The sequence below is a fragment of the Rana temporaria genome, chromosome 3 (assembly GCF_905171775.1).
Source record: "Rana temporaria chromosome 3, aRanTem1.1, whole genome shotgun sequence".
NCBI classification, from domain to species: domain Eukaryota; kingdom Metazoa; phylum Chordata; class Amphibia; order Anura; family Ranidae; genus Rana; species Rana temporaria.
This window is the reverse complement of record NC_053491.1, coordinates 222,121,515-222,408,414: the sequence shown is the minus strand read 5'-3', so window position 1 is coordinate 222,408,414 and position 286,900 is coordinate 222,121,515. Positions and strand designations below refer to the sequence as shown.

The 286,900-nt window shown below is 41.5% G+C and overlaps 1 protein-coding gene across 16 annotated transcripts; it reads left to right on the top strand.

Annotated features, from left to right (window-relative positions):
* Window positions 1-108,629: 108,629 nt before the first annotated feature.
* MYBPC1 (myosin binding protein C1) lies at window positions 108,630-276,955 on the top strand. Of its 16 annotated transcripts, XM_040344301.1 has the most exons (37): window positions 108,630-108,776; window positions 140,379-140,618; window positions 146,068-146,121; window positions 157,010-157,057; window positions 162,758-162,799; window positions 163,462-163,515; window positions 174,229-174,264; window positions 177,317-177,349; window positions 181,070-181,159; window positions 186,667-186,815; window positions 188,518-188,635; window positions 190,936-190,987; window positions 193,014-193,070; window positions 195,607-195,770; window positions 197,748-197,880; window positions 199,392-199,516; window positions 201,867-201,972; window positions 202,092-202,258; window positions 203,652-203,814; window positions 211,550-211,656; window positions 211,753-211,889; window positions 214,787-214,946; window positions 220,433-220,537; window positions 224,452-224,640; window positions 226,531-226,665; window positions 228,347-228,751; window positions 229,834-230,208; window positions 241,496-241,663; window positions 246,093-246,181; window positions 249,796-249,991; window positions 252,151-252,290; window positions 259,331-259,490; window positions 261,230-261,366; window positions 263,648-263,834; window positions 268,912-268,955; window positions 270,120-270,159; window positions 276,378-276,467. In XM_040344301.1, the coding sequence occupies exons 1-36, from the start codon at window positions 108,752-108,754 to the stop codon at window positions 270,138-270,140; spliced, it is 4,611 nt and encodes a 1,536-aa protein (XP_040200235.1). In that variant the 5' UTR covers window positions 108,630-108,751; the 3' UTR covers window positions 270,141-270,159; window positions 276,378-276,467. The 16 variants fall into 16 exon arrangements, with proteins under 16 accessions (XP_040200235.1, XP_040200240.1, XP_040200233.1 ...); XM_040344306.1 differs by lacking the exon at window positions 268,912-268,955 and having other exon boundaries at window positions 276,378-276,439; XM_040344299.1 differs by lacking the exons at window positions 268,912-268,955; window positions 270,120-270,159 and having other exon boundaries at window positions 157,013-157,057; window positions 276,378-276,955.
* The last annotated feature ends 9,945 nt before the right edge of the window (window positions 276,956-286,900 follow it).

The window sequence follows — 286,900 nt, the reverse complement described above, 5'->3', positions numbered from 1 at the left end:
GTGTCACCAGATGAGGAACCTCTCATAATTCTATGAGCGGGGACAATGCGCCGTCATGTTGTTTTTACAGACATTACTTTAACAGGTATTCCCACTAAGCATCCACAGACTGCTTCCTTCTAAGGGCGCCCATCCTTAGGGCTAAAAGACCCCACTGGGCTCATAGGTTACAAACGATCGCCCCAAATTGTCACCGATCGGTACAGCGCTGTTACTAACAGTCTGCGCGTGTACCAATCAGGTGTAATAGGGGCGTAGCATAGAGCCAAGGCAGCCAATCAGCGAGCACCTATAGCTGACCTCCACACCCATCATATGTGCGGCGATGCTCACACCAATGGGATATGGAGGGGCGTAGCTTCTGACCGCACCGTCCAACCAGCGGCCAGACATTTCCCAGACCAATCGGGAGGCGGGCACGGATCACATGGATGCATATAATCTCCTCTATTTATGTGTAAAGGTGCTGAGGAGTCCCGCACATGCCTTGTTGGTTGTTGCCACATCTAGGTGAATTGTATGTGTACTGCAGTACTCGTGTAGTTGGAGCACTTGATATTTGTGACCATACTTGGGGCCATCCCACCAGCCAGGGGTACTGCCATGTCTCGGGCTGTTTATGGCTTGTAGCTCCGAGCACCCTCTCCGATCGGGGGGCGGGGCTCCGATGCGTGATGCGCTGTCAGGTTCACGGCGCTAGCCGATTGGAAGCTGCGTCCATGTGATCCGTGCCCGCCTCCCGATTGGTCTGGGAAATGTCTGGCCGCTGGTTTGACGGTGCGGTCAGAAGCTACGCCCCTCCATATCCCATTGGTGTGAGCATCGCCGCACATATGATGGGTGTGGAGGTCAGCTATAGGTGCTGGCTGATTGGCTGCCTTGGCTCTATGCTACGCCCCTATTACACCGGATTGGTACACACGCAGACTGTTAGTAACAGCGCTGTACTGATCGGTGACAATTTGGGGCGATCGTTTGTAACCTATGAGCCCAGTGGGGTCTTTTAGCCCTAAGGATGGGCGCCCTTACAAGGAAGCAGTCTGTGGATGCTTAGTGGGAATACCTGTTAAAGTAATGTCTGTAAAAACAACATGACGGCGCAGTGTCCCCGCTCATAGAATTATGAGAGGTTCCTCATCTGGTGACACAGCAGTAGCTGTGTTATTTATATACTTTTATTTTTATTTTTATTTTAATCATAGAATGTTGCAGATGATTGCCTCTCATGGATATGATATGTACAATATGGTGGTATTTGTTGCATTTCTATGTGATTGAGGTGATATTAGTTTGTGATGTATACTTGTTTAAAGAATTATTTCCTTTTATAACATGTCTGTCACAATGCACATCTATTACATCATATCCTGTTTTAGAGCACCACCCTGTTGGGGGAGGGCCCTATAACCATTTTGTGTATTTAAGCGAGCAATGTGGGGGTGCATCCTTATGCCCCTGTTGAAGGCTTACTTAGCCGAAACGCGTCGGGTACTGCTATTGAGCACCCCACATTGCCATTTTTTGTACGTGATCACTTTTTATCCTTGTCATATTTACCTATGACTTTTACAAATAAACCTTTTTGGTTTTAATTGACCTGCACTATTGGAGTTCCTTTTTCCATTTCATATCATCCACTCCATGGTTTCCTGAGAGCTTTAGCAACATCCTGCCCTGCATCTCCTGACTGATGGTCCAAGGATTGTATTCAAAGCTCGTGGTATTGATCCAACACACCATTCAAGCTCTGCTGGTTCCTGCTGTCCATGTCAATTTGGAGTTCCAGTCTCGCTTATGGTCCCATTCCGGTTTGAGTGGTCCCGGTTTCCAAAGACCACTATGTCTGGCTGACTCTTTGCTGTATAGTAGTAGAGTCCAACCCATCCGGTAAGCGTATTTCATCCACTACCTACCTTGATGTGATTGTGATCCTCATAGAGTGCTACAGACAACTTGTACACCTGTTGTATCCCAATCAACGGATAGCAGCTCATCTGTTTTCCCTGCACCTATCACTCAATTGATGTCTTTTCTACTTTGAAATATAGACTTTTTTCTTTGCATCAAGCACTGTTTGAGCTACTTATCTATGTATGTTAGTGGTTCATGTATATGCACTCTTATACGAATCTTGTCACCTCACATGGTACCACATATTCTGGAGTGTTTGGTTTTTAGCACTACATTTTTCGTTTACTATTTTTGCTGGCTTTGTTTGTTTGTATGTAGCAGCTAGACACTTCGTTTTTGAACTAGCGCAGTTTTTTCTTTATTTTTCTCTGCTCTGCTTTATGCTGTAAACATCTGCCGCCGCTCTCCCAGCCCATCCTTCTCCTCCCTCCTTCCCAGATGAAGTGCAGACGCCTTTGGTTTCCGATCTCCAGCACATGCCTCTCTCCCTGCAGCCCCCTGCTATGAAGATCAATTTCCTCCCACCTGGGTGGTAGCAGAAGGACCTTCAGTCCAGCAGGGAGACAACTGCTGCTGAGCTGGAAGCTTGTGAGAGAAGGATGAAAAGCCGAGTGAGATCAGGGGGAGGGGCCAGCAGACACAGGAAGGTAAGGCAAAGTGCTTTATTAACCACCTGTGTGTCTTATTATACAGCCCTGAGCCTTCAGTGCTGACAGTGCGGACGCCTGCATTGATCACCTGGAGGGATTAGGGCTACAGCAACTTATATGCGGGCCAACACATGCTTCAGGTCACACACTCGACCTAATTTTCAGACAAAATCTGAAAATAAGCATTTTAGAAAATGAACCATTGCCATGGACAGACCACCATGCAATTAATTTCATAATCTCCAAAATTCCCCCAGTGATAAAAGCACCCAAGCCGGTGACAATACACTGGGCTAGATCTCAGAAGAAGCTCCATTCGGAACTCTTCAAATCTACCTTGGGAAACAGAATCAAAACAATCCATCCACATCAAACAGCCGCAGATACACTGGATGCCATAAACGCAGCCCTGCTACAGTCAGCCGATTTAGTAGCACCGAAACGCAAAGCCTGCATCCGAAAAAGAAAGTCCGGCTGGTTCAACAACCAGCTGTCGCTTCTGAAGCAAGAGCGCAGAAGGGCGGAAGCCGCCTGGAAAAGAAGTCCTGCAGAGGATAACCTCATCATCTACAAGGCAATAACAACACGATATCATAAAGAAATCTTCAAAGCCAAGAAACATCATTTTTCTATGGCGATTAACAGCGCCCTAAACCGCCCCCGCAAACTCTTCAAGATGGTCACCCAGACCATGAATCCAGGATGTCTTGAAGTCCCCAACTCAGACACCCAAGAGTTCTGCAATGAACTATCGGATTTCTTCATCAACAAAATTGAAAGAATCCGGGAAAGCATCATGCAAAACAATACCCCCCTCAACCCCACCGTCAATCAACCACAAAACACCCACAGAAACGCGCTACAATCAACAAAGTTCACTCTGGAACCGATCTCCATCGATACCACAAAAAATATCATTGGTGCTTTGCGGAACAGCACATCGCCCAATGATATCATCCCCACCAAACTGCTGAAGGAATGTGCCGACATCCTGGCACCACCCATCACACAGCTTATAAACCAGTCATTTAAGGAAGGCACAGTGCCATCCCTGTTGAAAGAGGGCACAATCCAGCCCATCTTGAAAAAACCTAACCTGGATCCCAAGGACCCAACTCACCGCCGTCCCATAACAGGCCTAAATGTTCTCTCCAAGATAATGGAGAAAGTAGTGGTACAACAGCTGCAACAGCATCTAGATACCCACAATCTACTGGATCCATTACAATCAGGCTTCCGTCCCGGACACGGGACAGAAACGGCCTTACTCAAAATATGGGACGATGCCCTCGAGGCCGCAGACAAAGGAGAATCTTGTCTCCTGGTTCTGCTGGACCTAAGCGCAGCCTTTGACACGGTAGACCACAAACTGTTACTGATGCGACTAGCCAAGGTAGCAGAAGTCGCAGAAGGTGATTTACCATGGTTTTCTTCCTTTCTTGAAAACCGATCACAAACAGTTAAATTGGGTTGTTTCACGTCGGAAAAGCGCACGGTGTCATGTGGAGTCCCCCAAGGATCCCCCCTGTCACCGGTGCTTTTCAACATCTATCTTCGCCCTCTCTTTGATATTATCAGTAGCCAAGAACTACTCTATCACTCTTATGCAGACGATACGCAACTGTATTTTCGCATCTGCAACAAAAAGGATCATCATCTCAGTTTAGAGAAATGTCTCTCTTTGATAGAAAACTGGATGACTAAGAGTTATCTTAAACTCAACAGTTCAAAAACAGAACTCCTTATGTTTCACGCCAGCCGAAAGAGTCAACTGGCAACAACCTGGACACCCCCGCCCATTCTGGGCCAAATCATCACCCCTAGCTCCAAAGTCAAAAGTCTCGGGGTCATCTTCGACACCTTCATGACAATGGACGCACAAATAGGGTCAGTAGTCAGCGGAGCGCACCATCTGTTGCGCCTACTACGCAGACTTATTCCATTTATCCCCAAAGAAGACGTAGCAGTCGTGGTGGGAACAATCGTGAATTCCAGACTGGACTATGCTAACGCCCTGTACCTCGGACTCCCAAAGTACCAAATCTCCCGTCTGCAAGTCGTACAGAATACGGCCGCCAGACTGGTGACTGGGAAAAAAAAATGGGAATCAATCTCACCTTCGTTGAGAACCCTTCACTGGCTGCCAGTAAAAGACAGAATTGCATTTAAAGTACTCTGCCTGACACATAAGTGCATCCATGGGAAGGCTCTGCAATATCTTTGCGACAAGATAGAACCTCACAATTCGAATCGCGTTCTGCGATCCACCGACCAAAATCTGGTCAGGGTACCAAAAACCAAATACAAGTCCAAAGGAGAAAGAAGGTTTGCTTTTCAGGGTCCTAGACTATGGAACGCTTTACCAACCAGCATTCGGTTGGAGGAAAACCACCTGACTTTCAGAAGACGGATCAAAACTCTGCTCTTTTGATGTCATGAGACACGAACAACTAGCGCCCAGAAGCGATTCAGTTCGCATGCGCCGCGCTTTATAAGTTTTTCATTCATTCATTCACATGTACAGCATGAGGACAGAGTGGGAGAGATGCACACATAAAGACAGAGCAAGGCAGCTAGATGGGGACAGAAGGGGACATGGGGCAGTCAGAGAAGAGTACATGGGGGACAGCGAAAAGGAGATGGGAAGAGAGCAGGGGACATGGGGGGATGGAACAGTTAGATCAGGAAACATAGGGACAGTCACAGTCTGGGTTGCTAAAACCCAGATGGATAGTTACAGATAGGGATGAGCCGAGCACCCCCCAGTTCGGTTTGCACCAAAACATGCGAACAGGAAAAAAAATTTGTGCGAACATGCGAACACCGCTAAAGTCTATGGGGTACGAAAAATCAAAAGTGACAATTTTAAAGGGTTATATGCAAGTTATTGCCAAAAAAGTGTTTGGGGGCCCGGGTACTGCCCCAGGGGACATGTATCAATGAAAAAAAAAGTTTTAAAAATTACAGTTTTTTCAGGAGCAGGGATTTTAAAAATGCTTAAAGTGAAACAATAAAAATTTAATATTTCTTTAAATATCGTGCATTTCTGGAATTTATTTTCTATTTTTTTTTATTTTTAAATAAAGGACTTGTTCAGCTGTGTCTGTGTGTGTTTTTTTTACAATTTTTTACACTTTTTTTTACACTTTCTTTGTGAAATGGATCTGGAGTTCCACTTTGTTAAAGGGGGGTTCCAGATTTAGATAAGCCCCCCGCCCGCAGACCACCACAACCACTGGGCAAGGGTTGTGGGGATGAGGCCCTCCTCCCCATGTTGAGGGCATGTGGCCTGGTACGGTTCAGGAGGGGGGGGGCCGCTCTCTCATCCCCCCTCTTTTCCTGCAGCCTGCCTGGTTGCGTGCTCAGATAAGGGTCTGGTATGGATTTTTGGGGGAACCCCATGCCATTTTTTTTTATTTTGGTGCGTGGTTCCCCTTAAAATCCATACCAGACCTGAAGGGTGGGATATGTCAAGGCCTCCTGTGGCCGTGGTAAAGGCCTACCCCAGCACCTGCCGGAACCGGACCTCGTGAGCGGTGATGCCCCCGGAAAGTCCACGCCAGGAACCGGTAAGGAGGCTGGGGAGAAAGTTGCTGAAACTATCTATACCTATTTACCTGCAGAAGAGTGGGAGGATTCAGAGTTGGATTCCTTGTCCGACATCGGGGATGATGACTTGTTTGAAACTATGTCTCAGGAGCTAAGGTGGAGCAATAGAAAATGTATCACCCCTAGACGTAGTTTTTCGGAAGAGTCGGCTATGAACTCCGGGGACACCACACCTCGGGTGGAAACCCCGGATGCAGAAACTGAGATTTTGCCTAATAAGGGAACCCTGTCCCAACCTGCGCAGGCCTTGATTCGGAAATCACCAGATGCTTATGTGTTACCTGGGACGGGAAGTTCCCGGACATTGCCTAAACTCGCCTGCTTGCAGCGAGTACTAATTAAAATAGAGGCTATTGAGTACTGCCTAGAATTTCCATATGTACCCAAGGAGATAGTGTCGGAGATCGAGGCTAGCCGAGAACAGTGGTACAGGGAGGCCATCTGGGACTACTTGAAGGTACCTAAGCCATTCAGGAACTTAGCCTATTCGTTTATCATGGCCGAATGGTTTAACCACTTGCTTACTGGGCACATATACCCCCTTCCTGCCCAGGCAAAATTTCAGATTTCGGCACTGTCATGCTTTAAATGAAAATTGTGCGGTCATGCGTCGTGGCTCCCAAACAAAATTGACGTCCTTTTTTTCCCACAAATATTTTTTGCGCTATAAACAAAAAAAGAGCGACAATAAAAAAAAAAAAAAATCTTTTTTACTTTTTGCTATAATAAATATCCCAATTTAAAAAATAAATAAAAATATTTTTTTTCTCAGTTTAGGCCGATACGCTTTCTTCTACATATTTTGAGGGGAAAAAATCGCAATAAGCGTATATAAAAGTGGGGGAACTAATGTGCAAATCAACCTAACCACGGGCAACTAAGCTAAAATACAATAAAATAAAGCTAATAAGCAGCAGCCACGACTAATAGTGCTCTCTCACACTGATAACAGATATACAACAGGAATTGTATTTTTATTTTTCATTACTATAGTTTTCTGCAAGCGCCATTACACCCACCCTTGTTATATAATAAGCGTATAGTGATTGGTTTGTGCAAAAGTTATAGCGGCTACAAAATAGCGGATAGGATTCTGACTTTTTTTTTCATTATTTTATTTTTTTACCAGTAATGGCGGCGATCTGCGATTTTTTATCGGGACTGCGATATTATGGCGGACACATCGGACACTTTTGACACATTTTTGGGACCATTCACATTTATACAGCGAACCGTGCTATAAATATGCACTGTTTACTGTATAAATGTGACTGGCAGGGAAGGGGTTAACACTAGGGGGCGAGGAAGGGGTTAAATATGTACCCTGGGAGTGATTCTTACTGTGGGGGGAGGGGACTGACTGGGGGAGGTGACTGATCTGTGTCCTTATGTACACAGAGCTCCATGTCCCTGCTCTGTCACTGCCGATCGCGGGTACCTGGCAGACATCGCGGCTGCCAGGCACGCGCATCGCCATCTCAATGATGTGGAGGACCCGAGGCCATAAAAAGACGGCCTCCCAGATTTATAGAGCCACCTTGTGGCCGTCTTTTTACTATGCCCGAGTCTCAACAAGTTAAAGGGTGCTGGCTACACTGGAGCTATTGCCGCCATATTCACGCCGACCGGGTGGTTCTGTGCAGGCCAGGAAAGGACGATGTGGTTTATTTCATTACCACCTTGGACAAACAGGGAAACACCCTGACCTTGCCAGATCCCAGGTTCTACCTGTAATTTTCAATAAGCAGAAGAACTTTCTTGTTTTTTTCTCTCACTTCTGCTAATTTCTCACAAAAAGAGAAGGGATACTCTGGCTATGGAGGAGTTTGTTTTTTTGTTTCCTTCCTATGCCATACTACTGGACTTTGGGAAATTAGGTAGACAGAGTAGGGTGCTGAAAACGTCGGGTTCAAGATGTGTTTTTTTTTTGTTCCAGCCCTGCTTAAAGGACTTTCTGTGCCGCTGACACTAGGTGGCAGTTGTTGTCAGAACAAAGAAAGAGACTCTTTAGAGTTGATAAGTAATCTTTGAGAAGGTGCAGCTCTGCTTCCATGTAAATATTTTTTATGTCTTTTGAAAGGTATATTTTTCTATGCATATAAGTGTTTTCTTTCAGGTACCAGATCTGCTGTCAAGACCATCGGAGAATGGGGTGGGACTAGACAGTTAGAGAAGGGTGGTAAATTGTCATGTGTAATATGTAATGTGATGATGTTTTTTTGAAAATGTATGTCATTGTTATACTTTGTTTACTTTCTTTCTTTCCTTCTCCCCATCCAAATGTTTGGTTCAGATACCCAGCCCTCAGGCTTGAGAGGTTGTTGTTTTTCCCAGACCCTGACGACAGTGGGCTAGATTCAGGTAGGGGCACGCAATGTTACGGCGGCGTAGCGTATCGTATTTACGCTACGCTGCCGTAAGTTAGAGAGGCAAGTGCTGTATTCACAAAGCACTTGCCTTCTAAGTTACGGCGGCGTAGTGTAAATTGGGCCGGCGTAAGCGCCCATAATTCAAATGCGGATGAGGGGCGTGTTTTATGTAAATTCTTGGTGACCCGACGTGATTGACGTTTTTTTACGAACGGCGCATGCGCCGTCGTGTACATATCCCAGTGTGCATTGCTCCAAAGTACGCCGCAAGGACGTATTGGTTTCGACGTGAACGTAAATTACGTCCAGCCCTATTCGCGAACGACTTACGCAAACAACGTAAAAAATTCAAATTTCGATGCAGGAAGGACGGCCATACTTAACATTGCGTGCGCCTCCTAATAGCAGGAGTAACCTTACGCCGAAAAGCCTAACGTAAACGACGTAAAACAATAGTGCCGGCGTACGTAAATTTGTGAATCGGCGTATCTAGGTCATTTGCATATTCTACGCCGAAAACGACGGAAGCGCCACCTAGCGGCCAGCGTAAAATTGCACACAATTATACGCCTGTGTATTCAAGTTACGTCGGTGGAGGAAGCCTATTTTTTAAACGTATCTGCCTTTGAGAATCGGCGTAAAGATACGACGGCGCAGATTTGTTACTGAATCTATCCCAGTGTCTTTTTGTAGCAGGGGTGTATGTAGCGCCGGGCTCCCAATGACAAGGGCGCTACTATAAATTTAGGGGGCGTCTAAGCCATAGTTGGGCTCAGACTTTACTAATTCTATGTAAATTAGCCTCTGTTCTGGCTGTGGTTATGCTCGGTAGAAGTTTTTCCCCTGTTGCCTGTAGGTAGCATAACCACCTCAGGCCCATTTTGGAACTCGGGCAAACCATGGTGTGTTAAGTGACCCTACTTAAGGGGCAGACGCCGTTTTTCGGGGTCTTTCGCCTCATGGCCCTCCTGGCACGAGGTGAGTGTGCGTGATTGCAGCCCCAGGACCAAGTTGGTCCGAGGCTGTATTCCTATCAGGTAGACCCAGCATGGCAAGCTGATGTCTCGGGATAGGCCTGGTGACCTCGTTAACTAAAGGGATCCACTACACAATTTGTCTTACGGTCCGCCAGATCGGCTTAAAGGCTTTTTTGCTGTAAGACAGGAAGTTCAGGACTTAAATTCTGTGGCAGAGGATCCCTGGCTATCCATCTTTTGTTCTCAGACGGTCTGTGGCAGAGACTGTTTCCATACTAGGCCATGTGAGAGGGGTCTATCCGGGTGAGCAATACCCACTCAGGAGTGAGTGGCGAATACTGGAACTTTAGATACTTTTTGTGCATTCTGTACCGCGTACCTGAACCTTCCCCTTCTCTCTATACTCTCTACTTCCTTCACAAGTTTTATGCAACAAAAATAAAATCTAACAGTTGAAGGTTTTACATCTTGTGTGGACATTACAATTTCTACAAACTTTCTTCCCTTGGACAACGAACTTAGAGGTCACGTGCAAGACCCAAAATCTAAACCAGCAGCTCCTACGGGGGTAGTGCTACATAGAAATATGTTTGTTAAGTTTTTCTTGTCAGAGGTTTACAACCACTTTATCCACTTGACCTCTGGAAGGTTTTACCCCCTTTATGACTAGGACAGTTTTTTCTATTCAGCACTATGCTACTTTAACTGGCAATTGTGCGGTCATGCAACACTGTAAGCTAATGAAATGTATATATTTATTTTTCACACAAACAGAGCTTTCTTTTGGTGGTATTTGATTACCAATGGGTTTTACTTTATTTTTTTATTATATAAAAAATAAAAGACAAAAAATTTGGAAGAAATATATATTTTCTACTTTGTTATGAAACATATCCTATACAAAAAATCAATTTTTTTCATACATTTAGGCCAAAATGCATTCTGCTACATGTCTTTGGTAAAGCAAACTCCCAATAAGTGTATTTTATTTGGTTTGAGTGAAAGTTATATCATCTACAAACCAAACTATGGTATATTTATTTATAACTTGATCAATTCCGATGTGCTAAAGGCTTATCTCATGTCTTCATGCCCTTAACATGCCAGGACAGTACATATACACCCCAAATGACCCCTTATTGGAAAGTAGACAGTCTGAGGTATTTAATAAGAAGCATGGCAAGTTTTTTGAAGTTGTAATATTTTGAAACAATATTTTTGGAAAATTAATAAACAAATCCAATTTGGCATTTTTCCACAATTATCTACTTCCCGACCCGCGTATTGTAAATGTACATCCTCTTTTTAAACATGGATATCTCAGTAACGGCAGCAGCTGCTGCCACAACTGAGATATCCATGTTTTCAGCGGGCGGCCGTGTAAACGATAACGGCGGTCTCCGCAGCGGATTCGCCGCGAGATCACCGTTAACGGTGGCGGGAGAGGGCCCACTCCCGCCGCTTTTCCGTGCCCTCCGCCGCTTACCGGAGCCGTCGGTAGCGGCGGAGGAGATCCGATGCTGCTGCCTGGAGAGTGAGGACTTGAGTGAGGGCAAGATGGCCCCCACCCGTCCTCATAGCTCTGCTGGGCGGAAGTGACGTCAAAACGTCAGTCCCGCCCAGCCTCTTAAAGAGACAATTTTTTTTTTGTCATTTTTTTAAATGACAAATTTTTCTTTTTTTTTTTTTTTTTGGCATTTAAGCCTAAATATGAGATGTGAGGTCTTTTTGACCCCAGATCTCATATTTAAGAGGACCTGTCATGCTTTTTTCTATTACAAGGGATGTTTACATTCCTTGTAATAGGAATAAAAGTGATCATTTTTTTTTTTATATATTTTAGTGTAAAAAATTATAAAATCAATAAAATGAAATAAGAAAACAAACAAAAAAATTTTTTAAAGCGCCCCGTCCTGACGATCGTTCGAGCGAGAGCAATAATTATAGCCCTAGAGCTACTCTGTAGCTCAAAAAATGCAACTTATAGAATTTTTTAAACGTCGCCTATCTAGATTTTTAAGGGTAAAAGTTTGACGCCATGCCACGAGCGGGCGCAATTTTAAAGCGTGACATGTTGGGTATCATTTTACTCGGCGTAACATTATCTTTCACAATATATAAAAAAATTGGGCCAAATTTATTGTTGTCTTATTTTTTAATTCAAAAAAGTGATTTTTTTCCAAAAAAAGTGCGCTTGTAAGACTGCTGCGCAAATATGGTGTGACAAAAAGTATTGCGATGACCGCCATTTTATTCTCTAGGGTGTTAGAAAAAAATATATATAATGTTTGGGGGTTTTAAGTAATTTTCTAGCAGAAAAAACTGTTTTAGTCTTGCAAACACCAAATCTGAAAAACACCTAAGGTCTTTAAGTGGTTATCTTACAGTATGTTAACAAAAACAAAAAAAGTAAAAAAAAAAAATGTATTCAATTTTCTTAAACATTTTTTTTTTACAATTTTTTTTTTTTACATACTTTTTACTGTACTACTCTGGGTGGGGGGTAATCAGGGTTTACACTTTGATTGCTGTTACAATGATGATCACTGTAACAGCAATGTTTTGAACTGTCATGAATGGATTACATTGATAACAGCTGTGATTACTAGTGATCTGTGATTGGCTACTCACATGGTACATGGTGCTGTGATTGGCCCAGGTACCGTGTAATAGCTGTGGGCTCAGCACAGTATAATTCTATAGTAGGCAGAGCTGTTATGAATGACATTCATTCATTACAGATTTATTGACATTGTGATCATGTGATCGCATTCTAACCACATGATCACCGGGCCACTCAAGAAACTGGGTACCAGGAGCCACAATCTGCTGTGTCCAGTGGACACAGTAATCGCGGGAGCGGCAAACTGTACACCCCTACCCGGAAGCAGACTGGATCACGTTAGTGTTAATTTTGTCAACTAAAACATTTTAGTAGACTAAATTAATACTATTTTTAAAATGGCCTTTTAGTCAAAAGACTAAAAAGGGACTAAAACTTAAATGCCATTTTAGTCAAGAGACTAAGACTAAAACTAAAGTGAAATTTGAGTTCAAAATTAACATTGGTCTGTAGTGCATGTTTATACCTCAATACCATAAATAATAACACATTAGATTTTTCACACCAGCATTTAGTTGACTAAAATGTAAATCTCCAGTCCTACATTAGATACGCTGCGCCCGGCGCAAAGGTACGAGGATCTGCCCCTATTTGTGTACTTCCTGTTAGAGGGGACCAGGTTCCTTCTCCATGATCCCACTGTATTTAGGAATGTAGCCACCCATTCTTGCTTGCTCCTGAGATGAACTACTACTTAGGACTCCCGGCCAATTGGGTCTCAGTACCTGCTTCCTGTTTGGCCCGGGAGGTGAAGCAACAGCCCCGGCAGCAACAATCTCTTCCAGGAGCCCTACCCCAGATTCAGCAGTGCATCAACACCAGGACCTCGTCATCGCCCCCCTCCCAGCACCTATACCACAGCATAAGGTAAGGCCATGGATCGCCGCCTTCCCGATCGTTCGATCGAGCACTCGGGGGTAGTGCGAGTGGATCACCGCCTTCTTGATCGATCGAGCACCTGGGTAGGGGTAGTACGAGTGGATCGCAGCCTTCCAGATTGATCGAGCACCTCAAAATATTGAGCACCAGCCACCACTGTAAAGAACTAAACATAATTTAAAGACCAAGAGGTGGAATGTTTTGTTAAAAGTACACCTGTCACACTCACAGCAGGCTTATTACTTCTTCACCTGCAGAAGAAGATTGACATAACAAAGGGTCAGTGCTAGAAAGTTTCTAATCAAAATCAAACATGCTAGGAAGTGTGAACCTGATTGCTGATACACAAATACAGATTTCAGGAAGTACACTTTTACTAAAAATTTGAACAGCTGCCTCAGTTCTGGATGCAGGGGATCACACACAGATGTCAGATAAGGGTGAATTGAGTTGATTTTCTGACCTAAGAATAATTGTTGCCTATACATCATCTGTAAGTGACTGGTTTCACTTTTTGTTGGAATTGCTTCTTAACCTCTGTGGCAGTGTGGTACCTCACCAGGGTAATGACGCAGGATTCTCAACCCGGTAGATTGAGGTGCTCCAGGGGATTTGTGTATTTGGGAGGAAACTGGCTTTTCAGTTTCCTCATTTCTTAAAAAAGTCCAATCTGGGACCCGGAGCCCAGGGATTTATTAGAGATCCGGGTGGGGTGAAATTCCCTGTCCTGGGTCCTGATTTTGAGAATCACCAGCACACTAATTAGTCAGGTGTGTGCTGGGCTTTTAGTAACAACCTGACCATAGTTCTGAGCTTCACCCTGGCAGACAGGAAGTCGGGCCCAGGAGTCAGAAGGGCTCCACGTGGGAGCGAGTGCAGCATGAGGCTTCTAGCTGTGCGCACCAAGTTGGTTGGTGAACAGTCTGTAGGACACAGACAAGGGCCTGGAGTGTAAGAACCAGAACAGTGGTATTGCAAGTACAAGACAGAAAGGGGCTGAATGTTGTTTATGTTGCAGGAGAAGAAATGCTGAAAACCCCTGCGAGAGAAATCTATGTTTGTTTGCTGAACTGTCTTTTAATAAAAATGGGCAAACAAAGCCCTTAAAGTGTTTTTTTTTTTAATAAGGACATTTACCTGTCCAGGGAGCCCGCAATGTCACCCCCCCCCCCCCAAGACAGATCCATCCATCGGATCGTGTGCAGGAGCTGCCATTCTAATTAAGGAAAACTGGCAGTGGAGCCTTTATTGCCCGTTTCCTACTGTGCATGCCCGGATGGATTGGAAGTACAGGCTGTACTTCATAAAAAAGGGAACTAGAAGAAAAAATATTTTTTTTTACCATCCAAAAATGAGGGATGGAGAGGTAATCTTTAGTTTAAGAACGTCTCTCAAAAGTGGGTGGAATTCCGCTTTAAAGAGAAGAAACAGTGTGTGGCTTTCTCATTAAAGTTATAGACTTGGAGTGAACCCCTTACACCCCATAGATGACTATGCCCTCTATATTAACTGTCTCAGTCACCCTTCCCCATGCTTTGAGAATATTAGGCAATAATGTGACTGCAACAATGATAATATCTGAACATTTGTTTGCAAGTTTGTAAACAACCCTCTCTTGCCTGAAGATATCACGGTACTCCTTTCTCTCTGCACAACAGATTTAGCTGAGCAGAGAGAAAGAGATACAGTGTTACAAAGAATTTCAGTGTTAAAAAATATTATTTAGATATATTTAGGCAAATTAACTGATGCATACTGAACTAGGATATTGATCATGAAGACTTTAAAAAAATCTAAACTTGTGTAATTTATATAGTTATGTAAGATGTGTCTGTAATTTCTTTTTTTCCAAAGAATTAAGGAGGTCTGTTTTGTGATTGTGTCGTCTTGTAGCAAGGGAAATCAGAGTCATGTAGCAAACTTAAAGAGGAAGTAAACCCTCCCCAAAAAAAAAACACCCTGCAAGAGAAATGCACTGGCCGAAGCAGCGATGATGTCACTCCCGCGCTAAAAAAAAGTGCCTGTAAAGCGCCTCTCCTGTCACTCCAGTGTGGAAAACTCTCGGGTTTTCACACTGGAGCGGTGCGCTGGCAGGGCGCTAAAAAAGTCCTCAAAGCAGCATCTTTGAGGCGCTTTAGGAGCAGTGTATACACCGCTCCTAAAGCGCCCCTGCCCATTGAAATCAATGGGCAGCGCCGGCAAATCGCCCTGCAGCAGTGCTTTGCGGGCACTTTTAACCCTTTTTCAGCCACTAGCAGGGGTTAAAAGCTAGTGGCCCATAAGTGCCGCTAAAATGACGGTAAAGCGCCGCCAAAAATAGAGCCTCAGTGTGAAAGTGCCCTTAAGAAGAAAAAAAAAGCCATAATTCTATTTTAAGTCGTAACTAAACCCATCTATTTAAAATTTTAAAAAACAGTTACATTCCCAGCACATGCACGTGACTGCTGTCATAACTGATCACATTTGCAGCATTAGGCTGCTTTCACACTGAGGCGTGCAGCCACGGTGACGGTATAGCCGCGCTATTTGTAGCGCGGCTATACCGTCGTATTTACCGCGATATTCGGGCGCTAGCGGTGAGGTTTTAACCCCCGCTAGCGGCCGAAAAAGGGTTAATACCGCCCGCGTTGCGGGCGGTATTACCGCGGTATTACCGCGCTTTCCCATTGATTTCAATGGGAAGGCGCGGTATAGGAGCGGTGAACACACCGCTCCTATACCGCGGTAAAGATGCGGCTAGCAGGACTTTTGGTGCGCTCCTGCTAGCGCACCGCTTCAATGTGAAAGCCTTCGGGCTTTCACATTGAACACAACAGGGCATGATTTTTCATGCGGTATAGCAGCGCTATTTTTAGCGCTGTACCGCATGAAAAACGCCCCAGTGTGCAAGGGGCCTTATGGAAGTTGAAGATCAAATAAAGACCAAGATGGCAGTTTCCTTGGCTGAAAATGGTTGTGTTTAGTTCCGCTTTAACTACTTGCCGACCAGCCGGCGTATAACAGTTATACGGCGGCAGGTTGGCTCCCCTGCGCGAGAGCCCGTAGCTATACGTCGGCTCTCGAAGCGGCCATTAGGGGTGCGCGCCCCCCGCTCGTCCCTGACTCCTGTGCGCGTGCCCGGCAGGTGCGATCACCGCCGGGCACCCGCGATTGCTCGTTTCAGAGCGAGGACCGGGAGCTGTGTGTGTAAACACACAGCTCCCGGTCCTGTCAGGGGAGAAATGCCTGACCGTCTGTTCATACAATGTATGAACAGCGATCAGTCATTTCTCCTAGTGAGGCCACCCCCCTACAGTTAGAACACACCCAGGGAACATACTTAACTCCTTCCTCGCCCCCTAGTGTTAACCCCTTCCCTGCCAGTGTCATTTTTATAGTAATTCAATGCATTTTTATAGCACTGATCGCTATAAAAATGCCAATGGTCCCAAAAATGTGTCAAAAGTCTCCGCCATAATGTCGCAGTCCCGAAAAAAATCGCTGATCGAAGCCATTACTAGTAAAAAAAAAAATATTAATAAAAATGCCATAAAACTACCCCCTATTTTGTAAACGCTATAACTTTTGCGCAAACCAATCAATAAATGTTTTTTTTTTAACGAAAAATATGTAGAAGAATATGTATCGGCCTAAAGGCAGCAGGAGAGAAGAAAACAGAGGAAACACCTCCTCATGGTGTAAAAACGTTTTAATTAAAAATGACAAAAATTTAAAAGCAAAGCTTGGTACACTTCAAAGGGATCCAAAGCAAGAAAGTACAAACGAGTACATGTAAAAAAGGGTCCCAGCAAAACAAAGCCACAACTTCATGCAATATATCACAGCACAGAGTGATCAGGTCTAAAGTGCAGTAAAAATGTTAAGAGTCCAGTCAACCCGACCGGTTTCGTCTACACAGACTTCCACTGGGGCATGAGACTCACGAGACTGCACTTTAGACATGATCACTCTGTGCTGTGATATATTGCATGAAGTTGTGGCTTTGTTTTGCTGGGACCCTTTTTTACATGTACTCGTTTGTACTTTCTTGCTTTGGATCCCTTTGAAGTGTACCAAGCTTTGCTTTTAAATTTTTGTCATTTTTAATTAAAACGTTTTTACACCATGAGGAGGTGTTTCCTCTGTTTTCTTCTCTCCTGCTGAAATTGGATATTTCCGGAGCATTCCCCCACATCATTCCATTGGATTTTCCTGTGGCTATTCTCACCAGCATACCTCTGGAGTTCACCTGGAATATCAGCTTAAGGAATCACATCCACGCCGGTGTCCGAGGAGGGCGTCTGGCCCATACAATCCTTTGGGATCCACCCACCGTACGGTGAGCTGTGGGTCAACAACTGCTGGTAAGAGTATTTAAACCTTATTACTGTAATATGCCAAGGAATACCTACCTGGAGAAATGATGTGTCTGACAGAGGGAACCAAGCACCTTTGCGTATCCATGAGCTCTTAAAGGCCATACTCATATACATATGGGACTGGACCCCCCATGCTGCATTTTGTTTGCTTTTTTACTTTTTCAGCATAGATTCACTAGATGGTATGATTGTTTCGTTTCACTTCAGTGATTAGACTCACAATACTTACATTTTTATCACTTTGTCCATTTTGATCCATGGTATATAGTGTTTTGTGTACTTATATTTGGGACTGGAGGTGAGACCCATCCCATTAGGTGTTTTCACTCACACTTTAGATCCACCTTGATTGTTGGATCACTTATTTAATTTTGGCGCTGCATTTTTTATTTTCATTTTTTATCCTTCATCCATTGGTGTGTTGGCTGCCTTAATTATTCACTGTTTTTTCAAACCTTTACCCATCACCTATCATTGTATTAGATTAGCGCAATATTTGTATATATATATACTGTAGATTGTCCATAGCAACCAAAAGTCTCCCTTTATGTCAAAAATGATTTTAGAGCAGCTAGAAAACAGCGATAATAAATTATAATCACTTGCAGAATTGTGCGATAGCGATTTGTGGGGAAATTCGTCATAAAAAATAAAAGTAATGACAGCGACAAATTTCAGTGATTTTGAGTTGATTACATTATTGAATAATTTTTATTATAATTATATTATTATTTGTTAGAATTATTTATAATTATTTATTATATTATAATTTATAATTTTGTTTTTAAAAAAATGTCATACCCGGGATGCCTACTAGACTCTTGTTTGGATATATTTAAGTGAGTTATTCCTAAAAATTACAGGCCTACAGTATAAAACACCAAATTTCCTTGCAAGTAATGGTACCGCTTTCAGCACCTAAAATCGGAAATAATCATATCGCTAGGGAGGTTAATTATACCAATAGTCTGAATTTAAGTAAAAGAGCAAAACACTTACTGACAATAAAATCTTAATATAGACATGGTACCAGACCTCCAAGCCATATGTATCAGCATGATTGCTGCAGAACATGTAAGATTTCACTGTAAATGTACAAGCACTAGGTGGCACCATATAGCTTAGTCTTGGAAATGACTAGAAGTCTTTTCACTTTAAAGTACTATAGATTTAGCTAATAAGCTGATAATTTATTTTAACCAATTATTTTATTCCAACATATAATATATTTATGTCTAGATAATGTATTCATGAAGTACATGAGATCACTTTATAAAAACTTCCTGGGCAGCCTCCTTAAAAAAAAGGGAAATGTTGTTACGGCCTTCTCTGATATTGTCTATGAGTGCCTAAAGTTATCCGGTTAGATATAAAATGCCCAGAATCCTAGCATTGAAGATGTGAGCATTTAAAGGTTGCACTGGCCTCTATATGTAGATCTAAAATGATAAAGAGATCTATGTAACTTTATACATAATTATATTAGCATAGCTCCCAACTGTCCCTGATTTCGAGGGACTGTCCCTGATTTGTCCCTCTTTCCTCCTCATTTGTCCCTCATTTTTGCATCTGATCTATATAGTTGTATATAAAATGCACTTTTTATCTTTCAAGAAGTGTTTCACAGTGGTAAACGTTTCATCCGATTTCTATATTGCTACATTTGTAAATTTCAAATCCAGTATAATGGAATAATAGCCCCTGTATATTTTACTGACTTTTTTCATGCACCAATAAAGAAGCACCAAGGACATTTGGAGTGTCCGGCTCCATTCTTTGAATTTATATAAAGGAATAATAGTAGCAAAAAAAAGCTCTTCTAGGGCAGGACCTACACTAAACTACACTAAGATACCCTACTGGATGCTAGTCATCATTTTTGTAATGTTGGATGTATGTTTGTAGTAGGCCTCATCCTATAATCTGTGTGTGCGATCTACTCTACCCTAACTTGGTTGTCTGTCTGTGTGCATCTCTCTAAAGTATGTACCAGTCAGTTTATGTACATCTGGACGTCCTCTTTGAGGTTGGGTCAGTGTATGCCAGTCAATGTATGTTGATCAGTGTGTGTTAGTAAATAAATGTTGGTCCTGTTTTTACCTTGGCACGTAGCCGAACTCCTCTGAAATTCGAAGTTCATCTTGTCTGCTGTGAAAAAATCTTGGCCTTGCCAATCTGAGGATGAGAGAATAACATGCTCTGTCCATCTGTGCCCGGATCTTCACCCTAAAGATCTCCTCCTTCCTCTCAGGTGGAAATGGTTTTGAAATCTCTGGGTTTTCAGTTGGTTTAATGCCTTCATGTGAAGCAGGCTTGAAATGAAAAATGCAATTTTAGTATTGGTGCACAAATATATTACTCAATATGTCAAGCATTAAAATTACAAAACAAAACAAACTTAAGTACCCTAAATTTCCCACAGACGGCATTTTGAAAGCCTCTATTAGTCATCAGTTTAATGTTAAGGTGCTATTAACCTCCCTTGGCGGTATTCCTGAGTCTGGCTCAAGGTGAAATTTCAGTACTATTAGCGATAACCCCGAGCCAGACTCAGGATCGCATCGCAGTATCCAGGCACAGTTACTTACCTTGTCCCCTGGATCCTGCAAAGTCTACCCACTGTGTGAGCAAGCTGTCTCCTCGCTTGATTCACAGGCCCGAGTGCCGCCAAGCTCCGTTCCCTGTGACATTGCGACGCACGAGGGGGGAAATCGGCGCCAAATTAAAAAAAGTAAAAACACAGTATAGATACAGTAGACTGTAATCTTACAGATTACAGTACTGTATAAAATAAATACACATTCCCTTTGTCCCTAGTGGTCTGTCCAGTGTCCTGCATGCACTTTTATATTATAAATACAGTTCTTTCTGCCTGGAAACTGGAGATTGTCCATAGCAACCAAAAAGTGTCCCTTTAAGTCAAAAGTGCTTTTAGACCAGCTAGAAAACAGCGATAATAAATTAAAATCACTTGCAGAATTGAGTGATAGTGATTTGTGGGGAAATTCGTCATCAAACACTAAAAGTAATGACAGCGACAATTCTGCAACTGAGAACATTTCAGTGTTTTTGATTTAAATACATTATTGATACATTTTTATTATTATTATTTCTTATAATTATTTATAGTTATTTATTATATTATAATTTATGATTTTGTGTTTCAAACTTTATCATACCCGGGATGTCTACTAGACTCTTGTTTGGACAGAGTTATTCCTAAAAATGACAGGCCTACAATATAAAACGTCAAATTTCCATGCAAAATAATGGTACAGCTTTCAGCACCTAAAATATGAAATAATCATACCGCCAGGGAGGTTAAAGGCATTTTTTTTAAATCAAAGTAAAAAAGCTCTTATATTTTCCTGCTTTGTGCAAGAATATTGCACACGGCAGTCCTGTACCTCCTCTTTGGCAGTCCCTCGATTTAATGCTGGTCGTGCCGTTAGCAAGTAATGCGCTATGAGGGCACCCATGTGCGTGTGCTTCTGAACCAGGATGTATGCATCCATAGACACACACAGTGCCAGTGAGCCACTAACACTGTTTTCCCACAGGATGTCCTCAGTCTTTAATGATGTCCAGTGTCACTGAGGCCAGGTTCACACCTATGCGAATTGAGTGCGGTTTAAACTGCATCTAATTCGCAGGACATTTCAAAATACATTGTTTTCAATGAGGCTGGTTCACAGATGTGCGATGCATCCGCACTGCGTATTGCCTCCAAACCGCATGCGGTTTTTATGTCTTGCGGTGCGGCTCAGGTGCGAATTCAGTCCCATTATCTTCTATGGGTACGCATCTAATTCGCACATGTGTTCAGTTCTCTGCAGGAATTTCTCTCATTCAGCTCAATACAATTCTCCCCCACTCTCCTCTCACCCGGAAGTTCTCCCAGGTCTCCAAATTCGCACCTGATCTGCAGCTAAACCGCAGTTGATCTGCAGAACACCCTCTAGAGAAATTTGCAACGACAACGCAGCTCAAAAAAGCAACGCACTAGTGTGATTCCGGCCTGAAGCAGGAAGACTGAGGATATACTGACCCTGATTCCCTTAAAAAGTAGCCCATGTTTACTTTGCAAGGGAATATTCAATTAGGGCAGTGAATAAGGTGAAGCTGTGCTGCCTTCAAATAGTCCAATCAGGTGCAAAATAATTTATTTATTTTTTCATTTTCCTTACATGTGATTGGGTATTCTAATTCCCCTATTTTCACTAAACAAAGATATAATTCACTTTGCTCAGTGTACAAGCTTTACTCCTTTAGTAATTCAGGGTAACTGTATGTGCAGGGTGTTATGTGCCCGCCATCACCACAGTGCCCTGCATTCACCCTCCTCATCATTGAGGACTGCTCAGCACTAGTGGTTGGGTTTGAGCATGAAGTTTTCATTTTAAGGTAATAGTTTAAAATAGAGAATAGGAAGGCAAAAAAATCTAAAGGCAATTGGGGAGGAGAAAGGGAAAAAATTATAAATCTGCACATCAATAGCAGAAATAACATCCACATTCTAGTGAAAAGTTATATACTGCAAGACCTTCACCTCACTTCAGTAAAGCAAGCCCATGTTTATTTCACTTCACTGTACTTTTTATAGTAAATCTGTCCCAGGTTAATTTCACCTTAATTTAGTATATCAGGCCAAGGATCATTTATTATCACTTTACTGTAGTAAATCAGTTCCAGGCTCATTTCACTAAAGCTGGGTCCACACTGTTATGCGGAGCGGCGCACAGCAGGGGTCCAGTGCATCCCTGTTCACTAGGGGTGCCGAATTTAATCGCTGCATCGTGATTTGGATGTCCCCGCTGCGGCATCGTTGCATGTGACCGGAAAAATCATTGTCGGGTGTGACGTCATCCCGACTTGCCCCGCCCCTTCCGGGAGAGCGCTCCAAATGTGGCTATCAAAATACATTTTTTTTAATAAATGCAGTTATAATCCATTAAGTGCCTACCGCTGTATGTGCTTTTTTAAATATATGCAGCTTCATACCTCATTTCTTATTCTGTGTATACTCTGTATATTTCGCTCATGTGACTGCCTGGCCCAGCCCGCCTCTCTCCTCTCACGTCTCTCCAGACGTCAGCCCAGTCCACCTCCCTTCTGATTTGATAGCTACAGTCGATGGGCGGGGCTGAGAACTCCCACTGACGTCAGAAGGGACAAGAGACGTTTGAGGAGAGAGGCGGGCCGGACCGGGCAGGCAGTCACATGAGCGGAATATACAGAGTATACACAGAATAAGAAATGAGGTATGAAGCACCATATATTTTAAAAAGCACATACAGCAGTGGGCACTTAATGGATTATAACTGCATTTATTACAACACAGTTATGTTAACAGCAGTAAGTAGAGTACAAATGTGTTTGTATTCTACTTACCTCCTACACGTGCTCTGTGCTGGCATTTTCCCGGTGTAGTGCACCGTATTAGTACACTTTTTTTTTTGCGGAGTTCCGCTGTTTTTTAGTTTATTAAAAGTCAGCAGCTACAAAAAGTTTAGCTGCTGACTTTTAATAAACAGACACTCACCTGTCCCACGGTCCATCAATGTGGGCACACAGAGCCCCACTCCTCTCCCCTCCTCTCCTCTGTGCCATCAAATCTACTATGGGCACCCGGCCATGACAGCTTACGGCTTCACGGCCGGGCACGTACTGCGCCCTGCCATTGGCCAGCCAATCTTCTGAGACCTGTGTTGCGCTGGCAGGGAGGGGTCGCCTAGGGCGAGAGGAGGAGTCACCTAGGCAGCCGGGACAGGAAGTCCCACTAAAAAGAGGACACACCCCCCCTCCCCCAAAAAAAGAAAAACCAAATGTAGTATGTAAGGGGGCGAGGAGTCCTTTAAGCAGAAGTTCCACTTTTGGGTGGCGTGAGGTTATTTTTAATTCAAAGCAGAGTTTCAGTAATTTTTTTGTTTATTAAAAGTCAGCAGCTACAAAAAAAGTGTATCTTCTGACTGTTAATAAAAAGAAACTCAACTGTCCCACAATCCAACAACGTGACTACCCGAACCCTCCATTCTCTCCCCTGCCTGTTCACAGCACTGGCAATACTACTGTGGGCATCCGGCTGTGACAGCTTGCAGCTTCACAGCTGGGTGCGCATGTCTCACTGCGCTGTCCTGCATAACCGGGCAATCTTCTGGGATCTGTGATGTGTCCCAGAAGATTGCAGGGTGGAAAGGCCGCCTAGGTGGCCCAAGCGAATTTGGCAGCGCGTCAGTAATCGTGATGCATCATGATGCCTCGCGGAATCGAGTAAAAACAAATTGTTGACCAGGTAAGCATAATCGAATTGTGAGACCAGTGAAGATGCGCACCCCTACAGTTCACCATTTCAGGTCCCATTTCAGTTAAACATTTTGGCTGAATTCAGACCTGAAATGGACCAGAAGATGCACAGGACTCCTTTGAGAGACGGTTACAGTCTCCTGACATGTCAATTGGATGCGGTGAAACCCACATCCAAATTACAATAGTGTGAACCCAGCCCAAAAGTGGAATTACATCTCCAAAGATGGCACATTTTGAGTATAGCCTCACATAAGATTCAATAATAATTTGAAAAAATGTACCATCATCCAGATTTAGATAAGGAATTGAACCAAATTTACATATGGTGGCAGTTGCTGATGCTGCCTAACCAGTCTGTAATCACTTGGAGGGGGAAAGGTTGTGTTGGACTATCTCGGTACTGATAACATGGACACAATAAGTATCTTAAAAAATACTTTATTATATAAAAAAAAAGCGATACAATTCTAAAAAACACACATACAATACCCCATCTAAATTTCAACACATTATTCCTGATGGGTAATCCCGTGAGATTTCTGTTGAGGTGAAGTATAGTATGGCAGTTCCTCTACCAGTTCCGCTTCTTCCGGAGGAGTAATCTATATGACAAAATAATGTAATAGACCAAAACACAGGACACAGCATGCAAAACAGTAATACATCATAAACAAAGCTAATATACAGTCATTGTTAGAAGAAGATCTGTTCACCCAGTAGTAGGACCATAGACCAGCAAAGCTCAAAAATGCCCCCCTGTGGCGAACAAGGGGGATATACGTTCCACTCTCTAATAAATGATGAAGGTGGGGGAAAGAGACCAGGGCAGGGACCGTGCGTGATGTTTAAGCGGTAGGCAGGGCTTTTTTTCAGGGGGAACTTGGGGGAACTCAGTTCCACCACCTCTGGCTCAGACCCTTTGGTGCCTGCTCACCACAATCACTTGTAAACACAGAAGTCTGGTTTCTGTGTTTACAAGTGACAGCTCTGCACTCTGTGTGTAACCCCCCCTCTCTATGTAATGCAATCCTGGTATTTAATGCACCTTTAAGACCCTTCTACTGTTTGTGAAATTTGAACGGGGTCGTGGTTGAGTTCGTGCACCTATTTTCTGAGAAAAAAAGCTCTGGCGGTAGGTGAAAAGTTCCGTCCACCATAGAATTAAGCAAACAGTAGGTAAGCTTACCAGTGGTAATAAGAGGCTAAGCATATTAAGGGCAGTGTGATGACAGGGACAGTAACATATTAGTCTTCTGGCTGTATATGGAACAGTGGCTGATAGCTGCTATTCAGTGTAACACTGGATGCCTTGTTTCCCAACACCGAATGTGTGGAGTTGTAGGGCTGCTGAAACTGAAAGGAAAGGGAGGCTAGTGGGGGAGGGGAGAAAAGAAGGGAAGAGCGTGGGAACCTACAATACTGTAGCTCCCAAGGGAGGATCGCAGGGAGGGATAATCCGTGCGGTCCCAGAACAGCAGCCCTCACTCACCTATTCAGAAGACCGTTCACCATGCTTGCTCACGGAGAGACACTCATGGTCCGGTAGTGGGCCGTTAAATGAGCTCCCTAACCCTGCAGCCGTCACGCCACGGCACGCCAAAGAAGACAGTGAGCAGGCAGATACGTGAATTTCATTGCAGAAGAGACACTGCATGTCTGCAATATAAATCCTGCCTGCTCGCTGTGTGTTACTGCAGAACTTCGCTTTCACCTTACTTACTTTAGTACATAAGGCTCAGGATAATTTTACTTTTGTTTACCTTTAGTACATAACGCCCAGGCTCTTTTTCTTGAATCATTTTGCACTTTAGGAAGTTAGACCCACTGTCTCAGAACAATTATTCAGTAAGGTCTGACCTGATCTACCTCCTTGCTTCGGGTCACATGCTTAGAAAGTATAGAAGCCATTGGATCAGCATGACAGTCAACTAACATTTACATAATGAGTTCAGTAATAGCAGCCTAGGTATTTCTCTTATTCTAGGTTTCCTATCATAAAGGAAAAGTGAGGACATACCAGTAAAGCTGTAGAAAGCCTCTATATCCTGGGGGGAGGTCTCTGGGAGCCGCAGAAGAGCCAACAAGAGTGGGTGTCCTACATTGGGGCATTCTTCACTGCTTCTCTTTGCCGGTCTCTCCTCCTCTCTGGTTGATGAGACAAGTTTCACCTTCCTCTTCATCATCTTTCCTTCTGTCCTATTCAGGAGATCAATGTCTGTAATTGTGGGATGTAGGTGTATGTTCTGTCCAAATGGAGATTGTCAGTATTTTCAAATACTGACCCCCCAACCCCAACCCAAAATGTAACCTTAACCTACTTTATTTATAGATATATTGGGCCAGATTCAGGTAGCTCGGCGTATGTTTCTGCGGGCGTAGCGCATCTCATATGCGCTACACCGAACTTAGAGAGGCAAGGCCAGTATTCACAAAGCACTTGCTCCCTAAGTTACGGCGGCATAGCGTAAATGGGCCGGCGTAAGCCCGCCTAATTTAAATTTGGAAGGTAGTGGGCATGTTGTATTAAAATTAACCGTGACCCCATGTAAATGAATGGCCGAACGAACGGCGCATGCGCGCGCATGCTCAGAATTACGTCGCATATACTCCCTAGGATACGACGGCTCAATGCGTACGACGTGAACGTAACCTACGCACAGCCCCATTCACGTACGACTTACGCAAACAACGTAAAATCCGACGGCTGTTCTGACGTCCATACCCTAACATGACTTACCCCTGCTTTATGAGGGATAACTTTACGCCGGACGTACGCCTTACGTAAACTGTGTAGCTTACTGTGACGGGCGTAAGTACGTTCGTGAATCGGCGTATCTAGGTAATTTACATATTCGACGCGTAAATCAATGGAAGCGCCCCTAGCGGCCAGCGTAAATATGCACCCAAGATACGACGGCGTAGGAGACTTACGTCGGTCAGATGGAGCCAGAATTCAGGCGTATCTGGTTTTAAGAATATGGCGCATAGATACGACAGCGCATCCTAAAACTTACGCGGCGTATAAGAAGATATGTCAGCTTAAGTCGTTCGTGAATCTGGGCCATTATCACTATATATCAGAAATCAAACAATTTGAAAGACAAAACTTTATAGAAACTGTCATTTACCCCCTCCCCCCTCACAGCTGTGTCCAGCAACCCCCCACCCCCAAAAACTTTAATCTATACTTTTATATCAATATCACTTCTAGTTTAATAAATACAATCAAAAAAGAGATTGAAAAACGATAAAAGAGTAATGCCCCGTACACACGATCTGAATATCGTACAACAGATCGTACAACTTTTTTCGCTTACTTAAATAGGATAATAAATTCACGAAAATTCTCGTACGACAGAAAAAAAAATCGGAAGTGATGTCATGTGTTGTAATGTATTTGTGTTGTATTTTCGGACGACAACTGTACTGACTAAACGAAAATCGTACGGTCTGGCATCGTACGAAGAAATTTTTCGTGCATGTCCGATAAAATAATATCGGATAAACTGTCATGATCGGCTCTAAAAGCTCTGTACTAACGATCCTATTATCGTACGATTCTTCCTCGGACGAAATTTTTCGTACAATATTCGGATCATGTGTACGGCCATTAGCCTGTTCAGCAATCCGGGTGTCCTCAGTCTTCACACAGCGATGCGATGGCCATCCAGCTCTTCGGTCAGACTGAAGTAATGGTTGGAGCAGACCTCAGGTCACATGCTTAGAAAAAGGATGCACCTGGGGGGAGGACCTCAGGTCACATGCTTAGCAACATGATGCACCTGGGGGGAGGACCTTAGGTCACATGCTTAGCAACAGGATGCACCTGGAGTGAGGACCTCAGGTGCATCCTGTTGCTAAGCAACAATTTTCTTAGTGATGACATGACTGTATCTCTAATAATACCTAATTGAAAAAAAAAAATATATATATATACACACAGTATATATTGTGACAGGAAGTCAGGTAAATCTGTGGGTGTTGTCACAGACGGGACATACATTTCTGCCTTGTTTAGACAATACACCAATTGTTATTAGGCGTCGGCTGCAGAAATAGCCAGGAAAAGGTTTAAGGGCGTTGGAAAACTCCAGCTGTTCAGAATGAGGCAATTAAGGCCTCTATAAGTAATCCAGAGGATTACCACTGATTGGCTGCTTCCTGAGGCTTTGTGAGAAAGGAGAGCGGTGTACTGAAAGTCTTCTGAGGAGGTGAGGAGAGGATTGATTTTTCTGTGTGATAAAAATCAAAAGACTATTGTTTTTCTGCTGTATGACCAGCAGTGTCTGTCCAGCACTAGGCTGTGCCAGACTCCCTAGATAGGTTCCTGTGTGGTGAAGATAGATGCCCCGAGTGGCCAGGGTTTATTTTATGTTTGATTTTGTTTATGCTGTTTGGATGCCAGCAAGATGGAAGAATAGAGATAAATATAGCATATTGTTGAGTTAAAATAACAGTATTTATCTCAAAAGTATTCAATTCACAAAAAAAAAAAAAAAAAAATATGCGTTATTTACCAAATAAGGTAAATATTTATGTTTTGTGATATTTATCACTTACATTTAGTGTTATTTGTAGCGTTGTTTTTTTACATGCTAACACAGCACCACGGGAAGATAGTTCTGTAAATGAATGCACACAAAAGTATGTGAAAACATTCTAGTGTGATTTTATTCACAGAACAATCTTCCAAAATCGTGAAATATTAAAATGTATTTTCATTGCTGAGTTCAGGACAGACAATTTACATACTGATACATTTCATACTTTTAATCTACTAGCCAATGTTATTATGTACATTGCTAAAATAACAAATGTGTTCTTAAGTGAATTGACTTTAACCACTTGACCTCCAGAAGATTTACCCCCCTTCATGACCAGGTAATTTTTTGCAAAAAGGCACTGCGTTACTTTACTGTGGCTTACGCATGCGTTTGCCAATGTGTGCGGACTTAAAGGATCACTAAAGGAAAACATTTTTTTTTGCTGAAATTACTGTTTACAGGGACATAATAGTTAACTGATTCCTTTTAAAAACGATTAAAAATAGATACAAATCAATCATATAATGTGCCTCTTAGATGCAAAAACGAAACGGAAAGTAGTGTAGTCTTTGCATGTTATTTTATGCATCTGTGCTGGACAGTGCCATAGAGAGTCATGGCTAGGAAAACGAAACTAAACTCTCCCGTGACTTTTTTCATACGGAGCCAGACAACCAGGAAGTGTCCAGAACAGACTAGTATTACAGCAACATCAGAGCAAAAACGAGCAATGAGGACATGAAACCAGGACTGCAGTAAGGTAAAGGAAGCTATTTAGCTAAAAAAAAAATTCCTTTAGTGACCCTTTAACCCCTGTTTTTAACGCATACTGTTAGACAGGTTTAATTGGTTGTCAGCGAGCTGGTCGGTAAGTAGGCTTGGGTTTTTCCTGGGTTTTTCTCAGGCTTTGTTGTTATATTGTGGAAATGTGAATGGACGTTAAATGTAGAATGATTCACTCCCCTTTGAAATGGTATTGGGCTTATAGCTTCTGTAGAAGTGCTTCCTGAACTTTCTGACCGGTCCCTTTTTTAATAAGACTTACAGGATGAAAAAAGTTTACGATAATGTTTTTCCTCTTTTCTGCTTTTTCCAAATTGGAAGTCAGTAAACAAAAAGTCACTATAGTTAGGACTCATTCTGCATGAAAATACATGTCAGGTAAGAGTCCCATTATTTCTTATGTGGCTGGTTCGCATGTATGCACTGAAGTTTAGTGTGAAAGACAGAGGGAAACTCTATGGACCCATTCACACATGTATCCCCATGCACGCTGCATGCGCACGGAACAGTGTTAATCCAGCCTGAATGTTGATATTATGATATTGTAATTTGTTACTTATCTTTTGTTTCAAAATAGTATGATATAAGCTGGAATTCCCCTTTAGGACCAGACCAAAGTCTATACAAGACAATGAATAGTTACTATGCAACTGGAAGCAACTGGAGAATGTCACACTTCATGTTGTGTTTACCAAAACACTTGCTGCATGCTAGCAGATTGAACAAAGCACTTGTCAAGGATTATGTGTGAAACAAACAAAACCAATACTTGGTTTAACAACTTCCCAGAATAGCCCTCGTCAACTTGCCTTAAAGCCTGGCAGATCTGAAGAGAATAGTAACTTCTTTGTATTGCTGTGTATTGTTTTTGGACACAACACCAATCTTTAAAGGAAGCCATAGTTTATTCTTAGTAAGCAAACAATTTGAGTCATAATTTTATTATTCATTTTTAAGTAACTTTCACTTTTCATTTGCTATACCATAATGTTATTTTACTATTTATAATATGTATATTCTATTGGCTTCTACCATTATCAATACTCACTTATCTAAAGCCAAAACTTTTTTTTATAAACTTTATATAGAGTAGAGAATGGTTAAAACCACTGTCATTTTCTTTTTTCTTTTTGCCATCTGTGTTTCACTGTGCATATTACCCTTCCCTGTTATGTAAGCACCACAGACAAAGTGGAAAACTCTCCAAGTGAGGGGAAACCCCATCTCATACAATTGTCCCTGGAACAAGTGTCCTCATCGGATGAGTTATCCAATGCTGACAATAAAAATAATTATATAACTGTAGCACTACCCCCGAAGGAGCTGCTGAATTAAATTGGGTTTTGCATGTTACCTCTAAATTCGTTCTCCAAAGAAGAAAGTCTGTAGAAATTGCAATGTCCACAAAAGATGTAAAACCTTCAACTGTTGGGTTTTATTTCTTTCTGCATAAAACTTGTGAAGGAAGTAGAGAATATAGAGAGAAGGGGGAAGTTTCAGGTACGCGGTACAGAATACACAAAAAGTATCTAAAGTTCCGATATTCACCACTCACTCCTGAGTGGGTATTGGTCACCAGAATAGACCCCCCTCACATGGCATAGCAGCTGGAATGATGCACGAACAGTATAGGAAACAGTCCCTGCCACAGACCGTCTGAGAACAACAGATGAATAGTCAGGAATCCTCTGCCACAGGATTTAAGTCCCGAACTTCCTGCCTTACAGCCAAAGAGCCTTTAAGCCGATCCGGCAGACTGTAAGACAAATTGTGTAATTGATCCCTTCTATAACAAAGCCACCAGGCCTATCCCGAGACATCAGCTTGCCTTGCTTGGCCTCCTCCAGGGCAGGTCCTCCCCCGGTCTCCTCCGTTAAGCAGCTTCCCCCACTTGGATGGACAGCTTGGGATTCCCTTTTAGAATCAAAGGCCCCAGCCAGCATAGCTGGGCCTATTTGATAGAGATGCAGCCTCGGACCAACGTGGTCCCGGGGCTGGAATCACACACACGCGCTTTGCGCCAGGAGGGCCACGAGGTGAAACACCCCCGAAAATGGCATCTGCCCCTTAAGTACCCCCTCCCAGCATGCACAGCGGGGCACCACTCCCCCGGTGCTGCTGCCGAGAAGGGTCACTTAACACACCATGGTTCGTTTGAGTTCCAACATTGGCCCGAGGCGGTAACGCCCCCTACGGGCAACAAGGGAAAACTTCAATCAATCAAGCACAACCATAGCTAGAACAGAGGCTAATTTGAATGAAATTAGTAAAGTCTGGACCTATTTATTGGCACAAACGCCCCCTAAATTTATAATAGCGCCAAGTCATTGGGAGCTGGCGCTACATAACAAAGTGTTTGAGGAAAACATCACGATAGATAAAAAACCTGAGCTTCCCTAATAGCACCAAGGAACCTGCATAAACATACAATAAAGCACTGAAGCCTGCACTTCATTAACCTGATGTGTCATTGCTGACTGTTGTGTTTGTATTCCATTGCTTGGAAGGGCTGTTTTTTTACATATACCTGTTGTAGTTCTTCAAGGTCTGTGCCCACTGGTTGGCCCATAGAGGGGGTATGTGGTTACAACATGAGCTGAGAACATATGCTTATGACAACCTAAAGAATACTAAAAAATGCAAAATAATAAAAATACTGTAAAACATCGATATACTGTAAATGAAAAAAAATGAAAACAAAAGTAATATTACTATCATAAACAAATAAAATAAGGTGAAAATATACTAAGCAATAAGCAAGCAAGCAAGCAGTAAGCTCAAGCAATAAACACCTGATAGGGTTTTTAATCCTTTCCTACTCTATCCAAAAGTAAAACAAAAGTTTTGGGTTTAGATATGCTCTGAGTCTCAGTAACCTATCAAAATTATTAGGGTTGTCCAGATACCGATACTAGTATCGGTATCGGGACCGATACCGAGTATTTGCGGGAGTACTCGTACTCGCGCAAATGCTCCCGATACCTAAATAGAATACTTTTTTTGTATTTATCAACATGTTCTATGAAAATTCTTTGAGTTTTTTACTACTGCGTGACAAGCAAATAAAACATTTTTATTCATTTTTACTCATTTTTATTCTTTTATAATGTCTTGAGTTAGAGTTCTTCATAATTCTAAAGAAAATATCCTTAGTCTGTATTGTGGTTTGAAAACTGTCACATGACATTTAAAAAAAGTATCGGTATTCGGTATCGGCGACTACATGAAAAAAAGTATCGGTACTTGTACTCGGTCCTAAAAAAGTGGTATCGGGACAACCCTAAAAATTATCATGTTCCTCCCAATAGTTGGGTTGGCCAGGGGACTCAATTGGGCAAAAACCTCTGGACTGTGCCTCGTGGCAAGCATGTTTAACTCCTACTAAGCATGCATTTCATCAAAGAGATGCTCACAAAAGATCTTTCAAGAAGTACAGAGGAACTTTTGACAACCAGCACAGTAATTTGTCCCAAATATCCACTGCAATTTCTAGGGATCTTTTCCGAGGACCAGGGCCCACTGTATGCAAATACTGACTTTTTTTTTAGTTTTCTGTATTTTAAGATAGCATGTTTGTATACCATTGACCATACTTTTTGCTTGACTGTGTCTAATACAGGGAACAGTAAAATGCATGCTTAGAGATAAAACTGGTCTCCACTTATGCTGCTCGGCTGCCTATTCCCACTATGGGCACCAGGTATTTAGGATATACAATCAAATAAGTAATTCTGCATCTGGCCATGTGCACACATAAGGCCATGTTTTAAACTGTTCTTTTAGAAGGATATACTGTAACAAAAAAAGCATAAGGGGAACCTTAATATACCCCTTTATTCTGTTCCATTTATCCTCTAATATTATATATCAGATAAAATCTGTTGCAAAGTAAGACTTCATTTTTCAATTCATTTCCCAGTTACTGTGGGATTTCGTTAATTTTCTTGATCCAACTTGGGCTTTATCTTAGTTTCCGGATGTTCTACAGTGGAATACTCCTGCAAAAATTGCATTGGGTTCCATACGTTAAATGACTGAAACAATTGATTAATTTACACATGTATTAGTGCCACCATAATTGGTAATCTAGCCATTTCTCTAATACTATTATTTTTATTTTTATGTAATTATTATTTATTATGTAAATATTTATTGGAAAACAATTTTCCTAAGTTGCCACAAAGTAAGGCTTTTTTTTTACAATCATCACAGGCAAACTAATACTATTATTTTTAAGATATATGTAATATGGGAAATATAGAGGCTGCCAATGCTGTCCTTCTTTAAGACAAATCTACCTGGTTGTCTTTGGCTCTATTAGTTTAAATAATTTCCCCATAATTTCCCCATAAAATTATAATAAGTCAGAACTCCTGTATGGTTGTTCCAGGCCAGTGACTTAGAATGTATAGAAGACATTGGCTTTTCATGACAGCTACAGTAGGGAAGAAGCATTTTTAGAAGGAGAAGTTAATAACAGCAGCCTACATTTTACCTCTGTAAAGGTTTGTTTAAGGTACTAGAGTCTTAAAATGATCTTTGCCCGGTTTAACCAATAAAGGTCAGATCTGGACATGAATATTTGTCAATAGACAACCTTGTGCTGATACCCAGGGCTGATGAATTTTAAGTGAAGAGACAATCGTCATGTTGACTGTTGTCCCCCCGGGATAAGGCCCAGCCTCAGTTTGTGTGCACAGGGCATAAACATACATTTTCAGCCAGTGCCAATGTGCACATTTACATGTTGCAAACCAAATTTTAGATCTTTATTCTAGCAACAGGGAAAATGTGTCAGTACATAACCTTCTGTGTTAATGTAAAACATAGTTCCAGTCTTTATTCTGATAGCCTGTTGAATTACCTTTTTTTACCTGGTGTTATGTAATTACAAAATGGAAATATCTCAAGGTACCCCCCCGGTAAACACAATAATCAAAATTATCTGCACACTGTCCCCTACATATGAAGCTACCACAGTCCTATTATAAAAAACTACACCTGTCCTCCGGGGCAGACTGACAACACTCAGAGCCCCCTGACCAAATAAAGCAAGCACCCCCTGTCAGGCCCTTCCCACGATTCACCCCTGACCCCACCCATGGCCTGCCCTGACCCCAACCCTACATTCTGCACAAAGTACAATATCTGTTTTTCTTTTAAATGGGCCTTGGAGGGTGGTCTCTCTCTAACAGTGTCCATTAGACAGTCTGTTAGAAAGTGTCCCCTCCAGGCCCCATTAAAGTCTACAACAGAGACCAATGGGACCTGAAGGGGGTTCTCTCTCTAACAGTATCCATTAAAGATACACCTCACCGGTGCACATGAATGCAGTCCAACCGGTGCCCCTGAATGCATCTTCACTTTCTGACCCTCAATGCAGCCTCCATGTGCCCATCAATGAAGCCTCATCAGTGCCCATCAATGCAGCCTCATTAGTGCCTATGAATGCAGCCTCACCAGTGCCCATTAATGCAGCCTCACCTGTGCCCATGAATGCAGCCTCAACTGTGCCCATGAATGCAGCCTCACTTTGCCCATGAATGCAGCTTCACCTGTGCATTGGGTTAGAAAGGAGAGCCTCTCCTGCTGTGACACCTGGCAGGCCATTGTCATCCAATGTCCCGCCTCATTTGATAGATGTCACTCGAACCAGTGTGACATCTGTTAAAGGACATCAGATGACAGCAGTCCCTGGGTAAGCGGAAGATCCCCGCTGTGTTTGATCAGGCAGTGCTCGCCCTCCCCCTTTCCCTCCGAGGCAGCACTTGGGCCTGGGTGGGCCATGAAAGATGGCTGGCCCTCGGACCAAGGCCGAACTGACCGACCGGTCAGTCCTCCCCTGCCTGTCCTTGTTCCTAAAGGGTAATACCCAGTAGACTACTCAATACAATAACTATACGGAAATAAATAGAGAAGGATGTTATCTACATCCAAACTGATATATGACTTATGCCAACTTTGGATGGCCCAGTGCATGCATGCGCAAGGTAATATGAGGATTGTGGTGTTGGTAATAATAATTGAGACATCTCTATACTCAATCTCTTAGTACAGGTTATACCACCTTGTGTGTTAATATTTTACACATTTGCATATGTGGATGCTTATGGATGAGTTATTGTGGCCTGTGGTACTCATCATATTTATTTACATATGCCATGTGATAGAGCAGCCATTCTCAACCGGGGTTCCTTAGAACCCTAGGGTTCCTCCAGGAGGTTGCTAGGAGTTCCTTGAGTAATGAAAAATGTCTGCCTCTCAGATAAGTAACCACTGACTCAATGATCTTTTTGCTAATTGTAAGGTGGGGGTTCTCCCCAATGATCTAAAATGTAAAGAACATTTTTTGTATGTAGCTTCCACATGCAGCTTTTTTTATTATTATTTTGCAGTGTTTTCTCACATGACTGTGCAAGCCTCAGATAGAGGGGATAGTATGTTCAGAGATTTTTGTTATGTAATTCACATAAACAATTGACACTCTGTTTGTTCTGTTTACAAAAGGAAAGCATTCTGAATATTGCACTAATGCTGGCTGATCATGTGTTGTTGGGACTACATAATGTTCTCTGCTTGCAGCGTTCACATAAAATAGATGCACCTGCCTGACAACAAGCTCTTCCTGGAAAATATATTCAGACACTGGCAACTGTAATGTGTTCTTGTGCCTGAAAAAAGATGGTGAGGAACAGAAAAACGAACCTTCAATGGTGCAACGGAAAATATACGCTGTTTGAAAAATGTGTCCTATGCCCTTCATTTAAAAAATATATAGGGCCAGATTCACAGAGGAGATACGACGGCGTATCTCCTGATACACCGTTGTATCTCCTGTCGTATCTATGCGGCTGATTCATAGAATCAGTTCCGCATAGATAGCCCTGAGATCCGACAGGTGTAATAGACTTACACCGTCGGATCTTAGGATGCAATACTTCGGCCGCCGCTGGGGGGAGTTTGCGTCGTATTCCAGCGTTGGGTATGCAAATTAGCAGTTACGGCGATCCACAAAGGTTTTTCCCGTCGTTACGTCATCGCTAGTAATTTTTTCCCGTCGCAAAGTTAGGCCTCCTTTAACATGGCTTAATTTTAGTCGAGCCCTGTTAAAGTATGGCCGTCGTTCCCGGGTCGAATTTCAAATTATTTTTGTTTTGGCGTAAGACGTCCGGGAATACGAATGGACGCTACGCACGTCGCCGTTCGAAAAAATGACGTCACATCGCGCAAAGCACGGTGGGAATTTCGAAACTGAGCATGCGCAGTACGTCCGGCGCGGGAGCGCGCCTAATTTAAATGGTACACGCCCCATTTGAATTGGGCGGGCTTGCGCCGGACATGTTTACGATACAGCGCCGCAAGTTTACAGGTAAGTGCTTTGTGGATCGGGCACTTACACTGAAAACTTGCGGCGGTGTAACGTAAACGGGTTACGTTACACGGCCGCAAATATTCGTGAATCTGGCCCATAGTCTTTTTGTATATATTTTCTTTATTTATTATGGTCAAAGTTAAATAAATAACAGGGTAGAAAAATTATTCTTAGGTGGCCGTATATGGATGGCCTTACATGGCTTGAAATTCATCCAGTTCAGCAGGGACTGGCCAAATTTCAATCCATGTATTGATTAACTTCTGTTGAATGAACTTGTTGGGAAAAAGCTACTCAATCAGTAGCTGCAGCCAATGGCTGCTGCGCTGATCTGTGTATTCTGACACTGTCAGAATACAATAGTGCAATTCCCCCATCCACCTTGATTGTGTGGATGGGGAAATCTGTTCATTTTTTTCATTCAGGCAGCTGGCTGAACTAAAAAAGAGAACCATGTATGGCAAGCTTAAAGAGAAGTATGGGGTTTTAAAAAACAAACAAACCGTTATACTAAATTTGGCGGATGCAGCATCGGTGAGATGTTCCATCTGTCCTCCGCTGTTTCTAATACTAAGAACTGAGAGATCAAAGATCACTGATTGCTCAGTTCTCAGTCTTCACTGAGTTACCGGCTCTCTGTCTCTCCGTTCACTGCAGTTCTGGACTGTGCAGGGGGTGGTAGCAGCTGGTTCAGCCTCTCAGCGGATCACTGGTTCAGGCATCTGGGTGGATCCCGACTGTAAAGTCAGGATCAATCCAGAGCCTGAATTGTATGAAAACTGGTCACAGGAGTGCAGAACATACTACACTCCTATGAGCTTGGCTACTAAGCTTTGGCCATACTTCTCCTTTAAGAATTTTCTTTGTATGCTAATATGATACTGATTATTCTTACAGACACATCTATTAAAGGACTTGTGTGTGCAATTGACCTTGACCTGCTATAAATACACACCCACTCAACAAGCTGAAATTCTGTTGTTGTCTTTAATCATGTTTGTCTTAAGTCACAACTTCCTCTGAATGGACAATGTTCACTGCAGCTTTGGCAGGCTGCTATGTCAACAAATGTTTGTTAGACTATTGAGTGGCTCCATATGACTTGGTATTTCTTGGTTGGAGGTCCCAGCTACTATTTGCTACAAGTTAGAAGGTTTTTTTTTCTGCAATTAAACATGCAAAAACTTCAAATACAGGGATACTAAGAGCGGGAATTTAAAGGTGCCAAATAATTTGTTTACAACATAATTAGATGAAATAAAAATGATTATTTTATTCAATATCAAAATTTTAAAATAACAGTAAAAGTATTGAAGGTAACATGAAATTCATACAACAGTGCAGCCACTTCTGCTCTACATGTTTCAGCCAGAAGTGCTTCCTCAGGCGACTTAAAGGAACACTAAAGGTTTGTTTTTTATTAGATCAATTGATTGCTGTAAACTAGAGCATTTAAATATCACTTACCTCGTTTTTCCTTTTGACCTCCAAAATATAGTAATCCAGGTTTGAAAATGCCATTTCCTGTCACTCCTCTGCTTGCTTTCCACCAGCATCTGAGCCGTTTTGCATTGTGGAAGGCAGAATGTGCTCACCCCCTCCCTATGACTACAGCCCTGCGTGAAGATGCTCTCTTATCCCTCACATGCATGGAGGCTAAGCCTAATGGGAACTGTAGTTCCCATTAGGCCGTGATGTAGCAAGAATGAATGTGAACCGCAAACCAGGAAGTCAGTGAGAATAACGATTCAGGAGTGCTGGAGGTGAATAAAACAACTCGATTTCAACAGGTATCAAACTAGTTATAATGCAAAACATTACTTTTTACTTTATCAGCTACTGTCAGACTTTAATTTAAGAGGAAAATATTTTTGTCTTTACAACCCCTTTAAGAGTGCTGCACATTAATAAACATTAATAAATGTTTACAATAAGTTGTATTATATCAATGTCATTACAAATTAAATTAAAGACATGTTGCACTTAGCTTTACCTATATAATTATATACAATATATTGAGAAAAGAGGCCTACCAGATGCTTAAAAAAGTGAAGTATTGATGATTGTCTTTTGTTGTTACCAGCTCCTGCTTCCTCAGTCTTTGCCTAGGCAAGGATGATGTCACTCTTCCCACTCTTTCCTCCCTCTCCCAGTTGGAGCCTCCCAGGAGGCTGTAGGGCCAGTCTCATTGTGCCCTGTGATTTTGTGCATGCACTCAGAAAGTCACAGCAAGCTTCTTTTTTTTTTTTTAATGGGTGACATAACTCTTTCAAGTTTTGAATTGGGCAAGATCTTCTGGAGTCCCTTAGGGATATAAGCAAGAAGTTTGTTTTATGATGACATTCTTGAGAAATTAGCTTATTCTTCTTTATTCTCACTAAGGCCTCATACACACGGACGTTTTAAAAAATGAGCTGTAAAGCTAGGAGCGACACCTGGCAACGTTAAAAACTCGATTTTATTAGCGTTTTGACTTGGCGTCAATGCGCGTTAAACGTCGTTTGTAAGCGTTATCGCTAAGGCATGTTTTTTCCCCAAAAAAACCTCTGCTATTTTCCACTCCCACATTACCCACAATGCCAAGGAAAAGTATAAAATAACGTGCAATATCACTTGAATAAATACTGGTAAAAAAAAGCTATTCAGCGCCCAGGATGAAACTGAATATCTAAAGCGTCTACTTAAAAATTGAAATGTGAATAGTGAATCTTTAGTGTAAAAAATTGTAGCACTCTGTTTTTTTTAAAAAACAGTACTAAAAAGTGTGAGTTATGAAAATAAATAAATATAACATACAAATAAAAAAACGTATACATGTATATTAAAACACCAAGTGAAAGTGAATTATTAGTGCATATAAATGATTCCTATGCATAAACGTACATCGAACAAAAATATAAATATAAATCACAAAAAGTGAAATTAATAAAAGAGTGTCCATAAATAGCACAGATCTCCAAATGATTAAATGTTTAGTTGATCAATAAAGGGTGTCTTTCTTGAAAATATCTTGATATAAACTTTCCACCACACCTCTTGTGCTTGTGAATCCACTCCCAAAGGAATAAAACTCACCAAAACGATATATGCCTCGCACTCACATGCTCGGCATAATAGCTTGATAACCCGCCAGGGTTAATAGGCAATGCCAACGGTGATCACAAGAAGATCAAAATCCACATGGAAAATAAATGAAAGTGCTTCTAATGGTGAAGTACGTAAACCAATTTATTAAAAAAGTGCTCACAAATCCTCAATCATTGTACTCACATCACTTAAAAATCACACAGGCACTTCAATCAAAAAGCTCTCTAATGAAGGAGACTTGCAGTGGCAGGCTAGGTATTACGTTCACGGCGGACCCAAAACAGCCAACAGAACTCACCCTCCACTTACTTACTCACTTCCCCGGCCAAAACAGCTTCACCCTCGGCAGTGATAGTGCATATGGGAATCACAAAAGTTTGCCGTGCAGACCACGCCCAGACATGTTTCGTCACTATGGACTTTTTCAATGCAATATCGCATAATAAACATTTTACAGCTTAAAAACACTGACGCTAAAAAACGTTGGTATAGCGCTAATTCAGGTTTTTGAGCTTATTTCGGCGCCGGCGTCAAAACAGCTCTAGCGCTGAAGCCTCAGAACGCACTGGTCCTTGTTTTGTTTTTTTGGAGCTTAAAAAAGACCATGCTTGTTACAGCTCAAAAACGCCATGGTGTGTAGGAGCCCATTAAATAATATAGAGTGGCATTCTTAAGCAGCAAAAAAAGCTAAAAAAAAGCCGCTGTTAAAATGTCTGTGTGTATGAGGCCTAACTCTCAAAAAAATTCTACATGACTAATGTTAACATCTTGAAGACTGGTTAACCTATTGAGGTCAGCTCTGTACCATTGATAATCATCCTTATCATATCTAACAACACCAGGGGCGGACTGACCATTCGGGCACTCTGGCTCTGCCGAGGGCCCCATGCCACTAATGGGCCCTATCAGGGTTGCCAGCATCAGTAAAACCAGGGAAAGTATGTAAAAATCTGTGTTTTTTTTAAATCCCAAGATTATAGCTGCCCCGCCTCTCCAGTACCTTTTCAGTGTGTGTATGTGTATTCTGTGTGTGTATACTGTGTATGTATACTGTATGTGTGTGTATACTGTGTGGCCCCATAATCTATTGCCTGGGGGGCCCATAATCTCCTATTGCCCAGGGGCCCCATAATCTCCAATTGCCCGGGGGCCCCATAATCTTCTATTGCCCAGGAGGCAAATAATCTCCTATTGCCCGGGTGCCCTATGAGTTGTCAGTCCGCCCCTGAACAACACTTGAACAGTTACTGGGTATATTATTTTCCTGTTATATATTTTTTCACTGTTGTATACGTCTTTGATCTTGTTCAATGAACATATGAAGCAAGAAATCAGAAGGATTATTATTTTCAGCTTTTTTAACTTTACTTACAACCTATAAATTTGTGGCTAATGGCTTCAGTAGCTAATACAGTTTTTAAATATCTTCTTTGAAGTTTAGATGTTGACCTTAACTCAAGCTGCTATAGAGTAACCTATTGACTGGGCTTAGGAACTGCACACTGTATTTTCCTTGTGTTAGTTTTTCCCTTTACTGATGTAAACCGCTTTAAGTGGCTGCCAGAGATACGTTGTATAATTGATTTGTCTGTAATAGCAGAATGTTTATCCTACCAGAGACTGCTGGGGTACACAACCTTGTTGTGTATTAGAGGATTGGCAAATTGGCACTGACTTGTCTAGTGACAGCTATGCTTTATCTGTGGTAAATGGCTTTCAGTGGCTAAAACGGTTAGAAGTGAGTTATTACAAATCATTTCATTATTCATAACTCCAGTAGTAACTATTTGTAGTAACTGGCAATTTGCTTTCAATTACTTTTACATTTATAAAAGCTACATAGTTCATATGTTGATAATTGTACATGGGGTTTGGCTATAAAAAACGACGTTGTATCCACAGGCAGCCTGATGGCATGGGTGATTTTTATCATGCTTGGCCTTATCTTAGGCCCCGTACACACCATAGAATCTATCCGCAGATAAATCCCATCGAATGGGTTTCAGCTGGACCGTATCCGCAGATAAATCCTCTCGTGTGTATGGGGCCTTACAGTAAAACAATGCTTTGCCAATGCAGGTTTACTTATCTGCCTCCCAGCTCAGCTGCACACACTCTCCTTCCTGCCTTTTCATTCCCCTGACCCTTTGATCAAACGTGTAGGGTGGAGTTTGGTGTGCTGATGTCATTGTGATGGGCGACAATTTTTTAGTTTTAGTTTTTTTAGTTTTACACGCTGTTTTACCTACTTTCAAACTGAGGCACCTTACAGGCTCTATATCGCTAAAAATGCACTGGAGCGGTGCATATATACATATATATATATATATATATACATATATATATATACTGTATATCATCGGTGGCATGAGGAGAAGATGGAGAGGCCCCAAGCAGATCATTTTTTTTTGTAATTCTTTCACATGTGCATGACTGTAAGAGGCTTGAAATCTCTACAGACAGTAAGTGTGTGCTCCTATCAAAACAGGGCTATGTGTGCATGCACAGTGAGAAGAGAACCTGATCAGCAGATTTATGTTGCCAAGGCTGTATGGTGTCGGGCAGGGCAGCACAGTGACGATCTTTGGTACAGGGAAGAAGGTGTGGTTGTGGTGCACTCAAGAGGGTGTGGGGATAAATTAAAGAAAGAAAAAAGGGTCCCCAGGAGCTTTTAGCTTTAATATGCTTGGCAGACTTACCTTAGAACAAATCCCATCAAGCGCTATGATGTCAGTGCTTCTGTTGGTCATGGGCACTTCCTTCTTCTCACATTCTTAGGGCCAGATTCACCAAAGAGATACGACAGCGTTTCTCCTGATACGCCGTCGTATCTCTGTTTCTATCTATGCGACTGATTCATAGAATCAGTTACGCATAGATATCCATAAGATCCGACAGGTGTAATTGTTTCACACTGTCGGATCTTAGGATGCAATACCGCGGCCGCCGCTGGGTGGAGTTCGCGTCGTAAACCAGTGTCGGGTATGCAAATTAGCAGTTACGGCGGATCCCCGACAGATTTTCGCGTTCGCTACGTCGCTGCTAGTCTAGTTTCCTGTCTCAAAGTTAGTCGTCGTTTGACCTGCCCTAACTTTAGTCAGCAATCGTATTGCTGTCTAAAGTATGGCCGTCGTTCCCGCGTCGAAATTTAAAATTTAACGTTGTTTGCGTAACAAGTCCGGGAATACGGAAGTACGCTTACGCGCGCCGCCGTTTGAAAAAATGACGTCACGGCGCGCAAAGCACGGCGGGAGTTAGGAAACGGAGCATGCGCAGTAGGTCCGGCGTGGGAGCGCGCCTAATTTAAATGGCACACGCCCATTTGAATTGGCCCGCCTTGCGCCGGAGGCCGCCGGCGTAGTTTTCATCGCAAGTGCTTTGTGAATCAGGCACTTGCGATGAAAACTTGCGGCGGTGTAACGTATCTACGATACGTTACGCCGCCGCAGTTCTATGTGAATCTGGCCCCAAATTCTGGGTTCAGTCTCCCATTCCTACTTCTGGATTCAGACTTTTCAGCCATTTGATGGGCTGGGCTGGGATGACATCAAACTCATCACATTGTCTCAGCAAAGAGCCGTGCTGCAAATGTACACGGAGCTGCCCATACACAGCTCAGTGTGCACAAATGTTGACAGGCAGGAAAACGCAGTTATGATAAATAAGACCAACAATGTCTTATTTGTCATTAAAAACCCTATCTGTCAGCCGTGTTTTAATTTTTCAAGTTTAATTCTGCTTTAATGTGTATCTAATCCCAAGACAAAAATCCTTTACTGCAGTTTTCCAGTCATTACAGTTGTTGTGGATGCTGCATTCATTTTCTTTTCCAAAAATTATGTTATTTATTTTCATCTGATGATCCTACCAGTAACACACGACCTGTCCTAGGGTGACAACAGTACTTTACTGTATTTATAGAGGAGCAGCATTGTCACACTAGGACAGGCAGGGTGCATGGGGTGCTGCGCACCCAGGCGCCACAGAGGTGGGGGTGCCAAAGCTCCAAAGTGCTCCCCTCCCTCCTCCTTGTCTGTGTCCAGAGGCAGAGCGCATGTAGTGGGTGCTGCGTTTCCCCACCCGCGCTTGCTCTCTCCGGGCTGGGTACCACAGCGGAGCCTAGTACTGGAACATGTTCCGGCACTAGGCTCCACTAATTAATTCTGTCCGGTGCGCATGGAGCAGTCTCCTGTCTGCCCCGCCCCCTCTGCGTGTGTCGGCTCTTCTCCCATAGGCGGTGTGATGAGAGGCTTCTGGGTTGGCCGGAGCTGCTGCCAATCATCCCGTGCACTCCCAGAAATGCTCTCCGAGTGCCACTGTCCAAGTAACCAAAGATGTCACGTATGCCCCGCCCCCTGTAATGTGCTTCTGCTCCCAGCGCGCCCAAGGTACAGGGATCTATTGGACAAGTACTTATCTATGGGGACACCTGATGTGGGGGGCTCTGATGGAGACACCTGCTGTGGGGGGCTCTGATGGGGGACACCTGCTGTGGGGGGGGCTCTGATGGATGACACCTGCTGTGGGGGGGAGGCTCTGATGGAGACACCTGCTGTGGGGGGCTCTGATGGGGGACACCTGCTGTGGGGGGGCTCTGATGGATGACACCTGCTGTGGGGGGGGGCTCTGATGGGGGACACCTGCTGTGGGGGGGCTCTGATGGGGGACACCTGCTGTGGGGGGGCTCTGATGGGGGACACCTGCTGTGGGGGTGGCTCTGATGGGAAACACCTGCTGGGGGGATCTGATGGGGAACACCTGCTGGGGGGGACTCTGATGGGGGACACTAATGAAGACTTCTTAGGGGAGCATCTCTGTGTTTGAGTTGTAGCCATAGAAACATTTGTAAAGGCGAGGAGGAAGTAAGATGACCACACCCATGTGGGGGCGCCAGAAATATTTCTGCACCCAGGCGTCTGTGACCCTAGGATCGACCCTGAGGACAGGTATACAGAATACCTCCTCCCGCCTAGTTTCGATAATAAAAGAAAAAGGTCATAGGTGTGTGTAGCCTTTTGCATTAGAGTATGCACCAAAAGCACAAACACACATACATGCATGTGTATGTATGTGTACTGACTACATTGTGCTCAGCCCAGCTTACCTCTTCCTGGTAGGCAAAAGTCTATCCCACACTGCAGGCTGTGTTTACTTCTCCCTCTACAGCCCGCTACTGCTGCCGGCACCTCCTGTTTTAAAGTCAAATAAGGCGTGCTGGGGAAGGGGGCAGGAACAGTGTTGTTCCCATTGGCTAAAGAGGCAACAGAAGCGGAGCAAATGTAGCCTTTGGCTTTTTATAGGTACTGCGTAGTTAACAACCCTGGTGATTAGGGTGTGCCCAAGCACACCCCCATGCACACGCCTATGGAAAAGGTATTCTGTAGTTCACAGAGATGAACTAGGCAGGGCTGATAACAATGCTTGAGATAACATTGCAGAGTGTGAAGAACATAGCATAGCACAGTACTGTTTTTTTAAAAGGATCTAGAGGTATTTATCTGAAACATTCAATTAGATATAATAAAACTCTACCGATGTTATATTTAAGAAACCATAAGGGAGCAAAGTACATTATTAGTTTTTTTTTAATCACTTTTACCACTTCAGCCCTGGACCATTTTGGTGGTCAAAGACCAGGCCACTTTTTGCGATTCGGTCCTGTGTCGCTTTAACTGACAATTGCGCGGTCATGCGACGTGGCTCCCAAACAAATTCAACGTCCTTTTTTTCCCACAAATAGAGCTTTCTTTTGGTGGTATTTGATCACCTTTTGGCGGTTTTAATTTTTTGCGCTATAAACAGAAAAAAGCGCCAATTTAAAAAAAATAATGCAATATTTTATATTTTTTGCTATAATAAATATCCCCCAAAAATATATATAAAAAAAAAAAATGTTTTTTTTCCACAGTTTAGGCCGATACGTATTCTACATATTTTTGGTAAAAAAAAAATCGCAATAATTTATTGATTGGTTTCCGCAAAAGTTATAGCGTCTACAAAATAGGGCACTGTTTTATGGCATTTTTATTAATATTTATTTTTTACTAGTTATGGCTGGCGATCAGTGATTTTTATCGGGACTGCAACATTATGGCGGACACATCGGACACTTTTGACACCATTTTGCACTGATTACTGTAAAAATGACACTTGCAGTGAAGCGGTTAACCACTAGGTAGCGCTGCAGGGGTTAAGTGTTCCCTAGGAAGTGATTCTTACTGTTAGGGGGCGTGGCTACACGTGACACATCACTGATGACCGTTCCCGATCACGGAGAATGTTCATCAGTGACAGTGTCACTAGGCAGAATAGGGGAATGCCTTGTTTACAAAGGCATTCCCTGGTTCTGCCCTTGCCGACCGCAATCGCGGGACCCACGGCTGCACTCGTGAGGCACGTGGCGGGCGCGAGCCCGCTGGGTGGCAGGTTTAAAGGGACGTACCTGTACGTCAATCTGCCTGCCCGTGCCATTCTGTTCACGTAAATAGTCGTACGGCGGTCAGCAAGCGGCTTAAAGGAAATTTTTATGAGACTGCTAGTTCCCTGGCTGTTATGCTAAGCCAGTGGGTCAACATAACAGTCAGACCTTTGCCATTTTCAGAAGTTGATTTCAGCCTCCTTATTTCTTATATACAGCTTTACTTTAACCGTAAGATTCAGTTTAGCTTACTCCCACTTTTTGATCAAGTATGTAATGGCATAGCTATTTGTCATTACATTCAACACATGAGAAAACGCATATAAATGTTTCATTTGTGAATTTCACAATTTTAGGCATTTACAATGTATAGAAACTACAGTCAGCTTAAATAGCTATTTTACTTGCTTGCCTGGTAATGTCTATATGTGATCCAGTTGAAATGAATTTAAATTGTCTTAGCTTTTATGACCACTTTTATGTTAAGATTATTCACATCATTAAAACAAAGTTCCTCTTTTATGTATTTTTTTTCTCAAGTTACCAGTATATTACCTCAATAAACTATGCAGATCCCTAGGGAGGCAACAGTGTTGTATCCTGGAGTCTGTTTCTGGATGCTTTGATTGGGTTTCCCAAGGGGGAATTTTGACAGGTGCCAGCTCCATATTTGGAGTACTGAATGCCTCTGCAAATGATATCTTGGTAAGTGCTTTAAGCAAATGCGGACAGCGCACAGCTCCTCCACCCCCACTTTTGCTGCCTACCCTTACAAGTAAATGGGGGAAATTTTATTGCTTTGTTCATGTGAAACGACTTGGCAGTTGGCACACAAACAGTGAAAGATAAAGGTCATGACAAGTCAAGGTTTGAAATAGATCATGTAGGCAATTACTGTTCTTACTTTCCAAAGAAAAATATTGGGCCTGATGTATCAAAAGTTTGCTAACAAGAAATGTTCTTGTTATCCATAGCAAACAATCAGAATCGCTGCTTCATTTTCAAACAAAGGACTGTAGAAGCAACAGCTTGCAGATTTATTTCCAATATGATTAAGTTCCTTTTATCTCAGTCAGTATAATGTTACGTCCTAAGAATCCTTGGAGCCCAGAAGTTGCTTTCCCTTCAAGTTACAAATAAATATATCACCAACATAAATTGCACTCACCAGCAAAACTAACCTCAAATTATAAAGGTCAAAAATGCAAATAGATAGGATGTTTAAGTTCGCTCTCCTGGGACTCCATACTGCTCTGACACTCCTACCATAATGTGATACTGCTGAGAATCTCTGCACTGGCAGCAATAAGATTGGTGGCAGATGCCAGAACCCTCCACTATGCTGTTATATGTAAACAAAAGTACAAAATTAGGGCTGGTATACAGTAAATAAACCAGTAAACATATTAACTTAAAACCTTAATTACAAGTATTGTCTAAAGACGTCATCAGAGTCTGTGTCAGGATCAAGGGATCAGGCTCAGAGACCACTAGCTATAGTAGAAGAGAGGCTTCCATCGATCAGCAGGACAGGTAGGTAGGCTGACAGGTGGAGCCTACAGGGGTAGAGAGGTTGGTTTTCACGTCTTCCACGCTTTCACATTACTCATTGGGTGCCAAACACTGGGTCACATGAAAGGCCTACCCTGTATGGGTTATTTTGGGCTAACTTAGGCACTTTTTATAGGATCACTTTACTGCACAGAGGGTACCTTTTGTTTTGTTTTTTGTTTTTAGAAGACTAATGCAATGCTTACATTACACCCCTTTTTATAAGTTTAGACCAGGCAAGTTTCACATTGTTTACTTAAGAAAGGTGCAAGTAGACCTCAGCCATTTGACAGTTCTTGTATAGGTAAGGGCGGGGCCACCTAGTGACATCACCTGGTGGCACCACCCACCCCCCTGCGATGTCATGGATCCGTGCAAGCTGGGTCAGTGATGAATAAGAACTGTCAAATGGCAGAGCCTGCACTAAGTGGCCAGCTTTCATGGATGGCGGGAATGTTTTTTTTTTTTGGGGGGTCCGTGGTGGTGGCGGGGTATGATTGACGATGGATTTACATTTGGGAACAATGTTTTTTTTTTTAAATAAAGGAATTGTCAAAAACTGTCTCTGTGTTTTTAATTACTCTTTGACACTTTTTTGGTGAATGGGTAATACAGTATGTACCCCATACTCATTTACATCTGGGGGAATCTGCCCGCATACCCCAACAACCAGTGGCCAGGGTTGTGGGGATAAGGCCCATGTCCCCATCAACATAGGGATAAGGTGCTCTGGGGTGGGGGCAAAGCACCTACCATCCCATGTTGAGGGCATGTGGCCTGGTATGGTTCAGGAGGGGGGGGCGATTGCTCATGCCCCCTTTTCCTGAACTGCCAGGCTGCATGCTCAGAAAATGTTGTGGTATGGATTGTGGGGGGCCTACGCCGTTTTTTTAACTTTTTTTATTATTCAGCTGTCAGCGGGCGGGGAAGCCTATTGACAGCTGATGACTTATCAAAAATGCAGCAGCCAGCTTCCTGGCCCCAGCTCATTGGCAACCAGCTTTAACTGCACCCCGATTGTGCAGTGCGCAGTGCATTGCCCGGGCTGAACCGTTTGCCCAACTCTAGTGCTAGTGTCTTCGGGGCGAACCCCAAGTTCTGATAGTCCTACATCCAGAAGGTAATGGATAGCACCCTTCTTCTCCTTTCTCCTGCAATCCTACCTCCTCCCTCAGCTCCAGACCATGGTTGGTAGCAGGTGGTTTCAACAAGTGGTTGCAGGTTGGGATCAAACTGAAGCGTAGTCAAGGAACAAGTCAAATCTCAGTAACATATGGTTGCAGGTTGGGATCTAGCAGAAGTGTAGCCGAGGAACAAGCCAAAGGTTGGTAACAAGTGGTGGTAGTCAAGATACGGCAGCAGGAGTGACTGGAGAGAGCACAATAATCTGGCAAACAGGAAGTGCAATGGCATGGCTTAAATAGGCAGTTTATGGGAGGAGCAAAGTGTTCAAGGTTCAAGAGAAACAAGACACAAGGCAAGATTGTCTAAAGAATTAGGCAGGGAGCTGTCCAGCATCTATGGTGGCTCAGCAAGATCCGGGTCCTGACACTTTGATACGTTGAAGAAGTCTGAAGTTCTGGGAAAAGCTAATTTATCCATCTTTGCCCTTTATGATTTGAGGTAAATTTCCTTATGGTGAATGCATTTTATGAAAAATTGTGTTGCTGGATATATATCTATCTTTTGTTTGAAGAGAAAATTGAGTACTGTCCGTGATACTTTTTTTATTTGCACTAACATACAATTTTTCAGGACAAGCTTTTGGGGTGTTACCCCTTCTTCAAGGTTTGAAGAGAAAGCAGGTCTGAGAGATTGGAGTTCTTTAATGTACTGACAAACATTAATGAAACTTGGCTTGTCTGGACAATATGATCACATGCTAATTCAGCAGCCTCCACAGACAGCTTAACTCTCTAAAGCCTCGTACACACGACCGAGGAACTCGACGGGCGAAACACATAGTTTTCCTCGTCAAGTTCCTTGTTAGGCTGTCGAGGAACTCGACAAGGCAAGTTTCTTCATTCCCGTCGAGGAAAAAGAAGACATGCTCTCTTTTTGGCTCGACGGGATCCTCGACAGTTTACTCGTTGAAAAATGTACACACGACCGGTTTCCTTGGCAAAAAAAAAATCCTAGCAAGTTTCTTGCTGGTTTTTGCCGAGAAACTCAGTCGTGTGTACGAGGCCTTAAGAAGACTAATCCAATGTAATAATCCAGTGTAATTTTACTTTTCAACAGCAGTACAGAGGATGTTTTGAAGTGTAAAAACACATTAAATAGAATTCACTAAAGCTCTAATTACACTTTCCTGGCAGTCTGGCCTTTTAAATAGCCTCCACCAGATTCACAAATCCCTTCTGCCTATTTCAGTAGCTTTACTGACACGTGTGGTAGATTCAGGTAGTTCTCAATAGATCCACTTTTACAGAGTTGGTGCTATTTCTGCACCATATTAAAAAAAAAAAAACCCTCCAAGGTCATGGCTAATGATACTGGAGGTATTTAGGACCAACTATATCTTGACATACAGAGACAGGCAGAGTGCCTGTCTCTGTATGCTGTGTAGAAGCTACCCCTTTTGTTAATTACCGTATTTATCACGGTATACCGCGCACCCCTAAAGTTGCCCCGAATCCTGTGTAAAAAAAGTTTTTTTGTACTTACAGTTTTGGTGTCTTGTGCGGCGTCCATCGGCGGCCTCGTCGGGTCCGGCGTCCGTCTGCAGCTTCGGGTGTCCTCTTCGTCGGGTCCGGCGTCCTTCTGCGGCTTCGGGTGTCCTCTTCGTTGGGTCCGGCGTCCGTCTGCGGCTTCAGGTTTCCTCTTCGTCGGGTCCGGCGTCCTTCTGCGGCGTCCTCGCGTCCTCCCCGCTCGTTTCCCGCGCCGAGTTTGAATACTGCGCCGACATATACAGAGCGCAGTACACTCGTGTATTGTCGGCAATGCTCGGCAACTCTCGCGCTGATGTCCTGTACGTCCAGGACGTGAGCGCTGAAGGAGCCGAGACTGCCCGACTATACCCGAGTGTACTGCGCTCGGTATACAGTATGTCGGCGCAGTATTCAAAACTCGGCGCGGAAAAGCGGGTATCGGCGTATCCTGCGCACCCACGATTTTGCCCTGATTTTCAGGGCAAAAAAGTGCGCGGTATACGCCGATAAATACGGTATATTAAAATTTTTTTGGAAAAGAAAGAAACCCGAAGACAGTGGTTACTTTGCAGGACCACTCAGTATATAAAAAAAAATCCTTTATTACCAATATGTAGTACAAAATGAATAAAACACCTCCACCATTTCACTGATTAAAAATGACAAAGTTGTCACTAGCATCAGAAGCAGCTATAATCTAGAGCAGGTCTACATAAAGGATGAAGCCTTATGGGGGGAGCCACTCTAATAAGGGACAGCACTGACATTCCAGGCCTCAACAGAACCAATGGAAAATATAGTGGACTACTACCTACAACATATCCATAGTGCAATTCATGAAATGACCCATCTTACTGGACTGCACCTGCACCTGGTCTCAATAGCAGAATTAGCATAAGTAAGGCAATATGTGCTTCTGTGAAGCCTGCTACTGCTACTCTGCCAAAGCTTTGCATAAATGCTTACCTGCTGCTGCCCTTCTATACTATTAGCTGTTTAAATTATCTGGCTGTGCCCTCCATTGCATTGTCTTACCCAGTGTTCATCAACCCTGTCCTCAGGGCCCACTAACAGGCCAAGTTTGCAAGATAACTGAAAAACAACACAGGTGATATCATTTTCTGCTCAGTGATTGCAGTATTCTAGTCTGCATCTGCCCAAGGTAATACATAAAACCTGGCCTGTTAGTGGGCCCTGAGGACAGGGTTGATGACCACTGGTCTTACCTACTGGACTATGGTAATATGAGCAGTAGATAACCATTATTTCCTGCTGTCCATCCAGCAACTACTCCTACAAGGCCTTTCTACTTTGAATTAGGCGGGCTTACGCCGGCCATTTTACATTACGCCGGCATAAGAAAGGGAGCAAGTCCTTTCTGAATACAGTACGAGCCACTCTAAGTTACGTCGGTGTAGCGCATATCAGATGCGCTACGCCGCACTAAAGATAAGACAATCTCTCTGAATCCCGGCCTCGATGTCTATCCAACTGGTAATGGTAAACACAGTTGCAGATATGTGGGAGCCACCTTATCTTAAAGTCGTCTCACAGACCCCTACATTCAATACATTCAGCAGGCCAGGGATGTTGGAATAAGGACAAGGTGCCTTTCCAGGGGGTAACCCTGGAACCCCAACCCCCCGGCAAATGGCCTAGTATGCTGTGATTTAAATTTTTCTGTCCAGCCAGGTTGCATGTCCTTTCCTCTTCAATATACACAAGACCCTTACCCAGGCATGCAGCCTGTGAGCCAAGAAAAAAGGGGCAGATAGTGTGCAACCCCTCCCCACAACCTCCTGAATCATACCAGGTCTCATGGCCTGCAAAAAAAAAAAAAAAAAATTGCATGGGTTTCCCCAAAATCCATTTTAGACCCTTATATTAGATAGAGAACTGGTACTGATTTGAGACTCCTCAAAAAAATAGCATGGGGTCCCCCAAAATTCTTATCAGACCCTTATCTAGGCATGTAGCCTAGCTGCCAGAAAACCCCACTTCCTGAATCACACTTTGGTCTGCCACATGCATTCAAAATCCCTTCCTGGCAAGGCACATTGTCCCTATGTTGATGGTGACAAAGGCTCCATCCCCACATCTCTGGCCTGATGGTTGTGGGAGTTTTCAGGTTGGACTTATTTGAATTTGAGATTTCAGAACCACCAGATATCAAGCACCCCTCCCCCACTATCACACATGTGAATGAGTATGGAGTACATTCTACCCCTTGTTACTCATTTAATAAAAAAAAAGGGGGAAAAAACTTTGTAGAAAGAGAATTTTATTTGAAAAAATGCTCTACAATGTAAATATGTCAAGAACACCACCCGATCACGTAGATCTATTGTCAATCATAATGAACAACCCCAATAGCCTGCCAACACACACAACCACCTGTGCTAGGGATTGTTTCAGATACATGAAACCATTTATCATTTCGGAAGAAAGAAAATACTGAATTGTGTTCTTCAAAGAATGGCAAGTTAATCCTTTTAGACATTCTAGCTAAGGAAGAATGTAAAAAGTAAATTTCCCAATAATCTATAAAGCAGGTGTGCAGTCATTTTACCATTTAGAAAGGGGAATAATTTGTACCAACCTTCTGAAAGTCAACTAGATATTGGGGTTGTTTTACTAAAGGCAAATCCACTTTGCACTACAAGTGCACTTGGAAGTGCAGTTGCTGTAGATCTGAGGGGGACATGCAAGGAAAATAAAAAACAGCTTTTTAGCTTGCACATGATTGTATAAAAAATCAGCAGAGCTTCCCCTCATTTCAGAGCTTCCCCTCAGATCTACAGCGACTGCACCTCCAAGTGCACTTGTAGTGCAAAGTGGATTTCCCTTTGGTAAATCAACCCATTATGTTGAATGTAACTTCAAGTTGAAAGTTCTATTGATTTTGTCATTTATATGTGGGTACTGACATTGAAACACATATTTCCTGTGATGCATCAGCAAAGTGACAAGAGTTCCTTCCAGTCTCATTGGTCTCTGGCTAGCATGCAGTATTCTCTGGAGCAGCTAACAGTATGTGAGCTGCGCACTACCATCCATTATTTATACATAGATTGTTAGCATACAGTTTATTCCAACATGGTGCAACAACTATGCTCATATATTTTACAATGTTGTACTATGATAGTTCTGCCATGAGGTGGTAGGGTTCTTGTATAATGTTTTTCCGCCCGTCGGATTTAGCTACGCCGTTTACGTAAGGCTTACGTCCGGCGTAATGTTACCCCTGCTATATGAGGCGCAGGTAATGCAAAGTATGGACGTCGGAACAAGCGTATATTTTTACGTCGTTTACGTGAATGGGGCTGGGCGTAGGTTACGTTCACGTCACAGGCATTGAGCCGGCCTAAGTTATGGAGTAAATTCGACATGATTATGAGCATGCGCGCGCATGAGCGCGCATGCGCCATTCATTCGGCAACTCATTTACATGGGGTCACGATTAATTTAAATACAACACGCCCACGGCCTTGCTAATGTGACTGGCTGTCTATAGAGCTGGTTCAGATATCTCCGCAACAGGTCCGGTGCGGTGTGCCCCGAAAAACGCATGCCTTTTTTGGTGCGTTTCAGGTTTGATTTCAGCCCAAAATTCTGGCTGAAATTGGATCTGAACAAGTGAACCAACACGCACCAGACCCCTGCTGTGCGCGGCATGCGACGACAGTGTGAACCCGGCCTCAGTGAAGCAGCTATGTGTCAAAAGCCTCATGAAGTGACAATCAGTTCCATCCAATCACCAACCTGAGCAAGAAACCCCAACAGTACTGCAGGAAAAGAAACAAGACATCCCAGAAATTTAAACTGGAATCAGTGATGTATCCTCTAAAACGATAGAAGCTAGACTGTCTGCTACCCCATTCAGAAAACCTTCAAGATCCAAAAAGGGCATCACAGCTAGACATTTGTCATATACGGTTATTACAAATCCATAGCCTATAGCCTAGCGTCATTGATAGAAATGCCAAAGCCACCTGTTCATGAGAAGTAAAAGTGAAGTGAAGTTGCAGATTAAGAGATGACATCTCTCAATCAGCACTAAATGTGAGAATTTACAGAATTAAATCAAGGCAAACATGAAGTTGGATGTAAATGGGGTTTTAAAGCAAAATATGTCCTTGAAGGTAAAGTCCATATAAATAATGAAAGACTGGTTGCAACAAGATACTCACAAAAGTATGGTGAAGATTATGATGCTACTTTTGCTCTCCATAAGAATTTTGAAACTAAGGATCTAGGAAATGTGTCCTATTACCTAGGTATTTAAATACAGTGTGAGAAAGATGAAAGCTTCCTGCTAAATCAAAGTTCTAAAAATAATGAAATCCTTAAACAGTTTGGCATGACAGAATGCAAACGTTTAAGTGCACAAATGGGGACAACTTACCTAAAGTTAGAGGGAGCAGACATCATGCAGCACCTTAACCTGGCTGGCGGTATTCCTGAGTCTGGCTCGCCTTGCAGCATCCACAGGCACAAGTTACTTACCTTGTCCCTGGATCCTGCGATGCCTCCCCGCTGCGCGAGCGAGCGGGTCCTCGCTTGGGACGGAAAACTGTGCCAAATTCAAAAAAGTAAATAAACACAATACATACAGTACTGTAATCTTACAGATTACAGTACTGTATGAAACAAATACACACCCCTGCTGTCTCTTCTCTTGGTGTGGTTCAGCCAGACCTTGAACTGAGAGACCTGAAGGGAGGTACTTGTGATGAGCATATACAGTATCTCACAAAAGTGAGTACACCCCTCAGATTTTTATAAATATGTTATTATATCTTTTCATGTGACAATACTGAATAAATGACACTTTGCTAAAATATAGTGATTGTCCAGCTTGTATAATAGTGTACATTTCAGTGGCGGCCCGCCCATAGGGGGCGCTCGGGCGCCGCCCCCCCAAGCTGTGAATTTTTTTTTTTTAAAAAATGTCACTTTAACCACTTCCAGACCTTAGGTGTTTTTCAGATTCGGTGTTTGCAAGACTAAAACATTTTTTTCTGCTAGAAAATTACTTAAAACCCCCAAACATTATATATTTTTTTTTTCTAACACCCTAGAGAATAAAATAGTGGTCATTCCAATACTTTTTGTCACACCGTATTTGCGCAGCGGTCTTACAAGCGCACTTTTTTTGGAAAAAATTCACTTTTTTGAATTAAAAAATAAGACAACAATAAATTTGGCCCAATTGTTTTATATATTTTGAAAGATAATGTTACGCCGAGTAAAATGATGCCCAACATGTCACGCTTAAAAATTGCGCCCGCTCGTGGCATGGCGTCAAACTTTTACCCTTAAAAATCTTGATAGGCGACGTTTAAAAAATTCTACAGGTTGCATTTTTTGAGTTACAGAGTAGGCCTAAGGCTAAAATTATTGCTCTCGCTCTAACGATCGCGGCGATACCTCACTTGTGTGGTTTGAATACCGTTTTCATATGTCGGCGCTACTCGCGTATGCGTTCGCTTCTACGCGCGAGCTCGTCGGGACGGGGCGCTTTAAAAAAATTTTTTTTTGCTTTTCGCATTTATTTTTATTTATTTTAGAATTTTTAACACTGAAAAAAAAAATAAAAAAATTATCACTTTTATTCCTATTACAAGGAATGTAAACATCCCTTGTAATAGAAAAAAGCATGACAGGTCCTCTTAAATATGAGATCTGGGGTCAAAAAGACCTCAGATCTCATATTTGGGCTTAAATGCAAAAAATAGAAAAAAAATAAAAAATGTCATTTTTTCAAATGACCAAAAAAAAAATTTGTCTCTTTAAGAGGCTGGGCGGGACTGACGTTTTGACGTCACTTCCGCCCAGCCGAGCTATGGGGACGGGCGAAGGAGATTTTTCCTTCAGTCCCGTCCCCGCTCACCAGCCGACAGCATCCGATCGCCTCCGCCGCTACCGACGGCTCCGGTAAGCGGCGGAGGGCACGGGAGAGCGGCGGGAGGGGGGGGGGGCCCCTCTCCCGCCACCGATAACGGCGATTTCGCGGTGAATCCGCCGCGGAGACCGCCATTATCGGATTCCAGACCGCGCACACTAAAGATGGATACCTCGGTTGTGACAGCAGCTGCTGCCGTTACCGAGATATCCGTCTTTAAAAATAGGACGTACATCGTCGTGCGCAGGTCTGGAAGTGGTTAAGAGTGACCAGGCGCCGGACATGCGGCGATCTATGGGAAGCTTCCCAGCCTGCAATCAGCTGATCGCAGGCTGGGAAGCTGATTTGCCTGTGTTTAGGGTGTGTGCAGGGCGCAAGCTGTGCGCCCGCACACACTCCCACTTCATTTGATTTGCTAGCATGTCCGCTAGCTATCATGGGATTGGCGCAGCACTCGGCAGGACCGTAGCAGAGGTCAGTGGGCGGATCATCACATGACTTCCGGCGGCATCTCTCTGTAGCGTGTGGGGGCATTATTGAGGAGCGGCGCCAACCATTGAAGGTAAGTGTTACTTCCCGGTTCTATCCCCCGCGCCAGCACTCCCGCCGCCGCTAGTACTGCCAGCCAGCTCCGCCACCACCAGCATACCTGTGTTTGTGGTTGGCCGTGAGCTCTCTTCCAGCAGCGGCACATTGAGATGGAGGGGGGAATTTCAAGCACGCACTGTCAGTGCCCGGGGGGAGGATGGTGGGATCAGTGTCAGTGCCCAGGGGGATAGGATCAGTGTCAGTGCCCGGGGGGGGTGGCGGGATCAGTGCCCGGGGGGAGGGATGGTGGGATCAGTGCCCGAGGAGGGGGATGGTGGGATCAGTGCCCGGGGGGGATGGTGGGATGAGTGCCCGGGGGGAGGGATGGTGGGATCAGTGCCCGAGGAGGGGGATGGTGGGATCAGTGCCCGGGGGGGATGGTGGGATCAGTGTCTGGGGGGAGGGATGGTGGGATCAGTGTCTGGGGGGAGGGATGGTGGGATCAGTGCCCGGGGGGAGGGATGGTGGGATCAGTGCCCGGGGGGGTGGTGGGATCAGTGCCCGGGGGGGATGGTGGGATCAGTGCCTGGGGGGAGGGATGGTGGGATCAGTGTCTGGGGGGGGATGGTGGGATCAGTGTCTGGGGGGATGGTGGGATCAGTGCCCAGGGGGAGGGATGGTGGGATCAGTGCCCGGGGGGATGGTGGGATCAGTGCCCGAGGAGGGGGATGGTGGGATCAGTGCCCAGAGGGGTGGTGGGATCAGTGCCTGGGGGGAGGGATGGTGGGATCAATGCCCGGGGGGAGGGATGGTGGGATGGTGTGATCAGTGCCTGGGGGGGTGGTGGGATCAGTGCTCAGGGGGGGATGGTGGGATCAGTGCCCGGGGGGAAGGATGGTGGGATCAGTGTCTGGGGGGATGGTGGGATCAGTGCCCGGGGGGGATGGTGGGATCAGTGCCCGGGGGGGTGGTGGGATCAGTGCCCCTCCTCTTCCCCCCGCAGCATACCTGTGTTTGTGTTGGCCGTGGGCTCTCATCTACAATCCAGCAGCGGGCCCCCCCTCCCCCGCAGTTCACTCCGAGTCCTGCCGCCACAGCACTCACCTCCGGAGCCCACCATCCCCCCCGGGCGCTGATCCCACCACCCCCCGGGCACTGACACTGATCCTATCCCCCCGGGCACTGACACTGATCCCACCATCCTCCCCCCGGGCACTGACCCCACCCTCCCCCCGGGCGCTGACACTGACCCCACCCTCCCCCCGGGCACTGACACTGATCCCATCCTCCCCCCGGGCACTGACACTGATCCCATCCTCCCCCGGGCACTGACACTGATCCCACCCTCCCCCCAGGCACTGACACTGATCCCATCCTCCCCCCGGGCACTGATACTGATCCTATCCTCCCACGGGCACTGACACTGATCCCACCCTCCCCCCGGGCACTGACACTGATCCCACCCTCCCCCCGGGCACTGACACTGATCCCACCCTCCCCCCGGGCACTGACACTGATCCCATCCTCCCCCTGGCACTGACACTGATCCCACCACCCCCCCGGCACTGAAACTGATCCCACCATTCCCCCGGGCACTGACACTGATGCCATCCTCCCCCCAGCACTGATCCCATCCTCCCTCCGGCACTGACACTGATCCCACCATCCCCCGGGCATTGACACTGTTCCCACCATCCCCCCTGGCACTGACATTGATCCCACCATCCCCCCGAGCACTGTCACTGATCCCATCCTCCCTCCGGCACTGACACTGATCCCACCATCCCCCCGGGCATTGACACTGTTCCCACCATCCCCCCTGGCACTGACACTGATCCCATCCTCCCCCCGGCACTGACACTGATCCCATCCCCCCCTGGCACTGACACTGATCCCATACTCCCCCCGGCACTGACACTGATCCCATCCTCCCCCCCAGCACTGACACTGATCCCATCCTCCCCCCCAGCACTGACAATTTGTCCGTAGTCTTTAAAGCACATGCGCAGGAATAATGATCAGATTTTACTACCGCGGGCGAAGTACCCATGGTAGTAAAATCTAATCGTTAAGGCTCCTTTCACACTTGTGCGACTTGAAAGTCACGTTATTTTGCCATGATTTTTGCCGTGACTTGAAGCAATGTCTGTGTAATCTTAAGGTCTCTGCCTCAAGTCCCATCAAAGTCGGACAAAAGTAGTACAGGGACTAGTCGCACAGTATCTCATGCAGTATGTCCACAGTCTCTGGTAATCTCGTGCAGTATGTCGGCAGTCTCTGGTAATCTCGTGCAGTATGTCGGCAGTCTCTGGTAATCTTGTGCAGTATGTCACAGTATCTGGTAATCTCGTGCAGTATGTCCACAGTCTCTAGTAATCTTGTGCAGTATGTCCGTAGTCTCTGGTAATCTTGTACAGTATGTCCACAGTCTCTGGTAATCTTGTACAGTATGTCGGCAGTCTCTGGTAATCTCGTGCAGTATGTCAGCAGTCTCTGGTAATCTTGTGCAGTATGTCCGCAGTCTCTGGTAATCTCGTGCAGTATGTCACAGTATCTGGTAATCTCATGCAGTATGTCCACAGTCTCTAGTAATCTTGTGCAGTATGTCCGCAGTCTCTGGTAATCTTATGCAGTATGTCCGCAGTCTCTGGTAATCTTGTGCAGTATGTCCGCAGTCTCTAGTAATTACTAACAGTGTAATTTTTTAGTTTGTTTGCGCCGATCTGTAAGGCTGCGTGATTTGTGATGCTGGGGCTATATACTCTGTGTTGTGATGCTGAGCTGTATACTCCTGACATTATGAGTGGAAGCAAGTGAAATACAGGGGACGGAGTGGGTGGATCCTATAATGGGTGTGGCTTATAAATGGGAGGGGCCAAATGTGGAGGGGCGGAGTCTTGTGCCCCCCCATCCTAAAACTTCACCAGCCGCCACTGGTACATTTGCTGTCCCCTCAAGACACTCAAGACATAGCCATTAATGTCTAAACTGCTGCCAACAAAAGTGAGTACACCCCTAAGTGAAAATGTCAATATTTTGTGTGGCCACCATTATTTTCCAGCACTGCCTTACCCTTCTTGGGCATGGATTTCGCCAGAGCTTCACAGGTTGTCACTGGAGTCCTCTTCCATGATAACATATATGTTTTAATACAGCCATGCGTTTAGTTTGTTCTGCTCTATGAGGCTGTTTCCTTTTTTTAAAGATGCTATGATAGCTGAATGCCAAATCCATTGAAGTGTTCACCTGCAACCACTGAATGATTTAACATACTGTGGCTCATCAATTAGATGAGCATATACCCTTGAGGGTCTCTGTGGTGGAGGTTTTCAGGGAAGATCAGGATTTAAATTTCCTTGATTGACTTTTATTGGGCATTTGTCCTTCACAGTGGCCTAGAAATGTACAGATAGTATGTGTTTTGTGGGATAATGCACTCATGTTTCACCTGGATTCATATATACAGTTGTGTTATAAACATTTTATATATTTTTCTTACATTTGAGTACATATTTGCATTTTGCATATTTATTTTATTCTTTGATTTAATTCATAGTGCAGCACTATTATTCACTTATTTAGAGTTCAACATTACATTAAGGGGTTGGTTTACTAAAGGCTGTTCACTTTGCAAGAGATTTTGCCCCATAGCTTAGTGAATCATGTGAAGCTCTGCTGGTTTCAATGCTGTTTTTATATTTTCCTTGCATGTCATAGGGTATTCTTTGCAAAGGGAAACTTCAGATCACACATTCACTAAGCTCTGGGGACAATTCTCTTGCAAAGTGCAAATTCCCTTGCAAAGTGAACAACCGATTTGTCAACCCCAAATTTTAAGTTTATTATTGGCTTATTTTTCAAAACTCAACCGATGTTCACTGCTGCATATGCTCCAGAATAACCTGTCACGATTGTTTTAGTTGGCATTACTCATAGCTCTGACTTGAGTGATATATTGTTTTCTAGACAGAATGTGAACCTAAGCTCCAGTATCTAGTTTCAAAGGCATGAATGCTTCAATTCGTGCCATTGCTTTTATCTGTTCCCTTTCATACATTGCATTTATCTCCAGATAGCATTCATCTTATTGGCTTTTCCTTCTTATTGGCTTTAAATACTTCAAGGATTTGATTTTCCAACAGAAAATAATGTAAGCAACACCCTATCAATTGTAAATAAAAAATAAATAAAAAGAAAAATGCAAAAATGGCATTGCACATAATTTTTGTTGTTTATATTGTTGATGAATAATTTTTCTAATTTATAATACTCTTCTCATCAACTTGAAGCTTTAAATGGGTCTCTATTCTAAAAAATGTAATACCACTGGGAAATGATGATATGCTTTAAAATGCTTTCTATAACTGTTGTCTGCTCCACTGGTGCTTTTCCAGGTGTTTTTGTAAATTTCCCACTACAAATCAGACTAATCATAAGATAACCCGGTGCCAGATGGTCAGTTAACCAGGTGAACAAATAAGTTCAGGGGGACGGCCATGTTCATTTGCTTTGCTTCTGGGAGTGTTGATGTGTTTTACTGTTTTTCTGCAATTCACGCTGGTCTGTTTATTTTCTGCGCCAACCAGAGGTACATATTAAAGGCCCTATAGCTAAATGCAGATATGAAGATAAAGCATAACACATAAAGCATAACTTAACCCGAAAACAAAAATGTATCACAAGACAGCTTACAGTCCTACTCCTTTGATGTGGTGGCTGAATTTGTTTTCTTTTTTCTCAGGCAAAGAAAATACCCATTGATCTTGCCAGAATACAGTCTCTTTGTCACCTACTGTGAGCTCAACAGAGAGCAAAAACAATGTTATATTTCTTTTGTAAACCACTAATCCTATCAACTACAATGCAATATTAAAGAATAAAGGAAGACACACTTGAAGTCCTCTGTGACAACCATAATTGGCTCCATAGATAAACCGAAGGAGTGAGTGTAGCCACGAAAGGGACAGGAAGTGTGTGTTTGCAAGATCTCTAAGTGAAAAAGAAAAGAAGGAAAAAAGACTGAAAAAAAAATACCTTATGCAGCCACCACATCCAATGACGGGTAAGCTGCAATATTATCCGTTTTCCGTTTTGGTTTTAGATACACTTTAAGGTGTGTTCTTGGGTCATAAGGCGATAGGTACACCAGCATTGGCACTAAAGATGAACAAACATGACCAACAACATTCTCATTACATGTTCAAATGTTTCCTCTTATACATACAACAAGCTGGCCTGGTGGGTGGCTTTTATAAAGCAGAAGGGATATAGGAGGAAGGATGCGAGCATGCAGGAGCCATAGTTGGAAACAAGAGGGTCTTAAGCCTCATACACACGGTCGGACTTCAAACAAACTTTTCCGTGGATTTTTGTCTAAAGGAAGTTGGCCGGACACACCCATAGCATACACACGCTCGGACTTTCCAAAGTCCATCTATTTCAACCATAAAAATAAATAAAAAATAATATCAAACAATCCCATATACCCAATCCTATACCCACAGTGGATCCAGAGGAAGGCGAAAACCCCCAGCGAAGCATGATCTAATTTGCTACAGCAGGGGCAAAAATTCCTTCCTGACCCCCAAGAGGCAATCGGATTTTCCCCGGATAAACTTTACCTATAAATGTCAGTACCCAGTTATATTGTGTGCACTTGGGAAAGAACCCAGGCCTTTCTTAAAGCAATCTACTGAGCTGGCCAGAACCACCTCTGGAGTAGGGATGAGCCAAACACCCCCCGTTCGGTTCGCACCAGAACCTTCGAACAGACCGAACGTTCGCGTGAACTTTTAGAACTCCATTGAAGTCTATGGGACTCTAACGTTCTAATCCAAAAGTTCTCATTTTAAAGGCTAATATGCAAGTTATTGTCGTGAAATGGGTTTTGAGAACCCGGGTCTTTCCCCAGGGAACGAACATGTATCAATGAAATAAAAAGTTTTAAAAACGGTCGTTTTTTCTGGAGCAGTGATTTTAATGATGCTTAAAGTGAAAAAAAAATTGGAAAATTCCTTTAAATATCATACCTGCTGGGTTTCTATAGTATGCCTGTGAAGTGGCACATGTTTCCGGTGTTTAGAACTGTCCCTGCACAAAATTAAATTTCTATAAGAAAAAAGTCATTTAAAACTGCTTGCGGCTTTAATGTAATGTATGGTCTCTGCAATATGGATACAAATCATTGAGAAAAATAGCATGGGTTTCCCCTAGACATGTGCACAGAAAAACATTTCGTTTTTTTTGTTCCGTTTCGTATCGTTCCGTAGGTTCGTTCCCGTTCATTTTTCGTAAGACGCCCGTTTTCCTGTTCGTTCCCGTTCGTTTTTTGTACGACGCGATTTTTTCGTATTCTGATCGTTTCGTATTTTGGTTACCGTTTTATTTTCGTACATGCGGGATGGTTCGTTATTCTGTTTAATTCATGTTCGTTACTTGTTAGACAATAATTTTCGTGAATTTTTGTCATTTTGTACTTTCGTAAATATATCGCGGGATTCGCTGCACTTTCAACACGCGGCTCATCCATATTAACTATTGTTAAGCACCATACACTTGGTCAGACTTTTTTAACAACAAACATAAAAACGATCGTTTTACCGAACGTTCGTTTGTTTTTGGGTTCCAGGTTCAAAAGTCTGGTCAAATGTGCTCCCTTCAGACGAAAATCCACAGAAAAGTTTATTTGGCTTTACTGTACTACTCAGCACAAAAGAGTGCCCTGAGACGAAGTGACCTATCACGAAACGGGCGGAGCAAGCGGCGTGCTGACGTCATCCCCTCTCACCGTATCTCTACACGAGCGGTTTATTTGCCTGTCAGCGTCCGGCCGGCGCTGTATGGCTGAATGCCCTTGATTATCATCACAAATGTGAGTTTTTTACCTTTTGTACTTGTACCAATAAAGTATCCCTGGTTTTATGCTATGGAAGCATTTCTCTTTTCTCTATGATCGGTCCATTGAGTGTATATGTGGAGTTCCGCTGTATCTGGAAGCTACCAATAAACAGGTCCTCTGTTTGGATTAATATGCTGGGCTTGGTCCATTGGGACCTTAAAATCTGGTAAGCAGATTATTTGTTTATCGGTGGTGGATTCACATAAGGCTCCCCGGGACCACGAGCAGTTATCAATTGGATTGTGCACGGGTGTTCTAATCTGACACTTCTATGGACTATTTTTCACTTCTTTGGGATATTTTTTTGCAAACGTAAACTTTGGTTTTGATTTCTTCCTTTTTTTTTTTTTTTTTTTTCAATATTGATTCAATTTACCAACTGCAACTCCTCCAGCATTGGGCGGACAGGTTATTGATTCATATATAGGTGTTTTCACTCGTTGGGTCTCCAGGGTGTTGGAGCCCAATTTATGACTGCAAATTAACGCTTATTTATGTATCACTGTGTATTTTTACTCAATTCACTTTAGGTATCAATACATAATTCTGGGCTTTATGCCCCATTCAGTTTTTTCTTTGAGAGGAACACTGTTTTTTGGTTTAGCGCAGTTATATTTTTTTTCCTACAAAAGAGAAGCTGCTTCACTAACTAACTACACTCACTGCCCATTCAAAAAAACGAAAATTACATCTTATAACAAAAGATTTGCATTCTGTATTTTGAAACCAAAAAGGAATTCAGAATACAGAATACAAATCTTTTGTTATAGATGTCATATGAACATACAAACAGAAAAAGGATTCAAACAAAATACAGAATGAAAATCTTTTGTTAGATGTCATATGAACATACGACTGAAAATCAAAATACGAACAGAACAAGGATTCAAACAAAATACAGAATGCAAGTCTTTTGTTATAGATGTCATTTTCGTTCTTTTGCCGTTTTCGTTTTGTCGTATTTTCGTCGGATCGTTCGTTCGTATTTGCGGTTGTTCGTTATGCGGCTCATTCGTAATCCCGTCGTTTTCGTATTTTGGTGCTTTAATTTTTTTCGTATGTACACATTATTCTGCGGGTACGAAAATGAACATTTTTGTACGAAAATAACATTCGTACGAACGGGAATGCACATATCTAGTTTCCCCCCCCCTCCCCCAGGTCGTTACCAGCCCCTTTGGCCCTATATACTTTGAACAGCAGTATACAGGCGGTGCAAACAAGACAGGGACTGTAGGTTTGTTGTTAAGTAGAATTTGTTTGTAATTTTAAACTGGTATTTTTGAAAGTGTAGCTCCAGCCAAAAAAATCTATTTTTAAGCTTTTTGGAAAACATAGAGAAGGTAGGGGCCTGCCGTATATACTCTGCAGAAATGTGGGCCCTAGGTGTTGGTGTTGCCACAACACTGTAAGCCCTAACAGTTAGTCTTGGTGGGCGCAGGAATGGTGCAGGAATGGGCGCTGATCAGCCACTGCCTATGATTTTATTATGACAACAACAGCAATTGTATTCACGTGGCTTTAGGTGCACACTGTGCAGAGGATACAGCACACCATGTGAAAATACTTGCAGAATGATCCCCTGCCTGTGGTATTAATATGAGAAGATCCCTGCCTGTAGGAATTAATATGAAAAAAAACAGCAAATCTATTGACGTAGCTTTAGGTGCACACTGTGCAGAGGACACAGCACACCACATTAAAATACTTGCAGAATGATCCCCTGCCTGTAGGAATTAATATGAGAAACACCAGCAAATCTATTGACATAGCTTTAGGTGCACACTGTGCAAAAGACACAGACATGAAAATACTGCAGCTAGCACAATCACCTGCCTGCCTGTCAGTGTATTAGGAAAAGCAGATCTATCTAAACTCAATACAGTGTATAAATATATATATATATATATATATATATATATATATATATATATATATATATATATATATATATATATATATATATATATACACAACACCTGGAATGCATATATATCCTCTACACACTGTAACTCTAACTGACTAGCCTGCCTGCCTGCTCTATCTAACTCCAAAAAATGACACTCTCTCTCTCTGTCTCTCTCTGTAAACCACCAACACACTACACAAGGCCGACTTCCAGGCAGCATTATATAGTGTGGGGCATGTACTAAACCCCTTGAGCCATAATTGGCCAAAGCCACCATGGCTTTGGCCAATTATGGCTCTCCGTTCTCTCCGGCTCTCCACGGGTCATAGTGCATGCTTGGCCAATCATCAGCCAGCAATGCACTGTGATGCACTGTGAATTATGGGCCGTGACACGCCACTCAAATTTGGCGCGAACGGCCCAAAATGTTCGTAGTTCGACGAACGTTCGAACATACGATGTTCAAGTCGAACGAGAGTTCGACTCGAACAAGAAGCTCATCTCTACTCTGGAGGGAGTTTATTCCACAGTTTCACAGCTCTCACTGTAAAGAAATCTTTCTGTATTTGGAGATGAAATCTCTTTTCCTCTAGGCGTAAAGAGTGCCCCCTTGTCTTCTGTGTTGACCATAACATGTTCACCACATGTTTGTGGCAGCTATTATCTCTAAAAATCTAAAAATCTATAAACACATCTTATGCCTCGTACACACGGGCAAACATGTACAATGAAAACGGTCCGCCCGGAGATTTCTGTATGATGGCTGTACACACCATCATACAGAAATGAGAGACAATCCGCGCGGACAGACATCGCGGTGACGTGTTTGCGCTGTCGCCGCGACGATGACGCGGCGACGTGCGCGACGCTGAAAGGTCAATGCTTCCACGCATGCGTCAAAGTCATTCGACGCATGCGAGGGATGGCGGCCGCTCGGACATGTACGGTAAGTCTGTACAGATGACCGAACATGTCCGACGGACAGGATTCCAGCGGGCATGTTTCTAAGCAAGTTTAGAAACATTTGTCCGCTCGAAAACGGTCTGGCGGGCAAATGTAAGCTGGAATCCTGTCCGATCAGCCGTACACACGACCGAACATGTCTGCTGAAACTGGTCCGCGGACCAGTTTCAGCAGACATGTTCGGTCGTGTGTACGGGGCCTTAGATGCAGAAGCTAACTGCAAGTTGCCGTTAAGATGTTATTAGGCCCCAACTAATGTTGAAAAATGTGATACCCCAACATGTTCTGTTAAAGGACATTAAATAATAACTGACTTACTGGCCAGACTTACTGGCTAGATCAAGAGGTAAAATGTAAAAAAAAAGGAAACCAATACAGCCACATCTAAGGATAGGTAAGCTGCAATATTATATTGCAACAACAAAAAATATTTGGCGCCAGGAAGCTGGGACATTTGTAGCATTGGGAACAATAACAGAGTCCTACTTGTGCCCAATAAGCAGATGTATGGTTGAGCACACCAGGAGAGGTGTGAATATAAATGCAAACAGTCAATGGCAACCACAAAAAAACGCTAGTTCCCATCAACTCACAGCCTCCTTGTCCCTGCTAAAAAAAAGCATCCCCACATGATGCTGCCACCACCATGTTTAACGGTGGGGATGGTGTGTTCAGGGTGATGTGCAGTGTTAGTTTTCTGCCACACACAGAGGTCAAGTCCTGGGGAAAAAAGTGTGGGAACTCCCACCCAAGATCCACTCCTCCACCAAAAAAAAAAAAATGATACGCTCATATGCATAATTACTAAACCGCATGTTTTTTTGTTTTTTTTGATCCACTGTACCTTAGTAATCCTTTATGTTACTGGCCGCTTCCTGTATATGGATTCATTGGGTAGTGTGCGGGTATTCCGTCACTTCCTTAACGCCGCAATGTCTCCTGGGAGCTTTTGTCATTGTTCCCAGGAGACAATGCGGAGGTCTGCCGCGAGTTAGCGCTGGATTTAGAAAGAAGTAAGTTCTGACAGTGACAGTGACTCAAGCTGGGCATTGCCGCTTAGTGAAGGATTGGCTCGGGCAGCTCGGCTGCTCTCGGCTGCTCTAGTCCTGCAAAGGGAACGGAGTTCCTGCTGTGAAAAAAGTGCAGGAACTCCATTCCCACGCGTTCCCGCAGGACTTGAGCCCTGGCCACACATAGCATTTTGCTTTTAGCCCAAAAAGTAAAATTTTGGTCTCATCATACCAGAGCACCTTCTTCCACATGTTCGCTTAGAAATCGGAGGATCACACTGAGACAGGAGCTTTTTGCAGCGCCAGCGTGTCATCTCGTAGGAAGAATCCTTGGAGGATCAGCTGTGGTCAGATCGTAGTGGGAGTTCGGTGTAACGCTGACGGTACATCCCATTGGAGGAATCCCAGGAGGGTCATCCGTGGTCGGTAGCTCCTTTCCCTGATGTGCCTTATATGATCTCTATAGCTTGAGATCCAACCTTTCTGGTAAGCGCGGTGATCGCCCTTTTTTTCTTTGATGAACAGAATTTTCCTTGTTACCCGCAGTCAAACCGTCTTCTTTCCATTTCATGTGAACCTTGCCAGCATACATTGAATTTGATCTCTATGTTCTCTTAGCTGACGGTCTCCTCCCTTTGATTAATTCACTCGATCCAAAGATTTATTTATGAACTGTTGTTTGACATATATAATTATTTTTTTTGTTTACAACCTTAATTGTTTGTGTTTTTTAGGTGGTAGCGCACTAATTTTTGATTTACCATTTGCACTTACTGAATATTTAAGGTTGTTTAGTTGCAGCACTGTCTTTTTCTAGTGTGGTTTTATTTTCACTTAATGACCTTTTACACTTCTTGGTCCAATACTTTTGGTCCATTATATTAATTTTCAACTTTCACGATTTATTAATTTAGTAAGGGGTTCTAGCACAGATTTTTACACCTTTTACACAGGTTTGCAGTTGTGCCATACTCTTTCCATTTTCAGATGATGGATTGAACAGTGCTCCATCAGATGTTTAAAGCTTGGGATATTTTCTTATAACATAACTCTGCTTTAGACTTCTCCGCCGCTTTATCCCTGACCTTCCTTGGCCTTCATGGTGCTGTTTGTTCACTAGGATTCTTTAACAAACCTTTGAGGGCTCCACAGAACAGCTGTACCCTATTTATCGCCCTATAGCGCGCACTGGCGTATAGCACGCACCCCAAACCTGAAGGGGATCCTAAGGGATTCTAAAAATAGAAATACAGACAGTTTACAGTTAGTTACTTACAGTTGCCCGGCGGCCATGTCCCATCCGGCGTCCGTCTGCGGCCTTCGTGGTGTCCTCCCCGCTTCTCCCGCGCTGTCTCTGAGCCGATCCCCGCTTCTCGCGCTGTGTTTGAACGCTGCCGACATATACCGAGCGCAGTACACTCGGGCACACTCAGCTCCTCTCGCATAAAGGCTAGGAGGCGGCACACGTGACCGCGAGGGGAGCCGAGCCTGGCCGAGTGTACCCGAGTGTACTGCGCTCGGTATATGTCGGCGGCCACGTTCAAACACAGCGCGGGAAGCAAGTATCGGTGTATATCGCGCACCCACGATTTTCCCCTGATTTTAAGGGGGGAAAAGTGCGCAGTATACCCCGATAAATACGGTTAGGTGGATTCAAGTAGCCCGCCGCATCTTTGCGGCGGCGTAGCGTATCGTATTTACACTACGCCGCCGTAAGTTAGCTAGGCAAGTACTCTATTCACAAAGTACTTGCCTGCTAAGTTACGGCGGTGTAGCGTGAAAAGGCCGGCTTAAGCGCGCCAAATTCAAATGAGGATGTGGGGGGCATGTTTTATGTAGATTAACTGTGACCCGACGTGATTAACGGTTTTTACGAACGCCGCATGTGCCGTCCGTGTACATATCCCAGTGTGCATTGCGGCAAAGTACGCCGCAAGGACGTATTGGTTTCGACGTGGACGTAAATTACGTCCAGCCCTACTCACGGACGACTTATGCAAACGACGTAAAATTTTCAAATTTTCGACGCGGGAACGACGGCCATACTTAACATTACTAGTCCAGCTATTTGATGGAATAACTTTACGCCTGAAAATGCCTTACGTAAACGGCATATTTTTACTGCGACGGGCTCGCGTACGTTCGTGAATAGGCGTATCTAGTGATTTACATATTCTACGCCGAGCGCAATGGAAGCGCCACCTAGCGGCCAGCCCAAATATTGCACCCGTATCTTAGATAGGTTTAAGTGTATATCAGTTTTAGAATACACTTAAACTTGGGTCGGCGCAGATTCCGAGTTAGGTCGGCGTATCTACTGATACGCCGGCCTAACTCTATCTGAATCCAGCTAGGTATTTATACTGAGATTAAATTGCACACAGGTGGACTCTTTTACTATTTAGGTGACTTCTGAAGGCTATTGGCTCTACTAGATTTTTGTTAGGGGTATCAGAGTAAAGGGCGTTCAATACTGATGCACACTTTTCAGATATGTATTTGTAAATAATTTTGAAAAACATTTATAATTTCCTTCTACTTTACAATTATGTGCTACTTTGTGTTGGTCTATCACATAAAATCCCAATAAAACACATTTACCATTTTGGCTGTAACTTGATAAAATGTAGAACATTTCAAAGGGGTGTGAATACTTTTTCAAGTCACTGTAGCAAAAATTGGTGTCATCAGTGGATTGCTTCCAAGATATACTGTATACTGCAACCTGGTGAACTCTCAGGATGTCTTTAAAGTATTTATTGTCATATCACAACATACCAATCTTCAGCTCCAGAAGATTTTACCCCTATCATGACCAGGCATTGTTTGCGCATTGGCGAATAGCAACAAATAGATTTCTTTTGGTGGCATTTAATCACCACTGGGTTTTTATTTTTTGTGTTATAAACAAAAAAAGATCAAAAATTCAGAAAAAAAATGACGGCAGGCATCTTCAACCTCACAGATATTTCCTTCACTGAGGAGGAACTTCTTATTCTCAATAAAAGTTTAAAATTTCCCCCGGCCAAGTTTCTCCAAAAATTTGAGGCATTCATAGATCTGGAAAAAAAATACAGAAAATTGAATGTCAACATTATTTTCAAAGAACATTCGAAACAAACTAAAGAAGCCATTCCACAGTCCTTTATCCATACTGAGCTACGGAACAAGTCAACCTTAAAACCCAAAGGTCCTTCCCATAGGTTAATTGAGGTATTTAAACATATGGTGCAGGAAGATATAAAAGCCATGCCCTCTACTAAGAAGAGAAATGTTAAACAAACCAGAGAAGCCATTCAAACATTAGAAGAAAAAAATATATATAGTGATCAGACCGGCTGATAAGGGGGGAGGCCTGGTAATCCTCAAACTTATAAAAAAACTTATGGGTGATCCAACTGATAGATTAAAAATATCTCTTTCTAAGCTGATTGATAAAGTTTCCAAAATGGGAACACTTAACAAAAAAGAAACTAAATATTTACTACCCAAAGTTCCAAAAATTCCAGTCATATACCAAATCCCGAATATACATAAAAATAAGCCCTCCCCAGGCAGACCAGATCAGTGGTATTGATTCTATATATTCTAGACTTGGGGAATACATCAATGTTTTTCTACAACCCATTGCAATGATGGGTAAAGCTTACCTTAAAGACAGTTGGGAGCTCATTAATAAAATTAGGGAGGTGGGGGTTAGGAAAGAACACATTACTGGTTACAGTTGATGTGGAATCTCTTTATACTAACATTGGTCAACAAGATGCCCCTAGTGCCACTCTATGGGCATTATATAAATATTCCAATCTTAAGACCTCCCAAATAACATTTCTTGTTGAAGCTTTGGGTATGGCAATGACCAATAATTACTTTTGGCACTTTTGGCATGCTGGTGACTTCTATAATCAAGTGAAAGGGGTGACTATGGGGGCAAGATATGCACTGAGTGTTGCTTATATTTTTTTAAACAAATAGGAAGAAGAAAGCATCTTCACAAACAGTGGACCCAACTAAAAATGTACCTACAATACATAGACAATGTATTCTTTGTATGGGAGGGATCACAAGAACAACTAGAGTTTCTACAATATATGAACTGTAATAATTAATTTTTGTATTTAGAGATATATAAGGAAGGATTTTGTTGGGGACACTTACCCATTTCAAAGACACCGATCTGAAACGGGTACATCTCCACTCATAGTTATCACTACCCAAACTGGGTGAGAGCAATTCCCAAGGGCCAATTTCTCAGAATCAAATGTAATTCTGCAAAAGAGGAAGATTATATGGCCCAGACTAACATGCTTATAGGCAGATTTGTGGAGAAAAGATACAGCAAACGCCAATTGGAATACACGAGCGAACAAGTCAGGCAAATTGACCGTCCCATTTTTTTAAATTGACCATCCTCCATTCATTATTATTGTGTATCTCTGGGTGAAAATGTTAATATCTGTGATGGTTGTTTACATATTTTAAAGCTGATTCCAGGCATTTCTCCTCCCTTAGTCTCCTCCCTTTCTCTTCCTTGCAGTGAAGAGGAGGGTCCCTCTTCGAGAGGATCATTGGCTGGGTGAAATGCATGCTATCTAATAGCTGTCCAATAGCAGGATCTTTGCAGAATGTAGCACAGAGACAAAGTTGGGAACAGATGAATGGTTGATGGTTTAAATCTACAGTTCTGAATGGACTTATGTAAGTATTACAACAGCTTTAGAGAATGCCTGAGAGAAGTGGTAGAAAGGGATACAAAATACCTTCATTTCTAAAGATTATGACCTGCAATTGTTCCAGGCATGACAAATTAATCTTTGCCTCAGACCACCATAGTAACTTTAACCAGTTTATACTGCGCTCCCTCCAAAGATTTACTAGATGCAGTGATTACAATTTACTTTGGACATAAATTAGTTTAGTGTCTACAATTATAGCTCATTCCTTGGAAATTCAGAAACAGACTTATAGCAAAATAAGAAAAATAAAAACTATTCTTTGTCTAAACAATATGCCTTGATACCTTCTCTAAAAATAAATTCCCCCTTTGGAGACAGAGCAAAGGCTTATGGTGTTAGTAGAATGGAACGATATCAATACAAACACGAGTCCAAATGAGGCCTTGAAGCATTTATGTTTAATGTGGTCATAGCATTGGTATTACAAGCTCAGGGTCTGCCTTATTGTCTCTGCTGACCCTTGAGTTATTTTAAGAGCATTGTTTAGTGAATTAGAAAGCTTAGGAGACACCTACTGGCAGCAATACAAGCATGTAAATCTTCCTGTCAGTTCAGGTAATGACCAATAAAATATGTACAACATATGGTTAACATTTGTCAGTGTGAAATAGATACATTTGTTATAATGTTATGGACAAGGAAAATCTCATATGTACACACAATCATTACATTTGAAGAAAAAACACAGATTTATAGCAACCATGTAGAAATAATACTGGTCTAGTTGTTATAAGACCCTAAATCTGATGGGATATCATGGGTTACTGCAAATCTTACTTGTCTTTTCTTTTACAGAATAAAAAAAAAAAGATGGTAATTTTCTTATATACACTGATAAATGTGAAAACAGCAAATTAGCTATGCACTTTGGCCACTTAGGAGACAGATTATTAAGTAAAATCCTTACTAGGAATGAGCAGATTTTTCTAGGTTCAATTCACCAGGAGCGGCTGGTCCATAAGGGGCACAGGGGTGCCACCCCCTATTTTGCATGCAGGGATGTATGCACCCGACTCATGAGTTTCTACAAGTTTTTTTTTTTTTAAAGATGCATGCTTAAAGCCCGAGGCTCTAATTGACTTGAAAAAGGTTGGGCTCGGGCGCAGTGCTTTGTGACACTAGCAAGTCAATATTCGCTATTGTCTTCCAACTTCTCCTCCCGGCCAATAAGGACTGGAGGCGGATCCGATGGCCGAGAGGAGACGCCACAGAGGGGCTGAGTGCGGGGGGACCACGGAGCGGTGAGTTTGGACCTGGGGGGTTTGCACCAGCCGCCACTGCAATTCCACAAGGGTTCAACAAATCCAAATTTATGGTAGCATTGCAGTGTTTCTCTTCTCCCCCAGTTTCTCTCCCTCACTCAGCTAATGTGACTTCAGTGCTCACGGAGAGGGGCAGGGGAGGGGAAAACAAGGATGGTTTGTAGGCACCCGATGTCCTCCTTATCAACCAATCACATCATTGATTCTTAGGGAAAAAGAATTCTGGTCGGCTTAACTTCCAATAAAATCACCTTTACTTCAGCAAGTCCATAAACATATGTCCAGAAACACAAATAGAGGAGAATAGCAGCGAGGAGCAAACAAGAGAAGAGACAGCAGGTGCAGAGTTTAGTGTCGAACCTTGTATGTGCTGGTTGATGTCCAGGTGCTCCAGCCTCTCAATAATACTCAAGATGACCCCCTTGTCCTCGGTCTCCGGTTTGGTGCTGATGGGGGACACATAGGGCCAGATCCACATACATGTGGAACGGCGCAGCGTATCAGAGATGCACTATGCCGCCGTACCTTACCTGGCGCATTTTCGAATCCTCAGCGAGTTTGCGCCGTAAGTTACGGCTGCGTAGTGTATTTCTGTCGGCGGATTTGAAATTGGGCGGGTTGGGGGCGGGCTTCATTTAAATGAAGCGTGTCCCCGCGCCGAATGAAATGCGCATGCGTCGTTCCTAAATTTCCCACCGTGCATTGCGCTAAATGATGTCGCAACGACGTCATTTTTTGAACTTAGACGTGACTTACGTCCATCCCTATTAACGGACGACTTCCGCAAAAAAAAAATTCTAATTTCGACGCGGGAACGACGGCCATACTTTAACATGGCAAGTCTATCTATACGCCGCAAAATAGCAGCTTTAACTATACGCCGGAATAAGTCGACTAGAGACGACGTAAGAGAATGCGACGGCCGCGCGTACGTTCGTGGATCGTCGGAAAAAGCTCATTTGCATACCCGACGCGGAAAACAACGCAAACTCTACCCAGCGGACGCCGAAGTATTGCATCTGCGATCCGAAGGCGTACGAAGCCGTACGCCTGTCGGATCGAACCCAGATGCCGTCGTATCTTGGTTTGAGGATTCAAACTAAAGATACGATGCAGGAAATTTGAAAGTACGCCAGCGTATCAGTAGATACGCCGGCGTACTTGCTCTGTGGATCTGCCCCATAGAGGCCAGCCATGTAGTTTGGCCCACATAGAGCAGGCACAGGATAATACTCACCCTGCTCAGGATGACACAGGTGAACAGCAGTGATTTGGTTTTCCTTGTACACACCATCCTCTGCTGCCTCCATAGACCTGGGCATTTCTGCCACCTCCTCTGCTCCCACTGCTGCTGCTCATTGCACTGAGCAGACAGACACAGATCACAGCGCGCCGCACTGAGCAACAGAGAGGAGCGGTAATGGAGGTGCAGTGGTACCGAATGGTATTTGATCAAAAAAAGAGCGACAGTTTTGAAAAATTATATATTTTTTGTACTTTTTGCTATAATAAATATCCCCCCAAAAAATAAAAAAATGTCTTCATCAGTTTAGGCTGATATGTATTATTCTACATATCTTTGGTTGATTGGCTTGCACATAAGTTATAGTGTCTACAAAATAGGGGATAGCTTTATGCCATTTTTATGATAATGTTTTTCTTTTATAAGTAATGGCAGTGATCAGTGATTTTTAGCGGGACTGCGACATTACGGTGGATAGATTGGACACTTTTGACACTTTTTTGGGACCATTGACATTTATACAGCGATCAGAGCTAAAAATAGCAACTGACTATGGTATAAATGTCACTGGGGGTTAAATGTGTTCCCTCATGTGTTATATTAATGTGGGGGGGGGGATGGGACTGCCTGGAGGAGGGAAACGATCGCTGTTCTTAATCTTTAGGAGTAGCAGATCTGTTTCTCCTCCCCTGAAAGAATGGAGATCTGTCTGTTTACATTGACAGATCTCCATTCTGTCTCTGTCAAGAGCGATCGCGGGTGGCCGGCAGGCATTGTTACCGCTGGCCATGTGCTACCGCTCTGGCGCACGCCCCCTTGAGCTCTTAAAGCGTCCGACGTACCAAGGGGGTGATTCGCCCAGGGGAGTCAACCTGCCGCGACTGGTCCTTAAGTGGTTAAAGAAGACAAGGAGGAAAAGAGATTTAGAGCCAGATTCACAAATGAGATACGACGGCGTTTCTCCTGATACGCCGTTGTATCTCTGTTTCTATCTATGCGACTGATTCATAGAATCAGTTACGCATAGATATCCCTAAGATCCGACAGGTGTAATTGTTTTACACTGTCGGATCTTAGGATGCAAATTAGGAGTTACGGCAGATCCACAACGGTTTTTCGCGTTCGCTACGTCGCCGCTAGTCTAGTTTCTCGTCGCAAAGTTACACTTTTGGTGCCTTAACTTTAGTCAGCAAGTGTATTGCTGTCTAAAGTATGGCCGTCGTTCCCGTGTCGAAATTTAAAAATCAACGTCGTTTGCGTAAGCCGTCCGGGAATACGGAAGTACGCTACGCGCGTCGCGGTTCAAAAAAATGACGTCACGGCGCGCAAAGCACGGCGGGAGTTAGGAAACGGAGCATGCGCAGTAGGTCCGGCGCGGGAGCGCGCCTAATTTAAATGGCACACGCCCATTTGAATTGGCCCGCCTTGCGCCGGAGGCCGCGGGCATAGTTTTCATCGCAAGTGCTTGTTAAATCAGGCACTTGCGAAGAAAAATTGCGGCGGTGTAACGTAACTAGGATACGTTACGCCGTCGCGATTATACGTGAATCTGGCCCTTAATTTCCAAATATGGAAAGGCTCCTACACAGTAAGACTCCCTCAAGAGCTGGTTCTGGCCAGCTCAGTAGATTTTTTTTTTTTTAAAAAGGCCTTCATTTTTTTCTAAATGCAAAAGGTTTAACTGGATATTAATATTTATAGGTAAAGTTGATCATGGGAATATTTGATTGCCTCTTGGGGGATCAGGAATATTTTTTTTCCCCCTGCTGCAGTAAATTGGATCATGCTTCTCTTTTTTTTGGTATTCCTCTGGATCAACTGTGGGTATTGAATTGTATATATGGAGGTTTTGTTTGTGTGTTTTGTTTTGATATTTTTTCTCTGTAGGTTGAACTGGACGGACTTTTTTCAACCAGATTAATTATGTACTTATGCAACAACATTCATAGTGAGGGTCTGGCTTATTAAAAAGGCCCATCTAAGTCTGCTGACCAAAGTTCAAAGGCCATGTAGTGCATTATTGTTTACAAACATTTTACTAGGCCAATGTGCACATATAATTATCATGACCATGGATGTCAAACCTTTAGGTTTGTCCTTGTACTCATGGTGACGAACCCAAACTTCCTCCCTAACCCCCAGCAATGTCAGACAGTAACAGTTCTTACATACCTCCCAACTGTCCCGGATTTCGCGGGTAAAGTCCCACGGTTCGCGGTAAATCGTGGGTTCCCGCGAGCAGCGCTGTATTCCTGCTCCCCCGTGAGTTGCGGCAAATCGCGCGGACCCACGATTCGCGCTAACCCCCCCCCAACAACTTTAATCCGACCCCCCCGCTCAACAACTTTTACCCACGGCCCCCCCGCTCAAGAACTTTGATCCGACCCCCCCCCCCGCTCAACAACTTTGATCCGCGGCCCCCCCCGCTCAACAACTCTGATCCGCGGCCCCCCCCCGCTCAACAACTTTGATCCGTGGCCCCCTCCGCTCAACAACTTTTTTTTTTCTCAAAAAATGATGTTTATTGAAGAATATGGCAGACATACAAGGGACAGACAATATGTCCATTACATAACATATCCACTTTTTGTACATCCAAATAAAACAGCAAAATAATGAAATGACACAAACAAAAAAAAAAAAAAAAACCACACAACATTTCTGGAATGCTACCTTCTCCTCCTACTAGACCATCACAGTTTGCGTTATTATACTTTACGAATATCAGCGCGCTCTCACACTCCTGGATCCGCTCCATTGTTCACATAGGTACTATCTCCTAGCCCTCACCCCCTCCCTCTTTCATAGCGTGCCCCTGAACCGGTCTTAAATTCTCACCTCCAGTCGTTTATATGAGCAGCCGGTCTAACACCAGCTCAAGTGGGGCTAATCCAGGTGAATTTAACCACGGGGCCCACAACAACTCAAACCTCCCCCCCCCCCCCGTTTCCTGTGCTGATAGATGTATTTCTCAGCCCGGAGAGTGAATCCCATCTGGGCTATCCACTCCCCCAGCCTTGGGGGTTCTGTGTCCTTCCAGTGTCTAAGGATAAGTTTGTGGGCCTGAAAAAGGGCCCTACCAACAGCCTTTTTAGGGTTATCCTCCAGTGGAAGGTCTTCTACAAGCCCTAGGATACATACTTTGGGGTTTTGTGGTATCTGAGTCATAAATACGTCATTCAGTGTTTTGAGAACCCCCGTCCAATATAGGTGTAGCTTGGGACATCGCCACATCAAATGGATGAGGTCTCCATGGTCCCTGGTACATCTAGGACAGCTGTCATCCTCAACTAGACCCATTCTGTGCATTCTGGCCGGGGTAAAATGTACTCGTAAAACAATGTATAGTTGTGACAAACGGTGTGCTACATTGAGCGAAGCCCCCTGTATGGCTAGTAGCGCCTCTTCCCACTGTTCCTCCTCAAATTCACCCACATCCCTTTCCCAGGAGTCCACCACCCTAGAAGGGAGGGCCGGTGAAAATGCCATCAGTAACATGGCGTACGAGCTTGAGATAAAGCCTCTGAAGCTAGTTATCCCAGTCATGAAGTGAAAGATCGGGGCAGGAGACAATGTCCAAGGGTTGTTTCCAGCCTGGGCCCTGATGGCATGCCTCAGCTGCAAGTAGTGGAAATGCATTGTCTGAGGGAGGTCATACCTCTCCCGGAGCTCTGCGAACGAGAGCAGACGGCCCCCAGAGAAGATATGCACCAAGTGTGTAACCCTGTATCTCCTCCAACGCTCACCACATGACAGAGTCATCAACTCCTCGTAGTATCGGTTGTTCCAAATTGGGCTGTGACCCGTGAACCCCTCTATGTTCTGCAACTGGCGGGTCTTATTCCAGATTTTCTGCATTAATGCATATGTGGGGAAAAGTTTATTGGACTTAGCACATTGCAGCGACTCGAGACCCGTCACTATATTGTCCACGTCGGTCATGCGGTTTACTATGTCAACTACCGGATCCCCCCGCCCCTTACTCATAGCTCGGGTTATATGTTGTAGTTGTGCTGCTAGGTAGTACAACCAAGGATTTGGAAGAGCAAGCCCTCCCGCCTCCTTAGGTTTTTGTAGCTGTTCTAACTTAATCCTGGGGGGCTTATTAAGCCAGAGAAATGTCCGGAATAATGAATTAATAATTCGAAAGATCCTGAGGGGGATAACCATGGGGGTGTTGTGTAAAATATACAGCAACTGAGGCATAAACACCATTTTTGTAAGGTTAACTCTACCTACTAGGGACATTTTCAATTTTGACCATATTTTAATTTTGTCTCTAATCCTGCTCACTAGGGGGGTGAGATTTAAAGTGACATAATCGAGCGGTATCAGATATTTGAATTTAGTCGCCACCGGGATGTCTAGTAGCGAACGATCCTGTGGGCCAGACGAGTCCAGAAGCATAATTGCGGACTTAGTCCAATTTATCAATAGACCAGAAAAAGACCCGAATGTCTGAATCACCGACATCGCTTCTCTGAGAGAGCCCGACGTATCGCCTAGTAACAACATTGTATCATCCGCGTATAGCATAATTTTTTCATGTGTCAACCCGTGCCAGAATCCCGTAATTAGGGGGTTAGATCTCACCAGAGCCGCCAACGGTTCTATGGCAACCGCGAACAGCAAGGGTGAGAGGGGGCACCCCTGCCTGGTCCCCCTATGTAGCGGGAAGGGAGAAGATACTCTGCCCTCCTCCCTAATAACCGCCAGGGGGGAGTCGTACAGGAGCCGCACCCAGGACTGAAACACCGGCCCAAACCCAAATCTGGATAACGTTGCCCACAGGTACTGCCATTCAATACTGTCGAATGCTTTGTGGGCATCCAGGGACAGCAACGCTCTATCCCCCCCATTATCTGCCGTCGATTGCATGTTTATAAATAGCCTCCTGAGGTTAATGGCTGTAGATCGCTCCGGTATAAACCCTGATTGGTCAGTGTGGATGATCGACGTGATTACCTAATTTAACCTTATGGCTAAAACTTTTGCTAGGATTTTAATATCACTTTGTAAAAGCGAGATTGGTCTGTAGGAACCTGGGTCTAGTGGGTCTTTTCCTGGTTTAAGTAGTAAAACTATGCTTGCTTGTCTCCGGAAGACGCCGTGCCTCCCTGGCCGCATTCAGAGTATGAAGCAGCTTCGGAAGCACGACATTCCCATATTGTTTATACACTTCAATCGGTATGCCGTCATCTCCTGGGGCCTTAGAGTTGGGGAAAGAATTGGCAGCCTCCGTCATTTCCTCAATGGTGATGGGAGTCTCAAGGGACTCTGCCTGGGACTCCGTTAAACACGGTAGCTCTATCCCCTGCAGAAAGTCCCGAGTCTCCCCTTCAGTATGTGTTTGTTTTGATTTGTATAGACTGGCATAAAATGTGACAAGTTCCCTCATCACCAGGTCGGGGGTGTTTACCAGGTTACCTCCCTCTGTCCTAAGAGCTCCGATAGACGGGGACGTCTGCTGTGACTGTACTAACTTAGCTAATAGTTTGCCCGTCTGCCCCCCCTCCTCATAGAAAGCCATTTTGGAGAAGAAGCGCTTCCTGTCTGCCTTTGATGTGTCTAGTCTGGTCAGTGCATCCTGAGCCGCTATCCATGCCTCCCGAGAGCCCTCCCCAGAGTTGGCTATGTACTCTGCCTCCAGTCGCTTTACCATCTGTGCTACTTGTTCCCTCTGTTCAGTGGTGTTACGTTTAATGGCGTTCACCTCTGCAATAAAAATACCCCTCAGAAAGGCTTTAAAAGCGTCCCAAGCAGTGTCTGTTCCAGGATAATCTGTGTGTCTCAGCCAGTAGGCCACAATGTCCTTCTCTATTTTTTCATGAGAGGGGAAAAGGTTGAGCCAAAATGCATTAAGCTTCCACGGTGCCCTAGGAAGGGTCGTAGGAGGCCTGACCCTCAGTGAGAGTAGGACCGGAGAATGATCCGAGACACTCCGGGGAAGATACTATATATTCTCAACAAACTGAGTCGCCGAGGCCGAGCACAGACACAGGTCAATTCTGGACAAAGACATATGCGTCTTGGAGAAGCAAGAGAATTGCTTCTCAAGGGGATTTTTCCTCCTCCAAGGGTCTACCCAACCCACCTCCTCCATGAACTTAGCCAACGCTGGCCTTATCATCCCCGGGGGTCCCCCCGGAGCGGGGTGTCTATCCAAGTATGGGTTCATAATCCCATTAAAATCCCCTACTACCACCAATGGGATCCCAGGATTGGACAACTGAAAGGCCAGGAGGGTGCGCAATATCTGAGGGCTGAACGGGGGGGGGGGACATATACTGCCGCCAGAATGAGCGTTAGTTGGGAAATCCTGCAGAGCAAAAATACATATCTCCCCTCCTGATCCACCCTTGAGTCTAAACACTGAAAGTCTACGGACCTATGTATCAGTACACTCACACCCCTCGAATATGAGGTGTGAGTGGAGTGATAGGCCCAGCCTGCCCATGCAAATCCCAGCCAGGATCTAGTGTCAGGGGTCAGATGAGTCTCTTGTAGGACACATATAGCCGGAAAATGTTTCCTAAGGGAGGTAGACACCATGGTCCGTTTAAGTGGGTCACTCATACCTCTGACATTCCATGAAATTATAGCCATTCCCGTCATCATTTCACAAGTAGATTGACATCACATGACATATTAACCCTCCACCCACCAGAGCGACCGTCATAATTATTCCACAGCCTGTCCAGTAGCAACGCAATGAATAGCATTATTAAGGAAGAGTATGCAGTATACCTGGGGTTCAAAAATAAAGAAGCAAAGCCGGCAGAGAAACAAAAAAGTAAGACATGAGTCGGCAGCTTCATACATACCACCAAGTCCCAGTATCGAATGGTAGACCATACCCCCCCGCCCAACACAAAGCCATAGCAGGGAACGTGAGTGTGAAACAGCAATTCTTCTATGTGTGAGATATATCTAGCAGCATCCAAAAAATAAAAAATGAGAGAAGTCAGTAGCACCAGAAAAAGATCAACTATTAACTGTGCAGCGTTCAGCCGCTGAGCAAAACTTGTGCCCATGTCACACCACAGACGCAACCGGCAGTCTGTGGTTCCAACCTTGCGCCTCAGTGGGCGCTCCGCATTTGGACCAAGTCGCATGTAGAACCAGAAGTTCAAAGTCAAGGGAAAAACAAAAATTCGTAAGGTACACAGTTCGCTCAATTCCTGAGTGGAAAAAAAATCTGCATATATTGTTCTCCCGGTCCCGCGGCCACATGAAGATAACTGAAGAATAGATGCTAACCTTCGGTAGGTATCAAACAAAAACAGGAGGGTAAGTCGGCTTACCGTTGCACTCTGCAGTCCCGCATTTCAGGGTGAGTCAGTCCGCATCCGCCGCCGGTTCCTCTGCTTGGCGAAGCAGGTGTTCATTCATGTCTAGCCACGATGAGGCCTCTGTCGCAGATTCGAAGAACTGGGCTCTACCACCTGCAATAATTCGGAGCTTGGCAGGATAAAGCATAGCGTAGTTAGCACGCAGGCGTTGCAATCTTCTCTTCACTTCTCCAAATTTGGCCCTGCGTCTCTGCACGTCCGCAGAGAAGTCGGGGTAGAAAGACACCCTCACGCCATTAAATTGAATGTTACGTCGTTCCCTGGCCAATCTCAGAATAATTTCCTTGTCCTTCAAGTTAAGAAGTTTGGCCAGCATGGTGCGTGGCGGGTTGCCAGGAGGGAGAGGTCTAGGTGGCACTCTGTGCGCCCTCTCCACCGAATAGAAGGGCGTAAAGGCGTCTTTGCCAAAGACCTCTTGCAGCCAGGCCTCCACAAAAGCGGTGGGGTCCCGGCCCTCCGTCTTTTCTGGGAGGCCCACTATGCGGACATTGCTCCTCCTCAGACGGTTCTCGATGTCTTCATTGCGGTTCTCGTTAGCCGCCGCAATCCTGGCAGTGACCTGCAACTCTCTAATGAGGGGGGCCACTCTGTCTTCCACCTCACTAACACGAAAGTCATGGCGGATCAGCCCCACCTCCTCCTTCAAACCCCCAAAGTGATGTTGCAGAGTCTGCACTGAAGCTGTGCATTTGTTTACTGCTTTCAATATCTGGGCCAACGTGGGTTGTTCAGCGCCCTCGTCCTCCTCTACCCCCCTGCATCCGCATCTGATGTATTCTGGGCTGGGGCCTGCTGCGAGGCCTGGGCAGATGAGGGCCCGTGTGTCAGGGCATGAAAAATGTCTGGCGTAGCGTCCAGCTCCTCGTCCGAGGGGTGGTCTGCCATATTATTCATTTTTTGCGCATAGTACACCATGTCCTTAGGGGCCTCCCTTCCATGGGCTTTAGGTGTCTTGGGGGGGATCTTACCAGCGTCCCTCTTGTCTCCTCGTGACTTCCATGCTGCCGCGGCGCCATTTTGCAGGTCAGGGAGCTCATCGTCTTTCAACTGCTTGCGGGTCATCATGCCGGTGATCGGGCGGATGAGCGGATCGGGACGTTCAGCGGGTGCCGTAGGTCAGCTGGGAGGTGTCCGGTACCGAAAACGAGCGTTATTTCGGCCGGGAGAAGGATCACTGCAATGTGCTATCAGGGAGCTCTGTGAGACACGTCCGCTCACATGCCGCTCTTGGCCACGCCCCCCGCTCAACAACTTTGATCCGCGGAAGCCCCCCCGCTCAACAACTTTGATCCGCCCCCCCGCTCAACAACTTCGCTTGGGGGGTATGCTCATTTGTCCCTCATTGTGAAGTTGAAAAGTTGGGAGGTATGGTTCTTGATCCCTAATGTTCACCTTTTTCCTCTTGCTTTTACCCATCTACTCTGGGACTTGTTTTCTGTACCACCAACCTCCTCCTCCTTCTTTGTTCTGTACCACTGTGTCAGAACTTTGTAAATAAATAAATATTCTTTTGTAAGGTCAGCATTTCTTTTCATTGTGATTTTGGAACCGAAAAGGGTTCATACCCATTCCACATTCTCTAAACTGTACAGTGGGATTATTGCCTGGATTGTTCTTTAGAGAGATCATTTATATGCCAACAGGCTTCTCTACAGGTCATTCATTCAATCTATTTGCAGTTTCATCCATGTTATATTCTTTGAGCTGGTATTAAGCTCATCTGTGTTTTATAATTGTTTTGTTATAATTATTATTTGCTTACAGCAAGTCAGCAAGCATGACAAATTTTAAAATACTTTATTATTTCATAAAAGGAAAAAAAATAAGTCAAAAAGTTTGACACTTATTTTGAGATTTTTTAAATAAAGCCTGACGTTTTTAAAGAGTAGAAGACATTGTATATATAAAATATGCTACTTTTACATTCAAAGCAAACAGTAAATGTATTAAATAGACAGACATACTGTATATCAATAATGGAATATTTGAATATTTTATGGTAGTAAAATAAAAACATTAAATATATGTGTTTATAAATAAATATCATGAAACTATAAAATGCAATTGCCGTATATACTCGAGTATAAGCCGAGATTTTCAGGCCTTTTTTTTTGGGCTGAAAATTCCCCTCTCAGCTTATACTCGAGTCAGTGTACCTAAAATTATTGAGAGGCTGTGGGCGTCCATCGTTTAAAAATTACGGTCTCCTCTTGTCCCTTCTGTGATAGGCGGAACTCTGTCTACTGAGAAACGCCTATCACGAGCGTTCTCTCATCCTCACCCATCCCAGCAGACACTGTGTTCAATGTTCCGCCAATCACGGACTCCTTTTCATCCTCGGACAAGAGGACGTCCGTGATTGGCGGGAACACTGAACACAGTGGCCCAGATTCTCGTAGGAGATACGACTGCGTATCTCCAGATACGCCGTCGTATCTCTGAGTCCGAGCCGTCGTATCTTGGCGCCTGATTCAAAGAATCAGATACGCCAGAATTTGTATAAGATACGACCAGCGTAAGTCATTTGCAGTCCAGGGACCTCGCCTATGGAATGCACTACCAACCACCATCCGACTGGAGTCGGACCACTTGGCCTTCAGGAGAAAGATTAAAACCCATCTCTTCTGAGGTCAAGGGGTTCCTTACCCATGAAATGGATACAGCGCCCAGAGGCGATTCAGTTCGCATGTGTTGCGCTTTACAAGTCTCTCTCTCTCTCTTTACAAGTCTCTCTCTCTCCTACGCCGTCGTATCTTAACTGCATATTTACGCTGGCCGCTAGAGGCGTGTACGCTGATTTACGCCTAGAACTATGTAAATCAGCTAGAAACGCCAATTCACGATCGTACGCCCAGCCAACGCAGTACAGATACGCCATTTACTTTAGGCTTTTCCCGTCGTAAAGTTACCCCTGCTATATGAGGCGTAGATGATGCGTAGCAATGTTAAGTATGGACTTCGGAACAGCGTAAAAATTTTCACATTTTACGTCGTTTGCGTAAGTCGTTCGTTAATAGGGCTGGGCATCATTTACGTTCACGTCGAAAGCATTGGCTTCTTGCAGGTTAATTTGGAGCATGTGCACTGGGATACTTTCACGGACGGCGCATGCGCCGTTCATAAAAAGCATCATTTACGTGGGGTCACATTAAATTTACATAACACACGCCCACATCTTCCACATTTGAATTAGGCGGGCTTACGCCGGCCTATTTACGCTATGCCGCCGCAACTTTGGTTTGAGAATACTGCACTTGCCTGTCAAAGTTGCGGAGGCGTAAAGTAAATAGGATACGTTACACCTGTACAAAGATGCGCGCTTCTACGTGAATCCGGGCCAGTGTCTGCTGGGATGAGAGAACGTCCGTGATAGGCGGAACTGTGTCAGCTGAGAAACGCCTATCAGGGAAGGGACCAGGAGGAACAGCGAGTTTTAAACAATTAATGGATGCCCGCAGCCTCTCAATTTCAGGTACACTGACAACGGCACAGTGACGATGGGCACAGTGAGGATGGGCACAGGAGGATGGGCACAGTGAGGATGGGCACAGTGACAATTGGCACAGTGAGGTTGCAATGGGCACAGTGAGGCATGCAAATGGGCATTGTTGACCCTCTTTTCCGCTTACAGTAGCTGCTGCATTCTCACACTCGGCTTATACTCGAGTCAATACGGTTTCCATTTTTTTGTGGTAAAATTAGGTACCTCGGCCTATACTCGGGTCGGCTTATACTTGGGTCGGCTTATACTCGAGTAAATACGGTACTTTTTGTTGACTAGTATTAGAAAGAACATTTGCAGAATTGTGCAAGGGAAAGCAAATACTTGGGATCACAAAAAGGACATTAGAAAAATGGGCATTAAAATGTTCATATTGTATTTCTTGTGAAAAAAAAAAAATGTTCATATTGTAAAAATATTAGCATATATTGCAAGACATGTTTTGCCTGGCCAAATATGTCAAGTGATCCGTCTTTGGACAGTTCCTACGCAATCATAAAAATGCTAAATACCCACATGCATATGGCATACTTTAATAGATACATCATGCCAACTTGGGGAAAACTGACAGCTACTGAACCAGTTCTGGTTATTGACCCGCACTGTACAATAGAACTGATCACAATATTTATGTCTGCTGGATATAGATAGTGATTGACACTCTAGCTACAAATGTAGAACCTGTCAGATTTGGCTACTGAACATATTTAACAACAAATACATTTTTTTATTTTCTACATACATTTTTATTCGATAACTATTGTGGGTATTAGGAATTGATTAGTACATACAGTATGTCACAAAAATGAGTACACCCCTCACATTTTTGTAAACATTTTATTATATCTTTTCATGTGACAACACTGAAGAAATTACATATTGGTACGATGTAGTGAGTGTACAGCTTGTATAAAAGTGTAAATTTGCTGTCCCCTCAAAATAACTCAACACACAGCCATTAATGTTCATTAATGTGTAAACTGCTGGCAACAAAAATGAGTACACCCCTAAGTGAAAATGTCCAAATTGGGCCCAAAGTGTCAATATTTTGTGTGGCCACCGTTATTTTCCAGAACTGCCTTAACCCTCTAGGGCATGGAGTTCACCATAACTTCACAGGTTGCCACTGGAGTCTACTTCCACTCCTTCATGACGACATCATGGAGCTGATGGATGTTAGAGACCTTGTGCTTCTCCACCTTCCATTTGAGGATGCCCCACAGATGCTCAATAGATTTAGTTCTGGAAGCATGCTTGGCCAGTTCATCACTGTTACCCTCAATTTCTTTAGCAAGGCAGTGGTCATCTTGGAGGTGTGTTTGGGGCTAAATCAGGACTGCCAGCGGGAGTGAAATCGTGCGAGTTCAGCTGAAATCATGCGAGTACAGCTGAACTCGCACGGCTTCACTCCCGCAGCCCAGTGTGAACCTGGGCTGAGACTGATAACACCAAATTTAACACACCAGCTTCCCATTCACACCTGAGACTTTGTGACACTTATGAATCACATGACACCGGAGAGGAAAAATGGCTAATTGGGCCCAATACATTTTCACTTAGGAGTGTACTCACTTTTGTTGCCAGCAGTTTAGACATTAATGGCTGTGTATTAAGTTATTTTGAGGGGATAGCAAATTTACACTGTTATGCCTTCTACACACGATCAGGCTTTTGCCCAGCCAAAAGCACATCGGAATTCCGACGGAATTCCATCGAAGTAAAATAGAACAATAGTTCTATATTTAAGCTCATCGAAATTTCCGATGGAATTTCTCCGATGGGGCATATACACAGTCGGAATTTCCGATGGAAAAAGTCAGTCTGACTTTTTCCATCGGAAATTCCGATCGTGTGGGCTTTATACAAGCTGTACACTCACTACTTTACATTGTAGCAGAGTGGAATTTCTTCAGTGTTGTCACAAGAAAAGATATAAAATATTTACAAAAATGGGAGGGGTGTACTCACTTTTATAAGATACTGTAAACTCCTAATTTAGCTAACTTGTATATTAATGCACCTTAATTTACTATATAGTGTGTTATAAGGTCCACTTTACTGCTTATGAGGCAGTACTGCAGTATGGCGTATTTCAAATATTTTTTGCTTTATCCTCAGAGGAATAATTGTACTTTTCCTATTGCTTGCAATATAGACTAAGGTTGCCTGATACAAAATTTCGTAGGTCATATCCACAAGTGACTGCCACACGATCATCTGTATCACACAGCAACACTGTTTTGTGTATGGCCATCTTAAAACTAGACCACACTACCGGTTTGCATGGATCTCTATTTCTCCTTGTGCACAATGACAAACAAAAAACAGCTGAGAGATTTATTGCTGTTGCAGTTTTTAAGAGATTGAAATAGGATAGGACATTTTGGCAATGGCTGGTAATGTCAAATGACTGAAATTCTTTCAATGAATCTCAAGAAAAAGTAAAACAAAACCCTGATTTTTTTTTATAGTGTAAAAAAATGTCTGTTACTGAAAATGAATAGTGCCCTGAGTCTGAGGAAACAAATTTATAATTGGAGCTTATAAATGCAGTCATCACAGACTATGCATGGCTAATAGTTGATGACAAGCAGGGGTCACTCCTTATTTAGTATCTGGTACATTATGTATCAGAGGTTAATGTAAGAATGTGTTTAAAATAGATATTTACACTTTAGTCTATACAGACATATTACCAATCAACATAGATTTCTTAAGCATGCCATATAAATCAAATCTCCCCAAAAAACTCCAAAATACCGTTAATCCCTCTTTGTTATGCTGTCATGTGAACGCTATAGCCCAACTTCCTCCCTAAGTTTAAAGGTGGGGAGCAAAGACTTTAAAAAAACTGCAGCTGCTCAATTGATGGAGTGACTCAGGCTTACTAGAGGCACATCATGCATCAGCACAGCCTTCTGAAGCCTGAGGTTCATTAAAAAAGGAACATATACCTGACTTCACTACCACAGTTCTCGTTCTGTAGTTAGCATGGTCAGAAAACAAGAAGAAGCCTTGCAATTGTGAGGGTACTAAAAATTGGGTAACATACACTTTCATTAAGGTATTAGTGTTTATCATGGTCATCCTTTGCTTTGAACAACCTGGGCTTATATGCTGAGCATGTGCAACTGGACAGGCACCCCTTTAATCCATTTATCACAATTCAGCATTCAACTAAAGCCCCATATCCAAAATCTGACTTTTTGCCAACAAACTTCAAAATGAGCAAGTTTTCCAAAAAATCCGACTGTGTGTAGGCTCCATCGGAAAAACTTTTTCAGTTTTCATCAGACAAAAGTTCGCTCTGCAAACGGACAAACTTTTCGGCAACAAAAGTCCGATGGTGCAAAGTCCTATCATGTGTACAGAAATCCATCAGACTTTTGTCTGAAGTGCAGATACGCATGCCCAGAACCAATGTTAAAATCAACCAACAATAGCAGAAGTTGACCAAAGGGTGGCGGTAAAGAGCAGAAAAGAGCAGAAACATGGTTTCAACTCACCCAACACTGTCATGTATATGTGGTGATGACACAGTCAGCCAATATTTTCCAGTGTACAGGACCACAATCTATGAAGGAAAAACAAGCTGTGCAATAGAAGTGATAATTCAAACAAAAAAACAACAAGCATAGAAATGTGAATGATTGTACTATTGGTGTGTTGAAATCACTACAACAAGTAGGTTGCCCTATTTGTATTACATTCTACTGAGTCCCAGTGAAAAAGGTGAGCAAATAAATGTCCTATTTCCCAAAGAAGGACGCATCAGATGATGGTCAAAAACTGAAGATGTATTGTAGTGATGACGTCAGCACGCCGCTTCATGGGTGAAGCGGCGTGCTGACGTCATCACTACGTACAGAGTCTCGGAGTGAACTGGCTGTGTTAGCCGGCCAGCTACAAATTTTCACATGCGATTTTTTTATCTTCATTTTGTAAGTGCAATTTTATCTATTTAATTTACAATAAAATGTTTACTGGATTACGCTATGTCAGCCTTTTTTCCTTCCTCAAGTAAATAAAATTATTCAGCGCTGGAAACAATAAAACTAAAATATGCAAGCCAGCACTAAAGGTAAATTCAAATAAAACTCCTCAATAGAACATGTAAAAAATAAAGTGCAGCGCAAACAGTGTATATAAACTAAAATAACATTAAAAAACATTCAATGAAAATCATGAAATAAAACGATCATGAAATTATACAATATAAGTGTCCATAAAGTGCTCTTGTGCAAAAATCCAACAAAGAAAAAAAAAATGTGCAAACTCCAAAGTGTGATGTCCAAGGACTGAAAGAACCTCCACCAAATAGTAGGAATGGCCTCTCACCTTAATACTTCGACCTACTATAGGTCACAAAGCATGGTAAACAGAGAACATCCTGTTCTCAAACAGACAGCAGCCAGATGCAGCAAAATTCAGTAGCACAGCAGCAGACTCAGGCATAGGACAAGGCAATCAGGGCATGAAAAAAGAAGGAGAGAAGTGCTCTCTGAAGCCAAGCAAGTATTTATTTAAAAAAATAAAAAGGTTTAAACTCACATGCAGACGCACTCTCAAGTGAGTGCAACGTATAGGCATAACAAGTATCAGAGTGTCCGACGGCTCAGATCACTCATAGGTTGACGATCACGGGTGACGTCACGTAGCCCCTCCCCCTCGATAAGACCACCTTATGGCGCCTATGGATGGCAGATGATGCTTTATCACTATGGGTAAAAAATAGGTGGTTGGTGTTTTTTTCTGTGGTAAGTGTTAAGATTGGTAATGCATAAATCTAGATGTATGAACTTGTTCAGTCTTTGCTGGGAAGTCCTCATGAGGGTTGCATTTGTGTTCTTGTACCAAAAAACAATATTGCCTGCATTCAGAACTTTACTAGCTCGAAACCAATTTCATTATATGGCCTCTACTATAGGCTTTATAAGCCTTCCAGTTAATAACCAGAGAACTACCTTCAGGTAAGTTTGTGCAAAAGAATTCCTTAATATATAGCAAGATTTCCTTATAGAGCATGTTTTTTATTCAAAAATGATTCATTGAGTCATCAGTGAAACTGGTTTGCTTTTGAGTTTGAACCTACTAAATGTATCACAACAGGATCTGACCAGGAAATCAAATGAATCTGAGCACAGGATACATCAGAAATGAAACAAGAGGGCACACATACTTAATCAATCCTTAAGCATTGTTTGCGTGGGGGGGAAATAGTTCATATAATCTTTTTCTCTCCAAATATACACAAGAAGTTATTGAAACAACAGTTCCACCAACATATGGCTGGATTTTGGAGGATGTTTGTATTGAGTTCCTGAGGTTTATTAAGTATTGGGTCCACTGTTAAGTTAGAGTCCCCTGTCATAATAAAAGTAACAACCACTTGTAAAGAATAATTGTTTAAAATGCTGAGTTGGCTCTATTTGGGGGTGTAGTAATAAATAATTGTAATTAGGTTGTCTCCCATCTTGCCCAAAACTAAAATTGTATCTCTCCTTGGGGTCTCTTATAACTGATTCCTGATGTTCAGATTTGTAATTATTGTAATTGAATTCTTAACATACATGATTTCTAACTTTGTATCATTTTTTTCTGTGTATAGTGAGTGCACAAAGAGATATGCTCAGTGCAATCTGCAGGCTGGAGAAATTCCCTTTGTCTCCCAAGAGTGCCTTCTTGTGGTAATTAGGAGATGCTTTACCAACACGGTAGTAGGCTGTATAAGTGTAATATAGGGTGTAGGTTAGAAAGGAATTAATATATAAACGCCCATTTTTAGAGCAATATGAACATTCATTATGTATTTGAAGCCCCTTTCAGCTTCAAACAACAAGGGTGTTAAATATAAATCTTCCCATAGGAGTGCTGGCGGTCACCTTAAACAAGCATTTAGCAAGATTCAGCATTGCTTGAAGGTGCTGTAAGTTCTAGCATACATCTTTGTTCTGTTCTTTTTAAACTGACTACTGGCAGTGTGAAATTGGATCAGTAAGCTGTAGGAGGGATGCTCATTTCATCATAAACACTTAAAATCAGTGTCATTGCTAGACATGTATCACATGCAATCATATCACACACTATTACACTAATACTATATTTGCATGTTTTAAGGTGGTTCATATTACTGTTCTAAACCTTCCTTAATATTCTTAAACGAAATGTTCTGCCAAGTCATCAGTTCAGTGGACATTATATTATTGCTAGGGTATCAAGGGCTTTGTTTCTGGCACAAGTTGGAACTCATTATTAAAGATTGGGTCTCAGCTGTCATCACCTGAGCTAAACTGCAAATCTACATATTACAGCCCTTCTATATCAATAGCAAAATATATCCAAAAAATGCCAAATAATTCTTCTCTTTATGGTATATGATTTTCATTTCATAAAGAACACACACTAGCTAAAACGAAGGTCAGCAACACTGAGTGGTGAGAAAATGAAAAAAAGGTAAATCAGTATTTTTGGGTGAAAAAAAACACATGGTAATTATTTATGATTATGGTAAAATGCCGCGTACACACGATAATTTTTCGGCATGAAAAAAATGTCATTTAAAATGATCGTGTGTGGACTTCACATAATTTTTCGGGTTCTGAAAAACAACAATTTTTTTTCCCGAACATGCTGCATTTTTTAACAACGTTTTAAAATTATGTCGTTTTTCGGCTTGTAAAAAGTGATTGTGTGTGGGCTAAAACGACGTTAAAAAGCCGCGCATGCTCAGAAGCAAGTTATGAGACAGGAGCGCTCGTTCTGGTAAAACTACCGTTCATAACGGAGTAAGCACATTCATCACGCTGTAACAGACAGAAAAGCGTGAATCGTCTTTTACTAACACGGAATCAGCTAAAGCAGCCCCAAGGATGGCGTCATCCGCATGGAACTTCCCCTTTATACTGCCGTCGTACGTGTTGTACGTCACCGCGCTTTGCTAGAGCATTTTTTTTAAAACGAAGGTGTATGTTCAACGTCGTTTTAATCATGAAGTTGGAAAAACGTTGTTTTTTCTACATGCCGAAAACGTCATTTTTTTCATGCCGAAAAATGATCGTGTGTACGCGGCAATAGTATTACACCATGCTTCTGCAAACTAAATGTCATTTAGTTAGGGTAAGATTTATATTAATTCTTCTTAACTAAACCTCTTTAGCAGGTGAGACAGTTCTGTTTATATGCCTTTTGCTTAACATGTTTTATTTATTTATTTATTTTTACTTTATACTGGTTAGCTGAATCATATCCCAGTATACAGTTAAATCCGCTAAGAGGAATTCCAGCATTACAAAAAAAGTACACAATTACCACTATTAAAGCGGAGTTCCAGCTTGTTTTTTTTTTTTTTTTAAAGCACCCCTGTGATGGTCGGGCCTAATGTGATACATAATGGTATGTGTATGAAATGTAAGTTGTAGAAATTATTATCTTTTTAACAAAACTCATTTTGCTGTCCCCAACGAGCGCACTCCCTTCTTTAGTGTTGGCATCTGAAGCCCACTCTTTTCTCCTTCAGGATACTGGGCACAAAGCGCAGGGCACTCATTGGCGGTGGATGCCCATTAAAGCCTGAGATGACCCTCATTTCCCAGGAGCCAATGGGCGGGCAGACATGACGTACTTCGTTGCGGCGAGGTACAGCGGAAGCGGCACAAACTGGCTAAATAAAAGGTATTTACACTGATTTAAAAATAAAAGTCTAAATAGACATTACAAAGTGATCATGAACGCGGTAGGAGGGGGAGATTAAAAAATGCCTGGAACTCTGCTTTAAGCAAATTATACTGTATTTTGATATAAGATGAAACACTCACCATGATCCTAATATTTTGTTAACGCAGCCTTGGACCATCTAGCGTCATGCCTCAGTATAAGTCACTTGAAGGTTATAAAAAATGCTCGGGTAGTACTGATTCATTCCAATGTATACCCTAAAGGATATAAAATACTAATCGTTTGATTCTCGTGGCGTTCAAGTGAGGACTGTATATCTCTCTGGTAAAGTATAAAATCTCCCTAATGACTAGCTGTGCAGCTTTTATATTTTTTTAATTCCATTCTCTACATTCACACAATGCTTTATCTAAAAATCTGCATACATGAGTTGAAGGCTAAGTTTACCTTTTTTTTCTTCTAAATTCCAGCTCTTCTATGTATCAATATAGCATTAACCACTTCAGCCCCGGAAAGGTTTCACCCCCTTCCTGACCAGAGCATTTTTTATAATTTGGCACTGTGCTATTTTAACTGGTAATTGCGCGTTCATACAACATTGTACCCAAACAAAATGTATGTCCTTTTTTTCCCACACGAAGAGCTTTCTTTTGGGAGTATTTAAACACCTCTGCAGTTTTTATTTTTTGTGCTATAAAGTGACACTTTCTGGGGACCAGCGACACCAATACAGTAATCAGTGCTAAAAAAATGCACTGTCATTGTACTAATGACACTGCCAGGGAAGGGGTTAACATCAGGGGCGATCAAAGGGTTAAATGTGCTCCTAGGGAGTGCTTGCTAACTGTGTGGGGGATGCTTTGACTCGGGGAAGAGAGAGATCTGTGTTCCTGCTTAGCAAAAACACAAGATTTCCATCTTCTCCCCTGTCACAATGGCAATCTGCCTTGTTTACATAGGCAGACTGCCGTTCTGCCTCTCTCAGGAGAGATCGCCGGGTGCCGGCAACCATCGGGTCCACCAGACCCGCTGATTGGCTCCCGCTGTGTCCAATCACAGCGCGCATGCCCTAGACTGGGAGGAAGCCTCAAAGTAAAGGTACATTGTTTTTGCGCGGGCTCCCCTGCCGCAGTAAATGTGCGGTGGGTGGTCCAGAAGCCTACTTATTTTGCAAAAATAAAACAGCTTTTCATTTATTCTACACACACTCACCTAACTCTCTTCATGGCTGTTCAAAAAGACTACCGTATTTATCGGCGTATACCGCGCACTTTTTTCCCCTGAAAATCAGGGCAAAATCGTGGGTGCGCGGTATACGCCGATACCCGCTTTCCAGCGCCGAGTTTTGAATACTGCGCCGACATATACCGAGCGCAGTACACTCGGGTATAGTCGGGCAGTCTCGGCTCCTTCCGCGCTCACGTCCTGGACGTACAGGACGTCAGCGCGGGTAGCCGAGCATTGCCGACAATACACGAGTGTACTGCACTCTGTATATGTCGGCGCAGTATTCAAACTCGGCGCGGGAAACGAGCAGGGAGGACGCCGCAGAAGGACGCCGGACCCGCCGAAGAGGACATCCGACCCGCCGAAGAGGACACCCGACCCGCCGAAGACGGACGCCGGACCCGTCGAAGAGGACACCCGAAGCCGCAGAAGGACGCCGGACCCAACGAGGCCGCCGATGGACGCCAGACACCAAAACTGTAAGTACAAAAAAAACAAAAAACTTTTTTTCCACAGGATTGGGGGCCACTTTAGGGGTGCGCGGTATACGCGGGAGCGCGTTATACCGCGATAAATACGGTATCTATTACTTCTGCCTTACTTCCTGGACAGACTTTAGGCCAGGGGTGCCCAACCTTTTGAAGAGAAAGGACCACTTAAGCGACTTGGTAATTAGTTGCGGGCCACAAAATGGGCCCTTTGATCCACCTATATGGAAGGGGACAGATACCTTCTATTTTTTTTACTGGATTGGATTGGAGATAGGCGAGTGTAAACGGACACAAGTCTGCTTACATTTACTGCTCCATAGAGGTGAATGGAGGGTCCACTGATGTGAAAGTGGTCTAAGGCTGCTTTCACACTGATGCTCTGTGGTTTACCCACACCGCGGTTGCAGCGCAGTGTACTTGTGGCTTTCCAGCGGGTTAGCTGCACTTTGCCATAGACTTCTATCATATCCTGAAGGTGTGGAACACTGTCTGAAAGTGCACCAAACCTGCAGGTTAAAACAGAGTGCATTTGGTATCACTCCACTTGTGGCAGGAGCCAGTGCTATACAGGAAGCACCAGCTTATGTGGCTCTGCTTCCTTTACTGCTGTCTTCGTTCACAACACTGATGCTCTGGGATGACGGGTTGGAAAACCGCAGTCTGGGTTTGCCAACCCACCAGCTGAGAGAAGGAGGTCGCGGGCCACATCAGAGGGCTCTGCAGGCCACATGTGGCCCCTGGGCCACTGGTTGGGCACCCCTGCTTTAGGCCATGACACAGGAAGGAGTTGACCAGCTGATCTCATTAGCACACACCCTGCATCATCTACCCTCAGCTGTTCAACTCCTTCCTGTGTCATGACCAAAAGTCTTTTCAGGAAATAAGGCAGAAGTAATGGAGCAGTGTTTTTAAACTGCAGTGAAGAGAGTGAGGTAAGTGTATGTAGAATAAATGGAAAGCTGTTGTATTTTTGCAAAAGATGTACATTAACCCCCCTGGCGGTATTCCCGAGCGTGACTCGGGGTGGGTTTTTCATGTTACGATCGGTAACCCCGAGTCACGCTCGGGGTAGATATGCAGAGCCTGCAGCGTGCGCTGGCTTACCTTGTTCTGGATCCAGCGATGTCACCACGCTGTGTGAGCGAGCGAGACCTCGCTCGATTCACACAGCGTCCTCCATCTTATAGATTACAGTACTGTATGTAAAAAAACACACACACCCCTTGTCCCTAGTGGTCTGCCCAGTGTCCTACATGTCATTTTATATAATAGAAACCGTTGTTTCTGCCTGAAAACTGTAGATTGTCCAAAGCAACCAAAAGTGTCTTTTTATGTCAAAAATGGTTTTAGATCAGCTAGAAAACAGCGATAATAAATTATAATCACTTGCAGAATTGTGCGATAGCGATTTGCGGGGAAATTCGTCATAAAAAAATAAAAATAATGACAGCAACAATTCTGCAACTGAGAAAATTTCAGTGATTTTGATTTGATTACATTATTGAATAATTTTTACTTGTATTATATTATTACTTGCTATAATTATTTATAATTATTTATTATATTATAATTTAAAATTTTGTTTTTAAAAAAATGTCATACCCGGGATGCCTATTAGATTCTTGTTTGGTCAGATTTAAGTGAGTTATTCCTAAAAATCACAGGCCTACAGTATAAAACACCAAATTTCCTTGCAAATAATTGTACCGCTTTCAGCATGTTTTTTCAGACAGAATCATACCGCCAGGGAGGTTAATGCTATATTTGTACATAATGGGGCTCGAATTTAGAAAATAAAAAAGGTGAACAAATGTGAATTTAACATTTAAGTGCTAATATGTAATTCTAAGCAAAGCACTTCAGCAGCGTGTGGTTATTCCCCAGATAGCAAGGATTACTTGCCACAAATTTGTGGCAGTGTTGAATTCTAATGCCGCGTACACACGACCGTTATTTCGGGTTCTTAAAAATTACATTTTTTTTTTCGGGTTCTTAAAAATTACATTTTTTTTTAATGTCATTAAAAACGATCGTGTGTGGGCTTCAGAGCATGTTTTGGGTTCTAAAAAATGGCCAAATTTTTGTTCGAACGTGCTCTATTTTTTCACGTTTTTAACGTTGTTGTTTTTAAGGTTGTAAAAAATGGTCGTGTGTGGGATTTAACGATGTGAAAAATCTGCGCATGCTCAGAAGCAAGTTATGAGATGGGAGCGCTCGTTCTGGTAAAACTACCGTTCGTAATCGAGTAAGCACATTCATCACGCTGTAACAGACAAAAAAGCGTGAATCGTCTTTTACTAACACAAAATCAGCTAAAGCAGCCCCAAGGGTGAGGTCATCCGAATGGAACTTCCCCTTTATAGTGCTGTCATACGTGTTGTATGTCACCGCGCTTTGCTAGAGTATTTTTTTTTTACCATCGTGTGTATCCAGGCCGTTTTAATGATTGGGTTGAAAAAAACTTTGTTTTTTCTAGACCCTTAAAAACGTTTTTTAAAACCCCAAAAACGGTCGTGTGTACGCGGCAAAAGTTAACTTGCTGCACATTTTCACTGGCAAGTTGTACACTTGCAGAGCACTTGAAGCACAAGTTATAATTGACACTTTCCCTGCAATTGTGCAACAAACAAGGCAAAGCCTGGCAAGCCTAGCAATCGCTTAGCAAGTCATTTTCAAACTTGCAGCTCAATTGCTTGCTATCTGGGTCTGCAATGAGCTACACAGAACTGAGATTTAGGGAAGATGAGTGAACTTCACTGAAAGATTTCACATGTTGCAGTAATTGATCTTTATTGGCGGTGTAAAAAGGAGGCTCTATTCTCACAAAGTCCTCAATTTACTCTTGAAAATAATTAGGATGAATGTATGCTGTTGGAAACTGATGGGCATGTAGTCCTTGCACACCTCTGCCTCTGCACACAAGCTTCCATATTCACAAACAGAATTTGGATATTTCTTTTCGGACACATGGCTGCATATGTAGGCATTGAAGAGATTCTAAAGGAAAGATTTTTTTGTTTAAAAAATAACAAACATGTTATACTTACCCGTTTTGCATAATGGTTTTGCACAGAGCAGCCCCGATCCTCTTCCTTTTGGATCACTTGCCAACAGTCCTTGCTATTGGGGGCACTCTGCCCTGCTGAGTACTCTTAATAGCAAGCCTCTTGCTATAGGGGCATTCAAGCAGGCTCGTCCATTCAGAGCATGGCTCAGCCCTGCTGCCTGCTCTCTCCTCATTGGCTCACTGGCTGTGATTGACAGCAGCAGGAGCCAATGAGGAGAGAAGAGAGCTGCTGCTCTCATGCACATTGCTGGATCGAGATTGGGTTAAGGTAAGTATAAGGTGGGTTGGGCAGAAGACTGCACCCAGAAGTTTTTTTTACCTTATTGCATAGAATGCATTAGGGTACAAAAAACCTGGAGCCTTTAGAATCACTTTAAAGAACTTAATACTGTAGGTAAAAAAAACTAAGAGAAAAGCTGGCCTTACTATCTTGCCAGATAAAAGATTCCAGAGAATCACTGAATGTATAATAATTATTTCATATGCAAAAAAATGATTTATATTCAATATAGCAATTATTAATATTGTTTTTATGCTTCTTTATAAAAGCTGTGTCACTCCTATGAGTGATATCCTTCAGCTGTCACCATGGTGTCTTCTCTTTACTGGAAACTTAACTCTGCTTGAAACCTGACTGATCTTCTTGAGTTCCCACCTACACCAAAAATCTCCATTAGCGTAAGCTAGTCTACTAGCACTCCTACACCATAGAACTCTAGGGGTCTTCTTTTACTTCTGATTTATCCTTCAGTCCCTGCAATCAAGCTCCTGCAAAGTCATGTTACTTGTATCTCAGCAATGTGCATCCATTAGTTTTGCAGTAGACCTTTGGTAAATGTCCTTCCATTAAGTAAATTTTCAGTATCTTAGAATATTCTGTGCAGCTGTAACCTGAAGTCTCCTTAAAGAACTATTACCCCAGTTATATTTGTTCTGATCTTGGGCATGTGAAAGGCTTGAGACCAGGTAGATGCCATTGTCAGAGGTGTGGGCTTGTATGGCATCATCCTTAGCTCATTCCAATATGTTTGGTGCTTGTTGGGGATCCCTGCCCGGCATGAGGCAAGTGGTGAGGAGCCATTGTCAACATCTGCTTTAACCCCCCTAAAAATTGGACAACTGTGCCATTTGTGAGTTGCCTGATCCACTCCTTGATCTGTTTCCAGAAAAAAAATTGACTACCGTATTTATCGGCGTATAACACTCGCCGGCGTATAACACGCACCCCAAGAGGAAAGTTTTAGGGAAAAAAATGTTATTTTCAAATAAACCACTTTGAAGCAGAATAATGATCAGTGCCAATCAATGCAGCCTGATTAGTGTCCATCTGCAGCTATAATACAGCCTAATGCCTATCTGCAGCCTCAATGCAACCTCTGTGCCCATCTGCAGCATCCAATGCAGCCTGATGCCCATCTGTAGCCTCAATGCAGCCTCTGTGTCCATCTGCAGCCTTATCTGTGCCCATCCAATGCAGCCTTATGTCCATCTGCAGCCTCAATGCAGCCTCTGTACCCATCTGTAGCCTGGTCTGTGCCCATCCAATGCAGCCTCAATGCAGCCTCTGTGCCCATCTGCAGCCTGATCTGCCCCCATCCAATGCATCCTGATGCCTATCTGTAGCCTTACCATCTCTCATGCAGTGCAGGAAATCAGGAGGGGGACGAGCGCTGCCGAAATCACCGAGCTGTCATCTTCTGTTTACAGTACTCGGCTCTCAGTCGGCAGTCACATACACAGTCCCACCTCCGCCATCGCCATTGGACCAGCTATTGTGATTGACAGAACATTGGTCCAATGCCGGTGGCGGAGGCGGGACGTGTGTGTGATGTCAGAGACGAGTAAACAGGACATGGCGGCTCGGTGATTCCGGCGGTGCTCGTCCCCCTCCTTCTTCTCCGAGGTACGCTATCAGCGTATAACACGCACCCGTGATTTCCCCCCTATTTTACGGGGGGAAAAGTGCGTGTTATACGCCGATAAATACGGTAATTAAAAAACAACTAACAAATAAACAAACCCACAAGTGGCTTTTGAGAGGTTAACCACTTAAGACCTGGACCAAAATGCAGGTAAAGGACCTGGCCAGTTTTTGCGATTCGGCACTGCGTCGATTTAACTGACAATTGCACGGTCATGTGATGTGGCTCCCAAACAAAATTGGCGTCCTTTTTTTCCCACAAATAGAGCTTTCTTTTGGTGGTATTTGATCACCTCTGCGGTTTTTATTTTTTGCGCTATAAACAAAAATAGAGCGACAATTTTGAAAAAAATGCAATATTTTTCCTTTTTGCTATAATAAATATCCCCCAAAAATATATTAAAAAAATGTTTTCCTCAGTTTAGGCCAATACGTATTCTTCTACCTATTTTTGGTTAAAAAAATTGCAATAAGCGTTTATCGATTGGTTTGCGCAAAATTTATAGTGTTTACAAAATAGGGGATAGTTTTATTGCATTTTTATTAATAATTTTTTTTTTACTACTAATGGCGGCGATCAGCGTTTTTTTTCGTGACCGCGACATTATGGCGGACATATCGGATAATTTTGACACATTTTTGGGACAATTGTAATTTTCACAGCAAAAAATGCTATAAAAATGCATTGTTTACTGTGAAAATGACAATTGCAGTTTGGGAGTTAACCACTAGGGGGCGCTGAAGGGGTAAATTGTGACCTCATATGTGTTTCTAACTGTAGGGGGCGGGGCTGGACGTGTGACGTCATTGATTGTGCTTCCCTATATCAGGGAACACACAATCAATGACAGCGCCACAGTGAAGAACGGAGAAGCTGTGTTTAAACACAGCTCTCCTTGTTCTTCAGCTCTGGGGACCCAGCGGCGATCGTGTCCGCGGGTCCCGTGGCCGCGGTCACAGAGCTGCGGACCGGGTCGCGGGCGCGTGCCCGCGACCCACGACTGGGCACTTAAAGAGGACGTACAGGTACGTGCTTGTGCCCAGCCATGCCATTCTTCCGACGTTTATGTGCAGGAGGCGGTCCTTAAGTGGTTAAATATAATTTCCTTGAAAAATAGTCCCATTTGAGTCCTCACATGTACAACATTCTTTTTTTACCTGAACTGACCTAAAGATATCTACCTAGAAATTGTAAAAAAAAAAATTCGAAGAGCATTAAGGCATTTTTACAAGGTTATAAGGTTTGGGGACCAAACAGGGAGAAGCTTAATGATTTTCTTCTTTACAGACTATGCTGTTTCCAGATTATGTACATGTAACGGCACCCCAAATGGGAAAGGGGTTAACGCCGTTTATGATATTCCCTTTCCGAACACAAGGCAGCTACCGACACTCCACAGTAAGGCGAACAAGACACTTAAGGATAATTCCCCCCATTAACGAGACACAGCTCTGTTTTCAAGTTCCAAACAGGGAATGACTTTATTGAGAAATACAGGCTCTTATATACAATTTAGGATACCACAGGAGATATGGCCCGGATCCACCCACAACATCACACAATGGTTACATAACGAGCCACCAATACACATTATTCTGAGTGTCAATTTATCCCTTAGCAGACAACAACAGGTGAGCTAATTAACTACAGCTGATGACTCAGACACTTGACCTTTAGGCTAGCCTTGCCGTCTCCTAAACTCAGTCAACATCATCACAGTAGCAGACTTAATTATCACAATAGACAATAGAATGCAATCACACACCACCCCATAACAGCAAGCTTATAGTACACAACAGCCAACACACAATATATATACAATGTATACCGCATTAAATCTGACTAGCACAGATCATAGTGGGGTTCTCATTCACCCTGTGCCCCTATTAGAGACACAGGGTGATCTACACATAAGAGACGTTGGGGAAGCTGAAACAGGAGTATCTCATACTTTCTAAGAGCTTCTGGGTTCCACGGGCCCTCCCGTTACATCACACAAAGCAGATCCAGAACCTTGTCCTTTTATTTTTTTTACTACTAATGGCGGCGATCAGTGATTTTTTTTGTGCCTGCAACATTATGGTGGACACTTCAGACAATTTTGACACATTTTTGGGACCATTGTCATTTTCACAGCAAAAAATGCATTTAAAATGCATTGTTTATTGTGTAAATGACAGTTGCAGTTTGGGAGTTAACCACAGGGGGCGCTGATGGGGTTACAGTATGTGTGACCTGAAGTAGGTGTGATGTCATCGATTGTGTCCCCCTATAAAAGAGATGACACGATCGATGCTGCCGCCACAGTGAAGAACGGGGAAGCCGTGTTTACACATGGCTCTCCCCGTTCTTCAGCTCCGGGGACCGATCGCGGGACTCCAGCGGCGATCGGGTCTGCGAGTCACGCGGTCACGGAGCTTCGGACCGGGTCGCAGGAGCGCACCGCGGGCGCGCCCGCCGCGACCCCACGGCTGGGCTTAAAGAGCAACGTACCTATACGTTGATGTGCCCAGCCGTGCCATTGAAGGGGTCCTTAAGTGGTTAAAAAATGCATTCGTCCGAAAATCCAAATTAATTAAGGTCGAATCTGTCATTGAAGGCTTATGGTGTCTGTCTAAAGTTCTAAGAATATTCGACGGAGCAGCTAAACTGTACGACGCCGCAATCGTACATTTCCGGTCGAATGTTCCGCCTACAAGCTATAGAAGAATTCTAATGTTGTATGACACTAGTAATAATTATATTTATAAATTATTAGCAATACAACATACAATGCATTAACAACACATTACATATCAAGGCGGCGCTACCTAAAAACATATATCTATATATATATTTTTTCTAATAAATAAACACTATATCTGAAAAAGTTAAGACGGTGAAGATCATTTACAGGTAAGAAACAGTAGAAACAAGAGTCCTTGTTCAAAGAAAAGCAAAAGATATCTCAACAGCTTGAAATGCTCATCCCCTTCCACTAGAACCACCACACGTGAAGATAATTCGGGGTCTAAATACACCCCTGTTGTAATTGCTCTTACCAAAAGGTACTGTATATACAGCGTTGTATGGACTCAAAAATGCCTCTCCACTTCTTCAGATTTAAAAGGGTACATAAACGCATCCAGCGACTGGTGCTCAGATATAGAGGTAAAAAAGCCACAATAGTGTAATACTGAATAAACTTTTTATTTATAACCTCTCCCCTTTAAAATTGCACTTACAATATATAAAAAATTCAAAGGCAATACATCACATCACGTTGGTGCACCAGTAGATGGGATAAGGTGGCAGCTTTTTATCATCACTGTTTTTTTATATTGTCCTAGAGGGAGGTGATTATAGTCCCTCTGTGTATTTTCATTTAGTTTCTCTCCTCTCTTCCACAAGCGCTTTGATTTTAGGAAGGGCTAGTCGTTTGTTTGCATTTATAAATTATTATTACTAGTCAACCAACATTCAAATTCTTCTATAGCCTATGGGTGGAGCATTTGACCAAAAATGTAAGATTGTGACGTCGTACAGTTTAGCTGCTTGTCGAATCTTCTTAGAACTATTGACAGACACCATAAGCCTTCAATGACAGATTCGGCGCTTGTATGTTTTTCGCTGCTTCGTCGAGTCTTCGTCGTTCATGTCGAATGGTCTACCCCAACACTGTCTCTATATTGTCAAATCTTTCCTCTCTATGTAAAATAATCTTGGACTAATAGAGTTAGGTTATATACATTCGACCGCATGTTCAATAGACACAGATCGCTATTGTCAGCGTCATGTCGAATCTCCTACCTATATCTAACTGTTGTCGCAACGAAAACGAAAATAAAGCATTTTTTTATGATCTTTTGGATTCCGGATTCTGCGCGTTCGTTAAAATGATAACGAAGATACCCGAAATTCGGACGAAAATGCATTCGGACGAAAACGAATGTACATGTCTAGTAAGCAGCAGGGTCAGTCTTAGCAGATAAAAGGTTGTGCCATCTCTGCATGAAACAAAATCCATATCTTTTTTATTAATTATCTGTTCCAGAGAAAGTTTGTGATTTTTAGATTATTCAATATGACTTAGTTCTTTAGATTGTCAATATTAGCCTAAATAATATCGCTAGATTTACACACTCTTTTATTATTAGACAGAGTATATTTAAATCTAACAAAATCTTTCTTTATCCTCTTCTGACTAGAAGTTAGAGGAGGTATTTTTCAACTTATATTTTCAATACTTTTTCCCCAATGTTCTTTGTCTTAAAATCTTCTTATTTTCTAGGACCAGAATCACATACTTAAGGATTACTGCTATCCCTTTAACTGATTGTAGAAAACATATTGTGGCTACAAAATGGCCTACATGCAAGTAATATTCTACTACCCTCAGTAAGCAGAGTGTTTCATTCTGATACATCAGCTAACAAGCCAATGCCCACGAAGCACCTGTTCATATGTTTCTTTAATCAGTTGCTTGTTGCTCATCCATTATCTTATCTTCAGTCCCATGGGTCTCCTTAAATCCATTATCCTCAGTTCTCAAATTACCATTCAAGAGTCTAGTGGGGCAATGCCAGACACAAGGTCAAACTCAGTATATGCAGGTTGACAATTAAAAATCCACTAAAATTAGCACTGATTAATTCTCAGATGGCAGCAAGTAAATCCTGTTCGGGCATCTGAAGCCCTTTTTTTTTGGTTCTTTTTAATCAATTCCATTGACTTCCAACTAGTTTAAAAGGTCAAGTAAGGGATGACTGTTGCACCCAGGAAATGCTGATCAACCCGATAGTCCTTCAAAATTGAGACTAAACATAATGCATGATGGACCTCAGTTTACCAAAATAGCTATGGATGATGTAAGTGCCAGATCTTTCCCAGTGGGCTCATTGGTAATTCAGAACTGTAGGAGGATCCATTTACTGTAATCTGCTGCTGCATCTGAGATCTGGTGAATGAGTTTTAGGGAGGGTGTGTTGGAAAGAGGAGGTCTGTACTGGTGGGGGGGCTAGGAGTATGTGATCTGTATTTTGCAGAGTGGGATGTATTAAGGTGGTGTGTACTGGGGTATCTATTCTAAGGGGGTGGTCTGCACTTAGGAGGTAGTCTGGAGGGGGTGTCTGTTCTAAAAGAGGGGTTGGAAAGGTGGACTGTACTGAGGGTGTCTGTTTTGGGAGGGATCGGGCTGCAGGGGGAGATCTGTACTGGGGGGGGATCTGTACTGTGGGGGATTTTGGCTTAGGAGGATCTGTACTTGGAGAAGGGGTAGATACTTCTGGCATGCGCCATAGACTTTTGCAAATATCTCCTAAACCGTGTAGGTTTAGGAGATATTTGTTGCACCTGCAGGTAAGCCTTAAACTAGGCTTACATGTAGGTTAAAGTGGTCTGTAAGGGTTTACAACCACTTTAAGCCTCATACACACTATTAGGTTTTCTGCAGATTGTTTCCTTCAGATTGACCAAAACCATGTAATGCAAGGGCCTGCCTGATTGCATACAAATTGAAACAATTAAGGTTGGACCTCATATTATATGGTTTTAGTAAATCTGAAGACAAAAATCTGCAGAAAATCGAATAGTGTGTATGCGGTCTAACTCACATAAACGCACATGAACACTCATATACAGTGCCTTGCAAATGTATTCATACCCCTTGACATTTTCCACATTTTGTCATGTTACAATAAAAAAGCACAAACTTATTTTATTGGAATTTTATGTGATAGACCAACACAAAATGGCACATAATTGTAAAGTGAAAGGAAAATGATAAATGACCTTCAAAATTGTTTACAAATAAATATCTGAAAAATGTGGTGTGCATTTGTAGTCATTCCCCCTGAGTCAATACTTTGTATAACCACCTTTCCCTGCAATTACAGCTGCAAGTCTTTTTGGGTATGTCTCTACCAACTTTGCATACAGTATCTAGAGAGTGAAATTTGTACCTATTCTTCTTTGAAAAATAGCTCAAGGTCTGTCAGATTGGATGGAGAGCATCCCTGAACAGTAATTTTCAAGTCTTGCCACAGATTCTTAATTGGATTTAGGTCTGGACATTGACTGGGCCATTCTAAAACATGAATATGCTTTGATCTAAACCATTCTATTGTAGATCTGGCTGTATGTTTAAGGTTGTTGCTCTGCTGGAAGTTGACCCCCTGCCCCAGACCCAAGTCTTTGCAGACTCGAACAGGTTTTCTTCTAGGAATGCCCTGTATTTGGCTCCATCCATCTTACCATCAATTCTGACCAGCTTTCCTATCCCTACTGAAGAAAAAACATGCCCACAACATGATGCTGCCACCATCATGTTTCACGGTGGGGATGGTGTGTTCAGGGTGATGTGCAGTGTTAGTTTTGCTTTTACGACCAGAGCACCTTCTTCCATATGTTTGCTGTGTCCCCCACATGGCTTCTCACAAACTGCAAACAGAACTTCTTATGGCTGTCTTTCAACAATGGCTTTTTTATTCTTGCCACTCTTCCATAAAGGCCAGATAGTTGTCCTGTGGACAGATTCTTCCACCCGAGCTGTGGATCTCTGCAGCTCCTCCAGAATTACCATGGGCCTCTTGACTGCTTCTCTGATTAAAGCTCTCCATGCCTGTCAGTTCAGGTGGACGGCCATGTCTTGATACGTTTGCAGTTGTGCCATACTCTTTCCATTTTCGGATGATGCATTAAACAGTGCTCCGTGAGATGTTCAAAGCTTGGGATCTTTTTTTATAACCTAACCCTACTTTAAAGGGGTTGTAAAGGTAAAAAATGTTTTCCCTAAATAGCTTCCTTTACCTTAGTGCAGTCCTCCTTCACTTACCTCATCCTTCGATTTTGCTTTTAAATGTCCTTATTTCTTCTGTGAAATCCTCACTTCCTGTTCTTCTGCCTGTAACTACACGCAGTAATGGGAGGCTTTCTCCCTGGTTTGAAGAAAGCCTCTTGAGGGTGGAGGGGCGAGCAGAAGGACGCTCTCTACTTTGCAGATAGAGAAAGGAGCTGTGTGTTAGTAGGCGTCCTGACACTCCTGCTCGCCCCCTCCCCCCTCAAGAGGCTTTCTCCACACCAGGGAGAAAGCCTCCCATTACTGCGTGTAGTTACAGACAGAAGAACAGGAAATGAGGATTTCTCAGAAGAAATAAGGACATTTAAAAGCAAAATGGAAAGATGAGGTAAGTGAAGGAGGACTGCACTAATGTAAAGGAAGCTATTTAACGAAACAATTTTTTACCTTTACAACCCCTTTAAGGCCTCATGCACACAGGCAGATTAAAATATTCCAATGACTATAACATTTTATTTCTGAGAGGAGCTGGCAAAAAAATCTAGCATAACAAATGCTCAATCTTGTGTGTGTACAGTGCCTTGAAAAAGTATTCATACACCCTGAAATGTTCCACATTTTATCACATTTTAACATTTTATCATGTTACAACCAAAAACATAAATGTAATTTATTGGGATTTTATCTAATAGACCAACACAAATTGTGAAGTAGAAGGAAAATTATAAATGGTTTTCATTTTTTTTTACAAATAGATATCTGAAAAGTGTGGCGTGCATTTGTATTGAGCCCCTTTACTCTGATACACCTAACTAAAATCTATCAGAACCAATTGCTTTCAGAAGTCACCTAATTAGTAAATAGAGTCCACCTGTGTGTAATTTAATTTCAGTAAAAATACAGCTGTGAAGCCCTCAGAGGTTTTTTAGAGAACCTTAGTGAAAAAAACAGCATCATATAGCCCAAGGACCACACCAGACAGGTCAGGGATAAAGAAGTGGAGAAGTTTAAAGGGGTTTTAAAGGTAAAAAATGTTTTCTCTAAATAGCTTCCTTTACCTTAGTGCAGTCCTCCTTCACTTACCTCATCCTTCGATTTTGCTTTTAAATGTCCTTATTTCTTCTGAGAAATCCTCACCTCCTGTACTTCAGTCTGTAACTACACGCAGTAATGGGAGGCTTTCTCCCTGGTGTGGAGAAAGCCTCTTGAGGGGGGAGGGGCAAGCAGGAGTGTCAGAACGCCCACTAACACAGAGCTCCTTTCTCTATCTGCAAAGTAGAGAGCGTCCTGACCCTCCTGCTCGCCCCCTCCCCCCTTCCTGGAAAACTCTCACAAGGGTGAGAGAGAGAGGTGTGCATGATGTCATAAGCCTAGGTTTTTTACCAGACAAGAAACAGGAAGTAGGCTGTATAAGGTATTTACTGGCAGAATTTTTTTTTATATTTGTTTTACTATCCAAAGTTAAAACAACAAGGGCAGAAGATTTAATAGATGGAAAGATGAAAAATGACTGAAGTTCCATTTTAAATATATAGAACTGTTTTTTATAAGTTTGTGGTGTCAGACAGAAGTAGTCAAATGAGGCAGGACTGAGCAGCTTCAAGACTGGGTATAAAAATACTAAAAAAGGTCTTGTATAAATCTCATAACTTGTCACGGATTTGTATTACTTTATGGTAATATTAACACTTTTGCATTGCTTAAAAGTATTGTTTACCTCTAAATGGTGTGTGACACTGTGCTGTAAGTTTTCTGTCTAGATTTTATTCTGTTTTAACTACTCAATCTCTTAAAACAAAAGACTGAAGATATATCTAGCAACGTTAACTGGTACCCTTTAATACCATCACTGATTCCTATCTGTTGGTGTGAGCAGCTGAATTTAGAAACTCAGAGATGTTCTCATCAGCCACATGAGATGCAACAAAGATTCTTTCCAAAAGCTGAGAGAGGCAGACCGTTCAGACAACAGATGCGAGAGTTCCCATAACTGTCACTTTTGTGCACATTTGCATAGTAAACAGAGGAGGTGCTCTCTGATTGATATCTCAATGCTGTATATAAAGTGGAGGAATTCCTCTCCGCCTCTGCTCTCAGGCTGATCTTCTTCTCTCTTGTGTGTCTACCTGGCTGCTGGTAAACTGGTTCTTGTTTTCTGGGAGGTTCAATACTCTTTTGGAGTAAAGAGTCATTGATAAAATGCCAGAACCAACCATGAATACAGGTGAGCGTTACTCATTTTCTTGCTACATCTAACAGTTTCCAGCGATAAGGATATATCACAATTAACCCAAAGCAAAAACAGCCAGTACTGATCAGGCACATGGCATTTATTAAACAGATCCAAAAAAATCACAGCTTCTTCTGCATGAAATTAATAATAGGCTATTCCATTGTAATATCAATGCTGTATAATGATGTGTGCATCAATTTTTGAAGTTGCGTGCCTTTTTTTTTTTTAGATAAGATAAATATGTTGGTTTTATTCCATGATATTTGCTTGGCTGCATGGGCTTCAATGTTCTGTCTGGAGCAACCAGATGGAAGCTGAAACTGCTTTATCTCATAGTGTCTCTTGGCATGTCACAGGGAAGAATAGGCTCTGATGTACTATGTATAGGACTTAAGCTAAGCACACACATGGCAGCAATTCACCCAATACAACCAAGCATCACATATACAATTCTTCAAATCTTAAACCACCATATAGATACCTACAGATATCCTACCACCTATACATTCATCTACACCCCTTATTTCGAAGACTTGGATTTCCACTGTTCCATGTTTAGGGGTAGATCCTTAAAAGAATTACGCCGGCGTATCTCTTGATACGCCGCGTAATTTCAAATTTTGTGCGTCGTATCTTTGTTTTGTATCTGCAAAATAAGATACGATGGCATCTCGGATGGATCCGACAGGCGTACGTCTTAATAGGCCGTCGGATCTAAGATGCAATTTTTCGACGGCCGCTAGGTGGCGTTTCCGTCGAATTCTGCGTCAAGTATGCAAATTAGCTAGTTACGGTGATCCCGGCGCATTTTTTTACGTTGTTTGCTTTTTCCGGCGTGTAGTTAAAGCTACTGTTATGAGGCGTACTCAATGTTAAGTATGGCCGTCGTTCCCACGTAGAAATTTGAAATTTTTACGTTGTTTGCGTAAGTTGTTCGCGAATAGGGATTTGCGTAGAATGACGTCACCGTCGTGAGCATTGGCTTGTTCCGGATTAATTTCGAGCATGCGCACTGGGATACCCCCACGGACGGCGCATGCGCAGTTAAAAAAAACGTTGTTTACGTCGGGTCACAGCGTATTTACATAAAACACACCGCCATCACAGAGATTTGAATGGCGCGCCCTTACGCCGCCAAAGATACACTACGCCGCCGTAACTTATGGCGCAAATTCTTTGAGGATTCGAAAAAAAAATAAGTTACAGCGGCGTAGTGTGTCTTAGATACGCTGCGCCCGGCGGATTCTTGCGCGAAAGTACGTGGATCTGCCCCTTAATCTTTAATGGTTTTAGAAAAAATTCCAGCAAAGTAGTAACTATTCTAAAAAGGTCACACAATCTTCATTTTGAAATTATCAATTGTAATCATTCTTTGCGCCATTCAGGAATGCTGAAAGATTTTACCCAAGCTTTTTTTTTTTACTTGTTATTGGAATGTCAGTGAGGTTATGACCACCATAACAAAAATAGAGTCTACTTAGTTAAAATCAAAGAAGAAAGGAGGAAAATAAGTTGTTGCCGATAGCAACCAATCAAGTTTCACCTTACATTTTCCTAGAACATCAACAATTCTGATTGGTTGCTATAAAACAACCTCACATTTGTTTTTATTTTTTTATTTTCGTTTTAATAAAATCAGCTCCATTGAACTTTTTCTGCAAATCTACATACTCATTGATCCTACTTAATATACAGTCTAAAAATCACAATTAAGGTTGTAGAAACTGTTGAATAGTACAATAGCTCAACCATAGTTAATTACTAATGTGGACAATAATTTGTAATAACTCACATCAACGGATTCCTGTCTTGCTAACTCACACTAAAATAGTCATATATACATACTTCCCAACTTTATGTGATGGGAACGAGGTACATCTATTAGCAAAAGTATGTAGGCATTGGACACACCCCCTGTCACGCCCCCTTAAAGGAGAATTGTACAAAAACGTTGGTTAGTTAAAACCACAAGTGCCTTTTTTTAACACTACTATCCCTTTATATTGGCTTTTGAAATGTACAGATGTACCAATTTAGAAATTAGATGAATGGTTTAGCACTGTAAAACACTGTTTGAAAGACAAGAAGTGTATTTTATATACGACTATAGAGATCAGACCAAAATGAGGGATAAATGAGGAGGAAAGATGGATAGAGGGACTTTGTTCGAAATGAGGAACAGTCCCTCAAAGTCAGGGACAGTTGGGAGCTATGTGTATGTCTAACTTTAGTAGAAAAAAACTTGTTACCAGATATCTAAAAACCTATCCAGCATGAGCACTGTCTAAACAGATGCTATAATCAAAGCAATCTCTGTGTGTTTTATTGGAACAGTCAAGATACCATCAGAAATGTCCACTGCTATTTTATCAAAATGCCAATTTGGTTAATGTCACCAAAGTTTGTAGGCTTCTTCATTTTCAGTTTAGCACACTTCTTGTGCAAAAAAAATATTTTTAGACATAAATCTATGTAATACTTTAATACAGTGATTAGCCCCTTTGCAATTTTAGGGCATGATATGTAGGCATGCTTATTGTTTGGTGAGTAGTTTAAAATAAAGCTCTGTATTCTGCTCTGTGATCTTTCAGAGCATGCCACGAGGAGTATCTTCCACTGCAAAGCATTCCAGGAGATTATATCAGAATCCTTATATCCCACATTGGCACTTTAAATATTCAGCTCTAGCTTTGTGACTCTGAAAATATCTGTAACAGGCAATCTCTTGGCTCACAATTCTGACCAAACATAGCTAGCTTGAGCAGTATTATAAATGTCCTAACATTGTTTATTGCCCATACCATGCAGAGTGGCTATTCTCATGTGTTGGTTGATGATGATGTCACAGCTTTATAGACAGATGTCAGAATCGGGTTGACAACAGTAGTAGCCTGCTACATCGAAACCAATTTTATTTGGTTAAATTGAACATCTTTTTCTTCTTTTTTTTTTTTATATGTTTGACTGATTGGCAGATGTATTGATTATTCTTTTTTCTTTAATTTATAAAAGTAAAGTATAAATCCTTTTTGATACATGTACTAGAGATAATTTTTATCTGGTTTTTCACTAGACATGGAACATTTAGTGCAGCTAAACTCAGAATGGCTTTAAATAGCACTTTCACGAGCTTATTATTTACAGCAACCCCAAAAAAACAATCGGACTGATCTATGATCATATATGACTGTGATTTATCAATGGTCTTGACATTGTTTCATTGAATATGTCTGTTTGTGTTAAATGTTCTAGGCAGTATTGGGAAAGTCAATCTCCTTTCATACAATACCTTTAAATTCTCCCGAAATGTACAAATTGTGTCCACCATGTGATATGAGCATAACTGCGGAGCTAAAAATCTACCACAGTTTCAGCAAGTATTATGAAGTAGTTCACAACCTAGGAAGGTGTGCAAGTACCATATTGTAAATATATTATTGTGCAGAAATTCAATGTTCTGATACATAATATTACTAAAATATGGAAAACTGATATTAATAGCAGTAGTGACATATTTACTGTATAAAGCCAAATACATTTCTTAGGACTTTTTCTTTTAATGTTTTAGCCGCGATTAGGTTACTTTTTTTTTTTTCACAAAGAATTGCAATTGATGTCTATGGCCGAACGCCAATGCCGCCTGAAAAAAAGGGTCCGGGACTTGTTTTCAGGCGGGAGGCGTACAGCGTTTATGAGATGTGAACCATCTCATAGACATCAATGGCAATTCTCCCCTCCAGCGGCACGAGCGTCGGGCGTCGGGCGTTTTGTCGCCAAGGTGTGAATGGAGCCTTAAACGATTGATCAACGTTGACACTTGTTTGCAAAGTGTGACTGCTTTAACACAAAATATGGGGCTTAAAATGATTTGACTAGTGTCCATGCTACTCTAACAAATTTTGATGTTACCTTAAGTTAAAACGCTACAAATGTAAGTGAAGCTGACCTGGTTTATGAGGTAACAACAGTGATGTGCAAGTATCTTGTGTTGCCAGCACACAATGTTCGCCTTCCAATCAATTCCTGTGCCTGTACAGTCCCTTGGATTCTAAGCCTATGCTGTGAACAGGGCTTCAACCTCTCACTAATGCTGGATTAAGTTCTGCCCCATCCTGGCACTATGCCTCATTCCTGTCATTAGCTGTCAAAAACAGAGCTTCTACTGAATACTGTTGTTCCAGAATTAGACCATTGAATGGCAGGGGGACTGTATTTATGTTTAGAGAAAAGTCTAGATACAGAGGCTGATTTACTAAAGAAGTTGAACATTTTCACTGAGTACATTGTAGCTATGTTCAGATGAAATCCAATTACATGATTGGATAATTGAGGTGAATCTTCACTCAATTTATTGAATAAAGAATCTCTATCCCCTTTAGTTAATGACCCTGTTTGGGATCCAAGGGGAAAAAAGGGATTTATTTGAAGACTAACAAAGGTACATATAGGCAAGATAAAGTTCTGCACTTCTGCAGAAATAGTTGTTTAAGCTTTGTTTAGGGCAGATTAGGTGGATTTTAACTTGTTTTTAATCAGTAGCTACCATTGATTGACATTTACACCAACATTTAGTTAAGGCAAAAAATAATTTATTATTATTCAGAATTTATATAGCGCCAACAGTTTACGCAGCACTTATAATATTTATATATACAATATAAAGGGGACAGAACAATTACAATACAGTTCAATACAGAAAGAGTGGGCGGGCTAAATTAGTATTTATTATTGCATAAATTATTTCTAAATTTGGATGGATAATACAATAATAATTATCATCATCATCATCTTTCTGTCTAGGATTATACATAGCGAGGCTTGTAAATACATAGGGCTAGATTCAGGTAGGGGGACGTAAGTTTGTGCGGGCGTAGCGTATGTAATTTACGCTACGCTGCCGCAATTTAGAGAGGCAAGTGCAGTATTCACAAAGCACTTGCTCCGTAAGTTGCGGCGGCGTAGAGTAAATCTGCCGGTGTAAGCGCGCCAAATTCAAATTGTCAAGAGGTGGACCTGTTTTACGTAAATAAAACATGACCCCACGTAAATGACATTTCTCACGAACGGCGCATGCGCCGGCCGAGAACTTATCCCAATGCGCATGCTACTAATCACATCGCAAATAGTCAATGCTTTCGACGTGAACGTAATTTACGCAAAGCCCTATTCGTGAACGACTTACGCAAATGACGTAAACGATGCAAAATTCGACGCTGGCCCGACGTCCATACTTAACATTGGCTATGCCTCATATAGCAGGAGTAACGTTACGCCGGAAAAAGCCTTACGCAAACGACGTAAAAAAATCCGCCGGGCGCACTTACGTTTCTGAATCGGCGTATCCAGCTCATTTGCATATTCTACGCTGAAATCGACGGAAGCGCCACCCAGCGGCCAGCGTAAATATGCAACTAAGATACAACGGCGTAAGAGACTTACGCCAGTCGGATCTTAGCCTAATTTCGGCGTATCTTGCTTTTTGAATACAGAAAGAATATATACGCCGGCGCAGCTTTGAATTTACGCGCCGTATCAATAGATACCCAGACGTAAACTCTTGCTGAATCTAGCGAATAAAGTTTTACCAGCTTTTGTTGAGTATATAGAAATCTGTGTTTTGGGCTATATGTCCTTTAAAATATACTAGACTGCACCCATAACGGTTTAAGATTTCTTGTCAACTTTAGATGTATTTCCTCTTCTATAGTTCATAGCAGCCTATAGTAAGATTTCTCAATACTGTGCTCTGTCAGCTTCCACTTATACATTCTGGAAACCTTGTGACTTCTTATAACCATAGAGCAGGGATATGCAATTAGCGGACCTCCAGCTGTTGCCAAACTACAAGTGCCATCATGCCTCTGCCTCTGGGTGTCATGCTTGATGCTATCAGAGTCTCGCTATGCCTCATGGGACTTGTAGTTTGGCAACAGCTGGAGGTCCGCTAATTGCATATCCCTGCCATAGAGTCTCTACTCTTCAATGGTCTACCCCAGAAGTTTCTTAACTGTGCCTAGAGACCCAATATGGAGTCCACACACCAATATTTTAGATCCACAAATAATTTAACATGCCGTTTGAAGCTAATGAGAATTCAATTTTTTTTTGGTCACTATACCAATTACCATTTGGGAGCCTAGAAAAGTAGCACGTTGTATTTCTGGTCAACAATGGTTTTAAAGCCCAATTAAAGTCACAAATATACTGTACCTTAGTAGACATTGAATGAATAGCTTCTGTTTTTATGACTTACCTCCACTTTTCTGATACAGCAGTTGCGTAGTGTGTGTAAATATGACTGTGCAGTCCAATGGGCAACAAAGTTAACCACCTCAATACTGGGCACTTCCATCCCCTTTCCTGCCCAGGCCATTTTTTATCTTTCAGCGCTGTTGCACTTCGATTGACAATTGCGCAGTAATGCAACACTGTACCCTAATTATTTTTTTTATCTTTTTATTCACACAAATAGGGCTTTCTTTTGGTAGTATTTAATCACTGCTGGGATTTGTATTAAAAAAAAAAAGGAACTGAAAGTTGTGATTATTTTTTTTTATATTTTTCTGTCAGTAAATTTTGTATATAAGTAGTTTTTCTCCTTTGCTGATGTGCACTGATGAGGCTACACTGATGAGGAGGCACTAATATGCCACACTGATGGGCACTGATAGGTGGCACTGATATGCGGTACTGGTGTGCACTGATAGGCAGCAGTGGTGGGAACTGATGTGCAGCACTGGTGGGCAGTGATAGGCAGCACTGATGGGCTGCACTGATGGGCACTTATTGGCATGTATTAGGTGGCACTGATGAGGAGGCACTAATATGCCTCACTGATGGGCACTGATAGGTGGCACTGGTATGTGGCACCGGTGGGAACTGATAGGTGGTACTGGTAAACACTGATAGGCAGCAGTGGTTGGAACTGGTTGGTAGCGATAGGTGGCACAGATAAGCAGCACTGATGGGCGGTGCTGATGGGCACTGATGGGCAGCACTGATGGGCACTGATGGGAGGCATTGATGGGCAGCACTGATGAGTAGGCACTGATGGGCACTGATGGGAGGCACTGACTGGCATTACTTATAGGCACTGATTGGTGGCACTTATGGGCACACATTGGTGAAACTTATGGGCACTGATTGCTGGCACTGCTGGGGCTTTCCTGTAACCAGAGCACTAAAAAATATAGTAGATCAACCAGCGCAAATAAAACCTAAAAATACAGCAGCTAGAACACTGAAGGTCAAAATATCACATCCCAAATTTCCTGTAACCAGAGCACTGATGATCAGTGCACTGATTACCTGCCCAGGTCTCCTCTGTGGGGAGATGCCGCTTATTGGCACTCCTCGCCACACACTCTGACAGTTTGAGGCAAGGAGAGCCGATTCACGGCACTCCCTTATTTACATGTGACCAGCTGTGATTGGACACAGCTGCTTACATGATTAAAGAGCCACGGCCCTTTACAGAGATCAGAGTCGCGTCTTGTCCTAGCAACACACCGCGGCTGCAATCACCGCACTGCAAGCCCTATCTGGTGTGCCATCATATGACGTCCTCCCAGAACGAGAGCCGCACCATCCCTGTCATTTGACAGTGGGCGGGCAGCAAGTAGTTAAAGTGATTGTAAACTCTGTTACGCCACTTGTGGCTTACCTGTAGGTACTGTGAATATCTCCTAAACGTGCACAGTGACATCAATGACATCATCTGCTCATGCGCTCAAAAGGTCTGGCTTAAAGTGTCAGACATTCAGAGCCTGTGCCTGAAATGGCGGCTCCAGTGCACATGTGCTAAAGTGACATCATTGAAGCTCCAGACACTCACAGCGCCAAAGCCATAGAACCCGTAAGAAACACAGGCGGAAAATCACAGCCATCTCAGCAGTGAGCGGGCACCGCTGGAAGGGCTACGCTCTAAGGTAAGTATTTCATAATATGCTAGTATTGCATACTAGCACATTATGCCATTGTCTTACAGGTTTTTTCAACCACATTAAGCTCTGAGTAACAGTGACTGTTAAGACCTGTACACACGATCGGATATCTGATGGAATCTAATCCGATGGATTTTTTCGTCGAATATCCGATGAAGCCGACTTTCATCAGTCTTGCCTACACACCATCAGTCAAAAATCCGACCGTGTTCAATGCGGTGACGTAAAACACAACGTGCTGATAAAAATGAAGTTCAATGCTTCCGAGCATGCATTGACTTGATTCTGAGCATGTGTGGATTTTTAACTGATGGACTTAGGCCCCGTACACACGGCCGAGGAACTCGACGTGCCAAACACATCGAGTTCCTCGGCCAGTTCAGCCCCGAAGCCGCCGAGGACCTCGGCGGGCCGAGAGCTCCCATAGAACAACGAGGAAATAGAGAACATGTTCTCTATTTCCTCGCCGAGGTCCTCGTCGGCTTCCTCGGCCGAAAGTGTACACACGACCAGTTTCCTCGGCAGAATTCAGCCAGAAACTCGGTCGGAAGCTGAATTCTGCCGAGGAAACTGGTCGTGTGTACGGGGCCTTACACACAGACGATAATTTTTTTTCTATCGGTTTTTTATCCATAGGAAAATTTTAAACATGTTCTATTTTTTTTTCACCGATGGAAAACAAACCGATGGGGCCCACACACGATCGGTTTGTCAGATGAAATCGGTCTGTTTTCATCAGACAAACCGATCGTGTGTACAGGGCTTTACTCTGCCAGCAAAGGGCACAGATCCCTGCAGTATGAGGTCTGGAATCAGAATTTGTATTGAGGTGAAAAAAGTATTTAGGCAAAAATCATAACATGACTATAAAGAAACCTATCATATTTCAATTTGGCTTTAAAATCCAGGTCACAATTAAAAGCAATTGCTTATTGTTTTAGGGTGTAATGATACTTTGTGCACCTTTAAAGGTGGTTTATTCCTAGTATTTTTAGATTAGACCTATAGAGAGATAGCAACACTGCTTGTCAATCTGGGGTTGCTGGTGGCTCTCAGTCCAGGATGTAATAACTGGGGCTCCTGACTATTGGGAGCCATTTTCGATCACTACGTCAGCTATGACATAATGATAACATGTGGGCTTAAGGCTTCATTGAGAAAACAAAAGCCTTCAGCCTAATAGACACTGCCAATTTCAGTTTGCAGTGGCATCCGCAGTTGAATGTGTTTAACATTTGTAACTATCAGACACAATTACAGTTTTAAAATAAATAGTCAATTACATAAGGAAAATGTAAAAAAATAATAATACATTTTTGCACACTTGTCAACCTATAATTAAAAAACAGAGCAGGGTTTTGTTAAATCTGCGTACCAAATAAATGTCCTTAAAAATATATGAAATTGATTTAGGTAGGCAAACTATATTGTTGTAAAGGGAGACAAATAAGCCTAGTACATTTGGCTTGTGTGTTGGGCTTCTGTCGAATGAGCATGCTGGAAACCAGCAGCCTACAGGACTCCCCTAGTCAGCTCAACAGGGCAAATCACTGTACTAATACTTCTCCAAGCTAGTAGTGTGTACTAGACTTAAAGCGGAGGTTCACCCAAAAATCAACTTTCTGCCATTAGATCCAGCATACTGCTGACATCTGCAGTATGCTGGTTTTTTTTGTACTTATCGTTTTATCAGCCGTTGTTATCCGGCTCCGAGCGGGGATTTCTGCGGGGAATAGGCGTTCCTAAGCCAAGCGGATTTGATTGACTGGCAGCTAAAGCGCGTCACGCCTTCCGAAAATACCCGAGGTGACACTTGGGTGTTTACGGCGCCTGCGTCTGCCATGTAGAGCTGACTTCGCAGGCGCCGTAAACACTCGAGTGTCACTTTGGGTATTTTCGGAAGGCGTGACGCGCTTCAGCAGCCCGTCAATCAACTCCGCTTGGCTTAGGAACGCCTATACTCGGAAGGAATCCCTGCTCGGAGCCGGATAACAATGGCTGATAAAACGATAAGTACAAAAAAAACAGCATACTGCAGATGTCAGCAGTATGCTGGATCTAATGGCAGAAAGTTGATTATTGGGTGAACCCCCGCTTTAAGAAAGACACAGGCTGACATGGTTATCTTTGGCCTGGATTGTATAGGCATTAATGTTTCAGATAACACAGAAAGAGTACACAAGACACAGGACAGTTTTAAATTTATGACACAATCAACAGGTATTTTTCTGCACTTACCTAACAAACATAACAAAATACTTTTTATGTATAATTAAATAATCAAAAGGTAGCAAATAACAAAGGTTTATTGTTAGGGCTTACATACACTTTAAACATGTACTATGCCTATCTACAAAAGAAGAGCCAGTACATGTATAGTTGTGGCCAAAAGTTTTGAGAATGACACAAATATTAGTTTTCACAAAGTTTGCTGCTAAACTGCTTTTAAATCTTTGTTTCAGTTGTTTCTGTGATGTAGTAAAATATAATTACACGCACTCCATATGTTTCAAAGGCTTTTATCGACAATTACATGACATTTATGCAAAGAGTCAGTATTTGCAGTGTTGGTCCTTCTTTTTCAGGACCTATGCAATTCGACTGGGCATGCTCTCAATCAACTTCTGGGCCAATTCCTGACTGATAGCAACCCATTCTTTCATAATCACTTCTTGGAGTTTGTCAGAATTAGTGGGTTTTTGTTTGTCCACCCGCCTCTTGAGGATTGACCACAAGTTCTCAATGGGATTAAGATCTGGGGAGTTTCCAGGTCATGGACCCAAAATGTCAACGTTTTGGTCCCCGAGCCACTTGGTTATCACTTTTGCCTTATGGCACGGCACTCCATCGTGCTGAAAAAATGCATTGTTCTTCACCAAACTGATGTTGGATTGTTGGAAGAAGTTGCTGTTGGAGGGAGTTTTGGTACCATTCTTTATTCATGGCTGTGTTCTTGGGCAAAATTGTGAGTGAGCCCACTCCCTTGGATGAGAAGCAACCCCACACATGAATGGTCTCAGGATGCTTTACTTTTGGCATGACACAGGACTGATGGTAGCGCTCACCTTTTCTTCTCCGGACAAGCCTTTTTCCTGATGCCCCAAACAATCGGAAAGAGGCTTCATCGGAGAATATGACTTTGCCCCAGTCCTCAGCAGTCCATTTACCATATTTTCTGCAGAAGATCAATCTGTCCCTGATGTTTTTTTTTGGAGAGAAGTGGCTTCCTTGCTGCCCTTTTTGACACCAGGCCATCTTTCAAAAGTCCTCGCCTCACTGTGCGTGCAGATGCACTCACACCTGCCTGCTGCCATTCCTCCGCAAGCTCTGCACTGGTGGCACTCTGATCCCGCAGCTGAATCCTCTTTAGGAGACGTTCCTGGCGCTTGCTGGACTTTCTTGGGCACCCTGAAGCCTTCTCCACAAATGCAGAGGAAATTTTTGTTATGGGATTAAGTTAATTTTCATGGCAAAGAGGAACTTTGCAATTAATTGCAATTCGTCTGATCACTCTTCATAACATTCTGGAGTATATGCAATTTCCCATCTCAAAAACTGAGGCAGCAGACTTTGTGAAAATTAGTATTTGTGTCATTCTCAAAACTTTTGGCCATGGCTGTACATGTATATTATTGTCAGCAGTCACTTTGCTGGAACATGATCAGCTCTTCTTTGTGCAGTCATCTACACAGGCTAATTGGGAATTTCATCCTAATGTTGCTGAAACGTAGGGTATGAAGCTTCCCCAAATGGAAAATGTGCAAAGAGGAGTGTTAGCAAATCATCTGCTATTGACACATCTAAGGCCCCATACACACGATAGAATCTATCCGCAGATAAATCCCATCGAATGGGTTTCAGCGGATAGATTCTATGGTGTGTACACTCCGGCGGATCTTTTTCCGCGGATAAATCTCCCCTGGGATGGATTCCAGCAGATCGGATATTTGCTGACATGCACAACAAATCCATCTGCTGAAGTCCATCCCAACGGATGGATCCGCTCGTCTATACAGACTCACCGGATCCATCCGTCCAAAGGGATTCCCCGCACGCGTCGTAATGATTTGACGCATGCGTGGAATTCCTTATATGACAGCGTCGCGCCCGTCGCCGCGTCATAATCGCGGCGACGGCGCGACACGTCATCGCCAGAGGATTTCCGCGCGGATTTCAATGCGATGGTGTGTACACTCCATCGCATAGAAATCTGCGGAAATCTTTGAGAGGATTTATCCGTGGAAACGGTCCGCTGGACCGTATCCGCGGATAAATTCTCTCGTGTGTATGGGGCCTTAGATCTGAAGCCAGTCTTCTTCAACTATCTTATTAGCATGGTCTACAAATTACATCCTGTATGAATCCTCTATTCACCTGGGATGCGATAACTGATATCTATCTATGAACAAATCATATTTAAATGATCGTTGACATGTGCAAAATGTTTGGCATAATAATTACCTTAGAATACACATTTCAGTGGATTCAGATGGATTGCTATTGGGTTCTCCAAAGGTTATCAGAAAACTAACATGTGATTTACTCCTCATGTGCTCAAAAAAATGAAATATTAGTTGTAGGTGGATTTGACATTAATTAATCACATGATTTGATGTTATTTTGACTTCAGCTTGTTTAATTAAGCTTTGAAAAAAAAATGGAAGCTGCTTGGTTTTCTGTGCAGAGCTGCACCAGATTTTGCATTCTCGAGTATCAGTAAATCAACCCCTATGTGTACAAACTCCTACTCTATAGTCGGCTATTTCTCATCTCTAGTGTACCTGGGACTAGTATGTTTCGAGATTGTATCCTCTCTTTGTCAATGTACATAACTACCGTATTTAAGATTAAGAGAAATTTAGAATTTAAAAACCAAGCAAAACTATGGAGAAAAATCTTACAGACATGATACATTTTTCATATATTTTTGAGTGCTAAGGGCAGACTAGACAATCTAGAAGTATGCACAGATGGACTGAACTGAAATTACCTGTACATAGCTATAGTCCAGTGGTTCCCAACCCTGTCTTCAAGTACCCCCAATAGGCCATGTTTGCAGTTTTTCCTTTATCTTGCATAGGTGCTTTAAATTAGAGTCAATGGCTTGGTATTTTGGACATCTATTTTATCTGAGAAAAATTCCCAAAACATGGCCTGTTGGGGGTACTTAAGGACAGAGTTTAAAAGCACTGCTATAGTATAGCGATGACTTTCTACAGTTTGGAATCTATTAACTTGAGAGAGAGCTCTGTCCACGGGCAGCTATAACCTAGTTCCTCACATCAAACACACCTCTGGGTGTGTCATATGCCTGATCCCCTGTATCGTCCTGTAGATGGAACCATCCATTGGCTTCTACGTCACAACAGACCCTGATGAAAGAGTTTTCCCCCACCTCCTGTGTTGATAGGAAGGTGTCAGTTCTGGTTGCCCTGACAGGACAATGCAGTAATCACGCCAGATAATCACACAGATAATAATATGCAGTTGGCAGAGGCTTTAAGCCTTGCTTGTTAACCGCTTGCCGACCAGCCGCCGCAGTTTTACGGTGGCAGGTCGGCTCGGCTGCGCAAAATCACGTAATATTACGTGATTTTGCATCTCAGCCACTAGGGGTGTGCGCGTGTCTGGCGGGCGCGATCACCGCGGGGCACCCGGGATCGCTCGTTACAGAGCTGGTGTGTTCACACACACAGCTCCCGGTCCTGTCAGGGGGAGAAATGACTGTTCGTCTGTTCGTCTGTATGAACAGCGATCTGTCATTTCCCCTAGTCAGTCCCACCCCCCCTTCAGTTAGATCACACCTAGAGAACATAATTAACCCCTTCCACGCCCCCTAGTGTTAACCCCTTCCCTGCCAGTGGCATTTTTACAGTAATCAATGCATTTTTATAGCACTGATCGCAGTGCCGATAAAAATCGCTGATCGTCGCCATTACTAGTAAAAAAAAAATATTAATAAAAATGCCATAAAACTATCCCCTATTTTGTAGACGCTATAAATTTTGCGCAAACCAATCAATAAACGCTTATTGCGATTTTTTTATGTAAAATATGTAGAAGAATACGTATCGGCCTAAACTGAGGAAAAAAAATGTTTTTTTTATATATTTTTGGGGGATATTTATTATAGCAAAAAGTAAAAAATATTCATTTTTTTTCAAAATTGTTGCTCTATTTTTGTTTATAGCGCAAAATATAAAAACCACAGAGGTGATCAAATACCACCAAAAGAAAGCTCTATTTGTGGGGAAAAAAAGGACGCCAATTTTGTTTGGGAGCCACGTCGCACGACCGCGCAATTGTCAGTTAAAGCGACGCAGTGCTGAATCGCAAAAAGTGGCCCAGTCATTGACCAGCAAAATGGTCCGGGGCTGAAGTAGTTAAATGAGAATTTTTAATACAAAAATTTTCAGGTTCCAGGTCCTACCCTAAACTGGCACCTATGTTAACTTCAAAGAAAACCTGAGAAAGCAAAATTTTTTCTTATGATCTTTCCCTATACTAGATCAGGAGTGATTGGGAAACAGACACGTCCTGTAGAACCTTTTTCTGACTAAATGTAGAGGTAAGAGTTTTGGTAATGGAAGACCAGAGAAGAAAATGTTGCAATAGTGAAGGCATAAAATCATGAGGATACAACATTTTGGTAGTCTTTTGAGTTAGGAAAAGGGGTATTATACAAATGTTACATAGTTACATAGTTACATAGTTAGTCAGGTTGAAAAAAGACACAAGTCCATCCAGTTCAACCACAAAATAAATAAATAAATAAAATAAATAAATAAACAAACAAAATAAAAAACACAATACAATCCCATACACCCAACTCCATACCCACAGTTGATCCAGAGGAAGGCAAAAAACCCCAGCAGAGCATGATCCAATTTGCTACAGTAGGGGAAAAAATTCCTCCCTGATCCCCCGAGAGGCAATCGGATTTATCCTGGATCAACTTTACCTATAAATGTCAGTACTCAGTTATATTCTGTACATTTAGGAAAGTATCCAGACCTTTCTTAAAGCAATCTACTGAGCTGGCCAGAACCACGTCTGGAGGGAGTCTGTTTCACATTTTCACAGCTCTTACTGTGAAGAAACCTTTCCGTATTTGGAGATGAAATCTCTTTTCCACTAAACGTAAAGAGAGCCCCCTTGTCTTCTGTGTTGACCGTAAAGTGAATAACTCAACACCAAGTTCACTATATGGACCCCTTATATATTTGTACATGTTGATCATATCCCCTCTTATTCTCCTCTTCTCAAGAGTGAATAAATCTAGTTCCTCTAATCATTCCTCATAGCTGAGCTCCTCCATGCCTCTTATCAGTTTGGTTGCCGTTCTCTGCACTTTCTCCAGTTCTCCGATATCCTTTTTGAGAACTGGGGCCCAAAACTGAACTGCATATTCCAGATGAGGTCTTACTAATGATTTGTACAGGGGCAAAATTATATCTCTGTCTCTGGAGTCCATACCTCTCTTAATACAAGAAAGGACTTTGCTCGCTTTGGAAACCGCAGCTTGGCATTGCATGCCATTATTGAGCTTATGATCTACCAAAACCCCAAGATCCTTCTCCGCTACAGATCCCCCCAGTTGTACTCCCCCTAGCATGAATGATGCATGCATATTCTTAGCCCCCAAGTGCATAACTTTACATTTATCAACATTAAACCTTATCTGCCACATAGTCGCCCAATCAGACAGAGCATTGAGGTTGGCTTGTAAATTGGAGACATCCTGCAAGGACGTTATTCCACTGCATAGCTTGGTGTCATCTGCAAAGACAGAAATGTTACATTTGATCTCAGACCCAATATCATTTATAAAGATAATAAAAAGTAAGGGTCCAGGAATGAACCTTGGGGTACACCACTGATAACCTTTGACCATTCAGAGTAAGAATCATTAACCACGACTCTCTGAATTCTGTCTTTTAGCCAGTTTTCTATCCATTTACAAACTGATATTTCCAATCCTGTAGACCTTACCTTACACATGAGCCATGTGTGCGGAACTATATCGAACTCTTTTGCAAAATCCAAATATACCACGTCCACAGCCACTCTTCTGTCCAGAGTTTTACTTACCTCTTCATAAAAGGAAATCAGGTTTGTCTGACAACTTCTGTCTTTCATGAATCCATGCTGTCTGTTGCTTAAATTGTTTTTTTCCAGCAAGACCTCATCCATGTGGTCTTTTATTAAACGTTCCAGTATCTTCCCAACTATAGAAGTTAGACTAACAGGTCTATAGTTACTTGGTAAAGACTTTGTTCCCTTTTTAAATATGGGCACCACATTGGCTCTACGCCAATCCAGTGGTACTATTCCTGTCATTAATGAGTCCCTAAATATTAGATACAGTGGCTTTGAAATTACAGAGCTCAATTCTTTTAGGATCCGTGGGTGGATGCCATCTGGTCCAGGTGCTTTATCCACCTTTATTCTGTCTAAATATTTCTGGACCATATCACTTCTGAGCCATTGTGGATTTGGGGCTGTGTCACTACCACTCCCATTTTGGACATGAGCCCCTCCCCCATGCTTCTTTGTATACACAGAGCTGGGGCTGAAGTGGTTAAATGAGAAGAAAGCATTTAATAAATTTGCCTTCTCTTTGTCTCCAGTCACCCACTCTAGATTATTTTGTAAGGGGCCTACATGCTCAGACTTCACCTTTTTACTATTAATATATTTAAAGAATTTTGGGGGGTTTGTCCTACTATCTTTTGCAATCTGTTGTTCGTTTTGAATTTTTGCATCCTTGATTTCCTTTTTACATATCCTGTTATATTCTTTGTAACATTTAAACGACACTAGTGTTCCTTCATTTTTATATTTTTTAAAAGCTATTTTCTTATTGTTTATAGCTTTTTTAACCTTGACCGTGAGCCACATAGGTTTTATTTTTAGCCTTTTAAACTTATTGCCCATGGGAATATACTTTGTAGTGAGTTCATACACTGTCTTATTAAAGAATTCCCTTTTCTGTTCTGTGTTCATCGGTGCCAATATTCCCTCCAGTCCAAATCCTGGAGAGCAGCCCCTTATCCTTGGAAAATTTGCTCTCTTGAAATTGAGTGTATTTATCTTTCCTGCATGTATTTCTTGCTTATAGTTAACATTAAATGTTACAAAAATAGCTAATTTATCTTCACCTTAATGACCAGATTTTTGATTGACTTTACTTTTTTGTTGTCTGCCTAATTTTAATTATTTAGTCATATCTGTAAAATGTTTAATTTGTTTGGGAGTCCATAATGTTCTAATGGGTGTATGAGGCATATCCTGTCTTTTTGGCCATTTTATTTCTGGCTATCTATGAATATAGATATCTATGAATAGTATAGAATAGTATAATTAATGTTTACATAAAGGTTTCCTATGGATTTGGTAAGATTTTCCCTTTTATGATCAGTATACCTAATTATCTAATAATATTAGCAGAAAATAATACAAGAATACTTATGGGATCAATGGTTTTAGGCCCAAAAAAATGCTCTACCACTCCAAATCAATGCACACTGAAATGTATCACAATTCCACAATAAATTACAAATCCTCTTGTGGATGTTAGTAAGTCTTAACACCTATTACTCTATTAACAATCACACAACATACCTCACCTTCAGTGGTGTATTTAGGTTTCGTGCTGCCCTAGGCCTGACTAAACTCGTGCACCCCCTAATTTAAATATGAGCCACCTCTTCCTGTCAAGGCCACTCCCCTTTCTGTTTAAGACCCGTCCTGAAATTTTTGAGTGGGGACACTAGTTCTTAGGGCTTGGGGGGGGGGGGAATGGATTCCCTTAATTTGCATAGATTTCCTCTCACTTCCTGTTTGGCTATGGGGCAGGAAATTAAGGGAAATCTCTGCAATGGGACGGAGATGGTAAAAAATAAACTAACATGGGCTATAACCCTCCCTTACTCTATTCTAAATGAAAAAAAAAAAGTGTTGCCTATAGATCTACTTTAAGCACAAATTTCTGATAATTTTATGGAGAGGACTAAGAAGATATAACCATGCCAATGTTTCAGCAGAAAACATATAGCACAGTGAGGAAGGTTTGTGGTCCAGGATGATAGGACAGTCAAAATTAGAAGCAGCTTGTGTTACACTAACAGTGTAGCGCAAGTCGGCAGGGACTCTTTTCGTGCTGCCCCCCTGCAAAGTGCTGCACTAGGCCTGGGCCTTGTTGGCCTAGGCCAGGATACAGTCTTGCTCACCTTACTGATTTGTTTTACTAATCTCTTTTGCAGTCTGCAAGAATATGGAATGAAATTCCTTTTCTACAGTATAATTATATCTGATAAGAGGGATTAGCTGTTGCAAGCAGAAAGAGCATGTTTTTGTTAAATATTCGTCATTATTTAAGACAATAGCAGTTAGAATATCACACAGCCAGAGTATCACATAAAATATTATAATTTATTATTTTTGCAGTCCAATGCTTAAAATGGACTTGGCCTAGGAAGTATTTTGTCATGTAAAAAAAACTTTTTTTGCAAGTTTATCTTTTTTTTTTTTCCCAGATGAATGATCTAACCTTTGTTCGGGTATCATCTAGGGTTGGCTACATCCTAAACTTAAGTTACCTCTAGAAGGATGCAGTTGTGTGAATCCTGGTTTATGAGCAGTAGGCTTTATGTTCTTGGCTGCGTACAGTATATGCATGGTGGTGTTGATTTACTAAAGGGAAATACATTGTTCACTTTGCACATAAAGTTGCAGTCCTCAAGAAAATGTTTCCCCATGAACTAGTGAATGCTGTGCAAGGAAAATAAATTGGCAGTATATTTGCTTGTGCATGATTGGATGATGGAAACAGCAACTGCACATGCAACATCGATAGTCTATTTGCCTTTCGTAAATCAACCCCAGATTCTCATATATTTCAGCCCTCTGTTGCTGCTAATGTAAAAATCAACCATATTCACACAGTTCAGTTTTTCTTTCAACCTCCCATTCTATCATTAGTCACTGTGAAAGTACATCACACTCACACAGCTAATACCCCTCTGCTTATATATTTTGTAACATATTAGTGTAAACGTGTATTTCAACTTTACACAGACCAGCTCCTCTGCTGCCTCCTACCCTGTTACAATCTACAGTTCAATTGAGTAATTACCTGGTGCTCCATTTTTTTTATATTTTTTTTGGGGGGGGGCATACAAACAAAGCCTCAGGCTCTAATTATGTGCTTAAAAAAAAATATTTAATCCATGCGTCCAGGCACATGGATTAGTGGGGCACCGCCACTGTATCCCTTATGGATGGGCCACCACTGGTAATCACTAAGATAAAAAGTCCTGTTTTGGTCTGAAAGGGATGATCAAGAAAAAATGTGCAAAAGTTTTAACTTTTTATTCTTAATTAAACATCATTGGCCCTGGCTTGTATTTCTTATGGTAAAATAGCTATCAGAAGCTCTTTTGACCTTGTGAGGTTTACAAAGGAACAAAATGTTGTGAGGCTTTGATCAAAAATACCATCACAGATATAAAAAAAAAACGTGCTTTCCCCTGACTATGCAATTAGTTGACATTGATGTGTTTTGGGGATTTTTTAGCTAATAGATTTTTAGTTTTCAAGAAGTTTGAGATAGGTGACTTTACAAGGATTTGATCAAATTATCTTTTTGTTATTATGATTTAAAATATAAAAAAAGCAAGGTAAAAATAGTATAATCAAGGATATGATGTTAGAGTTTTATGCCCTTGTTAGATTTGGCTGTGATCCGATTAGGTGAGTCTGGTATAACTTTAATGAGAGATCTGTCAAATCATTTAAATCTACCATGTAGTACATTAATATTAGGGAACTTTGTGCCCCTGCATCCTATTCCTATGTAGTGGTTCCAAGATTCCAAGAGTATCTTTAGACCACATCATGGTGGACAAGTCAGTGACCCAATGTGCTAATGGATTTATTATTTGTCAGTCTTGCTTATTAAATTGTGTTTGGCCTTGAAACTGCAATAGATGACCAGATTATATGGTGTAGTTAGATGATGAGAATTAAATAAGGTGATTTCTTGTTCAAAGATTTTATTGAAAATAATACATTAATGTACAGTTGCTTACAAGACTCAAACCAAGTTATGGTGCAATAGTAATAAACAGAATTTAAGAATTATATAGAGCTCATTAAGATTGTAGTAACATACATAGTCTCTCCTATCTCCAGGAGAAATTATACGCTTAACGGCTCCAAAATTCTACATTCGGAGTGATTGTTGACAAGCCGTTCTTGTAAAATGTAAAGAAAAGTAAGATTAAAGACCCGAACACACAATCAGGCTTTTGCCCGGCCAAACTCACATCGGAATTCAGACGAATTCCATTGGAGTAAAAGAGAACATGTTCTCTATCTAAACTCTGATGGAATTCCTCTGAATATCTGATGGAATTACTCCGATGGAGCATACACACGGTCGGAATTTACGATAGAAAAAGTTTGTCTGACTTTTTCCATCGGAAATTCTGATTGTGTGTACGGGGCTTTAGAGTAGAGTTGAAAAAAGAGTAGGTAGAGAGAAAAAGGTAAGTAAAGGGATGGAGGGTGGAAAGTTTGGAGTCAGGCCTCGTACACATGACCGTTTTCCTCGACAGAATCCATCAAGAAACTTGGTGGCAGAGCTTTTTTGCAGAGGAAAACAGTTGTGTGTATGTTTTTCGTCGAGAAAACTGTTGTGGATCTCGACGAGCAAAAAAGAGAACAAGTTCTCTTTTTCTTTGTCTGGAGTCTCAATTTCCTCTTCGTGTTTCTCATCGGGCTGGTTTACAATGAGAAACACGTTTGTGTGTATGCTTAGAAACCCGCGCATGCTCAGAATAAAGTATGAGACGGGTGCGCACCTTCGGTAAAAGTAGCGTTTGTAATGGAGATAGCACATTTGTCACGCTGTAACAGACTGAAAAGCCAGAATTGTCTCTTACCAAACTTTTACTTAAAGCGGAGGTTCACCCAAAAATCCACTTTTTGACATTAGCTGTAGCATACTGCTAACATCTGCAGTATGCTGTTTTTTTTTACTTGTAATTATCGTTATATGAGCCCTTGTTTTCCGGCTCCGAGCGGGGAATCCTGCGGGGAATGGGCGTTTCTAAGCGAAGAAGAGTTGATTGACGGCTGCTAAGGCGCGTCTTGGCCTCTGTTTAATCTTCAACTGCCATGATGCTGCACATGTGATCAGTTATGACACCAGCCATTGGATGGTTTGACAGTTTGGTTGAGAGCACAACCAATGTGACAGTTAGCATTCCCGGCATGCCAGGAATGTAACTGCTTTTTCAAACTGTTAAATTGATGGGTTTACTTCCGCTTTATTAAGGATGCTGGAAAGTTCATTTTGAGGGTGAACCTCCGCTTTAACACGCAGTAACATGAGATTAGCAAAAGCAGCTCCAAGGGTTGTGCCAGTGAAATCGAACTTCCCCTTTATAGTGCCGTTGTACGTGTTGTACGTCACCGGGTTTGAGAACGATGAGATTTTGTCTTGACAGTGTGTATGCAAAGAAAGCTTGACAAGATTCTCGACAAGCCTAACAAGGAACTCGTCGAGGAAAACGATGTTTCTTTTACGACGAGTTTCCCGGTCGTGTGTACGAGGCCTCACTCTCAGATCAGGCAGAGAAATTTAGGTGATTTAAATAAATACCTTTTTATAGTATTCAGAATCTTCTTGAAATAAGGAATGAGGTCTGCTCATGGGAAATAATCAGTTACTTAAAGAGTTTTTTTTTTTGTTTTCTTTAATTTGATTGATTAGATTTAACAATTTTACTAACTGCTAGTTAGGAATCATAAGCACAATTTTCCATACCTCACCAATCAATAAGACACCTCAGCCTATGACTCTGGATCAGGTTTATAAATAATAAACATAAAGCTTATAGGCCATTTTTTTACCTTTTAAATACCTCTGCATGAAACAATATGCTCTATCTCTTGCTCAAGTAAAACTATAACACATTATAATTACTCACTTTCACCTGTCTTAAAGTGGATGTAAACCCTTACACATACTGAGTGAAGTTAATAGCCTCAGATGATACACAGAGATTGAAGCAAATCCTCCTACATAGGTTTTACTTAAATATGTGCTGTCTTTCCCTGTCTACACTCTTTGGAAAGTGCAGAAATCTTTTTTCCCTCTTTCAGCAGTGGGTGGGGAGTCTGGAATACAGATCTGATTGGAGGAAAGGCACACACCCCCACTCCACATAGGAAAAGGAACGTAGGAACATGCAGAGCTGCAATCTGAATAGACCAGCTCACTTCTTTTTTTGTTTACAAACGGTTTATTGAAAAATAAGTCTCAATACAGTTTAAATGAACATAGGCAAGAAGTACAAATATATATATGTGAGCAGTGAACATCCATAAAAAATATGCATAGCAGTTATTTAAAAGGTAGGAAAATAAATCATGGATAACATAATATAGCGATGCAAGAACCCAGTGGATTTGTTTAATGGCAGAAAGAAAAAAAAGAGATAACAGTATCCCATCTTAGTTCAATGAATCATCAAAGATAGCTCCCAAGGCTTCCATTTTCGATCGTATGTGTTCATAGTATTGAAAAAAGTGTGATGAATGCGTTCTGCTAGTTTGATGGCCAACATACAATCCATTATTTAAGACCATGGAACAGTAGAGGAATGCCAGTTGAGAGCTATAGCCCAGTGTATTGAAGTCACTTCTAATCTTCCTATATGCTCCCTGCCTGACACAAATTTTCAGCTGCTGTTATCTTGTGTGTCGGAGAATGTGTCAGAAGTGACTCTGTTGATAACAGAGGAATAAGGCACCAGGGACAAATGGCATTTGTGCTTTAAAGATAGATAAATAAACACTACCGATATATGTGACTAGGTCAAATTTTATGAATGGGGTGTACAACCACTTTAAAACTATAAGCTGCAGAACTGCTACATTTGTTACCATCAATTACAGCCTTGGGACACCACACTGACTTGGCACCTGCAAAAATCTTTCACAACTTCTAACAATTTTTGTTGGAAATGTTGTTTGTATAATAACTGAAAGCACTTTAATTTCATACTTCTCTCCTACAAGGAAGCTCTGGGACTTAAAGTAGAAGTAAACAAATTGATTTAACAGTTTAAAAAAACAGTTAAATTCCTGGCATGTGCCGAAAATGTAACTGTCACATTTGCTTGTGCTCTCAGCCAAACTGTCAAAACATCCAGGGCCTGGTGTCATAACTGATCACATGTGACAGCATCATGGCAGTTGAGGATTAAACAGAGGCCAAGATGGCAGCTTCCTTGGCTGAAAACGATTGGAGGGTTTTACTTCCACTTTATCTCTGTCAGCCAGTTCCAAACACATCTTCACGAATTCTAGTTCAAAACTCAGGCTTCAGTTTGGATATCCTTAAGGGCTAGTTTACACTTGCTTCAAAACATGGCTTTGGACATGCTTTGTTAAAGCTCTCTGAATGGCAGTCAAAGCTTCTATCACTAAATAAAATGGTTAGCTTACAGCCCTGCTTACACCTTTTGCTTGGTGCTTCGATGAGGCTTTGATGAGGCTTCGGTGGGGCTTCTATGGGGCTTCAGAGGGGCTTCAGTGGGGCTTCAGTCAAACTTTGCCATAAACTTCTTTGGAGGCTTTTAAGATGCTTTGAAGCACCACTAAAACTACATGGGGTATAATTTTTAAAGCAAGGCCGAAGCAAAGCAAAGCAAAAGCAAACTGTAAACAAGACTGTAAGCTAACCATTTTATTTAATGACAGGAGCTTTAGGCCTTGTACACACGATAGGTTAAACAGAGGACAACGGTCTGATGGACCGTTTTCATCGGTCAAAACCTATCGTGTGTGGGCCCCATAAGTTATTTAACCATCGGTTAAAAAAAAGCCAACTTACTTTAAATTTAACCGATGGATTCCTAACCGATGGGAAAAAACGATCGTTAGTAGGCACAACGATCGGTTAAAAATCCACGCATGCCTAGAATCAAGTCGACGCATGCTTGGAAGCATTGAACTTCGTTTTTTTCAGCACGTCGTTGTGTTTTGACACGATCGTGTTTTTAACCGATGGACTGATCGTGTGTACGAGGCTTTAGCTAGCGTTCACAGAGTTTTAACAAGGCCTGTCTGAAACCTTGTTTTGAAGCAAGTGTAAACTAGCCGTTAATGTGTGTTAAAGTCGAAGCAAGTGTAAATGTACCCTTAGGCCCCGTACACACGGCCGAGGAACTCGACGTGCCAAACACATCGAGTTCCTCGGCGTGTTCAGTCCTGGAGCCGCTGAGGAGCTCGGCGGGCCGAGTTCTCCCATAGAACAATGAGGAAATAGAGAACATGATCTCTATTTCCTCGCCGAGGTCCTCACACGAAAGTGTACACACGGCTGGGTTTCTCGGCAGAATTCAGCTCTGAACCGAGTTTCTGGCTGTATTCTGCCGAGAAACTCGGTCGTGTGTACGGGGCCTTACTGTTAAGACCTTGCTTACTATTTCAGATAAAAAAAAACGGATATGATAGTATTATACAAGATTTATATAGCACTAACAGTTTTCACAGTGCTTTACAACATGAGGGCAGACCATAGGCATGCGCAGGGGGTGTGGCAGTGTGGCTGGGCACACCCTAATCACTGCATGCAGTGCTGATTCCCCCTATTGCCCTATACCAGCCCCTCTTTTCTAAATGTAAACACACAGTAAACACACTCGCGCACTGTGTTCATTCATAACTGAAGCATAGTAAACTGTGTTTACTATGCTTCAGTTTGTGAATGAACAGGAAGCCGCTCAGCACAAATCACTTCCCATTAATTTACTGTCCAGTGCAGCTGAGGCTGCAGAGAAAGGCATGTGTGTTTGAGCTTTGGGACACACACCCTAATGCAATAGGCTACACACATATGGGGCAGACAGTACAGTTACAATACAATTTAATACAGGAGGAATCAGAAGGCCTTGCTTGTTAGAGTTTACAATCTAAAAGATAGGGTCTAGTGATACAAAAGGTAATAACAGGGAGGGAAAAGATTATTGAGAAAGTGTAAATACAGTTGTTAGGTGGAGGTGCTTTAGGCTCCACTGAAGAAAAGAGTTTTCAGGGATTGCCTAAAAGTGGACAAAGTAGGAGATAGTCAAACAGATTGGGGTAGAGGGTTTCATAGGATGTGAGAAGCTTGGGAAAAGTCCTGGAGGCGAGCATGAGAGGAGGTGACAGGGGGGCTAGAGAGCAGAAGGTCTTGGGAGAAACAAAGAGAACAATTTATTTGGTATTTTGAGACTAGGTCAGTAATGTAGCTGGGGGCTCAGCTGTGAATTGATTTGTAAGTTATTGTTAGTATTTTGAATTGAATTTATTGTGTGAGTGGGAGCCAATGAAGGGATTGGAAGAGAGGGGTAGCAGATACTGAATGGTTGGTAAGGTGGATGAGTCTGTGACATCCAGACTGATATGTCAGTCAGTAAATTAGTGATACATGAGGAGACTCATGTTGTGAGCTGAGGGGTAGAGAGATAAATTTGTCGTCAGCTTAGACATTATATTAAAAGGCATGGGAGGCTATCAGCTGACCCAGGGAAGAGGTATAAATTGAGAGTAGGAGAGGTCCAAGAACAGTACCGTGATGGACCTCGACAGAAAAGGGAAGAGGAGAGGAGGATGTAGAAGTGACACTGACGGTGCAGTGAGATAGATAAGATGAGAACCAAGGAAGAGCATGGTCACAGAGTTCAAAGGAGTGGAGTTTTTTGAGAGGGAGAGGGAGGTCAACTGTATCAAAGGCAGCAGAGAGGTCCAGAAGTAAGAGTATAGAATGTAAGAAAAAAGTATGTGGGACTTTGCATGTAACTTGTAGGGTCTAATAAGTGCCCAAACTAGTAAATATTAAAAAATGTACATATTTTTATTTAGTACATACATATATTTTTCCTAAAAAGGACAAAACTTGTTGAATAAAATCTACAGTTACATTTCAGTTGTCCAAGCCGGTATGGTTAACCTAGCAGAAGAATCCGAAAGGGTGGCCTATGCATTTCGTGGGCTCAGGGCCTCGGATTATGGCATGAATTAGTAGTAATTTACATGATTTACCAATTAAGAACCAATAAAGCTTATACACCATGTCCAAATGTGGAGGGAGAGAAGAAGGCAAACATTTAAAAGTAAGTGTAAATACAGCCTATAGTATGGATTTTACGTAATTTTAAATCAGAAAAACAATAAGTATTCAAAGATTTACCTGTAAAAAGATTGGCACCGGCCTGATGGAGGTCAAGCCTGGGCAGGGGAGGGCTGGCAGGAGGGCAGGGTGGAAATCTCCACCCGGGCTGGTGACACAATGCACAGCCACCGGCCGCCACTAACAAATGCTGTTTTTGCGGAGCAGGAATATGCCTGCTGGAGCTCTGTTAACACAGGTCACGGCCGCTGCTCACCTCCCACTGTGCAGCCGTGCCTGTGTCAGCTCCGAGGTAGATGGCTGCAGAGCTGAGCTATGTCTCGTCTCACACATAGCTCAGCCTCAGCGCACACCAGCGCTGACATCCCCTTCTCTCTGCACAGACATGAGGAGAGATAGAGCTCATCTGCTCCTCCTCCTTCTGAGTCTGCCCTGCCCACACTCCCCGGGCATGTGTGGGCACTGGACAGGAAGTTTGAACCCAAAAAAGCACCATGTAAGGGGGGCCTCTGTGCGGACTCTGATGTAAGGGGCGCCTCTGTGCGGACTCTGATGTAAGGGCCGCCCTGTGCAGACTCTGATGTAAGGGGCGCCTCTGTGCGGACTCTGATGTAAGGGGGGCCTCTGTGCGGACTCTGATGTAAGGGGCGCCTCTGTGCGGACTCTGATGTAAGGGGGGCCTTTGTGCGGACTCTGAGGTGAGGGGGGCCTCTGTGTGGACTCTGAGGTGAGGGGGGCCTCTGTGCGGACTGGTGATCATGAAAAAATCTTTCCTCGATCCATCACTTTTCCACGCTCTATGGGCCACTTGACTGGACTTGCCCCCCAGGCCTAAGGCTGCCAGCCCTCCCCTGAGCCTGGGGACCCCCTTGGGGACTTATTCTGCATACCCCCAACAGGGAAAGATTGTTCACACATAAGTATGGCAGGTTAGATGTGCATGATGAAGATGGCAAATACACCTAAAAAAACTAGGGTGAATATAGACATGTGGTAACAACTCACGGGGATGGGAAAGGGGGGGGAAGTGGGAGATGAAAATGGAAAGAGGGAAAGAAAAAGATGGAGAATGGGGAAAGTGAAAAGTGAAGAAGGGAGAGGGGAGGGGCAAATGGGAGTATGAAGGGGGAGGAAGGGAAAAGGTGGGATGAAGGAGAAAGGGGGGGGGGAGAAGAGGGGGAAGGATGGGGATAGGAAGTGAGTTGGGAATCCTTATAGGAATGAATAAGAGCCTTAAGTAAAGTCAGTCTATGAAGCAGAGTTCCCGCAGTGATACCATCCATTCTCTTACGTCTGGCTTACTTCATAGGCTGACATTTACTTGGTAAGGATTCCCAACTCACTTACTTTCTATCCCCATCATTACCCACCTCCCCTTCAACATGCAACAAGAAGAAATGAGAGTGAGACAAAAAAAATTTGAGCATTCAATTTAATGAAAACAACAATTCAACAATTAAACTGAAACAGGCTGTTTTTCAGCTGATCAAAAGTTTAGGACCACACCTCCAAAAAAAAAACTAAACCCCCCCAAAAAGTGGTGAAGACAGCCGCACAAAGGCCATCTACTGTCTGGAACTGTTGTCCATTTTTGTAAACTTCCCTTGCCATCCATCCCCAAAGGTTCTCAATTGGATTTAGATCAGAGAAACACGCAGGATGGGCCAAAAGAGTGATGTTATTCTCCTGGAAGAAGTCCCTTGTCCTGCGGGCATTGTGTACTGTAGCATTGTCCTGTTGAAAAACCCAGTCGTTACCACACAGACGAGGGCCCTCAGTCATGAGGAATGCTCTCTGCAACATCTGGACATAGCCAGCAGCCATTTGACGGCCCTGCACTTCCTGAAGCTCCATTGCTCCACTGAAGGAAAAAGCACCCCAGACCATTATGGCGCCCACCTCCACTGTGGCGCGTAGAAAACATCTCAGGTGGGATATGCTTGTCATGCTAGTAACATTGGAAACCATCAGGACCATCAAGGTTAAATTTTTACTCATCAGAGAATAAAACTTTTTTCCACCTTTGAATGTCCCATGTTTGGTGCTCTCTTGCAAAGTCCAAACGAGCAGTTCTGTGGCGTTTAAGGAGACAAGGTTTTTTAAGACGTTTTTTGTTTTTGAAGCCCTTCAGTCTCAGATGCCGTCTGATGGTTATGGGGCTGCAGTCAGCACCAGTAAGGGCCTTAATTTGGGTCGAGGATCGTCCAGTGTCTTGATGAGAGACCCTGCTTATGCAGTTCAGCAACCCGACCACGTTCAAAAAGGGAGAGTTTTTTTATTAAACTTTTGATCAGGGCTGTCAATGCATAGTTACTTTATATTCTTAAATAGAGCACTTTTAAAAAGATGATAGCAATTATATTTGTTTTTATGATATGATGATAAAGTGTTAATGAAAAAGAAAGTACAAACTTGGAAGGTGCAAGGTAAGTAACTGCAAGCAGATCTGAGCTGTACCACCAAGGTTTTAGAACATTTCTTGTGTACGTAGCAGAATAGTGTGCAACCTTCAGGAAATCAAAGAACACTAACAATAAATCTTCATCTGTTAAGTTAATTTTAGTACTAATATGCAGAACTAAATTTACTTTGTCCAGTGTGACAAATATGTGCATTTCTGTACCTCTCTTGTATCAGGCTTGACATTCTCTGATTCCTAACACTTCCAAATACAGAACTTTGCACTCCTACAGACATCTCTGTTTATACATGTAAAAATTCCTTCTGATTTCTCAAATGCATGATGCTTGGCTCATAGTCTGATTTAGGTTATATTTCAATTGTAGGCCCCAAATATTTGCCTTTCATACATAGTCCCAAATGATTTCATAATTGTAGGTGCTTCTTAAAAGTGTTAGGCACTGTTCACACTAGGACAACAACAATGGAAATCACATTATTCTCTACGGTGCTCATTAATAACAATGCCATATGGTACATATGGTATATGTGATTTTTGAAAAGATGCATGTGCCTCTTTTTGTGCAGCATAGTGTGTTTTTGTCCCCATAGACTTCAATGGGAGTGCATGAAATGTATGTAAAAAATGATTGTACATGTATTTTTGGAGCAGTTTTTGCAAGTCTTCTCCCCTTGCAAAAAAATGTACGATGCATACAAATGCAAAGAACATGCAAAAATGTGCTACAAAAACACACTGAAAAAAGAATGATTATGCAGCAGCACTAGAGTGAATCTAAGCTAACTCCATATTATATCCTAAATTGTCCAAGTTTTCAAGTTTGAATTGGCAATTGAGCAGATGTTTCTAATCACTGCAGGTATTAATATTCCTGGGAAAACTTCTTACATCTACAGTATATTGCATACTTTTTTTGTTGGCTTATTGCATTTTGGACTATTGAATACTTTGGGTTGGCTAAACATATAGACATGAAAATACCTATATTACTCACTTCAACATCCAGACAGGGATGTAACAGAGTGTACAGAACAGTAGCTTCCTACAGAGGCAAAACTATTTTATTTTGGTCAAAGCATTCAGAGATTCAGCTTAACATTTTTAAATATTGTTTTTATGAAAAGAAAATATTTACAGAAAAAATATTACAAGACAGACATTAAGCAACACAAATACAAAAGGGATTAAAAGTGAATAATACTTGGCATAGTTCCATATTATTCTTGGTTCTTGGTTGTTAGTTCCATGCAAAGTCCAAATAGTTTGCTGAGTACATCTAATCTGATGTATCAGTGTCACTGACTTAGCTTTAACAGTGCAGTGCAGGGGTCAGGAGTATATACATCTACGCACAGTACCCAAATGATTCCATCCCCTTTATTCATAGCACAGCATACATATATACACACTGACATCCACATACAAACACCCACACACACATAAACATACAGATTATCATACACACATATATATATATATATATATATATATATATATATATATATATATATATATATATATATATATATATATATATATATATAGACATTTATACAAATAGTGAAGAGAAGGTTTACTCCTTGTTTTTATTTTTTAAACAAATATATACACCACATTGTATATACACTATATTATCAAAAGTATTGGGACACCTGCCTTTACATGTACATGAACTTTAATGGCATCCTAGTCTTAGTCCATAGGATTCAATATTGAGTTGGCCCACCCTTTGCAGCTATAACAGCTTCTGGGAAGGCTTTCCACAAGGTTTATGAGTTTGTCTATGGGAATGTTTGACCATTCTTCCAGAAGTTCATTTGTGAGGTCAGGCACTGATGTTGGACAAGAAGGCCTGGCTCACAGCCCCAACTTTAAATCATCCCAAAGGTGTTCTATCGGGTTGAAGTCCCGTGCAGGCCAGTCAAGTTCCTCCACCCCACACACACTCATCCATATATTTATGGATCTTGCTTTGTGCACTGGTCCAAATCATTTGGTGGAGAGGGGATTATGGTGTTTGTTTGTTTTCTTAGGGGTTGGGCTTTGCCCCTTAGTTCTAGTAATGGGAACTCTTAAGGTATCAGCATACCAAGACATTATGGACAATTTTAATGCTCCCAACTTTGTGGGAACAGTTTGGTGATGGCCCTTTCCTGTTGCAACATGACTGAGCACCAGTGCACAAAGCAAGGTCCATAAAAACATTGAGCGAGTTTGGAGTGGAGGAACTTGACTGACCTGAACAGAGTCCTGATCTCAACCCGATAGAACACCTTTGGGATGAATTAGAGTGGAGACTGTGAGCCAGGCCTTTTCATCCATATCAGTGCCTGACCTCACAAATGCGCTTCTGGAAGATTGGTCAAACATTCCCATAGACACATTCCTAAACATTTTGGACAGCCTTTCCAGAAGAGTTAAAGCTGTTATAGCTGCAAAAGGTGGGCCAACTCAATATTGAACCCTACGGACTAAGACTGGGATGCCATTAATGTTCATGTGCGTGTAAAGGCAGGTGTCACAATACTTTTGACAATATAGTGTATATACACTGTGTTGTGTACATTTATTTAAAAAATAAAAACAAGGAGTAAACCTTTCCTTTACTATCTGTACAAGTATACATAGAAACATAGTTCCCTGCAGCTTGTGGAATTCGTGTTAAATGTAAAGCAATGGAAATACTGTAACACAGGCCAACAAGAAAGCAAGAATTTGGGCTGCATGCAAACTAACAAGAGCTCTGTCTTAATTACTCACAATAATCAGCTATTTTTGTCACAAAGGTCACAAATCAATTAGCCTGTATGCAGCGCTGTCTGAGCTACTTGATAATTACATCAGGCAATCTATCAGAATAGCTGTAATGAAAAAGTGAATTTAGCGCTTGTCTCTGCTGCACCTGTCATAAAGATTAATAAAGAAGCAGACAATCCTTTTGCCGCTTTTGGCTTCTAAATATAGCACTGAAAAAAGCTTGCAAAAACATGCGGCTCTGTCCCTTCAACAGGCAAGACAAGGTCTTTCTTTTTATATTTCAGGCTCTACTTTCACTGACCAACAAAAGACTGTTCATGTAGCAGGTGGAAGTAGAACTGAGATTACAACTCAGACCGTCAAGACAGGGGTGCAAACGAAATGGCAACAAGGCGGAAAGACCGAAAAGACAGTCACTCAAACAGAGCACACAAAACGCACTGTAATCGTTGATAATAAAGTCGCCCATGAGGAAGAGTTTTCAGTTGTCAGTGGGGACTCTAAAGTAAAACTCGGCCACAAAGGTATGGTTGCAGATATATGTATTACAATTTATGCTTTTTACTTTTTCCTTATAAAAGGTTTAAACTATGTGAAAAAAAAATAACTACACCATAGGTTATAATTTATATGTTATCACCAAATGATATGGTGGTATGGGGCATTAACAGGTCAAATCATTTGTAGATAACACAAAGCACGCTACATATATTTTTTGTTTGAATGATTGGAAGAAAAATCAGTCATCTGACCTGTTCAGTAAAGGATGGTAGCGGAAGAAAAATATTTTGGTGTACTTATTTTAGATGATTGCAAAATTAGCAAACAGTGTGACCAGGAAGTTGGAAAACAAAGCAGAGAAGAAGGCTATTCTAAGTGCAGTAATAAAACACTTAAATGACAAGGAAGGGTTAAAAACACTTACAAGATGGAAGTGAAAAACAGGCATATCAATGAATCCATAATGTCTAACAGGGTGCATCCTGGGAGTAAGACAGCTGCACATGGAAGTTCTAGATGACCAGTGGTAAATACTGTTTCTCTGATCCAAGATGGAGGGCTGTGCTGTCCGGACCATCAACGAATCCAGGCAACGGTAAGTGACGTCAGAGTGGGTGGTACATGTTCTCCTTCCAAAAGGTTGGAAGGAGAAACTTGGATCAAAGAAACAGTATTTACTACCGCTGGTCATCTGGAACTTCCATTAATTGACAGTGAGTGAGGGGAAAAGAACACCTGCTGTCACAGGGGAAGGCATTCGGGTGTCAGGGGGGATATGATTACCAACATGTTACATGTTATACCTTAAATACCGGAGTAACATATAACCTGTTGGTAAAGGTGAACCTATTCTTTAAATCTGGGGTACAAACAGCAATAAAAAAAAACTGAAAGGGGACCTGCCCCTTTTCCCACTCTGTCCCACTTTATCCAAAACATAAAAAAATAGTTGCTTTGGCTTTAGATACTTATGGCAACAGGATCTCATACTGCACATCAAAAATGTATATTATGGTGAGGTTTTTGAAATATTATAACTAAATATTAATAATCAATGAATAATGTAATGAATTCACAGTTAGTTACTGATTGTATGAAATGTAAGTGAAATGTAATTTAGTTTGGTAATACATATAACTTGTTGTGTTTTCCCTTAAATATATATGGATCAACAAAAGTGAAATTGATAACCAAAACATGTAATACCGCAATACTGTACATAATGTCTCAATAAATGTATACTGGAGAAAAAAAAACAATGAATACAATTCATTGACTTAAAATAAAATCCCACAACACAAAAATCCTAAACAAAAAATATTATTTTTAAGAGAAGAAGCTCAACAATAGAAACAGAGTTCATCCATTGGTGAAAACGTGCTGACTGGATATCACATGTGATCATTGTATTCCAACACCAAAATCAGCCTCTTACCAGAGATATCAGACCTCTAACACAATGGTCATGAACATGTAAGCCTGGCATTTAGCTGGCAGGACAGTCTTAAGTCTCACTGTGCTGTTGCTGATCTGTATGTATCCGCAAAAGACTGCTATACAGAAACAGCCAGTAATGTTTCTGCCTCCATCCACTAGAGGGCACCTGTGGAACATGGAATACAAGTGAGACTCTGGTGAAAAATTGTGGCTGATTGTGGGAGGTGTAGTTTGCAGGATAGATTGAGCTATATGGCAGGCTGGAAATCTAAAACTCCCAAGCCAGAGACATTAAAGGGCAGGGGCTGGAGTGATTTTATCAGGCTGAATAAGGAATAAAGCTATTTTTTTGTGGGAAGGCCAGTGCTATACAAACCATAATCCATCCGTTTGTACTGAGGATAGTCAGTGGGACATCTTTATCTGAAAGCAGGGGAAGCAGAGTGGACGCTATCCTTGTGCCGTGGATCGTGATCTGGGCTGTGAGGAGCCTGCTGTGCAGTAAAGAGCCACATGATAAGGGTACTACCAGAGAGAAGGGGGAAGCCCTTTGTAGTCAGCCATTGCTTGTACAGGACCAATATGCAGCTGCTGGCCAGACATACACTGTAACATAACAGAAGGATAGACTTGCCTGCCATAAACACTTGACTTTTGCATGCACCAGGTCTAAAGGGATACTACCTATGCTCCAATGCAAGATTTTTGGGTGTGAATGAGATTGCCAGCAGGAAGGTTTAGTACATGTGGATTACTGACTGCTGACTGTTGCTGAAGTAACCACCTAAAGGTCCACACCATCCCCCTTAGCTAGGCCACCGGGGTAAGTTCTATCAACCCATGAGAACTATCCAGGGTAACTGTCAGATGAACCCACTCAGGCAGCTATCACAACTTCTCAAAAACATCATAAATGGACCGTGGAGAGAGGAAAAAAGCAGACATGTAGCGTAATACTATCGCACAATTTTATTATAAAAAGTCAACAACCCAGATAGCAAGGATAACTTGCTACAAATTTGTGGTAGCGTTGAGTTGTAAGTCTGTTAACTTGCTGCACATGTTCACTTTGCGTTGCAAGTCTCTAGCCAGAGCAAAGTTGCAGTGCAGAGTCTACAGCAAGAGCTCTGCAAGTATACAGCATTAAAATTCAGCCACAGCGACCCCTGTGATGGGATGACTATTGCACAACATAACTGAACCAGAACTTGCAGCAGACTTGGAGTCATGCAATGCTGACTTGCTGCAATTGTGCAACAAACTTGTGAAGCCTGGCAAGTCTAGCAATAGCTTAGCAAGTCGTTTTTAAACTTGCAGCACAGTTGCTTGCTATCTGGGAATGGGTACCATAAGGAACAATAAATACTGTATGACAGTTTTGGACTATGAGTCTGTCCATTTCCTTTCTCCATGGTCTATTTTGTCCATAATGTTTTGAGGAGTTGTGATGCCTGCCTTAGGGGGTTGATCTGGCAGTTACCCTGGATAGTCCTCATGCATTTATTGTATTTTAGGTTAGTGGTTGGATATCTTTGGTAAGAGGCTGTGTTTGGTGTTGGAACACGGGAGTGATCATGTGTGATATTGAGTGAGCACTTTTTCACCTGTTTCTGTTGTGAAGCTTTTTTACTTATAATAATATACAGTATTTGTTTGTGATTTTGATGGAACATTGTTTTTTATGAATGCATTTTGTTCACTAATTGTTTGTCATCAGTAAATATTTATTGAGACCATATGTTTCGAGCTAGGGCATGTTTTGGTTATTAATTACACATATATATTTTATGATGAATTGCAACACTTTTTATGTATAAACACTTTCTTGATCTCTTTTATTCAATCATTGAGTGCTGCTTCTGTACAGTTGTGTAATATTTTTTATCACTTAGTGCAGATTTATTTTGTTTATTTATACAAATTCATGTTGCTTTAGAAATTTACCATTGCAGACTTTGTAAATCATCATGTTTTAGCTATCTGTCAGAGGGATATATGTACACATTAGCACTCTGCAGTGGTGCTGTCATCAGAATTCTGTCATAGCATAAGAATGCTTGTCATCACTAGGCGATCCATGACCACCCACTGTTACCAGCTTGTACATTGTTATCTTCCACATCTACAATATATGTATGTAAAGTACAGTTACTGGTACTCCGAAGGGTAAGTTAATACAACCATAATATGAATAGAACAAAACTATTATATTATATTATAACAAATATTAAATGAAAACAAAAGTGTGATCAGTAATGGAAACATTATATAATACATCTATATTTGTTATCTCCAATAAACCTATTTTAGATTCTCAGTAATTGATAAAGAGCATTTCAATGCTTGTCCAACTAAATCACAAATTGTTTTTGTTCACAAGTGCTTGCCTATAAGTCCATATTGCCATTGCAACAAATATTTTTGTATTGAAGTTGCAGATTTATTTTTATTGTTGGCACTCAAAAAAGAACATCAAGCTGTTGTCTGCCAGAATTAAAATATATGCACAATTGTTCTCACTGTATAAGCTTTGTTTATTAGTCTTCATAAAATGGGTCTATTCATGACTGTAATACCAGGCTATAGAATGGGCAGTCAAAAAGCTCCCAGGCTACTTCATGTTAAGAATAACACAACAAAAAAATCATAACCATCAGAGAGGCATACATCTGGTATGGTGGAATACTGACAGAAAACTGATTTTAATTTCCTACCCAATCTCTGCTTGGTTTTGAATCAGAGGTATCGCAGCCCACCCATGCTATCTACTCTATGGAAAGTAGTCCCCTTGAGTCCTAGTTACATTTCCAAAATGTTATGGTATGTTTTCAGAGTTGCTGTGAACAGTCTTATTGGGAGTATCGCTATTCTGAATACAGTGATTGTGCCTAGGTAGAACATAATGTCTTTGTACCATGTGATCACAATAATCAAGATACAAACTCATTTGATTTATTCTAGGATGAAAACGGATAGGGCGTTATTCAAAATATGACATGACTAAGAAAGAAGGTCATAGATAGGCAAATATTTCACTAAATGCTATATGATATCTCTAAAAAAAGTTCTACAATAATGAGAAGCAAAGTACTCATCTTAACAATTTCACTCAGGGATGGAGGTGACATACATAGTCAAAACAGTATAACCCTTTTTCAATTGAAACATAAAAACTCTTATAACTCTTTTTATATGTTGGAATATTTTTGTCTAATAGAGAGCATACGCATTCATTCACACCTGTGACTAAAGCCTCATACACACTAGTAGTTTTTTTTCATTCAACCCAGTAGGGCTAAACGAAGAATGTTTACCCTCTCAGGAGGAGCCGCTATTCTAACTATACGACATTAATACAGCAATCACCCCTGTTGCGTTCTGACAGGGTGACGCCCCCCCAGGTAGAACATTCTGGTCAGCGGAAGCAGATTGGCTGACCTTTTTCAGTCATGCCCCTTCGACATAAGCTGGCCATATAGATCGACCCCAGTACACAAATGTTGGCCGGTCTCTGTTGAACCGACCAATGCCACCTTACATTTGGCTTGTGTGTACAAGGCCTTTATTGTCACAAACTTAACTTAACTTATGTCTTGCATGCTTGGGTAAATGTTTAGTTAGGTTGACAAAATATCAATTACTATAAACTTGTCCAATATTTTGATATCATTATATTGTAGTGTAGATGAATAGCTTAGGCTTCGGATTCTCATAGGAAACAACATAGGGAGAGTAAACATCCCTCTGGGAAAACTATAATAAAGTTTCACTTTGCTCAACTGAAAGTTTTATATTGTTTTACCATTTCAATACCAGAAAATAGCAGTTAAATTTGTAATGTAGCGGATGTTATCTTCTCTCTTGCCTAGCACAAAGCCTGATCCTGGGTGTACAGGTTTAGGCAGGGTTTTACCCTTCCAGTCATAGGAATTTTGCTGCTACAGTTATAGGGCATAAATGTTTGGTGTCTTTCAGTTTGTGTAACAGTGAAAATGTTGCCAAGTTTAAAAAAAAGTTTATTCTTATGCTTTTCAGAGGGAAAACTTACACAGAGCGCTACAATTCCACCAAAACCAGCAGCTGTAGAAGGTCTGTAAACTAGAAACTATTGTGTTTTTTATTTCACTCTATTTAAATTTTCCTACAGCGAGCTCAGGGTCATGTAATTTTAAATGTATAGTAGTGTTATTGTAGGATAATTGATGTAATAGTTTTGCATAAATTGTTCACTTAAACTAAAGTGCTGTCATGCCTAAAGCTTTAGAGACAGCATAAAAACATCAGTTTGGCAAAACAATCCGACAAAACAGAGCTTGAACAAATTTATTTGAATAAGCTTCTGAACTCAACGATATATTCATCTCATTTGCAGTTATATCATCCCAGGGCAGCTGCTTACATGGTGCTATTGTCAACGTTATCAGTGAGTTAAAGCAGACATTGAGAAAACAGTAATGCCGCGTACATACAATAATTTTTCGGCTTGTAAAAAAATATGTCTTTCAGCCTCTAGAAAAAACGATTTTTTTTCCAACTTCATCATTAAAACGACATTGCCCACACACGATCGTGAAAACCCTTGGGGCTGCTTTTGCTTATTTGGTGTTTGTAAAAGACGATTCGCGCTTTTCTGTCTGTTACAGCCTGATGAATGTGCTTACTCCATTATGAACGATAGTTTTACCAGAACGAGCGATCCCGTCTCATAACTTGCTTCTGAGCATGTGTGGGTTTTTTAAAGCCCACACACGATCATTTTTTACAACTCGAATTTTTTTTTTGTCGTTTTTCAGAACCTGAAAAATGCTCTGAAGCCCACACATGATCATTTTAAATGACATTTTTAAAAAACAATGTTTTTTACAACCCGAAAAATGTATACGCCGGCATAAGGAGGAGGGGAGAGTTATGAGATTTAGTGAAGTAACCTTATAGAGCCTAAAATGAAGTCACAGAAAAAAATATATGTATTCAGATAAATGTAAGAATAGCCTTTATTTTTATAGTTTCACTGTTACCTGCCTATTATAGCAGATGCTTTATGTCTAAAAATTACTGAGCAGTCCAATAGGCAGTGGAATTTTGACCTGTGATGAGGGATCTGGTAATTATTTATCTAATGTACTGTATGTCAGCATTGGCATTTCCAAGTGAAATGCTTTTAGAAATTATAATATCATTTAAATATTTCTTGGAAACCTTGAAGAAGCCCAAGATAGAAACCCGATTTCACCAAATTTCTCAGTAGCTTCTGCGTGGTTCTGCCACACATGGGCCAAAGTGTAGGAATCTCTATGATCTCCTCACTGCAACCTCTACCAATCTCTCTTATATGAAGGCCTGTGAGAATGAGATCCATAAGATGATCAGTATAGAAACATGGCTCAAATGGAGTTATTGTTTCCCTTATTAAAGCAAATTTCATAGTCCTTTAACGATGGTACGTTATCCATCATGTCTAACGATGATGTCCCCACTCTCACCATCTCACTGCTTTAAGGGATATGGACACCAGTGTACCCTTTTCTACACTTGGTGGGAACGCCCCAATTTTAAAGCCAATTGGAAAGGGCTCTATTTTCTTTTACCAAAGGTCATAAGTCTACATGTTAAGGCAGACCCCCATATGGAATTTCCTAAAGAGCAGCTTCAGTCCCTTTTTAGTGGCGTGCCCACCCCTTTCCCACATCATATGGCAGCTAAAATGATAGTGAAAGCTTAGAAGACTCCCATAGTCTCCCACTCCTTGGTTCAAATTAAAATTTCAAAAGAAAAAATCCAACATTTACTAGCTGGTATAATAAAGGATAACCAACATTCATTTGGGAGAATCTGAGATTCTTAGGCTCCTTGCACACTGGGCTTAAAAAAACGTCTGTTCTTTTTGGAGTAAAAAACGTCCATATAGAGCATTTTTTGTACAAAGTTTAGATGAGTTTAGGAGAGTTTTACGTTTTTTCTGCCAGTGAGCTCCAACCAGAAATGTGAATGAGAAGGTTTTTTTTTCCTGCCTCTAAACGTTGTTCTCAAAAATATGCCTGTAAACGTCCTAATGTGTATGGAGACAAAGGATAACATTGAGTTGCTTCTACAGGCAGGCTTCCAGTGTGCATGGAGCCATAGATGTGTTATATGCAAAAAAAAAAAAAACACTCATAACAAGAAATTAGACATGTCCTTCTGCAACACCTCTTTTCTCTCCCTCTTTTCCTGTACCTTTATACTCTCTCTAATTTCTTTCCTAGTATTTTGACCCAATGACATTCCATTGTCACATCTGAAATAGCAATATTGTTATAACATCATTTTGTCAAGCTGAAAATAGTGACTATATGTGGCTGTTGTATTAAACTTTAGTACCAAAAAAAATTATTGAAAGGAAAAATTATAACATAAGGTAAGAGATATCCATAAAGAAAAAAAAGATGTGAGCTTTAAGCAAATGCAGACCCTGCCAATTCACATCCAAATATTGCACATGCATATACAGTAGCTTTGGAATTGAGGTATAGGCATACACAAGTTGTAGAAAAATCTTCAGCTAAACAATATGAAGGTAACTTACTGTCTTGTAAGATGTATATACTGGTGTTTTTTTGTTGGTTGGATCGGTTGAATCGGTCAGGTCACGGACGACACCTACCCCCCAGCCCCCTGCCGGGTGGTGGGTGGCAACCTTCTCCCCGGGTGGTCAGTCAGTGGTTGGGGCCCTGTATTTACCCCATCTTGCGTGCAGTGTGGCGGGCGGCGGCGGGATATCTTCGGGCTGTGGGTGGCTGCTTTCTCGGTTCCCCTGCGTCTCCTCCCTCCTCTTCCTGGTGGCCAATATGATCGGATCTCATTTCGGCCATTTGGGTGATGGGGCACAGACCCTCTTCCTGATTGGCCAGGGAGGAGAATCGGTGTTACAATAGCGAATATTCATTAGTTTTTTTAACACAACTGGGTGGGCTTCGGGAGCAGTGCTCTGCTCCCGAAGCCCACCCTTTTTTGAAGCCTATTAGAGCCTCTGGCTTTAATCACGTGCTTTAAAAAAAACTGATTGGAATCCGTGTTTCCAGCACACTGCATGTAGATCAAGGGGCCAGACGCATCGATAGGAGTGGGTGGCACCCGTGCACCCCTAATGGACATGCCACCACTGCTGTATAATGTATATTACAAAAATATACAGTGATTTGTACAAATGCACTAAAATGCAGTAAAAACTGATTCCTCTAGCAAATCATTCCCTGTCAGAGCAACATAATAATGGTTTAAGGTTATTTTATATATTTAAAATTATTAGAAAATCAAGAGGCTGCAAAAGATCTTACTAATATTGAAAAGTTTGCTAATACTGAAAAGTTAGCTAAGGTTATTCCTTTCTGTAGACATTGGGGTTATTTAATAAAGGCAAATAGACTGTACACTTTGCAAGCACAGTTGCTATCATTTTCCCCAGCGCTTAGTGAATGTGGTGAAGCTCTGTTGATTTTCATCCAATCATGTGCAAGCATGCAGGCCGGGAAAATGGGGGGGAAAGTGCATGCAGCCCCACTTGCTGAACCACACTAGGCCACATGCCTGCAACATGGGGGTGGTATCATATTAAGGAGGACAAGTGCCTCTTCCCCAAAAACTTTGTTTATTTTAGCAGCAGGGACATGATATAATTTGGCATGAGGGAAGTGTCAGGACCGGATATCATCTCTGGGTCCCCAGTAAACAAAGAGGCAGGGATTTCGGGATGTCACGTGGCACAATAGAAGCGAAATAGTCTCAGCAGGTGAAGGGTTTATTATTTTGGGGCGAGTCCGCAACCATCATTCATCGTGATTGATGCACATGCATCACTGGATGATGAGATTTGTTTGTAAATTATTGGATTTTTTTTTTAACAAAGGACTTTTCAAATATTTGGGTGTTTTTATTTCTAGTGTACATTTTTATTGTGAGTAAGTCGGGATACCATGGGTAACTCTTACTGATTCACATGGGGGGGGGGGGGTCGGTATCTGAGGGCTCCCTTATTGTTAAAGGGGCTTCCAGATTCTGATAAGCCCCCTGCCTGCAGACCCCTGCAACCATCAGACCAGGGTTGTGGGGAAGAGGTCCTTGTCCTCTGGTAAAGTATCCCCCATGTTGAGGGCATGTGGCCTGAAATGGTTCAGGGGGGCACTCTTGTCCCCCCATTTCCTGACCTGCTCGGATATGGTCTGGTATGGAAGTTGGGAGGAAACCTCATGACATTTTATTTTTGTTTGTGTTTTTTTTGTAATTCAAACTAGATCCAAGGACCTTGTATGGATTGTGAGGGAATTCCAATGCCATTTTTTTTAAACTTTGTCCCCACTCTTTTGTTACATTCACCTTTCAGCCATGAATCCCAGGCTCACAGCTGAATGAGCAGGGCAGGGATGAGTCACTGGTTGTAAGGACACCAGCAGGTGCCAGATTCCTGGCAACCAGTATCCCTCAGCTAGAGCTGTCACATTTTCAGTGGTAGCAATTCCCCCTGCTAAATGTTTCACTTCCCACTGCAGGCGGAGTCCGGTCTGCAGAAAAAAAGAGGTATAAAAAATGTCATTACATACTGTAAAATTAAAAAATTACTGCATGTGGTAAATAATGCATGTTTTTTTGTGAATTGCCTGCTTCCGAGATAACTGAATGAGTTATTTTAATGCAAGAATTTTGCCATATTTATCTCTTAGTAACTTGAACCCACTGCAGGTGTTCTACTGTTAGAAATAGACCAAAACTTGAGTTTAGCGTCGCTGTAGTGATCTTTGAGAATAAATAACTTCCCAGTACATGCAGCTAGAGAGGTCATGGATGACTTGTTTTGAGGCTCTTTTATCACTTACTGTGAATATGCAAATATTTTTATGTCCACAGTCTGGGAACATGTACACTTTAAAGATCAGTTGGAAACATAATTTATGAAATGTCTAAAAAGATAGTTATTTCAGTTGCCCCTCAGTAATCAATGGAATTTTCTTTCATCAGTTAGAGTTTGAAAGACAGAAATAAATGATAGAATGGTCATACATCTGGATGTACTGATTGTTTGACTGGGCTAGCATTGCTTGGATGCAAGCACAGATGTGAATAAGAGGAAAGATTACCGATCTTGGGTGTGGGTCCGTGGTGGGTCTACAGAAACAGACCTAGATAGTGCACTTCCCTGCTTTGTCTTTGGATGTTTTAACTTCATGTTCATTTGTAATGCACTGTAAAGTCTACTGGATCATAGATTATGTGTTTAAGGAGGTTCTGCTATATTAAACCCATTACAAACCTGGGCAACATATTGTATTCTCAGTTTGAATTGCAAAAGTTTGTGGTGATTTTCTTTAAGTGGTTCTGATGTATCTGAAGTTCAGCCCCCCAGCAATCATAGAGGATTCCAAAGTGCATCCCACCATTTTATTCTGTACATTAGTTAAAGCCCAAGTTCAGCTTGGGCTTAAATTGAATTAAATTACCTCTCTGTGCTATTAGCTACACGCTTACCCAGTCACCTATCCAGCAATGCTTGTCTTCCAGGTTAAATTACGCTAAGCTCTGGGTCCCCAACCTTGAACTCAGAGGAGAATGTGGATGTAACAAGATATTATGGGTAGAGGTGGGGGATAGCTGAGGTGCTGGCCTTTTGTCATCATACACCCCCCCCCCCCCCCGCAGTGCGCTGAAAATTGATGCCAGGTGGGATCTCTAAACTGAACAACAGAGCAGTTATATGACTGCTGCTGTACTTTGGCCACTAGATAGAACCCTGTCCAGATTAGAGTGGAACCATTTTAGCATGATATATGAATAGATAGGTATGACATTGTGCATCACAGGGGGTCCTTTCAATGGCAAGAGAGTGAGTCCAGGCAGGCCTAATGTGAGGCATAGGCTTGTCATATGTGTTGAACTGGGAGAACCATTAAGTGCACCAAAATAGAAACTGTAAAGTGCTTTGGGTGCCCATGCTGGGGGTGGACCTTTGCCTTAGTGGGGAGAGTATTCTGGAGCCAAACAGAACAGAAGTTTAATCTTGTAAGAGACTAACTGAGCATCCATGTCACTGTGAGCACCCAAGAACTTAAAGTTCTAGAAGGTGTTTACTCTATTTAGGCTTGTCTTATGACACCATGTTGTAAATGCCTCCTTGATTGCTGACAAGTTATCTTGAAGTAAATTTGTTAATATGCAATCTGAACCTGACTGGACATTCTGGGGTTGATTTACTAAAACTGGAGAGTGCAAAATTAGGTACAACTGTGCATGTTGGCCAATCAGCTTCTAAATTCAGCTTGTTCAATTATGCTTTAACAAAAATTCCTGGAAGCTGATTGGTTTCTTTGCTGAGCTTATTTTGCACTCTCCAGTTTAGTAAATCAACCCTTCTGTGTCTATAATGTGCTCAGATGAACAGAGAGTGTGAATGAACAGAGCAGAAGGTGTTGGACACCATTGTGGAGTCTGCTGGTGCAAAAAAAACTGGAGTATCTGGTGTCCATACCATTGAGGTCATTTGAGTGCTAAGCATGGTGCGTATTGCCTAGTCTATGGTTCGTTTGAGAGAAGGTATTGTTGAATTCTCTTGGCAATGTACGTATCAGAGAAACCAACCAATATACTGAGAAGCTGTTCCGAGGGAGGGGAATTGACCCTTGGTGCTGTTGCCTGTATGTTTAGAAGTGGGCCTTGGACCATTTACAGCTAGGCAAACTCTGCAGCCACCAATGTGGAGTCGCAGTATCCCAGCCACCAAGGGAAGCTGGTCTTTCATTCTGCTAACAAGCTGGTGCTTGCCAATTGGCTGATTAGACACCCATTGTTTTTACAAGGTATGGAGTTTAGACCTTTAGAGCTTACAGAGGGTAACTCTCCCTCTTGTTTGCTGGCCAAACAGTGCATCAGGGAAGAGAAGTTGTGCTACATGCAGGTGGTTGAGCCGTTCTTAAAATCAGCCAGTTGCTTTGCCCTACATGGGTAAAATACAGGTTCACTTTGAGTTGGTAGAATAGCAATATGTCTTAGTTTCTCTCATTCTATTGTACCCTCTCCCTTTCAAAGCAGAAATGTCAGTCCTGTGGTAGTCTGTAAGAACCCCATGGAGGTTGACCAGAATCTTGCCCCAGCTGATGGCTGATGACTTGTAACTGATATCTTGTCTGGGTTGCTGGAGAAGGGTCAAACTGTCAATTAGTCAAGACTTTAGTTTTCTTTCATGTAATCCTGAGAGATCTTTTGCTAATTATTTAAGTATTTGTTATCAACACTGAGCGCAGGTAGAAGATTTTGGGGCCTTATACAGTTTCCTGATACCTCTGCGTCAGCAGGGAGAAAATGCAAATAAACAACAAAGACATTTGGGCTAACCCTGAGAGGAAAGGCTTTATTATTACATCAATTTAATGGTGAAGATACAAATTATTATAGGTGATGGGTAAAATGCGAACCAGACCATTGTTTTGGTTAATAAAGAATTTGGCAAATGAAGAAAAAGACTCTTCTTGCAAAGCAAATCTAACAGAATCCAATCAACCCTTGTGTCATGCTAAACTACTATAATTTCTGTTTGTTTAAGATACCAGTATCCAAACACACTTCTGTGAACAGCATTGTTGGTTAATTGGTGTGTTAGTAAAACCCATAGAGAATCATTGGTAATGGTTTTACGTGTAACACCTGTTAGATTAACTGCAACTGGAGGCAAAATAAAAGTTTAGCATCACATGTCTGCTCCTGTCATGTGAAGCAACTCTAATAATCCTATCTGGGAACACATGAAAGCTATTCTGTTCACATGATCCAAGTGACAGTTGTCTCATGCAATGGGAGTATCTTTTAATTAAAAAGTTTAGTGCCTTGTTTGATGAGTCAGGGGGCTATGATCCAAATGCCTTGTATCTAAAAAAGGACAACTTTGATTTGCATACACAAATGCAATAAATTATACTCCCCGTGGTGTCCAAGAGTAGCACAGGTTTATGTGTAGTGGGGAATGCAGCTTCCTTAGATTTCTGTAAAGCCTTTAACACTGTGACACTTGAAAGACTGCCACATACACTGGGAAGTAAGGAATGTATGACTGAGTGGCTAAGATGCAACAGCCGTGGTAAGTCTTTGGCATCACAGTAACATCCAGAACCAGAACTGTGAGGCTGACATGTAAAGCCAAATATGTCACTGTTGCAGTATTTGAATTCAGCAAGCTTTTCATAGTGTGTATGGGAAAGACTGTATTCTCTCTTCACATCACTCTGTGCTGGGCATCCTCCTATTTATTACAGAGGAGTTACTCGGAACACGTTGAACTGAATTGTAATTTGTTACAAGCTCATATTCAAGGTCATTCAAAAAATAAACATACCAACAGCCAAAGGGATTTAGTAAGCAGACCAAAGTGTCTTTTGAGCAAATTTAAAGCCCAACCCCAGGACATTAGTAACCCCACTCCCACCTTCCTCTAACTAACTGCTGGTATGAAAGAAATGCCAAATGTCCATTTTACGTATCTGAATCCACAATCACGTAGCAATCCTTTTCTCTTCTTCTATTCACATTACTTGCAGTGTTGCCAATCTACCAGATTGAAATTAATTGACACAACACCTAAAATTTACTGGCACAGCCAAGGTTTTACTGACATTTTTAAGTATTTAGGCTACAAACATGTACAAAATGCAATTAGCAATGTGATTTAAGGTAGATATTAAGGCAAAAAACACATTTGTTGTTTTATTTTTGATATATTAAGAAAGTAGCCCAGGGACAGGACTCGGCGAGAACAAGAAATTAAAATAGGCAGGCACACACACATACAATTTACTTTGACAGTGACAGCAGTGTCCAGCAGCAGAGATGATGACACCTCATCGATATGATACATCCCCTTCTGAATCACAGTGACAGTCTCTCTCCATGCCAGGTGGTCCCTTCAGTCCACACAGCACAGACATTTGCACTTCCAGTTTGCCTTGCTCCTGTCCCGCAGACCCACACACAAGGCTCTGGCCGCTCCTCTTGGCTCCCTTGCACCATGACATCACAGCACATGCTCAGGTACCACCTTTGCCAGACCCTCTGTTGGCACCCCTGAACACAGTGCAGCAGGCTATCCGATGGTCTTGGCCAGTTCCAGGCCAGAACCGATCGTCACAGACACGTTTTTTACTAGCAACCTTTTCCTGTCACTGCCATTTATTGGCAGGAGAAAAGTGTAAACATTTTTACTGGCTGCCAGTTAAAATACTGGCGGTTGGCAACTCTGATTCCTGGGGTCCTTCTGGCCACATCACTGTGCGCATGATGTGAACACCTGCTTTTGGTGGAGGTGACACTTTCTCTCTCATAAGCTTCAGAGGCAGGAGAACTCAAAGAGCCCATGAGGGGACCAGTGCCCAAGAACATAATAAGCAAGAAAAAATGTCCAACACTCAAGACAGGGAATTAGTCTGATTCATAAATGAAACTGTGACTTAGATCCTCTACACTGCAGGAGGGCTTAGGAAGAGGTTAACTGAAAAAATGAACTGTGACTCTTCACTTGATCATATATATGTAGGTGAATTTATATTGTTCTGTGATTTGTATCTAGCTAGAAATATTACAAATGATTTTCATGTATTTACATTAGAACCTGTTTTAAAGGTTTTAAAATTTTGAACTGGTTCTAACTCTAAATAGTCCTTCACTTCTCTATTGAGGTTTAAGTAGTTCATAGGAAACAATGGTCAATAGCAATAGCAATAAATGCTCTCTCTGTCTATCTATCTATCTATCTATCTATCTATCTATCTATCTATCTATCTATCTATCTATCTATCTATCTATCTATCTATCTATCTATCTACCTATCTACATTTGCATTGACACCATAGGAGATTATTTTCTTTGCTGTCTGCTTGTACATCCTGATTGTACATATCACCTTTACCCCTGCCTGAAAAATGATCCTCCATCTGCATACTTGAAGCTCACTTAGACACTACAGACATCTCAAATCTTTCTTGCTGTCTTCAGAGGTGGAGACATATGTCAGTCACCACTTAATGATGGGAATTAGTTTGCAACATTGTTATTTGGGGCACGCACTGCTTTGAGCATTCATATTTCATCCAATATTTATGTACAAAAAACATAATATGATATGAAAGTCTATAATACGACAATGGTAGTACTTGCAATAGGAAAAACTACTGAATGTACAATGTGCCCTTTAAAATCTTTGTGTTTATTTATTATTTTTTGTCACAAATACTGATAACTTGCTTTATATAGAAATATATCTGTGCCTTCCACTTGGCAATGTTGCTTCTCTTGTAGACCTTCTTAATTTATTTTTTTATATGCCATTGTGTGGAAGATTAGATTCAATAGGCACCCAAGGGGTAATCAGATATGGTCTTCTGAAAGCTGATGGGTGTGAGGCCTCAATTTTTAAATATTGGCTAATCATATCATTCTCTTTTCCATGACTACAAGGATACTCTCCACACTGAAGGCTTTCCAATATGTTGTCATATGTATGTATGGTGCCTAAAGTGGTTCTTCACCCTAGAAACAAAAAAAATAAAAGTCAGCAGCTACAAATACTGTAGCTGCTGACTTTTAATAATAGGACAATAACCTGTCCAGGGATCCAGCTCAGTCTTCACACAAGCCATCTATTCAGCTGCTTGCGGCTTCACAGCTGGTTTCCCACTGCGCATGTACGAGATGTGCTGCGCTTTGCAAATGGTCCCACAGCTTTCTGGGACTTGTGACGTGTTCCAGAAGGTTGTGGAGGAAGTTTTTCAGGCAGGGGTAAAGGTGATATGTACAATCAAAATAACCAGTCAGATTTAAATTAATAGATATAGGACTTCATGATTTTACTTTCGATAGCTGAGTAATTATTTCTCCATTTTCAATTATATGATGTTTCCTATTTTCAAGTTTATGTTAGTTGGAGAAAGGTTACTGGTTAAACATGAACACCTAATCTGTTCCCTAGCAGAGGAAAATCTAAAACCTAATGATGATGTTCCAGAAAAGGTGACAGGTGAGTGAAGACTGGATGTTCTGTGTTTAAAGAATAGTGCTTGCCTTGAGTTAATTAGACCTTGTAGTTATGTAGTAGTGTGTAGTAGTGCTATAGTTTGCATTTAGCATACTTATTATTTGTATGCATGTCACAAAACAATAGAGAAATTCTGAGCAAAAGATCGGTAAATTTTGTAGGTTATATTGCTTGTGAATTTAAACAAGTAAATATATAATATAGGAATGTAAAGTGCCTTACACCCTTAAAGGGTCAATCCACCCAACAGTGACATTTTACTGATAAATGGCATTGGGTGGGCTAAGTGTGCCCCTGACATCTTATATGTCTATCTGTCGTGTAGTGTTGTTTCCACCCATCTTTGTATATTCCAACTGCTTCTTTTGCAGTCATTATAATATAAAATAAATAAAAATTGCAACAGGGAGAGTGGGGACCATTATATTAGCCACAGCAGATGTGCAGACCTAGGAACTCCCACCAATAGGATCCATAATAGAGATAATAAACTGTCAACTGGTTTATCTGCACTTATCCCACCAACAACTGAAATATGGGTTGATTGATTCTTTAAATTCAACAGAAAACTGTTACAGCATGCCAAAGATCTGCATGAAGTTACAGATGGAGCTCTTGCTATTCCAAAACTGCTGTGTGCGTATAGGATTTGTGTTGATAATAGAATTGCTGAATGGGTAACTTCTCAGTTTGTTTCTGTATGCAGAATGATTAAATCAAAGAGCAGGCCCAAGCATGGTTTGTTGTCACTGGCCAATTTACAATTTTGACTTGTTTTGCCTGTTTGGAAGGATATGCAATGCTCACATTTCTTCAAACAGAGCTTTGTATTAAGTTAGTAATTATATTACCAACATCGTATTGAACTGGAAAATATGAACATTGTAAATACAGTAAAGTTCCTACATAAAGTGGTAGTAAACCCAAAATGTTTTTATTATGTAATTGTTTCTAAAATTATTATCTGTAACTGTTCGCTTTAAGCAGGGGTTCACCCGAAAAAAATTTTTTAACATTAGATTGAGGCTAATTACGGGAAGCAGAATCGGGTGTTTTTTTTTTAAATCAATGCAGTACTTACCGTTTTAGAAATAGATGTTCTCCGCTGCTTCTGGGTATGGTCTTCGGGACTGGGCGTTCCTATTTGATTGACAGCCTTCTGACGGTCGCATACAGCGCGTCACGAGTTGCCGAACGTCGGTGCGGCTCTATACGGCGCCTGCGCACAGACGTTTGGCTACTTTTGGAAACTCGTGACGCGCTGTATGCGACGGTCGAAAGCCTGTCAATCAAATAGGAACGCCCAGTCCCGCAGCCCATACCCGGAAGCCGCAAAGAACATCTATCTCTAAAACGGTAAGTACTGCATTGATTTAAAAAAAAAACACCCGATTGTGCTTCCCGTAATTAGCCTCAATCTAATGTTAAAAATGTATTTTTTGGGTGAACCTCCACTTCAACCTGTCTATACCATATTCTTTGCTAGTAAATACCTTGTTGATGTTGTGTTTCCAGGACTTTCTTATTTAGAGTGGCAACACTATTGCAGCTGATCCTCCGTTTTCGCCATTGCCACTCTCAGTGCACATGCCCTGATTTTTCTTTGTGAGGGTGCTGTGCACTTATTTTTTTCTCTTCTTAAAGCCGTCTTACTTGACATTTTTCATTGGGTTGTGGGACAACTCCAGCAGGTTGATTAACAGTGGCTCTTTCTCCCAAGCTCGCTGGTCCATGTGACAATCTCCAGTAGCTTTCAAGGAAGCTCCAGCAGGGTTATTGACAGCAGTTTCTTCTTCCCTGCTGGTCAGAATAAAGAAGTGGCCACACACTGGAACTCCAAAATCGCTTGATGAGTCTTTATTGTCACAAATGTCAGATGAACACAGGAACAGCAGTTACAACATTTCACAAGCGATGGCTTGCTTGTTCACAACAACCAAGCCATGTTGTGAACAACAACCAAGCCATGTTGTGAACAACAACCAAGCCAAGTTGTGAACAACAACCAAGCCATGTTATGAACAACAACCAAGCCATGTTGTGAACAACAACCAAGCCAAGTTGTGAACAACAACCAAGCCAAGTTGTGAACAAGCAAGTCATCGCTTGTGAAATGCATCAACTGCTGTAACTGCTGTTCCTGTGTTCGTCTGACATTTGTGACAATAAAGACTCATCAAGCGATTTTGGAGTTCCAGTGTGCGGCTACTTCTTTGTTCTGTTCGAGTTTGACAGTGTTGAGCCGGGGTCTGCACCTGTTATCTGCCTTTGTACCTGTCTTGCCTGGAGTGGTGTGTCTCCCTTTGGTTGCTCTTCTCCCCTGCTAACTATCAATCTACAGAACCTCTGCAGAACTCTCTATCTATGTAAACATGAGCCAACTAGCTCTGTTCAGCCCTGGGAGAAGTAAGGGAACTTTTTGCAGTGATATCTGCAGGCCGTGTCACAAGTTGCTTGCTAGCTCCACTCAATCTCAAAGTGCAGGGGGGAGCAAATTGAAAATTACCATGCAAGTGTAGCATAATACATTTCCGTATTCCCCTTTACATTTCCATATACAAACAGTATCTCACAAAAGTGAGTACACCCCTCACATTTTTGTAAATATTTTATTATATCTTTTCATGTGACAACACTGAACAAATGACACTTTGCTACAATGTAAATTAGTGAGTGTACAGATTGTATAACAGTGGAAATGTGCTGTCCCCTCAAAATAACACACAGCCATTATTGTCTAATCCGTTGGCAACAAAAGTACACCCCTTTGAAAATGTCCAAATTGGGACCAAAAGGCCAGATTCATGTAGATTTGCGGCGGCGTATCATATCCCGTTTACGTTACGCCGCCGCAAGTTTCCTTGCGTGTAAACTTTCGGCGGCGTAGCGTAAAGCCGTCCGGCGCAAGCCCACCTAATTCAAATGAGGCGTGTACCATTTAAATTAGGAGAGTTCCCGCGCCGAACGTTCTGCGCATGCTCCGTTTGGAAATTTCCCGCCGTGCTTTGCACGAAATTACGGCTCTCCGACGTGTTTTTTGAACGGCGACATGCGTAACGTACTTTCGTATTCCCGGACGTCTTACGCAAAAAAAAAAATTGAAATTCAACGCGGGAACGACGGCCATACTTTAACATGGCTGGTCTAAATCTAAGCCATGAAATAGCAGGCTTAAGTTTGCGATGGGAAAAACCGACTAGCGACGACGTAAGAGAATGCGACGAACGCGCGTACCTTCGTGGATCGCCGTAAACAGCTAATTTGCATACCCGACGCTGGAAAACGACGCAAACTCCACCCAGCGGCCCCTGGAGAATTACACCTACGATCCAAAGGCGTATGAAGCCGTACGCCTGTCGGATCTATGCCAAAAGCCGTCGTATCTTGGTTTGAGGATTCCAAATCAAGATACGACGTGGAAAATTTTTTAAATACGCCGGCGTATCAGTAGATACGCCGGCGTATTTCTGCTGTGAATCTGGCCCAAAGTGTCAATATTTTGTGTGGCCACCATTATTTTCCAGCACTGGCGTAAGTCTCTTGGGCATGGCGTTCACCAGAGCTTCACAAGTTGCCACTGGAGTCCTCTTCCACTCCTCCATAACGAGATCACGGATCTGGTGGATGTTAGAGTTTGGAGACATGCTTGGCGAATTCATCACCTTTACCCTCAGCTTCTTGGAGGTGTGTTTGGGATCATTATCCTGTTGGAATACTGCCCTGCGGCCCAGTCTCTGAAGGGAGGGGATCATGCTCTGATTCAGTATGTCACAGTACATGTTGGCATTCATGGTTCGCTCAATGAATTGTAGCTCCTAGACAACCTCTGGATATGACAATGAGCACGTGACAATGAGCTTCTTTGGTCGGCCGCGGCGAGGCCTGTTCTGAGTGGAACCTGTCCTGTTAAACCACTGTATTTTCTTGGCCATTGTGCTGCAGCTCAGTTTCAGGGTCTTGGCAATCTTCTTATAGCCTAGGTCATCTTTATGTAGGGCAACAATTCTTTTTAACCAGTATGAAAGAATGAGAGAGATAACACCAAATTTAACACACCTGCTCCCCATTCACACCTGAGACCATTTAACACTAACCAGCCACATGACACAGGGAAGGGAAAATGGCTAATTGGGCCCAATTTAGAAATTTTCATTTAGGGGTGTACTCACTTCTGTTGCCAGCGGTTTAGACATTAATAGCTGTGTGTTGAGTTATTTTGAGGGGGCAGCAAATTTAGACAAATTTTATATAAGCTGTACACCCACTACTTTACATTGTAGCAAAGTGTCATTTCTTCAGTGTTGTCACATGAAAAGATATCATAAAATATTTACAAAAATGTGAGGGGTGTACTCACGTTTGTGAGATACTGTATCTGCAGTACCATTTTTACCTGTTCTCGTGCAACATGCTGACTCAGGGAAGGACAAGACAAAGTAACATAGACTCTTATCTGTTATATTCTGAGAGCTGTTCAATGGAACAGGTAGTAACTTGTGCAAGTCAGCTGTGATGTTTTTTTTTTGGTACAGCAGGAGAAAAGGAGGATACAGTACATGAGACAGGTAGATGTTTTTTTCATTTGGGTCAAAAAGCAAGGAACAAGTAAACTGAGCAAGGTTGTGCATCCCCTGGGACAGGCATGCAAAAAACATCATAGTGACTTTTTGAGAAAATGATTTAAGCCTGCTATAGTATGGTTTCTATGCTATTTTGCTTTTTGAAGGTTATCCATATAAAATATATTTTTTTTAAAAGATAACATTTATAAAAGCACTGCCTGTCCTGTTTTCCTTTGCTCCATTTTTCATACAAAGACAGCACAAGAATGAAGCCTATAACCAGACTTTAGTAGACTGGCCAGAAAAAAACAATGGGAAATAAAAAATAGTGCAAGGACAGTACAAAGATCTAACTGATGTTGGTTGACCTGGTGAGGTTTCTAAGAAATAGGTTAAACAGCAGGCGTGTACGAACCCCTGAGCCAGAAATAATACAATATGTTGGCCTGGAACTTTGAGTAGAGATACCGCACTACTCAGATGTTAATCAGAGTGGCCTCTTAGTCAGTAACACATGCTAATCATGTTATAGCTACCTGCTTCATGTTCAGGTCTGTGATCACAGAGGAAAATCTTTCAGCACCAATTTTCTTTGTAGCCTTGAGTTCTCATATGACCATGTTGGTTGTGTGTGCACCCCAAAGCAAAGGATTCTCATTCCATATTGCTCAAGTTCTCTTATTTCTAAAGGGCTGAGGATTCAACTCTCAGGCCTCGTACACACGACCAAGGAACTCGGCAGGCCCAAAACACATCGTTTTCCTAGTCGAGTTCCTTGTTAGGCTGTCGAGAAACTCGACAAGGCAAGTTTCTCCATTCCCGTTGAGAAAATGGAGAACTTGCTCTCTTTTTGGCTCGTCGAGTTTCTCGACAGTTTCCTCGACGAAAATGTACACACGACCGGTTTCCTCGGCAAAAAAATATCTCCCAGCAAGTTTTTTGCTGGTTTTTGCCGAGAAACTCGGTCGTGTGTACGAGGCCTCATGGAGGGACAAAGCTTTACTTTGATGTCAAGGTTGTAGTCATAAGGCTAAATACAGTATACTATATAGTATATGCATCATAAACGTTACAAAGACATATCATTTTCAATATGGAAAAACAATTACTTCCTGTACAGAGCCAAACCAAAATATGAATACAGAGAATGGAAAAGTGAAAGGTGAGTGAAACAGCATTGTGTTGTTGCATCCTTTAGTAGTTTAGTATTTGTCTCCTGAGCCTTGAATGCCCTAGACTGGCCATACATGGTCAAATTTCGAAAGAATTTTCTTTTGAAAATCAGAAAATGTATGCGTTTTGTGATCCGATGGTGCCACCATTGATTTTGAAATTCAACCAACCAAACCTTCAATTTCCCCTCCTGTTGCTTCAGAAAAGAATTTTCGTGTCTGGGAATCTTCTTTTCTTTCCGGGAATTTTCTTTTTTTGCACATGCGCATTTCTTTTTTGATTACATTTCTTGCACGATTCTCCCATCATTGATTAGAAAATCGTTTGTTTTTCAAACAATATCCAACATGTCCGATTATTAAAATTCAATGGCCGCACGGAAATCGGCTGTTGCTGCAGCCCACTAATGGTGTGCAATACGAGCGAAAATTCTTAGAATTTTTTTTTGGAATTCGACCCATGTATGGCCTACCTTAGAAGAGTAGTTTTTCTCAATGCATGTGACATACACGACATATGCCTATTGATGCCTATTGCAAAGGCTAATATTAATTAAAAGTATAAAATAAAAGTAATGATTAGTTAATTAGAATATGTTCCTTAATAAAAAACAGGACATGAATGTAAATTACAATTTACAAATATAATTAGATTCCCCTGCCGAAGAAAACAAGCCTATCGGGAAGGAGCCTGAAAAGGCAAAAGGTGAGTGGAATGGAGAAAAACGTTTGTTCAGAATACCATTTGGCTGAGACCTATTCATGGAATGTATACAGCTGTACAACTCCAGTCCTTGAATACAATACACCAAGTTGTAAACCAAAACACAATAGTTTCAATTCACAACACCTTAAACACAAGGATAAAAGCCTTTATTTTAGCCATGCCTCAGTGATTTCCAGATCTCCCTGAATTTTGCTCAAACTAACTGTCACATTTTTGGAATAAACATACCCCAGCAGTTTTGGATGTTTGTATCGTTATACTGCCATGTTGGGTCCCAAGTGCCACTCCATAGAAGCCATGGTTTCCATATACAGTACTGCTCTGCTAACTGTCCTGAAATTAAGAATAATCCTCAAAATTTTGGGCTGGAACCAGACATGTTAATACCTTGCATTCTAGAAAAGCTTTACTGTGCTGTCACTTTTTTGAAAATAAGGATCTTATCTTGATGTGTTAGCTTTGTGAATTGACCCTAATGTACCATTCCTAATTTGTTGCTGCATACCACCCAACAACATAAGAAAAAAAAATAAGCCGTATCCAGTATTATTCTATTATATCTACAATAAAACATGCCCATGTAACATACTCTGATACTTGGGGTATAAGGCCAAATACAGCAATATAGGAAATATGTTGAGGCCTACAAACTCCTCAAAGACTGAAGTTGTTCTGCCATGCTAAATGCATGCCATATGGTGTGGAGGAAACAAGTGTGCAGTGTTTTTTTATAAGCAGCTGTCTGCAACACAAAAGCATTTCCTCTCTGTACAAAATCAGCAGAGGATTGTCAGGGTGTCTCAAACCCCAGTTCCCAAGTTTACTATTAGGTCATTACTCATATTTTTTTTCTAGATAATTAGGTGAAACAATAATGTTGGTGCTTTTAAAAATAAGAGAACAGGCGCCTCCAGGTTAGAACTAATAGCATTTAATAGATTACAGGTGCAAATATCCACTTATACCAGAGTTATGGAAGTCCTATCCACACTGTCCTGTCCACACTGTTGTGGCATCTGTCCGGCGCTATAGTGTTACTGCAGCTTTCGTTGCAAAGGAGAAGAAAGTACTGTCCAGCAGGATTTCTGCGAGGCTTGGTTGAAGCTGCGGGTCGGTGTTGGGCAGCATCGGGCGCGGTGACATCACTGGTGGTCGCGCGGACGTTTCGGAGCATGCGCTCTGGCTAGCAAGAAAGGCGCGCTCCTTTCTCAAGCTTAAGGGACATAGGCTGTTAACACCCTTATACGTGCATAGGTTGGCTGCCATCTAGTGGATGGAGTGGAGATCTTACACATAAATCTCATAGAATAACAGCAAAGTTATTGTGAAAAGAAGGGAAGGGGTGGGGGGTGTATGGTGGCAACATATAAAAATACAGATTATTTAGAGAGACTTAAAAAATGACATTATAAGCAATAAAAACATATGGGAGAAGCATTTAAGAAATATTAGCTTATAATGTCATCTTTTAATTCTCTCTAAATAATCTGTATACTTATATGTTGCCGCCCCCCCCCCCTTTTCCCTTCTTCTCACATTAACTTCCCCCTCAGTTTGTTTTCTTACTGTGTGGGGGAAGTGCTGACAGGAATAACACAGAGATCGCTGTTCCTTATCCCTAGGAACAGCAGATCTCCATGTTATCCCCTGTCAGAACTGGGATCTGCCTTGTTTACATTGACAGATCCCTGTTCTGCCTCTCTGTACCGTGATCGCGCATTAGCTCCTCCTCCATACATGTTCACCCACACTATCTATTGCATGAAACGACAAATAAGTATGTCTTTTTGCCCCATTAGAGCCTCCCTGCCCCAGTATATATGCGGTGGGCGGTCTTTAAGTGGTTAAAGTGGACCTTGGAAAAATAAAAACCTATGGTCTACCTGTTAACCTTGTACAAAAGCATTTGGTTTTAACAAAAATGGTTAAAAATAAAGGGAAAAAAAACAGCTGACAGAGCAACTGCAGTACATATGGGCAGAATGTCGGCCGGTTTCTATTGAACCAGCCGATGCCGCCCAACATTCGGCCTGTGTGTACTAGGCACCTGTGCAACTATCTAAAAGTGTGAAAATATGTTAATTCGTTCTTTGCTTGGGGAGCCAGTTAACTGTGGCATTCTGTCTGCAGAGTAACAGTTACATAAAAGAGAATAAGGCACGATGTGGAAGCTTAAAGTAAATTTGTGCTTTGTCATTGTTGGGCAAAGCAACAGGTTCACCTAAAAGCAGACCTTCATTCAAAAATGAAAGTATCACTTATCCCCTTTCCCACCCTTGCCCATAAAATAAATTAGCAGTTTTTTTTCCACTTCCTCATTTCTAGCCTAGCCCCCCCCCCCCAAACTTCCTGGAGCTTGAGGGGTGAATGGGTACAGTACAGGGTGTTCGAAAGTGGCCATCTGTTGAAAAACACATTATAAGTTGTTTGAGGTGGTGATGAAAATATACTTTGTGAGCTAAGATAACAAAAAAATGCTTTCAACCTTAGCATTATTTATGGTAGCAAGTCTGCATTTTTATTTTCATCTCAGTGAACTGAACCCATTGCATGTTAATAAAAGTGTTAACAAAGTGACAGCACTTAGACCCTGAGCAGACCCTGTTGAATGAGCATCCGTCAATGCGCCAGGTTCTGGTGTAATGTTACCATTGCATGTTAGTAAACATTATGTCAGTCGTCGCTTACTGCATGTCAAAGTGACCAAACCACTTGTGACATGAATAGTTTACAAGGCGCAGAGTTGTATATTTTTAGAATGCATTTTATAATGTCTTATTCTTGTTTGCACAATTATTAGCTCTTCTGCTTTTAATTTCTTATTTATCCATCATTCCTTTCTACACCTGAAGATATAAAACGTCATGTACTTTTTTGTTTTTGCCAGCAAGACTTCTTTTATCCTGTAATTTGCATTATTTTTTCTTATCAAAAAGTAACATGCTCTGGATTGTTTGAAAACCAAGTTATTAACCATATCCTTTCTTTTATAAAAATGAAACAAAATGAATAAATTCTTAAAGGAACCTTTCTGAATACATGTCGGCTATGGAAGTGTGGTGTAGTCCAATTGAACTAATCCAATGATAACTTTTTGTTATCTTTTTTTTGCAGTCTAAGTATAAATGTGTAATTGTTCTAACACCCTGAAAATGTGAATTTTACAAAAGACTCAGTAGGGTTAAAGTTAGTTGGGAACTCCTTTAGTGCTTCCAACTGTGGCCTAGATGGTCAAAGAAGCATTATATTAACCACTTCAGCCCCGGAAGAATTTACCCCCTTCCTGAGCAGAGCATTTTTTGCGATTCGGCACTGCGTCGCTTTAGCTTACAATTGCGTGGTCGTGCGATGTTGTACCCAAACCCAATTGACGTCATTTTTTTCCCCCACAAATATAGCTTTCTCTTGGTGGTATTTGATAACCTCTGTGGCTTTTATTTTTTGCGCTCTAAACAAAAAAAGAGAGACAATTTTGAAATAAAAGCAATATTTCTTACTTTTTACTCTAATAGATACCCCCCAAAAAACGCAATAAGCCTATATATCGATAGGTTTACACAAATGTTATAGCATCTACAAAATAGGATATAGATTTATGGGCATTTTTATAATTTTTTTTTTTTACTAGTAATGGTGGTGATCTGCGATTTTTATTAAGACTGCGACATTATGGAGGACACATCGGACACTTTTGACATTATTTTGGGACCATTGTCATTTATACAGCAATTAGTGCTATAAATAGCCACTGATTACTATATAAATGACATTGGCAGGGGAGGGGTTAAACGCTAGGGACAATAAAGGGGTTAAGTGTGTCCTAGGAAGTGATTCTAACAGTTGGGTGATGGGCTACCACTGACATGACAGTGAACACCGGTGACAGGGAGCAGTAGATTTCTGTCATGTCACTAAGCAGAACAGGGAAATGCCTTGTTTACATAGGCATCTCTCCGGTCTGCCTCTCAGTCTCACGATCGCAGGCCACTGGCAAACATCGAGTTTGCGGGACATGCTCCGGAGGCATGCGGCAGGCGCGCTTGCCCACACAGCAGCAAATTTAAAGGGACGTACAGGTACGCCCATTTGCCTGTACGAGCCCTTCTGCCGAAGTAAATGTGTGTGCGACGACGGAAAGCGGTTAATATGGGCTGTAACCAGGGCCAGAATTATTTTCCATCCACCCTGGGCCAACTGTCATGTGTCTCTGCTACTCTAGGTAATGGAGATTGAGATAACTTGTCCTTGCTACGTAATTTTACCCAGAGCTGAAAACTAGAAGCTTAGGGTAAACTCTCACCCTTCTCTGCTAGCAGTTCAGTTTTACATTTATGGACCCAGGGTGAATGAACTGTAAAAAAAACTGTACACTATTTCAGCAAAAAAGTTGATTTGAGAAACATTGCTCTAGGCCAGGGATCTCCAAACTAAGGCCCTCCAGCTGTTGCGGAACTACGTGTCCCATAAGGCATTGTAAAACGCTGACATTCACAGACATGACTAGGCATGATGGAAATTGTATTTCCTGAACAACTGGAGGGCCATCGTTTGGAGACCCCTGCTCTTGGCCATGACTTATGTTTATAATCTTAGCAATCTTGACATGAATGCAACATTGCTTTCCCTTGCAATGTGGTCCCCAACCCTTGCACTGTTTGGAGGAATCACTCATCTCAGACACTCGCCTCATATGGACCTTGGACCTTTCATTTGTCCATGCAATTATCTATAGTGCTATGTGACTAAAATGGTTGTAATTTGTATTGTTTTTTTTACACTATGCACTTTTTTTTCTGATCGCATGCAAAATTAATACTAATAACCTGGAAACAAATACCTGGAATGAATAAGGAGAAGAGGGAGATCAGTAACTAGTTTGGGGTACTAATCTTAGTATGTGAAGTCTGTTTTACCTTTCCGTCACAAAAATGTATACAAAAGATTTGTAATATCCTTCTGCTCCATAATGTAGTTGATGACCTTGTTACTTTTGCACAAACACTCTTCTAAGTGGGAATGGGTGGACAAACATCTCATTTGTCTGTTAACCAGTAATTATGTCATATATTGCTGCATATTTTCTCTTGTGTATACCTTACTTTGTCTTCTTCGTCTAGAAAAGGATGCAGTTAATACAGGATTCCAAAACAAAGAAATGCTTAGTTTTTAAACACTGTTTTTCTTATGCCTACCTCATGTGAAGCTTTGGTGCTACAGCAGAATGTTTTCATAAGTGGTTTGACTTGCAGTGGCATTTCATAGTGGGTGTGTACCTTGAGCGAATCGTTTTGTTGGCACCTTCTTACAGGGCATAAATCTGTGACCTTTGGTTCAGCCTTTCACAAACATTCCACAATATCATTTACAGTCGCTGCTTTGGACTAGTATATTGGTGACACACTTGTAAGAAAATGTGTCCATCAGTTCAGCCTCTCATTTCAAGGTTAATCTGTTCTTATGCTATTTTACCATTAATAGTACAATAAAAATCTTGGGAACTCTTGGCATGGAAGTAAAAACACTGGTAACGTGTGCAGACACCCAAGTAAGTCTTGGTGCATGTCTGTAGTCAGGATGCTGGATTTATTCCAAGGTATGAGGGGAAAAGAAGACGCTTCAATAGGATGAGTTCATCTTCTTGTCATTCAGTTTCCTCTAGGATGTTCAGTGCTTGATTACCAGCATATATGATCTTATTAATGCTATGTAATATATATTATGTTCCTCCTCAAGTGTCCTGGTCCTTCATTATAACAATTAGGATAGGCCTAATTTTAGAACTAGTGTTCATTCAATGATAAGCACATTCTGCAAAGTATTACATGCATGAATATGTTGGTCTTAAAGAAAATCTGTCTTGTGCATACAGAAATTCAATGGATAAGTTAATTTTTATCCACTCTAAAGACATGCTGTTAGGTTAATCAGATCCTGTCTAAAATTGGCCCTAGTATATGTATAAATGTGAGTTAGGGACCTTAGGTTGTAAGCTCCCTGAAGATAGGGACTGTTGTGAAAGTACGATGTATATGTAAAGCGCTGCGTAAATTGACGGCGCTAAAATAAATAATAAAAAATAAATATTACATCATTACCTGTAGTATCCAGCCACAGGATAGTTTCACGAAATTCCACCTTTATCCAGCTTTCTGCAAATATTTAAATGGCTGGTCCTTCCCAAAGTATTGTTTTAGCTAGCTTAAATACTCCATTAGCAAGAAAGTCCTGCCATAATTTCCGTCCGTCTTCCTGTTCACCTGGGAATAGAGTCGTTTTTTTTGCCTTTTCTAGCTTCTCCTGTTACTCCATTATATAAAATGTATTATATTTATAGACATATCAGTACAGTATTCGTTTTGGATGGATTGACCCCTTAGGCCTCGCACACACGACCGAGAATCTCGTTCCTTGCATACACACTGTCAAGACAAAATCTCGTCGTTCTCAAACGCGGTGACGTACAACATGTACGACAGCACTATAAAGGGGAAGTTTGATTAGACTGGCGCCACTCTTGGGGCTGCTTTTGCTAATCTCATGTTACTGCGTGTTAAGTAAAAGTTTGGTGAGAGACGATTTGCGCTTTTCAGTCTGTGAGGCCTCGTACACACGACCGTTTTCCTCCACAGAATCCATCAATAAACTTGGTGGCAGAGCTTTTTTACTGAGGAAAACGGTTGTGTGTATGTTTTTCATCGAGGAAACTGTCGAGGATCTTGACGAGAGAAAAAGAGAACAAGTTCTCTTTTTCCTCGTCGGGAGTCTCAATTTCCTCGTCGGGCTGGTTTTCGATGAGAAACACGTTCGTGTGTATGCTAAGAAACCCGCGCATGCTCAGAATAAAGTATAAGACGGGAGCGCACCTTCTGTAAAAGTAGCGTTTGTAATGGAGATAGCACATTTGTCACGCTGTAACAGTCTGAAAAGTGCAAATGGTCTCTTACCAAACTTTTACTTAACATGCAGTAACATGAGGTTAGCAAAAGCAGCCCCAAGGGTTGTGCGAGTGGAATCGAACTTCCCCTGCCGTTGTACGTCACCGCGTTTGAGAACGAGGAGATTTGGTCTTTACAGTGTGTACGCAAAGAAAGCTTGTCAAGTTTCTCCACAAGCCTGACAAGGAACTCATCGAGGAAAACGATGTTTCATTTACGACGAGTTCCTCGGAAGTGTGTACGAGGCCTTACAGCGTGACGAATGGGCTATCTCCATTACGAACGCTACTTTTACCGAAGGCGCGCTCCCATCTCATACTTTATTCTGAGCATACGCGGGTTTCTAAGCATACACACGAATGTGTTTCTCGTCGTAAACCACCCCGACGAGAAACACGACGAGGAAATTAAGACTCCCGACGAGAAAAAAGAGAGCATGTTCTCTTATTTTCTCTTCGAGATCCACAACAGTTTTCCCGACAAAAAACATACACACGACCGTTTTTCTCTGCAAAAATGCTCTGCCGGCATTTTTCTTGATGGATTTTGCTGAGGAAAACGGTCGTGTGTACGAGGCCTCAAATATAAGGTGCAGAAAAATTATATTCTGTTGCTGCTTACTTGTAGTGCCACTATCACTAATTGTGTATTGGACATAAGTGTAACATGTACAATAGGCTACAGTTTCCTAAAACCTGCATTGCTACCTATAGTAGATCAAACAATACAAAAAAAAATACTGCACATAGATGTTTCAAGTTTACAGATATAGAATAGCCAGACTGCTGCTCAGGACCTGCCCATAACCAGGATGATCAATGTCATACATATTTTAAGTTATTATTTCAGTGTTTTTAAGTCAGCATTTATACACATATATACAAATATATTTAGGATAGTAGTTTTTCATGTGTTTTCATGTGTTTTGCACACTGATGATTACAGTATTAGGTTTTCACATATAGCGCAACATATTATATTTGTATATTGTTTTGAACATTTATATTGGGAGTGTGTTTAAAGAGGAACTGCAGTCTGCTCACATAATTTGTAATAAAAACATCTTTGCCATTCTGAAGCTTCCCTCCAACCACTTTGCATTTTATTTTATATATACTGTTATTCTGAACTTGACAAATATGCTGCAGAAATCTTCCTCCACTAAGTCTGGCTGCAGCCATTTTAACTGTGGGCAGCTGAGGCTGCTGCCTGTTCACTTCCTGGATTTACACAGACACACAGAGGCACACATCCAGCTCTGCAGCCCTGCAGCTCTCATTGGCCTTTTTATGACTAACCCCCCCCCCTCCCTTCCTGGCAAACTCTCATGAGAGTGAGAGAGAGAGTTGTGCATGATGTCCTAAGCCTAGGCTAATGACCAGACAAGAAACAGGAAGTGGGCTGTATAAAGAATTTACTGGCAGAAAAAAAATGTTTTACTATCCAAAGGTAAAACAACAAGGGCAGAATATTTAATAGATGGAAAAATGAAAAAGACGACTAAAGGTCCGCTTTAATGCTGCCGGCTCAGTCTATTTATATATATATATATATATATATATATATATATATATATATATATATATATATATATATATATATATTTGAATTGTGTACAGTTGCTCGCAAGATTTTATCTGTCATGGCATTTATACACATGCTTTGCAAGTAGGCTTAACAAAATACAACCAATGTGTAGCACTACAAAAGCAATTCTGCATATGTACAGAATAAATATGGAATATGGCTTTTGTTATGTACATATATAATCAGAAGTTAAACATAGAAACATTAAAACCTATATTAATAAGATCATTTAGATCAAGGTGATCTCTTTCATATTTATCTATAAAAAAAACTAAATATATTACAGATTACCTCACATATTTTCCAAGGTAACCGGATATCTTTACATTAAATACAACAAGAAATTTGATGTTTTAATGCCTAGAGTGAAATCGCAAATATAGTAGTTTAATTAATATGAGTAGTTTATCGTGCCTGGTAATTGGGCAGCAAATGTCATCTTACCATGTTTCAGTCACATGCAGGCTCATGACTGTGTGCATTACCCTAAGAGTGCCTGTAGTCCAATATATGGCCTGTCCGTCTAGATTAGCACAATTTAGCTAAAGATTATCACACAGCTGCTTTACCATGCTTCGTAAAGTATGCATTACAAATAGCAAATATACCCAGATGTGTTCTCAATAGTAATGATATCAGATTTTATTTCCAGGGAGAAAGCGCTAACCTAGTATAATAACAAAAGCTATACATTTTCACAATTTCATGAGTGAAAATAAAGCAGAAGGTATCTGCATATCACACTTATATCACAAATCCCCAAAAAATAAAGTTTAGTAATTTAGGAAGGTAGGCAAAGCCATGCAAATCATTATTTTTTTCCCTTGGGCCAACTCTACATCCTGAACCTCTGATTTACACCCCAAAAACAGACGAATACTATTAAAGTATTTATTTCAAGCTGTATCACACTTCTTGGCCATCATATGGAAACGTGGGCTTCCATAAAGTAGGGCTTGAGGAGCATACTATACCTAGAAATTAGTAGTTTAATTGTTCTACTGATAGATTTAAAGTACAGTGGTAAACGATTAACACTACAAAAAAAACAATGTTCACTTTCGTTAATTGCTTTATTCAAAATTTTAGTTGAAAAAGCAGAATCCACAGATCTACATAACAGGTCCTCCTCAATATTCCTGGCCTGAGAATTTTGAAAAAAAAGGAAAAATATAACTGTTCTAGTACGCATTCATAAATACTGTGTTCCGGTAATGTCCTCATATCAGTTTGAAAGTAACAGCAGCCACAGACAATACATGAATCTGTAGGTTGCCATATCAGTATAATTTCATGAAGTAGAATTTGCTAAATATCTACTGTAGGAAGTCTGGTAGAACAAAGTAATCTGGCCACATAAAGTGTATATATACACTTTGCATTAAACTGTTAAAATCAGGCTGGCTTTAGACAATCAGTTAAAGAGAAATAAGACATGCATATATACTGTAAATACTTACAAGAGGTGACAGCCTTCAATGGTTGCCAAAGCTACGGTACCAGATGAACAGAGCAAGTCTAATTTCATGTTCAATGGAATTTATTTAAAAAGACTTTTGCTAAATTGAACCTTATCCCATTAAAGACTTGTGATTTTCAGCACTGGTAGCTCTAATTCTAGTACCGGGCCTTGTTGTGCCATTAACTATAATTTTTCTATGCCAGAAAATTGCTTTACATTTATAATGTAATATGCTCCTTATACAGCAGAGCTATTCATTGTGTGTATGGTACACATTTTATTTGCAGGCATGGAAGACAGTGATGTGACATCGTCTTCAGGTCAGATGTGTGGCTTATCTGAATTTCAATGTTTTCTCCCTTCATTGTGTTTTCTTTTTTCTGCTGTTGTGTACATTCCTAACATTTCCTAGGCTTTGAAAGCTCCCCATATGCTCATTTAATACTGGGCCATGGATCCTACATTTCATACCTGTGCTGTCATTTACCTTTTCGTCTGATTGCTGGTTTCTTATTTCAGCCACTGAAAAGTTAAAGCTTTTTTCCCTATAAGTTTGCAGCTTATTTGGAGTGTTTCGGGCTTCCGCATTAACTGACTTTTTTCCTCTTTTAGGATTTGTGTTGCAAATTGTTCAGCTGCCAAAGGAAATATGCCATGTAAAATGTAAAATTTTATGCAAAGATTGTTAATTCTATTTTATGTTTGCAGATGAAGAAGATTCTTCTTCTAGTACACCTCCTCCAGGTAGAATGTCTGTTATTATCGTACTATCTTCTTTCCTAAACTCATATTTCTATTATTATGCTTCTGATTTTGTAGTATTTTGTAGCTGGTTCTTTCTATGTGTACTCATGTCAGAAATTGCCTCAGAACAACTTCCACATAGTAACCCCAACTATTGCTATAACAAGAGAGATAAAGCATACATTGAATGTACATCTACAGTATATATCTATATATATAGAGAGAGATATATCTATATACATTTATATAATTATATACTATACACACAGTATATATATATATATATATATATATATATATATATACTCACCTGCCACTTTATTAGGTACACCTGTTCAGTTGCTTACCGTAGTAACACAAATTCCTAATCAGCCAATCACATGTCAACAACTCAATGCATTTAGGCATCTAGACGTGATGAAGTCGACTTTCTGAAGTTCAAAACGAGCATCAGAATGGGGAAGAAAGGAGATTTAAGTGACTTTGAATGTGGCATGGTTGTTGGTGCCAGACGGGCTGATCTACTGGGATTTTCACACACAACCATCTCTAGGGTTTACAGAAAATGGTCAGAAAATGAGAAAATATCCAGTGAGCGGAATTTGTGTGGATGAAAATACCTTGTTGATGTCAGAGGTCAGAGGAGAATGGGCAGACTGGTTTTGGATGGTAGAAAGGCAACAGTAACCCAAATACCCACTGGTTACAACCAAGGTATGCAGAATACCATCTCTGAATGCACAACACATCTGCAGATTTGCTACAGCAGCAAAAGACCACAGCGGGTGCCACTCCTGTCAGCTAAGAACAGGAAACTGAGGCTAAAATTCGTCAAAAATTGACAATAGAAGATTGGAAAAATGTTCCCTGGTCTGAGGAGTCTCAATTTCAGCTGCGACATTCAGATGGTAGGGTCAGAATTTGGAATGTTTCTAGCACCTTGTTGAATCTATGCCACGAAGAATTAAGGCAATTCTGAAGGCAAAAGGGGGTACAACCTGATACTAGCAAGGTGTACCTGATAGAGTGGCCAGTGAATATATATATATATATATATATATATATATAGCAAAGTCTTTAGCCTCTTCCAGTCTAATGAGGACCTCTAAGGCCAAATATAGCTGACATCCTTCAATATATATATGGAAAGCAGATTTTCTAAGGCCAAATATTGTTAAAATTGGTTACTTTTAGAGTAAAACTGAAGGTCCTAATATAGATTTAGTTTTTAGGCAAGTTAGTCCCTTCCTATTAAGTCTTGCCTTTTTCAGAGGCCCAAAAACTAGACATTTATGAAGTGAGAGTAGTTGATACCTAAGCATACAAAACGTTAAGAAATAAAAAGCTTATGGTGACTAAAGACATGAGTGGCTAATCAATGACCAATTTCATAGCTCATGCAGTCCCTCCTCTCTATTACAAAATGCAATATGGGTGATTAAGAAGTAAGAGATGCCCACATTACATTAACACATTGGTATGTCCTACTTATGCCAGTTTTTCCTGTGTATCTAGGGACTGGTTCTCTTTTTAGATTCAGTTTGTAGTAGGGACACAGTATTAAGGAGATTTATTCACACTTTCCACATCAGGTATAACACAAAACTATTCCCCCAGTTTGTTCAAGTGTTTATCAGTCACACAATGCCTATTGATTATTTAATGTCATGTGAAATATGATTACATCACATTACAATGTACATTACAGATTCTGTTCAATTTAGAAGAAGATACCCTGCAAACTTTTACTTGGGTTTCAGTTTTGTAGGTTTGATCTCCAACTCAGGGTCCCCAATGAGGATATTTCCTCCCAGACAGCCATGCTTTGTATATCCCTGTTGACTTTATAACTGTATTTTCTATATATTTGGGTAAAATGCTCAGCAGCAGGACACTGGGAACAGTACTGTTCAAAGATGAGCAGAGACAGTTCTTTTTACAGTATTTTGGATATTTTTACTAGCAAGTAGGAAATCAGACTTACCAAAGTCCATCAGCATAATTATTCCTAGTATTCACAGTTCATGTGCACTTTTATTATTACCCAATTATGCCGGAGTGTTCTCTGAGGACAGGTTACTGAACCTCTACCAGCTCTTATCATGACACCCTTTAGCAAATGGAAACACGCACGCTTAAGAAAGTTTATATCTAAAGGATTAACACTCAGAGCCACCGGAGACAGTATAATTGCTGAATTACGCAAACCTCACATTAGAAGAGCAGGAAATGTAGCCTCTGTTACAGTACATCCCATCTTCTAAACCATAAGGAACTTACAGACTGATAATGAGTAGATTCTAGACACATGGATACTTATGTATTGGACACTTAATGAGCTTGCTTTCCTGTCTGTACACTGACAGGAGTCAGTTGCAGAAATACATTACTTTTTAGGCTACTTATAGGAAACTCTGTAACAAGGCCTTTCACAAGTTGCCTATAAATTAAATAACTAATCAGAGCATTGGAACTTTAACAAACCTCATTAGTAAAATTGATCTCTGTGAGATTCATTAATTCTGCAGTGAGAGCCTGTAAACTGAAGCTTTTACTCTCCTGATCAAGTCTTTTTTAAGATGAATGTTTTATTAAAGTTTAAATATATGGGAACTAGGCAACATGTTTTTTTAATTAGAATTACATTTATATAGAAACTGGCATTTAAGTGCTTTATATTTACCTGTATTGTGCTGAACAGATTAGGGGTCCAATGGTTCACTTTACAGGTCCACATGGGCAAATAGGTAGTAACTTTTTCCAAGCCCTACTATAATAGCTTACCTGCACTAGCTCTTCAGTAATGCTTAGAAACGCATGGTCCAAGCCAATGATCTGTAAAAGATCAAATGCATCACAAAATATGGACTGAAGAAATATTGTGCTTATGGGTGGACATTGAATAACTTGAATTCATTTTCAGAATAACATAAAATGCTGTGGGCACTCAGGTATTTAAATAACTTTAGCATCTCCAAATATATATGTACATATATTGATTAATTTCCAGCAGATTTTCATGTATCATTGCAATATCCATGTTCTCTTTCAGATGAAAATCGATCTGCAGAAAGGAAAGACTCTGGTAAGTCACTTTCAAATGAATGAACAATAAGAATCAATACTTAAAAAAAAACTTAATTTATTGAAATGCAGAGTCAGTGACTAGAAAGTACTGAGGCCACGATGACAGCCAAGAAACTAGTATATTTAGAAGGGTCAGCAATGGCAGCTATTAAATTGTCTCTTCAAAAAAACTCACCAATGCAGGTGTACGTAAACTAAGCTGTAAAAGAGAACAGGAAAACATAGATGTGCGTGAAAACCGCTCTAGGTCAGTCTGTCTCCCATCTCCACCTCTACTAAAATGGTGGTGGCCCCATCCATCACAGATTCCAATGAGCAATAATAATTCTGGTTGGCCACACGTGCAGTAAAATCACCTTTATTTCAGCAAGTCCATAAAAAAAATATCCTAAGACACAAAGCTGGTGATATTGTTCCCCTCTATTTGTGTCTTTGGATATGTTTTTATGGACTTGCTGAAATAAAGGTGATTTTACTGGACGTGGTAAAGCATAACTGAACACTTATATCAGAGCCTGCCCCCTCTCCCTCTCCAAGTTTTAAACTCATCTGTTCCCAGTCTGGAGAAAAATTCTTACCCGGAAACTTTTTTTGTTTTGGGTCAAACTCTATAAGGGGAATTCATAAAGAGTATCTTTATCACTACAAATGTCAGTGGGGGGCAACAAATTCATGTACCTGTTGTAAGGCATTCTGCTATTGGCTATAGAATTTGCCCACTGACTTTTGTAAAACCGAAGGAGATGGTAGACCTGATAGGGAATTTATATTACAGTTTTCTCCTCAGTTTCCATCCACTGTCAGCATCATTGGTTGCTAGGAGGCTGTCAGCTGTGAAGCCAACAGCATTCTTAAGAATATTTACCTGTCCAACAGTCCCTTACCACTGCCGGCATTATCTTCTTAGCAATAGTAAACATCAAAAGTGCAGCGCTAAAAAAAAGAAATATTTCAATGTTGTATATAGTCCAAGTGCTTGAATAAAAAGATGAACTTGCAAAAGTCTTCTGTGACAATGCAGTATGCCAAAACACTCACCAGACAGTGATTGTATACGTACCAATCAAATTATGCAAATCTGTGATGGTCCATTTAATGACAGCAACCTTTCACTATATTTTTCATTATATGCACTCACCAGAGATCACCAGAGATCCGGCCTTTTAACGCCTGTAGCAGTCACATGAAGTCTGACATCTCAGGAGATCGGTACTATGTAAAAAACGCTCACGCAACGGAGCCAGGGAAGACTTATATAGTGTAGTATTTATTAAAAATTATTATTGCATGCTGCAGCATAAAATTGTGAACAAGTCAAAGCAGACTTACAAAACAGATGGCCAACCCTGTGCACCGGGAGTCAGTGAAAAAAATGGCGTCAGTCTATAGGTCTTTTCCAATATGTTCTGGTGAAAACACATTCTCAAAGGGATCTGCCTATATCATGTTTTCATGCTGCAGCATGCAATAAACTTTTTTTAATAAATACTACACTATATTAGTCTACCCTGGCTCTGTTGCGTGAGCTTTTTTACCTAGTGCTGATCTCCTGAGATGTTCGTTTCTTTCGCACACCATTCCATATGAGAGGGTGTCAGGCCTTGTACACACGACCGTTTTCCTCGACAGAATCCAGAATCGGTAAAGGTAGCGTTTGTAATGAAGATAACACATTTGTCACGCTGTAACAGACTGAAAAGTGCAAATCGTCTCTTACCAAACTTTTACTTAACACGCAGTAACATGAGATTAGCAAAAGCAGCCCTAAGGGTTGTGCCAGTGGAATCGAACTTCCCCTGCCGTCGTATGTGTTGTACGTCATTGTGTTTGAGAACGAGGAGATTTGGTCTTGACAGTGTGTACGCAAAGAAAGCTTGTCAAGTTTCTCCACAAGCCTGACAAGGAACTCGTCGAGGAAAACGATGTTTCATTTACGTGTGTACGAGGCCTCAGACTTTGTGTGACTGCTATATGCGTTAAAAGGCCGGATCTCTGGTGAGTGCATAGAATGCTGGAGGGTTGCTGTCACTAAATGGACCAACAAGGATTTGATTAATTTGATTGGGCACATATACAATAAGGCCCCGTACACACGGTCGAGGAACTCGACGTGCCAAACACATCGAGTTCCTCGGCCAGTTCAGCCCTGAAGCCGCCGAGGACCTCGGCGGGCCGAGAGCTCCCATAGAACAACGAGGAAATAGAGAACATGTTCTCTATTTCCTCGCCGAGGTCCTCGTCGGCTTCCTCGGCCGAAAGTGTACACACGGCCGGGTTTCTCGGCAGAATTCAGCCAGAAACTCGGTCGGAAGCTGAAATCTGCCGAGGAAACTGGTCGTGTGTACGGGGCCTAACTGTCTGGTGAGTGTTTTGGCACACTGCATTGTCACAGAGGAGTTTTGCAAGTTCATCTTTTTATTCAAGCACGTTCGACTATATACAACATTGGACTATTTCTTGTTTTTAGCACTGCACTTTTGTTGTTTACAGTGTATTAGAAGGTTGCATGTTCACCTTTAAGTGCCAGCTGCACATTAAGGACTAACGCTCATTTACATTTGACATTGTTCTGATCCTCTTCTTAGTGGCAGGCTTTCATCTTCATTGGCTGGTGGGGATGATGTCACTTCTGAGCATGCACAAGAGATAGTCATCCCTGTACTCAGAGAACAGCCCAGCACTGTAAGCTAAGCTGCAAATGTACAGCTCAGTTAACGGCGCCAGAAAGAAAACAGTGAACAGGCAGGTAGGGGCATTATATTGCAGAAGAAACACAGTATGCAGAGACAGGCACTTTGCCTGTTTCTGTATGCCAAATTAGAGTTGTTCTTAAATACCTCCAGTTTTGATATCTACGAACAATAGGTAATTATTTTTGAATTTGGTGCAGTAAAAGGGCCATTTTGTAAAAGTGGCAATATCAAGTATTACCTGAATCTGCTGTAAGTGTTGGTAAAAAAAAAACTGACACTGGAAGGAATTTGTTTATTTGGTGCAGGCCATTTTAAAGGGGTGTGCTGCCAGAAAAGTGGCATTAGGGTTTTATTGAATTTCCCCGTATATGTTTTTCTTTTGGTAAATATACATCTATCTCTTGAAAGATGTATCACCTTTTTTGGAGCAAAGAAGGGTTAGAATCTGTAGCTGCCTATAGTAACAATAAAAAGGGAATGTAAAAACTGCCTGTGCACCAAAGGGCCGGGTTGTTAAGTGGTCCCGCATTGCATCTATGTGGGGACATAAAACATAGAAGTTGGGTGGGGAAACCCATAAAGGATTTTTATGACAAAAGTTTTTCTTTTACCTTTCCTGATAACCACTGTATTTTAAAGGTGCTTTACGTTGTGTTCATTTATTTGAATAGGTAACCTGCATCAGGAAGACTTAAGAAGGAATTCGGAGTTATTCAAAACTGTATATACATATATATATATATATAAAACAACTGTATTTTTTGCAGATATTCCGTTTTCAGGTTTAGGAGTAGAAAGGCCGATCATACAATCAGGTTTATTACATTTTATATTTTCTACTTACTAATGCTACTTTGTGTTTTAATAGAGAAATTATTATAGCTGATCAACACACACAGGAAATATAGCCACGGAGCTCATCTTTGCTTTACCTGCAAACTGATTGTTTTTTTAAACTTTAGCACGTCAAAATGAATTGGTAACAATGACACTGTATTAATTTTGTATATCTTGATTTCTTGGAGAAGGGCAAACAGATGATGCGGACAAGAGGGATAATTCACAGCGATCAACTTTATTTATTGATAAACCAAGTAGTGGAACAGTAAACGTGGGTGAGTATTAGTGGGGATTTCATATACCATATATTTTTTTCTGCTGTACCAGGTACACATGTAGTGGATTTCCATGGGTTAAGTGAGTTTATCTAATGCACTCATTAAATAAGTCATGAAGAGAAAAAAGTTACCGTACCTGGCTTGTATAAAAGTCTTTTTCTATCCATCTTTAATTATTTAAATTAGTTAAAGCACTATTAATCCCAAAAGCAAACATTTCTTATATATCAGCTTACCAATTATTAGATGTGATGGCTGCATTTGTTCTCTTGTATCCCAAAAGGAATACAACTGTTGCTGTAACAGCTTAAAAAGTGTTAGCAGGAGTTTAGCTTCAATTTGTTAGTGTACCCAAATCTGCTAGTCCTTATATCGTTCCCCACCCAGACTGACAATGCTGCATTCCAAAGGTGTCTATGTTGCTCCTTAATCCATAGTGTAGGAACTCTAAGGCCGGTTTCCTCGGCAGAATCCATCAAACCAGCCCGACGAGGAACACGACGAGCAAATTCAGACTCCCGTCAAGGAAAAAGAGAACTTGCTCTCTTTTTTGCTCCTCGAGTTCCTTAACAGTTTCCTCGATGAAAAACATACACACGACCGGTTTCCTCGGCAAAAAAGCTCTCCCACCAAGTTTCTTGATGGATTCTGCCGAGGAAACCGGTCGTGTGTAGGAGGCCTAATACTGGAGATGTGTTACTGGCCAGATCACCAGATGAAAACAGGGAAATAAAAGCCTAAAAATAGAAAATTAATGCAGCCACCACAACTAAGAATTCGTAAACTGCGAAATATAAATATTTTGGTTATATTGGTAATATTTTAACTTTAAGGCCTCGTACACACAACCGTTTTCCTCGACAGAATCCATCAAGAAACTTGGTGGCAGAGCTTTTTTGCCGAGGAAAACGGTCGTGTGTATGTTTTTCGTCGAGAAAACTGTCGTGGAATTCGACGAGAAAAAAAGAGAACAAGTTCTCTTTTTCCTCGATGAGAGTCTCAATTTCCTCATTGTGTTCCTCGTCGGGCTGGTTTTCGACGAGAAACACGTTCGTGTGTATGCTTAGAAACCCGCGCATGCTCAGAATAAAGTATGAGACGGGAGCGCACCTTCGGTAAAAGTAGCGTTCGTAATGGAGATAGCACATTTGTCACGCTGTAACAGACGGAAAAGCGCGAGTCGTCTCATACCAAACTTTTACTTAACACGCAGTAACATGAGATTAGCAAAAGCAGCCCCAAGGGTTGTGCCAGTGGAATCGAACTTCCCCTTTATAGTGCCGTCGTATGTGTTGAACGTCACCGCGTTTGAGAATGACAAGATTTTGTCTTGACAGTGTGTACACAAAGAAAGCTTGTCAAGATTCTCGACAAGCCTGACAAGGAACTCGTCGAGGAAAACGATGTTTCATTTACGACGAGTTTCCCGGTGGTGTATACAAGGCCTTAGGCTATAAAAAGGAGCTAGTGCATCAAATAAAAAACAGTGAAAAGGTCTTCCCAAAGTTTTTATATCCACCTTATTCCACATGGCCAGAATGACATTCAGGTGGAGATATTTTGCTAGCCAAAATTCTCAGAGATTCAGCATGTGATGGCATTTATCATCAATCATGCACAACTGAAGTATCAGTTTTGAGTCCTGTTGACCTTTGTCAAAGGCCAACCATAGCTGATGTTGTATGTGTCATTTATCAGCTGGAGGCGTATCCAGTTACAAGTTTATGTCTGTGTCACACGTATGATTACATGTCCTGAATCAGGGAATCCCTACAGTACAGCCAACTTTTCTTATTTAGATTTTTTTTTTATTTTCAATAAAGTTAAATGCTGTGATTTTTTATTCTGTCCTGACACCTGCATATAGTTAGATATTTGATATTTGATATTTGTAAATGTCCCCTCAAAGTATATTTGCCATGCTTTTCCCAATGGAGCTTACTTTTGTAACCATTTGGCGAGCTAGGTAGTCCTGCACCCCACCAAAAATATCTGATACAGGCATACACCACTTTTAAGTACACAATGGGGTTTACTTACTATCGCTGGAGAGTGCAAAATCAGGCTCACTTCTGCATAGCTTCCAATGAACCAATGCGCTTCTAACCCCAGCTTGTTCAATTAAAGCGGTAGTAAACTCAAACATGTAATTACTAAATCGCCATATATAGCTTAAGTTAGGTATTTTCAATCAAAGTTACATATATAGTATGCCAAAAAAAACGTCTTACTTGTTTCAATATACGTTTTTGTGAACACTCCTGCTTGTACCTCCCCGCCGCCATTTCTACTGCTGTCTTCCATGCCTATACAGTGATATATTTCCGCCCTCAGTATGTAGCTGTGGCTATAATCCCGCGCGTGCGCATGATTTCCTGAAGCCGAGCCGCGTCTCTCCACAACCCCTCCGACGTAGCGAGTCACATGGGGTCAAGGCTCAGCTTCTTAATAGAAGTATCGCGGGATGTCGGGGCTGACGTCACCATAAGGAAATGACGCAGCCCCGACATAAACAGATTTTTAGCCGGCAGAGGCTCTGCTTGCCGAATTTAACGGGGATCCGGCGCATGCGCGGTACGCGTCCCCACTCGTCAATCTAGCTGTAACTTCAGAAGCAGGCAGGTAAGGAAAAAAATATAAAATGTCAATCGGTTTACAAGGATGAAATGCACAATTACATTGAAAGTGAATATTTTGACTTTACAACCACTTTAAGCTTTGGTAATAAAACCTGGAAGCTCATGGGTTTATGTGCAGAAGTGAGCCTGATTTTACACTCTCCAGCGATAGTAAATAAACCCCATTGTGTACTTAAAAGTGGGGTATGCCTGTATTGCTAAAATAAAAATAAAAATGATACTATCTTCTGATAAATGTTGTATAAATGTAGGTGCAAATTTGTATTGTTGCATGAAAGTCTAAATACACAAAAGCTCTATGTTATCTGTCCTTAAGAATCAAGCTGTTCTAAATTGACTCTTATAATTAAGCTGTCCTACTCATTTTATATACGGTATGTTTAATTATAAGACATGTTACAAACAAAATTAATGACTATATTACTGTAATAGTGTAGGGTTGATTTACTAAAGGCAAATAGACTGTGTGATACAGCCTTATGTATGAAAGTGCACCACTACATCTCTACTGTGGCAGCCAGATGCTGAATTTGGCCATTTTTGGCTGGAGAAATAAGTAACAGAGCAGGCTACGAAGATGAAGCTTTAACCACTTCCCATTGGAAATGGTCAGGAACCTCTTATTCCTGACACAGGGGTTGATTTACTAAAACTGGAGAGTGCAAAATCTGGTACAGCTGTGCATTTTAGCCAATCAGCTTCTAACTTCAGCTTGGAAACTGATTGGTTTCAATGCAGAGCTACAGCAGATTTTACACTCTTCAGTTTTAGTAAATCAACCCCACAGTGTTTGAATCTGTTACATCTTTAGCAAAGGCTGAACCATTCTTAGCTAAAATAAAGATGTGATTGTAACAAGATAATGTAACAAGATAATGATGAAACAAGGAACACCCGACTAAGCCATTTGACATAAATCTAGGCCTATGAACTCAATAAAAGTGCCTGCATTGGCTGCACAACATGGCTTTAGAAATAATAACTGTGACCAGGCTCAGAGAGAAGAGGGACCTAGCATTCCTTCTACATACCATGGCCAGAACCTAAATGCCCTTTCCAAGCTTTTACTTACCTCTACCTAAAATCCCACAGAGAAGCTTTTTGCAGCATGAGAGTCTGGAGATTTTTATCTACAATGCTTTTTACTGGCACCCATGATGTATGTGAAACATGATGACCATCCATTTTTTAAGAACCATCTACTAATCATAGTTAATTTTGTTACCTGTAAAACCAGAACAACCCATTTGGAACAGAATACTATGGGATTGATTACTAAACATAAATAGACTTTACACTTTGCAAGTACAGTTGAAACATTGCAAGGGCATTTGCTCCAGGGCTTAGTAAATGAGGCGAAGCTTAACTTTGCAAATAATATCCAATCGCTTGCAAGGAAAATAAAAAAACAGCATTTTTGCTTGGACGTGATTGGAGGATGGAAGTAAGCAGTCAGTCAACTCCCCCTCATTTACTAAGCTCTGGAGAAAATGCCCTTGCAGATTGCAAAGTGCACAGTCTATTTTCATTTAAATTAACCCCTATATGTTTTACATGCATAACTTTCATAAACATGCACAGTCCACCTCTCAAGAGCCTGCAGTAAAATATAAGCTCTATAAAAATAGTCCCCCACCTCTCTTCCACCTCATAGCTAAGGACCCTTTCACACTGAGGCCTCGTACACACCAGCGGACATGTCCGATGAAAACGGTCCGCGGACCGTATTCATCGGATATGTCCGCTCGGAGATTTTGGTCTGATGGCTGTACACACCATCAAACCGAAATCCGCGTGGACAGAGAACGCGGTGACGTAGACGACACCGACATTCTCTCTCGGCGAGTTCAATGCTTCCACGCATGCGCCGAATCAATTTGACGCATGCGCGGGATTTCGGTCCGCTGGTTAGACGTACTAACCAGCGGACATGTCCGCCGGACAGCTTTCCAGCGGACATGTTTCTTAGCATGCTAAGAAACATTTGTCCGCTGGAAATCTGTCCGCTAGCCTGTACACATGATCGGAACTGTCCACTGAAACTGGTCGGCGGACCAGTTTCAGCGGACATGTCCGGTCGTGTGTACGAGGCCTGACACGTATATCAGGCGGTTTAGCGCTAAAAATAGCGCTGCTATACCGCCTGAAAAAATTGTGCCCTGTAGTCTTCAGTGTGAAAGCCCAAAGGCTTTCACACTGAAGCGGTGTGCTAGCAGAACTGCTCCAAAAGTCCTGCTAACCGCATCTTTGGAGCTGTATAGGAGCGGGTGTTTACCGCTCCTATACCGCTTCTTCCCATTGAAATCAATGGGAAACCGCGGTAATACCACCTCGGGTTAAAACCGCACCGTTAGCGGCCGAATATCGCAGGAAATATACGACGGCATAGCGGCGCTAAAAATCGTGCCGCTATACCGCCACCGCACCTCCACTGCCCCATGTGAAAGGGGCCTAATGATGAGTTTTACTATTAGTGGTAAAAGGTAGAAAGATACAAAAGGAATGGAAGCAAACAAAAGCTGTAATTGCTTTGGTGATACCGGTTTTTGTTTTTTTGTCCAGCTGCCCTATTTATCAGGCCACAATTGCCTTATACTAAATACATGGTCAGTTGTCACTATAGCCATAGCTGTGATATTACTGTGAGAAAAACTACTGGGGTGGGTATAGTTCATTTGAGAAGACTGGGGGTGGGATATTGAAGAGTTCCCTAAACTTTCTCAGCAAAAAGGTTTTGCACCCACATAAATAAATGGGGTGAAAATATAAATTACTGGGGTGTGCCTTTATCATTTAGTGTGCATTGTATCCATACTAGTGTTGTAGTATTTAAATTGTATTTTTTGTTGTTTGTAATCTTTTAAGGAGGAGATATTAAGTTTATAGCAAAAGTGGAGGCAAAAGATCTCCTCCGTAAACCTATTGTTAAGTGGATGAAAGGAAAATGGATGGACCTGGCAAGTAAAGCTGGAAAGCATCTTCAGCTGAAAGACACATTTGACCGTATTAATAAGGTATGTTGAATGAATCTATGTTTTTTAGAAGCTTGATGTTGGTAACCTGATCCAACTTAAGGAATCCCTATAACATTTTACTGTACCAGTCAGTAGTGTTCTAATTTAGTTCCCATGGAGTGTCCAAACAAAGGAATTATTTGCCAAATGCTTTCAAAAATGTCTTTCTGTTCTAGAATCAATAACAATCATTGAAACTGAAGCTTGATGCTGGTTCCAGTATAGAAATCTTGAACTATTTACAGCATTCTCGGAAGTTTATATGTTTTATAACAAGTGCTCTAAATAGTTTTGTCACTTTCACCTAGAGTTCCTGGCTTCTTCCCCTCAAGCATTGCCCCCAGAAAAAGCTGCTTGCCCTGGGGGTCACCACTGTGTGCTCGCTCCCGGGCCACTGATCTATACGTCCATAAGATACATAGAGCCACGGCTCCCCCCCCCCACCCTCTCCCAAATTGGCTCACTGGCTGTGATTGACAGCAGTGGAAGCCAATGAGGAGAGAGAGTCCCCATACAGCTGATGCTCCTGTCCACATTGCTGGATTGGAGGGGGCTCAGTCTAAAAGCAAACATCTTCTGTTGTGCTATCTATTTTTTAAAACCTGTAGTGCTCTCTGACATCAGTCCAGTGGATGCACCATGTATCAAATATTTATTTGTAAAATGAAGATCTATCTATATATATAAAACTCAACGTGTGTGTGTGTGTGTATGTATGTATGTTCCAGCATCACGTCCAAACGGCTAAAGATATTAACATGAAACTTGGCACACATGTTACTTATATGTCAGCAACAAACATAGGATAGGTGGTTTAACCCTTACCCACCCCCATTTGCCATGGTCGGGGTTTTTCTTTAAAGTCCCATTCAACTCTATGGGAAATACATGTTACTTCATGTTCCAGCATCACGTCCAAACGGCTAAAGATATTAACATGAAACTTGGCACACATGTTACTTATATGTCAGCAACAAACATAGGATAGGTGGTTTAACCCTTACCCACCCCCATTTGCCATGGTCGGGGTTTTCCTTTAAAGTCCCATTCAACTCTATGGGAAATACATGTTACTTCATAACTTCCAAACGGCTGTAGATATTTCGATAACACTTGGTCACATGTTACTTATATGTCCACTTAAACTATAGGATAGTTAATTTATCCCTTAAATACCCCCATTTGTGAGGGTCAGGGTTTTTGTTTAAAGTCCCATGCAAATAATGGGAAATGTATGTTCCCACATAACTTCTATACGCCTGGAGATATTTCAATAATACCTGGTACACATATTACTTATATGCCAAATAAAAATATATGACAGTTAAATTAACCCTTACCTACACCCTTATATAAAAGATGGGTATATTTATATTACTATGATTTTCCTCCCCAAAAGGTTAAGATAGGAAGACCAGGCAACGCCAGGTATTCAGCTAGTTTTCTATACAATTTACTAAAAACTACCATTACATGCTAAACATTTTATTGCTATTTTTGTTATAATAATTATGGTTTACCTAGCATTGCCACTGAACACAAGCCAGTTTACTCAAAATTACATTTTAAATTGTATAATAAAATGACAGCTCAATACTTTTACAGAAAACATTATTCACAGCAACTAAACTACTGTAAAATAATTAGCAATAAATGAATTGTATTGACATTAAAAAACATTTAAATATATTTTCAATTCTAGACATACACATTCGAAATGCAAATCATTAAGGCAAAGGAGAACTATGCTGGGACCTATAGATGTGAAGCAACATATAAAGATAAATTTGACAGCTGCTCATTTGATCTTGAAGTTATTGGTAAGCGCTCACTGTAGAAATACTGTATATTTGTTATTTTACTGTAATCAACATAAGACAAATAAACTATTATCAATTCAGCTGTATACATATTTTATTACAGTATAATCAATTATATTATATGCTCAGTGGTGATATTATATATATATATATATATATATATATATATATATATATATATATATATATATATATATGTATATATCACCAACTGACCTAAAATCATTTGTAATTGATGCCATAATTCAAGGGCAAGTTTAAAGTGAACAATGCTTCTAGTTAAAATTTTAACTACTTGCTGACCAGCCGCCGCAGTTATACAGCTGCAGGTCGGCTCCCCTGCGCGAGAGCACGTAGCTCTACGTCACCTCGCGAAGTGGCCACTAGGGGCCCTGATCCCGACGCGCGTGAACGCTCGTTACAGAGCGAGGACCAGGAGCTGTGTGTGTAAAGCTGTGTGTGTCCCCTCCTGACAGCTCCCGGTCCTGCCAGGGGGAGAAATGCCTGACTGTCTGTTCAAACAATGTATGAACAGCGATCAGTCATTTCCCCATGTCAGTCCACCCCCCCTACAGTTAGAACACACCCAGGGAACATACTTAATCCCTTCCCTGCCCCCTAGTGTTAACCCCTTCCCTGCCAGTGGCATTTTTATAGTAATCCAATGCATTTTTATAGCACTGATCGCTATAAAAATGCCAATGGTCCCAAAAATGTGTCAAGTGTCCGAAGTGTCCGCCATAATGTCGCAGTACCGAAAAAAAATCACTGATCGCCGCCATTACTAGTAAAAAAAAATATTAATAAAAAAATCCAATAAAACTACCCCCTATTTTGTAAACGCTATAACTTTTGCGCAAACCAATCAATAAACGTTTATTGCAATTTTTTTTACAAAAAATATGTAGAAGAATACGTATCGGCCTAAACTGAGGAAAAAAATAATTTTATATATATTTTTGGGGGATATTTATTATAGCAAAACGTAAAATATATTAATTTTTTTCAAAATTGTCGCTATATTTTTGTTTATAGCGCAAAAACTAAAAACCGCAGAGGTGATCAAATACAACCAAAAGAAAGCTCTATTTGTGGGGAAAAAAGGACGCCAATTTTGTTTAGGAGCCACGTCGCACGGCCGCGCAATTGTCAGTTAAAGCGCTGCAGTGCCGAATTGCAAAAAGTGCTCTGGTCTTTGACCAGCAATATGGTCCGGGGGTTAAGTGGTTAAACACCATCAATCTGACAATACAATGTTGTTAATCTGAAAATATTCACATATGGTTGAAGTGGTTATAAACCTCAGACATAAAATATGATAAAGCATATTCATCTATAGTGTGTACTTATCTTGAATAAGAGCACAAAGGGGAAGATTTACTAAAACTAGCGCACAAAAAAAATCTGATGCAGCTGTGCATAGTAGCCTCTAGGTTTTATTGTCAAAGCCTAATTGAACAAGCTGAAGTTAGAAGCTGATTGGTTACCATGCACAGCTGCACCAGATTCTGTGTATGCCAGTTTTAGTAAATCTCCCCTTCATTGTAATCTCTGCCCACTGCTTTGTTCCTCTGCTATCAGCATGAATCAATCTGACAAGTTTTTCTGACACCAAGAGAAAAAAAAGGTGACAGGAGAGGGACCTCCAGCTGATTGACAGCCTTAGAACTGTCCCTGTGTGCTGTGTGAAGGGGGTGTGTACCTTCCCTCCAATTAGCTTTCAGAACTCTCCTCACAGAGCTCTGCAGAGTGTAATTTCAGCTCTCTGCCCCCTTTTTTCTGTCAGCTCAAACAAGCTTTATAAGTTCTACACTTTGAATGGATGTAGAAAGGAGAAGTCTGCAGATAAAGAGGTACAATCAAATTAGGAGGATTTGTTTCATCTCTGTGTATCACCTGAGGTCAGTCACTTCACTGGGTACATGTAAAGGCCTTGTACACACAACCGAGTTTCTCTGCAAAAACCAGCAAGAAACTTGCCGGGAGATATTTTTTTGTCGAGGAAACCGGTTGTGTGTACATTTTCGTCGAGGAAACTGTCGAGAAACTCGACAAGCCAAAAAGAGAGCAAGTTCTCTATTTCCTCGACGGGAATGGAGAAACTTGCCTTGTCGAGTTCCTCGACAGCCTGACAAGGAACTCGACGAGGAAAACGATGTGTTTCTCCCGTCGAGTTCCTCGGTCGTGTGTACGAGGCTTCAGGGTTTGCAACCATAAAGTTATTTTTCATGTATCCTAAAACATATGCAGTGCTAATGATTAAATTATTTCCTTTTTATTTGTGTGTATGTGCTCTGTAGCTGCCCCAGATGCTTCCCAAACACTGGACATTAGATCTGCATTCAAGAGAAGGTAAATCATTGAAAGCTTTGTCAAGTGCATTAAGTCTTGGAATTTACAAAGATACAAAATGTGATAGGTTGCCCCTAAATTATTAAATTACAGCCTTAATAAAAAAAAACTGTAGTTATATCAATATAATCAACCTTATGCACTGAAAAGCATCAACGTTTTAAAGCAACTTCAATAGTTAATTAAAGGGTCAGTTTATTCACGCTAATATTACAGTTTTTGGTAGATACTAGAGACATAAACAACCTGACAGTTTATTTTATTTCCTGAGACATTGGTGGTTAGATCTATGGACTTGGGTTCGCAAGTTTTCGCACCTGCTGTAGCCAATCTGTGGTTTCTCAGCATGAGTTGTGAGGGCTCTTAAAATTCCAGGGTGGTTGGGAACAGATCCAGAAAAATTTGTGACCTCACTGCTGCTGTATACAGAGATTTAAATAGCCAATTACTCATAGCCTTTCGGTCCCCAGGTATAAGTGAGATTTCTCTTTTAGGTGGACTTAGATGGTAATGTCTTGTACATTTTTGGCCAGAGGGCAGGATTCCTCACTGTTTATGCCTCTTCCAGATAGCGGGTTTCTCTGTTCAATAACAAGATCCACTAGCTTTAAAGTGGAACTCCAGACAAAACGTTTCCTTTCTGTTTTGCATGAAGTTATGAAAGTTTAGAACTGCAGGCAGGTCCAAGTTTGGGAAGATTCCCTTCACTTTCTCTCCTAGAGACAGTGGAAAATGAAGGACATTCTTTCCAGAAGATTCACAAGAAACATTAAAAACCCTTTCCAAAGAAAGGAAAATTTTGAAATCTCTCAATGGTGAAACAGGTTCAAAAGTCAATTACATTGCTGAATTTGAGTCCCTTATATCCGTCTGTCATATACATATGTCGACAGAAATCACCTGTGTGCAGTTTGACACAGTGGGGTTGATTTACAAAAAAGAAAATATGCAAGTTTGCAAGGAAAATGCTCCCATAGCTTAGTGAGCTAAGTGGATGTGATGAAATCTCACCACATTCAGCCCATCCATCTCCTACTATAGTGACCAAAGTCTAAAGCCAGTAAAGTGTTGTATTAGTAGTTAATTAAAGCCCAATACAAGTCAAGCCTTCATCATTTTGCAATGATTGGATAGAAATTAAAACCTCTACTAGATTGTATTGTCTGTATGTTCCCCATCAGAAATAAAAGACCATTGCATCAAAGAAAAAACACAGTAAAATGCTTTTTTCTTACTGTAGGAAATGGTTAGAACCTCTACCAGAATGCTACTTTTGTATGACTTTTCATTGGGAAGATTTCCTTTCAATTCCTGTACAGTGTTTCTGTCACCAGGACAGGAGAGGTAAAAACTCTCCAAAAGAAGCATAGACAGCACACCTTTGTGCCCTCTAGATCATGATCTTCATTGGTATAATCTTAATTCTACGTCAATTTGATACTTTCATTGAACATTGAACATTGAACATTTTCTGGATGTAGTGTATTATTTCTTGATAATGCAGAGAGTTTCAAAGAGTGAGTGTTATTTGAAAAGGTGGCATAATGGAAAGAATACATTTTCACAAAGGCCTAAAGAGCTTTGTGTTTTGTATATTCATTATTGAAATGATTTCTTTTCACTATGGTTGGTGTATTTAAAGCACAAACCAAGATAATGTTTTCCAACATACAGGTTATATGTTAAAACATTGTCTTGTGAGACCATATCTAGACTCAACACAAGCTTATTTAATAGCTTTTTTCCAAAAAGCAGTGCTTTGCAACAGCCAGGGACCAATCAAATATTGCTGCTTCCCAGCCTTCTATGGATTGAAAAGTAATATCTAATGGTTGCTACTGTTTGCAGTGAATGTTCTACTGCTTATATTCTGTTAAATAAGCTTTACGGTGCTTGATTTTCTAGTTTATCTAGAGAAAACAGTGTTGTGCCATGTTTGTGTGTCGTTAGAGGCAATATTCTTAATCATAGATTTAAATGTCTTTTTGTGATAAACAGAGAATTGATATTTTTATATTAATGACAGTGGTGAAGGACAAGAAGATGCAGGAGAACTTGACTTTAGTGGTCTCCTGAAACGTAGGTGAGAAATGCAGTGTTGTCATGCCGTGTCAAATGGCATCTAAATCCAGCTGTCTAAATGTAGGTTGTCAGTTCACAATGTACAGTCCCTTTCCTGACTTTCCCTTTTAGAAAATAACTCTGCTTTTGTTACTTCCTTGTAATTACAAGATCCTTTACCATGTGTCCAGGTGTTGACGAACCCTTCTAAATATCAAACGCATGAGAGTTGATTAATGCATACGCCTGTCTAGCTTTATCTGCTATGTTTTGTTTTCAAGCTGTCATTTACTAATTCTGCATGCAACTTATTTGTGTGTGTGTATGTGTGTGTTTTCATACACACAAATGTACTTTCTATTGCATACAGTGGGATAGTCTTTAATTGTCTATGAGAGAGGCTTAAATGACATTGTTCATCTTGGGAAACATCATAGACTCTACGAGGCTAGTGAAATCTTTCCCATGTAGGGCAATGTGGTGAGGAGCCTTCTGAACATCCCCAGTGCGGGCAATTGTAGCCAAATAAGCTTTGTTACTGTTGCTTGAACATATACAAATACAATCTTGTCTGTTAACGTTTTGTTCAAGCCCTACAAAAGAGTTTGCAGAACCTAAGGTATCACTTAAATTGGGCATACATTACAAATTTTGTCCAGTTCCTGATGAACCTACTGAAAATTGCTTTGCAGATGTCTTGTCGGTCCCCTACCACCTGACATCCTTAACTGACTGTCAGAATACAGTAGTCGAGCAGGGGAATTCATCCATCTACACTGTAAAGTGTGACTGGCGGAATATATGAGGCTGAATTTAAAAAATATATCAGTGTGTGGCCAGCCTTATTCTGTGGGGCCGGTTTGCTAAAGAAGTTTAGTATTGTCACTCAGTAAATTGAGTAAATATTAACTTCAGATATCTAATCATGTGAAATTAAAATTTCTATTCTTTTTGAATACCCAGTCATATGCAGATGAAAAATGAAAGCAGGGATTTGCTTTTCACATGATTAGATAATTGCAAGTGAGCATAATTCAATTCACTTGGATTAAGACCCCATACAAACTATTACATTTTCTGCAGATTTTTGTCTTCAGATTTACCAAAACCATATAATATGAGGTCAAACCTTAAGAGTTTCAATTTGTATGCAATCAGGCAGGCCTGAAGACAAAAATCTGCAGTGTGTATGGGGTCTAAGATTCTCAACTAAATCAGCCTCAATGCATCAGCTTTGTTAAATATAATAATATGTATTATTTATTTCTAGCATTTGAAAAAAACGTTTGTGCTATAGAGACCTTCAAAATCTATTTATACTTTTTTTTAAAGTATTGCAGTGACACTGAAAATCTTTGGGCATCATCAAATCTTGCCCTGCAAGTCCAAATTAGAAATTTCTTTACCGCAAATGAAAGTCCCAAACATTTCTTACATTGGACCAATTGTAAAAAAAGAAAACTGAAAGAAAGTCAAGAATGATTTAGCCAATAACACATTGGGCTCCTGATGTATACAGTATAGAGTGTATATACATACTGTATATATATATATATATATATATATATATATATATATATATATATATATATATATATATATATATATATATGAGAAAATGCATACTCAGACACAGCATGCAAACCCGAAGCAGGCTGAAAACATGCTGCTTGGAAACCAGAAGCAAGAATGTATGAGTTTTTAACCTAAAGTGGAATGAAGCCAAGGTTATTGAATTGTGTGAGGAAACCCTAGAAAACAGGAAAAACATGTAATCTCCAAAAAGTATTATTTGTAGGGAGTGCATCCGGGGGCTCCAATCCTGAATGGCCACTGTTCTAATCTCTAAGCAACCCTATTACCTTAAATGTATAGTTCACTGCTATGATCATCTATACTTTACTTGCTTTCAGTTTTTTTCATGGAGTTCATTATGTTTGAAACATTGACAAATCATTGTGTTTGTCAACATAATGTATGCACACAATATTGTTATCCCAGATCAAACCATGTACAAAAGGCAAAAGTTCTCCAGCAAAACACAAAATACTTGCCTTGTGCAAGGCACTGCAATTGGTCATACAGATTTTATCAATGCATGCCATATTTCAATGTTCATGCAGTTTGACTGGTTGGTAAACCCAATGCCTTTGGTCAAACTGTGTGCATGTGTTTCTAGATTATTAACAAACATCATTTCACATTGTCAGCAAATGTGAAATTTTCATTCTGGAGGATGATGTTGGAGTGCTGCATCAAATAACAATAATTATTTACTTTAAAATGTATGTGAATATATCCACAAAAATAGCATGGACAGTCAAAATAAAAAATAATTAGTATTTAAAAACTTAGCCCAGGAAAGTCTAACAACCATTTATTTTTCTTACATCTCACAAAAATATTACATCTCTGCTCCAAGTGGTTAATAGCAACATAGGGTTTTAAAATAGTTACCTTATAAAAGCAGTTATTCATCTCAGCAATGTGGTCTCCATAAAACAATGCATATGCTCTTGTCTCGGTGTGGTCTGTTAATTTCTTTATGCTGATATTAGAGAGGTTAAGCCAGAAGAAGGTCCAGAGATAGATGTATGGGAGATCCTGAAGAATGCCAATCCCAATGAATATGAGAAGATTGCATTTCAGTATGGTATTACAGACCTGAGGGGGATGCTCAAAAGACTGAAACGGATGCGCAGAGAGGAGAAGAAGAGTGCAGGTACAGTATCCCAGTACACATATAGACTTATTTCATAAGGCACAGTGCAATGCTTGACAAGTTCACCAAATGCAGTACTTTTTTTATACTCCCAAGCAATGAAGTGTGTTATCCACAGAATCAAAGATGATCAAACAGTCCAACAGTGCAAATCAGCACTTAATTTATTGAAGCAGAGTTGTTTAAAACCCCCAGTGTTTAAAATGATAAGGTTCATAGATATGGCTAAGAACCTTATGGTATGAAAACATGTGAAGGTCAGATCTACATTTGTGCATATGAAGCACATGGTAGTGGTACAAGCATGCAGTAACCCAAAGAAACCAAACAATTCATCAGTTAATGGGAGTCAGAACAATTAAAAAAAGAGAAAAATTGCCTGTTATGGGTAAAGTCAAGAGCAATGTACTTGATACACAAATATTGAGTTTAAACCTAAAATGGAATATATTACAAAACAATTCTCTAAAGTACTGCTACAGTAGTGAAATCTTGCCATAATTCCTGACTTCAGTCTTGTTCCTTGCCACTTAAGTAGTTTTAGGTATTACGTAGTTCTTGCTCTACTCTATACAAAATAAATGAATAAAACATCCGACAGAAAGGGTGTGCCCTACCTAACAATGGCCATAGCAGGAGTGAAGACCCAGGGAGTCAATCTTTCAAAAAAAGTCCCCCAAAGAATGTAAGATACCGTAAGGGGGGTTGACTTTCTAGAATTTATAAAAAAATTGAGCTACAGGTTTTCGGTTGATAGACCCTTTAATTGAATGACCGTACACTAACTGAGGCATGTGCCTTGGGAAGTTACATTAATAGGCAAAAGGATATTTACCCTTTTGCCACTATGATCGGGTATAAAAGCTTCTGTATAGCTTTAAAGGGTAACTCCACTTTTGTCAAAAAAATATTGCAAGTAAAAAAAAAATATTGCATATACAATTGCGACGTAGGGCATATTATAATATAAAATTATTAAAAATTACCTTTTTCCTTTCAAACTGCAATTGTGTAATTTTCTGTAAAAAAAAAAAGTAAAAAAACCTGGAGGCGTTCTGTACACAGATGTTGTACGGAATGCTCACTAGAAATATTATTTCATGCTTGTGTGACTGGCTCACTAATTTTCCTACAAGTCTGCACTAAGATACAAGTCAGAATTTTGGGCATCCTCGCATCCTCTGCAACAAGCATTTTCAGTTTTGAGCTATAGATGTCTAAAGGGATTCAGACCCGGCCACTTTACTTATTAGAGCCCTGCAGGTGCAACAGCAGATTAATAGTGAAAAAAGACACTCTCATTCACATTTATGCACATAGACACAGACAAACAAACAGCTATTTCTTCAGACAAACACAAGGTAGGAGTCTGTAAAAAAGTTTGTTAAAATCCTCGCAATGTACATTGATCACCCAGAGGGGATTTTTTTCTCAACAAAGGGGGAGTTACTCTTTGAGGAGGATTTACACTACAAAATATAGGGGTATGTAATTGCAGACACATTTAAGAATTGCTTTTTTGATAACTTGTCTTTGTGGCTGCACAGACTTGTACCTCCCAAATAATATTGTTAAAAATTATATATATGCACACTGTTTTTCTATGATAATTCTTGCTGCTGCAATGTCTGAATTATGTTGGCTTTCCACAAATCTATGTGTGATTATTAGAGCCCTTTCACGCTGGTGCCTTTTTGCAGCGTTTTTACCGCGTTTTCAAATGAGTTGAAAACGCTGTAAAAACGCGGTAAAAACGCTGTAAAATCGCAGTGTTTTACCGCTATTTTAACGCTCCACTATAGGCGTTTTTGGTGTGAAAGGGCTCTAAGGAAATGTATTTGTTCTTTGTCAGCCATCAGCTTTATTAATATACAGACAGTGCCAAGCAATGACACAATCCTCAGTAACAAGTATGGTCTGTATAAATATTCAAACAGCACAAAAACAAATGACTAACTACATTTTCTGTGCCCAAAGCTTTTTCCAAGAAATTGGATCCCGCTTATCAGATCGACAAAGGAGGACGTGTGAGATTTGTTGTTGAGCTTGCAGATCCAACAGTGGAGCTCAAATGGTATAAAAATGGTCAGGAGATACGACCTAGTACGAAGTAAGTAAATATATGAGCTACAAACTTTATCACTACATACATAACTGCAAGCTGAAAATTTTGCAATATAGCAAGATTTTAATCTCACTGCTTTATTTTCCTGGTCTCTCTATTTTTGATTTGAGGCTCCTCATCTTGTACACAGACTAGATTTCAGTTAAAGGAGTTGTAAAGGAAAACATTTTTTGGCCTAAAATTAATGTCTGCAAGGTAGACAGACAGAATGGTGTAATGATTCTGTTAAAAAATTAGTAAATACCTATTAAATTCCTTCATCTATATCACCTCCGGCGTTCTAGTTTCTGTTCTCTCATTCACTTCCTGGTTTGCGGCGCTCGTTCATGTAAGAACTACATTTCCCAGTATGATTGCGGCACGCCCAGTAATTCACACCTCCTTGAAGTCTCTAACACAAAGAGAGCGTCCTGCCGCACAGATGTAGTTCCCAGGAGGGGGCGAGCACGTCACTGACCACCGCAGTAAAGCCTCCCTTCACGGTGGTGAGTAACAATCAGACAAGCAGGAAGTGAACAGAACAGAGAAGAAATAGAGCAACTTCTAAAGCAAAAACGAATAATGAGGAAGTGAAAATAGGAATGTCTGCAGGTAAAGGATGCTTATTATGAAAAAAAAAAAATTCCTTTACAACCCCTTTAAATGCAGCTTTGGATTACTGTTACCACTGATCTTTGTAGATGTTATGAAATCTGTAAGTCCATGCAACAAAAATAAATACATAATAGAAATAAAATGATACAAAAAAAATAATTAAAAAAATTCTTTATAAGCAATTCCTGTATTAGTGTTTGTACTTTTGTTTTAAATTGTTCCTCGTCCGAGATTCTAACTCTAGACAACATTTGTATTTAGTTTTGGACACTGACATGCCCTTTCGGGTGTTCTGGACTACCTACTAGTATTTATTTAATTATTTATATAGGAATTTATATAGTATTGACAATTTATGCAGCACTTTACAATATTTAGATATTGTACATTCACATCATTCAGTAGTAGCTCTCCTATAGCAAATTGAAAAAAAAGTATTGAAGTATAACTAAAGGCATTTCATTTTGAAAAGAGTAAAGGAGGGTTATAACCCCCATTTTTTGTATCCCCCCTTCCCCATTAGGATTTTATTTTACTTCCTGTCCCATAGCCAAAACAGGAAGTGAGAGGAAATCCCTCCAAACTGAGGGAAGCCCAGTGTGCCACCAGGGTCACCAAAAATAGTGTCTACATTGAAAGATTTCCCCTCTATTAGTGTTCTGATGTCAACCCAAATTTTTCAGAATTTTCTTTTACTTTCAATGATAACAATAAACAGGACAAAAGTAATGGGTGAATCTCCCTAACAGAGACACAGACAGCAAAGAAAACGGACAGGTGTTCTAGTCCATCTTCACTCTATCCAAAGCAAAAGTTTACACTTTAACTGGTAATAATTGTGGTTAACAAATGTGAAAAAAATCTTGTTTACAAACTGACTACGATTTTTTTCATTTAAACAGGTACATATTTGAACATAAAGGAAACGAAAGGATACTCTTTATTAATAACTGCACGTTGGCAGATGATGCTGCATACCAAGTGTGTGCTGGAGATGAAAAGTGCTCTACAGAGTTGTTTGTTAGAGGTATGTATTGCCATATGTATGATTTCATGAGCCTACAAGCATCCACGCCTTTATGTATTAAAAAGGAATACGTATCAGTGCATTGAAAGCTCATAGCATTCTTGGCAAATATTTTCAAGCTCCTTTTTACAAAGTGGCATGGAAAAGTGCTTTACAAGAAAAATGTACCACATTTATTTACAAAACTTAAGACCAACTCTAAGAAACAAGTAATATTTGAAACTTGTTTGACAGTCAGCAGTTCCTATTAAAGTACATCTAAAGGTAGTCTAATCAGGTCTCAAACCCAGTTATAATGTGATGCAAAAGTCTCCTAAATAAATAAGACTTTTTACCTCCCTTGAGGTAGCCAAATCCTCCTTTATTTGTGTCTCACGCACACACCTCTGAGACACTGCAGCCAAACACTGGGGGATTTCAGCAGCAGAGGCAGCTATGTTGTCCCTCATCACACAAAGCTGCATGAGGTGAACTTCACTGGCAGGATCAACAAGACTTTGCAGTCTTGTTATAGACTTTTTGCTATAAAACACATCCAATATTTATTTATTTTTAAATAGAATTTCTTCATAAATTTAGACCAATGTGTATTCTGCTACATGTTTTTGGTAAAACAAAATCTAATAAGCCTCTATTGATTTAGTTTATGTGAACGCTATAGTGTCTACAAACAATGGGATATATTTATGGAATCCCTTCCCCCAGTAGTACTAAGAAATGCCTTGTTTACATTGGCATATCTCAGTTCTCTGTGATTTATTGACGATGGAAAGGTGCTGAAGAACATCAAGTCCCCGGGACCAGCAGTTCGCCGGCATTCGCCCCCCCTAGGTGGAAGTGTAGGATCATGTATATAAACATATATATATATATATATATATATATATATATTATTATTTACATATACATTGTGCATTCAAATCGGTCCCTACCCTCAAGGAGCTTACAATCTAAGGTCCCTAACTCACATTCATATACTAGGGCCAATTTTAGACAGAAGCCAATTAACCTATCAGCATGTCTTTGGAAACCGGAGTACCCGGAGGAAACCCACGCAGGCACAGGGAGAACATGCAAACTCCAGGCAGGTAGTGTCGTGTTTGGGACTCGAACCAGCGACCCTTTTTACTGCTAGGCGAGAGTGCTACACACTACACCACTGTGTACATGTATGTGTGAACTACTCTATGAAATAAACATTGGGGTGGTTTTGGATTCCCCCTATTTATTATAAACATTTATCAACTTGTCTATTGCTATAATTAGCTAATCTATCAAAGCTCTGATCAGGTTACTGGTGATGGTACAACAACAATGCCAGCTATGAAAATAAACACATTGCTTAAATAGGCAAGGGTCTTATATATTTCCCAAGAAAGTAGGAATGCTAACATAAAACACTAAAAGAAAATATTACAGAGCATATAAAACAAAAGTACAGCAATGCTACTTTACGTAAGGTCATCCTCTGTATTCAGTAGCTTTCAGCTGGGCTCAATAGGGGAAGAGCCAAGAGCAATTAGAACTTTAGGTTGATTATTACTTTTAAAGCCCACTCAGACACCACGCACACAAACACCCACTGTCTGCCTAGCTATCCAATAAAAATCCATAAGGAGCAGTCCTTCCTAATTACCAGGAATTACATTCTTCTCTAGTCCATCTTCCAATAAGCATACTGTAGTGTCCACTAGGGGCAGCATTCGTCCATAAATCACCGCTATATGATCCAGGTCATCTTTCAGTGCCAGCTGGCCTTTTTATGTTCAGGACATTTGAATTCGTACTTCTTCAGGAGGTCTTATCCGTTGCTCCCCTACCCCCATACCTCACATCAGGAGGCCTAGGTGAGAACATACTTATGGATATGAATTTCCATTTGTGACTCCTAGTTTTGAACACCCTGCTGGGTCAACTTGCAAATTCCAACTTAGCCTACATGGCTGTTGCCTTCCAACACTCTGAAATACTGTAAAAGCATTTTCTAAACAATGCTCCTTTACATATTACACAGTTATTCTGGTTGAAAAAAGACACAAGTCCATTTACTTCAACCAGTTGAGACCTGTGTGTGCAAGGCCTTATATCCCAAATGGATGAAAGCTGAATAACAGTGCTGTACAAATTGCTGAAAACTTTGCAAATAAGCTACAGATCGATTATACTAGATAGAATGTGTGAACTACATTGCTGACTTTCTTATTCTAACTGCACTGTTTGGTGAAGAACTGAACATCCTCCCATCTCTTAACTAGTAATCCCAATATAATTGCACATTTTGGCTTCTGAAGTAAATCTCACAGTCATTATGTTTTTAAAGTGATAATTTGATTGGTCTCCTTCATGACAGAACCACCTGTGCTGGTCACAAAGGAGCTGGAGAACGTCAGCACATACTGTGGAGAAAGAGTGGAACTGGAGTGTGAGGTATCGGATATAGAAGCCAGTGTGAAATGGTACGTTTTCCAAGCCTTATAGCACTTTATGAATCCTCCAACAAGTACAATTTAATTAAAGAAAAATACACATAAACATTTGTGTTATTGTAATGAACACATTGTTTCTGGTTTCTCAGGTTTAAAAATGGTGTTGAAATTACTAATGAACCAAGGTCAAGGTACAGACTAAAGGTTGATGGCAAAAAGCGTATACTTATTATAGATGACGCAGACAGAGGGGACTCAGCCACCTATTCTGTGATGACTACAGGAGGACAGTCAGCAGCTCAAGTCCAAGTTGACCGTAAGGGCTTGTTTTGTCGAATGCTTTAATGTAGTTATTGTGTAAACAAAAACTGATCGCCTTTAGGAAAAATACTTACATTGAATGGTGAATTAAAATTCTTAACAGTTTAAATATTTGCATTATATTACTGTGTTAACATTTGCTCAAAGGAGTTTACCTGGAAGATTTCCACATTCAGATGTGTCATACACAAGGAAGGGTCAATTCTTTTTTTTTTTAAGGAATCAATGCCAAATTATTACCAAGATTTTATAACCTAATTCAATATGCAATAATGAGAAATGTTAATACTGTAAATGATTGTTATCTCTGAGGAGTTAAAGCCCAATTCTGACAAAAAATGTTATGTATTTTGTTTTTGATAGGGGTCAAGGGTTAGAACCTCTGTCAGATTTGTAGCACTGTCTGTGTATTCATGGCAGGAGATCTCTCCTTATGTCTTGCCTCAGTGACATATAGGGATGAGCTGAACACCCCCCGGTTTGGTTCGCAGCAGAACATGTGAACAGGCAAAAAATGTGTTCGAACATGCGAACACCATTAAAGTCTATGGGACACGAACATGAAAAATCAAAAATGCTAATTTTAAAGGCTAATATGCAAGTTATTGTCATAAAAAGTGTTTGGGGACCTTGATCCTGTCCCAGGGGACATGTATCAATGCAAAAAAGTTTTAAAAACTGCAGTTTTTCCGGGAGCAGTGATTTTAATCATGCTTAAAGTGAAACATTAAAAGTGAAATATTCCTTTAAATTTCGTACCTGGGGAGTGTCTATAGTATGCCTGTAAAGTAGCACATGTTTCTCGTGTTTATAACAGTCCCTGCACTAAATGACATTTTTAAAGGAAAATAAGAAATTTAAAACTACCCGCGGCTATAATGAGCTATAATAAACCCCTTCCCATTATATCATAATCATAGATCTCCCATAGATTAGCCTTTAAAATTTCTCCCATAGATTTTTTTGTTCCGCGGCTTTCGAATTTGCCACGAACACTCAAAATTGTTCACTATTCAGCCATGAACATAAAGCTCATCCCTAGTGACATACTGTCACACCCTAACAAGGTGTCACCAGAACAATAAATTAGCATTGTCAATCCTCTCCAGCCAGAGCTGGAAAAAAAATTAAAATTTCAGGAATTTTTCTAGTAATCTAAATTGTTTCACCAGACAAAATTGTAGTTGCTGTTGGTTTTCAGAATTTTCTCTATATCCCCTTGAACATTTAGCAGGAAAAGATTGCATAATGTGGGTGTCCAGTATTAAACATCTGTAAGATTTTAGGGATCAAGAATGTTTTAACAACACATCTCTAAACTTTAGGTCTTACTATGTCTAGAAAAATTTGGTATTAGTAATTTAATTATTTTGTCTCTTTTTCTAAAGTGCGGCCACTGAAAATATTACAACCCCTGACTGATATGACTGTGAATCTTGGCAAGGAAATTAATTTGAAGTGTGAAATCTCTGAGAATGTTCCTGGAAGATGGTATAGAAATGGCCAGCTGGTTTATGGCAGTGACCGTGTAAAGATATTTCATAAGGGAAGGTGAGAACCTCTTGATAGATCTGACTTCAAAGTATAAGAAACAAGCATAAAAATTCCAGATTTGCTTCCTTAATTGTTTTTTGAAGCACAGCATACATCTTGATCCCCATTCCAATACCATGCTGTAGACTAGAAATACAGGACATAAAAAGAAGGTTACTGATTGTGCCGTTTTAGCATCTGAGGAAATATTTGAACAGTGATTATGGAACTTTTACTTTCTCTTCTTTTAGTCTTATGGAGTAAACTTCCTCTTGCCCCAGTGGGGTTCATTTAGTAAAGGCATATAGACTGTGCACTCTGCAAATGCATTTGCTCCAGAGTTTAGTAAATGAGATAAAGCTTCACTTTGCAAAGAATAACCAATCACATGCAAGGATAATGAAAAACAAATAATCTTTTATCGTCCATGGACGGACACAGCCTTCACGAATCTTGACATATGGGTTATGTTCCTGTTCATAGGAGAGGACTAGGCAGAACATGTTAGATATTTAAATACATGTTACTTTAACAGAGTTGAACAGCCCCTCCGGACATAACCCTCCTCCCTGCAGCATGCAGCCTCAGTTTTTTTCTGCCTAGCAGAGGAGAAGGACGTGGCTCCCTTTGGGCCCAGCGCCCTGAAGACATTTTTTATTTTATTTTATTTGAGATTCTTCTATCAACTGCCGGCTGGGTGACAGGCTGGATATATAGATCCTTGTAGTCTCCCAGCGTGAGTAGACCTTAGCTAAGCGCTGGGTCGGCCACGACATACCCCATGACTCCTGGGATGGCCGGCGGGCTTTTTTGCTCCAGGGTCCACACATGACTGGACTGTTTTGTTGTCTCACTCACAGTGGCTTGTGCCGACAGCTACTCCAACGCGGTTGTATGCCTGTCAGGAATGGCCAGCGGGTCCTCGCATGGACGGGTAAGCACAGTCCCTCCTGCCTCGGCGGGTCGGAACGGCTGGGCATTCCTGGGGTTAGGGGGTTCTCCTATCCTCCCTTTCCCTGCTCTCTGTCACATTTCCCTCTGCTGCTCTACAGACCTTGCTGATACCGGGGTGGACCTGTGGGGGGCTCCATTTCCCAATGGGGGACTGTGGGGTGTCTGGACCCTTTTTTTTCTGTGGGGGTGTGCTCTGCCTCAGGGAGGCCCCTATTCAGCCTTTTCATCCACATCGCGTCGTTTAGTCGCCATTTTGGCGGCGCCGGCGTCATTTTTAGCATGCCTGCTGATTACATTGAATTTCCCATTGGAGGCCATTTTGTCGTGGCCGCACTGTGGCGCAGGTTGTTATTGCGGGCGGCCATTTTCTTGTGGTCACGCCCTTTTATCTCTGAAGCATCTGGCGGCCATTTTGTGTGGGTTTTGGCCTCTAGTGCTGGCTTTCTGAACGGCGCACAGCCATCTCCTGGGGAATGCTCTGACTCAGACCCAGGCCTGGCTGCAGCGCAGGACCCCGGTTCTGGGTTGTCAGAGGATGCGGACCAGGACCTTCCTATTGAGGAAGACCCCTATCCTGGGTCAGTGCAGGACAGGGCACTTGTTAGTGCGTTTAACAATGCTGTGAGGGACTCCCTTAAGCTGAAAGGTGCAGCAGAGGCATCCACTGAAGGCCTAGTCTCTTTTGGGTCGCACAAGTCGGACCGCTCTGTAAAAGTTTTTCCTTATGTATCCTTCTTTGACAAGTTTATTGATAAGGAATGGGAAAAGCTGCAGAAGTCCTTTGTGGTCCCTCAGCGCCTGGCGGCTTGTTACCCTTTTGAGGACAGCCTTTTGAAAAAAATGGGCTTAACCTCAGGTGGTTGACCCCCCCGGTTGCTCGGTTAAATAGGGTAACCACTCTCCCTGTAGAAGGGACCCCTGCTTTCAAGGACCATACTGATAGGAGGTCCGAGGCGGTGACCCGCTCCATGTTTACCATGCTATGGTCTGCATTGCGGCCTATTTTTGCTGCAACTTTGGTGTCTCAGACACTCACTGAATGGGCAAAGGTTTTGCACCAGACTGTGGAGGAGCATGAGCTCCCTCCTGAATATGTTAGGCTGGCCAACCAGTTGGTCCAGGGCCTTGTATATGTCTGTGATGCTACCCTGAATGCAGCCCCCTTGATATCCTGTTTCTGCGGTGGTGTTGTGCCGCCTGATTTGGCTGAAATGCTGGTCTGATGACCAAGCATCCAAAAAAGCCTTGGCAGATTTACCCTTCAAAGGTGGGAGACTTTTTGGTACCTCGCTGGACGACATTATTAAGGATGTCACTGGAGGTAAGAGCACTCTCCTCCCTCAGTCCACCAAGGGGAAGGAGCCACGCCGTAAGCTGGGTCCTTCCTTTCCCACGCAGAATCTATATTTTCATCAGTCAGGGCCTGTGGGTAGACCCTCCCAGGCTGACAAAGGCTCAGCTGGGGGACAGAAACGTCCCTGGGTGCGTAAGCCGAACAAACCGGCATCCAAACCCGCCACAGCATGAATTTTTGCCCCCACCCGACCCATGGGTGGGGGGACGGCTTTGCAGGTTCACAGCTCGGTGGACCTCCCTGCTCTCCGACCAGTGAGTCTGCGAGGTGGTCTCTTCGGGGTACAAGATCGAGTTTCTTTCCTGTCTGCCAAACAGATTCTTTCCCTCAAATCTCCCTCTCCTTCCGGCTTGTCAATCTGCCCTATTGGGGGCAGTGCAAGACTTGCTAAGTTGCAGGGTAATTTTACCTGTTCCGCAGGACGAGAGGTTTCAGGGATTTTATTTGAATCTGTTTGTGGTCCCGAAGAAGGACGGTGTCTGTCCAATCTTGGACCTCAAAGCCCTAAATGCCTTTGTGGGAGTACGAAAGTTCCGATGGAATCCATTCGCTCGGTGGTGGCTACTCTCCACTTGGGGGACTTTCTGGACATACTTGCATGTCCCAATTTGCGCAAGTCACCAGAGGTTTCTGCACTTTGCAATAGGAGAAGACCACTATCAGTTTGTGGCTCTTCTCTTTGGCCTAGCGTCAGCACCAAGAGTATTCACCAAGGTGCTCGCACCGATTCTAGCTTTGCTAAGACAGTGGGGCATTGCCATCGTGGGCTACTTAGACGATCTTCTTGTGAAAACAGCTTCTGGCTCAGAATTAGAGGTGGATGTGTCTATTGCCAGCCAGACCCTCTGAGAATTCGGGTGGATGTTAAACATCCAGAAGTCGGTCCTGGTACCGACTCAGCATTTGGAATACCTCGGGTTGATTCTGGACTCCACAGAGGCGAGAGTCTTTCTTCCCTTGGAAAAATTGCAAACTCTTCAGTCTGCGGTGAAGCTGTTGGCAATCCCGAAAATGGATGTCTCTCCGTTTTTGCATGCGAGTCCTGGGCCTGATGGTAGCCTCCTTCGAGGCAGTACCGTATGCTCAATTCCACACTCGAGTATTGCAGAAGGAGATCCTGTCCAAATAGAACAAATCTCCATTGTCTCTGAATCGCCAGATTCAGGTAGGCCACCTAGGCAGAATCTCTCTGAATTGGTGGCTGAGATTCCCGGCTCTTCGGTCCGGGAAGTCGTTCCTTCCCTTCCGGTGGACGGTGATTACGACAGACGCCAGGTTGGGGGGGCATCTGGGGGGTCCAGTCGGCCCAGGGTCGCTGGACTCTAATGGAATCCCGTTTGCTGATCAATGTCCTAGAACTTCAGGCGATCAGGTTATGTCTCTCCTCGTGGTCGAGGTGGTTGCAAGGTCGCCCAATTCGGATCCAGTTGGACAACACCACGGCGGTGGCTTATGTCAACCATCAGGGGGAACACGGAGCTCAGCTACAGCGTCAGGGGTCGCTCACATCCTGTGGTGGGCGGAAACAAGCGTGCTGGCTCTGTCGGCCGTCTACATTCCGGGCATAGAAAACTGGCAGGCAGACTACCTTAGTCGCCAAATGCTGGACCAGGGGGAATGGTCATTGCACCCAGAGGTGTTTTAACTCCTTTGCAGGAGGTTGGGCACACTGGACGTGGATCTTCTGGCCCCTCGCCTCAACTGCAAGGCGTCAAAGTTTGTGGCCAGGTCCAGAGATCCCTGGGCAGACACGTCAGGCGCGTTAGTGGCCCCGTGGGATCAGTATCTGCTAATTTATGCCTTTCCCCCATTGAAGTTGCTTCCTTGTCTGCTCCGCAGAGTGGAGGCCTAAGGGATCCCGATAATTCTAATCGCTCCAGATTGGCCCCGGCGTGGAGTGGATCAGAAACTTGCCTTAAACACCATTAAGGGACACATTTCAGCCTTGGCTGTCTTCTTTCAACGGCCTTTGGCGGCCCATTCTCTGGTGCGTGCCTTTGTGCCTTCCCCCTATTAGACCACCTCTTCCTCCATGGGATTTGAATCTGGTGCTCTCGGTTCTCCAGGAACCTCCCTTTGAAAACACCAGAGATATTCCTCTCTTGACACTCTCAAAAGGTGAACTTTTTAGTGGCAATTACGTCTGTCAGACGTGTTTCTGAATTGGCAGCCTTGTCTTGCAAGTCGCCATACTTGGTACTCCATAGGGATAAGGCGGTGTTGCGCCCACAACCTTCCTTTCTTCCGAAAGTGGTTGAATGAATGAATGAATGACTTGTATAGCGCTACACATGCGAACTGAATCGCCTCTAGGCGCTTTTTCCAGCCAGTGTCTGCTTGGCTGGTGCGGTCATTTTACCCCGTAGGATCACAACACGCTTGGGACACACAGTCATACACACAGATATACATATATATATATATATATATATATATATATATATATATATATATATAATGGGCCAATTTGGACAAAATCCAATTTACCTACCAGCATGTCTTTGGAGTGTAGGAGGAAACCGGAGCACCCGGAGGAAACCCACATAGGCACAGGGAGAACATGCAAACGCCAGGCAGATGGTGTCGTGGTCGGGATTCGAACCAGCGACCCTTTTGCTGCTAGGCGAGAGTGCTACTCACTACACCACTGTGCTGCCCCTAGGTTTTGGCCTTCCACCTTAACAAGGACATTGTACTTCCATCCTTGTGTCTTCGGCCGTGTCCTAGATTGCGCTACATACTTTAGACGTGGTACATGCTTTGCGGGTGTACCTGTCTGCTACGGCTCAGTTTCGGAGGTCTGACTCACTATTTGTGTCGGTGTCTGGTCCACAAAAGGCAAAGTGCACAGTCAATTTGCTTTTAGTTAATCAACCCTAGTGTTCTTTACTGTGCAAGAAAGTCCCTGCCTTAGTATCATTATATACTTTGCACTAAAAAATCATAAACCTTTTGTAGTGAACTCAACTACAATTACATTTGTACAAAAAGACCATTATTCCTAATGCTTTCTTAAAAAAAAAATGTATGTTGCCCATACACTGATTGAGTTTTATGCTGTTAGCTGTGCGATACAACTGTATAAATTGATCTGATGATTGAAAGATGATTCAAGGTTAAAAATGTATTGAAAGAGTAAAACTCAAGAAATTGATATAATAAGAAAAGAGATATTAGGGACTTTTAAGGTGCTACTACATCACAAGAACAACTCAATACAATAAAAATCCATCATTTATTTTAAGCATCATTTAAAATGTTAATATAGTGTATATCAACAGATAGACAAAAAATACACATATTTTTACACTTAAAACGTCGCCTCATCTAATTTCTGCGTGACAGAGATGAAATTAGATGAGATGACTTTTTAAGTGTAAAAATATGTGTATTTTTTGTCTATCTTTTGATATACATTATATTAACATTTTAAATGATGCTTAACCTCCCTGAAGGTATGATTATGTCAGATTTTTGATGCTGAAAGTGGTACAATTGTTTTGCATGGAAATTTGGCGTTTTATATTGTAGGCCTGTACAAAAGCGTATCTAGTAAAAATGGTGCCTATGGCAAGCAATGAAACTGCGCCCCTGTCAAAACATTTGAAACCTGTCTTTTAGATAACCTAAAGGGGGTGTTGTTAGAGTCTGAGATGAAAGAGAGAAAGAAAGAAGGATGCAAGGACAGCGGGCCCAGATCCTACACCACAATAGCAATATGTGTATTCCAGAAAGTTTAAAGAGGAAGTAAACCTGGATGGCTGCCATATCTCTTGTCATGTGACTGCAGTCAGCTGACACCTGTGAGGGCGGGGCCTTCTGTACCACAGACACTGATTGCTAGGACACGGTGTAGCCCCTGCTATCTCTGTAGCTGGCTGATACATCCCTCTCAGCATTCTGTGTGGGCGGCGGAGCGGTTCATCTTTTTTTAAGTGGGGGGGGATATCACAACTCAGTCTGGTCCATCCCTGCCTAGGACAAAAAATTTTTTTTCGGGAAACTATCCAGGACAGCCATAACCTGGGAATGTCCCAGCAAAATTGTGACTGTTGGCAAGTATGCCCTGGTAAGTGCCTTGCTGCCCAGCCACTCACGAGCGCCCCCTTCAGATGGCGCCCATGGCACTTTCCATATCTGCCATACCCTAGATACGCCACTGGGCCTGTAATTCTAAGGCCTTGTACAGACGACCGAACATGTCTGCTGAAACTGGTCCGCTGACCAGTTTCAGCATGTTCGGTCGTGTGTACGGCCGACCGGACAGGTTTCCAGTGGACATTTGTCCACCCGACCGTTTTCGAGCGGACACAAAGTATGATAAAGTTTGAAACACAAAATCATAAATTATAATATAATAAATAACTATAAATAATAACAAATACCAGTAATATTATAATAATAATAATAATACATTTTATTTAAGAAATTTTAGTCAATAATATAATCAAATCAAAAACACTGACGTTTTTTTTTTGTCCAAACAAGGGTGCAATATTACTAGTCATATTGCTTCAGTAAACATCACGGGTATGATACATTTTGAAACATGGGACTGCACAAAGTCCAACTAATGATAATGAATGGTACTGGTACCGCTAAAGGTACTGAAATTTCACCCCGAATCACACTCCGAAATACCGCTAAGGAGGTTAAAATAAATTATGGATTTTTATTGTATTGTTCTTGTGTTGTAGTAGCACCTTAAAAGTCCCAAATATTTTTTGGTTTTCTTATTATAACATATGGGATGTGGTGCATGAATTTATTGGCAATCCACCTACACTTACTGTTCAATTGATATAATAAGTTAAGTGACCTAAAACTAGAGCTTTGTTATTATATACTTCAAGCCAAATAAACTATTTTTTTTTTTTTTTTTTTTTTTTTTAAGTGTATTTTTGTGCATGTACTCGAGAGAGGAGCCGGACTGCAGGAGTTGGGAGTAGGCAGGCCTCCCCCAGAGGCAATCTGCCACCTTTCTCCATGCCCCGGGTGGCAATGGCAGGTGCGTGAGGGGGTCCTCCCACACAGCCCGCCCTACCTGCTCCGCTTTGAAGCCCAACGGGGCAGAGGGACTCCCTATAAGGGAGTGAGAGGATTAGCCCGCTCAACCAGCCCCATTAGTCCTTCACCTCTCTTTAGAGACTGCGTGGTCAAAGTGCATGTGTTAACCCAATTTAGAGTGCGTGTGTAGGTGTGGTGGTTTTTGTGGGAGGGGGGTGGGCGTACTAAGCACAGGCTTACCTTGCATAGCACACCCACCGGGAGCCGGGCTGAGACCACCAAACTCAATTCACATGAAGCCGAGACCGGGATCCGAACCTCTAGCTGCAGAGGTGAATGGCTTGTCAGCGCAGTGCCAATCGCGTTGAGCCACCGCAGCTCCCGTAAAAAATAAACTATTTAAACTAAGGTTCTAATGCAAGGATTATTTTTTTTTAGGAATCACAGATTAGAAATAGCAAATGCACTGGTGGAAGATGGAGGCGACTATGTATTTGTTCCCGATCTTTACCTTATTAATATTCCAGGCAACGTTCATGTCATTGGTATGTATTTTCCACTTTAACAATAAAATAAAATTATTACTGTGTTAAATGATTTCTAAGCTAATAAGCAAAATAAATTGTGAATTTCCTTTGTAGATCCCCCAAGGATCCATTTTGACTGTCTTAATTACCCGGATAATACTGTGGTAGTCGTAGCAGGAACAAAGCTGCGGCTTGAGGTTCCAGTTACTGGTGAACCCGCGCCTAAAATTATCTGGAGTAGAGGAGATAAGGTACTCATTAAGACGTTGTTTAAACTGTTTACTGACAATATGGGAGGTGATCTAAAAAAAAACTGTATGGAAGGCACATTTGGGAGCATACTTTATAATGTCTACCTCATTACACATAAGATAGTGCTGCTGACCTTGAAAAATGACAGAATAACACTTATGTATATTTCAGCAGTAAATGTATATATAAGAAGTACCATGCTTGCATATTAACACACTAATTACATTACACTGTACACCTACTCCATTTGAACCCACAAATGTCCTAAAGGAGCTCAGTTCAGCAGTAAAGCTTAGCTGTTGAACTTTGCTGTGTACCACTTGCAGTTGCCACTGTGGAAGCCTTTAGTGATACAGGGAGCCGCACTCTAGCAGCTGATTAAAAATAAAAAATAAATACATTATTATCTCCCACCAGCATGTTTAGAACAGAGAGCTGCTCCTTTATTAGGATATAAATGACAACGTTATATACAAACAGATTAATTTGAAATAAAAAAAAACAAAAAACACTTAGGCACTGGGTTTGATTTACTAAAACCGGAGAGTGCAAAATCTGGTGTAGCTGTGCATGGTAGCCAATCAGCTTCTAACTTCAGCTTGTTCAATTAGGCTTTGACAATTAAACCTGGAAGCTGACTGCATTCTATGCAGAGCTGCACCAGATTTTGCACTCTTCAGTTTTGGAAAATCAACCCCTCTGTACTGTGGGCACCACAATGGCTAAGTGGTTAGCATTTCTACCTAGCAGCACTAGGGGTGCCGGTTCAAATCCTAACCATGATACTACCTGCCTGGAGTTTGCATGTTCTCCCTGTGCCTGCGTGGCTTTCCTTTGGGTACTCAGTGGTCCCATCTGTCACCTCTGCCCAGCCATGCATTCCCACCTCAGACACACTTGAGACAGTCCTGTGGTTCGTTTTTGTTGATTTATTGAGGGGATTAGAACTTGGATGGGAAAGGGATTATGGGACGCCCAGAAATCAATGAAGAAATCAATAAGATGAACAATTGGAACCTCTATTTACTCTTCTAAAGTTCCAGCCTTCTCCAACACGCTTATTTGCAGACTGTTACTCCCTCTCTCCTGTATAATACTTGGTTCCAGGCACAGCTAGCATATAGTTAGGCCCAACAATGACACAGTCAGACCTTATCAACCGCAGGCCCCTTTAGTGAAGCTACAAATAGTGGAAGAAAAATCTTTAGGACTAGCTGTCCTATGGTGGACTACTGCTCCCAGTGAATCCTCTTCAGACCCTGCCAGCCCTCCCAGCTGCAGCTGCCCAATTCCACTGCCCATGACATCACAGTCCTTCCTGCTGGCTCTACATCCATCTCAAACTGCACACTCCCAGTCCACTCTGACATGCGTCCCCAGCTCTCCCAAATGTGCCTGTCACTCACCAGCCTCCTGGCTGAAACCGGGGGATCCCTTCTGAAGACTTGCCCAGCAACACTTGCTCCTCTCTGGTTCCACATTGTGCCTCCTGTCCAGATCCTTTTTGCTTGTGAAGAAGGCATCTGTCCTGAATCCAAACCCTCAGGCCTCAAAGGCCTTGACAACCTAGTGCTTCATCTCCAGCTTCTTCCACCTAACAACTCCTCCCCAGCAGGGCTCACCCTGGGTATTTCAAGGAGGCCTGCCCCCTGCCAGTCCTAGTTGGGGATTGGCCGGGGCTCCCTGAGACACCCCATGCCACTCCACTCCTCTTCACCACCTCTCTTCTAGAATCCTCTAGAAGCCAGAGGGAGGTGACAAAGAAATGATGATGCATGTGAGTCACCTGCTGCTACTCTTGGCTACTCCCAGCCCACACAGATCAACATAAACAGGCCTAGTTTTCTGCTAGGCCTGATTACATTTACCTGCACTCACAAAAAATCCTACTTCTAACACCTACCTAAATTAAAGGGTGCTGCACTGGTTTCCTCCCACACCTCAAAGACATGCTGGTAGGCTAATTGGATCCTGTCTAAATTCGAACAATCAACTTTTGTTGAACAGAACAGTGTCGGCAGGGCCATAAAATGTGGAGAAGATCACATTTCTGCAGGAAGAGGCCAGATTTTGAGCAGTGTAAGACCTGCTTCAGTAGACTGATAGATTTGACAAGAAAGAAAATGAGTAAAATGCAAATGCTACAAATCATTTATAAGCTGAAATCTGGCTTCTCTGAAAAATTTAGATTGTAATACAAATTATAAAAAAAAGTTTAAAAAAAATAATAATATACAATGATAAAGTATTGTCAATTTAAAGCGGAGGTTCACACTCAAAATGAACTTTCCAAGCATCCTTAAAGCGGAAGTAAACCCATCAATTTAACAGTTTGAAAAAGCAGTTACATTCCTGGCATGCCGGGGATGCTAACTGTCACATTGGTTGTGCTCTCAACCAAACTGTCAAACCATCCAATGGCTGGTGTCATAACTCATCACATGTGCAGCATCATGCCAGTTGAAGATTAAACAGAGGCCAAGACACGCCTTAGCAGCCGTCAATCAACTCCTCTTCGCTTAGAAACGCCCATTCCCCACAGGATTCCCCGCTCGGAGCCGGAAAACAAGGGCTCATATAACGATAAGTACAAGAAAAAAAAACAAAAAAACAGCATACTGCAGATGTTAGCAGTATGCTACAGCTAATGTCAAAAAGTGGATTTTTGGGTGAACCTCCGCTTTAAGTCTATCTACAGCAAAAGCATTTTTTTTTCTTGTGTTTAGATAGTAAAGAAGGGATAAAACCTGGTCAGGGTTTTGTTACTGTCCCTGTCCTCATTGCAAAATTCCCTCTCACTTATAGTTCCATTGACATGGAGAGAGGAAGCTTAGAGGAAAAATTCCCTGGATTTGGGTTTTAAGAGTTCTTTTCCAATGTTCTTTGTAACCTTTAGTGGATCACGGATCTGAGCGGTCGTATAAGGGCAGAGTCATTTCCTGATCATGGACTTCTAGTCATTGACTGTGCTGAGAAGGAAGATACTGGGACATACAGGATGATGGTAAAGAATGAAGCAGGTGAAGCTGTAGCTCACATCAAAATAAAGGTTGTTGGTAAGTGAGAATAATATTTCCATTGTTTTAGCAATACCGTACCTACCAATCAGATCTTTTCCCACGGTTAGTTAATAATATACAACAAAATGTAATTTACTTGCAAATTTCTGTGCAAAGTAGGGGAAGATTATTACACATTTGGAAGTGGTCAAGGCGGCAGGTATGTGATTCTGCCCTTATAGCCAATAGAATAATTGCATTTTTAGTTTTCAACTCCAAGTTAAATGACAGATACAGAATACATTCTTAAGTTAAAAACATTAGAGTATATTTATATGTATTTTTTTTTTACCTTTTAAGTGTTTTTTAATCCCACTGTGAACCCCATCTAAATGAGTTATGAAATGTAATCAGCAGTCAACCAGAATATTAGGAAAAACGGTATTGTGCATCTATAAATTAAACCTGAACTTTCAGTGTTCAAATACACATGTATGATCATACTGTCTGTATTACTATCTGCCAAAGTAATTGCAATTATGTCAAGCTACTTTTGTGACCCATACACCTCTGCCTGAAGGCACAGCCAGCAGGGTGACCCTTTTCTCCCTTAAAGGATAATCATACTATCCATGCTCCAGCCCTACCCATGCTGTGTGGCTTAGTCGCTGCAAACTCTCCCCATTGAACTGCACACAGGGTCTGGCAGGACCTTGGACAAGTGAGTATAAAACTTAGGCCCCTTTCACACGTACAGACAGTAGGTCCGTATTTCATCCATCCGTTTTTGAATGACATAAGGACATACATGTATCCCTATGGGATAGCGGGTGTCAGCAGATGAACATCCACTGACACCTGATGTCATCGGTCCCTGCTATGGTCCGATTCTGCAGACGAAGGAAAATCCTATTTTTCCATCCGTCTGCAGAGCGGATCGAGTGAATCAAATCAAATCAATGACGTGGCACGCGGTGGTGCCGGGGGCGGGCTATGGTGGCCGAGTGTATCACATGGGAGCGTGCCCTTGGGAGAGCGCTTCCCAGAGGTGGGTTAGCTCTTGCGGGGAGGAGCCGAGACAGCAGCCGAGGGACCCTAGAAGATGAGGATCGGGGCCACTCTGTGCAAAATGAACTGCACAGTGGAGGTAAGTATACCATGTTTGTTATTTAAAAAACAAACCCATACAATCACTTTAAATAGGTTTTTTTTTCACCTTCCTGTATTTCAGCTTTAAACTTTTCTGGAAAAATTGCCAAGACATTAGGAATAATAGCCCTAAAGACACTAATAGACATCAGAAAATAGTCAGATTGAGCAAGTACAATGTCTATACAGCATTGGTCCATTACAGGAATATTTGGGTAATATGAGCATTCCTGTTTAGACTATTGATTTAGAAGGAGAAGACAAGGCTTCAAAAAACAAAAGACAGTCATAGTACTGTCTTATCGCAAACGAAACAGCAGAAAATAAACATGGTTTTTCAACCTTGATGTTTACTCTTTCTTATGAGAAATGATAATCAAGACTGTCTGAGGCAACCAACAAATTCTGGATTTTACCCAACCGCAAGGACGCGAGATGACAATTGCTCAATCTAGTTATTTTTATCCAGATTGAGCATTCATTTTGTGTCTTTGGGGTTTGTGAGATGCCCACCACTAAACTGTTGTTGGGGGGGTAAGGTGGAAAGATAAGTATAAAAACCTGTTTACAATGCCTTGAAAATGTATTCCTTCCCCTTGAAATTTTCCACATTTTGTCATGTTACAACCAAAAACGTAAATGTAATTTATTATCTTACGTAATAGTTGAACACAAAGGCCCGGATTCAGGTAACACTTATGCCGACGTATCTCTATATACGCCGCGTAAATGCACAGATGCGCAGTCGTATCTATGCGCTGGACTCTTAATGCAAGATACGCCTGAAATTTGGCTTCCTCTGACCGACGTAAGTGCCCTACGCCGTCATATCCTGGGCGCATATTTACGCTGTCCGCAAGGGGCGCTCCCATTGATTTACGTGTAGAATATGCAAATGACTGAGATACGCCGATTCACGAACGTACTTGCGCCCGTCGCTGTAATATACGCCGTTTACGTAAGGCGTACGTCCGGCGTAAAGTTAATCCACCTAAAGGAGGCGCATCCCATGCAAAGGTATAGACGACGGAACAGCCGTCAAATTTTACGCCGTTTACGTAGGACTACGTGAATAGGGCTGGGCGTAGGTTACGTTCACGTTGTAGGCATTGAGCCGTCGTATCTTAGGGAGTATATTCAACGTGATTCTGAGCATGCGCGCGCATGCGCCGTTCGTTCGGCCATTCATTTGCATGGGGTCACAGTTCATTTAAATGTATCACGCCCCCTGCTAACTACTTTGAATTAGGCCGGCTTACGCCAACAAGTTTACTTTACGCCGGCGCAACGTTGGGGAGCGAGTGCTTTGTGAATACTGTTCTCTCTGTGTTACGTTGGCGTAGCGCATATGAGATGCGCTACGCCGGCAGAAATATGCGCCGCTCTACGTGAATCCAGCCCTTTTAAAGTGTCACATAATTATGAAGTAAAAGGAAAATGATAAATGGTTTTCACATTTTTTTTACAAATAAATATCTAAAAAGTGTGGCGTGAATTTGTATTCAGCCCCCTTTACTCTGATACCCCTAACTAAAATCTAGTGGAACAAATTGCCTTCAGAAGTCACCTAATTAGTAAATAGAGTCCACCTGTGTGTAATTTAATCTCAGTATAAATACAGATGTTCTGTGAAGCCCTTAGAGGTTTGTTAGAAAACCTGAGTGAACAAACAGAATCATGAAGGCCAAGGAACACACCGGCTAGGTCAGGGATAAGGTTGTGGAGAAGTGTAAAACAGGGTAAAAAAATATATCCCCAGCTTTGAACATCCCACAGAGCACTGATCAATCCATTATCTGAAAATGGAAAGAGTATGGAACAACTGCATACCTAGCAAGACATGGCCGCCCACCTAAACTAACAGGCCATGCAAGAAGAGCATTAATCAGAGAGGCAGCCAAGAGGTCCATGGTAACTCTGGTGGAGCTTCAGAGATCCACAGCTCAGATGGGAGAATCTGTTCTCAGGACAAATATTAGTCGTGCACTCCACAAATCTGGCCTTTATGGAAGAGTGGCAAGAAGAAAGCCATTGTTGAAAGAAAGCCATAAGAAGTCCCATTTGCAGTTTGCGAGAAGCCATGTGGCGGACACAGCAAACATGTGGAAGAAGGTGCTCTGGTCAAATGAGACCAAAATTTAACTTTTTGTCATAAAAGCAAAACGCAATGTGTGGTGGAAAACTAACACTGTACATCACCCTGAACACGCCATCACCACCGTGAAACATGGTGGTGGCAGCATCATGTTGTGAGAATGCTTTTCTTCATCACTGGCAGGAAAGCTGGTCAGAGTTGATTGGAAGGTGGATGGAGCCAAATACAGGGCAATCTTAGAAGAAAACCTGTTAGAGTCTGCAAAAGACTTGAAGCGGAGGTTCACCTTCCAGCAGGACAACAACCCTAAACATACAGCTAGAGCTACAATGGCATGGTTTAGATCAAAGTATATTCATGCGTTAGAATGGCCCAGTCAAAGTCCAGACCTTAATCCAATTGAGAATCTGTGGCAAGACTTTCTGTTCACAGACGCTCTCCATCCAATCTGACAGAGCTTGAGCTATTTTGCAATTAAGACTGGGCAAAAATCTCACTCTCTAGATGTGCACAGCTGGTAGAGACATCCCCAAAAAGACTTGCAGCTGTAATTGCAGCAAAATATGGTTCTACAAAGTATTGACTCTGGCTGAATACAAATGCATGCCACACTTTTCACATATTTATTTGAACAACATTTTAAAAACCATTTCAGTTATGTGTCACTTTGAGTTGGTCTATCACAAAATCCCAATAAAATACATTTACGATTTTAGTTGTAACATGACAAAATGTGGAAAATTTCAAGGGGTATGAATAGTTTTTCAAGGCACTGTAGATGCTCATCTTCCACCTAAAGTCAATTAGTGGTGGCAGTGGCTTCTTCCAGCCATCATCTCTCTGTATTTATATAAACACCAATACTTGGCCAAGCTGAGTGTTTGAGATTGAGAGCAGTTAATATCAGGTGAATAGGGCTGGTTAGATTTTGCTTGAATGGCAGCTGATCACTAGATTACATCAATAGCTTTAGAGATTATGGAAGCCTGATGGGTTATAGCTTTTATAGTAATGCCTCAATTATTAAGCTCTGTATCTAATGACTTGATGTGCACTATATTATATTTAGGAGGGTGTCTATGGGAATGTTTGACCATTCTTCCAGAAGCACATTTGTGAGGTCAGGAGCTGATGTTGGATAAGAAGGCCTGGCTCACAGTCTCCGCAAAGGTGTTCTGTCGGGTTGAGGTCAGGACTCTGTGCAGGCCAGTCAAGTTCCTCCACCCCAAACTGTGCACTGGTCCAAATCATTTGGTGGAGGAGGGATTATGATGTGGGGTTGTTTTTCAGGACTGGGGCTTGGCCCAGTGAAGGGAACTCTTAAGGCGTCAGCATACCAAGACATTTTGAACAATTTCATGCTCCCAACTTTGTGGAAACAGTTTGGGGGTGGTCCCTTACTGTTCCAACATGGCTGTGCACCAGTGCTCAGAAAAGCCTGACAGTGACACTAACCTCTCACCACTCTATCCAAATATCCCCAAAAAAGTTTGACTTTAGTTACACTTTTATTCTTTTCTGTCAAATAAATATTAAGGCCTCATGCACACATGACGTAAAAAATGCAGCTTTTACAGGCAAACACACTACTATGTTAGCCTATGTGTCCTTGCACACATTGGCATTTACAGGTGTTTAGAGGAAGGAGGGTTTGGAGACAGAAAAAGAAACACACCACAGGCATTATCAGGAAAGGAGTGCTTGGGTGGAAAAAACACCAAAAGCACATAAACATGCCTTACCGCTAGTGCCTTCAGGCACATATACACGTTTGTGCATTAATGCATTCTAATGGCCAGAATAAATTTATATTATCTCCAATGAAATGCATTAACCCCAAACGTGTGAACGTGCATAAATGTGCATGCCAAATTCGTCTTTAGGTGCATTTTTTCAGCTGTGTTTTCCTCCCCTAAAATGAGGCCTAAATAGGGAGTGCTTATCAGTTCTGATGATAAGCTCCAACTGGCTCAGTACTGGTTTTATAATAGAAACTGAAGATAATTGGAGGTCATAGGCAACCTCACCAGTCATCATCAGGCAACAAGTGAATTGTTTTTCACATTATTAGAGAAAGCGGAAATTCCTTTAATTCTATTCAGTGCCTATGAATACACGTTGTTTAAACATTTTGTGTCAAATCTCTGAATGTGTGAACATGTACTGTATATTTCTTTAACTCTGATGTTGTTTTATGCAGAAACTATAGAAGTGCTATTTCCAGTAAACTATTTAAATAAACAATGATAACTTTTTTAAGTTATGTTTAAGTCTACAGAATGTTTGTTTGATTTATCAGATATACCCGATGCACCACTAGCTCCCGATGTAACTGAGGTTGGAGAGGACTGGTGTATTATGAAATGGGACCCACCATTATATGATGGTGGATGCCCTATTATGGGTAAGTGGATTTATAATCTCACCTGCATACATGTTGTCTTCATTCTGTCACATAAAATGCTACGCTATGGCAATTACTAAATTTATGCAGAATCAATGTTAAAATGTATTTCTGTAGCCACATCCTCTTAGTTTTTTTCTGTCTACTAGGAAAAGTGAATATATGGTGGTGAAGAGGGGGCATTTAAGTAAAACTGTTGCTTTGCCCATCATCAGCAAAGAATAATTGGGGGTCATATCATCACAGAGTGGTACTGTGGATATGATAAAGGATACACAGTGCCAAGTCCCGAAATAGTGGATGTTGAAAATAGGTTTGGCAGATGGACTTTATAGGCACAATATGGTTGAATATATACAAAATATGTTTTATTAAAAGGGATATACAATACAAGATAAAAAATATATAACATTAGTTATTCATAATGACAATAAAGCCTTAGAATAACAGTAACACACCACCTGAAGGAACCATAAATCAAAGACTGATTATAGTATACTAAAAACAGGGACACAAGGTCGCTTCCTATAGTAGAGTATACTAATGATACGGTTGTTTACATAGGGCAGTGTGTCGTATACTGCTTAATTCGACATGTTGCACGTGACAAACACTTCCTCAGGAGTTTTTATACAAATTAGTGAGGAGATAAAAGTGAAGCACAAACGGAGAAAGCAATCAGCAGTACAACCATGAATACAGTTGTCCTCAGGATGAATTCAGAGCTAAGGGAAAATAGACTCAAGAACAGGCTGCAGAAAATGGGGTCAAATATCCCCAATAAATGCGGGGCTAACCAACTGCCCAACAATCCGATTCTTGCAATTTAAAGTAAAATTCCCATTAGTCAGAGATGGCAAAAATCCATAAAATATTATGCCTCAAGAGATATCTGCTCTTAGACCATTACTTAAGTTCCTCTGTTTGGGGCTTAAATGATAGCAAGTGACAGGGTTAACATTTATGTGCCAAGTATTTCACAGGAATGATAATAAGTCCTTTCAGAGCCTCTAGGAGGAGTTGCTCTTTCCAAAATATGCATGCACTACCCCCACTTGTCTACTCTCGCTCTACACTGATCTCAATGATAGCACAGGTGATTGAGACCAGATCTATTTTCAGTTTACCAGCCTCATTTGGCCATTATAGGGGAGGTGGGAACTCAACAGGACTTAGGCACTTTTTCTGCAGAATAATGGATGGATGCTTTGGAGGTTATTTCTCTGAGCTTGATAAGGGCATACATTTCATGTCCTAGTTGTACAAAATTTGATAGGGAAAAGTAAACTTTTATTCATATGATGTGGAGATGTCCAAAATGCTTTGGAAAGCTATATTTAAAGTTATAAATGTGCTTCTTTCCTTTTCCCTTCTGTTCAATCCCAACATCCTGGGCATACTGCCTAAATGTATAGTTCCACATTATATTCAATCATCTAAAACTAGATTATTGTGTCTTGCCTGCAAATTATTAGCCCAAAAATAGATCTCCCATGTTCTGCCCGCATATGGCCACTGGAGAGCCTCAATCAACTCTCTCTTGGGAAGAGACAGCTCACTTATCATCACAGAGGTTGCCCACAAATTTTTTTAAGATTTGGGGAGCATGGTTAAGTTCCCCAGCAACGGCTTCCCTGGTATTATCCTAATCCAGCTCCTAATGTGGGGTTAACTAGGAGTGTTTTGGTTATCACTGAATCAGATGAAATTGAATCACACCATATAAATAAGTGATACAATGCTTTTTATTTCTCAGTATTTTATAAACAACTCTCAAAGCTTATAGGACGATATTTATGATCTGATTTTCTTCGTCAGTAACTCCTTTGAGGTTATGTGCTAAAGACATTGCATCTTTACCTCCTCCTTAGCAAACAGATACTGTATAATGTTTATGTTGCCCCTATATCATGCCTTGTTTTAAGGTCTGTAACATATCTCTTTGCAAAAGACCAACATTATAAGGTGTTGAAGATGGCTACTTTCACTTTTTGCTTTCTTTTTGTGTTGTATGTTACAGTGATACTAGTGCGAACATGCTAATTAGTACAATTGTGTATATTTTAATAAAACCTCTGCTATAAATTAAAAAATATAAGTGCACTTTAAACCAAGTGCACTTATCCTGTTTGCCCTTTTCCCCCCCCATCCCTAATGCCCCCGCTGCCGCCTCCGCCTTTCTGGGCTCTGCCCTCCGATCTCAGAGCCCAAGAGTGATGCAACCGGCTGCGATGGCTGCACAGCATAGAGAGAGCAGAACTGATGTTGTTCCTCCCTCTCTGTGATCCCAGAAACTGCAAGCCACGAGTATGCCGTCACTTCTGGTTCCGCCTCTCTGTTTACCTGGCCATTACCGGCCAGGGAAGCAGCCGATCAGACCAATCTGTGTCTGATCAGCTGCATTGGAGGCCAGAGGACAGATAGACTCCAGATCTCTCCATAAAGAGGACCCGTTAAGGCCCATGATGTCACGGAATGTTGTTCATCCCTGTGATAGCAATAAAATGAACCCCCCCCCCCCCAATAATGAAAAAAAAACATTTAAAGCACCCCGTCTCCCTGTGCTTACGTGCAAATGCAAATTCATACGTTACTCCCACACGCATGTGCAAACGGTGATCACACCACACATGTGAGGTATTGTCGTGAACGTCAGAGCAAGAGCAATAATTCTAGCACTAGACTTCCTGTGTATCTCTAAACTGTTAACCTGTAAAGGCATTTAAAGCGTAGCCTATGGACCCAATTTTATTTTTTACAAAAAAGTAGGTATCGTCTTTTAAATTTTACAAAAAAGTAGGTATTTTATTGTGTCTGTTTTTTCCAAACAAATTGCATTTAAAAAACAATACTGTGTGGCATAAAAAAATCTATAGGTCCTCTGCTAAATATATACATAAATAAATAAATAAATATATATACCGTATTTATCGGCGTATAACACGCACCGGCGTATAACGCGCACCCTAATTTTAAGAGGGAAGTTTCAGGAAAAAAACTTTCAACAGCCCCTTTTATATTCCAAAGCCCCCCCCTGCACATTACACAGATCTCATCACATTACACATATATACCAGCACATTACACATAGATACCAGCACATTACACATAGATACCAGCACATTACACATAGATATCAGCACATTGCATAGATCTCAGCACATTGCATAGATATCAGCACACTACGTAGCCCCCCTTCCCCCCCCCCCCATACACTACACAGCATTGTCTCCCTTGCACAGTACAGCTCATTTACATTACACAGCCCCCTTGCACTCCCAGGAGACTGCCAGCATACTGTAAAGTTTAAAAACAAAGCACTGCCAGTCCCTTCTACATACCGTAGCCTGTGTTCAAGCATGGATAGTTCCTCTCATTCATACTGTGTTCCCCGGCTGGTCACATGATCGCTCTCCTCTCATGTGACCGCTCTCCTCCTCCAATCTGAAGCTACACTCGGAGGGGGAGGAGGAGCAAGAAGAGGAGAGAAGGGACGAGCGATTCAGTACGCTCACGCTGGCGTCCCAGGACCAGGAGAGGTAGGATGGCCGGCACGACACCCCCGCCCAATCCCCGCTCCCCCCCATTGGTAAAAAAATGACATTGGCGTATAACGCGCACCCCCGATTTCCCCCTGATTTTAGGGGGGAAAAAGTGCGCGTTATACGCCGATAAATACGGTATATGGTAATTTTCTAACAAAAAAAATAAAAAGAGTTTACATGTAGGAGAGAAATGTCAAAATTGGCCCGGTTGGCAAGCAGTTAATAGAATATTTGCTGAAACCAGTCCCAAAACTTTCACCATAAGGGTGGCAATTAAAAACTAGTATTCACAAATTTTACTGTTTTCCATTTGTATTGTAGTCACAATGATGTATAAGAATATATATTTGTGTTTATGCTCATCTACAGGCTATTTTATTGAAAGAAAAAAGAAGCAGAGCTCCAGGTGGATGAGATTAAATTTTGACTTATGTAAGGATACCACTTTTGAACCCAAAAAAATGATTGAAGGTGTGGCTTATGAGGTCCGGGTTTTTGCTGTCAACTCAATAGGGATTTCTAAACCAAGCCTGCCCTCCAAACCTTTTGTCCCATTAGGTAAGTAAATGTTAGACTGCAACGATGAGCATAGTTTTTTGTCACTGGATTTGCAAATTTTAGAAGTATAATTATGTTTATAGCATAAATTAAGCATTTTAGGAATATTTTTACACAAATGATGATTTTACTGTGGTGCTTTGGTCCAGTTCTATTTAATGTACAACGTATATGTAAGTGATATAACTAAGACACCTTTCACACTGAAGCCGCTTTTTAGGTGTTTTAGCGCTAAAAAATAGTGCCTGTAAAGTGCCTAAAAAGCGCCTCTCAAGCCTCCCCAGTGTGAAAGCCTGAGTGCTTTCACACTGGGGCGGTGCACTTGCAGTACCAAAAAAAGGTCATGCAAGCAGCGTCTTTGGGGTGGGAGCGTTGTATACAGCGCTCCTAAACTGCCCCTGCCATTGAAATCAATGGGCAGCGGCGCTTTGTGGGCAGTTTTAACCCTTTCCTCCGCCGCTAGCGGGGTTAAAAGCACCCCGCTAGAGGCCAGAAAGCGCAGATAACGTGGCCCACGCCCCAGTGTGAAAGGGCTCTAAAGGGTTGTGGGTAAGGTATGTATTTTTACTGATAACACAAAGGTGTGCAATAGGGCTGATATCCCTGGAGGTGTCCGTAACATGAAACATGATTTGGCATTGCTGAAAAATTGGTCAAAGAAGTGGTAACTGCAGTTTGAATGTTTCTAAATGTAAAATAAGGAAAAGAATACCTTTATAGAGAACAATATTGAAGGTAGTGTTGGCCAGCACTACGGAGGAAAAAGATTTGGGAGTACCTTTTTCAGATAATTGCAAAATGAGCAAAAGGTGTGACCAGGTAGTGAGAAATGCGAATAGAATTGTAGGATGCATCACTAGAAGGGTCACCAGCAAGAAAAAGGAAATCCTGTCCTTTCTCAGACAAAAATAAATAAAATTAGAGCAGACTTGATGGACCACTTGGTATTTTCTCTGCTGTCACTTTTCTATGTTTCTATGCTTTACCTTATCAAATTTGCTCAATAATGCAGTTGTATGGTTTAATGTTTCATGTTACGGAGAATAAATGAGCACTGCAGTAGACCAGGCCATGATTAGGTTGCCCTTGCACAAACACTGTCAAAAGAACTTTGTTAGTGGAATCCCTGAAATAAGATCAATAAAAGTCATGTCAGCTATATACATGTAGGCAGTGGTGTATTTAGGATTTGTGCTTCCCTAGACCTAACTAAACTTGTGTACCCCCTAATTTATATATGACCCACCCCTTCCTGTCAAGGCCACACCCCTTTCTGTTTAAGACCCACCCTGAAATTTTCGAGTGGGGACACTAGTTCTCAATGCCTGGGTAGGGGGAATGGATTCCCTTAATTTGCATAGATTTCCTATAACTTCCTGTTTAGCTATGGGGCAGAAAGTGAAGGGAAATCTCTGCAATGGGATAGGGATGGTAAAAAAAAACAGGGCCTATAACCCTCCCTTAATCTATCCAAAATGAAAAAAAAGTGTTGCTACAGTTCTACTTCAAGCACAAATTTCTGATAATTTTATGGAGAGGACTAAGAAGATATAACCATGCCAATGGTACAGCAGAAAACATATAGCACAGTGAGGAAGGTTTGTGGTCCAGGATGATAGGACAGTCAAAATTAGAAACAGCTTGCATTACACCAACAGTGTAGCACAAGCCAGCAGGGACACTTTCCATGCTGCCCCCCTGCAAAGTGCTGCCCTAGGCCTGGGCCTTGTTGGCCTAGGCCAGGATACGGCATTGCATGTAGGTGAAAAATAATCAGCTGGCCAGAAGATATTTCAATTAGTGGATGTTCACCTAATGTTCACTTGCCTTCTAATGCTGATTCCTTTTATTTAATCAGATTGTTGATTAATTTGCTTCACTTTCGTCTAGCTGTCACAAGTGCACCAACCATGCTGACCGTAGATGGAGTAACTGATACCACAGTGACATTGAAATGGAGACCCCCTGACCACATTGGCGCTGCAGGGTTAGATGGTTATGTTCTTGAATACTGCTTTGAAGGAGGTAAACATTCAGAAATCCAGTCCCCTGCCTCTTCTTTTTCTCTAATCCTCTTTTGCTTAACAGTAATTAATTTAACAATAAACAGTAGAGTGCTGTCATGCCTTAATCATGTCATGATTCATAGTTTCAAACCTGGGTTTCAACTGTTTCTTTTTCTAGTGTTTAAGAATGAGTTGTGAATATAAACTTTCGGTACCCATCCAGACTAACATCTATGAGCGTGGCTGCTGCCTGTTAGATCCAAACAAGAATGTTGCAGCCTTGTCAATGCAGTAACATAATGATATGTATTGCTGGGTCTTTGTACATTGCTGCTGTGCATGAAGAAAATTCCGATTTGGATCTGGACTGGGAATGAAAAGAACTTTGATTTATAAAGCATTCAAAACCACATACTGTATATGATCTCATAATATTGTACCGACAACAAATCCAACTTACAGCTAAACATAGCACTTAAGAGATCATGTCTATTCACAGATATCAGACACACCTTCCCAAGGATGCCAGGCTGTGGGTCCAATCCTGGCAACAGAAGTAGCATGGACTATTAAAGTGACTTTGTAATCTCCCTAAATATGCTAAATCAAAGTCCCCCCTTCCCTTCAAAGATAGCATGCACCATAAGATGCCAAACTGTCCCTTAATGATCATTGTTGTGCGCATAGCAGAGCTACAGCCTGCAAAAGTGCCTATGCAAACAATGGGTTTCTCCGAATCAATATTTGCATAGATATGATATGTACCCACCTTCTAAATGTTAGAGCCGGCACTAGGTTTCCACAGACTATTACATGGGTAAAATGGTGTTGGTGATACACCTCCTCTCCCCACACTCTAAAAATGTGTGTATTTATTTAGGCTCCAATTGAAGTGATCTTTGGTGACCACAATCCAAGGAAGGAGCTTGCTATAGCAGCTTTGGGCACACTACAGGGTCACTTTAAATCTTTGTACTTGATGACACTGCAACTTATTACGTTGACCCATACATTTCTATGGATCTCTATGCATATTTACATTTTAAACAAGTATGCTTTAAAAAATATGTTTTTACTGAACAAGCACAATAAATCGTACTCTATGTATTTTTTACACATTGCTACTGATTTTAACAAAAGCCTGTGTAGAAACATTATTTTTTTTAACCCACATATAAATGTATGCATTGACCACACATAGAATACAACATCTTAATTGCATTTTATTAGTTGTGACTATTTACATAAACTTTATTTCCACTAGGAAACACTGTAAAGGTAAATGACTATTATACAAAAATAGCAAAAAAGTTGGAAGGAAACTCTGACAAGAATATACCGCTGGGACCACGCTAAAATCTAGCTCTGCACTATTCAGTTAGTATTGCCATATGGCTTCTACCACATACAGATTTAATTGTATTCTATTAAAATTATATATACTGTAGACTTCTTTCCTCACACATTACTTTTAAGTACAGCAAGAGGCCTTCACGTTTTATACTTTACTAAACAAAGCACGTGGAACTTCAGCATCAATATATCTGCACTGGTGTGAATGCCTGGATTAATGGTAGGGTAGATTAACATTGTTTTGTGTGTACAAACCAAGTAAAAACTAATGCACAGGTCAGATACAAATGCATCCCCAGCCCTGATTTGTCAAAACAGTATTTCTGAGGTTGGTGCATCTTCACCAGGAGGAAATGAGAAGCACGAAAAACCTGAATTTACAGATGTGGAGAAAGACATGTTAGTTGATTGTGTGTCTAAGAATGGCCCACACATCTGCGGTGCTTTGTCTGCTAAAACTACCAAAGCTGAGAAGAGTAAGATATGGGCAGACATCCAAGCCAAGGTTAATGCCACAGGGGGCAAGAACAGGTCTATTGCAGACTTAAAAAAACAATGGAATGCTCTCAAAAAGAAAACCAAGGATAAATTACAACAAAGTAAAAAAGATGTTATTGTGGAGAATGGAAATGTGCCTGAATCTGCATCAAATCTGACTAATTTGGAGAAACGTGTGGAAGCCATGTTGGAACTTCAGCAGTTGGAAGGAACACCTGGAGATGAAGAAGATATCCAAGAAGATGTTACAGGAGGTAAAACTTAATTTGAAACGTACAACCTTATTTAAGTTATATTGATATAAAGCAAGGTATAGTGAAATACAGAGAGGGTGCAACATCTGTCCTAGTGGTCCTCCCTATTTTTTTATCCACAATTCCAGCCCCATCCTTATCATACAATAGTAGTTTTTCTCTGCCCAACTTCTTTTCCCTCTTCATAGTGAAAGTCTTATAACTTAATTCAATCCTTGCAATCTTTAAAATGCTTTTACAGTTTCCTGCCATCCTTCTATAAAGATTTTCATACTGGTCAATAATTTATGTTTAATGAATTCTGGAGAGAATAGAGAAATCTTTTGAATTTCAGAAAATTGTCTATTTAAGAAAAATAATTAGCAACAAGTTGTTTCAATGTAGTCATTCATATAACCACTGATAAACCACCAGAAAGTCCAACTGAAGTCTCAGGTTTTCTTTTTATATAAAGTCCTAAACCATTGCATTATGACACTTAACTGACTTTGTAAATTCCTGGGTTATTGTCTCCTCACCGAACACAACACTTACTATGCCTATGAGTATTATACTCAAATTATTTGCTAATAATAATATTACTATTATATAGTATATAATGCATATTACACATATTGTTCTTCATTTTAATGAGCAAGTGGTAAGCTTTTGGTAAGCTCTAAGTTCTCCAAATGCACTTTCTTAAAGCTGTTGTGCTATATCCAAACAATCTGTGTAGGTACTGTCCCCTTCTAGCAGAGATGCACAATCTTTGCAAGGCATCAACTATAGCAAGCAGACAGTACTGAAATTTCATTGAAAACTTAGCGCCTATTCAAACCACAGAATGGTACACTACAAAGCACGCATTTTTGTGACTTTAGGTACATTGCATAGGAAGCCCACTTAGGTTCTGTACCATTTGTTTTAAAACAACAATAATAATTTAGCACTTTTCCATCTAAAGTTACTAAACTAAAAATGTAAAGTTGAAATTTTAGTGTTCTACAATTATTTTGTATGTGTATCATATGCAAATTATGTTTTCTTGGCCCCATAAGCATGTGTAAAATTCCATTTACCTGCGATTGCTCCATCTTCAGCAGGAGGAGCAGACAAGCCGAAATTTACAGATGAGGAATTGAACACTTTATTGGATAATATTGCCAAACTTGGGCCCCAACTCTTTGGAGCTCAAACCAACGTTGCAGATAAGGACAAAATGTGGGCAGATTTACAAAAGCACATAAATACTGTAGGGGGCAATAACAGGTCAATCGAGGAAATAAAGAAAGCATGGAAAAACCTCAAACGACAAACAAAGAAAAAGCTGGACCATAACAAAACCCAAAAAATTTTGGAAAGTAAAGGAGAAAAAGCCAATTTGCTTGAGTTGACATCCATTGAAAAGCGTGTGGAGGTTGTATTACAAATCAAAGAAATTGACTCTCAGGACTTCCAAGAGGAACTGGATGAAGGTAACAAAAATATTCTCAAATTATTATACTTGTGCTTCACCAGTCATAGTAGGAATGCCTTTAATTAAAACCAAATGTTCTAATTGCAAACAGTTCAAAAGCCTTTGCACAAATAACAAACTAAAGCAAGGAAAATGCTGATGTTGCTGATATAGCAGCCATTCTAAATGTTCCTTTTTATTTTCTAATCTGCACTGCAAAAAACAGAACTGAAAGATAAAATATGGCTGTTATGAGTATCACCTCCACTTCTCTTTGCAATAGATTGTAACCACATCCCCATTCCCTACAATGTTTGTCAAAGCTTCCCTTTTGGACCAGAGAAAATGCTAACTTTTCAGAATTATAATAAAACACAACTCCAATTTTGTTTTGGATTGCATTGGGAAAGATTAGAGCCTCTGTCAGATTTTTACTGCTGTGTGTGTTCCTTTTCCTGTCAGTTCAGGAAGTAATGTAACATTTCTCCAAGTGGAACACATACAAAAACAAACATATTTTAACTAGAGTGGAAGACCAGACCCTATGACATTATCTGTATTGTTGTGTGTGCCTTGTTGTCATGGTTGAAATGTGCCGATCCATTTCTTGTATGGGCATGCTAGGGGCAGAAAGTGAGGAAAAACCTGCCCAGTGGTACCATAAAGGGGAAAAAAACCTGACAGAAATTCCTCTCTCTTCCCCACTTTATCCAAAGCGAAAAACATTTTGGCTGGTACTAATGCTTCCTGCACAGTTAAGCAGCTGTTACAGGAATCTGTATACCCAGTGCTTACATCATGGACAATTTTTAAGTTTAGGTGGCAACTGGCAATTCAGCATTGCCAATACTGGTTTACTGGGTGTTTAAATTCCTGAAAAATTGCCTTTATTGTACTGTATGTCCTGATCCTTTTCCTACTGTGCACTTAGTAAAATGTGTTTTTGTAAAATTATTGTTCGTGTAATGCAATAACCCCATCACTTAAAATATCTGAGGAAAAATACAAAGAAGGTCAGAAGCATACATACTGCACATCAGTTGTTCGTGAATTTGACATTAGCCCACATCCAGAGATGTAAGCATAGTTCAACCATTCAGTCCTTCCTCAAGGGATAACACAGGGATTTTATTCGGGATTCGGCACTAGGCTAAATGAGTACTCTCTCTAATAGGAGCAAAATTTTCAAACCACGGCAGGATGGTCTCAGAGTCAGTAGGTTGCTGGCAGTAATGTTGGAAGCAGAACTTCTCCTTACTAATGATAACTCATCATATTGGCATTTTGTCAGAGATTGCTGGGGGAAGAAATTTAGTATTGTAGGTGGAGTTATACTTAAAGCAATATAAACATTTAAAAAAAAAATAAAAAAAATAAAGCAATATAAAACCCAAAAGCAAACATTTATTATATTGCAGCTTACAAATTTTTAGATGTGATGGCTGTGTTAGTTTGCCCTTTTAGACTTCCTTTCTTCTATTTTCATCTGGTAATCCAGCCAGGAAGTCTGTTGTGTTTCACAAGCTCAAGCTCTCTGCTGGAATGTATCAGTTTACAAGGATGAGACTTGACACTTAACACTGGAAGGTGTGATTAAAATGATAAGCTTGTATTTATTCATAATTACTTATGTAGCACTACCCTCGAAGGAGCTGCTGGTTTAGATTTGGGGTTTTGCACGTGACCTCTAAGTTCATTGTCCAGGGGAGGAAGTCTGTAGAAACTGCAATGTCCACACAAGATGTAAAACCTTCAACTGCAGGCTTTATTTTTGTTGCATAGAACTTGTGAAGGAAGTAGAGAGAATAGAGAGAAGTGGAAGGTTCAGGTACGCGGTACAGAATGCACAATAGTAATCAAAGTTCCAATATTCACCACTCACTCCTGAGTGGGTATTGCTCACCCGGATAGGCCCCTCTCACATGGCCTAGCAGCCGGAATGATGCACGGACAGTATAGAAACAGTCTCTGCCACAGACCATCTGAGAACACAGAATGGATATTCAGGAATCCTCTGCCACAGAATTGAAAGTCCCGAACTTCCTGCTTTACAGCCAAAGAGCCTTTAAGCCAATCCGGCGGACTGTAAGGTATTGTAGGTTACGGTGCATCCTTCAATAAGTTACCAGGCCTCTCCCAAAGTACCAGCCTTCTGCTCAGTCCTTTCCGGGACAGGTCCTCCCCTGGCTTCCTTCATTGAGTGGCTTCTTCCCGCAGGACAGACAGCACAGGATCACCTCTAAAGCGTAGGCGCAGCCAGGATAACTGGGCCTACTTGACAGGAACACAGCCTCAAACCAACGTGGTCCCGAGACTGAAATTGGCACACACCCACCTCGCGCCAGGAGGGTCACGAGGCGAAGGACCCCAAAAAAACAGCGTCTGCCCCTTAAGTATCCCCTCCCAGCATGCACAGCGGGGTCACCACTCCCACTGTACCGCTGCCGAGGAGGGATACCCAATACACCATGGTACACCTGCGTTCCAACATGGACCTGAAGTGGTAACGCCACCCACAGGCAACAAGGGAAAATACTACCAGGCAGTACCACAGCCCGAACAGAGGCAAATTTGTGTATAATTCAACAGGTCTGGGCCCAACTATTGGCCCAGACATCCCCTAAATTTGAAATAGCGCCCCCATCTTTGGGAGTAGAAAAAACTCTGCATTCAGAAGTAAAGTGCAAAAACAGCTGCCAACACTTAAAGATTTTGATACAAAATTCTATACAGACAATTCATAAAGAAGTTTAGTGCTCAAGAATAGATATGTGGGCAAAATTAAATAAAAACAATTGCTTTCGAATATAAGTGTAAAAAAAACGTCTAAAAAGGATAAGTACATCTAATGCCGCGTACACACGTTTTTCAACCCGATCATTAAAACGGCCTTGCCTAAACACGATCGTGAAAAAAAAATGCTCTTGCAAAGCGCAGTGACGTACAACACGTATGATGGTACTATAAAGGAAGTTCAATGCGGATGGCGCCACCCTTTAGGCTGCTTTTGCTGATTTTGTGTTAGTAAAAGACGATTTGCGCTTTTCAGTCCGTTACAGCGTGATGAATGTGCTTACTCCATTACGAATGCTAGTTTTACCAGAACGAGCGCTCCCATCTCATAACTTGCTCCTGAGCATGCACGTTTTTTTCACGTCGTTAAAGCCCACACACGACCATTTTTTACGACGTAAAAAACGACAACGTTAAAAACTGACGTGAAAAATTAGAGCATGTTCGAAATTTTTAATGCCCATTTTTTACATTGTGAAAAATGCTCTGTAGCCCACACAAGATAGTTTTTAATGACATAAGAAAAAAACGTCATTTTTTACAACACGAAAAATGGTCGTGTGTACGCGGCATCAGAGGAGGAAAACACTCCACGGAAGTAAAAAACCATGTGAAGAATTATATACATAAAGTCCATATACAGTATGTGATGAATCCATACAGAACAAAGTTCTATTTGATTCCAGCCGTTGAATAACATATCTTCCAAAGCAGCTTCTCTGCCAGCAAGCAAAGTGAAATAACCCTCCACCACACAAACATGCTCTAGTTGATGCACCTTTACGAGAATGTTTGACCCCCTTTAAGGGATGGCCAAACAGGCTTCAGGTATACTCCAAGTGGTAGGGAATCATCAAACCTGTTTGCTGGAACTGCTTATAAAGCGTGAGCTGGAGTCTGGCTTCAATTTGTTAGGCTTTTTGCACACTGGTGCTTTCCTAAATGTGTTTCTCTTAGCAGGAGAAAAGCTACTGCAAAAATGCTCCTAAGCCACATGTTTTCAAACACGCTTAGGTGCCTCAAGCGCTTGAGCAATTTATTTCTTAATTTCATTGGCTAGAATATTAATTATTCTGACCCCTGAAATGAAAAAACACTCAAGCGCTACGAGCGCCTAGCGTTAACACGCTTTTAAAACGTGTTTACTCCCGTTTAGGCGGGACAGAAATTTTTTTCTGCCTAAATGCTCCTCTCTTGAAAACTGATGCAACCACCACATCTAATGATGAGTATGCTGCAATATAGTACATTTTGGGTTTTAGGTTTAATACCACTTTTGAATGTATAGTACAGATTAATCATTCAGTCCTCCCTCGGGTGATAAGACAGGGATTTAATTCCTGGCTCTGCATTGGGCTATAAGAGTAATCTCTCTGGAGGAATCAGAATCTAAAGGGGGAAAGCATGATGCACTCAGAGTCAGGAGGTTGCATATAATAGTGTTTAAAGCAGAAATTATTTTCACAAATAATAACTCATCCATCAGCATTCCTTTTGAAGCGCTGGGGGAAGATCTTTTTTTAAAATTCAAGTGGAAGTGCTGTTATACTTTAAAGTGCAGGCACTTAAAGGCTAAGTTCACCTTTTTTTTTATTTTTAAATTCCAGCTTCCCTATGTACCAATATAGCATTAATGTACTTATTTAGCGAAAATAAAACAGCTTTCCATTAATTCTACACACACTTACCTCACTTTCTTTATAGCTGTTTAAAAACACTGCTCGATTACTTCTGCCTCACTTCCTGGACAGACTTTAGGTCATGACACAGGAAGGAGTTGATCAGCTGATGGTAGATGATACAGGGTGTGCGTTAATGAGATCAGCTGGTCAACTCCTTCCTGTGTCATGACCTGAAGTCTGTCCGGGAAATAAGGCAGAAGTAATGGAGCAGTGTTTTTGAATAGCTATAAAGAGAGTGAGGTAAGCCTGTGTAGAATTAATGGAAAGCTGTTTTATTTTTGCAAAATAAGTACATTAATGCTGTATTGGTACATAGGTGAGCTGGAATTTAGAAGAAAAAGTTAACTTAGCCTGTAAAACCACTCACCAATAATGTTTAGTTTACATACATAAACTTCATTACAGTTTAAATACATTTTTGAAGAAGCTACCTGCAACTCGTAATGTTAAAATAATCAGTTGCAGAATGATGATAAATATCAGTAGGAACATGTATTAAATCACAAAAGATAATATTGGCCAGCCTCTACTTCTTAGATGGAAACTACAGGTCAAAGATAGTCCACAGTTGGGAAATGCAGTTTTTGTGCAGTGAAAGGTAGTCTTTAAAGAAAGAACAGACAGGCTGTAAGCTACAGCCAACAATACTCATCAGACTCCAATGAGTTAAAATGGAAAAGAACAAGTTTTGATATAAATGGGATGTAAGGATTACTTAATGTATAAAAATGATCAGTCAGGGGCTATAAGAATTAAGGTACACATATAAGAATGCACTCCAGTGCTCTTATTACACATAGGATTTAATGGTCATAGAAACATTTACAATTTATCATATGATCTTTTAAACACTTTACACCACACTATGAAAATAAACCTTGGCCACATTTTGAACAGAAATTCACAGAATTTGAAGGTGTTTAGAATTTTGAGGGGCCAGGGAGTAGGCCCACAAAAGTGAATATCATTTGTGGTGATTAGGAGACTAACCATGTTTTTTTAATATAACAATTGTCAGCGAGACTGAGTTAAGGCTTTAAACACTTCTATACAAGGTTCTACATTAAGATTGAAAATCATCATCCTCACAATCACCAAGTAATCTAATATAATCCCCACTGGAGAGCTACCCTATCATTCCTGGCAAATAACAAATACAATGGCTTTCATTTGTTTCTATGTTGTAAAAAAGCCCACCATCTTCGTATGCTTTTGCTTGCTTTTTTTCTCTTTAAATATATATGTGATTTGTGAAGCATTTTAAATCCAATCATTGGCAAATAAAGGGAAATTTCATTGCTGGTAATTGTGAAATCCCAAAAGCGCAAAATTGTTGATCATGGATACTGGAGAACTTCACAGAGAAGAAAATGAATATAATGTGCATCGCTCTCCGTGGATAATACTACAAGAAATGTGGGCATAATTGTAAATTGCTGCCTTTTTCATCCTCTGGATATATCCAAACGACAGTCAAGATGGACAATGTGCTACAGAACAAGAACTATTTTATACTGGTAATATGAACCAAGATGTCAAGACTGTTCCTGAGATCATCACACACTTTACAATGTTCTCAATGTCCAAATAATTCCCCTTATTAAGTATTACTTTCAGATGCGAGTTCAAATAGACAAGAGTATACACTTGTATAGTACTTGGTCAAACCTAAAAAATATACAGTTCTTGTTATATAAAATGATGATACACCTCTAATCACATATCCCTTAACAAGTCTTCCATCTATATGACAAAATATTGATGATTTTCACAAAGGATGCAGATGGACCATATTATTTTAGCTTGATTAGAAGTGCTAGAAGCTAGGTCATGGCAGTCCAGTCAGATGTTTACAATGTAGGAATTGGTACTGTATAATCTTACTTGTCATGTGGATCATTGGCCAATATTCATTTCCATTCTACCTGATGAAATCCATTGTTTTTTGGGGGGTGGGGGAGGGGGGTGGGCATAAAATGTTTTATAAATACGAAAGTGTTTTCAGCATACACAACCAATTGATAGATAGCTGGAGAATTATAAATTCTAGAGAGAGTAAACATTCTACTCCTGGAAAGGGGGGGTATTCAAGACTGGATTATATACTAGTAGAACATAGATTATTAGAAATAATAAGTAAAACATCTAATAAAGCAATCACTTTATCTGATCATGCACCAGTGACAATGGAAATGGAGATTACAGAGGTACAGAATAAGACAAATATTTGGAGACTAAATCAGACACTAATACAAGATCAGGAGATAATTGAAAAAATAGAGAAAGAATTAGTACAATACTTTAAGATAAATAAGACTCAGGAGTTATCAGAGGCCACGGTATGGGAAGCCCATGAGGCATATAAAAGGGGTATCCTGATATCAATTGGGACTCAATAAAAGAAAAAGAGGCTGAATACAATTAAATAAATTAAATATTAAAATAACTATATGAACTAGAACAAAGGCATAAAAAAAAGAAAAGGAATAGATATACAATAGATGTACAACAATATGGATATAGAGCACTAAGGAAAAAGAAGTCGGTAAACTTTATAGAAAAATATAAAAAAAAGCTCAGGGGAACTGGTGTATCCTACACCAGAAATTGCAAGAGTATTCAAAAAGTTTTATAGTGCACTATACTCAGTAAGATCAACAGGGGAACAAGCAAAATAATTAGAAAATAAGGAAAAGTTACAAGCTTATTTAAAAGGCCAAATTACTAAATTGAATGAGGGAAATATGTTAGCTCTAAAGAAACCCATAACGCAAGAAGAAATCTTTACAGCACTAAAGTAGAAAACCACGAGTCCAGGGCAGGATGGATTCTCCATAATCTATTATAAAAAATTTAAGGACCAATTAGTTCCAAGATTATGTTCCTATTGGAATTCCATAGATGAAGGGATGAAAATGAGGAGAGAATCACGGTTGGACTATATAACAGTAATACCAAAAGAAGGAAAACATATACCGAATAATGTGCCAGTTATAGACCAATATCATTACTAAATGTAGGCACAAAACTGTATGCCAAAATATTAGCCACTAGATTGAAGAGATTAATGCTGGACTGGATACATACAGACCAGGTATGGTTCATACTGGGCACAGAAAAAAGAGTAAGAACATTGTTACTCATACAAAAATAAACAGAAATGGACCCCCAGCTCTATTCCTGTCAATAAATGCAGAAAAGGCATTTGACAGGGTGGACTGGGGATTCATGAAGGCTACAATAGAGGAGATAGGGATCGGCCCAAATGACTTGATGGATTAAAACACTATATCAATATCCAAAGGTAGAAGTAATGATCAATGGGACTCTATCTCAATCTTTTGAGTTATTTAATGGTACGAGACAGGGGTGTCCTCTTTCACCCCTTTTGCTTATATTGACATTTGAACCTTAATAGGCCACTATTAGAAATAGTGTAGATATAAAAGGAATGAAGGTAGGAAAAGAGGAACATAAGGTGGCGGCATATGTGGATGATATCTTGTTTTATGTCTCCTGCCTGTCAGGTCACCTGTGGCCAGGTGACAAGTGCACCCTGTTGGGGTCAGGGATGCACCACAGGGTAGTGAACCCTATAGCCGACTGCTGCTATCAGAGAGGAAGCGTGAACCCAAGATCCCCCAGGGCGAGGAATCTAAGACCCAGCTTTGTGTTCACCAGAGCCTCTAGTGGTGAGGATGGCCTTCGCCACAGCTGTATTTAGGTCACGACCCCTGGGATCCCCTAGGTCACGCTCCGCAGGAAGAGTGGGGAGGCAGCAAGCAGGACAAGCGATAGTGATGGGTAAGCCGAGGTCAGGGCAACAGGCAGACAAGGGTAACCGAGGGACAGGCAAAAGGTCAGGATCACAGGCAAACAGGAGAAGTCAGGGACGAGCCAAAAACGGTACATAGGAAGGTAATCGTAGCACACTGCAGACAGGAACTGAAGCTAACAACACGGTTGAACAGCACTGCAGACCTGTAGTGCAACAGTTAATATAGACTTCCTGGGATGGCCTGGGTGGGGCCCATACAGGAAGGAGAAGTTATAAAAAGGCAACCAGAACAGAGTCAGGCCTCTAATGAACAGATGGAAACAGGTAATGAACAGCGTTACCAAATATAATATATAATAATTTTTTAAAGATTATGAAGAACTATCAAACTGAAAAAATAACCCCTCAAAGTCTGAAATCCTAAATATTAATATGGATAAAAAAAATGAACAACCAATACAAGGTATAAAGTTAACAACATCTCCCAAGGATCTGTATCAAATGAATTACATACCGTTAATAAATAAGATTAAAGAGGAAACAAAATGAATATCCATGAGGCCACTTTCCTCGATAGGATGTATAAATATTATCAAGTTGGGAATCTTGGCAAAAGTTCTCTATAAATTTCAGATGCTCCCTATACACAAGCCACAGGTGTATTTTAGGACATTAAAAGAAGATATTTAAGTTCATATGGCAGCACAAAAAAACGAGAATACAATTTGAAGAACTAAGTAAAGCTAAAATACATGGAGAATTAGCTTAACCTGATTTGAAAGATATAATAATGCAGTTTAGTTATAACGATTTATAGATTGGACATTTAATTAACATGGGAAAAATTGGGATAAAATTGAAAACACATCAAGTAATACACAATTGAAAAAGGGAATATGGGTACCACAATAGTATTGTAATTTTTTTGAAGGACACAAGTGAATTAACAATGAACTTATTTAAGATATGGGATTTAATACAAAAACAAAGTAAATGGGAATATAATTCACTATGAGACACTATTTAGATATTATGAAAGAGACAGATATACACAATCCAAGAATTAAGACACAAAAAGGAGTTACTAGTGATAGATGAACTAAGATACCATCAGTTAAGCCATTTTATAAAGACACTGCCACACCCAATAAGATCAGGAGAAAGCTTATTATCATTTGAAAAATTGCTCAACTTACGGGAAGCACCAATGCACAGAATTTCCCAGATTTATAAGATTCTTACTCTAATGTCAAAACCATTGGTATCGCCTTTCTTGGATAGGTGGGAAGCAGAACTTGGTGCAACTTGGAGTGAGCATGAGAAAGAGAAATGTTGAAATTAGCAGACGGAACAGCAATAGATATAAATACGATAGAAACTAATTATAAATGTCTGTCAAGATGGTATATAGCACCTATCAAAGCACATAAATATCAAAAGGCGAAAACACAGCTTTGTTGGAGAGGGTGTGGGAAAAGAGGAACAATGCCACATATATGATTAAAGCGTTTAAAAATACAGAAATTTTGACAAGAAGTGATACAACAGATTCAAGAAATCAAGGGAGTACATATGCCTCAAAATCCAAAAACCTATTTATTACATAATACCAAACTTACAATAAAACAATATAAGAGAATGATAATACCACATCCAATAAATGCAGCAAAACACCTGATCCCATAACATTGGCAAGCATTGGAAAGCCCAACACTAGGGCCCCGTACACACGGTCGGACAAAACCGATGAAAATGGTCCGACGGACCGTTTTCATCGGTTCACCGCTGAAGTGGCCTGACGGCCTGATATGCGTACACACCAGCATGCGCGGGTTTTGAACCGATGCTTTTCTGTACTAACCATCGGTTTTGACTGATCGGGCAGCGGTCCATTGGTTCGGTTTTGAAGCATGTTTTAAAATTTTGGACCGAAGGAAAACAGACTGATGGGCTATACACACGGTCGGTTTGGACCGATGAAATTGAACCTCGGTCCATTCTAATCGGTTTTGTCCGACCGTGTGTACGGGGCCTAAGAGAATGGGTTCAAAGGTTGGATTTTTATATATAACATGGAAGAATTGTGCTATTATGGAGAAAATAGAATAGAAACATTTTCAAATACTTGGAAAGGATGGAAAGAGTTTAAGAATACAAAGAAATACTGAAAGTCTGAAAAAAGAGAGGTAGAGGGAATAAATGAAGGAAGATTATAACACATGTGGGATGGGGAAGGTGATGGGGGATAGGAGAAAATTATATTTTCATGTTTCATGAATGATAATTGTGTATTTTATATTTTGAATAATGTGAAATGTAATAAAAAAAAAGAAAAAATACCAATTCCAGTATAAAATTGATCAGTTTTACATGGTTGCCAGCAAACTGGATCACATGCTGTTTTTTTTTTATATCTTACTTCAGTGAAAAGATGCTCTCTCACCTGAATCCCTATTCCTGTCCAACTTCCTTGGTCATTACATACACAAAGATAGTGTCAGTCTCTGTCAATAGATTCTGAATTATTTTGATTAAATAATTGAGTAACCTATTTGCAAGACACTGTTGTGATAATGCTGTAGGAGGTTTTAGAAGCAGTAACGTCTATGAAAAAATTTAACTACTGGGTTCTTTGAAAGAAGTTAGCAGATGATTCAACCAACTGAAATATCAGTTTTGGTGAAACTGGCCTTTTAGTACAAAAGACAACTATTAAAATGTATCACTTATTTTGGTTCCAATGACCAGAGGTAGATATATCACCAATAGTTTGATTTGCAAGTAAATACAAAATGCACTGAACTAGAGACTGTTTTTAAAATCTTTATGATCAAAAGTTGTTTTTCATATACCAGTACAATGCACTTCCATGTTCCTACAAAACACATTCAGTTCAAGCTAGCACCCCCATTATATCAATCCTGGCAATGAACATATAACGCTTAGTTTTGTGATCAGATAACCATAGGTCAGTTCTGTCATCAAACTCTGTATACTTTAATATTTATTATTTGTGTGTTTGTGCTTTATTACTATTGCTGTTTTTCTTTTAGCGGAGGAATGGATTGCTGCAAATTCTGAACTGACAGATAAGACAAGACTCACAATTACTGGGCTGCCAACGGGTTCTAAAATATTTGTCAGAGTTAAAGCAGTAAATGCTGCAGGTCAGAGTGATCCCAGAGTACATCCCCAGCCAATCTTAGTAAAAGAGGTCATAGGTAAGTTTCATCTCTTTTTTTAAAAGATAACAAAATCTACTCTTCTATAAATTTTTTTGTTACATTCATTGTAGCAGGAAATAATTTGTCAGAGTTCCATCCAAAAGTGGAAATTCCTATTATCTAAATTTCTCTCCCCCCCCCTTCCCATGCCGCATTTGACACCTTTCAGGGGGGGGGCAGTGTTTTTTACAGGTACCCTGTCCCCACTTCCGGGAGACCGGGCCGCAGTGAAGTACGGCAGCAGCTCCTCCTCACTCCTCTTCTACGGGGCCAGTGAGAGAGTGCAGCGTGCTTAGCACATGCGCTGTAGGGACCCGGCCATAAAGCCAAAAGGCTACACTGCTGGGTTCCCTTACAGCAATGGCGGTGGCAGCATCCGACCAGCCGATGTAAACATTGGCTGTGTTGCCGATATCGCTGGACTCCAGGACAGGTAAGTGTCCTATTATTAAAAGTCAGCAGCTACAGTATGTTTTAATTTTTAAAGGGGTGGGCGGAAATCCCCTTTAATCACTTATTGGTAAATGTACAGTAAGTATTTTACTTCATGTATTTCAAAAGAGTAACTTGTAAATAGTAACTACTGCAATAAAAATACATTTGCTACTTTATAATCACATGGATGAAAGTACACAAATGTATTATTGCAAAAGGCTTAATCGCATTAGATCTTCATAAGATAATAACCTGGTCAGGAAACAGAATGATTAATATCTACTTAGCAATAGTCATTGCTTAAATGATCAGGATAGCATGGATAGTACAGTGGGATTGATTATCTTGTCTGCCAGAATGTGCAGTCCTTGTTTTTTATACATGTGTGGGTAAACTGCCATTAGTATCTGTTTCTATTTTTTTGTTTTAGTTTTGCTAAATAACTACTATCATCATATCTACCGGATTAAATAGCAAGAGTAGAGTCATGTACTGTGTTAGCTACAGTATCTATAAATTCTGAAAGTTTGGAGTTTAGGTCATACCCGGTATTGGCTAGCTAAAGTTTTTAAAGAAGCAACATTTTCGGGCCCCTCAGGTCCCTAAGAAAGTAATTGTGGACAAATTTTACTTCAAAGTTCACAACTGAGGAACTGAAATCACAGCACCTTTACCCTTTAGTTTATTTTGCTTCAAAATCTTGACAACGTGACAGTACTCTAAGGGCCTACAGTATGTTAACAGGCGGTCCTTTAAAACACTGCATTTGCTATTTAAAAATGCAAACCCACATGTTCAAACAGCAAATGCAGCATTTTACAAGAGACTGCTACATTAGGCCTGCTTTGCCTGCAGTTCAAATGCACCTCAATAGTGTAGCTAACAGCCTACTCATGTGCACTGCATCCTTGAGACTACAAGTTGTGGGAGTTGCAACTTGTAGTCATCAGCAGAGAAGCACTATGCATCAGCTTCTAGTCCAGGATGGAAATGTGGTGAAGAAAGTGACAACTCTGCGAGGCAGCATTTTTACTGTCAACAAGAACTGGCTTGAGGAAAAAATAGCATTGATGATTTTTAATGGAAATAAAGGATGAAAGTAAGTAGCAAATCAACGCCAGTTATACTGTAGATAAAATAACATGTATTTTGATTAATTTAGTTTAATTTACTCATGCTAGCTATAGAAGCACCCTTATGGAAGTAAAGAGGTATTAAAGTGGTTGTAAACTCTCTAAAAAAAATCCTGCAAGACAAAGGCATAATAAACTAGTATGCATCGCATACTAGCTCATTATGAAATACTTACCTTAGATCGAAGCTGTTGCAGCGGTCCCTGTACACCGCTGTGACCGGCAACATGTCTCTCTGAGTTAATTCCAGGTCTGCGGGCTCCGCCAATGTGATTGACCGGAGCCGCGATGACATCACTCCCGCGAGCTGACGGTCACAGCACAGCTACTACAGAAATGGCATTACCGAGCTGTTTCTTCAGTGCGCATGTGCCGATGATGTCGGCACATGCGGATACAGTGAATATCTCCTAAACGATGAAAGTTTATTACAGGCTTACCTGCAGGTAAAAGTGGTAATATAGGGTTTACAACCACTTTAAAGTGTACGTTCACCTTTACAGAAAAATCTGTAAGTTGAACTTACACTGGTCCCCTCCTCGCCCCCCCTCCCCCAAGATCCCCCGCTGACCTGGACCATGGCAATCTCCGGATCTTAGCCCCTGTATATAGGTGCCAGGAGTCTCTGCATCCACGCGTCTTCTCCATAGCTGACAGGACGGACTATGATAGGTCGGCAAGGCCCATGTGATAGTGCTGACCAAATAGAATGCTCCAAAACATCCCTCCTGACGAGGGACGTTTTGCACATTGGACATTTTCTCTAATGACCAAATTTCTCACAGTGCATGTGGTTTTCATTTGGTACAGTCCATGCATTCTAAAATCAAATGTTAAAAGAAAATAAAATCTTTTGAATGACATTCGAATGTTTTGAGAATGTTCTGAGGATTTCCGTATAAATTTTCCTAAGAATTTTTGTTTCAAATTCTATCCATCTACGGCCAGCCTAATGATGGTAGAAGCTGTTATCAGTGTCCTGAGTCTGAAATATGTACACACCATCCTGTGTTTGGTAGGAAAGTAAATAAAGCTGTGGTTTGTCTGTTAACCTTTACTAACCTTGCCTTCTCTGTTAAAGGGTAAGTAAACTCCCCCATCATTTTCAGCCAAGGAAGCTGCCATCTTTGCCTCTGATGCTGCACATGTGATCAGTTATGACACCAGCCATTGGATGGTTTGACAGTTTGGTTGAGAGCACAACCAATGGGAGTGTTACATTTCCGGCACGTGCCGTACATGAAATTGGTTTTATGGATGGGTTTACTTACGCTTTAAGTTATAAAACAGTAAATGTTTCATTTATCATGGCTAAAATAGAAGAGGTTTGACACTATAATCATTATGCATTTATAGTGTACATTCTGACATTTTACAATATTTAATTGAACTCTGGAGAGAGAGAATTTACCATTGCAACAGGTTCCCCTCCCCACTACAAGGTTTAACTGCTTATTTTGCCTAGGGGATGAAGAATAAGTTAATATACCTTATTTTTCATACCCTCAGGCTTAGTCCTCTTTGTGCGGCTGGTCCCCCAGTCATAGCTATTTGATGTCATCTTGTAAAATGCAAGACCAAATATCCTGTATGTGTGGGAAAATGCCAAGGGTCTGTCCTCATTCCAAAGCATTGGATAGTTGAGTCTAGTTGAGGAGAGCACCAACTGCCAAGGGAGCAAGGTAAAAGGTAAGTACATGACCTTATTAATCATCGCCTAGGCAAAATAAGCAGTCAACTCTTAACGTAGGAACAGGGACCCATGCAAGGGTAAATCTTTTTTTTATTTTCCATGAGTTTACCTTGAATTTGGGAGCAATTTGCCCAAACTCATCCAACTAAGTCTATGTTTGAACAAGTCGTGTCCATTTTCACAAAGCAGGGCATTTTAAAGAAACAATAATCAGCAGATACGGAGGCACACATATAAGTGATACATATGGGCATTCTCATACACAGCAGGAAGGTTGTTTGCTGCCAACATCAATTTTGAATTCAGTAACTGATTGATGCAAGCTCTAAGTGCATTTTGAGAATAGATCACATATTTTTTTTACAGTACATCTAAAGTCAACGTTTTCTTTTTTTTGGAAGAGTAGGGAATAGTTAAACACCTGTCAAGTTTGTTTGCTGTCTGTAGCACATTGGGGAAGATTTCCATTCACTTTCTTTCCCGAAAACACAACAGGAAGTAAGAATAAATCTCTCCAAAGTGAGGATTAAAATCCTCCTAGAAAAGTTGTCACTAGAACAGATGGCCCCATTAGAAGACTTCCCCTCTATTTTTAACCCAGTGATAATTATAACATTTTGGGTGTCCCAACATATTCTGTCCCAGTGACAATGGTAGCTAAGGCACAGTGTAGGCACATGCAGCAAATAAAACCTAATGGGTGTTCTAACCTTTCTACACTCTATCCAAAACTACAAATAGTTTAGGTTTTAGATTCTAGATAGTCTTTAAATACAATATATGTGTGAAGGTATCATACATTTATTTGTCTTCACCATGGTAAAGGCAGAGGTGGACAATTACAGTAAATCATTTTAAACTTGCTTAAGTTCCTTTAAGGAGAGCTGGCTCTATGTCTTGCTGACTCCAGCCACATGAATTCAGAATGAAGCTTGGACTTTTAAATTACTAAAACCAATTAAAACTGGTAACTTGCTTCAAAGAATTTCCTGTATAGACATTAACATTTCACGCTCTATAGAAGTATGCAATATACAGCTATACTGTAAATTAGTTACTACATCTAGGGAAAATCCTGCAAAGATATTTTTAGCATGTATTATTTAGACAGTGAAACATATGACTGTATTTTTTAAAAAGTAATTTTATAATAATTTTGTTTCAGTACCTCCAAAGATTCGTCTTCCACGACACCTAAAACAAACTTACATTAGAAAAGTTGGAGAAGCTGTAAACCTTGTAATACCTTTCCAGGTAACAATTGTGACTTCATAAACCCATCAGACTTCTGCTTTCAGCTGAAATTTTGTTTTCTCTCTTTTTCCCTAAGTCGTATTAATGGTTTGGTAGAGTGCTAGATTGTAACAATTCTTACAAAATTAATGGTCTCTATGAAAACACCTTACAGCTGCAACTTTAGCCAATTATACATTATAATAATACTCAAATTGTATACATCAAAGCCATTTATTGTGTACAATTGTCATGTGATCTGTTGTGATTGGCCACAGCAGTCACATGGTACCAACAGCGGGCTGGTACAGTGATTGGCTGTGTTTAAAAAAATAAATTGTGAAAGTTGTGTTTTTTTTTTAATTACTTCATGTGACAAAAAACTGTGACAAAAAACAACTTAAAAACTTGCCATGCCTCTAAATACCTTGGACTATCTACTTTCCAGATCCATTTGGGGGATACTTGTACCATTCTGGCATTTTCAGGACACAGCCAGTGACAGATCGTGCCGCAGGCGAGGCGCGTTCCCGGGAGGATGTCATATGACATCCAACTGGTTAAAAGCTTTTACAGCTCATCATTTTTGAGCTAACACTAAATGATGGCCCTAGAATTATTGCTCTTACTGTGGTATGTGTAGTGATACTTAAAGCAGAACTTTGCTTAAAAGTGAAAGTTACATTTACCCTACTCCTACCCCCCTTCTCTAGCATTATTGATGACCTTTTTTCTGGGAGTGGCTTCCTTTTTTTTGACAGGTATTCCATTTCTGCAATTCTCCCCACGACGAGAATTACAGAAGTTTGTCCCTGCCCGTAACCTCCAGGGACACATCCCCTGTCCCAGGAGGCTGCAGGACCAGTGTTAACCACTTAATGACCACCTCCTGCACATTTATTTCGTCAGAATGGCACGGCTGGGCACATGCACGTACAGGTACGTCCTGTGCTAGTACCTAGCCATGGGTTGTGGGCGCGCGCCCGCGACCCGGTCCGAAGCTCCGTGACCGGGACCGCGGGACCCGCCGACCCGATCGCCGCTGGAGTCCTGAGATTGGTCCCCCGTTCTTTACTGTGGCTGCAGCATCGATCGTGTGATCCCTTTTATAGGAATACACAATCGATGATGTCACACCTACAGCCACACCCCCCTACAGTTGTAAACACACATGAGGTCACACATAACCCCTTCAGCGCCCCCTTGTGGTTAACTCCCAAACTGCAATTGTAATTTTCACAGTAAACAATGCATTTTAAATGCATTTTTTGCTGTGAAAATGACAATGGTCCCAAAAATGTGTCAAAATTGCCCGAAGTGTCCGCCATAATGTCGCAGTCATGGAAAAAACCGCTGATTGCCGCCATTAGTAGTAAAAAAAAAGAATTAATAAAAATGCAATAAAACTATCCCCTATTTTGTAAACGCTATAAATTTCGCGCAAACCAACCGATAAACGCTTATTGCGATTTTTTTTACCATAAATAGGTAGAAGAATACATATCGGCCTAAACTGAGGAAAAAAAATGTTTTTTTATATCTTTTTGGGGGATATTTATTATAGCAAAAAGTAAAAAATATTGCATTTTTTTCAAAATTGTCGCTCTATTTTTGTTTATAGCGCAAAAAATAAAAACCGCAGAAGTGATCAAATATCACAAGAAGAAAGCTCTATTTGTGGGGAAAAAAAGGACGCCAATTTTGTTTGGGAGCCACGTCGCACGACCGCGCAATTGTCTGTTAAAGCGACGCAGTGCCGAATCGCAAAACCTGGCCGGGTCCTTTAGCTGCCTAAAGGTCCGGGTCTTATATGGTTAAAGTGCAGTGCAGTGAGGAGCCAGCTGTGAAACAGAAGGATGGCACAGCTGGCTCCCACAGTCAAGATGGTGGTACCGGGGATCTGTCCTTGTGAAGACTTTTGGAGCGATGAGGGCCCTTTTTTAAAATATCTGAATTTGATGTATTTTTTAGGCGTTCAATATATTTTTATTTTCAAATTTAACAAACATAACAACGTCAACAGCCGAGTCTTAAACCCAACATAGGTTTACCCGATAGAAATTTATTTTTTAAATGATCAAAGTTCTTTAATATGTCTGGCAATTGCCATTTCTGTATGCATGCACACCCCTGACACTCTTTTATTTTCGTATGTGTGTGCACTTGGAAATGGGAGAGACAGCTTTTGAAACATTCTTTTTTTTTATATTTGCTTTATTAAACTTAATTTTTTTTTTTTTTTAAATTTCACACTTTTATTTTTACACAACTTTATGGGACTAATAAGCATATTGCATATAACAGGAGACATCCAGGGTCTATTACACAATGAAAGGGTTAAACATTAATGTAAAGAGTATTACCTAAAGCAGACAATTATAAATTATGTACAATGCTTTCTGAAGGCTTTGAGTGGCATTCTTAAAGAAGAAGTCTCATTTTTTTTTATTACATTGTTCTGTCCCCCAGGTGCCAAAGTACTTGTCCTATCCTCCTTCAAAGAAACATAAATTGCCCGTTGGACTTTATATGAGGCGCAACACACTCAATAATAAAACCAATAAAGTAAATAAAGTAAAGATTTATTGGTGAATGCAATTTATAACAGATCAACAGTGACATGATTGCCATACAGTCAAGCAGATAGGTCAATATATACAGTACATATTAATTCAGTAGCCAGGTACAGTGTTTCAAAGATCAATCCATAATAGGTGTGAACTTGCATCAGTGTAACCCGATGCATTTCGTGGCATAGCGTCACTTCCTCAGGGGTTGATGCACACACAATTGTAAATCTGCAAGACATCACATGCTCATGACCTAATGTTAGTCGATTGGAAATATCTGACTCGGGAACTGTGGGTGTGGGATTTGAAGGGCCCAGCAGTGCAAACAAGACAAGATGGAATAGCGGGCATGGAGAGCAAGCCAACAAGTCCTCCACCGTGACAGCATGGTAAGACATGCTGACAATGAGTGAGGAGTAATGTGACTGACCACCGTGGAGAGCGTGTCCAATCCTCCTACGTGCTGTGGAAAAGCTAGCTATAAGGTTAGACAGGACGCCCCCTCCCACATGTCAATTCACCAATGCAGCTAGCCAGAAGACGACTGCATTAACAGCCAGCACTGATCTCTGGCTCCAAGCACTTAGCCAAGACAAGTGGTGTCAGTAAAAGCAGAGGGGCAGGAATATGACATGCCCTCCTTCTCTCTGCAAACCAGATTGAACCTTATCATACCATCTTAATTTTTGCAAACAAATATCTGGATACAGTGGCAGCTCTCTGTTCATTGCCCCCAGAGAAGAGCTTTAAAGCTCCTTATAAAATAAGATATTGACTTGCCTTTCTTGCAACACGTGATTTCTGACTCTGCGTTGCAGCACCACAGCCTCCATCAGTATGTTTGGCATTCAACACTTCCAGAAGTGTAGGATGCCTGTCTTCTCACTTTGTGTAATGTCTCTGACCAGAAAAAAAAATACCTTTCCTTGACCTGATTATATTAAAAAACAGAAAACTGAGTATGATTTGTTACTATATACTTCTGCTTATTTAATTGTAGTATTATAGAATTATACAAAGGTCACTATATTAAAGATTATTTTCTTAAACTTTTTTTTTTCCAAGGGAAAACCCAGACCCAAAGTATCATGGAAAAAGAATGGATCACATGTGGACAAAACACAAATAAGTATCCGCAACTCTGAATGCGACACTATCCTTTTCATTCGTAAAGCAGAGCGAAGTCATTCTGGAAAATATGATTTGAAGGTGAAAGTTGAGAACCTACAAGATAAAGCATCAATCTTCATTCAGATTGTTGGTAAGCATCCATTGTTTCTGTAAATGAATATAGTGTTTATAAACTTTATTATACTGTGTTATGTACTTTTTGTATTATGAGATGTTTGCACAGCAGCCCTCAATTCCTGATTTTTTTTATCTAATGCCCCCCCAGAAAAGTCTATTTCTGTTTTATTTTATATAGTAAAAATAGTGGACTTGGTTTACTAAAGTAGCACATTTTCATGAAGCTTGGTAAAGCCCTACTTACTTCAGTAATCCAATCATTTTCAAATTTCTCAACACATAATTGAATGCTTAAAATTAACACAAATTATCTTGGGTAACTAAAAAATAAACTTCTTTGGTAAATCATTTGTATCCCTTTATTTTGTGTGAGATGTAGTGTTAGGAAAAATGTCATCTTTCTCTTGGGGTACCTGTGTCACTAGTTTAGAAAATGTGCAATCAATAATAATTATAATAGTTTATCCTGATAAACATCACTATGATATAATACACCTTTATGCCATCAATCAATGGAATTTGTTGGAAAGGTTTGACTTTTTAGGCTGGGTTCATACTACAGAACGGAGCGGCTAACAGCAGGGGTCCGGTGCGTCTCCATTCACGGGTTCAGTTACGATTTCAGCCCACATTTTTGACTGAATAAAATCTGAAATGGACTAAAAGATGCACAGGACTATTGTGCAATTCGCACCGGAGATGCTACGGGGATGTGTTAACCGGCTTCATATAGAGCCGGTCACAATCTCCTGCTTTGTGAATAGTGTGAACCCAGGCTCAGTTTTTGCCTCTGATGAAGCCACATTCATACCAATGCCTATGTGCATGGAAGCTGATAAACCTAGCAATACCTTTTTGAGTTGCATTGAGGAACCTAAAAAACCCAGGGAGGCCCAGAAAAATATACAAACTCCAAGTAGTTGTCCTTATATAGGAATTAAACCCAGTGCAATGTAAATGTGCTAACTGTTTAACCACCATGTAATTGAAACCATGGCAGAACTTAAAGCGGTAGCAACCTGCAGTTGAAGAAAAAAAAATCCCTTGCAAGTCAATGTCATAACATGCTACTATGCATCACATACTGGCACAATATGAGAGACTTACCTCCAAACGAAACCCTCCAGCGCCGCGCTGTCACTGCTGAGAGGGCTTCTATCTTCCCCTGGTCTTCCTACTGGGTTTGCAGCCTCCGGCTACATTAGTGGCTGGGGGCATAATTATGTCACTCCCATGCATGCGAAAGGATATCTGAATGTCCGGCACTGTATGCCGGACTGTATGCCGGACTTTCAGAGGGCATGCGCCAGTGACATTTTCGGCTGCATGCACTAAGAAATATCTCCTAAACAGTACAAGTTTAGGAGTTATTCACAGTACGTACAGGGATATATATATGGGATATTTGCCTACTTGACTTGAAATGTCAAGTCTTGAAATTGTGAGATATTAATTTTATAGACTAGATAAACTAAAACTACCACCAGAATCTTAAAAATTCTGTATGGACAGAAGCACTGGAGCTTCTATTCTGACTTGTCATTTATTTAGGTGCATGTCCCAGGTCTGTTTTACTTTTAGACCCCTTTCACACTGAAGCGTCGCTAAAACAGCGCTAAAATGCTGGTCGTTTAGCTGCGATTTTGCAATTTCTTGTGTCCCACAAGCTTCGCCATGTTCAGACTCTGGCACTCTGTGATTGGGGCGTATGGGGTCATGTGCAGCGGCGGGGGCTGGCCTGTTAACGAGCGTGGTTGCTCCTGAAGTCCCGCCTTCACCCAATCACAGAGTGCCGGAGACTGAACATGGGTGGAGGCAGGACTCCAGGATCTACCAAGATCGTGGACAGGCCAGCCCCACCACCGCACATGACCCTATATGCCCAATCACAGGGTGCCTTCGACCGAACATGGTGGCAGAGCACAGGGACACAGGAAAATACATGTAGGAGGAGGCAGCCACTTTGACACATACTGGCGGAGAATTTAGCCCCCCTAAATGTTGCACCCGGTGCCATGGCCCCTTCTGCACCCCCCATGCTACGCCACTGACTCTTATTGTCTTTGTATTGAAAACATTTAAATAAACACAACTGAACAAGAAAAGATTATATACAGTAATATGGAGTATGTGATACACAATCGTCTAATCCCTGTTTTTCAATTCATCCAGAAAAACCTGGACCTCCACTGTCTGTTGATATTGAAGAAGTATGGGGGGAAAATGTTGCACTAGAATGGAAGCCGCCAGCAGACAATGGCAATGCTGCAATCACAGGATATACCATACAGAAAGCAGACAAGAAGACCATGGTACAGTGTTTATTCATGTTTTCCTTTAAGATTATTGTAGTTTATCAGTCTTTAAATGTGGTGGCTGCTTTCGTTTTCTTTTTTTTTCAACATTTTTACCTTTATTTTTACGAGGTGATCTTGTTAGTAACACACTTCCTGCTCTTGGGTAACAACAATTATTCGCTCCACCGCATCTATGGAGGAGCAGCATTATTACCCTAGGCTGCTCTCTTGAATTTGTCTACAGAACATCTCCCCTTCTCCTTGTCTCTGTGACATAGAGGGCATTGCTTTCTATTTCATATAAAAGAGCTGGGAAAGTTAATAAGATGGTTCGATATTTCTGGCAAAATCAACAGGTATTTTTCTCTGCTTGTAACAGTACACTGCAATATATTATTATTGTGTTATTGGGTTTAGATAACCTCTACCATTTTCACTTCTGCCATAGTAAATATTCCTGCATAGCAGGATCAGGATGTGCAGAAAATTTGCAGCGCTTTAGTTACATTTTACAGAGCCAGCTTCATGTTCTGTAATATAATGATTCAGATGGCTGTAAAACCACACAATCAATTTTATATGCCAGGAATGCTGCAGCCCCACCACACATCCCCACCCACACCAAAGGTCCATTGCCTCCAGAGCATCTGAGATGCAGCCCAGCAGCTGGTGATGACAGCTGCATTGGGTACCCAAAACAGAAGCCACTCCTGCACCATGTTAGTTCAGAGCGAGGGAAGCTTCTGCTCCCTGGGTTCAGTCACATGACCCAGTAGAGGGATGACTTCCCCTACTCTGAACTTCACTGCTCTGGTAGATGAGCTTTATTAAGAGGGGAGCTGTACAGTACTGGGGGGGGGGCTGTACTGATGAGGCAGAGCTGTATTGAGGGGGCAATACTGTACTGCAGAAGGAGGGCTGAACTGGGGGGAGAGTTATACTAGAGGAGAGGAGTAGTAATAGTTGAATGAAACGAGTCTGTACTAGGGGGTGCTTGGCTTGGGAAGGGAGGTCATTTTTGGATGTACTCTGTCTATTGACCTGTGCAATATGCTCTCCAGACCCCTGGGCTATGTGTTGACTACTGCTAACCCCTGCACTCTGTGTGTTACACATTTCTGACCACTTTACTCATTGTGTTACACACTCCTGACTCCAGCTTTCTGTGTCCTACACACTCCTGGCCCCTGTGCACCCTGGGCTCCCAGCACTCAGCGTTTTATATACTACCGAGGCCTGTGCTCTGTGTGTTACTTACTCCTGACCCCAGCACTCTGTGTGTTACACACTCCTGATCCCTATACTCTGCGCATGTACTCCTGGCCCCTGTACTCTCTGTGTAACATACTACTGATCCCTGTACTATGTGCATTACACACTCCTGTCCCTTTCTCTTTGTGCATTATGCAATCTTGTCCCCTGCAATCTGTATAATATCTGCTCCTGACCTCTATACTCTATATTACGCACTCATTTCCCCTCTACTCTGCGTCTTAAGCAATTCTGACCCCTACACTCTGTATGATAAGCACCCAAGTTTTAAGCCTCTTTTACTGTGCAATTTTGACACATGCAATTTTTGTTGTGGCGAGCTCTGCGCCCAGCCTTATATTTTTCCTCAGGGTCCCCAAGGCTGAAACCCATCCAGGGTCCTATGACACCCAAACTTATTTTCAGGACTGCTTTCATTCATTCCCTGATCTGCTCTGTGATGAATGATGCAGGAAGCACTCAGTTCAGAGAACTTCTGAGTTCAGAGCTGTTAGATCCCGGCCAATGCAGGTAGAAAAAAACGCTGTCTGTACTTGATCAGCTTGAATAGAGTGCAGAGAAGGCATTAGGTGCCTAATACACCTCTTTTTTTTATCTTAATTCTTCTTTATTTTTATTTTTTCCAAAATTCAGTGATTACATAGTTACTCACAAACATACAAAAAGTACATAATGCATGTAGCAGGATAAACAACCAACACCAGCAATAGTCATAATATACATACATTGGATTATCCTAACCCTTCCCGCCCCCTCCCTTCACCCACCCTCCCCCCCCTACTACCTCCCCCCGCCCTCCCCCATCCTACTACCACCCCCCGCCCCTACCCTGCCTCCCCCCCAGCGTAGCTCTTGTATCTTCGTAAAAAAAAAGAAAGGAGGGGTCAGCCAAGGAGGAAGGGGGAGTAGCCTCTTTCACGCCTCTAGCACATAATCCCTTTTGGGGAGGGGCCGAAGTTTGATGCGTATTATTTTAGTTTTTAACTGTTAAGAGATTTCTATCTTCTATAGTTGGGGGAAGTTTCTATTAGTATCGATCTTTTACCTCTACAGAGGGAAGCCTGTGTGTCTCAACCAGGGTCCCCACACTTTTTCAAACCTTTTATGATTCCCTTGTTTGATAAAGGCCACTCTCTCGCTCTCAATCAACATATTTATGGTTTCGATCCAGTTCCTGACAGATGGGGGGCCGTGCGCCTGCCACCGCTGTGCGATTAATTTGCGTGCCTGAAATATGCCTCGCAATACGCCTTCCAGTGTTCCCGGTGGAACTCTATGATCTTCCGTGTCTCCCAGGAGGCAGGTTCTAACATCTGGCTCTAAAGAGGTCTTAAAGATATTATTAAGTTTGTTGATGACCTCTGTCCAATACCTGAAGAGCTTGGGACACCTCCAGAACATATGGACAAGGTAACCTGTGGCCTTGCATCTAGGACATTCATCTCTCCGTTTCCAGCCTAGTTGAAACATTTTTTTTGGAGTGTAATAGACCCAGGGTAATAAAAATAGGTGAGACAGTCTCTGTGCTGGGGCGATTGATACTAGAACCCCAGCACCCAAGACCCATTCGTTAGACAGGATCCAGACCCCCATCCTCAATAAAATAGCCTCCTTAAATTGGGGGCCAGGGCCATAAACCAATCGGGTATGCTCAGGAGTAGAGAAAGATGGGAACGGGATCTGGGGCCGATAACGCAAGAGCAGTGGAGCAGGATCCCTTTATGGTGTCAGCGCCTTCACACCTCTCTGGAAGGCCAATCACACGGATATTACTCCTTCTAAGCCTGTTTTCCATTTCATCTAACTTGGATGATTGAAAGTGGATTTTTTCCTGCAACTCTCTTACTTTGATCTCAATCGGATACAGAGTATCCTCAAGGGCACTTGTTCGCTCTTCCAAGGTCACCACCCTTTCCAAAGTGTTACTCATGTCCTGATGTATTAGAACAAGTTCGTCCTTTAGGCTCCTTAGTTGATTATCAAAGCCAACCACGTCTTTCAGTGTAGGCTCCTGAGTTGGCTCAAGGCCGATATTTACAGTGGATCCTAAAGTAGTCAGTTCAGCTGATGTTACTACGGTCTCGTTCCTCTCCCCCCCAGGTCCCTTGTTAGTTTGGGTTTTAGGCCCAGTTAAGTTGGCTGGGTTGGGTGCTTTAGGAGCTACCGCTGACCCCAAACTCCGCCTGTCTGCTGACGAGCCTAGCGAACCCTTTGGTTGCGTTGCAGCGGATGATGCTCCCCCCTTAACAGGGGAGTGGGTCGTGGACTTTGGGGGGTGAAAAAAACGATCCAATTTGGCTGCGGCAGCCTGACTACCTTTCTCTTTCTCTTTGGTCTTGTCCTTAGCTGACCTTGTGACAGGGGGAGCCCCCTCTGAATGGGGTGTATTTTTGGTCATGGTGAACATATTTAAAGGGAGAGAGACAGCTTATTTTAACTGACCTCTAACTAGCTTGTACCAAACTAGGAGAAAGAAAAAAACTCACACAGCAGCTGTATGCTCTGGTCTATAGACAAAACCGCTCTTTGACTTTAACCGTCGTAGATTCTCTTTTGCTATAGACCCAGAGAAAGAGTAATCATCTCAAAAAAAAGGAGAAGGAGTTCATGGCAATTGAAAGCAGAACAAGTCTCTCATCTCATGCAAGTTATAGGATTTTTGCAAAATACTTGCATGTTATTGTTTATTATTTAGAGAGTGATTCGATACTTGAGAGCTGCACCCTGAGCTTGTAGTCCCACTGTTCTATACCACCGCACAAGGGCGCAGAAATCTTAAAGGATGCAACAGGTTGCAAGCAGGGTAATAAAAAAAAAATGTAAAGTGCATGGTGCGATACGCTCTCTCTTTACTTTTTCTACAATCAATTTGACTGGTTGCTACTACACAGTTCCATATGCAATTGCTTATGCTGGGTTACTCACTTTCTTGTCCCAGGCTCACCTCTATTGGGCAGGTTACACTGTTGTGGAAGCCGTCCTCCTTGGTTTACTGTGCCGCTCTTCTGCTCTCTCGAGCACTAATTTTCGCCCTTGTCCACGTCCACGTCCTCTTCCTATACCGAGGCCAGAGATGCAGTGCGGGGTCTATGGGGGAAACTCCGAGAGATCCTCGGTATCCACCCGTGCCAGCTCCTCCGGCTTAGACGCTGGACGCTCAGACACGATGGGATTCGTTGAGGCGGTCACGTGGTCCCGTCAGCTGACTGCCGCCTTCCAATCGCGACCTCCCGCCTCGGCTCTGTTAGTGGACCTCTACGGACCTCCAGGGGGACCTCCAGGGGAACTCAAGCACGATCTCCAGGGCTTCAGGGAGAGATACGGAGGCCCCCCCGTCCGACGCGCTCCCCGTATCAGGTACAGCCAGCCTTTGTACATGCAGCATCAGCAGAAAAGTTCATATAAAAGGCAAATGGAAGGCGAGGAGCGGCACCAGGCAGGAGATTAGAGCGGCATCAGGCAGGAGATTAGAGCGGCACCAGGCAGAAGATTAGAGCGGAACGAATAACAAGCATAACACGCTTAACATGCCTGGAGTAGGTAGGGAAAGGGAGACCTCTCACATTTCGCTGCGTCTCACATATCCACCACCCGCCTCGCACAACTCACACCGCACACCTGCATCCGGTCATGCCCCTCCACATCCTAATACACCTCTAATGTCTCCATAAGTTATGATGCAAATTTGCATATACTCCAGAATGTTATGAAAATTAACTTAATCCTATAACTACAATTTCCACTGCATTTGTGAAGAAGGCTTCAGGGTGCCCAAGAAAGTCCAGCAAGCGCCAGGTCCGTCTCCTACAGTAGATTCAGCTGTGGAATCGGGGCACCACCAGTGCAGAGCTTGCTCAGGAATGGCAGCAGGCAGTTGTCATTGCATGTGCACCCACAGTGAGGAGAAAACTTTTGGAGGATGGCCTGGTGTCAAGAAGGGCAGCAGAGAAGCCACTTTTCTCCAGCGAAAGAAGGACAGACTGATATTTTGCAAAAGGTACAGGTATTGGACTGCTTTGGATGGGGTAAAGTAATTTTCTCTCATTCTGATTGTTTGGGGTATCCGGAAAAAACCTTGGAAGAAACGGTGAGCGCTACCATCTGTCCTGTGTCATGCACCTTGAGACCATTTATGTGTTGGGGTTGCTTCTCAGCCAAGAGAGTGGGCTCACTCACATGTTTGCCTAATAACATAGCCATGAATAAAGAGTAATACAAAAACATTCTCCGAGAGGAACTTCTCCCAACCATCCAAGAACAGTTTGGTGACGAACAATGAGTCTCTAGCATGATGGAGCACCTAGTGATAACTAAGTGGCTTAGGGAACAAAACATTGAAATGTTGGCTCCATGGCCAGGAAACTCACCAGACAATAATCCCATTGAGAACTTGTGGTCAATCCGCAAGAGGTGGACGAACAAAAAAAACCCCACAAATTCTGAAAAACTCCAAGCATTGATTATGCAAGAATGAGCTACCATCAGTCAGGATGTGGTCCAGAAGTTGATTGACAGGATGCCAGGGTGAATTGCAGAGGTCTTAAAAAAGAATGGTCAACACTGCAAATATTGACTCTGTGCATAAACCTAATGTCATTGTCAATAAAAGCCTAAGACACTTATGAAATGCTTGTAATTATACTTCAGTATACCAAAGTAACATCTGACAAAAATATCTAAAAACACTGAAGCAGCAGACTTTGTGAAAATTAATATTTGTTTCATTCTCAAAACTTTTAGCCAAGGCTGTACAAATTCAAATGCATATGTAAGGGCAAGCATGCATACATAAGCTATAATTAAACAATACATATTAGTATCTAAACCCTCTTCTATCAGCACCACTCTTATCTTACCACCCACAACCGTGCACCCTCCATTTCTCTCAGCAACCACCATGTTGCATTCCCACTTTTGGATTCCACTGTGCCTGCATTCTCATTCAGCATCCAGTGTGCCTGAAGCCCCTTTCTCTTTACACCAACCACTCCTGCAGCCATGCTAATATTAGCATCCCCCATTCCAGCAACACCCTTCTCTGTCCACTTATGGTTCCTCTCAGCACCCATCAGATTGCACCTGCCTTCTATCAGCATTCAAACCACTCCTGCAGTCCCGATTTTTTAACACTCTCTGTGCCTACACCCCCTTCTCTTACCACCCTCCATACCTGTACTTCTTCTATCATTGCACTCTACCTCTCACCACTGCTTCTCTCACTTTCCCTATCTCTGCATTCCCTCACCCCAACTTCACCACTAAGTCTGCACCCCCCTGCTCTTACTGCTGTGCCTGGACATCTCTGACAACTGCATCTGTGCATGCTTCCCATTGCCCTCACCCCATGCCTGTACAAGCTACACTGTACTCCACTCACTAATGCATTTTCATTACCGACATCTTCTCTGTAGGCCCATCTCTCACCTCATTCCTGCATGAAGCACCCAACTCAACACCTTTTTGCATACCTTTTCAACTGCCACAGCTGCACACTCCCTTTCATGACTGCATCAGTACCCCCTCTCCTACCAAGCTTGTGAACAAATCCCCCTACTCTCACTCTATGCCACCCATATAACTCCTAAACCAAAACCTCCCCATCTGCTCCCCCCACTGTGTTTACAACCTTTTCCCCACTCCCCCATGCTCAAACCATTCCCACATTGCCTATTGTACACTTTAGCAAGTATATAAAATGATGAACCTGTGGAAAAGAATGCTTTTGAACTATTGCTATCATGTTGTTTAATCTACATCATTAATAGTTATCCCCATATCCATAGGAATGGTTTACAGTGCTGGAGCACTACCATAGAAACAGTGCAACAATATCAGATCTTGTGATAGGAAATGAGTACTATTTTCGTGTTTTCTCTGAAAATATGTGCGGCCTCAGTGAAACAGCAACTAGGACTGTAAACTCTGCACTTATAGAGAAGGAAGGTAAGACAATGAATTTATATTATGTTTATATTATATAGAATAAAAACATTTGTGCCTTCAGTGTAAAAAAAAAAAAAAAAAAAACAGCCAGTATGTAAAAGAAGAGTAATAATACCTGCATTCCTCATTCGACACTGTCATTACACCTGCCAGCTGCTATGTCACTACAGCTATGTGAGCAGTTTTAATTTTGACATCAAATTTCAATTTAGCTTTAGCCTTTTGACTAAAATGCCATTTAAGTTTTAGTCATATTTTAGTCATATGAATTGTTTTAGTTTTACCGTATATACTCAAGTATAAGCAACCCGAGTATAAGCCGAGGCCCTAATCCTACCATAAAAAAATGGGAAAACTTATTGACTCAAGTATAAGACTAGGGTGAGAATGCAGCAGCTACTGTAAGCGGAAAAGAGGGTCAACAATGCCCATTTGCAGCTTCACTGTGCCCATTTGCATGCCTCACTGTGCCCATTTGCAACCTTCAGTGCCCATTGCAGCCTTACTGTGCCCATTCTGACTGTGCCCATTGTAGGGTTACTGTGCCTATTGCAGCCTTACTGTGCCAATTCTCACTGTGCCCATTGCAGCCTTACTGTGCCCATTCTCACTGTGCCCATTGCAGCCTTACAGTGCCCATTGCAGCCTTACTGTGCCTATTCTCACTGTGCCCATTGTAGCCTTACTGTGTCCATTGCAGCCTCAGTGTACCTGTATTCTTGACAGGCTGCTGGCATCCATTTTTCAAAAGTCGCGGCTTCCTCCTGGTCCCATTCATTCCACGATAGTCAGTGCACCTGTCGGGTCGCGGGCATCCATTTTTCAAAAGTCACGGCTTCCTCCTGGTCCGTGATAGGCATTTGACACTGTGTTCGGCTACCGCCTATCACGGAGGTACTCTCATCCTGGGACTCAGTTTCCCAGCAGACACTGTGTTCAGTGTTCCGCCAATCACGGACCTTCTTTCGTACTCGGACAAGAGGACGTCCATGATAGTCGGAACACTGAACACAGTGTCTGCTGGGAAAGTCCGAGGATGAGAGGACCTCCGTGATAGGCTGTAGCGGAACACAGTGTCAAATGCCTATCACGGACCAGGGGGAAGCTGCTACTTTTGAAAAATGGACGCCCGCGACCCGACTGGTACACTGACTCGACTATAAGCCAAGGGAGCTATTTTCAGCCCTAAAAGAAGGGCTGAAAAACTCAGCTTATACTCGAGTATATACAGTAGTCATATTTTAGTCAGCTAAAATAGTGTTATCTTCGTCAATGAAAATATTTTCATTGATGAAATTAATCTGCCTATGAGCATACAGTAGTGACATAGCAGCCAACTGGCAGCTGTGTGGCAGAGAGACTCAAATGTCTGATATACCTGAAAGCGTTGGATCCTAAGGAGCATATTGAATATCAGAAAATGTTAGCCAGACGTCTATGGATATCCTAAGAAATATTTAAGGAGAAGGATGGACAAAGGCTTTTTGGCACTTATTCTCTTATGGATCATAGGAGTGCAGTTCGTCCTGCACTCCTGTAACCCAATTTTTGATAACCCAGCTCAAGGGCAGCAGGGGACAGTTGCAGCATCGGATCGATGCTGCATCCACCTAAATGAGTAATTATTTTTAGTTTTTTCTCCTTAATCCTCTATTAAGAAAGCATGAGCATTAGCTAATATAAATGTGTTAGATACTTTTGTTATGCGTGTTACCTAACATAAGGTTCTGATTTTACAGGAAAACCTTATAAGCGTCCAGAATATCAAGATTTCGACTTCACAGAACCACCTCAGTTTACTCACCCATTAGTTCATACAGTAGCCATTGCTGGATACAATGCTACAATAAATTGCAGTGTTCGTGGAAATCCAAAGGTAAATACTAATCGAGTAATAGCTCTTAAAATTAGGCTTTGTGTCACCAGCAGGGTTCATAAAATGTACCTTAAGGAAAACTTAAGAAGGGATATATACTCATGTACCTATTAAAGCAGATTTATAAACTTTGGCCCAGATTCTCGTAGGGCGGCGTAAATGTAAGCGGGCGTAGCGTATCGTAGTTACGCTATGCCGCCACAACTTAGAGAGGCAAGTGCTGTATTCACAAAGCACTTGCGTCCAAAGTTACGTCGGCGTAGCGTAAATGTGCCGGCGTAAATGTGCCGGCGTAAATGTGCCGGGCGCACGTACGTTCGTGAATCGGCATATCTAGCTAATTAGCATATTCAACGCGGAAATATACGGAAGCGCCACCTAGCGGCCAGCGTAAATTTGCACCCTAAGATACGACGGGGTAGGAGACTTACGCCGCTCGTATCTAGGCAACTGTGAGGCGTATCTGATTCTATGAATCAGGCGCCGAGTTGTGACGGGCCGCACTCAGAGTTACGACGGCATATCTGGAGATACGCCGGCGTAACTCCTTTGAGAATCCGGGCCTTTGTGTCTCTCTCTAAAACATTTAGCCAAGTAAACCTATGTTATTTCTGAATACCCAATCACTTGCAGAGAAACTAACAAAAAAAATCCTGTGGACATGATTGGATAATTGAGCCAATTGTAGCTTTAAGTGAAAAAATGTACTTCTTTAGTAAATCAACCCTTGTGAATTACCATGATAAAACAAGAAACTTCTGAAGCCCTCACCATTTCCATTATTATTTTGCTATGTAAATAAAAAGTAACAAAGCCTTGTTTATAGAAGCAAAGGGGAAGTTAAAATCCATGAGGATCTGTTACTTTTAATATATTCCAAGTCATGTTGATACAAGTTAATATTTTGTACTGTGTTATATTGGTCAAAAATGTATGCTTTTTTAAATATGTGTTTTCATAAAGTCAGTGTCCCTCTTGGGACATCCCTTCTACACACCTCTGTTATACATCAGACTGTCTTAAAATTTGTAGAAATTTACCTGAGCTGGCTTGTGTTTACTAGTGTTCTGAATGACTGTTATGATACCACTATAAGCTTAGGACCAGAAAAGATTTAATAAGGGGTTTTACAACTTTTCTTGATTAATTCCTAACCATCAAGTTAAGTAGCCTATTCAAAATCAATAGACTGTATCACACCACTACGCCTGAAAATTTCAGCTCTTCTGTATATTTATGCAACCCACACTGAAGAGAATGTGGGTGTAAATTAAACTTTTTAATCATTGCCTTGTATATATTTTTTTTGCTCTTCTACCTTGTTTAACATGGTGATTATGGTGAAACATGGTTTTTCATTCATGATGTATGATATTTAAAGTTGCCTATGCCCTAATGGTTTGTCAAGACTCTAATGGTTTGACAATGGTCTTTCAAGGTTGGTAGCCACCATGATAAATTTACTAAATGGAAAGCAATGCTAAAATGAGAGGCCAACGAAGGGCCTTCACATGTATTTTGTGATCTTCAAGAGAACCTCTGGAGCCCTGAACCTTAGGGTCATCAGTTATTCAAACTTTGCTTTTCATGTTCTGGGCCACCCCTTTCTGACTCCTTCACCTATTTGTAGGTCTATTCATTTGATGGAAAACCTCTTTGACCAACAGTGCGGTGCAGGAGGTGAAAGGCATTATGCCACAGAATGACATTTTGAGATTAGTTATATGTAATTGTGGGTCATGGTTTTCAGGACACCAATGATACTCATCAATATATCTAAATGTATCTGCAGGAACCTCTCATATTTATTGTATATTCAGTCATATTGTCAATATAGTTTAGTGTAGTTTAGTTTAATATATCAATAGGCATACTTTATATAATTGATAGATTTGTGACCGGGATCAGGTGTCTTTGTCAGATAAGGTGGGAGGAATTAGAAGGATGATATGAAACAGTGATGTGTAAAATGATAGTCTAAAATTACTCTCAGCCCAACTGATTCTATGAAAATAGAGATTATTTCAAACTAGACAATTTTTTGGAAAGTACTTTTGAAAGTTGTAAAACATGCATGAATGCAAAGTTGAATAAGAAAGTTAATACCATTTAAAAAAAAAAAAAGACTAGATGTAGTACTTAACATTTTTTCAGTTTGTATTTGTTGTTTCTCATTGGTAATATCCCACAATCATATTTCTGAACTATGATAAAATTGGAGTACAGATTATTAAGAGCTCAAACAACAGGGCTATTAAATGATGTATGTTATTAATTACAGCCAAAAATTACTTGGATGAAAAATAAAGCGGTAATTGAAAATGACCCCAGATACAGGATGTTTAGCAACCAAAGTGTATGCACACTGGAGATACGTAAGCCAAGCCCCTATGATGGAGGCACATACACCTGCAGAGCAGTCAATGACCTGGGCGAGGCTGAAGTTGACTGCAAGTTTGAAGTGAAAGGTAAAGTGATGTAATATTATTTGCAGTTCTTTTAATTAACCACACCAAATATAAGGATACAGGAATACAAATAATATACACTATTTGTTCATGGTAGTTTATCGATATTATAAGTACCAGTAAGCTCTTGTTGCACAGGAACATGGGACTATACCAAATTCAACATGAGTAAAAAAAAACAGTTGGAAAGAAAAACACTAGCCCACTCCCTACAATCCTATAAAATACAGCTAACATAATGTATGATATTCTTTGGCTGGCATTCGCTCTTGATGTGTAAGCATCAAATGCGCAAGCACAATTCTGCAAATGTTAAACAGCCATTTGGCATTTCCAATTCTCTCACTGCCCCTACCCCTCTTTCTTCTGTCTTTAGAAACCAGATTGTTAACATGAACAGTTGAAAATGTTGAAATGTAAAACAGGGGAAGGGGGGGGGGGACGTTTGGTTTCTGTCTATATAACTATGCTGTATAAAAAGTACACTTTTTTAAACCCACTTACCCAAAATAAGACTAGACAATTACACTTTGTAGAATATTTTTAGGGTTGAACTATTTACATAATCGTATTGCTGGTTAAAATCATATGAAACCATAATTTTCTTAATTTTCCTATTTATTCACAATAAAATTAGTACCAAACTAAAACCTTATCTAGGCAGAAAGATAATATAGGATAATTTATAACATTCATTGTACAGTTGTAATGTAGTTTTACAGTATAATCATTAAAGACGTTAAAACAAAAGGGCTGTGCCAGCATTTTGAAAAATAAGTGATGCTTTGATTTTCCCAGCTTTCTTCATCACTTCCATTCTTCCAAGGCTTCATATATGAACTATTTTATCGTAATTTATTTGTTTACATTCTAGTAATGTCTCCAAACTTTTAAATATACTATGGAATGATAAATTGTAGATTTAAAAAGTAAATTACTATTGTAATTATTAGAAAAAACGCATGACAATATCTTTGGACATTTCTGAACTATCCTGGAGGTTATACAGGTGAAGAATATACTGTACAGCACGCTGAGACACCTGTAACTGCAGTTATAACGAAAGAGGAAATAGAGGGTTGAGAAAATAATTGCTGCAAAGAAGGTGGAAGGAGGACAGGCACTGGATTTAAAAAAAAAAAAAACTTTAAACTATTTTAGAAAAGTAGATCAATTATCACATCCATTGTTCCTACAGCCAGTCCCTGCTGCATTGGCATGGTAAAAACTCAAATGACCATGATTAAAAAAGCTCTTCACAAAAAGCAACATAATGCTAAAATTGTATAAAAGGCACCTTGAGATGATCCATCCTACCATCATGCTGCCAGTCCATCTTCCCAGTGAACCCCCCTCTTAAAGTGATAGTAAACTCAGCTGCAATAATCCTAAATAAATAAAAGGGCAATCAATGAAATACTTATAATCACATCTCCTTTTTATTTCCTAAAAAATCATTTAGAGTAAGGTTTTTGTGGATTTCATTTGTCAGATTCCTGTCCGAAGCCTGCACCATGTTCTCTATTATCTTTCACTTCCAGCACACTTACGCCCTCCGTCTGATATGAGAACCTAATCTCACGCATGAGTTAGGAAATCAGTCGAGGGTCAGCACTCCTGCGATATTGCAATGCAATGCCGCAAGTCCTGCTGATGAAGATACACAGCAGGAGCATGCCTTAGATGACGATCCAATTGCACATGCGCCAGTGATGTCACTATAGAAACAATCAGACTAGATCTTCTAAAGGGCGCAGATTAGGAGATGATAAAGGACAGTGACAAGTAAGTAATAGCACAGTACTTGTTATGGGGAAAAGTGTGGATTTTCAGTTTACTACCACTTTAAAAACCTAAACTTCCTGCGGCAAACATGCATACTTGCCACTGCCTCCTCTAGTGAAGTGCTCAGTACCTAAATGAGCAGTCACCAGACCAAGCATTATCTCATGGATGGGAAAGCAGGGTGTTGGACCTAGCCCTAAAAAACAAACTTTTAGAGAATTTAGAATATAATTTTCACAGGACCACAATGGCACTGGGGGGAGGTTGGCTGGCTCTGTAAAAATAGGATTAAGACCTAAAAGTGCCTGCTTTATATATATGCTTTGACTTTATTTTGCTTTCTAAATGAAAGATTTTACAACTATCACTATAACAAAGTACAGCATTGTCCCCTTCTTCCTTCCTCCTTTGCAGCACTAGCTTACTATTTAAGGTATGCCTGTAGAATAAAGAAAGGAAATAGCAAACGTTAAAATTAAAAGTGGAGTAAGTCTTTATCTCTGATAAATACCACCTTTTGATAAGTTGTATTATGATGTTAAAGTATGAGTTGAAGTCTGGCCACCTGGGAAAACTAAAAGAAAAAAAAAACTTTATGTATGTTTTAATTTTCTTTTAACATATTCAGTGGTTGTTTGATTGAAAAAAGATCTGTGGATAATCATTGATTCTGGTAATTCACACCTTTATTGCAAAAAAACATTTTTTTCCATCCTTTTTTTAACTACTTGCCGACCAGCCGCCGAAATTCTATGGCGGCAGGTCGGCTCCCCTGCGCGAGAGCCTGTACAATAACGTCGGCTCTCTTTGCGGCCGCTAGGGGCACCTGCGGGTGCCCGGCGGGCGAGATCGCCACCGAGGACCTGCCTGACCAATGTATGAATGTATGAACAGCGATCAGTCATTTCCCCTAGTGAGGCCACCCCCCCTACAGTTAGAACACACCCAGGGAACATACTAAACCCCTTCCCCGCCCCCTAGTGTTAACCCCTTCCCTGCCAGTGACATTTTTATAGTAATCCAATGCATTTTTATAGCACTGATCGCTATAAAAATGCCAATGGTCCCAAAAATGTGTCAAAAGTGTCCGAAGTGTCCGCCATAATGTCACAGTACCAAAAAAAACAATCGCTGATCGCCGCCATTACTAGTAAACAAAAAATATTAATAAAAATGCCATAAAACTACCCCCTTTTTTGTAAACGCTATAACTTTTGCGCAAACCAATCAATAAACGTTTATTGCGATTTTTTTTTACAAAAAATATGTAGAAGAATACATATCGGCCTAAACTGAGGAAAAACATTTTTTTTATATATTTTTGGGGGATATTTATTATAGCAAAAAGTAAAAAAAAAATATTTTTTTCAAAATTGTCGCTCTATTTTTGTTTATAGCGCAAAAAACTAAAAACCGCAGAGGTGGTCAAATACCACCAAAAGAAAGCTCTATTTGTGGGGAAAAAGGGACGCCAATTTTGTTTGGGAGCCACGTTGCAGGACCGCGCAATTGTCAGTTAAAGCGACGCAGTGCCGAATCGCAAAAAGTGCTCTGGCCTTTGACCAGCAATATGGTCCGGGGGTTAAGTGGTTAAAGTTTATTGTATAGTTAAAGAAAATATGAAATATCCATCCTTAACCTTCAACTTTAAATGGCATGCTTGTAAACTAGCAGTTAAAAACAAAGCTAAGTGTTCCCACACAGCTAATAATAATAAATATCCCCCCACCCAAGTTACTTTCACAAGTGTGTATCAAAAACCACAGAAAAAATATATTTATAACTTCTAATATGTGCAGTGCTCTGTATAATAATCAGTGCATTAAAAAGTACATAAAAAATAAGAGCTATAATTATCAATAAAAGTATTTCAGCAAAAGATTATCGTGTTCCCCCAGGGACGTCATTGCACTATTCAGGAGCTAGTTCACTCACACACACAGCCAATGCATATGCTACCAAGCGAGTGTGGAGGAAGACAGGCAGAATAAGCAGGTTCTTTATATGCACTTGAATGTTGCTTTTAGATAAGTATTTTCAACTCATATTTTATTAACATTTTGTAAATGATGAGCACTATGTGGTTCTTTCTGCTGACTTTTTTTCTGAGATAATTGCTGGATATGCCTAATATGAAGATACTGTGAGCCAGAAGATACTATTCATGGATTAAAGCAATGTCAGACCTTCTATCACTTAGAGGTGCATATCTCAGGATAAACACATTTACAAAAGTTTGATGAATAGATTTACATGTTTAATGAATAGATTTAAACAGAAAATGTTTTTGAATCACAAGTGGTTTGTAGTTTGTTTATTGGATGAGCACATGGAAGATTATGATGGTTTAAGAGCCGGTTCACACTACCGCGACTTGGGGGGCGACTCGCCCCAAGTCGCGCGACATGACAAATTACATGGAAGTGAATGAGAGCCATCTTAATGCACACTACTGAAGTCGCTCTGACTTCAGGAAAGGTTCTTGTACTACTTCAAGGCGACTTCTAGGCGACTTATACCCATTGATTACAATGGAAGTCGCCTCCAAGTCGGATCCCCTGTCTTAACTGAAGCAACTATACAGGAAGAGAAACTAGTTTCTCAGGCAAACCCCTCCCTCCCACAGAGCTGATTTTTGTTTGATTGGCCACTGGCAAAGTCGCCTGTCCTGGAGGCGAATTGAAGTCGCATTGTAAGTCGCCCCAAGTTGCGCTGAAGTCGCCTCGCAAAGTCGCGCCCAAAATCGTGTTGCCCCTGTGTGAACCGACACTTAATCTACATCGTAGACTATTTATAAAGAATGTTTCACATTTGAGTTTTGTTTCACATTGGATCTTTAGCTGTATATAAATTCATTGATATCTGAGTCTTTTCGAGTGAATTTTGCCAGCCACAATCAGTCCACCAATGGCTGAAATGCACAACCCTAGCCTACAAAAAAAAATGTTAGCTAAAAAAAAAATCTATTTTCCTTGGTCAATAAAAAAGAAAAATTTGTATGTAAATCTCAAATTTGTTTGCTAACATAGAGGCATATAGTGTTCAGTACTATCATGTTAGTAAATACCATTTTAATATTGGGAAATATGCAGTATTTGAAGAGCATGCACTATAGTAGAGTGGTTCATAAAGGTGCAGAGGTGCATAAAGCATTGCTGCTCAAAATATTTGCACAAATGTTTCTTCATACAAGTGTTATGTAGAGTATGCCATCTATCTACTTACCCAGTTAGGTGTCGCTTATACCATATGCAAAAACAGTGTATATCATTGAAATGTTCTGATTCTACAGGGACAATAAGCGGAGAACCATTCGGCTTGTGGAAACAGAAGCAGGTTTACTACAAAAAATATTACACTCAATGACACCTCCCATTGATATAATCCCTGCTCATCTTGAAATGTACATTGCATGTAATACAAGTATTTGTAATCTCAGACAAAATTACAAATCTTGTTTCGTGGTAAATCATACTTTGACCAGGGTATGCATTTTACCATGCACTTAACATAACAAAGCATTTTCAGAACAATATTTGACATCATTCAGAAAACACCATAGACCAGAACATTAATACATAGTAATATTCTTAAAGGTTATTTACATTTAAGATTCTGATAAGATCACAGGCCCACTTATTGCATTTGATGTCACCCCTGACTTGGAATTGTTGTGTCACCAAGCAGTTGTGTGTATTTGGGCCACTATTGCCATGATTGAGCTATTTGGTCACTGTAGCTGTAGTTGACATTGTTCCATATTAGATGAATGGAAAACACTGAATGCTTTTAAGCGCCTCTGTTAAATTGAATAGGCTTGATGGTTATTACAGCTGCAGATGTCAAAGAGACCTGGGCAGAGATGACCGATGTAACAGCAGAACATGTAAACAAGGCTTAATATACAATATAGGCAAACATGTACAGTTATAGCAGACATTGTGTACTTTGTTGCTTATCTGAAGTTATTGATTATAACATGTATTCATGTTTTTAAAAAAATATGTCAATACAATTGCAACAAACCAACTTTTAGTGCTTTTTAAATACCATGTACACAGTTTTGTTCATCTACCATATACGTAGCTTTGTGGTCATTTATGGTCTATATATTACCTTTAAAACACATTTCTAATTTTCAACATATATATATTATATATCAAGTGTGTTTCTTTGTGTGTGTGTGTGTGTATATATACATATATATATGTTTTTAGTGTAAACTCACCCCGTTACACAAAGGTTAACCTATAAAACACTGACTTTTGGAACAGTGACAAACATAGATCTGCTGGTATGTGTTCAATTATTAATTCAGTGATTAATTGTATTCATGAAATGTATTCGACTACTGGCTTATACTTTTCACTGTGCTCCGACACCCACCACACCTTACTAAATGTTTAAACTATCATGACATCACATCCTGCTCAATTTGGTAATCACTGTCTTCTTTATTAGCGTCTAAGTAGTCATTACTTTTCTTTCTCTCTCCCTTAGTTGCACAATAAGGATTATTGAATGTATATTGTCATCTAAGGTAAGCTTTCATATGGATATGTCATATGAAGCTTATGTCTTTCCATGCAAAGTGTCTGTCCATCTATAACCTAACCCTGGTTTGCTTCACCAGCTAACCCTCCATTTTTTTCAAATATGTCATCCAACTAATACTTACTGATTTACATGTTTACTTCTTTTTGGTCGTTTTACATTTCCTGTTTGGTTTACTTCGAATCCAGACAAAATTTAAAGAAGTTTGTGGCACCATGACATATTATGGTTAACATCATGACATTGGAATGGATTTTTTAAACAATGAGAAACAACCTAATTATCCAGATCATATTCGTTTTATTCAAAATACATCATGACTCTCCAGCTGGTTGCTAAAACTGTTATAACTATCACAGGAGATATAAGAACAAAGGTCTAATGTTAGATGGTGTATTAGATATAAAACATCAGTTTAACCCAATCTCATTAAAGCTTACCTCTAAAATAAAAGAACATAGATTTCATTGGTGAAGTCAAAATAAAGCTTCCTATACATGTGTGGACCATTGTTAGGTCCAACCTGCAACATTTTTGCCATTTATGTTGATAGCCAAATCTGACAGAATGTCTATACCGTAAAATATGTAATGTGAGCATTCCTTGGTAAATAAAAATAATTGATTTGTTTGCCTAAACCCTCAAAAACATTGGTTAATCTTTTTGCTTATCCTGTAGATCTTATCTAGTCATTGCCCATAGTATATACCTGCATCCAGAACCAGTTTTACCATTAGTCAAAACAGTCACATTCCTATAGGTGGCAGAGTTAAAGAGACAGCTTTTCCCTGTATAGGTATTCAGCAAAAATGTATACTTATCAGAAGTATGAGTACAATCATCTCATACAAATTTATTTACACATTCTCATAATATTCTGTGTGTCTCCCAGAAGACATCGGGGGCAGAGGAGGGGCTGAAAATGGCGTAGATTGCAGCGGAATCTGCGGCAATCTATCGCCGGAAGTGGGAGCAAACACCTGTATTAGACAGGTATCTGCTCCCTCCTCCCCCATGAAAGTGTCACGTACCTGGTTAGTGAGCCTGACGTGTGGAGGAGGGCCTCTCGTACAGCTCTGGCTTGAGGCCTGCTGATAGTGAGACAGCTGGCGCTGGAGCACGGTGAAGTAAGAGTGCCTGGAATCAGTCCTGAAGTCTGTGCGGCCGACTGGGACGCACGGCAGGAAGCAGGTCAGATGAGCCGGGTAGTCAACAGACAGGCAGGTCAGGTGCAGCAGCAGACAGGAGAGTAGTCAGGTACAAGCAGGCTTTCAGCAACAGACAGGCAGATCAGGTTCAGAACAGCAGGCAGAAACGTAGTCGGGTCACAGGCAGGTTCTTGGCAACAGACAGGCAGATCAGGTACAGAACAGCAGGCAGGAGCGTAGTCGGGTCACAGGCGAATATTTTGGCAACAGACAGGCAAAACATACAGGATTTCAGGTAAATGCTGTAGACCAAGCAGCAATAAGTCTGTGTCACAGCTCCATTTAAGTAGGCCAACTGGCGCCAGTTCAGGTGAGGAGTGCGCGCGCATGTGCATTAGCAGAAGCTTCTGTGACTGTTCTGAGCAACCCTGGTTGGCGCCTGGGGAATAGCAATTGTACTCTGCAGACATCTTCCCTGACAGAAAGGTGCCAAATGCGACACCGGAGGGGGGAGGAGCCAGAAAAGTTGAAGTCTGCTTTAAGATTAGATCGCGTTTCCACTTGAATTATTAACATACAGTTTCTTAGGCCCCGTACACACGAGAGGATCTATCCGCTGGAATTTATCTGCGGATCAGTTCTAGCGGATAGATCCGCTGGTGTGTACAACCCAGCGGATATTTTTCCGCTGATTTTTTTCGGGCCGACCGATTTCCAGCGGATAAAAATTTCTTAGCATGCTGATCGATCCGCTGGTCTGTACAGACTCACCGGATCGATCCGTCCGAGCCCATCCCTCGCATGCGTCGTAATGATTCGACGCATGCGTGGAATTCCTTATATGACAGCGTCGCGCACGTCGCCGCGTCATCATCGCGGCCACGGCGCGACACGTCATCGCGATGGCAATTCGGCGCGGATTTCGATCCGATGGTGTGTACACTCCATCGGATCAAAATCCTCAGAGGATTTATCTGCGGAAACGGTCCGGAGGACCGTATCCGCGGATAAATCCTCTCGTGTGTACCCGGCCTAAGATTATCAACACTACCCGTGATTGCAGGAAAGAAAATTGCACCATCTGCCTTATTCACATCCTGGAAAGAGACAAGACATTTAAGTGTTAATTTCAGCAGAATAAAATTAGGTCTTCTTCCCTGTCAGACAGGATTGTGCCGTGTGGCTGTGTAAATCTCAGCACTGGATTGACAGAAATGCAAACCCTTTGCCAAAATAACAGTTCTCGTATAGAAATAAAATGTATATATTTAGCTGTTTGCGTGTTTAGCATTAACATTATATGCAATACTGATGGTGGATTCATTAATATGTGACATATATATGATGGATTACTCATCTGCGGTATGTTACATGCTAATGGTTTTATGTACATGTATATCATGGTGGATGCGCCATCAGTACTGAACATGTACATAATGGGATTCTCATCTACAGTACATGTTATCTGGATATATTGGTTGCTTCATCTTCATTTACATAATGGTATGATCATGTAAATGTAAAAATGCATATGTGAGTTAATTCTAATACAAAACCTAAAACAGATAATTTGCTGGTTTTCAGTACATATACAAGATTGCTATTCTACATATAATATTCTTCCTCAACATTTAGCCTACAAATTGTAATTTTAACTCTATAAAGAATGTAAACAACAGCAAACAAATTCTCCTATTTCATGTAATGTACAAAATGATTCGATAATTGCATTGCATACAATGTATTGTGGTGGAGTAAACAAGAGCTAAGGAAGGAAAACCAAGTTGATTCCAGTGCAAAGAGCAACAACGAAGTGCAAAGATGTTTGTTAGTGTAGTTAAATGAGGAAAACAAAAAGAAAACCTGGTTGCGATGGACTATACCAGCATGTAAATAGTCATCTTAGTTTACTACCTAAATAAGCCTGCACGATTAAGAAGGACTGAACCTGACATTTGCCAAGTGTAGAGAAGAAGTAAAACATCTGATTGGTTTGTATGATTATACATAAGTATGAACACATCATCCGCCAGTTTGCAGCACAAAGAAAGAAAATGTCCCAAGAAATCTAGAGCATTTATTCCAAGTTTTAAAATTAACTTGAAACATAATTATATAGAAAAGCAAATTTATAAAGTGGGATGTAGCATAAAGCAGGCTGGGACTAGGTCTAAAATTACAGTACATAAATATTTGCTGGGATTGGTAGATTATAGTGTATAAATGTCCTTCCAGATAAAAATAGCATTAAATAAAAAGTCAGGGGGTCTACATATCTAGCTTTTATCTAGTGAAACAATGATTACCTTTTTCTTATTGTTTTTTTCAAATTTCATAAAAAAAATTATATTGTTTTTATGTTCTATGTACCTTCCCAATATGGACTAGGACTAATTCCAGGATTCTGAGCTCTGCCCAACCACTCATAGGGCACCACATATGTGGGTAGGGCTGCACAGGGCAGGTCAGCTGATTACTTTTTTTTAAAGATAATAAGGAATTACTTTTTGGGACAATTTCAATCAATAAGTCTTTTCTTTGCAGTGAATTTATCAGTATAACTAATTAAAGCGGGGGTTCACCCAAAAAAAAAATGTTTTAACATGACATTCAGCCGAGTTGTCAGAATGACAATCGGCTGTTCTTTTTTTTCAGTGCCGTACATACCGTATTTTCACCGCCGCTTCCGGGTATGTAATGTGCGGAACTGGGCGTTCCTAATTGATTGACATCCTTCTGACCGGCGCATACAGCGCGTCACGAGTTGCCGAAAGAAGCCGAACGTCGGTGCGCAGGCGCCGTATAGAGCCGACTCGCAGTCCGGCTTCTTTCGGCAACTCGTGACGCGCTGTATGCGCCGGTCGGAAGGATGTCAATCAATTAGGAACGCCCAGTCCTGCCCAGGCACCTTCAAATTTAATTTCATTTGTGTGAATTGTAAGGCTGGCCATACACAGAGCAAATTTCTTTCCAGCAACCACAGGATGCAGGAAAGAAATTCACTTGATTCCCCCATCAACACAGACAGTGTTGATGTGGGAATCCCTTCTGCCGGGCCATTGTCTTCTGGCAGAGGGGTGGGAAAGCCTTCCCAGCCAGGAGAAGACAATAACATCAAGTTGGATGCAACCAGCATGCCGGGTTCACAGGTAGAACCCGGCATGCTGGTTGCATCCAACTTGATGTCAGTTCAATCTACAAACCTCGGCCGGTTCAGCAGGAAATTCAAACCGTGTGTGGCCTGCCTAAAGCTGGATACACGCTATACAATTTTCTGTAGATTTTTTCCTTCAGATTTACCAAAACCATATAATATGAGGTCAAACCTTAATGCCGCGTACACAAACTCCAGAGCATTTTTCTCGAATCCCTGTTAAAAATTTAGAACCTGCTCTATTTTTTCTCGTCGTTTTTCACGTCATTCTTTTTCACGTTGTGTCTCGTGTACGGGGGGCAATAACCGCGCATGCTCAGAAGCAAGTTATGAGACGGGAGCGCTCGTTCTGGTAAAACTAGCATTTGTAATACAGATAGCACATTCGTCAACGCTGTAACAGACTGAAAAGCACGAAGACTGAAAAGCACGAATCGTCTCTCACCAAACTTTTACTAACACGCGGTAACACGAAATCAGCAAAAGCAGCACAAAGGGTGGCGCCATTCGAATGGAACTTCCCCTTTATAGTGCCGTTGTACGTGTTGTCGTACGTGTTGTACGTCACCACGCTTTGCTCGAGCATATTTTTCATGAACGTGTGTATGCAAGACAGGCTTGAGAGGAATCACATCGAGAAAAACGTTGTTTTTTTTAATGACATGAATAACGGTCGTGTATACGCGGCATCAGAGTTTCAATTTGTATGCAATCAGGCAGACCATGGTTTTGCTAAATCAGACAACAAAGGTTGTATAGTGTGTATGGGGTCTTATGCCGTGTACACACGGTCGTTTTTCGGCATGAAAAAAAATGACATTTTTCATCATGAAAAAAAATGAAGTTTTTCCAACTTCATCATTAAAAACGATGTTGCCCACACACCATCGTTTTTGAAAAATGATGAACAAAGCGCGGTGACGTATACCACGTATGACGGCACTGTAAAGGGGAAGTTCTATTCGCCTTTGGGCTGTTTTTAGCTGATTCCTTGTTAGTAAAAGACGATTCACGCTTTTTTGTCTGTTACAGTGTGATGAATGTGCTTACTCCATTATGAATGGTAGTTTTACCTGAACGAGCGCTCCCGTCTCATAACTTGCTTCTGGGCATGTGCGGGTTAAAAACGTCGTTTTTTCCCACACGATCATTTTTTACAACACGAAAAACGACATTTTGAAAAACAACGATCATTTTAAATGACGTTTTAAAAAACGTAGTTTTTTTTCATGCCGAAAAATGATCGTGTGTACGTGGCATAAGACTTTGGAGAAGCCAAGAACAAAAAAATGATGTTTAAGGGAATCCCTGTTCCAGTTCTTTCAAATGAAAACCTGGAATAAATTAAAATTCTGTTCAACAGTATATTTCACCCCTATACAGCTTATGTCTGAACTTACTGAAATTTTACTCCATATACAAAACAGGGACTTTTCAAATATTATTGTTGCCACTGCAATGGGAGGTGAAGGCCAGCTTTCATTGGGTAGATCCATTTTAGGTGACATTGGCCTAAGAGGGGGTTTCCTGTCACTTCCTGTTGTGTCCCTAGCACAGGATAAGAAAGGTAAAAATCCCCAATGGGGGATACTGTATGTATAAAAACAGACAGATACAGGTTTTAAACATTCCCTACTATATTCTAAACTAAACAAAAACATTTTACACTTTAGATATTTTAATTTCATGGCTTTCTAATGCGTTTATACATGAACTTTTTGTTCATAATTCAAATAATGTGTATGCGGAAAATGAATTTCATTGTCAGATATTTAAAGTGAGCTTTTAGATCATTGGCCAGCGGTGAACAAACAAAACAATAAAACAAAAGCTGCTTGGAAGTGGATGCAGAAAATTGAATCATTCTATGTTATCTTAACTTGTCAATATTCTGCTTTACAGGTGGGATCACATTCTTTCGCCTTCTAATGCAAGGTGTGCCTTTGTCTGTCATCGATTCTTACTTGCGCGAGCGGAATGCCAGTAAGCAGGAGAGAGCATGAGCAAGTCCATAAAGCCAGATGCTTTAATACGGCATTGAATCTGAATGTCAACATTACAGTGTTTGATCCCGAAGCTGCATTTATAAAATTATAGTCTTTTTGTGTCTGTTGTCTTTACATATTTGTGACCGATAAAAATAATGCATGAGTTGGCCTGGGGAAGAGATGGATGAGCTTAATGTTTGGCTTGGGGCTTTTCTACAACAAGACATGGTATGGATAATTGATATCCCTTCTTGAAGCAGCAAAATACTTGACTTGTTCAAAGAAGATAATTACATACATTTAATTAGACTTTGTTTTGTGGTTTAATATATGGCCTTACATATCAATGATATATGGCAAAGATTTCATGCAGCAGCTTTGTTAGCGTTTTCTTTCTCCAAGTAGGTCTCATCAGGCATAATAAGGCAATACTGCTGAATAAACAATGAAATTTAATTATTGTACAATAAACAAAAAATATGTTCCTCCTTAGAGAAGTGTTCTTATTTTCATTTGTGACGGTTTTATAAATTGCTTTTCTCATTCCCAGAAGCCCAGTAACATGCTGTAGTGTAGAAGTAAAATGTTTTTTTTCCACTTTAAAGGATAGCAAGCTTTTAGGAAACCTTAGTTTAACAATCCACATCCACCACGCCCTTACTTTACTAAGTATTCCCTCTTGTACATACCTCAGATAAGCAAGTGGCCATATCAAAAGCAAGGGCGTGCACCTGTCCTTTTTCAAGCCAAGAGGGTCATGTTGTTCTGCACATGCACAGTATTTTCTTTTAGGTCTAACTAAAAAATCTTACTGCTTGCAAGCCTTTACGGAGATTGCCTTTTGATTTGGACCTGTGAAGAACAGGCAGCACATGCACTGAAGTAAAAGCTGCAATACTATACTCTCTATTGTAACCTATATAGCTATTGCATATATGTATTGACGAAATTGATGGACTAATAAATTGGACTTTTGGCGGTACAGGTAATTAATGTAAACGACCTATAAATATTTATTTATAAAAAACGCATAGATAGAAACTTGTATACACAATTTCATAAGACAATGTCAGCATATGATATCAGTCCATCTAACACAAAGTAAGAGAAGGGTTTATACTTATGCAGATACATTCATAACATAAGAACGCATAGCATCAGAAAGGTATGTAAAAAACTTTTAGGCCCTGTACACACGATCAGTCCAAACTGATGAAAACGGACTGAAGTTCAGTTTCATCGGTTAACCGATGAAGCTGACTGATGGTCTGATGTGCCTACACACCATCAGTTCAAAAACCGATCGAGTCCAATGCAGTGACGTAAAACACAACAACGTGCAGAGAAAAATGAAGTTCAATGCTTCCAAGCATGCGTCAACTTGATTCTGAGCATGCCCAGGTTTGGAACCGATGCTTTTGCGTACTAACCATCGGTTTTGACCTATCGGTCAGGCGTCCATCCGTCCAATTTTAAAGCAAGTTCTCTGTTTTTGAACCGAAGGACAACAGACCGATGGGGCCTACACACGGTCAGTTTGGACCGATGAAACTGAACTTCAGTCTGTTTTCATCAGTTTGGACTGATCGTGTGTACAGGGCCTAAGTGTTTGAAGTTGAATCCGATATGCACAATAGTAGATCTTGCTTTTACTCTCGACATGTTTCGCGTACAAGACGCTTCATCAGGAGCATAGGAGTCTAATAACAGACATACATGACATAAACAGAAAAACATCAAAAGATGTCAATTAGTCAAACCAGTTTATACATAAAACACATATAAAAATCACAAATAAAATGTTAAAAAGCTGCTAACATGTTGTTGCCCATGCAGTATGCGAACCAACCCACGCATCAAATGCATATAGATCCAGACCAAAAACACCCAGCGAGCCAATGACCAATCATAGATAGACTTAGGTAGTGTCATGCATAATAGTCAAAGACGAGATTTAGATAATCGTTCATTCGGGTAAAAGCTCATTTAAAGAGGCACCCATGCTTAGTGTCTGCATAAAACAGCCGTGTAGAAGCATTCAAAACAAAAAATTAGTTTTAAACTTACGGATCAATCGAATCTCAAAAAATGTCGATCCAAGCACTGATAATGGGGTAAGGAGTGTACAACGCTTTTTACCTAACCAGCCTCCTGGGCATGTGGTAGGTGCTCTGAAATACGCAGAGAAAGAAAAAGCAATACCTAAATGACAAGGACATATTATGCAAAAAAAAAAAAAAATTATTGGCTCACCGTTGTGTGTAGAAGTCAAAAGGTTGGGCTATAACACAAGCTGTTGGTAAACAGTAAAAATGGATGGGCGTGAAGGCCCCGACCGAAATCCCTCTGACAAACCCTAGGCTTGAATAAATTTCAAATAACAGGTTGCCAAATGGCCAAGCATTGGAGAGGAGGTAACCACCTCAGCACCGACCGACAGAGAGTTAGTTCTATCAGTGAATATAACAGTGTCTGCAGGAAGATGGAAAGTTAGGTTGCGTGGGGAATATTTGTAAATATGGCTACCAAAGGTAGCCCATTGGTGACAAGCCGTAAAAAAGTTACCTGATCCGTCGCAACAAAATCAGCAAGGGGGAGAGACCAGAGAGCGGTGGGGGTCTATGCACAGGTGCTGCAATCCTGTGTGTAGCAACAGGGCAGCGGCGTTTGCCGTTCTTATGAATATCCTCACCGGAAGGGCGGCACTCCAGCCGGAAATGACGCCACCCCACGGGGGGTCATAGTTTAGCGTGCATGCGCCGTTGATGTCAAAATAGTGGCGCCCATGAAACCCCACACCAAAGGGGAAGGGGACACAGAAGGCCGTGTAAAAAACAGCAGCGAATCACAGAGGCGCGCCGCACATAACCGAGAGGACACAACGAACCCAGCCAAAAGGGGGAAAAACGTAATAAAAACGCCCAGCCCATGTAAAGAGCAAAAACGTGATCCAGTGATAGCACACCAGCAGTGGGAGCTAGCTCCAGAAAAACGGGCAGAGGAAGGGTGGAGGACCAGGCGTCCATGGTCCGCGCTGTGCATGAACAACAAAATAGACAGCATCAAAAACTTGTAAATAAAAAACAGATAAATCATATGGATGGAAATAATCCACCCATTACATTATAACTCTATATATATATATATGTTAATAGTAAAAATGACCAGGGCAGAGGGGAGAAAAAAAAGGGGGGGAGGGGGTTGGATTTTACTAGATTTCGGGTTCCAGATTCTAAATTCCCAATTACATATAGTGGGTACACAAAAACATAGCAGATCACTAACAATTAAAAAACGTTCGTAGTATGTTGAAAAACAATGATTAAAGACACATACGTATATAAATAGATATGTGAATAACTGGATATTGTCCTAACGCATTTTTAACCCCATCCCATAATGGTGTGGGCAATGCAGCGCATCCAGTAGTGTAAAGAATGTGAATGTTCACAAAAAGTGCATGATAGTGAAAAAAACATTAACAAAACAGCTGAAGCAGGGGTGAAGTGCTTCAGTGAGGGGATGAAGAGAAATTATTAGAATATACAAAAGCAGGATGCATGAAGTACACATTATCACAGGAAGTTTTTAAAAAAATAAGAAGAAAGGATGCCCATAGTGTGAATCCGTAAAATAAAGTTTAATGTGAAAAAAACGTTTAAATACTCACATGGTACATAAACAAATTAGGCAGTTAAAAAGAACACAAACTGGCACTGAACACCCAGTGTTTGCAGCCCAGACCGGAAGTGTTGAACCGACGCTCCCGATGACGTCAGATAGATGAAACACGTAGGGCGGAGTTACAGGCACGTCGGTTCAACACTTCCGGTCTGGGCTGCAAACACTGGGTGTTCAGCGCCAGTTTGTTTTCTTTTTATCTGCCTAATTTGTTTATGTACCATGTGAGTATTTAAATGCTTTTTTCACATTAAACTTTATTTTAACTTTCTTCTTCCGCATAAAACGCCTTGGAGGATCGTAAACAGAGCCTGGAACCGGCCCCATTTTTCCCTCAGGTTGCTACACAGTGGCACTAATACTGTGACTGTGTCATACCCCTGGAGGGTAAGAAGAATCTGGTGAGTGCAACTTTTGTAAAGAGCACAGTTTATCACGCACAGAGAAGGGTCCTAATGGTTCACCCAGCAACGCTGAAGTTTTAAGCACAAAGTCACCTCATCACTTTTTCTTTTTCGAGTCACAATATTATCAATTTTTATTCACTGTGTTGATTTTTTTTTCCATGATTTTTCCATGAACTTTATATGGACTTGATTTATGCACCTTATCTATTACCCGGCCAAGGGTTTAATAGTAAACACCTGGCAGGAGGGTCCATTCATTTTATTTAATTTATTCCAATTTAATTATGTTTTGATGTTATACTCTGTTCACTGTGTTTTGATGTCACACTTATAATTAGCATCAGTTCAGCACTTACTAATACCTGGCCTAGGGTATATCACATTAGCAAACACCCGGCTGAGGGAACAACATTATTTATGAGATTCACATTTCACGTTCCACACTTCTCATTGAATCACGATTCTTTCACAGCCAATACCCAGCTGGGGGATAACACCACATTTATTTTTGAATCTAGTCTTTTCTAACAGCAGCAAATATCCCTTCAACTAGAACAGCGCCATGCCTACATTTTCCCCCTTTTTTCCATTCCTTTACTCCACCTAGTGGTAGTAAATAGTAGGGGCAGCAGTTCTCCTTTTACCAGCATTTTTTACTCGCTGTTGTGTGTTTGTTTCTCTGCTGCGCGGACCCAACCCACACCTTTTTTCTATCTCCCCGTTCTGTCTAGCGACACCGTCACTGATCATCTGTTCCCTCTCATCGGGAACAGCGATCAGTGACGTGTCACTCGTAGCCACGCCCCCTAATAGTTAGAAGCACTCCCTAGGACACACTTAAACCCTTCAGTGCCACCTAGTGGTTAACCCATTCACTGCCATCACTGTAATCGGTGCATTTTTATAGCACTGATTACTGTAAAAATTACAATGGTCCCAAAAATGTGTCAAAAGTGTCCAATGTGTCTACCACAAAGTTGCAGTCACGATATAAATCGCTGATCGCCGCCATTACTAGTAAAAATAATAATAATAATAAAAATGCCATAAAATTATCCCCTATTTTGTAGACACTATAACATTTGCACAAACCAATCAATATACGCTTATTGCGATTTTTTTTACCAAAAATATGTAGAAGAATATCTCCCTAAACTGTGGAAAAATGTTGTTTTTTTAGAGATTTTTTGGGGATATTTATTATAGCAAAAAGTAAAAAATATTGAATTTTTTTTCAAAATTGTTGCTCTATTTTTGTTTATACTGCAAAAAATAAAAACAGCCGAGGTGAGCAAATACCACCAATAGAAAGCTCTATTTGTGGGTAAAAAAGGACGTCAATTTTGTTTGGCAGTCACATCGCACGTCAGTTAAAGCGACGCAGTGATCACAAAAAAATGCTCTGGTCTTTGGCCAGCAAAATGGTCCGGGGCTTAAGTGGTTAATAAAATGAGACTAAAAGGTGCCCTGTCCTATACACAAGGCAAATGGAAGAGCTGGGCTACTAACAGGCCAAGTCATGAACATTGATTGCATGTGTTAACAATGTCACATGACCTTTATTCTGAAAATAACATAGGTGATAATATAAGAGCCAATTTATTATTAAATATCATCATGCTATTACAGAGCAACTACTGAGCTAAGAAAAAGATGGATGCCATATTCGGTGAAGGTAGAAGATAAGCAACAAGGACATGCAGGGCCGCTGATAGAAATCATGGGGCCCCGTACAGCCTACCTGGCCCCCTTCAGCTCCACCCCTGGTCCAGCACCTGGCCCCTCCTTCAGCCCTACCCCTGGCCCAGCGACTTGACAGCGGGACATGCCAATGCCATTATGTACTGCAGAGACAGTGCCACCCATGCTGCCAATTACATAATGTACTGCAGACAGTGCCACCCATGCCAATACCATATTGTGCTGCAAACAGTGCCACCCATGCCGCCAATGGCATAATGCTATTGGCAGCATGGGTGGCACTGTCTGCAGCACATTAGAGCATTGGAGGCATGGGTGGCACTGTCTGCAGCACATTACAGCATTGGAGGCATGGGTGGCACTGTCTGCAGCACATTGCAGCATTGGCGGCACTGTCTCTGCAGGCAGCACATGTGTTATGGGCCATAATGCATGTGCTACCTGCAGACAGTGCCACCCATGCCGCAATGTGCTGCAGACAGTGCCACCCATGACCCAATGCCATAACGCATGTGCTACCTGCAGCCAGTGCCACCCATGCTATATTGTGCTGCAGACAGTGCCTACAATGCTTCCAATGCCATATTGTGCTGCAGACAGTGCCATCCATGACGCTAATGCCATAACGCATGTTCTACCTGCTGACACTGCCACCCATGCCACCAATGGCATAATGCCATTGGCATCATGGGTAGGCATTGTCTCTGCAGGCAGCACATGTGTTATGACATTACCATCATGGGTGGCACTGTCTGCAGCACATTACGGCATTGGCGGCATGGCATGGGTGGCACTGTTTTGGCAGGCAGCACATGTGTTATGGGCAGACAGAGCCACCCATGCCGATGCCAATCATGCCATAATGTATACACGCTACTGCTGCTGCAATAGTAGTAGGAGATCTTGAAGCCCCCCCCCCAAGCACACACCTGTGTCATTTTTAGCTGCCTGGGCCCAAGGAATCACTTCTTCCCTGATGGCTGCTACTGCCTGGACTTGAGGGTCAGTTAGATGGGAAACTTCTGCCGCCGCTGCGCGCCTGAGTCGCCCCACTGTTACTTCTCACGCGGAGAGACTCAGAGACAGGAAGGAATCACTCCGCGCCACCCGGAGGACGGCACTACACAGGCGACGTGCTGGCCGGGACTTGAGCCAGCATGAGGAGCGGCCGCGGAAGAGGTATTCTTCCGCGTCCGAAATACAGAAATTAGTCCCTTCTCTGCCGCTACTTCAATTAGCGATCATAAACAAAAAACGTAAAATCTAAACGTGGCGGGTCAGGGGGGCTTTGGTGGGGGGATGATGTTGTCGTTAAGGGACATGGCTGGGGGATTTTTATTTTTTTACATTTTATTAATTATCTGATCAGGTTGCCGGGCCCCCCTGCTGGCCGGGGCCTGGTACAACAGGGCCAGTTGTACTGGCCTATCAGCGGCCCTGAGGACATGGAAAAAAGTTTTTGCCTGGCATTCTCCTTTAAATGCCACCAAAAGAAAGCTCTATTTGTGTGAATAAAAATGTCACATGAGTACAGTGTTGCATGACCTGAGCTGAAAATTGGCCTGAGCAGGAAAGGAGTGAAAATATTGAAGTGGGTAAAAGGGAAAACACGACTCCTCAGAGGAGCGCTGTGTACATAGCACACCCACCCCTCAGGGAGAGCGCTGTGTACGGAGCATGCCGACCCCTCAGGGGGAGGCTGTGTATGATACACGCCGACCCCTCAGGGAGAGCGGTGTGTACGGAGCACGCCAACCCCTCAGGGGGAGCGCTGTGTACGGAGCACGCCGACCCCTCAGGGGGAGCGCTGTGTACGGAGCACGCCGACCCCTCAGGGAGAGCGGTGTGTACGGAGCACGCCAACCCCTCAGGGGGAGGCTGTGTATGATACACGCCGACCCCTCAGGGAGAGCGGTGTGTACGGAGCACGCCAACCCCTCAGGGGGAGCGCTGTGTACGGAGCACGCCGACCCCTCAGGGGGAGCGCTGTGTACGGAGCACGCCGACCACTTTAGGGGGAGCTCTGTGTACGGAGCATGCCGACCCCTCAGGGGGAGCGCTGTGTATGGAGCACGCCGACCCCTCAGACAAAGCTCTGTGTATGGGGTATCGCTGTGTACGGAGCACACTGACCCCTTAGGGCAGTGGTTCTCAACCTGGGGGTCGGGACCCCTCCAGGGGTCGAATGACTATTTGCCAGGGGTCACCAAAACCTGGGCTGTTCCTGGAGCCCACAGCCGCCCACTCGGCTTCGCCTCTTCACAGCTGCCCAATCAGTTCACAGCATGGCTGTGGGGCAGAGACTAGAGGTCAGCTGACTGATGCGGCATGTGAAGTGGGAGGGGCTGGAGGAGACCCTATTTTCTGATTTCGGCATAGGTGTCACTGCTGCGAGACACCACAGAGCTGGAGACACAGTGAGCAACACTACCTGTGATTAGAGTTGCCATTAAAAGTCCCCACTACAGTTCTCAGATCAGCAGGTGACCTTGATCAAAACCCCCCCCCCCCCCCCCAGCACTGCCCACTGCCACTCATCCCATTTTCCCCCCACCAAGGAGTAAGAGAAGGAATAAAAAGAGAATACATGGAAGGGAGAGGAAAAGAGGGGGAGGATCAAAGAAAAAGTGAAAGAATAAGAATAAGAGAACTAGAAAGAAGGCTAGAGAGATGAATGGCGGGGGGGGGGGGATTAGGATAGAGGGAGATACAAGGGAAAGAAAGGAGAACAAAGAGTGGTACATCCTAAAATGTACCATAAGGGCCCTTTCACACTGGTGCGTTTTTCAAACGCCCATAAAACGCTCCCCATGCCCCCTCCATTGAAATTAATTAAAAACCGTTGTAAAAACGCGGTAAAAATGCGGTAAAAACGGAGCGTTAAAATCGCGGTAAAAAACGCGATTTTACCGCATTTTTAATTCATTTCAATGGAGGGGGCATGGGGAGCGTTTTAATAGCGCTATTTTTACCGCGAAAACGCGGCAAAAACGCACCAGTGTGAAAGGGCCCTAAGGGGTTTTAATACTGTACAAGTGGAAAGGACTCGGGGGACCGCTAAATGTCCGTGGGTCAGGGGTGCAAATTCCTTGTCTTGCCTTGGGTGCTAAAAACCCACGCTATAAAAATTTTACTGTTAGGTGTCCCCACAACTTGAGAAATGTTATCAAGGGGTCACAGCACTAGAAAGGTTGAGAACCACTGCCTTAGGGGGAGCGCTGTGTACTGGGTAGCACTGTGTATGGAGCACACCGACCCCTGAGGGGTAGGGGGAGCGCTGTGTACGGAGCACACCGACAACTTTAGGGGGGGCGCTGTGTACGGAGCACATTGACCCCTCAGGGAGAGCGCTGTGTACGGAGAACACCGACCCCTGAGGGGTAGGGGAGCGCTGTGTATGGGGCACACCGGCGACCCCTCAGGGGGAGTGCTGTGTATGGGGTAGCACAGAGTAGCGCTGTGTACGGAGAACATTGACCCCTCAGGGGTAGCGCTGTGTACGGAGCACACCGACCCTCAGGGGGAGCGTTGTGTACGGAGCACACCGACCCCTGAGGAGTAGGGGGGAGCGCTGTGTACGGGGTAACACTGTGTACGGAGCACACAGACCCCTCAGGGGGCAGCGCTGTGTACTGGGTAGCACTGTGTACGGAGCACACAGACCCCTCAGGGGGAGCGCTGTGTACTGGGTAGCACTGTGTACGGAGCACACAGACCCCTCAGGGGGCAGCGCTGGGTAGCACTGTGTACGGAGCACACAGACCCCTCCGGGGGAGCGCTGTGTACTGGGTAGCACTGTGTACGGAGTACCCAGACCCCTCAGGGGGAGCGATGTGTACGGAGCACACCGACCCTCAGGGGGAGTGTTGTGTACGGAGCACACCGACCCCTGAGGAGTAGGGGGAGCGCTGTGTACGGGGTAGCACTGTGTACGGAGCACACAGACCCCTCAGGGGGCATCGCTGTGTACTGGGTAGCACTGTGTACGGAGCACACAGACCCCTCAGGGGGCAGCGCTGTGTACGGAGCACACAGCCCCTCAGGGGGAGCGCTGTGTACTGGGTAGCACTGTGTACGGAGCACACAGACCCCTCAGGGGGAGCGCTGTGTACTGGGTAGCACTGTGTACGGAGTACCCAGACCCCTCAGGGGAGCGCTGTGTACGGAGCACACCGACCCTCAGGGGGAGCGTTGTGTACGGAGCACATCGACCCCTGAGGAGTAGGGGGGGAGCGCTGTGTACGGGGTAGCACTGTGTACGGAGTACCCAGACCCCTCAGGGGAGCTCTGTGTACGGAGCACACCGACCCTCAGGGGGAGCGTTGTGTACGGAGCACACCGACCCCTGAGGAGTAGGGGGGAGCGCTGTGTACGGGGTAGCACTGTGTACGGAGCACACAGACCCCTCAGGGGGCAGCGCTGTGTACTGGGTAGCACTGTGTACGGAGCACACAGACCCCTCAGGGGGCAGCGCTGTGTACTGGGTAGCACTGTGTACGGAGTACCCAGACCCCTCAGGGGAGCGCTGTGTACGGAGCACACCGACCCTCAGGGGGAGCGTTGTGTACGGAGCACACCGACCCCTGAGGAGTAGGGGGGAGCGCTGTGTACGGGGTAGCACTGTGTACGGAGCACACAGACCCCTCAG

Coding starts and splice junctions, on each gene's coding strand:
- MYBPC1 (XM_040344297.1), top strand. CDS start 108,752: ATGCCAGAACCAACCATGAATACAG. Junction 140,619..146,067: donor AGTAAAACTCGGCCACAAAG/GTATGGTTGCAG, acceptor TATGCTTTTCAG/AGGGAAAACTTACACAGAGC. Junction 220,538..224,451: donor TGGTGGATGCCCTATTATGG/GTAAGTGGATTT, acceptor GCTCATCTACAG/GCTATTTTATTGAAAGAAAA.